The sequence below is a fragment of the Camelus ferus genome, chromosome 10 (assembly GCF_009834535.1).
Source record: "Camelus ferus isolate YT-003-E chromosome 10, BCGSAC_Cfer_1.0, whole genome shotgun sequence".
NCBI lineage: Eukaryota > Metazoa > Chordata > Mammalia > Artiodactyla > Camelidae > Camelus > Camelus ferus.
Genome location: NC_045705.1, coordinates 29,087,483 through 29,375,840, shown reverse-complemented (window position 1 = coordinate 29,375,840; position 288,358 = coordinate 29,087,483). Strand labels below are relative to the sequence as shown.

General features: G+C 47.5%; 3 protein-coding genes and 2 long non-coding RNA genes across 10 annotated transcripts; 2 read left to right on the top strand and 3 right to left on the bottom strand.

Moving 5' to 3' along the window:
• Positions 1–42,056: 42,056 nt before the first annotated feature.
• LOC116666361 lies at positions 42,057–64,448 on the top strand. Of its 2 annotated transcripts, none has more exons than XR_004323172.1 (3): positions 42,057–42,068; positions 45,686–45,688; positions 63,940–64,448. It is a non-coding gene; the product is annotated as an uncharacterized LOC116666361 (long non-coding RNA). The 2 variants fall into 2 exon arrangements; XR_004323173.1 differs by lacking the exons at positions 45,686–45,688; positions 63,940–64,448 and adding exons at positions 43,064–43,065; positions 60,351–61,040.
• Positions 56,868–61,406, bottom strand: LOC106729556. Of its 3 annotated transcripts, XR_004323170.1 has the most exons (4): positions 61,047–61,406; positions 60,190–60,275; positions 59,602–59,668; positions 56,868–58,637 (listed from the first exon to the last, which is right to left on the bottom strand). It is a non-coding gene; the product is annotated as an uncharacterized LOC106729556 (long non-coding RNA). The 3 variants fall into 3 exon arrangements; XR_004323171.1 differs by lacking the exon at positions 59,602–59,668 and having other exon boundaries at positions 60,098–60,275; XR_004323169.1 differs by lacking the exon at positions 59,602–59,668.
• Positions 64,449–120,965: 56,517 nt separating the features above from the next.
• Positions 120,966–156,817, top strand: SYT13 (synaptotagmin 13). The gene is made up of 6 exons (XM_032488522.1): positions 120,966–121,250; positions 142,934–143,159; positions 146,319–146,453; positions 147,982–148,283; positions 152,260–152,389; positions 154,241–156,817. The coding sequence occupies exons 1-6, from the start codon at positions 121,068–121,070 to the stop codon at positions 154,543–154,545; spliced, it is 1,281 nt and encodes a 426-aa protein (XP_032344413.1). The 5' UTR covers positions 120,966–121,067; the 3' UTR covers positions 154,546–156,817.
• Positions 156,818–166,388: 9,571 nt separating this feature from the next.
• Positions 166,389–246,474, bottom strand: PRDM11 (PR/SET domain 11). 3 transcript variants are annotated; one of them, XM_032488519.1, is made up of 8 exons: positions 246,044–246,474; positions 213,772–213,896; positions 213,307–213,410; positions 212,480–212,742; positions 190,089–190,156; positions 175,143–175,330; positions 170,594–171,220; positions 166,389–169,620 (listed from the first exon to the last, which is right to left on the bottom strand). In XM_032488519.1, the coding sequence occupies exons 2-8, from the start codon at positions 213,888–213,890 to the stop codon at positions 167,456–167,458; spliced, it is 3,534 nt and encodes a 1,177-aa protein (XP_032344410.1). In that variant the 5' UTR covers positions 213,891–213,896; positions 246,044–246,474; the 3' UTR covers positions 166,389–167,455. The 3 variants fall into 3 exon arrangements, with proteins under 3 accessions (XP_032344410.1, XP_032344411.1, XP_014414333.1); XM_032488520.1 differs by lacking the exon at positions 246,044–246,474 and adding an exon at positions 215,016–215,043; XM_014558847.2 differs by lacking the exon at positions 246,044–246,474 and adding an exon at positions 214,491–214,997.
• On the bottom strand, positions 180,325–186,311 carry LOC116666360 (myb-related transcription factor, partner of profilin-like). The gene is made up of 2 exons (XM_032488521.1): positions 185,638–186,311; positions 180,325–182,547 (listed from the first exon to the last, which is right to left on the bottom strand). The coding sequence occupies exons 1-2, from the start codon at positions 185,942–185,944 to the stop codon at positions 181,982–181,984; spliced, it is 873 nt and encodes a 290-aa protein (XP_032344412.1). The 5' UTR covers positions 185,945–186,311; the 3' UTR covers positions 180,325–181,981.
• Positions 246,475–288,358: the final 41,884 nt, after the last annotated feature.

Genomic DNA, 288,358 nt, shown 5'->3' with positions numbered 1-288,358 from the left:
CGACCAAGGTCAGCCGTGAAAGAAGAATGACCCAACACGACAGCTCCCGTCCAGCTAAGCAGCCTTGGGACACAAGCAGTGACACTCCATGTGGTCAGTGATTCTCTGGGCTGGAGCTTTGCTAAAACACCCCAGCCTTCCTCCTCCCTTTGTTCTTATGGCCGGGCTCCAATGGCCTCCTTCGACCCCCTGGCAGTGTTCCTCTGGCGCACGGCCCTCCACACACATCTCTTTAACAGCACTGTCCTTGCTGCATTACACTTATTTCTAAGGGTCCGTTTTCCACTCTGGACTGTGCTCTTCCTGAAGACGGGGTCTGCTCTTACTCATCCCTGCCTCCTTGTGTCAGCCCAGTCGGTCCTCAATAAGCCATAATTTGCTACATGGATGGTGCTCCTGGCTGGTCCGCTGAGCCAGCTGGTTCAGATCACCCGGGCCTGAGGGGCACATGAATTCTGAGACCCGGCCCGGCCCCTATGAGCCCCCTTGCCACTGTCTCCCCACCTCACTCAACAATAGGCTCTTCCACCCTGGCTCCACCACAGTGTTTAGTTGTGGGACCACAGGTAACTCACTTAACTCCTCTGAGCCTCAGTTTCTCCATCTATAGAAGGGGGCGATCACACTTGCCTTACAGAGTCATTTGAGGATTACAATGATTAATTAATTGCAATTAATTACAACTACAATTAATTACACTTGAGGATTACAATGATTACTTAATTAATTACAATGAGCCTTTTAGAAGGAGCTAGACTAGGCCCAGCAACAGGAGACTCTGGGTGGCCACTGCTTCCTGCCTGGGGTCTTTCCTCCCAAATTGTCTGATGCAAATGACTTCCACTTGGCCCTGCTGGTGTCCATCTCCCAGCTTCTAGGCTGTGCAGGCCCCCAGGCCCATCCTACAGGACCCCTCTCCCAGCCCCCTTCACTGTGAGTGACATGAGAACCAAACCAGTTCCCTTACCGGTGTCCCAGGACCCCTGCCGCGGGACTAGTCAATTACCTCCACGAGGCCCCTCTGCCCAGTGAGGGCCCTTTGCCTCCTTTCTGTCACCGCCCTCGGGAAGGCTGGCATCTTGGAAAGGCATCCAGGGAGGGGGACACCTGGGTAGAATATAAAACTGGTGCTGGTGGTGGCCGGGTGACCGCATCCTCCTCTGAACCCCAGCAAAGCTGGTGAGGGGCCTCCGAGCCACAGCCCTGGGGGCTGAAACCACTCCTGTGCAGAAACAGGCAGCACAGACCAAACCAGAACAAGGACAGATTGGAAACTCAGAGCGGCTTTAGGCTCAGGAACCCAATGTTCAGAACAGAGCGTGGAGTAGGCTCTGCTACATGGAGCGGGAAGGGGAAGCATTCATCTTTTTTCTTTTTTTCCCAAGCGAAACAGGAGTTTTTCCCAGGGCTTGGCCTCCTCAGCAGTTAATGGAGGGTCTGCTTCTGCCATCTGTAACCTTACCAAAAAAAAAAAAAGGATATGGAATTCAATAAGGTGTTTTTTTCGATTCCCAGGACAGCCCTTCAGGGTTTGTTTTCACGTTCACAGATCCCTTCTGTCCTCATGGCAACGCAGAGGTAGATGAATATGCCTCTTTTCCTTGTTTTACAGATGACTAACTGGAGGCTCAGAGAGGCTAAGCGACTCGTCCCTGGTGACTCAGCTAGTGAGTGCTGGGCTGGGATTTGAATCCATCTCACCACCAATTAATAACTTTCCCATTGTGTCCTGGGGGGTTCTAGGGGTTCTGGCGGGGGGGGGGGGAGTTGCAGGGAGGAAGAGCAAGCAGGTTTCGGCTTCTTCTACTCTTCGTTCTTCCTCTTTTTCTTGTTTGCGAGCAATTGTTCGCACAGAGCCAAGCACGTGAATGGCTGTCGAGAGAGCAAGAAGAGTGGGATGGGAGGAGACGGGACATTCACACATGGGTTAATTTTTGTTCCTGTTACATAGTAGATATTTGTTCCTCTGACATATCAATTGGGCTTCCATGTAAGATTTCTGTTGAAGAAAGGGATCACCAGCTTAAAAATAATTGGAAACCAGTGCACCAAACCAAGTCAGGTCTGAGGCTTGTGCCTGCAGGATTGGTTCGTGATGAGGTGGTTTTCTGCATGGTGGCGTAACAACAAAACTTACCAATCTAGAGACGGCTGCGTGGTGGAGGAGAATGCCAGCACAAGTGGGCTGAGGGCAGTGTCTCCTCACTGAATTTGAATTAAGAATCTTTAGCTACTAAAAACTGGGCAGAAGTCCCCGGGATATTGGCAAGACCTAAGCAGCCACCTCCCAGGACAGAGCTCTGGGGAAGGTTTGGTAGGATTTGGGCTCCAGCACGTGGTCCTCCAGGCAGGTCAGCTCCTGGTCCCATGCCAGTGTCTCTGAGCCCCTGGCTGGGCTAAGAGGCAGCGACTGGCACCAGCCAACACCCATCCTTTGAGCCCTGACCCTCAGGCTGTGGGTAATGGGGTTTCCCTCATCTAGGCAAAATACCTCAGACCCTTTGGGCACCTTAGGTCAGCCTGGGCAGATGATCTGGCAGGGCAGCTTAAGAAAGAGCTGGAAGTTTAAGGAATTCTCTGAAGTCACTCAGACATCTGCAGAGACTAAAACAGCAATTTCCTCTTGGTGGCTACACGTGGCGTTCCCAGCGGAACACGTGGCCCCCAGGTGCTTGTGGGCAGCCCCTGCCATTCCTGACCCTTCTGCTGCTGCTTGGTCTGCTCCCAGCCAGTCAGCCTGCCCAAGAGCTGATCATTCACACAGCAGCCAGGACCAGGGCCAGCGTCACCAAGATCAGTAAGATGTGGTCCACGTCCCTGAAGAGCAGGGGACATGCCAGGAACATCTCTCCCACCAGCCAGTGGCTTCTGGAAGTAATGACTTTTGTAGCCTCTACAGTTTATGGAGAGCTTACTGTGTGCTAAGCGCTCTGCAGGCATTACCGCATTGAGTTATTATCAGCCAATCAAAGGAGAGTCCTGTTTCTCACTCCATTTAGCAGATGCGGAGACTGAGGTGCGGAGAGGTTAACTCAAACAGTAAACAAAAGAGTGGAGACTTGAACCCAAGTCTGATACCCAACCTTCACTCTTGACCAAGCCCTACTGTGCACACCCAGGATGTTTGGAGTGAGACCCCACCTCGACCAAGTCCATACACTCTGGCTCCTGCCTTAGTTTCTCTATACCAGATATTCTCAGCAGGGGCAAGATCAACAACAGGGGGCAACAATAGGTTGAGGTGGGTGGCAAAAAAAATCTTACTTTTTATGTACAAAGCGTATTGGTAGGATTTAAAGTCCCAGGTTCAATCACCAGTACTTCCATTTAAAAAAAAGTTAATGAAGAGTACAATTAAGAGTAAGTGCCTGGAACATAGTAGGTGCTCAGTAAATGGTTATTTCCTTCCTTCACTGCCCACTGGAGCCAAATGTAAACTGGTTCCTCTGGGAGCTTTTGTGTATCGGCCCCAGTCTCTGCCTAGTCCCACCAAGCTCCTCCCTTCCCCCTTTAGCCCTTGATGTAGAGGCCCCAGCATGCTCCTTGCCCGAGTCTACCCCCATTAGGACCCAAGTCCACCCCAACACCCCCGGTTCCTCCTTGGTGGCCCCAGCGCCGCAGAGTTCCCTGCTGGGTCTTGTTACAGGTTAAACAGGTACAGGCTTAGCTCAGCTCAAATGAAACTTGAACACTTCAGGTCGCCGTTGTCAATTCTCCCAACACAGGGAAAAAGGTAATTGTCAATTAACGAGCCCATCAACTGAAGCGGGAGGAAAATCAATAACACGGACCAATACAGAGTGTTCTAATGTCAGTCAGGATTCCAGGAGCGGGTGCCTTTCAAATGGGTACATGGAGTAATTGGCTTCTCCCTTGTGACCCGTCCCGCGGACTCTACAACTCTCCAATTAACATGTACTGTTGACAGGCACACAATTATTTGGGTTCACTGTGCCCCAGCCAGTGTTTGTTCAATCAGAACTTGCAAATATGTGGAAAGTGCACAGAATAGTAAGTGCAGGATGGCTCTAGGGGCTGCCAAACAGTGAGTGGGACTTAAAGGAGCCTGGGACTTGGGATTTCCCTTTCAGAGAGCTGCCCTGGGTCTCAGCCCAGATGCCGGTTCAGCCCACCTTGTTCTAGCCAGACTGTTAATTAGACCAGTTCCTGTCCCCACGGACAAACTCAGAGAGGGCTGCTCATGGCTCGGACCACACTGTCCCCCACAATCTAATAGAAAAGAACTATCCCTGCCCTGTTAAACTGCTGGGCCCGTGACCTTACCTCGGAGGCTCCTTCTGCCTGGAAGGCTGTGTCTCATCTCTTCCACTGAATCATTCTGAGCTCTCCAAAGCAGTCTCTAAATCCTCCAAGATTCTTTCTGGGCTTCCCCCAGGCTGCCATAGCCCTGTGGACTCATTTCATGCTTAGCACTTACACCACTGGGTTACTCCCCTGGTTTATCTCCCAGTTTCCCTCACAAAAGAGTAAGCTGTTTGATGTCCTTCCTCTCTAAACGTCAGCACTTAGCACAGAAGGTGCTTAGTGAATGGTTGTTGAATGGACGCATGGGTAGGTGTTGCAAGAGTGAGTGGTCAAGTGGGTGGATGGATTTGTGGGCACATGGAAGAACAGATAGGAAAACAGATAACTGGTTAGGAGTGAAGGTGCATGAGAGGGTAGAGTGGAGGGGATGCACTGGGTTGGGTGGGTAGAGTCGGAGCACAGGTGGGTGGTGGATGGAATGATGGGCAAAAATACTGATGGGGGATTGGATGGGTAGTGTGTGGGTATGTATTTGAAAGCCCATTTAGCACAGAGGTTAGATGTGTGGGCTCTGGAGCCAGATCTCTTGTGTTGAATCTTAGCTCTGGTATTTCCTGGCTATGGGACCATGGGCAAATGCATCAGTCTATCTGGGCCTCAGTTTTCTTATCTGTAAAATGGAAATGATAATAGAATTTCCTCTTAAGCATGTTGCAAGGACTAAATTATACCTATGAAACACTTAAAACAGTGGCTGGCATAAAGAAGGACTAAATAACTGTTAGCCACTATAATTTTTATGATTATCATCATTACTATTAATAAAATGAGAAGTGAACAGATGCATGGAAGGATAGATGAATGTGCAGATGGTTAGGTGGGTGGATCCATGGATGGAGGATTTGATAGGAGAATGGGCAGATGGACAGGTTGATGTGTACACAGATGGGTGATGGGTGAATGGGTGGATGGTGAGGGAGGGAGAAAATGAAAAGAGGGATGGACAGAGGACTGGATCTCTGTGCCAAGGGTAGTGGGTGGAGCTACTGCATGGGAAGCCCTATTCTGAACTCACCCCCAGGTCATCAGAGATTGCTGCCTACTGAAGCCCCTCCATTTATTCAGGTTTTATTGTTCCCGATGGGAAATCCTATTGGATTCCTCCCTCCCAAACACCCAGGCCGGCTCTTGGTATGGTTCTTCATAATTCACATATCCAGGTTGTCCTTTTCTGAGGGTCCTCCTGGAACTGACCAGCTGGTAACTTGGTCCCTGGCCTTCTCTCATAGAGACACACCCCACAGCCTAGACCAATTCTCTTCCTAGATGCCGACACCCCATGCGCCTGGTCTGAATATGCTGAAAGTCCAAGCTTTGCCTGTGTCATTCTTTATTACTTGTAAGTCATGTAATTACCCTCAGCCTCCCAGGCAACGAGGAAATTGACTGAGCATCTACTATGTGCCAGACTCTTGGCATTTATCATCACATTTAATCCTTATTACAACCCTAGAAGGTAGAGTGTAATTTTCCTTGTTTTACACATAAAGTCAAGGACTCGCAGTCACAGAGAGCAAGCAAAGGAGTAAGGCTTTGAACCCAGGTTTCCTTCTCTGATACCAAGGCTCTCTCTACAATCTCAGCCTTCTTGGAGTCCTCAGAAGATGATCCTATCTTCCATGGTATATGTACACACCATTCCAGGGAACAAAAGCTGGAACCGTGCCACAATTCTGGACAAAACAAACCGAAAAAAATACCTTCTAGGGATAAATTTAGATTTCTTATTGATTTTATATTAGAACAACTTGGCTAGAAGACATTCTGTTCATCAGTTTAAAGAGTTCAACCACCCTCCACCCCCTAAGCCTACTCCATGTGATGGTGAATATATATATATAAAATGGATATATATCCCCACTATCTGATGTGTTATCTCCCCACGGGAAGTGATCCATACTGGTAAAGCAGTGAATTAGCTCTTGTCTGCCCTGTCTCATAGGCTGGCTGCTAATCCTGAAATTAGTTTCAGTTGTGACCCAATCAAAGGGGTTCTTGGGTCTTAATGAGACTCTTGAGGACAAAAAGCCCTCAAGAATCAAGAGTGAATGCTGAATTGTGGAATTCCAGACACTGTGCCAGCCAGGGGCCTCTCACAATGTCTCATGCATCGAGTTTAATACAACTCCTGCTCCTGCTCAGGCAGAGCCTCCTCCTTGAGCCAGACTACAAACCCTTTGATGTAATTGTTAAATATCTAAAAATTTGGAGTGCTCTATGATGTTCAAAACACCATGTCATTAGATCCTCAAAATAGCCCCAATACAAAAACAGGAAACTATAGACCAATCTCACTTCTGAACTTGAGCAGGAAAATTCTAAATAAAATATTAGCTAATGAGATTCAGCAATACATTTCAAAAATACATCATAAACAAGTAGTGTGTAACTCAGGAATTCAGGGTTAGTTCAATACCAGAAAATCTATTATATAATATAGCATATTAATAAATTAAGGTGAAAAATCAGAGGATCATATCAGAAGAGGCAGAAAATGCACTTAATAAAATTCAACACATATTCACAATTTAAAAAAATACAGAAACTCTTGGTAAATTAGTAAAAGAAGGGAATTTTCTTAATCTAATAAAGGGTATCTATTTTTTTTTTAAAGTAAGCAAACACTGTACTCAACGACAAAGCTTTGGGCAGAGTTCTACCAAAGTCAGAAACAAGATAAAGATGTTGAGGGGTGGAGGGTATAGCTCAGTGGTACAACACATGCTTGGCATGCACAAAGTCCTGGGTTCAATCCCCAGTGCCTCCATTAAAATAAACAAATAAACCTAATTACCTACCCCTCACCAAAAAAAAAAAAAAAAAAAAAAAAAAAAAAAAAAAAAAGATAAAGATGTTCAGCATTGAACCAGAGATCCTAATCACTTTCAAAAACCAAGTCAGAACTCTAATGGGGGTGGTGGGTATTTGGAAGGTAGATGGTAGAGCCCCAAATAAAAAAGAAGAGAAAGAGCTTCAGCTGAAGACCAGGCTTAGCACGTATGCAATTGCCATGATAATTTCCCCACAGAGCCCATCCTGGGGCTCATCAACTTGTGTGTCACGTTAAAGTTCTGTTGGGTTTTAGACAGAAAACCCCATTCCTGGCGGAGTGCTCTAACCTTGCTGAGGTTTTGGGGCATCTGAAGTCAGTCCATTAGACAATGTCATGACCCATCTTTTTAGCATAAATGCCAGCCGGAAACTTGGAAACACTCCCTCAATTTTTGCTTACAGTGGGGAGCCTGCCTTGTGGAAGTTAACTTGCTTCTGGCCCTTTCTAGCCCTTCTCTCACTGAATCATGGGGGTTTAGCAATGCAAGGGAATCCAGAAGCTGTATCCTTTGTCACTGGAGAAGCTGTAGCACAAAGTAGTGAGGTGACCGACCCAAGTTCCCATTACCAGGAGCAGCAGAACCTGGATTATGCATCCATCCATCCCTCCATGCATCCTTCCATCCATCCATCCATCCACCCACATGTACGTGCATGTGACTCAGTACACACTTACATGCACCCGCCGGGTGCCAGGTGCTATGCTAAATCCTGGGGTGACAGTGGTGGTTAAGATAGCCCCTACCCCTGCTTTCTTAGACCTTACAGTCCTGTAGAAAAGACAGCCATTAGCAAATAAATTGCATTAATAAAATGTTCCCAAATAAAGAAATTAAATGGCCCCAAATGAAAACTGTGAGAGTTGGGAAGGAGACATTCATGGTTCTGGGAGGTGTGGGGAGTTAGAGATTGCTCCAAGATGGACTTCACATAAAGTCCATCTGTGACCCAAAGAAGGCTCCACTGAAAAACAAGAAAACAAAACTGTAATAGGAAAAAAAAAAAAGACTTCTTTCAAAATAGCAAAACAATTTGAAAGATAACCTGGGAATAAACCTAGCAAAAGATGGGCCTGATTTTTATGGAGAAATTTGTAAAGCATTACAGAAGGAAATAAAAGAAGTGGGAAGGCTGAGGGGACGATGGGAGATGAGGAGGAGGGAGAGAAGGCAGGCAAGAGCGTGCCAACACCCACACCAGGGGGACTCAGTCTGGACTGAGATAAAAGTCAATGGAAAAAGCAAAGAATGATTTGGATTCTGGGCTCTAGGCCCTTGAGTAAGATTTTCTTTCTGGTAATGGGCTGTACTTTCATGCCCACTTGTTACAAGCATAGCTAATGCACATGTGAATTTGTAACCATCTTTCTTCCCACTTAACAATAGAGCATGGCTATTTCCCATATCATTAAATAGCGTTTGATGAAAAACCATAAAAATGGTTCTCTAAGGCAGACAAGCCTGGGTATTTCCTGTTTCAGAGACGAGGAGGACCATGAGGGGTGAGGGAAGGAGGTGCCCAATCATGGGGCAGCTATTATGTGCTATCTAATTCTCACACCCACACTGGGATGCAGAACATTTCCCCTCATCTTGCTAAGGAGGGAAAGGGGTTGGTTTCCAGCTGCTCAGTCCCAGGGCTGGGGCTTGAACCTGGGTTCCCAGGGGTCTTGGCTCTGTGCTGTTTCCCAAGCTGAGGGAAGGGGCGCACCATGCCCTCCCTCCTTTGTCTCCCTCAGAGTTCCATCACTGCGCTGGGTGAAAGGACATTCATTTAGTCATTCAACACGCAGGAGATGAGGGCTCACTCTGCCTGGCATTGGGCTAGAACTTGGGATGCAGCAGGGGATGAAACCAAGGCCTTGCCTTAGTCTCCTACAATTGAGACAACAAATTATCACAAGCCTGGCAGCTTAAAACAGGAGAAATGTGTTGTCTTGTGGTTCTGGAGGCCAGCAGTCTGAAATCAAGGTGTTGGCAGGGCCTTGCTCCCTCTGAAGTCTCCAGGGGAAGATCCTTCTTTGTGTTGCCCAGCTTCCGGTGGCTCTTTGAGTTTCTTGATTTGTGCCAGCATCACTCCCTCTCTGCCTCCATGTTAAATGGCCTTTCCCCAGTGACTCTGTGCCTCAGATGTCTCTCTCTTTTCTCTGATGTGGCCCCAGTCATTGGCTTTAGGGTTGTCCCTACATTCAGGCTGACCTCTTCTTGAGACCCTTAACTTAATTAAATCTGCAAAGACTATTTCCAGATAAGGTCAAATCACAGCTACAGGGCATCAGGACAGGGACATACATTTCTTTTTGGGAGACACAATTCAGCCCATCACACTGCCCTACATTCCAGTGGAGGAAAATGAAGAACCAATAAATATATAGCACTTTAGATGGCAGGAAGTGCTGTGCCAAAGAGGGGAGAAAAGTAGGGAAGGAAGACAGAATATGTGGGGGCAGGTGTAGCAGTTCTAAATGGATGGGCTTGCTGGGAAGGTAACATCTGAGGAAAGATGTGAAGGCGGTGACAAAAAGCCATGTAGGTATCTGCAGAGAAAGTGTTCCAGGGAGAGAGATTAGCAAGTTTTAAAAGCCTAAGGAGTGAACAGACCTGGAAAGAATCAAGCATGGAGAAGAGAAGGAGGGAGGAAATCCAGGCTGTGGTGGGGCCAGCATCGGGGAGGGTCTGTGGATCATGGCTACTCCGAGCGATGGGGCCAGAGCAGGGTTTTGAGAAGAGGTTGATATAACTGGTTTGGAGACCAGTGAGGAGGCAACTATAAAAATCTAGGTGAGAGATGCTGGCTTGGACCAAGGTGGGGAGGGGGTTGGTTGGGGAGGTGGTTCTGGATACATTTTGGAGGTAAGGTCAACAGAATTTCCTAATGGATGTGGAATGTGAGGAGAAAAAAAGAGAGGAGTCCAGATACCAGAAAGGTGTTTTCATCTGAGAAAGTCAAGGATGGAGATGCCATTAACTGAGTTGGAGAAGGGCTGTGGGTGGAGCAGAATTATAGGAAAGTTTAACTCATACCCTGAGTTTTGGGTATGTTGAGTGCAAGAGGTCAAGTAAGAAGAGATGCTGGTTGGGCAGCTGGATATTTGATTCTGGGGTTTGGGGCGAGGTCTGGTCTGAGATAAAATGGTAGGCGTTGTCAGCCCAGAGACAGTTTCAAATTATGAGGGGAGTGAATGTCAATAGAGAGGAGGCCCAAGGAGCGACTTTCACGTGGAACACCTCAATGTTAAGAGACCGGAGAGGGAAACCAACAAAGGAGGTGGAAGCCATGACCAATGAGGTGGGAATTAAGCCAGGAAGTGTGGCACCTTGGAAACCACATGAAAAACGATTTAAAGAGGAGGCGGTGCTCAATTATGTCAAACGCTGCTGCTGGGTCAAGGGAGATGAGTGCAGAGGAGAGACTCTTGGGGTCTCAGAGGTCTTTGGTGTCTTTGCTGAGAGCAGTTTCACTTGGAGGGGTAGGAATGGAAGCTGATTGGAGCTGATTAAAAGGAGTAGAGGAGAGAAACTGGAGACAGCCCACAGAGACAGCTTTTATAGTGTTTTGATGTAAAAGGGAAGAGGGAAATGGAGCAGTACCAGAGAAGAGAGTGCGGTCCAGAGACACTTTATAACTTTCTGGGAATGGAGAAGTAACAGTGTGTTTGTATGCTGATGGAGATGATCCAGTAGAGAGTGCAAATTGGTGACGGAGGATAAAGCAGAAAATCTTCGGACAATGTGCTCAAGGGAACCAGAGTGGCTGGGATCCGGAGCACAGAGAGGGGTGGCCTTAGACTCAGGGACAGTCCATGTTGGTAACAAGGGAAAAGGCAGAGGACTCAGGCACACATGCTGGAAAGTGGGTACATGGGAGACAGGAGCTTGTAGAAGGTCTCTTTCGATTGCTTCTATTTTCCAAGTGAACCAAAGTAAGATCTTCAGCTGAGGGTGGGGGTGGAGGAGGAAATGCTGAGGGTATGAGGCAAAAGGAAATGACAGGTCTAGGAGAGGGCGAGTAAATGTTGGGGAAATAGATCACCTGATTGCAGGTAGCATAAAAGGCTTGCTTGAGAGTCGTTTTCTATGTGCTGGTTGGAAGGATAAGTGAATGAATTAATGATTTTTGAGATCCATGAGGGCAGGAAACCCTCTCTTTTGGTCACCACTATGTATGTTTCTAGCCCCTAGCACAGAGCCTGGTACGTAGTACACATTTCTTGATGACTGAATGAGCGAATAAGCATGTGGCTAGCGGAAGGAAGGGGTAGTTCTGGATGAGAGTGTTTTCCTCTTGACCACCATGATCGCCTTGCAGAAGATGGAGTGTGACCCTGAGCAGCTGTAAGGCCTGTGGCACTAGCCATCTTTCAGGAAGCTAATTAACTCTGGGGTGTTTCTCCTTTCTGTTCTCAACGGTGGAGAGCGAGCCTTTGTTCCTGACAACCTCAATTAGCGCCCACTTCTCCTGAGCTCCCCCACCCTGATGAGAAGGCTGGTGCTGTGGTAGCAAGCGTGTCTGGGGACAAGTGAGATAGCCTGGCTTCCCCTGAGGCTGACCCACCCTCTCAGACCCAGTAGGCACCCTCTGTGCTGGGTGTGCCCAGGGACAATGGCAAGAGGGTGCCGACCCTCCCTCTCAATCCACCCCACTGATCAGTGGTCTGGACGGTGAGGGGCTGCCCAGGCTCGCTGCAAAGCCCAGGCTCCCGACCCCTCCCCCAGCCCCTGCCACAGTCCTCTGACTCCTAAAGAAGACCCTCTCCTGGGCTATTCCTCCAAGTCAACCAGGTCCCCCCTGAGCCTCTGCTTCTTCACATCTTGGGCAGCTGTTCCCATCCCATCCGGACAGGAGCCTTTGACCAAACACACCAGGGCTAAACCCCAGGAAGTGTCTGGGATGGGGGTGGAGGTGGGGGTGGGGGCTCCAGCATCCGTAGTTTAAAAAGTTCCCCAGATGATTTTGAAACACAGCTAAGGCTGAGAACCACTTCATCATTTATAAAACCAGACTAATCATACCTTTCTCATTAGAAGGAATAAAAAGCAAAGCAGTGTGGACGCTCTTTACCTCACAGGCATAATGCGCCCAGAATGTTAGTTACACCTTCTTTAACCTCCACAGCAGTCCTATGAGGTAAGTATCATTAGCCCCATTTTAGAGATGAGGAAGCAGGTTCAAAGAGGTGAGTGAACTTGTCCTTGGGCACTGCACTGCTAGGTGGCAGAGCAAAGGTTTGAACCCAGATCCATGTGCCTCTAAGGTAGCTTTTCATCTGTACCTGGCACGTGGTGGGCCTTTGTTCACAGGGGATGTTTTATTTCTCTTCTATCAAGTATTCAGATAAAGATAGTCCCAGGCAGAAAGAGGGAAGTGGGTTTTTTTTTACTAAGCTACAGACATGGTCATATGGAGGTTAGAGAGATGATGCAGTCCATCCCACCTGGAAGGTGTCAGGAGGGCTGTGTGAAGGAGGGGAGGGGGGCATTTGAATTGGCAGTTTAGGGGCCACTGAAGTCTTGGAAGAAGAAAGGGATGTGATCAGAGCAGGAAGAATCAATGTCAGGGAGAGAATCAACTAGGGAGACCAGTTGGGAGCCTATCCTACTGTGCTGACTGGCTACTGCAAAAGTCTGGGCAGGGAGGAGGGGACAGGCAGGAGTCCAGCTGTAAACCAGCCAGCAAAAGGCATACAGGGCAGGCCCCTGTGCCCAGCTGCCTTTCTGCTGGAAAGCCAAGCTGTTTTCACAAGGCAGCTGGAAGCGCTCTTGGGCAATCTCATCTCCAAACGACTGCATTTCATTATCGTTTAAGTCTTTCTTGGGTTTCATCAAAGTATACGAGTATCTTGAAAAAGAGAAGTGTCTCTTCCCTCAGGTGAGGGGAAAACACGCCAGAGCTTTCTCTTCTAATATAAACTAGACAAGAAGATGCAGCTGAATTTGGCAGAGCCTGCCGGAGAACGCTAATAGACTGCATGAGAAGAGAATTATAGGAAGAGACAGCTCCAGAGGGTGGTGGGGTAGGGAGGGAAAGAGACCCCAGGACTATTGGCCCCAAGTGGGCTCACAGCGAGCTGGGATCAGTGTCGGGAGCAGAAGCAGCCCCAGAGTCTGGAAGGGCTCAGCTTCTCACCTGGCTAGAAGACTTTCCTCCTGGAATGCAGAGAGATAAGACCCCTCGCTCCCTAGCAAACTTCTTGGTGGGTTTCCAGTGATCCCATTAATTGTGGAGGCTCCGGGACTAGAATGGAATCCACGGCGTTTCCTGCATGGATGCTTGATTCAGTGTGGGAGGATGGAAGCGACCTAAAAACATTTAGCCAGGAAAAAAACAAACCAACCAACCCACACAGGTTTGACATGCCCGCCAGAGACCGGGAAGGGGTTGGGGTCTATTGCGTGTATATATATGTGTGTATATATATATGCTGTAAAATACTATCTCAGATAGGGAGATGTCCCACGGAACATTTGGCTTATATGTTGGTGCTTTGCTTTTATAAAATCAGATTATTTTCCTTCTGCCTTTAATAAAAACCAGCGTTGGTCTCTGACACACAGGCTCCCAGCAGCCTGAGCTGGTGACAGAGGCCGAGAATTCAGCAGTGCCACAGGCTGGAACTGTTCTCAAATAGGAAATCGAAGACTGGGAGACAAAGGAGGGGGAGGGAGGGGGAGGGAGGGGGAAGGGAAGGCAGAGCAGGAAATAAATGCAGAGTTGATGCTCAGCTAGGACTTTGAGGACGCTAGCTCCTGGGTGCCCCAGAAATGCTGCTCAGACCCAAGGGTGAGGGAAGCAGGGTCTCGGCTCCCTGCTGGGAACCCATGAGTCCCCTGCCAGCCAGCCCTCGTGCCTCGTGCTCATCCCAGCTCATGTCAGAGGCTCCTGAGTCTTAAGCCTGATGCCCTGTTGCGTGCTACTGAGGGAGAGGCTGTCACCTCCACCAGGAGGGCGCCGTCACTCACGGTTGATGGGTGCAAGGCTGCGGGGCTGGGGGGCAGGGGCTGGGAGGCAGAGCTGGGGTGGGGTGAGAGGCCCAGGGGAGGCTGGAGGTGGCTGCTAAGAGAGGTGTTCCCTGTTCTGTCTTGCCTCGCTCTCTCTCTCCCTCTCTCTGCCTTGCTTTGTCTCCCTTTTCTGTCTTCCTTTGAGTCTCTGGCTCGCTTTATCTCATTGTCTCTCTCATTCTTTGTCTCCTTCCCTCTTTCTCTGTCTGAATCTCTTTTAGTCTCAGAAGAAAAATGGCTGAACTTGTTAAACCAGAGATCAAACACCCCAATGGGCTGGCTGTGTAAGAAGGGAGACCGGCTTTAACCTCTGGGCTCTCCCTCTGCCGTGCGCGGTGGGTTCTCAGTGCAGAGGACGGGCAGGGATGGGGTGGAGGTGGCTGAAAATAATCAATGCAAACCATGTCATCTTCTGGGCCTGGTAACAGGGGCTGGAGGGGTGAGAAGCGCAGGGAAGCCTGAGAAGGGCCAGACACTGGCTCCAACCAAGGCTGCACAATCAGGGAGGCCCCCGCCCCGCAGGAGGAAGCAGCCTATGAAAGGCAGCGATGCCCTGGCGAAGTCAGGAGGCTTGAAGCTGCAGCCCCACAACCAGCAGGGTCCATCTGCCTTTGCATGAAGTGAAATAAGGCATTTATAGGGGTGAAGGACAAGGATAGAAAGTTCCAGAACCAGAGGCATTAGAAATATCATTTCACTAATCCTTCAAACAGCCCTGTGAGGGGTATTCTCCTCGTCTGACAGATCAGTGAGGCTCGGGCCATGGAGCGTGTCCAGTGCACCTGGCTGGGAGGAGCAGGGCTGGCGCGCTGGTCTGGGCTTTTCCTGGTAGGATTTATTCCTGTAGCAGATGGAAACTCGGCCCGTCGTCGGTTCAGAGTAAAGGTGATCAGGTGAGGATGAGCCCAGAGGAGGGGACGGTGGTGGCAGGCAGGGGAAGGGGGAAAGATGCCATAGACACTTGCATCAAGAGACCTGCCCTCCGGACTTCGCCTTTTAGAGGCCGGAAGGGAATGCGGCTCACTGTGCTCATGTCCATTTTGAGAGATGGACACGTTCTGTTGCTCCGAGGAAAGCAAAGAGGGAGGAGGGAAGAGGCGACAGAGGGAAAAACAGTCTTTTCCACTTGCTCCTGCCCCTCCTCCCGCCCTGGAATGCAGGCCTGTGGGCAACCGGGAAAGACAGAAGAGAGCTTTTACTGAGCTTACCGTGTGCTTGTGTTAGGTGTGGTCACAGAGGTGCTCTTCTCACCATTGTAACACGTGATCTTATTTTACAGAGAAGTGAACTAAGGCACAGAGAGGGTAAGCAATTTGCTCAAAGTCACACAGCTAGTAAGTGGCAGAGCCAGAGCCTTCACTCGCTCTTCTTCTATTGTCCATGGTCCCAGGCTCTGTCTCTCTGTCTCTTTCTCTCCTTTCCCATCTCCAAGCGTGGAGCTGAGGGCAGGTGGTCAAAGCAAGGGGACACATCAGCCCATCTGCTTGCCCCCCAGGCTGGTTGGATGCAGCAGAGACTGAGCCAGGCCTGCTGGGGCAGCGCCTGCCCCTGGGAGAGGAGGAGACAAATGACAGAGTGGGCCCCCAGGCAGCCCCAGCCACCTTCTTCCCAGCACCCTGTGCAGTCTGATGAAGTGTAATTTGTAATAGCAGTGGGCCAGTCTCGGCCCCTCCTCTGCCAGCTGGAGGAGTGGATGGCATCAGGCATCTCCTCCAAGGAGTATGAGGAGGCTGAGCAAGGCTTTGGCCGTGGCAGGCGGCGCAGCTGAGCTTGGGAGCAGGCTGTGGTAGGTGGGATCTCAGGGAGTCTGAGAGCTGTGCACCTTCAGCCCCTGGGCTAGGCTGCAGGATGTGCTTTGGATCCCCAAGCATCTGGGCTAGAGAGATGGAAGGTGGGGGCTTCCACAGAGCCACCGGACAGGCTCTGGGAGGGAGAGGATGCCATTCCTGTGAGGTGGGGGTGGGGGCAGAGGGCCAGACGAGGGGTTGGCTCCAGACAGGTCCGCAGGGTGCACTTCTTGCACCACCATGTGAGCTGACCCTGAGCTATTCATGTATCATACCAGCACCCACCACCTGGCTCTAAGATGACACCGACACGTAGCACTAACATGTGGCTGTTGTACCACTAACATCCACTTCCAGCCGGAGCTTCGCACCCAAATCTGACACACTAGCAAGTCTGAAACTCAAATATGTGCTCCTGACCTTCAACACTGTTTATTTATCCCAAAAGTGATAGGTGGTTTTTCCCTACATTAACAAGTTTTAAAACCAATTTTTCAAACTCAGAAGATTCACATCCAAATCGGAAGGTCTGGCTCTCCCAGGTGCCTGTTCCCACAGGGCTTCATGGGCTGGTGCTGAGCAGGGCACCCCCTCCACGCCGGGCAGGGCTCTCCCAGTTGACCAGGAACTCTGCCTGTTTCTCATTCCCACTGCCCGCTTGGCCCTGCAAACCCCGGGGTTTGGGACAAAGGTCTGGCACATGCCTGTGGTGGTCCCCATATCACAATCTTTCTGGATGTGGCAGTGAAGGGAGGTTTCTGGAAGAGGGGAAGGATGGATATAAGAGGAGAACGAGGAAGGGAGGAGAGGCTATATCTTTAAGAAACATATCTGGAATCAGTTGGAGCTGTAACTGATGGTGTGTAGGGAAAGCTGGATGACTGGGCAGAGCTTGCAAAAGCATGATACTGTTTCAGCAAGCACTGTCAACAGATGAGGGAGAACAGAATTTGTTAAAGACTTAGGCCTATAAAGAATGGAAATGACCTGCACATCCATCACTAGAGGGGACTGGTTAAATAAATTAAGGGGCTCTCTATAACAGACGGTGGAACCAGATCTAAGAACAAGGAAACTCGCTATGGATGGATACGGAACTGTCTCCAAGACGTACTGTGACAAAGCAAGGCAGAGGCAGTGGGCACTGCACTTGGCTATTTGTATCAGAGAGAGGGAAATGTACAAATAGAAATCTACAAATACAAAATGTAAATATATTCTCTTCTGGAATATAAATAAACTATCTCCTAGAAGCACACAAGAAACTGAAAATGTTTGTTGCCTCCAAGAAGGATAACAAGAGGAGGAAGAGACTTTTCACTCTATATCCTTCTGTGCCTTTTGGGTTTTCAACCATGAAAATGAATTATTAAACAATTAATAATTATCATTAAAGAATATATTCTGGCTTAAAGATTAACCAGCTGTCACTAAAATGTGTAGATCTGAAGAGCTGCTGTCAGGGAGGACTTCGGCCACTCTGATGAGGCCCCACTCACTCACTATGTCCCCTCCCCCTCCCCCCATATTCACCCCCACCCACAGTGGGCAGGACTATTGAGCTGTGGTACCAGCTGCAGATTTCTGCAGTTTTGATTGTCGCTATTAAAATTGATTTTTTTTCTTGAAATCACCTAATATGCAGAAAATATACGATCAGTTTCACAGCAGCCAATAGCCTGAATCAACCCACTCTGAGGTCAGAATTCCAAGCCAAAAAGTTTCCACTGAGAACAGTTTCACGTGTCACCCGTGGGTGGGGCAGTCCCCCTTATGCCCTTGGGGGCCAAAAGCCTGGTGAACCTGGGAAGGAGCCAGCCACTGCTGGGGTGGGACAGCCAGAAGGAGCCCCCTGAATTAGGTGGTCCCTAATGGATCAGTAATGGGCCCCTATGCGCAAACCAGAGCAGGGCAAAGGCACAAGTTGGGAGAGAGGAACGTGGGCCAGGATTTGCAGGACTCAGTGCAGAATGAAAAGGAAAGGCCTCTGCTCAAGAATGAGTAGATTTCAAAATGGCAAGAGCAGAGCACGTAGGCAAGCACAGGGCCCTTCTACGCACACGGCCCCCTGTGACGACACAAGTCCCACACCCAAGAAGCAGTTCCTGCAACCACCCTTCAGGGCAGGCAACCCAGGGGAGGCTCAAATAAGGTTCAGAAAGATACCTAAGGTCGCAGGCAACTTAGTGGATGCACTAGGATGTGAACCCTGGTAAAACCCATGTTTCTTACACGACACTGCTCTCTAACAATAGTAATCAACGTCCTGGGCGCTCCCTCCATGCAGAGCCCCGTTCTAAGTGTTATCCACGTATTCATTTAATGCACACAACCGCCTGCCATGTACTATCAGTATCTCTATTTTACAGAAACTTTTCCAAGGACACACAGCTTGTGAATGGCAGAACGAGGATTCAGACCCAGGCGGTCTGATCTCCAAAGCCTACTCTCACCACCACACACTCCTGGGAGAGGTGGTTCAGGGGTTCAAAGGGCTGAAATCAACTCAGCCATCCAGAGTGGGTGGGTCCGACTTGGGAGCAGAGAAGGAAAAAACAGAAAAGGCTTTACCGTGACTGGTTTCTGGATTTGTGTGGGATAGCGCGGGAAGCTCTGCATCATCGCCATAGGCCCATCATGCGGGTCCTATACACCCTGACTGTTACAGGAAAATGGGTGGGCAGCCACGTCTTCACTGATGGCCTTGGGCTGATGGGACAGCAGTTTGCAAAGAGGAGGGAAAAAACAACGGAAAATACTGAGAGAAGCTGGAATGTTTACTCCTTGCTCCAGTTTTCTCCCATGAAGACAGACAGTGACTAACACTATGGAAAAATGTCCCCACCCCTCCCACAAATGGCAGCCCCATGCAATGGGCACACGAGCCCGCCCAGCCCACAGCTGCCTGCATGTCCTTGCAGGGCAAAGGGACAGTGAAGGGGGGTGAGGAGGAGGGGGTGGCATCTGGCAGGCTAGGGCAGGAAACAGGTATTTTGTGCCTGTGGCTAATGGGGAAAGACGGTGTCTTCGTCGAAGTCACAGCAGACCCCAGAGAAGCAAGAATTAGACTGACTTCATCTCCTCGCTCCTTCTCATCTCAGTACTGTGGGAGCCCTGTGCTGTTTACCGTGTGATTCATTGTATTCTCACCCAAAACTTAAGGGATAACTATGTTAGTATTTCCATTCTATCAGTGTGGAAGCTGATGACCTTGGAACATTAAGTAATCTGTTCAAGAACACGAAGACGACAGGGGCCAGAGCTGAGATCCCATGACAGGTCCGTCTGACTCCAACCTGTGAGTAGGTAACCACTATGTTATTCCACCACACTAGGTAACCTGGCAAGTTCCCACGTGTGCATCTGAACATGAGGACTGAGGAGCTGCACCACACAGGATTGTGGGAACGCTCAAATAAGACACTGTATGGAGAGCTCTTTGCACAGCAGCTGGTATGTAGTAAGTGTTCGAGACATGGGCTGCGTAAAAAAGACTTCTTGGCTTTAAGCCTGTCAAACCTCCCCTACCGAGTGTGAATTTCATCTCAGACACTGGAGTTTGGACCCTAAGCTTCAGCTGACTGGATGGATGTCAATGAAATGAAAATCAAGCTGTCCCCTGATAAACAGGAAACCAGGTATCTCTGACCAGCTCTCTTCTTCTGGAGATCAAGGGATGGGCTGTCTCTGAAGACATTCCAAAGCTCACATCTGACTGATTTATTGGCCACCACCAGTTCTCCCAAACAAACGATGGCATCTCCAAGCACTTAACCACGACAGGGGTGCTTTCAGGGGACCAATTCTGGGCCCCTCTTTTCCTCACTGGGCTCCTTCAGGAGCCAAGTGTTCACAGGTCTTGGTCCAACCTGCTCTGAAGATACAGTGCAATTTCCTCTTGCTCAGGGCTCAGTGACTGAGATCCACTCCAACTGAGATAGCACCACCAGAAGCATCCACGTGACAAGGGAAACTCTGACAATCACAGGAGTAGATGGAGCTTGGCGTAGTGTGATGAGGTGCAGAGGGGCAACATGCTAATGACATGCAAACACCTAGAAATAATATGCAACTAAACCAGGTGGGCAGAAAGAAACCAGCAGCGCAGCCCCGGGACCCTCGGAGTCTGGAAGCAGTGGGATCTGGGGTGAAGGTGAGCATCTACCCTGTGTCCAGCGGGCACCCCCACTACACAGGAGCTGCATGTCCAGACAGGCTGGTATTTCCAAAGGTGCTGCAGATCTTGGCTTTGAATGTGACCTTCCTGATTTCTGATTCAATTCGCTGTACTACCACTACGCTTAACAAAAGGTTTTAACAAAAGGTTGAGGTTTTCTGGCTCATGGGCCTCCTGCTTATAGAACCTCTTATGTAAGTAGGTTCCCAACCTTCTCTGGGGTCATGGACCCTTCGAATATGATGAATAAATTCCAAGGAAAAGTCACGGTGGGAGAAGATATTTGCAACTCGTAACTGCAAAGGATTGATGTCTAGACTATATTAAGAGGAGACCCCAATGGCCAAGAAACATAGAAAAAGTGCTCACTCTTCCTAATCATCAAGGAAATGCAAATTAAATAACATTAGCAACACAGACACAGAGACACACACAAGACTGGCAGAAATCAAAATGCCAGACATATGGACAGTGAGATGTGGAGGAACTGGAAATCTCATCCACTGCTGATGGGAATGTAAATTAGAAAACAGCCTGGCACTGCCTGTTAAAGCTGGATATCCATGTATCTCGTGACCCAACAATACACTCCTAGTTAGTTTCCTTAGACAAACTCCTGCACCTATAAGAAATGTCCACAGAACATTGTTCATAGAAGTCAAATCCTGGAACTGTCCCTCATTTCCAGAAGCCGATGAGCCGTGGCTGAGTCACATAGTACAAGACAATAGAACAGAGAAAAGGATCGAACCTCAGGTGCATTCTCGACAGGGATGGATCTCAAAAACAATGTAACGTGGCACTCGAGAAGCAAGTCCAAATGTTCACAGTATAAATCCATTAAAGGTTCAAAAACAGGCCCAAGTCAAACAAGATGTTGTTTAGGAATAGGTTTAAAGGTGGGAAAACTATAGAGAAAGCAAGGGAATGATAATTAAAAAAAATTCAGGAGAGTAGTTACCTTTGGGGGGAGGAGGGAGATGCCATCAAGGAGGGGCTGGTGGGGGCATCTAAGATGCTGACTGCATCTTATTTCTCAGTGGGGAGGATTGGTGCCCAACAGTTGTTCCATTATTCTTTACAAAACACACTTTGTATACTATTCTTTATGTATATTTCATCACAAAGTAAACATAAAAAGATCAATCTTCCTTCTTTCTGCCATTAAAAAAAAAGATCTGATGAAATCTATGGGTCCTCCTTCCAGAACAATGGAAAACAATCCAAGTGCTCTGTCTAAATGTGGAGGCTCATGGACCCCTTAGAGGTCCGCTGCAGGAAGAGCTCACATATGCTGCTACAGTTGATTCACACATTCGTCATCCCTGGAGGTGGGTGGCCATCCTTACTTCACCAGCGCAGTGATATGGCTCAGGTAGCAGTGTGGAGAGGAATGTTCCAGTACCGGCAGAACCAAGCCAGCATCCCTGAAGAGCAACTCTCCACATCTGCGTAGCCTCCCACCGCCAGCCTCAGCTCCCTTCCCTCCCTGGAGCACTGTCCAGATCCAGGATCTCTGCACCCGTGTTTCCTGCTTGGCCAGCACCCCTACTTGCTGGGCCCTCTGCAACCCCCCAGAATCTCAACTCTTTGGGAAAGAGAGAAGTAAGGAAATGCTAGAAGGTAGCTAATTGCTTGTGTTACAAATAATAATCTTGCTTTTTAAACCTTAGGAAGATAATGATCTGTTTTTGCTATATTAAAGCCGAATTGTTTAAGTGGGGGCGTAAAAATCGACTGCCAAACAGGGCAGCCTAGAAGCAGAACAGACTTCCTGGAGAAGCAACATTGTGAAGTAAAGTAAGAAGACCTGCCTTGTGGCCTGGGGAAGACACTCCATCGCCCCTGGACCTCAGTTGCCCGTCTGTTCAGTGGAGAAGTTGAGCTTCTAGAAGATGCCTATGAAATCTCCAGCCCTGACATCCCCACGGTTCTGTCTCTCAGCTTCATCTGCTCCCTTCTGGAAAGATATAAGAACAATTTTCCTGACCACAGCCCAGTGCCTAGTAGATGCTGGACTAATCAAGTTGTTGACCTGTATTCTACCTGCTCCTTATTGCTTGAAGGGTCTGTCACAGACACAAGCCATCAGCTGTCCTCATCTATAAAGTAGGGAGTACCGCGTAGGGCCAAAGTGAGCTAGAAAGGATGTGAAAGACCTTGCCCCGTGCTTACTACACACGAGGTCCCATCTGGTTGGTTCCTGTATTTCCTTGTCCTTCACTGGCCACCTGAAATAGTGCCTCTGTTCTGCTGAGCCTGCCCTTCCCCGGCACACACAGAGCAGTGCCCCAACCCCGGGCCCGAGTACCATCCGACTGGATGGCCTGTGCCTGGAGCTGGGGGCAGGCAGGCCCCTATGATGTTGGCCAGTGACTCCGGGTACAGATGGAATGTTAAGCGTCTCCACTCTGGGAGGCCCTGGGAGCTTCTGTTTGTTGGACACGGTTCCCAGAATGACTGGGACCCCAACACGGAAACATCCAACTCCACACTTCCCTCCCTTGGAGCCAAAGCCCAGAAATATTGAGTCAAAAGTGAGGGCAATAAATCCATCTAGTAAATGAAACACTCTGTAATGGACCCATCAAGTTCCTTAAAATGTAAAGACAAAATATAACGAAACAAACAAAAAAAGGTGAGGGCAATTCTGCCTGGAAAGTGGTTCTTTTGAGGAGCTGGCTGTTAAGGGAGGTCAAATGTGAGGGATTGGGGGAGAAAGACAGAGAAGAGGAAGAAGATGGGGGGAGGGAGGTAAAGAGATAGAGGAAAGAAAAGAAGGGGGAGAGGGAGATGGGATGTAGAAAGAGGAAGGATAATTTCAGGTCCTGGTGAGAGCTGCGGATAAATTTGTTTTGGCATCAGCGGCATGCCTTGGCTTCTCTGTCTGCTTTGGTCTGGGTGAGGTGGCTGGGGTCAAGTGTGAATCCATGCTGACCTTGGGATAGGCTGATTGTTGGCTGGGGCTGCTCCCTGCCTCTCTCACACCCCTAGGTGGCACACACTTAAGCTCTTCTGGCACAAACTACTGAAGACCAGGGGACCAGGGCCTCAGAATCAGAATGGGTGGGATGTGGGGGTGCTGCTGCATTCCCAGACTGAAGGTCCCAGCTCCTGTCAGGTGGCCCTCCCCACACAGGTCTTTGGGTGGTAACCAGACACATTGCTACCTGGGGCACTGCACGGGCCCTGGAGATTTCTCTCCATCCCACCCAGATCTTTGTGAACAGTTTATTAAACTCTCCTCCAGGTATCCAATTTGAGTGAGCCGCCTGTTTCCCGCTGGGACTCACCTGAAACAAACACACCGTTTGTGACCCTCAAGTCAGCCCTGCCTCCAGATTATCTCATTTCCAGATAAGGAAACTGAGCCCAGAAGCTCAGAGAGGGGAAGTGACTTGTCTGAGGTTGCACAGCTGGTAACAGAGAAGCTGGGGCAGAACTTATGCCTGCTGGTCCTCCAACCTGGCATCTTTACATTATTCGTTTCCTAACCAGAGACAGAGAGAGTGGTTCAGCAATGGTGGACCAGGCTGGAGGTCAGGAAGCTTCAAAGGTCAGGAAGCCGCTGTCCTACCTGGGTTCTCCCTAAGCTGGAACCTCCGAGGCAGCTGGGAACCCACCTTCCTCATTCCTCAAAGCCTCATCAATTCTTCTATCAAAATGTCTCTGTCAAATCTTCCGTCCTCACTGCAGACTTTCCTTCATTGCACCCTGCCTGGCCATAGCCACAGCCCCTTGTCTGCCTCCTGCCACCATCAGCCTCCCTACACTGGGAGGGATCTTTCTCGAGTGCCCACCTGCCTTTGACATTTCTTCCTAGACTCTGTCTCTGCTTCTTCATTGCCCATGAGATAAAGTCCAAAGTCTTTGGCATCAAAACTCTCCCCAGCCTGGCACCTGCCGACCACCTTCAGTGGCCTCCTTACCACCCTGCATGGCAGCCACCAGAATGTTTGCAAATGTGCCCTGCTCTTTTCCACCTCCGTGACTTTGCACAGACCTTCTCCACCTGGAGCGCCCTTCTGAGTTCTCTGTTCCGGGTAAACTCCCATTTCTCTTTCCAGATCAAGCTCAAGCATGACTAAGAGGAGGGTCTCCTTAGTTCACCTCCACTACCCCTGTCCCGCCCAACCCCCAACACACACAGACCACCTCTTCCACTATGGTGCCTAGAATCTTTGTTCCCGCCTCTGATACAGCATTTTTTTTTAATTTTGGCTAAGTCAAAAATCCCTCAGGGAGCGAACCACGGCAATAAATCTAAAATTCACCATGAATCTTTATACGCTGCATGTTTGCCTTTCTCCCTTGCTGTCCCATGAATTTCTGAGGCTAAGGAGGTATCTTCATCTTCTGTGTCCCCTGGTCAGGCTCTGGGCGCTACCGGTGCTCAGTACATCTTGCTGACTAAGCCACTAAGATGAATGATTCTCAGCTGTGTGAATGAGGAGCCTTTGGACCTGCGGCTGCTGTGTAGCCTGGGGCAAATGCCTGAACCTCTCTGTGCCCTTCCTGGAGTCTGCATAGTAAGACCTGCCACTTGCTCATAAACACGTAACTACCCTTCTCCTCCCCTTCCTCAGAGCCCAAGCCCTCTCCCAAATGCTGCAGCACTTTATATTTTATGGCTACCCAGAGCCTTCTTTTAAATTCTCCTCTTTGAGTTTCCCTAAATCCTCCTACAGTTGATTTATTTATGCTCAAAGGAGAGCTTGTTGGATCACAAAGGTGCCGCTGGCAGAGCCTGGGAGCCCCCACGCATGCCCAGAAGTGTTCTCTCATCCATAAAGGATTTTGGCTCCTAAACAAACATGATGGGCCCTGGGAAAAACACAGTCCTTCTTGGTACCCATAGACACGTGAGGGCATCCTGGACAAGGACTCCGAACTCTCTGGAAACCCAGCTTGGGGTGGGGCAGAGGAAGGGTTCAGGACAGCATTCCACCTCTTCATAGAATCATCAGGCAGAGTTTGGGGGTGACAAATCTCATTCTCCTCCTGTGGTTCACTTTTCCCTATAGCCGCCCCCACCCCCGTGTATCCCCCAGCCTCCCAGTAAATGTGCTGCCCCTCCCTGAGGCAGAAATCCAGAAGCAAGGCTGTGTGAAATATCAGGCTGGTGGAGGACACCCCCTGGGAAGACCTGGGCTCCCCTGTTGCCTCATTATAGCAAATTTTCCCACACACTGCCTCCGATCACAGATCCCAGGAAGCTAGGAAGCCATCCACTTGCAGTAATGGGACTTATGATTTATGGTTATGATTATGATTCCCTACCCACCCCCCCACCTTTTTTCTTGTTTTCTTTTTTCTTTTTTTGCAAAACATCTGATTTAACGGGGAAAATGCTATTCAGAGGAGCTGTGGGCTGTAAAAATGCAATAGCAGGGAAAAAATGCTGCTAATGGTGTTTACTAGTCACAGAGCCTCAGAGATCAGCTGTCAGGCCTGAAACAGAAGCTTCTCTGGAACTGGCGTGTGACATTCCTGCCAGTGGTGGAGAGACACCCAGGCTCAGCCCCAGCCTGGAGAGGTGGCCCCGAAGTCGGTGGTCTGAGCCTCCCTTTAAGGCCCTTCTCTGCCTCCTAGTGGGCCCTGCCTGGCCCACATCAGTGGTGGGAAAGGGCAGAGACCCTAGACTGTGGGTCCAGTAGCCTCTTGCCGGGCTCCTCGGCTGAAGGAGGCAGCCAGGAGCTGTTGACAGAGCTTTCAGATCTACCTCTTTCCTCTAATTACAAGATGAACAACCCTGACCCAGACGTGCTTTTACCTTCTTTAACTCCTGTGAGCAGCCTGGGGTGATGGGAGCCCTGCTGGGTAGCACCCAGAGCGCTTGGGTTCAAGGACTTGCTTTATGACCCTGGGCAAGTCTCTTCCCCCTCTAGGTTTGCTTCTCTGCAAAATTAAGCAGTTGAATGAGATCTCAGGGGCTTCCAGGTAAGCAATACAGTGCCTGTTTTCTCTTCATCGGACTGGGAGCTCCCAGAGGGCAGGATTCTCTTACCTGTTATGTGTCCAGCACCTAAGGTAAAATACCTGTCCCCTGGAAGTCACTCAGTAAATATTGGATGTATGCATTCTGCAGAGCAGCAAACTGATGGCCTGAAGTTCCCAGGGCAGAGGTTTGAGAAGGAACTCGGAGCAACTCAGAGGCCCCAGCTGAGGCGAGTGCTTGTCCAGACCTCCTCTACTCGCCTGCCGACCCCCAGCTCCCTCACAGGATGTGTCTTCATTTTGCTTAAAAGAAAATCACACTCCTGAGCTGATGCTCCCAACCCCAGGTCAGCCAGTAGGGTGAAGGGTCCCCATGATTCCTGGCTTCCGCACCAAGAGAAGCAGGCCTGGCCCCTGGGCCTGGGTCTCAGGCCCTCGGAGCCATTTCCTCTCTTCTAAGAGTTCTGACTTGGGGAGAGGATTGCTCCGAGCCTGTGTCTGGATGGGCCTCTTGAAGCTCTGGCTGCTCAGCAAGTGGAAAAGCAAACAGGCAGTTTCCAAAATCCAAACCATTTGCCTTTGATGCTTGAAGGTCACTGTGGATAAACAGACGAAGGAGATCTCAGGACAAGGGAGGTGATGGGGTCAGGGGCTTTGACTGGGCAGTGGACAGTGTCCTGCTGTCCCATCAGTCCCAGCTCGAGGCAGCTGCAGTGACCTGAAGGAGCTGAAGGAGAGAACAGAGGACCTAGCAGCTTTCTCCAGACCCGGCCAGTCTGTTCCCCACCCCACCCCCACCCCAACAGGCTCCCATGCCCCAGGCTTCCAGGCATCACTTGGCAGAGGAGGGCTCTGGCCCTCCCTTTGTCCAGACCTCTCTCTTGAGCTCTGGCAGTTAGATAACTGCCCCTTCTGCTCCTCCCAGTAATGTGTCAGAAATCAGACTCAACATTTCCATTCCAACTGGGCCTCCAGGGGCTAAAGACCAGGCTGTGGGGGGATCCTCATAGGCCCCTCCCTCACCTTCATTTCCTGCCTCTAATCCACTGTGAAGCCTGTGGATTCTGTCTCTTAATCATCCTCAATCTGCCCCCTCTTCTCCATCATACGGCACTGCCCCTCTCCTGGCCCCATCGTCTCTCTCCTGGCCCCATCGCCCCTCTGCTGAAGAATCTCCTGTGAAGGCCTCCCCAGTGGCCTCCTACCTCCAGTCTGCTCTCATCAATGAGGGCCTGTGGACGGAACTTCAGCTGAAATCCTGTTCTGAGAGGGCTGAGAGTGGAGGTGGGAGTCTGCGGAGGTGGGGGCACAGTATCCAGAGGTGGGCGTGAGGCAAGAAGATCGTCTTGTTCTCCACAGCCATGGGGGGAGTGGATTGGAGAGGTGGGGAGGTGGAGGATGAGGGAGGGACCTCAGAGGCGCACCCTGAGAGCAGCCATGGTCGGTCCCCGTCAGGCAGACGGTGGTCCCAGTGACTCAGGCCGAGCCACTCCCTGCACAGAGTCTGAACGTGAACGTCTCCCTCCTGAGCACTGATGTGTCCACCACCTGTGGGAAGGGATGAGCGATGAGAGCTGATGGCGCACTGGCGGGGCCCTGGGTGCTGCAGAAGCTCAGAGAGGTTGCAAAACTTCCCCATATTGGCTGGTCGGTGGTGGAGGCCGGGTTCAGAATCCTGTTCCTCTAATTCTCACTCCCTGTAGTGTATGTGAAGCAGCGACTTAGGCTGTGCCTCAGTTTCTTCAACTTCAGAAACATCATGACGCTGCTGCTGCTGGTACTTCCACCGCCTCAAGGCAGTTATAAGGATCAAACGAGGTGACAGATGTGTAAGTCAAGGTCAAGAGCACACAAGCAAGCTGATCGGTGAGGGACCTGGGGTCCTAACCCCAGTCTGGGTCTCGAAGGGCCTACTGGACACTGTGTATCCTCCGCCATCGTCACCACATGGCTGTCCCCATCTCTTATGCAAACGGCACTATAGGAGGAAAAGGGCAGAGTCCTGGGAACTGAGCCCTGGCCTCCCCAGCGCTTCTGGTGGAGGAGAGAGATGGCGCAGAGAAAACCAGCAGTGCAGCAACCTTCCAGTTAGTGTGAGGAAGGCCTGGATGTGGACCCTTCCTTTGGGTCTGGGGTCCCGTGGCTGAGATTCTCTAGACCCCTGGCCCAGCCTAGCTTGGGAGGAGCTGTACCTCCTTTCGCCCTCAGACAGGAGGCTCCGGGACTCCTCTGAGGCCTGGGGGCCAGTTTGCAATTTTTACAAACCGTGGATGGAGAAATGATGCTGCCTGATCGCCGCATCCTGAGAAACAATCTGGTCTTTGGAACAATCACGTTCTCACGGTCTAAAATTTTACTGGTGGATGCACCGTAACTGAACGTGCCGCAACAAGAAATCGCTGATGACAGGACAGGGAGGGAAGAGAGCCGACGCCAAAGTGGTACCTCCACGCCGGCTGCACCTATTTATCTGATAGTCTTCCTCGCCCGTGGAAGGGGATCAGCCAACGGCAAAGCTGCTCATGGGCAGCCCTTTCCCACAGTGGTCTTTAATGTCCTTGCTGCACTGTGTTTTTGCTTTTGTTTTCAAACTGTGTTTCAGACCTTTCTGAAGCTGTGACAATTGTGTCTTGGAACTTCCAGCCTCCCTTGCAAACTCTGAAAAAGTAACTTTTTGGGAATCAGAGGCAGAAAGGGGGCAGAGCGCGGCTTCAACAGAGAAGCAGCCGAAGCACTGAGGGAACAAATACATCGATTGGCAGGAACTCCACCTCCTGTCTGCACTGGGTGAGCTGGGGTGACTTAAGGTGCCCGAAGGGAAATTGGAAACTCTGGATTCATAGATACTAACTGCTATACGTAAAACAGATAAACAACAAAGTTCTACTGTATAGCACAGGGGACTATACTCAATATCTTCTGGTATCCTGTAATGAAAAAGAATATGAAAATGAATATATGTATGTATATGTATGACTGAAACACTATGCTATATGCCAGAAATTGACACATTGTAAACTGACTATACTTTAATAAAAAAAAGAATGCAAATAAACTCTAAAAAAATAGATAGACAAGGTCTGACTGTATAGCACGAGAACTATATTCAATACTTTGTAATGGCCTATAGTGAAAAAGAATATGAAAAGAAATATATATATGCATAGGTGAATCACAATGCTGCACACCAGAAATTAACACAATATTGTAAATTGAATATGCATCAATAAAAAAAAAAAGATTCCCAAAGGAGACAGTCAGAGAGGTGGTGGCTACAATCTTTACCAGGCTCCGTGGGTGTCAGGTGCCGGGCTGCTGGGGCAGGGACCTCCTCGGGGCCAGCCTTGGACTGATGGCTTTCCTATGTCTGGGGTGATGGCCAGCGTGAAGGGATGGCCCTGCCTAATTGCTTTTAATTTTTAAATGCTGATTTTGCTAAATACTAAAGGAATTTCCCATCATAATTCCCAAACTATTCCAGTGGTTCAGGGAGAGAAAGAAATGCCTTCCTCTCAGGGAATACAATCATAGTCCAGCTGAGGCACCTTGAGACTATGAAGGGGAGGGTGTAGCCCCTCACCTAGGGTTCCCAGCGCTCTGACCGGCATCTCCAAGGCTGAGATTTGCCCCTGGGGGAGAGGTTGAGTGGCCCAGCACAGGAGGCAGGTCTCCTCTGTGACCAGACAACGTAGGACCAAGTCCTAGCTCCCTCAAGACAGGGAACCTCTCTGAGCCTCAGTACCCTCATCTGTAGAATGGGGCTGCTAGTCCTTGGCCCCAGCACCTCCTGGGAACCTTGTGAGGCTATCAAATATGAGCTTGGATAGGGCAGTGCTTTGGCGGTGGTCAAAACTTGCGTGTTGTCAGGAGGGCTTCTTCTCCTGCAACTGGCAGACTCTGCTAGCCAAAAATTGCAGTGTCTGTGAAATCTGCACCAGTCAAATGCGTGTGGCTATGGATTCTAGCTTGTCTCCCTCCGCTGGGGATTAGAGTAAGGGGAGATGGGGTCCTGGCAAAGGCTGCAGGGAACTTGGGCTGGTGGAGAGAAACAGAGGCTTTCTGGGGGAAGGACTGGTCATCAATCACCACAAATAAATGTCATTTTGAGCACTTTTTCTGTGCCATGCTCTTTATATCCAGTATCTTTTCTAATCCTCACCACAAACCCTATGGTGAAGAAATTATGCTTTTTCAGATGGGGACATTGAGGCACAGAGGGTTTCAATAGTTACTTGCTGGTCACACAGCTAGGATGGGATCCCAGGACTGTCTGAGTATGGAGGTCACACTCTCCACCACTAGGCAAATTGCCTCTCTAGACAATGGCCCTGGTGACCTGCAAGGAAGAGGACACTAGGTGTTTCTCTATCTCTTCAAGGAAAATACAAAGATCAAAGAGGCTGTGGGACAGATAACATCACTGTGTCAGTAAGCTCTTGCTGTGTAACAAACCATACCCCAAACTTATGGCTTAAAACAATAGCTGTTTGTTATTGCTCACAACTGACAGTTTGGCTGGCTGACTTTCCTGTTCTCTGTGGTGAGGCACAGGTTGGGACAGGGCCCTGCTGATCTTGGCTGTAGGCTGGTCTGGGATGCCTTGACTCTTCCCTACGGGTCTCTCAAATCCTTCCAGCACACTGGCCGGGATACATTCGTGTGACAACAGCAGAGGAGCAACAGGGACGTGGAAATAACCAAGTGCTTTTTCAAGCTCTCTGCTTACATCGAAATTTTGGCTGTACAATTAGCCAAAGCAAGTCACGGGGCCATGCCAGCGTCCGTGTGAGAGGGCACTACCCAAGGGCCAGTAGACGGGGAGGCATGCAAAACTGGGGCTCTTGTCACCATCAGCTGAGCCCAGACTCATCAGGCAGCTCTGTCTCTGCCAGCTTATGAGACTGTTCAAACGAGGGTCCCCCAGGGAACTCATCCGGTCTCACAGACCATACCCTTCTAAGCAGGGGAAGTCTTTCTGCTTCACAAAGTGCCGGTGTCTTCATCTGTCCTCAGGACAACCCTGAGGGGTTGGGACCAGGAGCCCATTCTACAGGTGAAGAGACTGCAGCTGACAGACCTTACCAGCCAGTCACAGGGCTCGAAAGTGCTCAAGGCTGCTCGCTCACTAGTTCCACCGGGTCCTCACCAATGCTCCCTGGGAGCCAAGCACCGTGCAAGGGGCTGGGGCTGTGGGGCTGATGGACGCGCCACTCCTGGCGGCTAAAGAGCCCAGGTTGTCTACTTTGGGAGCCAGAGCCCCTTGACAGCAACTTCCTGCAGGCAGGAACCTTTCCAAAGCCTCTCCTGCCCATCCTGCCGTGGACTTCCCACCGTGGTGGTGTGAGGTGGACCGGGCGGGGACAGTTCTTCCCATTTACAAATGACAACCCTGAGGCCCAGAGAGGCCATCTGACTCGCTTGCTGGGGGTCACACAGCAATGGCACAGCAGAGTCCAGACTAAAACCAGGGTCTTCTGGGACTCAAAGGCTTTCAGAAAAGTCCTGTTCCCCCTCCTCCCTCCTGCGCATTCTCAGCCCCCGCCCCCCTCACTGCAGGATTCTGCGCATCTCTCTGCCCTCATCCCACCCTCTGCGAGCTCTCACTCCACGGGCAGGAGAGGGGAGGCATGACCACAGAAGGAGTTAAAATTCCCTGAGTCTCTTATAAATATTTCCTGAAAACTATCTGCTGAGATAACCTCAGACTGTTGATGTCGACATGACCGCACTTGCACATTTTAATTGGTCCAAGAGAGCCGGCCCATAATTGGTGCCTGGAAATCAGCACCAACCTGACTTGGTTATAAAAGGGAAGGGTGGGGACTCCAGAGAATTGGGGGTGGTGGAGGGGTTGGAAAGGGTGGGTGAGAGTCGGACAGGGAGAGAAGGAGAGGGCCAGGCCTCCCCTGAATGTGCCAGGCCCCCAGACTCGTCCAAGCTTCTCATTCTGATGGGCTCAGGAAGACCAGGAAAGATGAGTCACTGGTTAGGAGCACAGGGCTGGGGGCAGGGTGACTTAACCTTCTCTGTGCCATGATCCCTGTGACCGATCGGTCAAGACTGTGGACTCTTATAAGCATAAAATATGCGTGATTACAAAACAAGCCAATTTTATTAAAAAAAAAAAAACAGTGATCAAACAGTTTTAAATTCGGCTATAGCAAAGCATGTGCTTCCTTATTAGTGCATTAAATTGCAAGCCCTAATGTCAGGTGTCATCACCACTGTTGCTTGCAAAGTAGTAATGAGAGCAGATGATATTTCAGGATATCTGCCACCGGTGTAGTGTGACATGAAAATGTCTGTGATTTCGATTGATGATAAAGTCAGAGGAGCTGCTAATATAACTGGTGTGTTGCTTACACTCACGCTTGAAGGAAATGCTAGATTTCAGTGAAGAGTGAACAGAAAGCTGTATTTCTTTTCCACTCAAGTTCAGGGAACCCGGGTTCAGGATTCTGACCTCAGAGCCTGGCAGTGCTGATATTTACTAGCTGGATGGCCTGGGCCTCCCCTGGCCTTGGTTTCTTCATCTGCAAATTGGGCTTGGGAGGCGGGCTGAGCTGGCTTTCAAAACTGCTCTGTCACTTGCTTGGGTGTGCCCTGTGAAAGTGACTGGGACTCGCTAAGCCTCACTGGCTGGAGAATAGGGCTCCTGACAGTGCCATCCTCAGGCTGTTCTGGGCTGGTTGAGACAGTGCAGGCAAAGTGCCTAGCAGAGTGCCCAGCCGAGGGGCTCAGTCCGTGGTAACAACGCCGAGGATGAACTTGGTGCTTTGGCATCCAACTCAGGCCACCCAGAGTGACAGGCAGATGGGAAGTCTGCATCCTGAATGCTCACTATGCTCAATCTTCTGTCCTTCAAGCATCTTCTGTCCTGTGTGCATCTACTGTCCTGGCCTCTGCTGCTTCCTGCCATCACCCAGTCTAAGAGGTCCTAGAACTCTGGAACATATCATTTCCAGAGTGTTGTTGCTCCAGGACCCTTTCAAGTCAGTTCCAACCAAGCAGCTGCGGTGGAGAAACCAAACAAGCCCATGCGGTAACTGGCACATCCCTGTCTCACGCAGAAGTGCCACCTTTAGGACTGTAAATACGTTTCCAGCTCTTGCACAGCACATGCAGTGACATCACCTTCCCTCTCGCTCCTCCCTGGGTCTGCTGGGGTGCCATATGCAGGCATCTGGCTTCACCCGGACTCTGCTAATGATGGGGAGACAGGACCAACCTCAAATGAGACAACTCCATGGGGATGGGTATAGCTCAAGTGGTAGAGTGCATGCTTAGCGTACATGAGGTCTTGGGTTCAATCCGCAGTACCTCCTCTAAGAATAAATAAATAAATAAATAAACCGAATTACCTCCCCACAACCCCTCACTCCCCCCTCAAAAAAGGAGAAGAAAAAGAGAGACAACTCCAGCAGTCAGTAAAGTGGGAGAAGTGGCTACCTTGGCCCCACTGGCCCTCTCTGGGCCTCATCCTAGATACAGAAGAAGGTAAAGGGGCATCTTCTATTTTGGAATGTCAGGAAAGGTTGCCATGGCTACCTGCCTGGTCTGAATCCCATCCAGCCCAAGTCCCACCCCTTTCCTTGATGGGCAGCTACAGAGCTGAGCAGCAGCTCCTCCTCATCCTCCTCTGCTCTGAGGTGCAAAGGCATTCAGAGCCCCCTGGAAGGCAACACCCCCACTGCCAATCCCAGGGGAGCCTTCCATTTCCCAAGAGACCCCTCTTCCTCTGGGACTTGCTGTGGGTCCTGGAGGGAGCCATCATCTCATTTTGGAGGCCTGTAGGGCCCAATAGTGCCAAAGTGAGCAGAGAGATGGTACCTCAGGGGAGCTGAGGCTGTGGGGAGGTTGCCGTGAGGGCTGACATGGAGGGAGGTGGAAACATCCTTGGAATGTGCATCCTGCAGGCCCAGGCTGGGTAATGGGGGTGGGGAGACAAGAGGGAACAGACGGTTGAGAGAAGAGGGAACAATGGCCTTTCTGCCTGACAGAGTACCCCTGCCTCTGCCTCGGGCTTCTGGGCTTTTGCTGGCTCCCCACAGCCCCTCTGGAAGGAGGGAAAGGGGAACTAATGAGCATAGATGCCCGCTCTGTACTGGTCACTGTGTCCTGCTTTACGGACACAACCTCATACCACGTCACAGTGACTCTCTGAGGTCAGGGGAGTGTTGTTTGAGCTCCATTTTACAAACAGGAAACTGCGTTTCAGAGAGATTAAGTGATTTGCTTAAGATCACGGAGCAAGGAAGTGGCAGCACCAGAATTCAAACCCCAGCCGATCTGACACATGTGGCCTCCACGAACCATAGAATTCCCACTCCAAACCTCCCCTTCAGAAGCCTGCCTACCTGTCGTTGGATCGTGTCTGTGTGCCAGGCACTGTTCTGGGCTCTGCAGGCACCGCACCTCCTTAGACCCCCAGGAATACTCTACTTTATGGAAGAGGAGAGGGAATCAGAGCCCAGCGTCACACAGCCCCTCATAGGAATTTAACCTGATTCGTCCATCCCCAAAAACAATGATCTTAGTTCAATTCAGCAAAAACTAATTAAGCCTACTATGTGCCCAGTCTTGACTTAGTAGGTTTATGGCAGTAAACAAAATTAAGACACTCCCCACCTCCCAACCACTGACCTGTGGAGCTTACTTTCTAGTCGGGGAAACAGACCAACACGATAGACAAAAGGTAGATCACCCAGTGTAGTAGAAGGTGGTAGGTGCTGGGGGAAAAGTCAAGCAGAGTAAAGGGGAGGGGGTGGTGAGCCCGGAGTAGGGAAGGAGGCGGACAGTATTAAATAGGGCAGACAGAGGAGACCCAGGGAGAAGGTGACATTCTAGCAATGACTTAAAAGAGCTGAGGGAGTAAGCCAGGTGGCCAGCAGTACCTGGCACTTAAGAGGTGCTTAGTAAATAATTGTTGAAAGAAGGAATCAATTCTAGGATCCACCCGGTCGGTTGCTGGTAGTTGCAAGCTCTTCCTAAATACTAGCAGTTACTACGTGTTAGCATCTCTGTGCGCTGTGCTCCACTTGGCGTTTTGCAGACTTCATTTACTGCCTGTGTGGACACGGCATTCTGTGCTCAATTGTGGCCTTAAAGACGAAAGGCACGCAGGCACAGAGGGAATGCCTGGTGCATGATCATGTTAGCTTCTCCCCCAGGATGGCTCAATTCTGCTCTCTCTGCGACTCCTGACTTTTCTACCAACCACAGAAATGCGTGCTGGGCAGAGACCTGTGGGAAGGCAGGACTATCTGAAGGTGGCGGGGTGGGGCTGTGGCTTTGTGGACGGGAGTTAAGCAAGGGTCTGGGCCCCTGGCTCTATGAGGGACCCAGGTTCCTCTCAAGGCTGATCAGGGCAGTTCAGCACAGCCTGGCTCACTGCTGAGAGACCAGCTGAGATGGTTTTTCTGAGGTTAATGCCCAGAGAGATTCGGGCAGGGGTGTGGGGGTTGGAACATTATCTGCAGACTTGGCTTGCAGGGGAAATCCTGACAGGGCTGCAAAAGTAAACTGTGCTTTCCTATAATTAGATACATATTTATTTTAAAAGGTTATAATTTCCTACTGGTTTGCTGCTTGATAAATACAGAGTTTATTATTATTATTTTTTGCTTAACTGCAGTTCAGGGAAAACAAATCCATGTTTAGACTTGAATAGGGATGTATGTCATCATGATCTCAGGCGGCAGTTTTCCTCCAAACCCCAGCAAACCCAAGAGCAAGATGAGATGGAGCTGGAGTGAGTCTGGGGCAAACAAGATGTGGGGGAGGGGCTGGCAGGCAGAAGGGTGAGAGCGAGGACTGGTTATAACTGGAGTGACATCATTACTGCCTTGCAATGCCCTCCTCCATGCTTTTACTCCTGCTTGGAGGAGTCACCCTCTGCCTGGAATGCCTTTCTTTCTCCATAGCTACTGTCTAAATTCTACTTATCAATAAATGGATAAAAGGCCACCTCCTCCAGGAAGCTATCCGGGATTCTCCTGCTTGGTGAGCATTGCCTGTAGCCTGATATCCCTCAGCCCATCGTTGGCTCATCTAAGGCAGTTGCCATGATACGCTGTGGTTACTTGGTGTTGTGGGTTGAATTCTGTCCCATCCCCAGAAGATATGGTTCTTGTGAATGCAACCTTATTTGGAAGTCGAGTCTTTGCAGATGTAATTAGTTAAGAAGAGGTAATCAGTTAAGGTGAGACCTAGTCCGATACGACTGGTGTCTTTATAAGAAAAAGATGAACAATGCAGAGACAGATGCCCAGAGAATGCCAGGTGACAACAGAGGCAGAGATTGCACTGACACAGCAGCAAGCCATGGAATGTCAAGGGTTAATGGCCCACCGAAGCTGGGAAGAGGCAGGGGAGGATTCTACAAAGAGTCTCAGAGAAAGCATGGCCTTGCTGACATCTTGATTTTAGATTTCCAGCCTCAAGAACACTGAGAGAATAAATTTATGTTGTTTTCATCCATTCAGTCCATGTTAGTTTCCTACAGCTGTCCTAGGGAGCTAATACACTGGGGTGCAGGCCTTGGCCCCCTCCTGGAAAGTTCCCCGCTGTAACACAATGTGGCACGGGATCGGTGCTCAGTTAACATTGAGAGAGGAGTAAACGGCTGGATGGATGTCTCCCTGGAGAGGAGGCTCCACATCCGGCTGGTCTTTGTGTCCCCAGACTGCCTCGCATGGACCCAGGTACTGTACTAGTTCGTGTCCCTGTGGCCCCCAGTCTGGTCACCACAGTGGACGCCCAACTGGCCTCCCTACCTCCACCCTTGTCTTCCAGCCACTTCCTCAAATTTTGCCGAACTCCTAGGTCATTCCAAACTGATTGGACTTTTCAGTCGCTGGACCATTGCCCACTCCATGTCCTTGGCCTAGAGTGCCCCCACCTTGTCCATCAGGCAACCCCCCACCCGTCCCTTGAGCTCCCCTGCGCTCTCTGGCAGTGGTGTCTCTAGGACAGTTCCTATCAACCTGGATGACAATGATTTGTCTCCTTGTCTGTCCATCCTGCTGGCCTGTTAGTGTCTTGAGATGAAAATATCCTTTATTTCTCACCTCTGTGTCCCTGTGCCTCCCAACAAAGGAGGCGCTGATGGATGCCTGAGGGGTGAATGAGGGTGTGAATCTGGGCTGAGTGGTGAGGAGGAACAGTCCTCCTTTCCCTTAGGGAGCCTGTTAGATGATTTTCACATCTGCCTCACTCCCTTCCAGGGCTCAGGGTCCCAAAGGACCAGGAGGCTTGTGGGGAGATCTGACGGGCAGAGCTGGAAAGGGCCTTCGTGTGACCTTCTGGTCTACCTTTCTAAGGTCTCTGATGAGGGACCCAAGATCAGAAGAAAGGAAACGGCTTGTCCTTTCACACTGGGGCAGGTGTCCAAAGCCCCACACTTTTGGTTGGAGCCTCTGGTCACTTTACTTGATAGGACTCTCCAGCATTAGGGGCTAGAATTGGGGGACTTGATGGGGAAAGATGGAAGGAGAAGAGAACTTAGAACCTAGAGAGAACTTAGACTTACAGTGCACCTACTTTGTGCCAGGCCCTGGGTGAGCTGCTTTGAGACTTTATCTGGAATTCTCAGCACAGCCCTAGGAGGCAGGTACTATTTATGGATGAATGAACTGAGGCTCAGTTGCCCCAAGTCCCACAGCTGGTGGAGCTGGGATTTGAACCTAAGCCCACCTGGCCCCAAGGCTCTGAGCTTTCTACTACATTATAGTGGACCCTCCATAAAGGGCACTGGACTCCAGGTCAGGTCATGGCCTCAGGGGTGGCCAATCCAAAAGGGCAGCAAACTCTGTGTTCCCAGATTCCTGGAGAACATTCTGCAGTTTGTGTTTTTCAAAATGGAAGCAAAAGCTCTGGGGTTCTCAGGCCCTTGAAGAAGCTCTTCTTCCCACAGGAGCAATTAAGTCAAGAGGGAGGAGGAGTAGGATTGAGGCTGGGGGCTCAGACTTAAAGGATTTTATTCACAGCCTGATGGGGCTAATATAAGAGGCTACCACAATGGTCACATTAATGGAAGTGGAGTGTCCAGGAGGAGGGAGGTGATTATTCTGCTGGACATTGCAGGAGCCAAACAGTAGTCTGAGCAGGGCCCACTCCTGGGATCTCACACTGAGAGAGACATCGCCTGGTGAGGGGGTTGGGGATTTTTCACCCAGAAAAGACACAGCAGGAAATGAGAACTGTCATCAATACCTCAAGGGCTCTCCAGTGGATGAGTAATTAGACAGATTCCTTCTGGTTCTAAGAGCCGGAGCAAGGACGAGCAGCTGGAAGGTATGGGAAGCCAGACTTCATGTCTCTCCTCTTAAAACACAAGGGGCTCCCTTGGTGGGAATAATACCTCTATCACAGGAGTTATTCAAGAGAGATGGTAAAAAGTTGAGTCAGCATGAAATTATGGGTTGGACCAGGTGCCTCACTGCAGATGATGAGAATGTCTGGCCTCGGGAGATGCTCCTAACTCGACTCTCATTATGAAATTTTCTATGGCAATACATTAAGTACTTGCTAAAAAGCCAGAGGCCCTGGTCTTTTGAATCAGGCATTTCCCTTGATCGTGGGGTCTGGGAAACTGCCTTTTAAGGTGATTCCGATATGCAACCGGACACTGTCTATGAGGTCAAGGGGGCAGCAACCTCCTTCAACCCCTTCCCCCAATTCTCCTTAGAGAGATGCTCAGTGCCTCCCACTCCACCCCTCAGTCCCTCAGGCCTTCAGTCCCAGGCCTGATCTACTGTAGGCCACGAGGGCTTGACTGGCTGAGGCAGAGTTTACACCTGGTGGTTGGTCCCTTTCCATCATGATGTTCTGGAAAAGCAGGAACAAAGTGCTGACATGACCTGGTCTGGAACACAGGGTCTGGAACACAGGGTCAGGAGAAGCATCCCTGAGGCCTGGACTATTTCTCTGGCATTTGCCAGTAACACGGGGTGGTGGTTAATTGTTGTGTCAACTTGACTGGGCCATGGTGCCCAGATATAAGGTGCAGCATCATTCTGGATGTTTCTGTGAAGGTATTTGCAGATGACATTAACATTTAAGTCGGTGGACTTTGACCAGATGGCCCTCCATCATGTGCGTGGGCCTCATCCAGTCAGGTGAAGGCCTGACTAGAACAAAAGACTGACCTTCCCCAAGCAGGAGGAAATTCTGTAGCCTTCAAACTTGAACCATGGCATTGACTCTTTTCTGTGTCTCTAGCCTATTTACTCACCCTGTAGATTTTGGACTTGCCAGCATTCACAATTGTGTAAGCCAATTCCTTTAAATAAATCTTTTATACACACACACCTCAACCACTATACCTGGCTGTGTAATATATGTATATACACACACACATTATTATACACACACACACACATTATTATATACGCATACACACATCCTATAGGCTCTGTTTCTCTGGAGAATCATGACTGAAACACAGCGAGACGGACCAAGGAGATCAGTAGAGGAGTCCCGCAGAGCCGAGCTCCCTGGGCACCAGGAACTGCCAGGCAGAGAGGCGGCACAGAGAATACAAAAGCTCATTCTGCCAAAGCCATTTCCCTCTGCTCTGAAGTCGGCTTCAGAAACGTAGAGCGCGGGCAGGCGGGGAGATGCACATGAAGTTACTCAGAACATCTCAGGAAATGCAGGATGAAGCCAAGCCAGAAAGCCAGTAACTGGGGAGCCAGTGGGGGGGCTGGGCCAGCTGGTTGAGAGCACATGCCTTAACCTGTCCGGACACAGGAGGGGATGCAGAAAGTCGGGGCTGGAGAGAGGGAGCCTCCAGAAAACTTGGAAAAACTAAATAGAGACAGAGACCTGCAGAGGCCAGCTCCCAAATCACCTGGAGAATCCAAGTGAGGAAAGTTCACAGAGAATGTTCCCAAGCCCTTGAGATCCCAAATTCTCAAACCAGAGAGACCTAGGGGGTCATCCAATCCAGCCCTCTGCCTTCAGACTGCAGAGCTGGCAGCCCAGGCCAGAGGATCCATGTATTGGGAGTATTTGCAAAGAACGTCAGGGAGGAAGAGAGGGAAAGAGAGAGGAAGGAGGGGCATCTTGATGATATGGCGACCATGACCTTAGCAGGTTTTGAGCACCTGCTGGGCACCAGGCACTGACCTCAGAGCTCTCTGTGCACCATCTCTTTGCACTGTGAATATGGACACTAATGATATGCAGCAGGTACTACATAGTCCTGTGCCCACTTTACAGATGAGGAGACTAAGGCACAGGTGAAGCAACATCCAGGTAGAGAGTGATGGGCCTGAAATTCACACCCAGATCAGTCGGATTCCAAAGCCATGTTCTTAACCAACAAAGAAGAAGAAAAGTGTGTGGAAGGGAAAAGAAATAATGTAATCCAGCCATTTTATGAATAAGGAAGCAGGTCCAGGAAGGACAAAGAACTTTCCTGGGGTCTTGAAGCTGGCGGTGAGGGCTTGACGTGAAGGTGGTCAGTGGGGAGACTAGGCGCAGGGTCCACTACTGAAGGCTGCAGAGCTGGACCAGGGGCCAACTGGGAAAAGACGCAAGAGGGAGGGCCCCAGGAATGGATGGTCCCCCAACCCCAGCAAGTGTGTTCTCAGGCTCTGGGGAAGGGCTCCTGCCAAATCTCTCTCCTGACAACCCTGGAATTCCACCTTTCATGCCCCTCTTCTCCTGAATTTCTCCTAAAAGTACAAACACCCCAGAGAGGCATGCACACTGCAGTCCAGCTCGGACACCTTCAGCAAAGGTGCACCTACGTGGTGACTTTTTACAAATGTCTCTGGCACCTGGAAGTGAAAAAAAATTAGCCCAACTTCAGGCTACCCCTTGAGCATAGGTTTAGGTAGTAAGTCTGAGGATAATCCAGAGAGGGCAGCCTGGGAAGAAGGGGAAAGAGGAGGAAGTTGGCTGCTACAAATACTCGGAGGTGCACCCAGGTTCCTCTGACTAGCATTTCCTAAACTAAACATCATCTTTCCTCCCAGACTTCATCCTCCTCCTTGGCTGATGGCGCTGTGATTCTGGGAGTCATCCCCGACTAGCTCTCTCTCTCCCCAATCCCGTCAGCAAATGTGTCCTGCCAATTCTCCCTCCTCAACAGATCCTGAATCCTTCTGCTTCTCATCCCTCCACTGCTGCCATTTAGTCCAAGTCATCACTTCGCACCTGGACTAATGCTACCGCCTCCTACCTGATCTCCCTGATCTCGCCTCGCAACCATCCATTTTCACTCTGCAGCCTAAGTCGTCTTTTTAAAACACAGATCTGGTCCGGTCCTTGCCTCCTAAAACCCTTTCCATGATGCTTCACTGTCTGCGGGATAAAGCCCAGACTGCTATGCAGGGCTCATTAGGCCCTCCGTGATCTGACAGCTACCAGCCTGCCCAGCCCCACCTCCTGCCCCTGCCCAGGACACCCTCCACTCCAGCCACCTGTGCCCCCTGGGGTTCCCTCCCTGAGGACCGCCCTCCAGCATCTCCCTGCGTTTGCCCCTGCTGTTCCACCACACTAAAATCTCTCCTTCTTCCCCATCCCCTCGCTCTTTCGTGGAGCCCATCCTGTAAGAGATAAGCCAGGCATCATCGCCTCCGGGAAGTCTTCCTGGATGTCCCACGCCCTCAGCCTCAGCCCAGGGAGATAGCCTGGCCTCTCGGCGTTCAAGGCAGTCTGTGTTTTAATTATGTGTTGACTTGTCTGCCTCTGCTAGACTGTGAGCATGTGAGCTTTTTAAGTAATACAGGGATTGTATCTTTCTCATCACCAATGACTAGCTCTGCCACGTAATTAGAGCTCAACAAGCATCTCCAGGATGAAGGCAGGTGTATAAGCAGCCGTGATGCCAGGTAGAAGGTGATAAGAGATGCGGTTATAATGAGAGGTACCAAGGAGACAGAGGGGATTGATTCTAAGTCTTTCTGGAAGCAATGGCATTGGCGAGGGGCCCCAAAGCATGGGGAGGGCTTCCATAAACAGAGATGGGAAAACAAGAGGCAGCTGGGGGCTCTGCCGATCGTTTGTATAAACACACTGTAGATGCTGGCACTGCGGGCCTAGAAGCAGGTCTGGGACCCGACCTTAGCATCCAGTCCGCTTTGATCTCTGACCTTGCCCTTCTGAACATGATACTAGCGGACCTGGATCCCCAGGGCAGACTGCTTTTCATTTGTACCACTGGAAGAAGCAATACATTTGGACCTTTAAATAGCCTGGCCAAATTCTTCATTGTACTGATTTGTCTTTATTCACCAGGCAGCTTGGTCTCACTCAGCCACTCTTCTGTTTCCTTGTTTTATCCTCTGTGGGTCCAAGGCCTGCAAGTAGCTGGAAGGGAACCAGAGCCTCAGGGGAGTCGGGGCTTAGGATGACCCAGTGGCTGAGTGTTTCCTGCTGCTTCTTGAGGCCCTCTGTTCTTTGGGGCTCTGCGGATCCTGCTGAGAAGACAAGCTTCTGTGCTAAGAAGTGTATTTGAATGTGTTGACAAGGTCTCTGTATTAACCAGGACTTGAATGAGTGTCACCATAAACCCATAAACAAGAAGATGTATTTTCTCCCAAATTGGTTATTTGTATTCAGGAAGCTGGTCGTGGGTTGGGGGCTTAGCACGCATGCGTGCAATTAGAAGCCAGGCAATCATGCCCCTTGGCTGACTGGCACTGGGAGCTTAGCTGAGTGCAGAGGCTCACCTGGTGCCCAGGAGCACAGGATCAAGAGATTTGCTTTGCTGGCAATTCAGCTGTGCTTTTGATTATGGAATGAAAAATTTAAAAAGCAAAACCAACATCAAAACAGAGGAGAAAAACGATTCAAGGTGAAATAGTCAAGTTGGGTGGACTTCTGGTGTCTGAGAAACCACAGTACACTGTTTCTCGAACCCCCTCTTGGGAGCAAGAAGCAGGTGGCTGAGGACAGTAGGGAAAAGAGAGGGAGGGAGGGAGGGCTGGACCTTTCTGGAGCACCTACATGCTAAGCACTGGGAGTTGCCTAAATTGCGGGGCCAGAGGGCAGAGTGGTTAAGCGCAGGATGCCAGCGCCAGTCAACCTGGGTGCAAAATCTGGCTCTGTCTTCTCCAACTGTGTCTCCTTGGGCACTGCTTAATCACCCTGAGCCTTTTTGCTCAGCAGTGCAATAGAAGTAGTTACGACGATTAAATAAGCAAATACATATAGTTTAGAACCCAACCGGGCCCACACTCCATGTTCACTAAGTATTGCCTATTATTATTGCATTAACTTTATTAATCTTCACAATAACCTATGAAGTATGTACTTTTTTCTCCTTGGCTCTCAAACAAGGAAACAGGCTCAGAGAGAGCAATTTCCTGTCCAGGTCACACAGCTGGTAAAAGGCAGGGATGGAATCAACTCCACGTTGGACAATCTCCTTAACACCTGATGCCTGTGGTAGGAGCCTACTCCACCGCTGATGTTGGTGACAGGGCTTGTCCTGGCTCCTGAGATCTCAGTCCTATAATGGAGGCACCATTCATTCCCAGTGTGATGGGGTTCCTGGAGCAGAGCGGGCCTCCCTCGGGGAACCCCTCACTCTATTCTCCTCACAGATGTAGAAATCATGGACCAGAAGGGATCAAGACAGCATCCTGTGGACCTTCCTTCTCACCTGGGATGACAGAGCAGGGGGCTGGGATTCAGCAGATACAGGTTCCAGCCCCAGCTCTGCCACTAACCCAATGAATGACATTGGGTTAGTCACTTTCCCCATCTCTAAAGTGAAGGAGTTGGGTTCAACCATCCTGAGCTCTCTGAGGCTCTATGTTTACAGTTCTGAGGATCAGTGTCACATCTCACACATTAAGATGAGAAAGTCAGTGTTTCAGCCAGTTGACCGCAATGAGAAGTGATAAGTCATCCATTAAGTGCCCATTGGAAGCACAGCCTTTTCGCACATACCATAAACTCAGTGGGCTTTGAGAAGGGTTGGGAGAGCCCGGACAGAGTCACTGTTTACTCTGCACAGCGCAGACTTGATGCTTCACTCACCAGAGCTCATTGCATCCCCAACCCCGCCCCACAGCACCCCAGTGACACAGGGATTGTTGGTGAGGCCATTTTACAAAGGAGACAACTGAGACTCAGAGAGGTTAGGTTGAACTGTTACCAACCAGGGTTCCTGGTCTCCTTAATCAATAGAAATTGATAAGAGGCCAGATGAGAAATTCAGGGATGGCTTTACTGGGACTCGGGCTACAGCACAAAGGAGGGAAAACAAGTAACAGGGTCCTTTGCTCGCTCCCTAAGGCAGGGAGAGCTGGTCCCTTAAATGGGGTGAGGGTAGGGGCAGGTCCAGGGGTAGGGCTGGAAGGGTGGCTTAGGTGGTCTGCCCACCCTCTTGGAGGTGCTGTGTGCAGGGATGATGTGCAGTATCTTGCTTCTGCTCCTGACACCCTACTTTTGCTCCCGGCACCTCAGAAGTGGCAGTTGGGTTTTCGAGTTTTTTGTATCTTATTGCTCATAACTCGCCCTAACTGCACATGCACACAGTTAATTTTAGTACTGTATAGTTTCTTTGTATCCTATTGTTCGGTCTGGGTCCCGGTATAAGTACGCAGCCCAGGGCCCCAGGTCTCAGGTCCCAATGTGTCTCAGAACCAGTAGAGATGACCTTCGAATCCATAGATTTCTGACTCCAATTCTATGCTCCTTAGAAGTTTCCACACAAACAAAAATTTCCAAGCAAACAAATGACCTCCATTGTTTGTTCTTTTTAAAGCATCGTGCTATTCTTCCACAATCTCCCTTCCACCTGCAAAGCAGGAACTGAGCTCCAGTTCATATTTAATAGCTCCAAACCCTGTCTGCCCTGGAACCAAACAGTCTGATCAGGGCCCGGAAAGCTTGAGCCTGAATGTCTAGCACATGGCTGGCCGGTGTCTTCCGAAGCCAGCCAAGTTGGAGCTTGCCTGGGGGCTGAGTGATCATTTCCCTGGCAGGGCAGAACCCACTCCCCATGTGTTTCCCATCTTCCATAGCTCTCCTGTCCTAGCCGGGTTCCTTCTTTTCAGATTTTTACCAGATATCCGGCACCAACCCCATCTTGTGTATCTGGCCTGGTCCTCCGTGCAGCAGGTGGAGCCACAGCTCCTTCCTGCCCCACCTTAGGAAGCAGAGAACCCACTGTCTTCCAGGCAGAGGTGGGGGCTCTGGAGTCAGGGGTGCCTGGGCCCTCTGCCTTTTATTAGTCATGTGATCCTGGCAAATCACCTCATTTCTCTGGGCCTCAGCTTTTATATTTGAAAAACTGGGAGGCTGTTTCCTCTAAGAGCTATATACAGGTTAATGTGCACAGTGCTTTAGATCTGGCTTTGGTGGAAGCACCAGAGGATCTTCTGGGAGGTAAGGAGGGAAGGGATGGGGAGGTGAGGGGCAGACCCCTCGGTGCCCCAGCCATCCCACCAGAGCAGTTCCCCTGGTATCTGGTTTAGGTGGCGGGTTTGGCTTGTGATTTGGCATGCAGGAAAGGGTGATGCAGCTGAAAGGAAGTATAAAACTCACGGCTATTGAGTTATTGTGTGGGAGCACTGGGCACCCAGCAGGCATTTCATTAATGTTAGCACTTTCCCCGTGCCTTCGGTCTGCCTCCATCAATCTCTTCCCCTGGATTCGTTATTCAGTGGGTCAACTAAAAAGCGAAACCAAATGAATGGAGAGAAGGTAGTAGTGGGAAGAAAAGTGCTTTAAAAATATCAGGTGAATCCCCCGCAACGTATCATGTCACAGACCCCATGGCAGCTCCACACCAAGGGTTCCCTGCCTGCAATAAGCACCAGAAAACACAGGCACAGACCCCTGGTCCACCCACACGCCATTCACAACAGGCGTTCCTCCTCCTCTCCTGAAGGGAGGGCCCACAGCGAAACAGCTTTGAAGATGTGGGAAGGGGCTCAGGAGGTGGGAAGGCCCGAGGGGCCTGGCCTGGCTGCTTCCTGCAAACGGGCAGGGGCTGCTGGACTGTGAGGGTCCCACCAAAGAACAGAATCTGCCCCAGTTGCCACAGATACTCTGAAAACAAGAGATCTGCTCCAGAGAGCAGCTCCGCAATTGGAGCCACAGCGCCACCTCCAGGCTTCCATCCACATTGCACTTCCCCTGCAAACAGCTGCTGGGCTGCACAGACCATGCTGGGGGCTCAAATCAAATCCGCTAATCCTGCAAGATGTTGTGCTGCTGATGTGCTGAGATAGACCAGCTTGGAGTGGAGAGGAAGGTCGTTGCTAATAAGTGCATTGCAGCCAGGATGTCGGGCGGTGCTCCAGGCAGAAACTGGCTGGAGTTGGAAGCCTGAATCTTTCATCTTAGAGATGGGGAAACTGAGGCTCAGTGCCCTGCCCACAGTTACATAGTGAGTTGTAGGCAGAGCTAGGACCTGAACACAGGCTCTTAAGATTCCTGTTCCTCTCGTCTTGGACGGTTGTTTGCCTGTTAATTCCACAATAACTTTACTGTGTAAGACACAGCCACCATGACCCTGCCATACACACTGAGTGGTTCCTTTTCACTCCAAAGGACCAGAAGCAGGCTGAGGTTGCAGCTGCAGATGAGCATCAGAACATGGGCTCCAAGAAGCCCAAGGAGAGGTCTCTGCTCTCACAGTGGATGCGAAGGGGTTTCATTCACAGGACCCACCCACCTTCCTCCGCAGCCTCACACTCAGTCTCTCCATCTGGCAAACTCCTACTCCCATGACTACTCACTAGTTGCCATCCTGTGAGGCCTTCTATGACCCTTTCTCCGTGTGGAATCCATCATTTCTACCTTGTGCCATCCCTGTACCTACTGGAGAATTACTCATTGGGTGGATCCCCACGTAGCAGGATGATTTGCATTTCTATTTATCTAGATGGGAAATTCTGGCCAGGAACCAGATTTTATTCTTCCCTGTGTCTCCAAAGCCCAGCAAGAGCCAGGCAAAGAGCAGGTAGGTACTAAGAAAATGATGGATGATGGATAGATGCATGGATGGATGGGTGGATGGGTGGATGGATTGGAAACGGGGTAAGTCTAGGGGATGGGGTATCACTCTTTATATCTTAGAACAGTGATATCGTCTGTTCTAAGAAGATATACATCTAAGAACATCAGTTTCTAAGCCAATGTCAAAAAAGCATAACTGCTGCTGTGCATGTGAAGAGGAGTGGGGTGTTGACATCACCTATGAGCCCCTCCTCCTGACCACCTCATTGTCCTGGTTGCCCAGGGAACCTGCTGAAATTCCAACAGTGATTATGGAGGTGTTTTACCAGATGGTACTGCGATGCCTGTACAAGAAACACCTGAAGAGTTCCTTAAAATGCAGGTTCCTGGGCTCTGCCTTCAGGGTTTCTGACTCAGTGAGTCTGGGGCAGGGCCTGGCAATCTGAGTTTTTTCATTAACCCCACTCAGGTGATTTCCAATGCATAGGTAACTTTGGCAGCCACTCACTAAAGAGGATCGGCACACAGGGGCATGCCAGGAATTGCCTTTGCTGACTGGCCCATCCAGAGAGGCTGAGAAATTGATCTAAAGTGCCGCAGATGTTAAATGGCAGAAAGTGCCTGACGAGCCCTCCAGCACCTAGCGGCCAGGAGGTGGGTAAGGCGGAAGCTGCCACACTCACTGAAAAGGTGGCCTTCCCCCACCCCTACAAGCTGCTGTGAGCTGGGCCTGCCTTGCCCTCTGTCCCCTCGCAAAGCCCAAAGTGGCAGGGCTTACTCTGTGTTTACCAAGGCAGACAAGCCAGCAGCTGTTTTCAGTGTCTGTTTCTACCTAAACAGAGCTGTCGTTCCCAAACATGGGCTCTGCCAGCAAATGTTACCAGACCTGGAACAGTGGCCCCAGTTGTGTTCAGGCTGGAAAGAGCTCAAGGATGATGACAGAACCGGAAGATCATTCTGGACCCAGGGAATGGCCAAACATCCTGGCAACTCTGAGTGGGCAAGCAGCCCTCCCAGGCCAGCTGGTGAGCTCCGGGAAGGAGGGGAAAGGGCTCACTGCAAGGCAAAAGAAGACATATGGCATGCCCAAATCTCTGCTTGTGCCCGTGTTCCAACAGGACCTATGCTCTGGTCATACTGGGCCTTTTGTTGAGCACCTACTATGTGCCAAGCATTATATTTGGTGCCTTGCTGTCTTGGCTCAGCCTCACAATAACCCCAGAGACAGGTAATATCGTTGTGCCTGTTCCACATATAAGGAAACTAAGATCCAAGAGACAAAGAGACTTGCCTAGATCCTGAGCTGGTCAGACCAGATGCAGAGTCAGAACTTGAGTCCAGGTTCCTCTCCTTTTCCCAGGCTTCCCTGCTGCCAGCTGCGCTGGTCCCCATGTTCATCCCAGGCTGTCTGGCCTCCCCATTTCTGTCCATACTGTTCCCTTGATCCAGAATGCCTTGTCCCGATTGCCACTGAGCATCATCCTTCTGGTTCTTCAGACTCAAGTCACAGGCTGCCACTTCCTGGAAGCCCTCCTGGATCCCATCTCCCATCAGAGTAGAGAAGTTAATTGCTACATTTCCACAGCACATTGTCAGCCTGGTATTTAGCCCCTATTTCACCTGCCTTGCAGTCACTGATTTCCATGACAATCCCCCTAAGTCTCAGTCACCAGCCCCACCATCACCACCACCCAGCTCCTGCTCATCAGACCCCTGTCCCCAGTGCCTAACTCAGGCACTTTTTCCCTCACCAGGCTTTCAGGCTGTCCCTTTGGTGAACTCCACAGTTCCACGGCCCATATGCAGACTGAGTACCTGTACCCCATCCCCCCGACCCCCAACATCTCCCTGGCCAGTGGCTGCTGGTCACTACTGAGGGCAAGCTGGTCTGTTGGTCTAATGGAGAAGCACTAACTTCTAAGCCAGAAGATTGAGGTTTGAGTCTTGGTTCTGAAACAAATTCACTGGGTGACCTTGGCTAAGTCACTGAGCTTCTCTGGGTCTCAAGCTCCATCTGTAGAATGCGTGGGAGGATGGAATAGATGATCTCTCTGTTACATTGCTTGTCAAGCACTGACTATGCATTGAATGGGGCATCCTATATATGGCATTTGCATCTTTACCAAGGATCTAATCCATTGAGCCCTCGAGTAGCTACGGGATACCTGCCTGATGGAGATGAAGGTGGGATCAGCCAGAGGAGGGGGGGTCTGCCTGCAAGTGAGAAGAGATGAATTTGGGTGGGTGAGCTGAAGACTGTGAATGCCCTGGCACTGGGGTATGATGCCTTGCACGATGAGCCTCATAAACGTTGACTATTGTCACCGGGAGGAGCGCGCCATCCACTTTTACCCATAGTGTAATAACAGCAGTTACCATTTACTGAGCACCCGCCATGTGCCAGGCAATGTGATAAGTAATTTGTTTATACTCATGATCTGAATTCTTCCTCCCCCAAACTCTACGAGACCCCCTGCATTTTGGGGATGGTAATACTGAAGATCAGAGAAAGGAGACAACTTTCCCCAAATCTCACAGCTGCAAAGGGGCAGCACCCCCAACAAGCCTTAGTAAGCACCTAACAGGTCCCGGGCAGTGGCTGGAACACAAAGGGTGTAGAATCTGGCTTGGGCCTTTGGGGTACCTCCTGGCAGCCACCAGCCGACAGAGGAACAGGTCTCTACCAGCTATTTGTTCTGGAATGCTAGTTTCTCCGCTGTGAATGTTGATAGACAGGGGACAGATAGCTCCTGGCTTGACTCTCTGCCAGCTGGGCGCCGGGAAAGGATGTCAAGTCCGGAGACCATTGTTCACGATCCGCGGCTGCGCCCGCCCGCCCCACCCCACCCCGCCTTTTATCCGACTTCGCTGGATGCTATTATTCAGCGCTGAGCCATCACCCGGAGCCGCAAAGCAGTTAATTACACACGTATAATCCCCTTCTTCACAAGAAGCTGATCTTCTAGGGTTGCGAGAAGATAAGATTTATGCCTCTTTCAATTCCTTTATTCTCTCATCAACATAGATTCATGTTTCAGTTTCCCGCATCGGAAACAAAAAGGAAACCCGCTCGGCCCACTGCTGCCGGAGGGAGATAAATTAGGCTACACAAAGAGCCAGTCCTATAAACTCAATCTCTTTCCCTTCCTTTCATGTTTGTGATTATAAACAGAGTCAAGGGCAGTTGAAATATATCCCTCTGCCTGCCTGCCTTGTTCCGCTCAAAGACAGGAGACAAACACGGCGATAGCAAAGCGCGTGGTACCGGGGAAAGAGGAACACAGGCCCCCACGATCCGACGCCAGCCTGGTGAGTGGATCAGATAGAAAGGCCTTTGTCTCCTGCCTTTCCCCGGTCACCCAATTGTTTCAAAACGCCTTGGAGAGAAGCCGGACGCGGCGCCACTGCGAGGGGGTTCATTTTCTCCACGGCCACGTGCGCGACGCTATTTGCTGGAAAGAAAGGGCCTTGCGATTTGGCCGCCCGCGCGGCATGGCGGTGCCAGGGCCCCCGGCCAGTTTTAGTCACGTGGACAGAGGTTGCCAGCAGATCAGGCCACAGAGCAAGGCCAGTTTTAGCAGCCCCTAGGAACAGATTCCAGGCTCTTCAGAGAAAAAAAGGCCCACTTACTGAGAGCGGTCCCCAGTGAAAGGACACTACCCTTCTGTAGAGGAACTGGGGTGGGCTATTTTGATCATTGTCCTTGCTGTTCCACTGCTTTTGTTGCTTTTTTTGGCTTCTGTGGAGTTACTAACTGTCAAGAGCTCCTCTGGCATATGAGGAACAAGGGGCCCACAGAAATGAACTGATTTGCTTGGGGAAATGGAGCAAATTGGAGGCAGAACTGGGAATGACAAAAGTTCTGATGCAAACGGTGACCGGGACTTACTGCAGAGGGCCAGGCACTGTGCTGAGAGTCATCTTATGTCAGCTTCATAGCAACAAAGAAGGAAACATCATCACGCTCTACAGGAAAGGAAATTGAGTCTTGGAGGAGGTAAGATACTGGCTGGAGGCCATAGAGTCAGTGGCCATCTCCCAGAGTCCCCGTGCTAAACTGTCACGCAATGCCACTTCCCCCAAGGTACTCTTTTCAGGCATCCTGACTCTCCTCCGAGGATATTTTTAAAAACTTCTGATTGGGGGAAGGGAAAATCTAATTTTTGAAAGGTAAGAAAGGGAGGAAGGGAAGAGAAGAAACTGAATACAGGATCCAGGTTGGCCTCTGTAATACAATGTCATCCCGCGAGATGCAAGACAACGGTCTTTAACAGACTTTGAGATTCAATTATCCTTTTATATTTCCAGCAGACTTGTCATCATCTAAATCATTCTTTCACTGTAAACACACCCTCATTCACGAATAGAATATAAAACAAATCATGTTTGAAAGTCGTGTCACTTCTGAGCCATCACTCTTCAAAGACACACACCGCAGCATTGGCTTCCGAGGGAAGAGGGTTAATAAAAGCCTTGGGCATCGTCTCCAGTTCAAAGCCTGGGGCCTGTCTCCCAGATGACTGGGAAGTGCACTCTGACGCTGAGACTGAATCAGTCTTTTCCATTCTGGAGCTGTGAAAGGCTGTTCTCTCTGCTCCAAGCCACCCTCTTCCAGCCCTCAGAGGAAGGATAGCAACTCCTGACTCTGCCTGGATCATTCCAATTATTTTTTCCAAAAGCCTTTCTAAGTCTGATATCGCAGGTGAATGCCAACACATTCTATCCCTCTAACAGAGGATGAACGTGCCCGGCCCAGCCCCACTCTTTTAGGAAGCTGGGTTCCTCCCATGAAGAATGCACCAGCCTCGCCAAGAGAGGGAATCCAACCTTACACAGGGCCTACCCATCAACTGGCTCCTAAACTTTCCTTCTCATTCCATTCCTCTCCAGTACTTTTCTTCTCTTTTTTTAGCTTTTGCCATTTTTTTAAAAAGTTACAAAATAGTACCTGCTCATTGAAACATGTTATTCGACTGAGCTGTAGGAAGCAGAAGTTTCCTCATTCTTCTCTAACCCAATTCCACGTTCCTGAGTAGCCAGTTACCAACAGTCTGATGTGTGTCCCTCCACATATTTCTTTTGCTTCATGTAGATATTAAAGATTCCCCAGAACCTAATTTTTGCCCTTTTTATAAATATGGGATCAAACCATACATGTTGCTCTACAACTTACTGTTTAGAATGAACAAACCAGCATGGATATCTTTTTAGGTCAATACAGAGATGCTGGATTCATTCTGTTTAATGAGGTTGCAAGCATGAGATTATGTAGTATGACTGTACTACAATGTTCCAGACCATCATGTATCCTTTGGCTCTTCTGGATAGTATGTCTCCTGGATATCACGATATTATATCATGCCTGACCAATCATATCTATGAAAGCTATGGTTTCCCTCCATTTATAAACTGTCTTTCTTTGGCAAGGCTTTCCAGGCTGGCCCAGCCTTAGGGAGAGAACTCCTTATTCATATGATGTTCCCCAAAGTGGTCCCTGCCAGAGTAGTCCTCGCCTTTCAGGCAGGACTCAGACAGACTTGTAAAAGCAGGTTTCACTGCCATGAAATCTGGACTTCCTTACGGCAATGGAAAAAGAAAAAAAAAAAAAACAAAAACAAAAACAGAAAGCATAGCTAAATCCTTAAAATGTCATAAGCAGGCGTGGAAAAATACTACACGCAATTCTAGACATAAACCCACTACCCACCAGGAAGACTTCAGAAAAACAATCCTTGAGAACACAAAAAGGGGCTGTTTACCAAAGAATGACTTTCATAATGCTGTTGCTGCATTTTATTAGAGAGGGAAGAAGCCTGAAGTGGAGACAGGCTACAGAAGATTTCTGTGTTCATTTAAACTGAATGCTAAAACACTCTGGGTCTGAAACGTTTCAAAACTGGAAGTAAATTCTTTGAGGCATTCTGCTTTTCTAGAGCTCTTTTATGGAAGTCACATTCAAATGGTTTTAGAAATCAAAATGAAATCTCATGTAATGTATTAAGACCCTGTATCCTTTAGAACTAGTTATTCCTTTTCTGGGACTCTATCCTAAGGAAATAGTCAGCAATGCTAGTAAAATACATGGAAAATGATGTTTATCTCAGCAATACTTATAATTTTGAAAAATAGAAAACAAACTAAATGGTCTACAACAGGGAAATGTAATAGTACACAACTATTTGAAAAGATAGGCACAAAGTGTTGAATGCTAAGAACAAATGATTCTGTTGTGCTGTTAAGTAAAAAAGAAATATAAATTGTATATTAAAACTATACAAAAATATACATAGAAAACACTGGGAGGAAATACATTAACATATTAACAGTGGTTATCTCTGGGTGGTAGAGCAATGTCTTGTTTTTCTTCCTCTTTTACTTTTCTGTAATCTATAAATTTTCTAAAATGAGCCTGCATTATTTTTATAATGGAGTAAATTAAATATTCTTAAACCACACACAACAGATAGAGCTGACTCTGCTATTCTGGGGATCACGGGGTGGTATGTATGAAAAAGGATGGGTGTGGATAAGGTTAAGGGTTTTCTGGGATGGGGGTAGTGATGGAGAAAGCCCCTCCACTCTTTGCCATCTTTAAGAGTGTGGGTCATAAAATGCAATATCTTCTGCAGAACAACCAGTATGCCAAGAAACGTCAAAGGGATGATACCGTCAATTCACTCAACATGTAGTGTGCCCCTACTAGGTGCCAGGCACTTGGGGAAATGACCAACTTCACATCCGAGTTTATTAAAAAGCAAGACTGCACTCTGTCATCATACATGACTTGCAGCACACTGATTATCTTGATTTTTCCCTCTATTGTTCTCAGAAAGGCAAATGAAAAGAAAAATGAACAAGTTGTGATTTGCAATGGATTCAAGAAAGAACATATTGGAAGTAGCCTCAGGACTTCCAACTGACTCTGCTAAGAGTGTATGTTTATCATTAGAGCCAGCTCGGGGAGGGGAAAGACATAGCCAGGCAGTTATCAAACTCTGATTTGCAGTTTCTGCTATCTGTTCTGAAAATTCTTGACTGATGCGTGATCTCATTCAGCGAATATTTACTGAATACCTATTATGTGTTGATGATATTCCAGGAGGTGGGGGTAGTGCAGCAAATCAGAGTCCCCCCACTGATAGCACTTACATTCTATTGCAGGAATAGGCAATAAATAAAAACATGAACTAAAATCAGCCAGGTCGTGATCACTGCTATGGAAAAAAAATAAATAAAACCAGGCTATAAGAAAAAAGTGACAAGACTATTTTCTAGACAGAGTATTAAAAAAAAAAGTCTTCCCCACAGAGGTGACGTTTGAGCAGCGACCTGAATAAACTGATTGAGTGACACGAACGTCTAGAGTAGTGTTCTGTGTTGAAAGAACAAGTGCAAAGGCCCTGAGGCAGGAATGCAGCAAGAAAACCAATCTAGCTGAAGCACTGTGAGGAAGGAGTGGAGGGAAACTCAAGTCAGGGATGTAGCTAGGAGCCAGATCATGCAGAACACGGTAACAACTTCACATTTTATTCTAAGAGTAGAAAGGGGTCCCTGGATGGTTTTGAGATGGTGAGTAAAGTGATTTAATTTAGATTTTAAAAGATTACTCTGGCTACCATGTGGGGGATGAGAATATAAACAAGAATTCATAAGAGGAAGCTATTGCAGAAATCTAGTGAAAGATGATGGTAGAGCTGGTGAGAAGTCGTAGGATTCAAGATATACTTTGAAGATGGAATTCACAGGATTTGGCGATAGGCTGAATGTGTGGCAAGAGCAGAAAACCAAACAACAAAACAAACAAACAAAAAACATGTCAAGGATAATTGTAAGGTCTTTGGCATGAGAGACTGAGTAAATGATGATACATTTAATGATAATGGGGAACACTGGGGGAGGACTGGATGTTTTGTTTCAACATAGCGGATGTTGTTGGTACCCAGCCCACATCCCTAGGCCTTGCCACTTCGATGTACACTGGTTGACTTCCAACTGCCAGCATTCGCATCTCTGCCTGAGAGCTTTCTCCCAAGCTGCAGAAACCACTCGGTGTGCGCCCAGCACGCATCATGGGAGCATCCCTCCATTGCTGACACTCAGAAGTTGGTGCATAAATATCCTAGATTCCTCCCCTGGGTAGGATGGGGGAACGATGGATAATTCTGACACACATACTCTACACCACTTTTCCCAGAGTTCACCAGTGGGATTAAGCTCTGGTCCACACATTATCAGCTAGCTTGATAACACATCCTTTTATTGGTCTTTTTCCCTTTCCAGCTCATTCTCCCCAATTCCCTACCAATGGTTCCTGCACCTCCCAAATAAATTACCTACACTTGAATCCTTGACTCTGGGTCTGGTCTGGGGGAGTCCAAACTAAGAGGGAAAACAAGAACATCTTCCAGTTCCTTTTACCCCGTTCTTTTTCACAGCCACTGATAATCTCATCTGTTGGTCATTCTTTCTCATTGCCTCTACCAGAACAGTAATAGCAGAGTCAAGATAATCAGTGAATCTCAGTCATAGGTGGCAGAGACAAAACAGAGTAGTTTTAATAAACCAGATCACCAACAGATCTCCCTACCTTGTTCCCTGGCCCGGCTAATAATGTTTTCCTTTTCTTTTCCAATCACTAAGTGCATTTGCATTACTTTTGCATTTTCAAAACCAACAAGAAATGGAAAGAACAACATGGGAGCATCTCAGGAGATGTCAAAATGGAAGATGTAAGAAAAAGATGGACCTCTTCTGTCCCCTCCTTCACTGGACAGTTCAGCAAATGCCCTGCGACGTGAAGGCCACAAACTATTAGCAGCAGCAAGTACTGTTTTTTAAGCATTGACTCTAGAAGGAACTAAACTCTCTGATCAAAAGCCAGGAGGCAGGGAGACCTGACTTGCCGTATGCCATACCTCTCGGGGATGCACGATTTTTTGTGCAGTAGCATTTTATATGTCACAAATGATTCAGAATCATCCCCTTCTATTTTCCTGCTGTTGACATGGACTGACTGTGGGATGAGGTGGTTAAAAAACAGAAAAGCAAAAGCTGCACAAAGATCCCTTGATTTGAGCAAAAAATGCTTGTTACAAATGCACCGTTGTCAGCATCCATCAGGCACGATGTGAACACAATCATCCTTTCCAGCAACGAGAAGACAACAGGTGCACGGTCCCATCGGCGGTGAGGATGCTGGAATCTGGAGCCCCTGGTGTATCAAGGGGTACCGAAGACCTCAGCATCAGCTGGATCTGGGATTCAACTCCAGTTTAACCACTTACTAGCTGGTGACTTTGGGTATGTTATTTAGCCCCTAAGAGCCTTGGTATTCTCAAGAGCTAAGGGGAGAAAATACAGCCACTTCATAGGGTGGCTGAGATAAACAGCGCCAGCGAGAGGCAGAGCAAGCATGCTGTCGATGTTAGCTGCCTTCTCTGGTTAACTATTTGCGCCAAAGGCAAATCTACCCTGACTCAGTGAAGACCTGAGAAAAACCTGCTCAGTGATTCTCAGGAAGAAAGGATGACACCCACAAGAAACCATTCTTCCCAGGGCCTTCTGTGCTTCTTCCAAAGGTCCCCCTGCTGTAGCACGAGCTCTCCTTGAATGTGTGCCTTATGCTTCTGTATCCTCAGCACCGATCACATTGCTTGGCACACAGTAGGGGAGCAAGCTTAGTGTCGTGGAAATGGCACACTTTTGAGTTAGATGGGCCTGAGTTCAAATTCCAGCTCTGCCACATGCCCTTGAGCCACTTCCTTAAACCTCAGAATCCTTATCAGTAAAATGGGTAATAATGTCTAAAGTGTTGTGCATATGAACTGAGGTAACAGATGAACAGCCTGGCACCAGTGCCTGGCCAATTGCAGACACTAGAAAAAAATGTTAGCCTTTATTAATAAACATTTGCTGAATGAACTCATGGATAAAAAGAATTCCATTCAAAGTACACCCCTCCTTGCCAGACACAGTAGAAACACGCCATGTCACATTTTCCTTTATGTCCATCAAGACGCAGCCAGTTTTTTTCTCACCGTGGCAAAGGTTTCTTCCATTCTGACTGTGCAGTGGGATTACAGCAAGCTCTGATCTGCTTTTCGGATGTACACCGAACAAAACACACCGCCTGCCCTACCTCCATCCCAACGTACACATAGAAGGATTACAAATGGTTGCAGATAATGCTGGAGTCTCACAGCATCTCCCCGCTGATCGATATTAATTCCACATGGAATTCTCCACTTTACAGTGAAAGACCTGATAGACACCACCTTAACCAAGTCATCCAGGTTATCATCACCAGGGATGAAACATGCTGACAGCAGGGACCCCTGAATGGTGCACTGAGGCGGACACATCACTTCTGTGGTTTTCTTACAGAAACTCCAAAACCCCAGTCTCACCATGAGAAAACATCAGACAAGTCCAGACTGAGGGACAGTCTACAAAATAACTGACCAGAACTCTTCAAAAAAGTGTCAAGGTCATGAAAGACAGGGAAATGATGAGGAATTGGTACAGGTTGGAAAAGATGAAGGAAATGCAGTGTGGGACCCTGGATTGGATCTGAATAAAGTTTGCAGTTCAGCTTTAAAAAAAAAAATGTTGAGGGCAGCCTCACAGGGGAAAAGGGGTGACAATAGGTCCAACCAAGCATTGCGTGGGAGAGAGGAGGCTAATCCCAGGAATTTAGTGACCAACTTGGGGTGAGAATGTTTTATGAAAGGATTAAGGTCTAAGCTCCATTTTTTCTTCATTGTTTTAAACCTGAGCACCAGTGATAGTCACTTTCTCTCTTCCACCCCAGCCCCTCAAGTCCACCTGAGTCAGGGAACACATCTGAGCCACTTCCACATAATTTGCTCCTGATGTTTTCATCAGTTCTCAATATAAATATTAGATGAGAGAATGTGGTAAAGTGCTTTTTGGAGAAAACATATCATTTAGGTGGAATCACCAAATTGGGATGTAGCCTCAGATTCAAGGTTTTCTAAAAAGTAGCCCACCTCCCAGCTCCTCAGGGAGGAGGGAACCCCACATACCCGATTTCAGAGAAGTTTGAGTGTTACAGTTACTCGGGAGTCCAACGAAGGCCTTCACTTTATAGTTGAGGGAAACTGAGGTCCACGGAGGGAAGTTGCTCAGGCTGACCTGACAGGGTGGTTTAACAGAGGCACCGCAGGATACCATGCTGCCTTCTCCAAGCTGCTAGTATTCACAGCAGCCTATTGTCCTGACCAAGAATGAGCCCAGCTTACAAGTATTACATGGCAGCAGACATGTGGGCCTGACCTAGACCTCTGATTCAGACTCTTTGGACAGTGAAGGCTACACACCTCTAGCAGGGAGGTGTTCTGGAAGATACAGGCACAGAGCAAACATTGAGAGCTGCTCTTCTTCAATCTAGGCCGGGTATGAGTATGTGTATGCAGGTGTATGCTTGTGCAAGTTTTAGGATTTCTAGGATACATCTGAAGAGCTGCCCTCTATCATTTCCATGTTCCTTCATCGCTCCCCTGTCCTCCCCACCCCTGATGATGTTTCTCTTGCCCTTCTCCATTCTGTGTCCTCGCTGGTCTCATGTCTTAAGGTCCACTCTGTGTGGCATTTGGTCTCCTGATCTCTCCCAGCCTTCTTGTGTCCGGGTACCTGAGATGAGATGGTAACAGCTTGGTGACAACAGAATCCATTCATTCACATATTCTTTCATTCATGCACTGAGGACTATTTGGGGCCCTGGGGATGGAGTAACACACAAGAAAGACATGATCTTTACTTTCATGTAGTTTATATATTGGTAGGAGGAGTTAGGCAATACACAAAGGAAGAAAGATACAAGAAAAGTGCAATCATGAGGAGTGCTGTGATGAAAGGAAATCTGAATGATGTGATGGGAAAATAAAGGACGCTACTTTAGTTTGGGTGGTGAAGGGCAGGCCTATTTGAGGAGGTAACATTTAAGCTTATATCTAAACAAGAGAGATCCAGCTTTGCAAAAATCTGGGGTTCCAGGCAAAGGGAATAATTAGTGCAAGGGCCCTGAGGCAGGTCCAAACTTGGCAGATTGAAGAAAGACAGTGTAGTGGATCACAGTGAGCGGAGAGGTAGAGAATGGTCACAGATGAATCCAGATCATGTAGGGTCTTACAGGGCTAGACAATTAGTGTGGGAAGACAGTGGGTGGTTCTAGACAGAGGAGTTATAGAATCTAATATACGTTACACACAAATACTCAGGCTGTTATGTGGAGAATGGACTAGGGGTGGCACGTGTTGGAGGAAATGAGTCATGAGATTTGTAGCAGGGATACCAGATTAAGAGAGGTTGCAGTGAGGTGCCTGGGTTAGGATGGTAGAAATGTGAACAGTCAGTGGCTTTCAGATATGTTTTGGAGGAAAAGCTGATAGGACTTGTTGATGCGCAGGCTGTGGGGAATGAGAGAAAGAGGGTTTCAAGATTACTCTTGGGTTTTTGCTTTGAGCACACTAATGCATGGTGTTGCCACTGGTCCAAATAAAGAACCCAGGGAGAGGAAGAGGTTTGGAAATGGACAGTTTTATTTTAGACATGTTAAGTTTTAGATATTTAATAATGAATTAACTGAAGCTCCCACCTCATACTTCATATGTATCACCAGACATAGGGCTGTGTGATCCCAGACCTTGCCTTCCTTTTCAATCCTTGTTAAGACGGAATGAAGAGAAAGATAACCGAATAAAATATTCAGTCTTTTGTAAAACAGTTTTATGCTCAGAGCTTTGGTAGTAGAACCACATCCTCCCTGGGCAGGCATAAGTAGCCAATCCATCACCGTGTCACACCACGCAATTGTTCAGGGGGCAAACTAATTAAAAATTTAATCTCATGATTTTCATCTTAATCTCTTTTTCCCATTAGCTTTGATCAATGCCCACAAATACAATTTAGCAGAACTTTTTCATTTAGATAAATGACCGAGTGGGGTTCCTAATTAGTCTGTTTGTTATGAACCAATAACTCAAATTATATGCTAATTACTAAAAATCACACACTAATTTTTAAAGCACTTTATTGGCACAAAAGCTATGTTCCTGTTATCAAATGAAATGTCCTTTCTATGTTACACTCACCAATTGCTCAAACCTATTTCTTTTGCCTTTTTGAAGTCAAGTCTCCATGTAACTGTGTATGTGAACAGTGTGCTTGAGAAATGTCTGCTCACCTGTACCCCACACAAACAATAGTGAAAGTTGTACCAATAAGGAGATTCCATGAACTTCTCAGCTACTTGGGAGCTTCCGCTGCACCCTGACAAAAAACAAACAATCAGACCAGGAACCACATAAAACAATTAAGCAAAACTGAATGTGGGGATGTGATGAGTGGTTGAGGAAGGGTAACTTTTGCAGCCTGTTCCAGTGCCAAGGTTACAGCTGAGGACAATCACGGCTCTCCTCACTCAGACTGTAAGTTAGGGGCTATACATTTGGTGACCATCTTTCTTGTCATCTATAGCAAAATATCTACTGCTTTCAAGTACCATGGCACTTCTTAAGATGCCAAAATCCTAACGTTCCTTTAAGTAAGAGATGTTCATTTTAAAAATAGAAGTCAATGGCTCTGGTCTCCTGCAGTCCTTTCAGCCCCCTTTACAGTGCTTTCTCCTCTTGGGTTTTCACTGTCATGTCAGTGAAGGATAAGAAGCTTGAAGAATGGTGCCTGGCATCAATGAAAACCAATACAGACTCTTCTTGCTGGACATGACCCCAGAAACAGGAGGAAAAGTTACCAGCAATGTGAGTGGTGGCTGGGCCCATTTCCTGAATAAATCTTAAAGGAGAAGAAAATGGTTTTCAAGCTGCGGAGGCCTGGGTACACACATATTTTATGGAGATAAGTCCTAGCTACTAAGCATCATGTCTCCGCCTGCAGACTGCATCTGCCACTTTCAGCAGCCCGATAATAACCGGTTCTGGGGTCGGTTTTCAACTTCAACTTTCTTGACCTGCCTCCGGGCCACCTCCCCCGCCTCCGTCCCCCGCAAAGCCGCGTCCTCTCTTCCCTCCGCCCTCCTCTTACCGACAAGCCGCGGGTCGCTCGGTCAAGCTGAGCGGAGCGGAGGCAAGAAGAGAAGGGGAAAGTAGCAGACGCTCCTTACACTGTTAGCTTCCAAGAGGCTCCTGGGCAACCGGAGAGGAAGTGGTGCAGGCTCAGCCCCGGAAACGGAAGTAGGCAAGTGGGGCCAGGTCGCCGCCATGTTGTGTGTGGCGGAGGGGATGGCGGCTCCGAGGCCCTGAGCTCCTGCTGCGGTGCACAGAGGGTGAATGCTCCCTCTGACTGTCATTCTTTCGTTCTGTCGTTCTCACTGACACCTCACGGGGAGCAAGGTCCTGTGCTGTGCTTCAGAACCCGGTGAACAGGACCCACGGGCGCTTTCCCTCCTGACAGTACGACCTCTTAAGACAGATACGGAAGGACTCACCACGCGGTGCCTGTGGAAGGTTTGAAGCATGAGGCCCACGGACCACATGGGCCCTGTGATACGGGGCATCTTTAGAGGCTCTATGGACTTTGGTTAGTTGGTCTGGGGCCTTGGCATTGTGAATAGAGGGAAGGATGTTTGGAGAGGTAGTTGGGAAGTAGGCAGTGGTGTGTTGGTTGTGTGGAATGTGAAGAATTGAGTGACTTCCAGGCTTCTGGGTTGATAGCTGGGTGAGTATTAGAGTTCCACATACTGGAAGGGGTCACAGGAGATGAAGCAGATTTGTGGAAATAGTATGAGTTTAGACAGGGTGAGCCTGTGGGACCCTCTAGAGCAGAAGTTAGCAGCCATGGAATGCACCTGTTTGGATCTCCTAGACAAGAGACCTGAGCTGGAAGTCTCTGTTTTAGATTCATGCACTGGGGATAGGAATGGAGCAGGAGCATGGAAGAGATTGCCTGGTGGAGAGAATACTATTTGGGAACGAGGCGCAGTGCTACCCCCAAGAGCTTCTCTACTTAAAGGAGAAGAGGAGAAGGATCAGGTAGCCTTAGGACCAAAACCAGGAGACTATGACGTTGCAGAAGATAAGAGAAGAGCGCTTCAAAGAAGTGTAGTAAAGTGGGTCAGTTTTCTTGGGAAATTAGTGAGTTGACTGAGACATGCTATGATTGAACAGTCATTGCCATTACCTAGGGCAGGTTCATTGGACTGCAGGGAGGAGGCCAGTTTGGACTGAATTGAGGAGTAGTGAGGGTGGTGGTGAGAAAACAGACGAACGAGCATAGACAGGCCTTCCAAGGAGTTGTTCATGAAGAAGTGAGAAGGAAACTGGAAGGAGGATGTTAATTTTTTTTTTCCTATTTTTAAGATTGGAGAGACATAAGCTTGTTTAAATATTGATGATTGTGAAATAAAATTCATATTTTAAGGCAAGATAATAAAAATTTAAATGAATTTTTTTCTGCCCATTTGGGTCTCCTTCCTTGCTGCTAGTGTGCTTTGTGCATCTGCATTATGCATTAACCAGACCTCCCCAATGGCAGAAATTCTTGCTCAGCCATAAAGAAATTTTTTTCTTCTTCCAGGGCCAGCTGTGAAACTCATTAGACGATAACACTACTTACTTATGACCTTATTAATGTCACTAGGTATATTACTTGTATTCTGCCTATTTCACAAGATTATTGTTTCGTACATTACCAAAGATGTGACTGAACCTCTGATAAAAATAATAACTAGGCAACTTGAAGCAATTGGCCAAATATATAATCCTATAAGGTCAATGATTATAATGTATAACTCCAGATATGGGATGAGACGACAAGAGGGAATAATTTCCTGGACCATGACAGACTGGTAGGACAAGTGGTCTAGAGACTTTGGCTACTGTTAATGGGGCCAAGTCCAGTAATAGCACATTGAGTGGCCTATCAACAAAATCCTTTCCTGACCTGGGAATGAGCATTCCTAGTGCCAGGGGACAAATTGGTCATGAAGTGCCTCCCAAACCTTGGTCAAAATTAAGACCAAGAAGGAGGGACGTGTAAAATAAAGAATGTTGCCCACTACCCAGTTCTACAAGAATCAAGTCATTGACCACTACAGTTGCTGACCTGTAATACCCCGTGAAAGGAATTCAGGGCAAAGATCAGGATGAGGCATTATGTGCTCAGGGAAAACTGGCAGAACTGGCCCTAGATAGTTAAATATTTTCAGGAGAAAATTTTGTGAACACAGTTTCTTGCATCTTCCCATACTTAGAAAAGGACTAAAACCAATTAACTATGGTATCTTTTCCTCGCAAATAGCAACAACCTTCTACCAAGATGTGTGCTGGATTGCATGTCCCCTCTCACCAAATCACGTATATACTGGGCTCCCCACTTACTTCTTTGAGCATTCCTCAGAGCTTTCTGAAAGACTCCCAAGCTGTAATCCTCAGGTTGGCTCAAATAAATGTTTCCATTTCTTTCTTAGGTTGACTATTGATTAATTTTTCATCGACAATGAGAAGGACTTTTGGTGTTGATTATCCATGACCAAACTGACCCATTCCCATGAAGAATGAAGAAGAAATTTCTTAATAAGGCAGGAGAACAGGAGAAGGAGTTATGCATAGCACAAGTGAGGAGCTGATCCCAGGTAGTAACCCTGAGAAAGGAAGATGGAAAGGGGCAGGCCCAGGTAGATTTGTAGGATCTGTGCTGTTGAGCAGGTTGTGCATTTCACAAATCAGAGGGTACTGTTGACTACAGGGTCATCCTAATTTTGAATGGTAACTGACTATTAAGGAAAGAGTACTTTCTAATTTACACAAAGTGGTCATGGCAGCCATAAGTAGTAGAGGCTTGGTGCTGAAAATAGAGGTGCTTCTGGTCTCATGGTGTGTATTCTACCTGGGAAAAGGTTAGATCATTGAAGGAAGACAGTGGAGTCTCTGAGAGGCTTGGGGACAGTGGAAGTGTGTGTAGTTGTTGGATTTGGGAGAAGGTGGAGAAGAACAAGCAGATTTTAGTCATAGTAGATCCCAGACAAGTGAGATCTGTATGGACAGTGGAGAAAATCACCAATGTTCACATTATCTCATTTTCTCAGGGCATTTCTAGCAAACAGAGGTAGCTTTCTGCCACTAGTGTAATGTCTTGACAGGCAACTTGGGAAGGTCTAAACCTTGCTAATCGTCTTGTCTCCTACTGCAAGCTTGTTTTCCATTTCTTTTGAAGGACACTGGGATGCTGCCCCTATTTCACAGGGAAATTTTTTTGTGTGTGTGTGAAAGTGGAACTATAGGCCAGCTTTTAAAAAATGCCTCAGGACTACTTCTTCAAGGGAGATGGAGTAGATGTACTTTCCTGTCTTTGTCCCGCAAAGTGCAGCTGAGAACCCTGGACATTTTATATAAGCAAATATAAGAAGACTCTGAAAGGTGGGAGGGAAGACACAATGACTAGGAACCTTGAGCACCCAAGGAGCAGCTTGGTGACAAGTTACTTGGGTTTTCTTTTTGCCTCCCATATCCTAGAATTGGAGCCAAAGAAGCCAGTGACCCAGAAATGCTAAGGGATGCAGACCAAGAATAAAGCCCCAACAAAAGCCTGCTCTTTCTAACTAAAAGACCAGGAAAAAGATGGCCTGGCAAGACAGAAAAAATTTTGACAATAACTGCTCTACTCCAGCCAAACACCATACATGAAACAAACAAATGAAGAATAGTGCCCCCTCGCCCATGCCTGCTTACCCAGGCATACCTTGGTGGTATCCGCAGGCTTGGCTTTTACTGCAATAAAACGAGTCACACAAAGTTTTTGGCTTCCCAGTGCATATAAAGGTTATGTTTACACTATACTCTATTAAGTGTGCAATAGTATTATGTCTAAAAGAGATGTATATATCTAAATTTTAAAATATTTTATTGCTAAAAAGTGCTAACCATGATCTGACAACACAAGGTTGATACAACCCTTCAATTTTTAAAAATGCAACATTCGTGAAGTGCAATGAAATGAGGTATGCCTGTATCTAAATATATGTAGAGGAAATATTGAAGACAATTGTATTATAAATGAGAGTGGGTAAAGAGAAGCAAAGAATGGTAATGTTTCTCCACTTAAACAGATAAAACCGTAACACCATTTGAATGTAATATTATACATACATAAAATTTAATACCTAAAGTAACCATTAAAAAAGCTATATGGAAAGGTATCAGAAACACTGTAGATAAATCAAAATGGAATTATTTTTAAAAGTTCAGGTAACTCACTGAAAGGCAGGAAGAAGAAAACAAATTAAAAGCAGAAAAAAACAAAACCAGCAAATAAAATGATATATTAAGCCCTAACATATCAATAACTACAATGAATGTAAATGGCCTAAGTTTATATTAAAATTTACCAACTAAAACGTAGATTGCAACATTGATTAAAAAGTGACCTAACTATATTCTGTCTGTAGGAAACTCACTTCAAATATATCAGTATAGGCAGATTGAAAGTAAAATGATGGAAAAAATATATTACGCAAACAATCAACAGGAAGCAGAAGTGGCTATATTAACATCAGATAGATTTTAGAGCAAAGAAAATTACCACACAAAGAGAGGAATATGGCAGAAGGTCAGTCCACCAAGAAAACATTGCAATCCTAAATGCATATGCATCAAATAACAGAGCTGCAAAATATGTTAAACGAAAGTCAAAATGAGAAATAGCTATATACCAAAAAAAGAAATAGACAAATAGACAATTAAAGACTTCAATATCTCTCTCAACAATTATTAGGACAACTAGAATCTAATCAGCAGTTATAGAACACTCCACCCAACAACAGCAGAAGGTGCTGGATCAAATGCCCATGGGAAATATACCAAAATAGACCATAGCTTGGCTATGATACACACTTCAACTAATTTTTAAAAATTAAAAATCTTACAGAGTATGTTCTCTAACCACAAAGGAATAAAACTTGAGATCAGTAACTGAAAGATGACAGCAAAATCGCCAAACACTGCAAAACTAAACAACACACTTCTAAATAATCCATAGGTCAAAGAGGAAGTCTTAACGGTAACAAAAGAATAGATTAAACTAGATGAAAATAAAAGTATTCATATCAAAATATGTGGGACACAGTTAAGCAGTGTTGAAAGAAATTTATAGTACTAAATGCATACATTTAAAAATAGGAAAACTCTCCAATTTTCTTCCTAACCTAGAAAAGAAAGAGAAAAGCCCATCACAAGCAGAAGGAAGGAAATATAATAGAAATGAATGAGACAGAATAGAAATGAATGGAAATGAAATACAGGAGAAAAACAAAAGAGAAAAGTAGTTTTAAAAAAACTGGTTCTTTGAGAAGAGTTTTTAAACAAACAAACCTCTAGCAAGAGAGAGAGAGGAGATACAGATTACCGATATTAGGAATGAAACAGGATATTACTACAGCTTCTGCAGACATAAAGAGATAATAAGGGAATACCACAAACAACTTCACACACATAAATTTGACAACTTAAATGAGATGGACTAAGTCTTCAAAAAACACAAACTACCACACCTCATGCAATATGTAATAGATCATTTGAATGCCCTGTAACTACTAAGGAAATTGAATTTGTAATTTAAAATCTCCCAACAATGAAATCTCCAGGCCAAATGATTTCACTGGATAATTCTATCAAATATTTAAAGAACAATTCACACCAATTCTATACAATCTTTTCCAAAAAATAGAAGAGGAAGGACTACTTCCTAATTCATTTTATTAATCTAATATTACTCTGACACAAAAACCATACCAAAAAAAAAAAAAAAAAAAGACCACCACAAACCAACATCCCTTGTGAACACACACACACAAATCCTTCACAAAGTATTAGTAAACTGAATTCAGCAATATATAAGAATTATGTGCCATGACCAAGTGGGGTTCATTCCAAGGATGTAAGGCTCGTTCAATATTGTAAAAATCAATATAATTCAACATATTGACATTCTAAAGAAGAAAAATCACATGATCAAACCAATCAATACAGAAAAGAAAAACTGAAAATATTCAACAACCATTCATGAGAAAAAACTCAGAAAAATAGGGAGGGAGGGAAACTTCTTCAACTTGATATGGAGCATCTACAAAATCCAACAGCTAGCACTGTACTTAATGGTGAAAAACTGAATGTTCTCCTTCTGAGGTCAGAACAAGGCAAGAATGTCCAATAAAATGCAGGAAGTTCTAACAGTGTAATAAGGCACAAAAAGGAAATAAAAGATACACATACCAGAAAGGAAGAAATAAAACTGTCACTACTTGCAGATGAAATAATTGTCTACCTAGAAAATCCCAAGGTTTCTACAAAAAAATCTCAAAACCATATAGAACTAATACGTGAAGTTCTGCAAGGTCAAATGCAGTAAGATAAACACACAAAAGTCAATTGTACTTCTGTATACTAGTAATGAACCCTTGGGACATTGAAATTAAAAATACAATAACACTTATAATCACTCAAAAACATGAAATACTTAGGTATAAATCTAACAAAACTTGGAGGATTTCTATGCTGCAAACCATAAAATGCTGATGAAAGAAATAAAAAATCCAAGTAAATGGAGAGACATACCATGTTCATGTGTTGGAAGAGTCAACATATAAAAGATATCACTTCTCCCCCTAAATTGATATACAACATTAACAATTCTTACCAAAATCCCAGAAAGGTTTTTTGTAGATATGAACAGGTTATTCTAAAACTGATATGGTAAAACAAACTAGAATAACTAAAACAATTTTGGGAAAAGAATAAAGTGGGAAAAATTAGTCTACTTGATTTCAAGAGCACACTATTGAGACTAAGTGATATTGGCAGAGGGATAGACACAGAGATCAATGGAATAGAATAAAGAACTCAGCATATAGACCCATACTAATATGCTTAACTGATTTTGGAGAAAAGTGCAAAAATAAATCAATGGATGGATAGCCTTTTCAACAAATAGTGCTGGAGTGACTGGTCATCCACAGGAAAACAAACAAACAAAACAAGATGCCCAAACCCTCAATTTAAGTCTCACACACAAAAATTAACTCAGAATGGATTACAAACTTAAGTGTAAAACATAACTATAAAACTTTTAGGGAAAAAATTCAGGGGAAAATCTTCTGGATCCAGGGCTAGGCAAAGAGTTCTTAGACTTGATACCAAAAGCATGATCTGTAAAAGGATACATTGAACTTCATCAAAATTAAAAACTTTTGTTTTGCAAAAGATCCTGTAAAGAGGATGAAAAGACAAGCTACAGACTGGAAGAAAATATTGACAAACTATATATCTGATGAAGAAATAGCATCTAGAATAAAGAACTCAAACTGAACTGTAAAACAAACAAACAAACAAAAAAACAAAACATAAAACTCCTGCAAAACAACAACAACAACTAGAAAACGGGCAAAAGACACGAAGAGACATTTCACCAAAGAGGATATACTGATGGTACATGAAAACAAATTCAACATCATTAACTATTAGGGACATGCAAATTAAAACTACAATAAGATAGTGCTATATATCAATCAGAATGGCTAAGAAAAGATAGTGACAACACCAAATGCTGGTGAGAATTCAGAGAAGCTGGATCACTCATACATTAATGGTGGGGGTGTAAAATGGTACAACAACTCTGGAAAACAGCTCAGTAGTTTCTTAAGAACCTAAAGGTGCAGCTGCTTTATGGCCCAGCAGTTGCATACTTGGGCATATATCCTAGATAATTGAAAACTCACATTCACTCAAAAACCTGCACATGAATGTTTATAAGAACTCTATTTGTAATAGCCAAAACACCCTGGCTACTCTTTGCCTGGTGAATGGTTAAATTAACTGTGGTGGGTACATACAATGAAATACAACTTAGCCATAAAAAGGGCCAAATTAATGACACATACAACAACCTGGATGAATTGCAGAAAATTGTGTGGAGTGAAAAAGTCAATTCAAAAGGTTACATACTGTATGATTCCATTTATATAATGTTCTTGAAATGACAAAGCAATTCAAAGGGAGAAGGCATAATGTTTAACAAAAGGTGTTGGAATAATTGGACAATCATATGCAAAAAAGAGAAAGAGAAAAGAACATTGACAGTTACCTCAACCACATACAAAACTTAATTCAAAATTAATCATTGACCAAAATATAAGGGCTTAAAATATAAAACTTCTAGAAGAAAACATAGAAGAAAATCTTAGTGGCTTTAGGTTGTTAAAAATTTCTTTAAAATAACACAGAAGTATGAGCAATTAAAAAAAATTAATACACTGGAGTTCATTAAAATGTTTTGCTCTTTAGAAAACATCGTTAAGAAAATGAAAATCAAGCCACAGACTGGGACACAATAATTGCAGAACAAGCATCTGATAAATGGCTTCTTTCTAAAATATGTAAGAACTCTTACAGCTCAAAAATATTAAGACAAGTAACAATTTTTTAAATGGGAAAAATATTTGAACAGACACTTTAACAAAAATATATGGATGGCAAATAATGTATGAAAAGATGCTCAATATCTTTATTCATTAGGAAAATGCAAATTTAAACCACAATGAGATACGACCACACACCTACTAGAATGGCTAAAATTAAAATGACTGATGACACCAAGTGTTGGAAAGGATGTGGAACAATTAGAATTCTCATACATTGCTAGTGGGGACATTAAAAGGTACATTCCCAATGGTACAATATGGAAAACATTCTGGCAGTTTTTTGAAAGGTTAAAAATGCACCTAACATATAACCCAGACATTCCATTTCTAGGTATTTACTGAAGAAAAGTAAAAGCATATATCCACACAAAGACTTGTACACAAATGTTTGCAGCAGCTTTATTTTAATGGCCCCAAACTGGAAACAACCTAAATGATAGCTAACAGAAGAATGGATAAATCAATTCTAGTCTAGCCATAAAATGGAAAACTACTCAGTAATGAAAAAGGAATGAACTAGGATACACCCACCCACATGGATGGATCTCAGAATAACTATGCTGGGTGAAAGAAGCCAAATGAAAAAAGAAAAAGAATGCATAGCTCATAATTTCAGTTACAGAAAATTCTAGAAAACTCAAACTAATCAATTGTGACAGAAATCAGGTCAGTAATTGTTGCCGGGAACAGGGGATGGGGAAAGGCAGAATGGAGAGATTACAAAGGGGCCTGAGGGAACTTTTGGAGTTGATGGATATGTTCATAATCTTGACTGTAGTGATGGTTTCATGAGTGTGCACATATGTCAAAAGTTTTTAAGCTGTACATTTTAAAATGTTGATTATAGGTCGCTTACATAAAGCTTAAAAAAGAACCCACTGCTGAGCTTCATCAAATATTAACGTTTGCCACATGTATTTGTTTCAGATTTTTCCCTCATCTGTATGCCTCCCAAGTCTATTTCCCTCCATCTCCCAGATGTAAGCACTAGGAAGTGGAATTTGGTTATTTATCATCCTCATGTGTGACTTTCTATTTTACTACATGTCTTTGTCTATAAACATCATATAACATTGTTTTGCATTAACTTTCTTTTGTCATGAAAAAAAGAAAATTTTGTTTTTGTCATGAAAATTTCAGTCTAATGAGTTTTGCACTGTTCATCAGAGGGAAAAAATTGAAAATTAAAGCATTTTCAGATTCTATAGTTCTTTGAAGCTTTGAACTTCTTAGCTTGCCTGAGATGCTGTGAGAATTAGATGGGGAAACTTTTGGGAGGCATTTTATAGGATCCTTAATCAAATTCATTTCACTATCTGCCTAAATTTTTACGAGGGTTCCAAGCATCTTTTAATTATAATCACCTGCACCTCAATGCTGCAGATTGGTCAATCTCCTTTTTGCATCAAAGGCAAGCGAACACTAGCTTTCTTTGTTCAACATATTTATGAATAAATTATTTAACTTTAGCAAAATGTTGGGGCAAGTATTATTATTACCATTTTACAGATGGGGAAACTAAGATTCACCATGATTAGGTGAGTTGCCCAAGGTGAGTGAGGAAGGCGAGACTGAACCAGGTCTGACTCGAATCAGAGCTTCAAAAAATGACCACAGCTTCTCTAAAGGGCAGGGAGGTTGCCCTCTAGGCTCCAGTTTCATGTGTACAACAAAGTGATTCAGTTATGCATATACATACATATATACATATATATTCAGGTTCTTTTCCATTATATGTTATTACAAGAAATTGGATATAGTTTCCTGTGCTATACAGTAGGTCCTTGTTGTTTATCTATTTTATATATAGTAGTGTGTATCTGTTAATCCCAAACCCTAATTTATCCCTCCCCGCTCCCTTCCCTTTTTGGTAACCGTAAGTTTATTTTCTACATCCGTGAGTCTATTTCTGGTTTGTAAATAAAACCAGAAATTGGTATCTTTTTTTTTTTGATTCCATATATCAGTGATATATTTTTCCCCATCCAAGTTCACAGATCCCTTGAATTCCCTGCATGAATGTGTTAGGGGTCTGTGGGCCCCAGGATAAGAGTCCCCGAGAGCAGAACCAGGGAGCAGAGGAGCTTGGAAGCAGCTGGTTTTGCAGGCAGGCAGAAAGCTGGTCCCAGGGCCCCAGTTTCATGTTCAGGACAATCATCTCTCCATTTCCCTCGTCAAGAGCTACAGCGGGGCCTCACGCACTGCTTAACATTCCGAGGAACTTCAAAAACAGATGCCTGGAAAGAATAACTCTTAACTCTTAGATTTAGGGCAGAGCATGATATCAAAGGCCTAAGCAAAGCTTTGCAAATTTCCAATTTTCAGTGATCTGGCCTAATTCTGTGGGGCATTTGTTACAGACACATTTGTTTCCAAAGAAAATTATTTTATGGCTTAATGTGAAAGTAACCACCCAGCCCACTCCCTCCTGCTTCCACCAAAGCCCCTGGCAGGGCCCCTCCTGTTCCTGGCCTCAAAGAATGCCTTGCAGTTGGCAGGGAGCCCACAGGGTCTGCTTTAAACAGATCAGGCGCTGTGTTTTGTCATTTATGAGGCTTTCAGTCTCCCTGCAGCTCAATTAACTGCTGACAATTCCTTCCAGTGTGCCAGGGCCCAAGGCCCTCTTCTCTCTGCCTCATTATTTTATACATTTTGAAATGCTGGCTTTTTAAGTTAAAGTTCAATTTTACGGCTTTTTTTTTTTTTTTTTTTTTTTTTTTTGGTAGGGGAGAGAGAAGCATACTTGCTCTTGGTAGGAAAACTGGAAAATCCAGATAAGAAAAAAAAAAAAATCCTCCAATGTGGTTTTATCAATTTCTATCCCATCAACAGTATGTGGGAATTTTAGTTCCACATTTTGGTCAGCATTTGGTGTTTTCTGTCATTTTTATATTCGCCATTATGTTCACCTTTCCATGTCACGTGTTTGCTGGTCATTTGGCAACCTCTTTTTTAAATGTCTAGTCAAATCTCTCACATTTTTCTATTGCGTTGTATTCCTTTTTCTTATTGATTTGCAAGAATTTGTTACAAATCCTGGATGTGCAACAATATAATAATATTCCGTTGTCAGGTATATGAATTGCAAATATCTTCCCAAAGTGCATTTTGCCTTTTCATTCTCTGAACAGTGTCTTGTAATGAACAAAAGATCTCAATTGAAATAATGTCCAGTTTATTCTTTCTTCCTTTGTGACTGTTGCTGCTGTTAAGAATTTTTAAGAAAGAATTTGGGCAGCCTCACTGAAATTAAGATGCATTGATGCAGTGATGCAGTGTTTGGTCTGCTGGGCGTGTCCTTTGTAGGACTTAGGTACACGGGAGAGGTCCGTGTGTTGCTAGGGAAGCACAGTGTTGGAGCAGCATTGCCTGATAAAAATATAATACAAGCCACCTGGGAAATTTACATTTTTCTAGCAGCCACATTTAAGAAAAGTAAAAAAGCAAACAAAATTCACTTTGTGTTGGTGGACAGTTTTAATCCAATATATTCTGGAACCCAGGTCATTTCAACATTTAATAATTTTCCCTGCTTTTTCAATTTCAATTTGAGTCACACTAGCTACGTGCTTGGTAGCCATGTCTAGTGGCTGTCACAGTGGACTACATGGGTTAAGACGTTGACAATGAGCTCTGGAGGCAAATGACCGAGGTTCCAATGTGACTCTGTCACTTAATACCAACAGCTGATATCTATGAATTGCTTCCTCCATGTGAGGCTCTGTCCATAACTAAAGATCCTGAGTACTTAAGACACTCCAGTTCTGTACACACATCATCTCATTTAATCCTCCCTAAACTTTATGAGGGAGGGGATATTCTTACCACCTGCGGTGGTTAATTTTATGTGCAAGCTTAGGTGGACTTTAGTGCCTAGCTGCTTGGTCCAACACCATTGTAGGTGTTGCTGGGAAGGGATTTTCTTTTTAGATATGATTGATATTTAAATCAGTAGACTGATTAAAGCAGATTACCCCCCATAATGTGGGTGGTCTTCATGTAATCAGATGGTTTTAAGAGAACAGACTGAGGTCTCCCAAAGAGGAGGGAATTCTGACTCCAGAGTGACTTTTGACTTAAGACTTAAAACACCGACTCCTGCTGGAATTTCCAGCCTGCCAGCTGGCCCTGCAAATTTTGCATTTTTCAGCCTCACAATCGCATGAGCCAATTCCTTAAAATTAAATCTCTCTCTCCACGTATATGTATATGTATCGGTACACACACATATATAACACATATAGAAGGTACGTATCCTGTTGGTTCGGTTTCTCTGGAGAACCCTGACGAATACCCCACGTCTCCTGATCCCCTTCAGTGGGAAGCCTGGCTCCAGACCCCGTACTCTTAACCCCTCTGCCTCTTCCAGTCATTTGGAAAACTCTTTAACTTCTGTAGGTCTCAAATGTTTTCACTGGCAAACTAAGACGAATTGTGGTACCTACCCCGTAGGGTTGTTATGAAGACAATTCAAGACAATAGAAAGTACCCGGAGTGTAGTAAGTGCTCGATAAAAATTACTGTTGTTTATTGCTGTCTTCGATCTTAAAATACTCTGAGCAGAATTTATGGCTGGTTGCACTGTAGACGCAGAAGAATTAAAAGTTTAGAAAAGTACATTATATTAGACTTACCGATGATCTTTATCACAGGCACTTTGAGAATAAACTTTTGCTCTGCTCAGTCAGTAAAAAGCACCATTTTTCAGGGATTCAGGCACCGTGTGCCCAGCACTTGCATTCCACTGTCTATTGAAATCGTCATATTAACCCTACTTGGGAGAAGTCACTGCGGTTTCCCAGTTTACAGATGAGAAATGGAGGCTCTGAGTGACTCAGAAACTCACTCGGCTTCTAAGTGACAATCCCTCAGGGAAATAAGTTCCCTCCACCTTCATATATCAAGCCATCAGGTTATTTGTTTTCTTTAATAATCCTTTCCAAAGCGGCACATAAGTGAATTGAAATTAACATCAAGTCCTTGTGGAGAAATTGAAAATCTAATCATTTCCCCCTTCTCTCTCATTTTCATCCGCTGCCGGGAGTATGCGTTAGTCATTCAGCTTTGAAACTGTCATGTGATCCTTATAATTTTTTCCTTTGCAATTTTGTGCAGGTAATCCTAAAGAGGATTTTTCATATTATTGTGTATAATGGAAATTGAATGTCGCTTGTAGAAGAAATGAATTGTTAATACCTGAGACAGCCTTGTGTTCCTTGCAACTATTTGTTGTTAAACGAAAAGACTTCAGAATGTCAATACATTTCACTTTGTTTGTTTTGCCCCCTTTTTCATTCTTGTATTCTTCCCATACATTTCAGATTGCTGTAATCCACAGATTAATTTTAAGGTATTTCTTTGAGTTATGTTCATAAATGGCAGGTTTTATAGAAAGATTATTTTTGCGTGTTTTAATACATTTTTCTCCTTCAGTCTCCTCTCTTTGATGTCAGGGTTTGTCTAAATCCAGTTTAATATGACTTTTCATTTGTGAGGCTTAACATAGAAACCATTGTCAGGCTGAACCAAACCTCCTTCTGTTTTTCAATGATTACCTTTTGCTGTCAAAACGAACCAAGCCCTCTAGGCCTAGGATTTGTTTAAAAAAAAAAAAAAAAAAAAAAAAGTCTAACAAATAGAAATCAAAGCTTAGAGGATGAGCCCAGATGGTATCTAAGTGCTCCTTTATCTTTGTACCCACACTTCCGTGAAGTGTTTTCCGTAGGCTGGTTATGCTGCCAATCGAAGGCAGAGTGTATTCTTGAGTGGAGATTCTATGATGTTTATTCTGAAGTTGAATGTTGCAATCGTTTTTATTGCATGGTCCTTAACCTCTGAGCCTGGTACATTTATGTACATGGTTTTTGCCCAGCGGAGTTACATTAGGTTGTTTTAAATAATTTAGACTCTAATTTATGTTGGAACATATATATTCATAACTGACCGCTTACACCTGTATCTCAAAGAGAGTGATGGATGGAATGACCTGGGGCATCATTAAGTGGCACGCTCCCCTGAGACAGCATCCCTCTTCCTCTTCGTGACCTCTTCCCTTCCTCTCATTTTTACCAGCAAATCTCAGCTCTATCTCTGGGAGCTAAACAGAAGACAGCAGCAGAACTGCAGAGAGGGTGCTTGGAAGAGTCGGAATTGATTATGCTCAAATTACAATCCATGCATATTTATTAAGCTCCTGCTACGTGCAATGCTTTGTTCTAATCCTGTGTTTGAAGATCAGCACAGTCCCCTTAAATGTCTGTCCCCAAGGTGTAATTTACTACTGCTTTTCTTGGGGTTAGTTAAGCAACGTACATCAAAGCCACAAAAACATGCATATCCTTTGATCAGGTAACTCCATCTTTAGAAACAGTAACTTATGTGAGTAAATGAGGATGTGGGTAAATACTTAGCCAGAAGGATGTTCATCACAGTTGTTTAGAATAATGAAAATTGAAAAACAGCCTAAATATTCAATAGTAAGGGATTGGTCATTAAGGTAACTGTATTTTCTGTTAAAACACACACAGAGACCAGACTTGAAAAAAATCCCTGAGCAGACAAAAGCAGTTTAGTCAGACAAGCAAGGCTTAATTTAGCTTATTTTGCAAGACAAATGAAGCTAATTTGACCTGGGTCACTTCTGGCTTATGCATCTGAAAATCAAATCGAAACTTAAATTGTTTCCCCAAATTGAAATGAGGTAACCATTAATCAATCCCCTTTCATTTAAGAAAAATTCTAATATTGTAACCCATCACTGTGAAGACTAAACATTCACTGTCTCCACACTAGATGAGTTGCTTTGTAGCAATATACCACTGAGCCTCATCCCACATTTTGGTTTGATGCTTCTGGTTTGCAAACTGTCTGATGTGTGCACAACACACTTTTCCTAATCACTACTTCAATGATCCATTTGTTTTCCTTCTATTTTTCCTAAACTTCTGACAGCTCACACAATGGAATATTATATAGCCACGAAGAAGGAAACTGTAGATGGTTGATAGGGAAGGATGTTGATTACCTACTGCCACAGGAAGAAAGAAAAGGTTACGGTGGGGATACAGTGTGTGGTTCAATTTTTGTCAGTGAATAAATGAATATATCAGTGCTCATAGAGAAAAGGCCAGATGGACATTAAATGTAAAGAGTGGTTCTCGTTGGGTGCTAGGATCATAGATGCATTTTTATTTTCTTGCTTTTGCTTTGCTTATCTGAATTTTCTAACTGTTCTCTAGGTGTTGCTTTTGACACCAGAAAATCCTCTAAAAGTTACTTTTAATGGAAAATAAACCTCACAGAGCCCATCTGTGAGGTTACAGGGCAGCCGTCTGTGTAGGAAGGATGTACTCTGTAGGCAGTCAGATGTCCTGTCTGTCCTCTACTGTCACTTCTGTCTTCCCTTATCTGCCCCTTCCCGCCCTTCCCAAGGCTTGATTTCTTGGCTTCAGAAAGCCACACCTTCCTTCTTGATCAGTGCAAATTACAGAACAGCCAGCTTGATCCTGGGTCAGACAGATCTGAGTTTGCTTCCCCTCATGCAACAAGAAGTCTAGCATTTTGGTGTCTGACTCTGCCCTCCTGGACCTAGTCTTCAGAAACCTCCTCTAGGCAGAATCCAAGATGAAACACAATCCCTGAACCTGAGGACCTCTAGGCCTGCATGGACACAGACTCTGGAATATGAGACCATGGCTCTGTCACCGACAGGGACACATGACTTTGGGCCTGACCACAGGGCTTGCTCTGGTCATTGGACATGATGTGACACTAATTAGTAGACATGACATGATTGTGACCTTGAACCGGGCTGGCACATTGGGCCTGCCTTCTTGTGCTCCACTGATTGCCACAAGACAACATGCCCCAAGTAGCCATCACCCCTTCGCTTGGGTACCAGGGTGAGACATAGAGTGTAGACAACCCACCCTAAGTAGCCACTGGCCCAAGGAAGATGAAAGACAGATGGAGCAGATCTGAGCTCAACCTGCAACCTAAACAAACTGGAACCATGGGTCCAGCCCAGCTCAGTCATGTTGGCCTGCTGACCATGAGCATGAGAATAACGGATTTTAGTTTTAAGCCACTGAGTTTGGGGACGGTTGTTATACAGCATCGTTGTAGGAATAGCTGACTGACAGTTTCCTCTCCTCTTCCTTTCTTCTTTCCTTCCAAAAATATTTGAGCAGTGACAATGTGCCAGGACCTGTGCTAGGGGCTGGAGATGCTGTAACAGCGTATAGACCATCTGATTTACACAACAGCCCTGTGTAATAGATCTTATCACTGTCATTGCTGTTCTACAGATGTGGAAACACTGCACAGAGAGGTTAAGTCACCAGTGTGAGGCCACAGAGCCAGCAAGTGGCACAGCTGGGATCCACAGGCCCTTCTATTGTCTCCATAGTTTTGCCTTTTCTAGAATGTCATGTAGTTGAAATTATGCAGTATTTAGCCTTTTCAGATTGGCTCCTTTCACTTAGTCGTATGTATGTGAGTTTCCTTTGTGTATTTTCATGGCTTATTAGCTCACCTCTTTTTACTGCTCAGTGACATTCCATTGTCTGGATGGACCACAGCCTGTTAATCCATTCACCTATTGAAAGACATCTTGGTCATTTCCAAGATTTGGCAAATATGAATAAGGTTATAAACATCTGTGTGCAGGTTTGGTGTGGACATACATTTTCAGCTCATTTGGATTAATACCAAGGAGTGTGATTGCTGGATGGTATGGCAAAAGTATGTTTGGTTGTGTTAGAAACTGCCAAACAGTCTTCCAAAGTGGCCTTTTGCATTCCCACTCGCAATGTACGCGAGTTCCTGTGGCCCCACACCCTGACCAGCATCTGGTGGTGTCAGTGCTTTGGATTTCAGACTCTCTAGAATGTAAACAGTGGTACCTGATTGTTGTTTTAATTCGCAGTTCCCTAATGACTTATGATGCTGAGCATCTTTTCATATGCTTACCTGCCACGTATCTATCTTCTCTGGTGAGGTGTCTGTCCAGATCTTTTGCTCATTTTTGCACTGAACTCCTTTAGTTGTTTATTTTCTTATTGTTGAATGTTAAGAGTCTTTGTCTATTTTGGATATCAGTTCCTCCATCAGACATATTTTGCAAATATTTTCTCCCAGTCTGTGGCCTGTCTTTTCATTCTCTTAACAGTGAAATTCAAATTTTAGTATCCCTCAAAAATTTTATTGCAACATGGACATGCTTATTTGTTTACCTATTGTCTGTGGCTAATCTCTCTCTGTGTCTGCACTGTTGTGACAGAGCCCAACAGCCCACAAAGCCTAAAATATTTACTAGCTGCCCCTTTACAGAAAAGTTTGTTGACTTCTGATTTATGGCATCATCTCCACTTCCTCCTTAGAGAGCTCGTCATTCCCAGGAAAGCAATTCTCATGAGCAACCATGACTGACCACAAACTCCCTTCTGGAATGGCTGAATTGAAATGTGTGATTCTCTTCTGCTCAACTGGCCACTTTTTGTTTCCTTCTTTCTTTTGTACAATTACTCTCGCATGGTTTTGTTCTGATGCCAGAAGGCCTTGCAAAAGGACCTTCTGAATGGAGACAGCACTGCTGGGGCAGCTTCAGCTATCTTGCCTTTGGGGTTATGGATCTGGTCTCTTTCCTCCATGTGGGTCCAACCAGTGCCTCTCACTTTCCCACCGACCACTTATATCCACGACTTTCCTGTGCAGGGAGTTGATGGCCCCCTAGAGGTGAATCCTTGTTACTACAGGGACATCAACTCTGCAAGCAGGAACTCTTGCCAGCTCACCTCCCAAGGGGATTCCCAGTCTCCACCTTCCCGCCCGCCCCATGGGCTCACTTTTATGTTTGCGATTGAATCTCCCTCCAAAGTTTCAAGAATCTCATTTGCAGAATTCTCTCATCCCCTTTTCTCCTCCCAACAACAGTAATCAATTCCAGCACGGGGGTGTCAAATCACTGAAACAAACTCTGTCTCATTTGCATTTTTCAATTTCCACATGGCTGACAGTCTGATTTTTTCCCCTCCATATTTCTTGCCTTTTGATTTTTTTTCATGCCTTTAACATTTGGTCTTATTTTTTTTTCCCTTTTCCAATCAACTAAAAGAATGTAAATCTAGAAAAATGTGGGCAGATGTACGCTATTTTTCTTGCAAAGTTTCCACTCTTTAACTAAATAGTATGACAACAAATAAAGAGAAACAGAGAGACTTACACATTCTGTCTGATCTCTCCTCTCCTGACAGTTGTTTTTGATGACTTGGCATCTGATATATATTTTTTCCCAATTTGCATCTTCTGCCTCCTACAGAATATGGGAGCTCAGGAGGGCCATAGGCCTGCCTGGTTCCTTGGGGTTAACAAAAATAACAACTATATATAATTGAGCACCTACTATGTGCCAGCACTTTGCTAAGTGCCTTTACATTTAGAGGCACTGAAAAGAAGACAAGCTACTCTGCTCTCTCCCCTGCCCTGCCCTGCCCTGCCTTCCCTTACCATAGCTGGAATGGGTGGTTGATAAGCCTAGATTCTGAAATCTCATGGACTGAGTTCAGATCCTGGCTTTGCCACCCACAAGCCATGTCATTTTGGGCAGATCCCCTCACTTTTCTGAACATCAAATTTCCCCATCTGTAAAATGAGGACTGGTAATGGCACCTTTCTCATAGGGCTGTTCTGAGGATGGCATCCATTAATACTGGTAGAGCTCTGAACTGTGCATAGCAGGTGGTGAGCATCCTGGGAGGGCAGGGATTAGGAAGTAGCTGCAGTGGGCAAGCCTGTGCTAACCTGCTGGTGGTGAGTGCTACCCACCCCTCTGCTCCCTGCCCGACTTCCTGGGGACCAGGCATCCTAGTGAGAGGGGAGGAGGTCTGCCAGTTAAAACCAACACAGACACACACAGACACAAACAGACACACACACGCACACACAGTCAGATCTCTTACATAAGAAGTGCATTTGGATTAGTTCCTAAGTGTCACCTTTTCTGTAAAACTTGTCTGATCATCCCAGGAACTACCCATAGGTTTAAGCCAAATATGAGGGTACCACCCTTGGTCCCCGCTTCCTCTGTATCCCACTCCCACCCAATCAGCCCAGCAGCGAGTCCCCCAGCACGTATCCAGAATCTGTCCACATCTCACCATCTTCATCCTCTGAGTTCAAGCCATTACCGTCACTCACTTGTGTTCTTGCAGTTACTGCCTTTCTGGTCTCCCATGTTCGTGATGCCTTATAATCAACTTGGAAGTCATTTCTTTCTGGAGAAAAGTGCCATGGTGGAAGAAAGTCTTTTCTCCCTGCTCCTTACTTCGTGTCTTGAATGTAGACTGTGATTCACGGAGCTGAGGCTGCCACCTTGTGACCAGGAGGAAAGGCTAAGAGAACTGCAGGGAGGTACACCCAGAGCCCTGTCATGTTGAACTTCTTATGTGAGATAATTAAATATCTTTCTTGGGGAAGTCAGGGGTTGGCAAACTTTTTCTCCAAATGGCCAGAGACTTTTCAGCTTTCCAAGCCAACTCCTCATCACTACTCTTGTAGCACAAAAGGAGCCATGGACAATACAGAAAAGAATAAGCATGGCTGGGTTCCAAGAGACCCAGACTTACAGACACTGAAATTTGAATTTCATACATTTTTCACATGTCACGAAATATTTCTTTTGATTTTTTTTCAGCCATTTAAACTGTAAAAATCATTTTACCTTATGGGCTACATGAAAAAAGAAGCAAGCCAGATTTGGCTCCTGGGTTCAGTCACTGTCAGTGAGTTTTTCGTTACTAGGAGCTGAATGCCTTCTAGATGATTCTGTCAGCCAATCTTCCACTTCACAGGGGACAAAGCTGAGGTCCAGAGACCTGACACAGGATTAGCATGTGTCAGAGCTGATAAATTTAGGTCCCAAAGCCCTTCACAAGTCCAAGATTTTCCCCAGGATACAGTACTGCTTCCTGCCCTATGCTCGTTTTCATCTAGACTGCGACATTTTCCTTTATGTAGATGACTGCATTTCCTTCACATAAAATGTATTGAGTATTAACCTTTATTGAGGACCTACCATGTGCCAGGCACTTTACATTATTTAATCTTACAAGTGTGAGGCAGACATTATGCCCATTTCTCAGACGAGGAATTGGAGGCTCTGAGAGGGCTGTACCATGCCAGGGTTCGCCCAGGAGTAGACGGAAGCACCCGTCCCACCCAGCCCTTCCTGCTACGCCTCACCTCCTCTCATGCTCCAGGCTCAGAGCTGAGTGCGCCCTGGTGAAGTAAACGTGACCCTCCTTGGCCGCTGAATATGTGCAAGAAAACCCTGCAGAGCACACAACGACATTTCTTCCGTGAAGTTTTCTTCTGTTAAAGTGGGGGTGCTTTTTACGGGTTCTAGGTGGAGCTAGAAACAAGACCGAGGAAATGATGCGGTGACATTCATCGCCTTGGCCACTAGAGGGCAGCAAGAGCCCATGTTGCCGAAGCCCCCATAGCCTTTTCTCCCACGTTCCGTTGAAATCATTCACAAATTGATGGGAAACTTGGGGAAAGACTATGTTTCAGCCTTTTAGTCCAACATCTTCACTTTTCTGATGGAAAAAACGGAATCCCACGGGGGTCAGGTTGCTTCCTTAGGACCAGAAATTGCTAATCATTAGGTCAACAAATATTAATTGAATATTCATTGAGTCGCACGTGTTATACTACACAATTGTTGCATGGGAGGTGGAGGTACAAGGGTGGGCAGAAAAGACGTGATGCCTGCCCGCACAGAGCTTGCAGTCTCGTGGAACACACGGACAATGACTGAAGATGAGAAGCGGCCAGGCTTTCAAGAAAGTGAGGGATGAGAATTCCAAGAATGAGGAACTGCCAAGAGGAAGAGGGTTTGACTTGTGCTGGAACCTGGTAGAGCAGCAGTGTGGCTGCTCTAGTCAGGGAAGGAAGGAGAGGTGAAGATTCAATGGTATGATCGTGACCTGTACTGAATTTTCACTAGGAACCAAGCACTGGATTGGGTGCATTATCTCACTGCATCCCCACCACAAATCTATGACTTGCATACTATTGTTATCCCCCTTTTATAGGCTCAGAGAGGTTAAGCCGCTTTGCCATGGCCACACAGCCTGGAAGGAACATGGATGGGATTTGAACTGTGACCTGACTCCAGCACCCAAGCTCATCCTCCCTATCCCAAACCGAGGCAGAACAAAGGCTAGAACCCCAAGATGTTATCTCCTTGCCAGGACTCTCCTCACAACCATCTTCTCCCCTTGCCTTTCAGAACAGCATCCTCTCACTGTCAGCTCCTGGATGTGGGGGCAGGGGTGAAGGCAGAAGCAAACAATAGAGAGGAAAAGCTTTCCTAGAAAGAGATTACCAAAAGTCAGGAGGAGGATTCCCAAAACTCACACCAGCAATTGTCCCCTTTCAGAAACAATGCTCACAAGAACATAACTCTCTGGCTATAAAAACAGATTCAGGAGACCCGGAAGAAGTATGCCCCTGCTTCTGAACACTGCCTGGAAGCCTAGAGAAGTCACATGGCCGGCTTTTGAAATGGAGCCAACATTCCAGGGCTCCTGGAAAATGTATAAAATTGCGTGGACAGCAGAACCAGGCCCAATAACAGATCTACCTCCCAACTTTTGAGGACTGAAGGTCCTGGAACTACAGGGCATGTCTCTGATGGCTCAGGCCTGCGGAGTGGTCACTGGGGGATGGGGGATGGGCTTCAAGAGGAGGGAGGCTGCAGAGAGATCTAGGTCTCCTTCCGCAGCTGGCCCCCAGCCTCCTTCTTGCACCCTTGCCCTTGCAACACTACGCTGGGGACCAGTTCACTTCTTCTGCCTCATCTCTACCTGCTTAAACTCATCCAAGCCTCAAGGCACAGCCCCATAGTCCCAAAGCTGCCGCTAACACCTTCTCCAGAGCGCCAGTGTCTCCCTGCCCTCCGCTCATTCCCTATTTAATCTGCATGAGAGCTTAGCCTTTGCTCAGCAGGACAAAAACACAGCACTTACAGTTGGAAAACCTAAGCTTGAGTCCCTGGTCCCACACTGGCAGGCTGTGACCTTGGGCACATTGCCACACCTCCCTGAGCTATTCTCAGCTGGACCTGGGGCTTGATCCGGGTAACAATGGTGAACAGAGCGGCCATTTCAGTGATTGCATCTGGACAAGTGGCCATCACGACAGCGACCTCTCCAGCTTGCTGCGAGCGTGGCGCAAAATAACACACACAGGAGCTGCTTATGAGTTTAATGAATCTGCATTATGGGGGTAAGGATGCTGATTTATTGCAGGCGCATTCTAGCCGTCTAGGAGAGCAGGGCGCAGTACGGGCAGCGACCAGGAGCTTGGTCTGTGGGGTCATTCTGTCTGATTTTCATCTTGGGGCCGTCTTTTTCCCACCTTTGAGACCATGGACAAGTTATCTCAGCCCCGCGCCTCAGTTTCCTCATCTCCAAAATGGGAGATAAGAATGGTATCCATTTTCCAGGGTTGCTGAAGGAATCATCAGTTTCTTAGGGCCGTCAGGACAAATTGCCAAATGCTCACACTTCTGGGGGCCAGAAGTCCAAAATCAAGGCATAATCAAGGCTGAACTCCTTCTGAAGTCTCTACAGGCAAATCTTTCCCTCCCTCTTCCAGCTCCTGGTGGGTCCAGGCCTCAGGCCTTCCTTGGCTCATGGCTGCCTCCGTCCAACTCCCCTGTCTTCACATGGGCTCCCTCACCTGCCTCTCTGGGTGTCTTTTATTTTTTGATATTTTATTTTATTTTTTAAAAATTTGTATTGAAGCGTAGTTGATTTACAATGTTAGTTTCAGGTGTACAGCAATGCGATTCAGCTATACATACATATATATATCTTTTCAGATTCTTCTCCATTACATGTTATTACAAGAAATTGAACATAGTTCGCTGGGCTACACAGTAGGTCCTTGTACTTTGGATGTCTTTTATAAGGGTTCTTGGCATTGAACTTAGGGCCCACCTGGATAATGTGGGGTATCTTGAGATCCTTCACTGCATTACACCTGCAAAGGCCCTTTTTCCAAATAAGGTCACAGTCACAGGTTCCAGGGATTAGGAGGCTAACATGTGCTTTGGGGGCCACCATTCACCCCACCACAACCAAACAATGAATGCATGTTACATGTTGAACACAGAGCCGGGAGCTACGACTGCTGTGCATTTAAAGGCTGTGTCTGAGGTTAAACTGCAGAAGCATGTCCAGCACGAGAACAGAAACCCAAGTGTAGAGAGACTGGTCGCCCTTCCCCTGGGGCCTCCGGGGCCGGCGGCCTGGCTTGTCATGCTGCGTTTCCCGACTTGACCAAACTTGTTTCAGCCTTCAGAGTCCCCCACGTCTCTCTGTTATAAACAGGCTTTTCACAGAAACCACCAATTATTACAAAGTCTGCATCTTGCTTCACTAAGATCAGGCTGGAGGTGACCGCCGCCCTGAGGCTGAGGAGTGCAAGTTACAGTTAACAGTCCACCTGCAGGCAGGGGAGAAACAGGCAGCAGAGGCGGTCTTCTTTGGTTTCAGGCCCCAGCCAGCTTGTCCTCCTTAGGAAATGCCAGGCATCAGGTTGAAAGGTCAATGTGGTTTTTCACTGAAAAGAAAGGACACTGGTTTCACCCTGAGAGTCCGTCCCATGGCTGAGCCTGGTCAGGTGTGTACAAGTGTCAGGGGTATGTCTGGTGGAAGGAAGAATAGAAAAAAAAAAAAAAGAATGACCTGGGCCTGAGGAGGGTGGGGAGGTCCACGGAGATGGAAAGAGAAGGGACAGCTACACTGGTTCCAACCCTGGCGGGTCATGTGACCGCTCAGAGCCTCAGTGTTCTCAGCTGACAAACAGCAGCATCGCAGGAAATGACCCTTAGGGACTCAGTGTTGGGTGGACACACAGGTGGTGCTACATGGTGCTGACTCTTACTCCTACCACGACCAGAACGAAGAATAATGGGTGACAAGGCACTGTGGGGGTGACTGGCTCCGTTCCAGGACAGTGGAAGGACGAGAGCTCTGAGCTGGACCTGCCTGTGTCTGTGCTTGAAATGAAGCCTGGGGGCAGGGGACTCACGGTATTGTGGGAAACACAAGAGAAGCCTCTGTGCCAACTGAGAGGGTTAATTCTTGGGTCCCTAAAGTGACTTCTGGAGGTAACGTCAGAATAATAGTGCTTCGTGACTGTTGTATGACCCTATTTTCGCCCCTAGAGACCCCACCCCAGTAACCTGTGGTTGAGGTCCTGGCCGGAAGTGCTTTCAGGTAGTGATGATGTCAGGATGGTGAATACACTGTCATCGTCCCTGCGCTCATGGAGCACGTTCGCCCAGTCTCCCCGGCCCTGCACAAAGCTGCTCGTGAGTAGAAAGTCCACACCTCTCTCCTTAGCACGCCAGCTTCTGGGACCGTCACCCCTAGAGGCCAGCCTTGGCTGATCTGGGCTTCATTTTAGAAGAAGCTATTTGTCTACCTGGCTAAAGGGAGAATCTTGAGTTAAGAGACAAATATAATTTTAGCAAGTCTTTCTTTTGCTCGGTGGGTTCAGAATGACTGTGGTAGTTCCCTTCTAGAAAACTGCCCACTTGCCCCAGTGTAATTATTTTCTTTAAAAGTTGAGAAGCACATCTTACCCTCACTGCCACCCCTTAGATCTATGGCAGTGAACCACAGAACAGCAAACACAAAAAGAATATCTTGAGGCAGCCAGGGAGAAAAGACTGTTACACAGGAAAGACAATTACACAGACATCAAGCCTCACTGCAACCCTAATGGAAGTCAGAAGACAGTAGAATATTGTCTCAAAAGTGCTGAGAAAAACTGTCAACCTAGAATTGCACAACCAGTGAAACGATCTTTCAACCACAAAGACAAAATACAAACGGAGCACTGGCTACTAACAGACCTCCCCCCAAAGAGTACAGACACTTTCACTTCTCTCTTTCCAATTCAGGTGACTTTTATTTATTTTTCTTGCTGAATTGCTCTGGTTAGAGCTTCCAGTACCACACTGAATAACAGCGGTGAAGCACGTATCCTTGTCTCATACCTGATCTTAGGGGGATGTTTTTCAGTCTTTCACTGTTGAGTATGCTATTAGCTGCGCATTTTTCAGAAATGCTCTTAACCAGGTTAAGGAGTTCCATTTCTGATCGTTGGGCGTTTTATTATAAAAGTTGTATTGGATTTTATCAAATGCTTTTTGGCATTTTGGCTTTGTGGGTTTTTTCCTTCATCCCATCCATGTGGTGTATTATATTGATTTTAATGTGTTAAATCATCCTTGAACTGCTGGGATAAATCTCATTTGGTCATGGTGTGTTGTCTTTGTAAGATTGCTATTGGAGTTGGTTTGCTATTTTGTTGAGAACTTTGCATCTATATTTGTAAGGGATATTGATCTATAGTTTATTTTCCTGTGATGTCTTTGACTGGCTTTGATACCAGGATAATGTTGGTCTCATGTGATGAGTTAAAAAGGTTCCCTCCTCTTCTATTTTTTGGGAAGGCTTGTACGTGAAAAATGAAAAAAAAAAAAAAAAGAAGCTGAAAGATATTAAAGGAGATCTAAATAAATGGAAGGACAACCTGTGTTCATGAATTGGAAGACAGCATTGTTAAGACGGAAATAAGCCCAAGTATTCTACAGATTCAGTGAAATCCCATCCCTATCAGAATCCCATGTGTATATTCAGCAGAAATGGAAAAGCTTATCCTAAAATTCATATGGAATTGCAAGGGCCCACAAAGAGTCAAAAGTTTTTTAAAAGGTTAAAGTTGGAGGACTCAAACTTCCTGATTCCAGGACTTACTACAGAGCTACAATAATCAAAGGTGTGGTACTTACATGAGGATAGATATATAGACTAATGGGATAGAATTGAAAGTCTAGAAACAAACTAATACCTTTATGGTAAACTGATTTTCCACAAGGGTGCCAAGACTATTCAATGGGGAAAGAACAGTCTCTCCAACACACAGTGTTGGGCCAACTGGACACCCACAGGCGAAAATAGATAAATAAAATAAAGTTGGACACTTCACACTATATGCAAAAATGAACTCAAAATGAGTCAAACCCTACTGTAAGAGCTAAAGTTATGAAACTCTTGGAAGAAAACATAGGGATAAATCTTCATAACCTTTGACTTTGCAATGGCTTCTTAGCTATGACACCAAAAGCACAAGTAACAAAAGAAAAAATAAAGTTGGACTTTATCAAAATTGAAAACTTTTGCACATCAAAGAACGCTATCAAGAGAGTGAAGACAACCTGTAGAATGGAAAAACATGGACACATCAAACGTGAGAGAGTCTAGCATCCAGAATATGTTCAGAACTCTTACAACTCAACAAAAAGAGACCACCCAATTTAAAAATGGGCAAAGGACTTGAATAGACATTTCTCAGAATATACACAAAAGGCCAACAAGTGTAGAAAAGATGTACAGTTTCGTTAGTCATTCAAGAAATGTAAAGCAAAACCATGATGAGATACCAACTTACACCCACTGGATGGTGAGGATGCGGGGAAACTGGAACCCTCATACATGGCTGGGTGGATTATAAAATGATGCAGCCACTGTGAAAAACAGTTTAGCAGTTCCTCAATAAGTTAAATATAGAATTACTATATGACCCAGCCATCTCATTCCTGGGTATATACCCAAGAGAACTGATAACAGGGGTTCGAACAAAACCATATGCTAATTTCATAGCGACACTATTCACAGTAACACATAGGTGGAAATAACCCAAATATCCATTAACTGTTGAATGAATACAAATGTAGGCTATCCAAATGGGGAAATTATTCAGCCATAAAAAGGAAGTTAGCACTGATACAGGCTACAGCATGGATTAACATTGAAAGCATTGCTCAAAGTGAAAGAAACTAAACACAGAAGGTCACATAATTTACAACTCCATTTACGTGAAACATCCAGAATAGGAAAATCAGACACAGGAAGCAGATTAGTAGGTGTCAGATGCTGGGGTGCAGAGATTGGAGGGTCACTGCTAGATGAGTATGAGGTTTCCTTTTAAGGAAAAGAAAAAGGTCTGGGAACTGGATAGTGGTGAAGCCTGCCCAACATTGTGAATGTACTTAATGCCTCTGAACGTATACTTTTTAAATGATTAAAATGGCAAATTTTGTTATATTTATTTTTACCACCCCAAAAAGTTTCCCAATAACTGAAACTAGTACATAAAAGAATTTTCCTTTATGATAGGCATCCATGTTGACACAACTAGTTCATGCCTTTTAGAGGAATGATATGGCTTTGAAACAAAAGCACATTGGTTTCAAAACCATGGCCAAGTTAAGTAAATTTGCAAACTCTTGTGTCAACTCGATATTATTAACATTGAATTCCAAGAAGTATTGCAGACTCTAAATTTCTCATTATCAACAAAATGTTCTTCATATTTTTTTCCTGTGCAACCCAACCCACCCAACAGCTGTACAAAGTTTCAGAGGGCAGGGATGGGCTAAGCCATTCTCGGGGTTGGGTCTACTGGATCCTCTCACTTTGACAAGCCCTTGAGTGTTGCTATGTTAGTTTTGTCTTTTGTCTTTTTTTTTTTTTTCAGTGACTGTGTTATGAAAAAGTATTTAAAGAATAGGACATAGGGACAGGTGTAAAAGAGGGGACATGGGAGGCTCACAGGCGACTCACTCGCTGTATGGAAAAACTGGTCACCCCTGGGAGGGGCTGTCTCTCAGTGGCCAGCGAGGACTCAGATCCCAGAGCATCAAAAATAGAGAAAATAAGAAAATTATGACAGCAGACGTGAGTGGTTTTTGCCTGGGATTGTTGGCACAGAAAGGATGGGATCTGGGTCAGCCTGAGTATCTTAAAGTGGGGTATGGCAGTGGCGAGCTGCTTGGTGGTGGGTGATGACAGGCAAATGAATCAGACAGACCCCGGGGAAGCTCAGTTCGGTGAAAGCTTGAGACCCTGAGAGAGGGTGGGGGTCAGGGCAGGAGGCGGAGCCCAGATACTAGGGGGTCTAGGCTCTAGAATCTGAGTGTGTTCGCGGACGGAGGGGAAAGTCAGGGCCTGGGGCTGAAGAAGGTGGGATCCAGAGCTTGAAGAACGGTGTTGGGAGAGAGGCACCACGAGGCAAGCCTCGAGAACCAAAGCTATGTGCGAAGGGCTGGTCTGTCCCAGGGAGAAGGTGGAGGTGGGAGGTGAAGGCTCAAGCGGAGGACCCCGGGAATCCGACAGGGTACGGCGGGAGCAGCCCTGTCGCCAGCCCCTCAAAAGGGCAGCGGATCCCTCTATCACATGTCTGGCAGCAGGGATCTTGCCAAAAGCTGCCCTCGCCCGGCAGTTTGCCCCTGTGGCTGCAGGGTACACAGCCGTGAGCGGAATCAGGGCGGGGAGGGAAGGGCCGCATCCCTGACTTCTCAGTATCCTTTTTTTTGCTTCATCTCAAGATTTTTCTTTCACATCCCTCTCCCGAAGTGTTCCCTTCTGCGTCACCCTGCTAGGAAGAGGGATCAGGAAAGAAGGGGGAGCAACGACCTATCTTTCCCTGAGAGAGAGAGAGGGCGCCCTGCGCCACCCCAGCTCCTTCTGGGCAAGCTCAGCACGGTGGACTCCGGAGCCGAAGAAAGCAGGAGCAAAGGGGTCTTACAAGAGGCGGAGAAGAAAGTTCCTTCCAGTTTAGACCCCGAGAGCCCCAGGCATTAGCGTACCAGGTAAAATGGTCAGTGACCATTGGTAGTAGTAAAGCTCTCTCGTGTACAGTGCTGTCACTTATAAAGTGTTTCCACCTGCAGTCTCCCCCGTGAGCTTCACAAGTGCCCCGTGGTGATGCAGATCAGATGCCACCTCGCAGCAGGAGCCTGAGCCTTGTCCTCCAGAATCAACCTCTTCAGTTTACAGCGCCACCCAGTGGCGAAAACCACGACCCAGCTCCATCACTCGGTCAGCCCCCTGCTTGGGCAGAGCTGTACTCTCCACATTCTCCTCTCAGCCTCTCTCATCTGGGGGCTTTGCTGGAACACCCAAGGCTCAAGACTGCTTTCCAGATCAGCCCTAATGCAAAGGAAAGGCTGCATCTAGTGATACCTGAGACAAAAAGTGGACTGATGCACGAGGTTCATTGATGTCAGGGGATTCGGTTTCAAACTCTCTTAAGAATCCAATCCATGGCTACTAAATCACCCTATTTGGGTTTTTACTCTGAGGCTCCCTGCCACACTTCAGGGGACAAGCCATGGAGGAAAGCCCTAGTCCTTCCTCTAACCCCTGCCCTGCGCAGCCTGTTCTCTAGAAGAATGGATGTTGGTCTCGTCTTTCCTGAAGGTTCCAATCCCAGGTATCCCTCTACACCAAACAATTGACTTAGAAAGTCGGGGAGAATCAAGACTCAGCCTCTGCTGGAACTACGCCTAGGCTTTCCTTACCTGATCTGTGTCTCCATTGTTCTTCAATATTAGTAACAATTGATTTCTTTGTAGGATGTAGAGAAACAGGAGGAGCTCCGCCCCACAGAAAGTAGAAAATAAAATCAATTCTCCAAGAGGTAGGGCTTGAGCTCAATCATGGGACACTAGCCTCCTCAGAAAAAGTCTACCAGCTTCGGGAAGCTGGGCTCTGGGAATGTGCCCTGGAGAGCTGATCTCTAGGCCCTCATCACACAGCTACTGTGTCATCACAAAGGGGTCTTGTGAGAGGGGGAGGGAACAGAGAGGAGATGAACCCACAACCCCCTCCCTCACCATCTAAACTAGCAGGTCCCTCCATCCTTCTCTGGACTGCTCCATTCTGCAAAGCCATCAGGATTTTCTACTTAGTTCACATAGAACCCAGATGTCAACTGTGTCCACCATTCAACCCACCCACCCTGGCTCAGAAAGAATGGCTGATGTCATTGAGAGAGCTCTAGACTCAGGGTCAAGATTTCAGAATTAGCCACGAGTGAACTGGGAACCTTGAACAAATCATTCCTGGCTCTGGAGTTCAGAAATTTCATCTGTTAAGAGCGCTGGACTGGACAAGAGTTTTCTGCGGAACACTGTTTCCCAAGAAGATGGTGAAAAATGGGGGGAATAAATTCCAAGGCCCAATAAGTAATTCTGCAATTACTCCTTGCAATTCAAATGCATCCGAGGGTATTAAGAGGTCTAAATGCCCGACAGTAAAGAAACCTCTTAAATTTTCTTCAGTCTGATGTTTACAAATGTTATTGACCACAGAACATTCCCTCCTTTGTGTGTGTGTGTAAAAACAATTAAGACCTTGAAGAATATAATTTTCAATGGATTACTGGATTACTTGGGGAGATTATGAATGAGATGATTGCTAAATTTGTTTTACTCTTTAAACTCAACATATTTTTCTCCTAAATTAGGAGACACTCTCTCAATTAAAAATGAACTCATTACAAGACAAGTAGGCAGTTGATAAATCAGAATAAACACTGGTGCCATTTTCAGAGCAGAGCCATCCAGAGGGTGGAAGAGGAAGCCCCCCTCCCTGGGGGAGGGCCTGACCAGTCACATGTCCCCAGCTCCTTTGCTGGGATCCTGGCCCACAGCAATGTCCTCTTCTCAGGTGGGACTCTGGACAAGGTCATGAGAGAGAGAAAAAGAGCTGCCTTTCTGCCCAATGCCCCAGAACGTCACCTCCTCTCATCTTCATGAGAAAATTGTTATAAAAGGCCCCTTCTTTATTTCAAAGATGATTTTACAGAACTGATCTCAGTTGGGTGTGTTCCTAATTGGGCTTCTTTTTCCAAATTGAGAGAATTATTTTACATTGACGTAAAATAGACCCCTTTCACCACTTTTGTCCCATAGCCTCCTGTGTTGTGGATCTGTTCATCCCTTCATTCTCCAAAATGTTATACCTGCCAGGCATTAGATTTGAGGACTCAGCAGGAACCCCAGAGGCTAGTCCAGTGCTGGCTGTTTTCATCCGTACTTTACACTTTACCTCTCTATGTGCATTTATAATTCCCCAAATTTATTGTAAGTCCATTGGGGCAAAGCCTAGTCTCTGACAGTAACCACAACAGTGACCTATGAAGGCTGGTACTTGCGTGCTCTGGGCACTCCCACCTAGCTGCTGGGTAAGTAAGAGAAAGGATGAATGAATGACTAGACCCTAGCAGGCAGCTGGTCCAGGCTATGAGACGAAATCAGTTTCCCAAGAGGTGACAGAGCAGATCTCTTATTCAATACAAAGTGCATCTTTGACTGTTTCTCATTTAACAAGCCAGTCACTCAAACAAGAAAATGTGGGCTTGAGAATGGATCCCAAACCACTGGAAATGAATTCTCAGATGCCCACTGAGAGCATTCGGAGCATGTTCCGTAGAACATAAGAGCTGAGACCCTGCCCACTCTTAACTCGTGATCTTGGGCACATTAATCCCTTTCTCTGTCCTTCTCTTTCTTATCCTAAAAGGAGGATATCAATAATCCCTTCACAGAGATTGTGGTGAGAATGAAGTGGAACAATGTACAAAAGGGTCAGCAGATTACATGCACAAAAGCAAATTAATTGTTCAATTTCAACTATGTGTGCATAGCAGAAACAAAATTTTTAAGGAAGGCATGGAAAGAAAAATGCTTCCCAAATTAATACAAAATGTAATGCAAAAATGGGATAATTCTTTGGAACAAGAAAAATAATTTAAAAGTTCAGATGGAAGAACAAATATCCAAGAATTGCTAAGAAAAATTTTGAAAAGTAATAGTGAGGAGGAACTTGCCCCAGGAAATATTAGAACCTAGGTCTAAAGGTACTACAATGAAAATAAGTCTGATTTTGGCACCAAAACACACAAATATAATATTGGCTCAGAATAGAGAGCCAAAAAATAGATCCAAGTATATGTGGAACGTGATCCATAACAAAGGTGATATTTCAGTTCACTGAGTTGAATAGTTTATTTACTAAATGGTGCTGGCATAATTGGCTGTGCACCCGGATTGATTAAAGTCCAATAATAAATTCAGGATGAATTAAAAACTTAATGTAACAACTAAAACTTTTGAAACTGAAAATAAAATGTAGGAATGGGAAATACCTCATTAAGTAAGGTATGACACCCAGAAGCCAGTAAAGAAAAAGATGGATAGGTTTAATTTTATTAATATTTGATTTTTCTCTATAAAAATGATGCTACTCATAAAGTTGGAAGATGAATATGAGGTTGGGAGGACATATTTGTAACACGTATGCTAAGTAAAGGCATGCTTTTAAAGAGCTCCTACATACTGATAAGAAAATGACAAGCAGCCCCGCTGGGGAATAGTTGAAGAGAGGTCCATTTTCAGAAAGCTTTTGGAACAAATATGCTGAGGAACCCTTCTCAGTACAGAGAGATCAGAAAGTGGATGAGAGATTAGAAGTAAAATATTTTTAAAAGCATGACTGGAGAGGGAAGGGCATAGCTCAGTGGTAGAGCACGTGCATGAGGTTCAATCCAAGGACCTCCATTAAGATAAGTAAATAAACAAACCTAATTATCTCCCCCCATTAATTAATTTAAAAAGCATGACTGAGCTGGCAGTAAAGTCAGGGCAGCAATGAGAGGGCAGAAACTATAAGAAAATGCCAACCAGAGGGTAAGCTAGTGCTGGACACTCAAAGATTACCAAAAGATTTCTTAAAAAATGAGAAACAGAGCTACCATATGATCCAGCAGTCCCATATCTGGGCATAAATCCACAAGAATTGAAGTCAGGATCTCAAAGAGATGTCTGCACTCCATGTCCACTGCAGCATTGTTCACAATGGCCAAGACAAGGAAGCAACTCAAGCGTCCATTGACAGACAAAGGGATAATGAAAATGCAGTATATACATACAAGGGAATATTATTCATCCTTGAAAAAGGGGGGGAAACCTACCATTTATGATAACGTGGATAAATCTGGAGGAAGTTATGCTAGTGAAGTAAGACCCAAAAGGACAAAAACTATATGATACCGCTTAGATGGAAAATCTAAAATAGTCAAACTCATAGAAGCAGAGGGTAGAATGGTGGTTGCCAGGGGCTGGCGGGAGGGGGAGGGGAAGGGGAAGGTATTAGTCAAAGGGTATAAAGTTTCAGTTTTACAAGATGAGTAAGCCCTAGAGATCTGTTGTACCACAAAATGTCTATAATTAACAATACTGTACTATATATGTAAAGCTTGCTAAGAGGGTAGCTTTTATGTTGTGTTCTTATCACAAAGAAATAATAATAATAATAATAATAATAATAATAATAATAATAATAATAATAATAATAATATGGGAGGTGAGAGGAAACTTTTGGAAGTGATGGATATGTTTATGGCATAGATTGTGGTGATGGTTTCACAGATGTATACTTATTTCCAAACTCATCATACGATCCAGCAATCCCACTCCTGGGCATATATCTGGAGGGAACCCTAATTTGAAAAGATACATGCATCCCAATGTGCATAGCAGCACCGTTTACAATAGCAAAGACATGGAAGCAACCTAAGTGTCCATTAACAGATGACTGGATAAAGAAGCTGTGATATATTTATACAATGGAATACTACTCAGCTATAACGAAGAATCAAATAATGCCATTTGCAACAACATGAATGGACCTAGATATTGTCCTAAGAAATGAAGTAAGCCAGAGAGAGAAGGATACCATATGGTATCACTTATATGTGGAATCTAAAAACAGACACAAATGAACTTATTTACAAAACAGGAACAGATTTATAGACATAGAAAACAAACTTATGGTTACCAGTGGGGAAAAGGGATGAGTGGCAAGGAGAGATAAAGTGGGAGTTCAGGATTTGCAGATACTAACTACTTAACATAAAACAGAGAAACAATACGGTTCTTCTGTATAGCACAAGGAGCTATATTTAATAACTTGTAATAGCCTATAATGAAAAAGAATATGAAAAGGAATAAACTGAATCACTATGCTGTATACCAGAAATTAACACAAGATTGTAAACCGACTATACATCAATTAAATAAATAAATAAATAAATAAATAAATAAATAGTCTGGGTTTTAACAGGCCAGGAGGTGCCAAGGACAGAACACAGAGCCTGGGACCCAAGTGGTAGGGAAGCCACATTAGAGACCCCCACATGAAGTCAAAATTCCAAAAGAGACTGTGTGAATTAGAACATACTTTAAATATAAAGAGACAGAATGTTTAAATGAAAAGAATGGAAAATAATACAGCATGCAAATTTGAACCAGATAGAAATTGATGTGACTATACATCAAAGACTGTATGTCAAAGAAAGTATACTTTACAACAAAACACATTACCAGAGAGAGGGACATGATGTAAGGATGAGGATAAATACACCATGAAGGTATTACAGTCTTAAATCTCCAGGTCCCCAATATCTTAGCTCTAAAACACAAATTGATAGAACTTTAAAAATCATAGCAGGAGGCTTTAATGTACTTTGCTCAGTTCCTGTTAGAACAAACAGACAAAAAAAATTAAGAATATAAATGATCTGAAAAATACACTTAACAAACTGATCCAATTAAATATATAGAACATTGCAACTGACAGTGACCACATCCACACATATTTTTCAAGTGCACATGGTATATTTATCAAAATTTACCATAAGCTGGTCCTTTAAAAAAAAGCCTCACATTTTTTTCCCAAAGGATTGGAAATATTCAGGGTATTTTTTTCCTGATGAGTATAGAATAAAGCCAACAATCAATAACAAAAAGATAACTGGAAAACTGCCAATTGCCTGGTAATTAAACAATATACTTTCATAATCATAGGTCAAAAAAGAAATTGCAACAGATATTAGAAAATATTTTGAAATGAATGGTGTCATGGTTAACTTTATGTGTCAACGTGTCTGGGCCATAGTGTCCAGATTTTGGTCAAACATTATTCTGGATGTTTCTGTGAGGATTTCTTAAATGAGATTTCCATTTAACTTGGCGGACTTTGCGTAAAGCAGATTACCTTCCATAATGTGGGTGGGCCTCAACCAATAAGGTGAAGGCCTGGATAGAACAAAGAATAACCTTCTCCAAGCAAGAGGGAAGAGCCTTTGGACTTGAACTGCAGCATCAGCTCTTCCCTAGGTCTTCATAATCATATGAGGCAACTCCTTAAAATAAATCTCTCATATATACCTGTATCATATTGGTTATGCTTCTCTGGAGAACCCTGACCAAAAACAAAGGAAATAAAAATAAGGTATATACAGTGTGAGCAAGAAAGCCAAAGAAAACCTTAGAGAAAAATGTATAGCCTTCAATACATATATCAAACATAGGAATGAAATCAGTGATCTAAACTCCTATCTCAATAAGATAGAAAAAAACCACAGTTATTTAAACCCAGTGAAAGTAGGAAGGAAACAATAAACGCAAAATCAGAAATTGATACATACACAAAATAGGAACAAATCAATGAAGCCTAAAATTGTTTCTTTGAAAAGATTAATAAAATGTATAAACCTCTAGAAAAACTGGATAAGAACCAAGAAAGAAAACACAAATTACTGATACAATTGAACCTTGAGCAACACAGGTATGAATTTACACATAAATTTTTTCCAGTAAAAATGTCCTACAGGACTGCACCATCCTGAGGTTGGCTGAATGCCTGAATGTAGAACTGTGGATACAGAGGGCTGACTGTAAATTTATAAGTGGATTTTCAACTGCTCTAGGGGTCGGTGCCCTGAACCCCCACATTGTTCAAAAGTCAGTTGTACAAAACACAAAAAGGAGGACATCACTGCAGACTTTACAAACCTTAAAAAAATATAAAGAAGACATTATAAGCAATTTTATTAGAATATATTTTTTTAAATTTTGGTGAAATAGACAAGTGTTTACAAAAAAACCCCAACAACTTGGCAAATGACCAAAGGAGCAAATAGAAATTTTTGATTTTTCTGTATCTGTTAAATAAATTGAATCTGTTCATCAGAATCTTCCCAGAAGGAGAACCTTGGGCCCAGATGGCTTCATGTGAGAATTCTTTCATGTGTTTAAGGCAGAAATAACCCCAATCTTACATAAGTTCTTCTAGAAAATAGAAAAAGCAGAAACACTTTCCAACTCATTTTATAAAACCAGCAAAACTTAGGTACCAAAACCTGAAAAGGAGGATTAAAAAACTATAGATAATTATTTTTTATAAACATACATACAAAAATCTTAAAATGATAGATCAAATATAGCAATATATAAAAGGGACGTCACATCAGAGACAAGAGAGTCTGATTCCAGGTACGTACGCAAGTTTGCTTTAACATCTAAAAATTGATCAGTGTAATTCACCACACTGATACATCAAAGGAGAAAAAATAATAATATGAGCACCTTGATAGATACGTCAAAAATCATTTGATAAATATTAATACCCAATCATAATAAAAATAAAAATCTTAAAGAGAAAGAAAAATACCACATGATATCACTCATATGTGGAATCTGAAAGAAAAAAGAAAAAAGAAGACACTAATGAACTCATCTACAAAACAGAAACAGACTCACAGACATAGTAAATAAACTTATAGTTACCAAGGGGGAAAAGGGGTGGGAAGGGATAAATAGACAGTTTGCGATATGCAAATACCACTACATATAAAATAGATAAAAAAAAACCAAATTTCTTCTGTAGAGCACAGGGAACTATATTCAATATCTTGTAGTAACCTATAATGAAAAAGATTATGTAAACAATTATATGTATGTATATGCATGACTGAAACATTAAGCTATACACCAGAATTTGACACATTGTAGCTGACTATACTTCAATTTAAAAAAAACTCTTAGCAATATAGGAATAGAAAGGAGTTTCCTAATTTGATAAAGGGTAACTACAAAAAATCCACAGAGGACATTATACTTAATGGTGAATGTTGGAAGGTGGAAGGAAGGAAAATTGCACACTGAACTGAAAAGGCATCTTGAGACTGAGAAATGAGGCAAGTGGCTCCATACAGTCAACAGATCAGTTTATTACAGGGTGACTTACTCACAGGGTGGGATCAGGATCAGGTGGACTATGGTCCAGAAGCATTCGCCTCTGCACTCCATACCACCGAGGGGCCACTGGGACAATTTTAGAGTTAACCAAGGCTATGGGGATAGGTACTCGGAAACAGGACAAGTATTCCTAAGTCAAGATTTATGAATGGGTAACTAGTCTTGTGGGAGTCAGGAATACATCAGGGAAGGTTTTCATCATTGTTTGGGGGCTAACAGAGCATAGAGGCCACCTGGTCTTAATGGTTATTAAACAGTATCTGTTAACTACAGAGCCCTTGACGACAGAGAGGTGACTCACCACACAGTACAGTCCTGGGGAGGGTCAGCAGAAGGACAGGAGGAACTGTAAGGGCCCAAGATGGTGTCAGTTATGCTAATGGCCATACAGTGAATTACTGAAAACTTTACCTTCTGAGATTGATGCTCTATTCACTTTTGCTCAACTTTGTAATGTATTCAACATTAAGTTAATGACATAAAGCAAGAAAATGAAATAAATGATGTAAATAATGGAAAAGAAGAAATCAAACTGTCATTTGTAGAGGACATGATTGTATGTGTAGATAATCTAAAGAAGCTATAGATAAACTATTAGAATTAATTAGTATTTTTAACACGGTCATTGGATTCAAAGCCAATATGAAAACTCAATTATATACACAGAAAATAAATATTTTAAGATGAAACCTTTTACAGTAGCACCATAGAACATTAAATATCTAGAAATAAATTTAGTAAAATATATGCAAGCCCTTTTCACTGAAAACCATGGAAAATTATTGAAATAAATTAAAGATGTAAATATGGCAATGATATCAGTTTTTCCCAAACTGATCCACACACATGTGAAAAGGTGCTCCACTCTGTTATCCAGAAATGCAAAATAAAACACAATAAGAAACCATAACTCACTTACCAGAACGACCAAAATTAAAAAGACAGACACTACCTACTGGAGCAAATGGAACATTTATACATTGCTAGTGGGGAAATAAATTGGTAAAGCTGTTTGGCAGTATTTACTAAAATCGGACACACACCCATCCAAAGGCCCCCAAATCCCTTCCTGGGGACACGCATACGTTCACCAAGAGATGTGTACAAGCATATTACTAGCGATGCTATTAATAAGAGCAAAATACTAGAAACTACCCAAATGCCCACCATTCAAATGAGTAAATAAATTGTGGAGGATTCACCTACTATGGAATATCACACAGCCATAAAATTTAATGAGCTCCTGCTATGTGACTTTCAGAGCATAATGATCATTGAAACAAGTCAAATCAGAACCGAGGAAGATAGGAAAACAGTTCTAGATTGAGGGAGATTAGAGAGACATAATTGCCAATGCAGTAGGTGGAATCTGAGTTCCACATTTTTAAAAAAGCTGTATAATGCATTTTGAGGAAAACTGGAGAAGTTTGAGTATGGACTGTCTGCTGGATGAAGTTACTGATACAATACTGATGTTCGGAGGTGTGGACAGTGATTAGGGTGAATAGGAAGATGTCCTGTCCTTGGGAGATGCATGCTGAAGTGTTGAAGGCTGAAAACCACAATGTTTGCAGCTAACTTTTGAATGGTTTGGTAAAAGAGGGTGGGGGAGTGAGTGTATGTGTGTGTGTGTATGTGAGTGTGTGTGTATGTGTGTGTGTGCATGTGCGAGTGTGTATCATACACAGAGAGATGGAGACAGAATGGCAGTAAGTTAACAGTTGGTGAATCTAGGTGAGAAGGGACATAGGTATTCATCAAATTATTCTTTTAACTTTTCTAGGAGCTTACATTTTTTTTTCAAAAGAAAATAGAAGGAAAAATGAATATGATGCCTGCCAATTACAGAAAATGTACATAATAAAACAGAAAGAAAGAAAAAAGGACTAGAGAATCCAAATAGACTTTTTATGGTTATAACCTGAAAATCAGTTGCATCAGTAGAGAATATCTGCTGTTTCTGTCTTTATTTAATATTGAATTGGAGGTTCTAGTAATGCAGTAATAAAGAAAAAAGAAATGAAATTAAGATTGAACAGGAAGAGACAAAATTATCTACACAGAAAACCCAAGAGAATCTACAAATTACTAGAACTAAGAGAGTTTGGCCATGATTGCTGCATATAAGATCAATAAGCAAAAATAAAATGCATTTTTTACTCTAGCACTGTAGAGGTAGAAAAAGTAATTTTAAAAAGATTCTCTTTATAATAGCAACAAAAGTAAGTAAGCAAAAAATAAACCTAGCACAAGATTTACAAGTTGCTTTATGAAGCAACCAGTGAAACTTTATTTAAAAAAAACAAAAAACAAAAAAAACAGAGAGGGCCCAATCATGGAGAGAGAAGCTACGTGCAGAGATGGTGAGATTTAACATCATAAATATGTCAATTTCCTCCAAATTAATTTCTAAACTCAATTCAACTCTAATCAAAGTCTCCAAAATGTTTTTCACTGTACTTGACAAATGGATTCTAAAAATACATTTGGAAGAGCAGGCATAGCCCAGGCAATTTTGCGGGTAGTGGCGTTTGTCCTGGCAGGTTCTCAGACTTAATATAAAGCCAAAGTAACTAAGACAGTGTGGGAGGGAAGCAAGAATAGAGATGTGAATCAGTGGAACAGAATGGTGAACCCAGAATCACACAGGGAAACTTTATATCCCCACGTGAATGTGGAACCCTTACACTTGGCAAAGATGGTGATGCAAATCAATGTAAAAGGACTGGCTAGTCAATCAGTTACCTTAAAGGAAAAAATAAAATTAGATCTCACCTCCAACCAAGCACATAAGTAAATCCCAGGTAAATGAATGACTTAAATGTGGTGGGGGGATGTTTAAAACTTCTTGAATAAAATATAGGAGAACATCTTCATTACTTCAGAACAGGAAAAGTTTTCTTCAACAGTATACAAAAAGTACAAGCCATGAAAGAAAGAAATTGACCATCTTAACATTAAAAAGGTTTGTGTGCCAAAAGTCATCACAAACAAAGTGAAAAGGTGATCACTGATTGGGAGAGGGAATCTGCCGTGTAGATGACAGGCACAGAATTAGGGTCAGTGACACATGAACAATTGTGAAGCACTAAGAAAAACACAAGCAACTTTACAGTCAGCTGGGCAAAATCCACAAAAAGACATTTCTTAGAAAAAGTATGAAGGATACCGATGAAAGGATCATCGTCCCATTGGTCATTGGGGAAATACAAATTAAATCACATTATGCATTTTCATTTCACTCCCATTATTAAGAGTCTGATAGCATTCCTTGTGGGCAAGGATGAAGATTATGGAAATTCATCAGCCTCCACAGGTGTAAACTTGGCAGACAGCATTTCTCAGTAACTTAAGGGATGCACATCTTACCACATTACCATCTACTCTTTTTTTTAAAACCTTTTTTTTTTTTTTTGGTAGGGGAGGTAATCAGATTTGTTTGTTTGTCTGTTTTAATAGCAGTACTAGGGATTGAACCCAGGATCTCGTGCATGCTAGGCACGTGCTCCACCACTGACCTATACCCTCCCCCACCATTTACTCTTGAGCACTTTCTAGGGAAACTCTTGTGCAGAAGGAAGACATACAAAAGGGCTCAAGTCAGCATTGTCTCTTAGAGCAAAAACTGAAATCAACTTCATTGCTCATCAGGGGGACAACAAATAACTACTTGTGGTACGTTGGAATAATAACATTACATAGCAATAAAAATAAATGAACCAAGGCTATCTATATATACAGCATAGATAAATCTCATGAACACAAAATTGGGAAGAAGCCAGAGTTAATAAAAATATATATAATGTAATAATGTCTGGGTAGAGTTTTAAAATATGAAAAACACTGTAAATGGTTTATAGATACTCACACATGCAGGAAAAATACAACAAAACACATGAAAATGATCACCATCAAATTCCAGACTTTGCAGATTCCCTTTAGAGGGGAGAGAAGGATTGGAGAGAGCAGGGGCCTTTCTTTGTATCTGTCACAATTTCTCTCTTATCCTGAATGGCGGGGTCACAGGTGCACATTATATTCTCCTCTGTACTATTTTTTTTTTTGCTATGTCAAAATATTTCATAAGAAAAAAAAGAATATAAAATAAAGCACAAAATCTGATAGAAAATGAGCAAAGCTACGAGTAAATGCCAGAGACTGGGCCCACCATGACAGGCCTGGGGAGGATGCCGCCGGATGGCTGGGCCCTCCTTGGGCAGGATGCAGGATCCAGGAAGGAGAAGGAAGCACACGCTCTGCATCTGGTTTAGGTGTCTGACGCACGGGATGGTGGCTGGTGTAAACCCTGGGATAGTGGGAGACTCGTGCTGCATCACGCACCTCCAGAAGTCATGGATGGTTTGAAGTCCTTTCCCAGCAACAGAGAATCTCACCAGTCATTTATTCATAATTATGACAAATATTTATTGGCTCCCCACTATGTGACCAGGAAAGTGGAGAAACAATGAGTGAAATGGACACAGTCCCTGCCTTCAAGATGACAGGCTAAAGGGGGAGGTGGGCCTTAATCTAATGATCACAGAAATAAATACGTGTTTCCAGATTGTGAGAGGTGCTGGAAGGGTAAATCACATTGTGCCATGAAGCAGCCTGCAAAGTCACCCAGACACAGTTTGCTGAAGGAGGGACATTGGAGCTGAGATGGGAAGGCTGAGAAGGCATTAACCCCACAAAGAGCAGGGTAAACGAGGCGGAGGGCCCCAGGCAGGAGGAAGCACCTGGAGACACTGGGAGGAGGGCCATGGGCCTGGAGCACAGGCCACACAGGCACAAAAGCAAGAGGAAATGAGATAAGAGACAGAGCAAGGCCACGCAAGGTCTCCTGGGGCATGTTAGCCAACAAGCAAAAAAAAAAAAAAAAAAGACATTCACTCATTCCGACATAATTAGATTTGATTCTTTGGGACTTCACTCTGCTGACAATACCAAGTGCTGGCCAGAATGCGGGGCACCCAGAACCCTCCTCCACTGATGGTGGCAACGCGAAGTGGGACAGCCACTCTGGAAGCCAGCTCGGTGGTTTCTTAGACTCTTAGACAGTTCAACATACACTTGCCACAAGACCCCAGAGAAATGAAAACTTATGTTCACACAAAAACCTGTGCAAAAAGACGTTGGTGGCAGGTCTCTGAGGGCCTTCAAGAAGTCAAGGACTTTCTGTTCATTTCAGCTGCTCCTTTTAAGAGGATCTACAAGATAAACACACATCTCCTGCCCCATTCCAATGCCACCACTACCATGTCCGGTTACCACCCCTCCTAGTATTGCTAGCTACCATTTTTTGACTGCTAACCAGGTGCAGGCCACGTGCTAGGAACTTTTTGTACATTATCTCCTTTGACACTGACAAGTTTTGTGAGGTATATATTACGAATCCATTCTACAGATGAGGAAATTGAGGCTCCAAGAGAAGCCTCTTGCCAGGGGTCCCATAGTTAGTAAGGGATGGAGCTGGACTTGACCCAGGTCTGCCAGCCTCTGAGCCTGTGCTCCAAACTGCCCTACTGGCCTCTGGTCAGTGATGGGGTGGGAGGCCACCTACACCCTCTTTCTGGCCCAGGTTTCTCCAATCTGTGACATGGAATTGATGGCAAATGAGCCCACAGATACCAGATACTCTGTCACCTTGACCAGATGACAGAGCTCACAAGCTTTGAGTTGCTGAAAATAAAGATGCTTCATAATTATTAGCTCAAAATGTGAACAAATAAAGACTAGCCTTATGCGCTCCTCTTTATTCATTCTTGGAATGTTAGACAAAGACGACTCTAGAGAGAAACTCCAACTTCCTCCTTGACGGGCAGGGAAACTGAGGCCCTAAAGAGAGAGTGGCTTGCTGGGCATCACCCGGAGACTCCTGGCTCCCTGCCCAGTGCATCTTCAGCTGTACATACCAAACTTTCTCTTTATCGTTTCCGTAGAGAAATCTATTCCAGGAAACAAACAATAGTCAAGACCCCTTAGCATACCCAGTGGGTCTGTCTTAGAAACTCAGTGGCTTCTATCTGCACTGAGCTCCTGAACCCAAGCCTGACACTGGAGGTGCAGGGACTAATGAGGCGTGGTGCTCGAGGCCTGCCACGTGCCCTCAACCCAGCAGAGGAAGGCAGGTAAGCCGCACGGGCGCCTAGCCTGTCCTCTTGTTTGGGGTGAGTCGTCAGCCTCCCACCTGGTTGGTGAGAAAGCACAGAATAGGACTGATGCCATTGGAGGTCCCAGAAGCTGCTGGGACCACCACTCCCAGCACAGAGCCCCGCCTGTCCCGGGGGGCAAAGCAGCTGCTCCAGCCACTGGAAAAACTAGGCCCTGTTGAGGCCGCAACTGGGGAGCAATTCAGAGGATCCAGGGAGGGAGAACGGAGGGGAGGGAAATGCTGGCAGCAGGCCTCTGCAGGATGTTTGTTAACCAGTCCCGCAAACACGGGGAATGGTGCCCGGTGGCCCAGGGCTGTTTACAGGCTGCAGCAAACTGTTATTTCATGGCTGGGGGCGCAGGCAGGAAATCGGGGTTTTATGGCTCACTGCACATCAATAACAAACCCAGTTAGAGACTCCATGGCCTGCCATAGGCCCAGAGCACTGAACAAACATTAAGAAAGAAAGTCACTCCTTCCACCTCCCTCCCGGAGAAACACCTCTGCCAGATTTTCCTGCCCAAGCCCCTTCCTTACAGCGGGGAGGCCACGCCCGCTTAGTGCGCTTTAGTTAGTTGTAGTTTCCCAAAGAAACAAAGATTTAGAGGTTCTTTTGGCTGGAAAAAAAGAAAACCCTAGCCCACCAAAGGGACTAAATAAAAGGATGAGTCACTGCAGTATCAATTGTTCGCACTTTATAGCATTTTACAGTTTTTAAAGGGGCGGTCACACTCAGCCTCTCTCTTGGCCCTCATCTCAATCCTCCAGGGAGGCAGGAATCCTCACTCTCATTTTACAGATGAGGAAATTGAATTTTAAGGAGCAGAAGGACTTGCCAGAGGTCAGTAGGTAACTGGTTAGTTATGTTGTTTGGGACTCTGTTTGTTGCAAGTAATAGAGTTTTTTTTTTTTTTTCTTTTCAAATTGGATAAGACAAGGGAAAGAAAATGTAGTGTCACACACAACCAAAGACTGGGCTGACTTCAGGCACAGCTGAATCCAGGAATTGGCATTTTTCTTCCTCTTTGGATTCTGCTTTCCTTTGTGGGCCTGTGTCTCAAACAGACCCTCTCTTCAACGTGGCGTCTGGCAAGTACAGATTTGCATCATTTTCACAGCCATAAATCCCAGTAGAAAAAGCTTCTTTTTTCCTTTGGTCTCAGTAGAAGTCCTTAAGGACTTCAAGGACTTCTACTGAGAGTTGAGTCTCATTAGACGAAGAGCCTACTTTGAATCAATCACTGTGGTTCCAGAGATGGAAGATGCTGGCTGCCCAAGCCTGTGCTGTGGTCACTCATGAAGTTACTGGGCTCCACAACCTGGTGTTTGGGAGTCTCCTGGTGGAAAGAATAGCTCTCTGACCCTTGAAAATGGGACCAAGTTCATCAGTCGATGAGTTCAGTACGTAGCTCCCCATCAGCTTTTTATTGCTTCATCGTAAAAGCCGAGTGAGCCACCAGGGAAAAAAGAGAGAAAACCTTGCAACATGAAAAAGGAAATATTAGAGGATGGAAGGAACAAAAATTGCCCACCGAACTGAGAAGGCATCTTGAGACACAGAAACAAGGCAGGCGGCTCCTTACAGTCAGTGGATCCATTTATTACAGGATGACTTACTCACAGGGTGGGAGCAGGATCAGGTGGACTATGGTCCAGAAGCATTCGCCTCTGCACTCCATACCACCGAGGGGCCACTGGGACAATTTTAGAGTTAACCGAAGCTATAGGGATAGGTGCTCAGAAACAGGACAAGTATTCCTAAGTCAAGATTTATGAATGGGTAACTAGTCTCGTGGGTGTCGGGAATACATCAGGGAAGGTCTTCATCATTGTTTGGGGACTAACAGAGCATAGAAGCCACCTGGTCCTAATGGTTATTAAACAATATCTGTTAACTACAGAGCTCTTGATGAGAGAGAGATGACTCACCAGACAGTACAGTCCTGCGGAGGGTCAGCGGAAGGACAGGAGGAACCGTAAGGGCCCAAGATGGCGTCAGTTATGCTAACAGCCAAACAAAGCACAACATAAATAAATGGTAAAACTGACTTTAAAGGAAATGGAGCAAGTACACAGCAGGCACAGCTTTGAGAAGATGTTGCAACCAAGAAAACCAAAAGTTGCTATAAAGATGAAGTAATAAGGAACCCTTGAAAAGTGCAAAGATGACTGTCAAAATTAAAAGTGAATTCAAAGGTTGCTTTATAAAGTCAAGGAAATCTTCCACAAGGTAGAAGAAAAAGGCAAAAGGAGGGGAAAGATGAGAAAAATTAGGCATGTGAAAGAGTGATTGGGAAAGCACAGCATCGGACTCATTGGAGTTCCAGAAAAAGAACTGGGAGAATGAAGAGAACAAAAGCATTCCCAGGGCTGAGGACCAAGTATTTAGACTGAAGGGCCCACAGAACGCCCAGCCCAGTGAATGGAAAGGGACCTGCTTACACTGTGGTGAGATTTCCAAACCCTAGGTGTGAAGGATAGATCATGTAAAGAGTAGAACTTCTAAAGAGAAACAAACAAAAAAATGCAAAACAAAACAAAACAAAGAAACAAAAAAAGAGCATTTATCTGTTTACTGTTGCTGTCAAAGGAACGAAATGCAGAGTGGTATCAGAAACTGGAGGGTAGAATCAAAATGGAGCACAGCTATTAAATTGTGAGAGAACATAATTTCTACTCTAGAATTCCATGTCCAAAGGTCAATAGCACTTTATTAAATTCTGAAATTAAGAAAAAAGACATTTTCAGATTTTCCTAGACTCAGAGCATTTGTCTTTCACCCTCATTTTCTGAGGAAGTTACTTGAGGATGTGCTCCAGCAAATGCAGTCCTTTCTTTGGACTGAAAAGAGTGGAAAATGTGGCCCATAACCTGAGAGAGTGATTGAGGGAAGTACTAGAATTTCAGCTAAAAGAGTTGGCCTGGAGAGGAATTAGTCCAGTTAGAAAGAAAGAGATGGAGGATTCTAAGAGGGTATCTGGAAAAATACAGAGTTGTGATATATTCAGAGAATTTGGTACCACATAAAAGGGTATTACAAGCAGTTACTTTAAAAAAAAAAAAAAAAAAAAAGAGGCAATGAACCAAACGAAAACTTAAGAAATATAACCCCTTGCAAGGTTTAATACAGAAGCGAAGAGAATGAGCCCAGAGCCAGACAGCATGAACTTGTGAAATCCAGCTCTGGAACTTACCAGCTGTGTGATCTTCTATAACCTATCTGTGCCTCAATTTATTCATCTGTATAATGGGGATGGCATTAATACATAATTGGACTGTTGCAAAAATTACATGAATTAATATATACAAAGTCATTAGCACTGTGTCTGTAGCATATTAAGAGTCAGTAAATTTCAGCCATTATTTATTATGGGTTTTTCTGAAAGAATCCACTTGTGAATAAAACAGACCAATCAAAATAAAAAAACAGAGAACTGGAAAAACTCTAGTGATTATTGTGTCCATTGAATTGTAGAACGAAAGTATTGGTTAAGGTCACGTTAACCACCTTAACAAACACAGCCAAAATATATAAGGGCTCAAACATGCTAGAAGTTTACGTCTGGATCATATACATTCCAAAATAGTTGTTTCCGGGTTGGCAGCAGCTCTGCTCTAATTGGTGCTTCAGGTGTCAGCCCCACAGTGGCCAGCACAGGCGTCCAGCCAATGGGATGGGAAGGAGGACGGAGAATCACCCGCTGCGGTTATCACGGGCTAGAAGTTGGCACACAGCATGCCAGCTCACAGGCCGTCATCTAAAGCGCAGGCGCATCTGACTGCAAAGGACACGGTGGGGGGGGGGGGTGTGTAGTACAGCTGTGCGGGAAGAAGGGTGAAGGATTTGGTGAACAATATCTGTCACAAAAGGCTTGTGGTGGAAGAACAAGATGTCAATGCTATAAACTTGGACAAAGTGAATAATAACAGTGTTCGGAGGTGGGAAAGGAAGATGGGAACATTATGAAGGGTGGTAATTTCCTCCTCTTTCTTAGCAGGGTATCGGTCTCCTCTGCTTCAAATTAGAACATGAAGGGGTAAGCGTATAGCTCAGTGGTAGAGCACATGCTTAGCATGCATGAGGTCATGGGTTCAATCCCCAGGACCTCTGTTAAAGTAAGAAAAATAAAAAATAAAAATAAGTAAGTAAACCTAATTACTGCCCCAAACAATAACAACAACAAAACTAAAACATGGAATTAAAAAAAAAACCCTATGATGACTCTGATCTCCTAATTTTTCCACCCTCTGTTCTTTCATCTTAAAAGAATCTTTCAAATTAACACCTCGTAGAGAAGAGCATTTATCTGAAGTTCAGAAATTCGTTTAGCATGACCTCAATTGCTTTTTCTTCTGTTGAATTCAAGTAAAATTGAATTTAGCACTCAAAAATGTTTTTAATGCATACATATCTTGATCTCAAAGCTAACTTTGCACTTCCTAAAGCCTGGAAGTACCAGTCCAGACCTGCACCCCTGGAAAAGCTCAAGTGAGGTCCCATTACAAGCATGAAAAGCCCTCAGTTTTTACTTGGAGGAAGGATGCTCAGACCTGCTTCCAAGGCCTCATTGTCAGCCACTGTCATGTGGACTGGTGAGGAGGCTCGTGGAAGTGTAGTTCCTAAGGACAGCGCCCCTAGTCTCTGCCCTGCACCCTCACAGTGTACTGGGTTTCACTGCTCTGCGCGAAGAAGCAGGGATGTGAAAGGGAGATATTGGGCAGAGAGGACCCAGGCCTCTGCCTGCTTGTTTCCATGAGAGGGAGGCAGAGCCAGAGTTAGGGGGCTGCTGGAATTTGCTGATGTGGCTTCTCGTCTTCTCAAAATTGCACAAATGCTGGGAGTTAGCAGTTTCCAGGCAGGAAGTAATCACTAAGAAAAAAAAGAACCAGGGGGATTGCTGGAATCAGCAGATTTCAGAGGATTTGCATTAAGTGCTTTGCAAAGCAACCCTTGCACCACCTCCAGCCCCCATCAAGACCACTCAACATTGCTGATGACAAAATAGCTTGTCTAAGGTCCCCTAGGGGCATGTAGGGCACCCAAGGACCCTGCCTCCAGGAGGCATGGAGGGGAATCTCTCTTGATGGCCATTGTGTAAGAGTTGTCTGATTGCTTAATGTAGACTGCATGAATTTGCCATCCACCAGCCAGCCCCTAGAGAGACCTGTATCCCGGAGCTCACCCTAACCCACCCCTCTCCCCTCATCCAGGCTTGGGACCCTTTCTCCCAGGTTTGATGACTCCTCAGGCAGGGGAACAGGTCTGCAGTCAAGCCACATGCTCACCCAGCTCCACAGACATCTCTACCTGCTGCGAACCTTGACTGTCATTCATTCATGTCAGTCATTCATTCAGCAGGGATTTACTGAGAACAAAGTGCTTTGCTATGGTCTGGGGATACATCAGGGGATAGAGAAGCCACCCTGTCCTTGTGGAGCTTATATTCCAACCCGGACAGGGTTTTTTAACCTCAGCACTGTTGACATTCTGGACTGGATCATTTTTTTTGAAGAATGAGCGTAGTCCTGTGCATGGTAGGATATTTAGCAACATTGCCATCCTTTACCAACTAGATGCCAGGAGCCACTCCCTCTCTCCCAATAGTGACCACCAAAAATGTCTCCAGACATTACCAAATGTCCCCTGGAGGGCCCCCAGTTGGGAACCACTGAAATGGGGAGTCACACATCCACACTCACACGTGCACACACATACGCACACCCTTCATGATACATTTAGCATGAGGCTCACCACAGAGAGGGTCTTAGACAAGTTCTGGGTCCCAGTGTTTGCCATCGGGACCCCAGCTAACCAGAGCTAACGTGATTTTGTTGCCAGGCCCTGGACATAGATTACCTGATTTATTCCTTCCAACATGACAATCCCAGTATTAACTACCCTCACCCCATATTACAGATGCGGAAACTGAGGCTTAAATGAAGTGAAGCAACTCGCCACAGCTAGTAAGTGGAACAGCTGAGATTTGAACCCAGGCAGTCTGACTCCAGACCATACACACTCTGGAACTAGCATTGTGTTTGTCTAACTTGCACCCTAGTGGTGTCAGGAAGCTAAGATGAGATCATTGGAAATGATCTCAGGAAAGCTCGGGGCAAACTAGACAGAGAGAAAGAGAGGAACAATTTAAAGGTGAACATTTCAGATTCAAGTGCTGGGCCACCAAGGACAAAAGCCATAGAGAAAACCTGAGACCAATTTGTGTTTCTCCTCCTGGTCTAAATTAAAACACTCTATTTCAGGACCAATAAAAATCTATGGTGGATAAGAATGCAAAATCACATAATTTTTTTAGGGTAAAACTATAGAGACTTCCAAGAATATGCATATTTATGGCTGTTTCTTCAGGCTCCTCTGGCCTGGCCTGGGTGGGAAAGTTAGAGAAACTCTGATTAATAATGGTAACAGCTAGTATTCACGAGATCCTTTCCATGCAGCAAATGCCGTTCCAAGCCCTTCGCTTGTGTTAAGTCATTTAAGCCTTACAAAAGTCCGTGAAGTATGTGTAGTTTCTTTTATATCAATTATACCTTTAAAAAGCTATTCTGAAAGAAAAAAAGAAAGAGATGAGGAATAAGAAATTGGACAGTGTCAATAGGTGCACATTCCTCATTACTGAGTAATTGAAGTTATTTAACTATAAAATAAATATTATTTTTCTTAAAAAAAAAAAAAAAGCCCTATGAGGTTGATTCAGGCAATCAGGGGCCAGGAGAGGAACATGACTTTGCTGGGGGTCCTGGTGTGAGACCCGCAGAGACACGGCTGGCTCAGGGCCATGCTGCATACCCCTCAGCCTCTGATGTCAGTGGAGGAAGTTCTTAAGGAGCAGGTAACTGAGGATGGAGAGCACAGTGAGATGCCCAGAATTGTGTCAAGGCTAGGGGCATTAGCAGGCAGTGGAGGGAGGGTGGAGCTTTCCGGAAAGAGTGCGAGGTGGGGTCCCACAGGATAGCAGAGAGGATCTGAACCTTGATTCTCTCCTGAATCCAGGTGACCTTCCTTAGGGGCAGGTAGAAAAAGACGAGACAGACACAGGCCGGTATAGGTGTGGTGTGCAAAGACCGAGCTAGAAACTTGGTGGGGTGTTGGGGAGCAAAAAAGAACAACCACAAAAAAGAACTCAGGGTCCTGCCCTGCCCCCAAGGCACAGCCAACATACTTACGTTTCTCAAACTTATGATCCATGGACCACCATTCTCATCCCCCCATGGTGCCACCTGAGGAGTTTGCTGGAAAATACACATTTCCCATGTTAATTTAAAAGACAAAAGAGTCTTTATTTATTTATTAAAATAAGAACTCTCACAGAGTCATGGGCTTGTGTTTTTTTCCCCATTAGGTATGTGGGAGAAGGAGAAAGTCCAACAGTCCTGTCCTGATTTGACAGAGCATCTTACAAGTATTTATACTCTTTACAAGTCCAGAGATGTCCACTACAGCATTGTCACCAGAGAAATGGCTGGTCCGAATTTGCAGGTTTCTCTTTAAAGGTTATTTTCACAGGACATGGGCAAATATCTCTGAAATCTCAGGAGTTTTATAAGATCCTTTTGTTCAATTCCTCTGTCACTGGCAGTAGGTTCACGAATATTGGCATGTTCTGGTTATCTATTGCAATGTAACACATCACCCCAATTCTCAGTGGCTTAAAACAATACTTTGTAGTTCTCTCATGTCTCTGCAGTTGATTGGACTCAGATGGGCAGATCTCACTTGGAGTCCTTCATGCAGTTGCATTCAGATAGTGGCTGGGGCTTGTGTCACCTAAAGGCTCAACCAAGCTGGACATCCCACACATCTCACGCACAAATCAGTCCATGTGGGCTGCCGGCTGGGAACTCAGCTAGGCTGTTGACTGGACTTTTTACACATGGACTCTCCATGCACTTGGCCTTCCCAGAATTTGGAAGCTGGGCTCCTAGAGGGAGCATCTCCGGTGAGCATTCCAAGAGGCCCAGGCAGAAGCTGGAAGGTTTCCTATGACCTAGTCTTGGAAGTCTCAGAATATCACTTCTGTGCATTCTATTGACCAGCAAATCACCAAGGCCAGCCCACACCAAAAATGAGGGAAACAGACTCCAGTTACCAGAAGGGAAGGAATTGATGGTCTTCTTTGGAGGTTATCAGTCCCATCCACCAGGTTCCATAGTGCATGGAAACCAAGACTGCTATTCTCATGAATGATCTCAATTTTACATCATATCAACTCAGATTATTTGCCAAAGAAAGAACTCACTCCTGCCGTAGCTATAGAAAAGAGAGGATGTCAGCTTCATTCCTCTTTGAGACAGTTTCATTAATTATGAACATTTCAAATTTTGAAGGTAAAACCTCGAATGTAATTAGTGTTATAAGCAATCAATCTGTAACTCTCAACAGAAGTGGAGCAGAAGATGATAAGGAATTTTCCTTATAATCGGTGATGTGAGGCACAGATCTTATTAATCTTCAACACTAGGGCCACCAGTGACCCCAAATCAGCCTCTCTGGTAGAGGTGGGGCCCAGAAATTGGTATTTTGTCATTATTATTCATGGTGTTTTATTCATAGTATTAATTCTTCTTCCCCTAATTAGAATCCCTTCCAAGTCTGTTGATTAATGTAAAGTGTCATGATGATACTGATGACAATAAACATCTTGTCATTTATTTAGCACTTAGGAAACTTCAAAGCACTTTTCACTGATTGAATCTGTTTCACAATAACTCCCCACATCTCCTCTGGCTTCTTTGCTCTGTGACACAGACTGACCCTGGCTTTGCCTACAGAGTTCCTCAAATTCACCAACTTGACTTTGCCTCTGAGATTTCTTCTTCAATATGCCATTAATTCTCCTCCAGAACACCTCCCCAGTTCCTCCTGCTCCTCCTCCACCTGGAAGCCCACTGTGATTTGAAGAAGGGGAAAGGACATCATCTCTCATTAGGACCCTTCATTAACCAGCCAAGAAATAAACCTGTGAAAGGTTTAAGGGGGGCAGTAGAGAGCCTGGGGTGAACCCTGGAAGTGAACCCATGAGGTCTGGAAGCTCAGTCCAGCTCAGCTACAGGGTCTTGTGACCCAGGCCAGGCCCCTCTACTCTCTGGACCTTCATGTGAAATGAGGGTGTCGACCACCATCAGTGGCTTCATGGGGGCTTTGGAGCAGCTTTGAAGCTCCTTCGAGGTGCCTGCTGTGTAATGTGGGGAGAGGGGCCCCGCATGATTCTTCTCCCTGCTCCCTCTTCCAGCAGCTTGGCTTTTGTTTACAAGTCAAATTTCCACGTAAAACTGCTGCGGGGCAGGGGTGGGGGAACGTTTTTCAATAACAACAATAAACAACGCTTCTCCTAGACCACATGACCTCTAGTTTTCCTTTCAGCCCTAACATATCAAAGGTAATGATTTCCTACCACTCAGTGCTGACCCTGTGCCCGGCATTGGGCCAAGCACTTCCTACCCATTATTTTACTTAATTCTCTCCCTTTAGAGATGTCAAAAACTGAGCCTCACTAAGATAAAGTTCTTTGCCAGAGGCCACCCAGCTGGCTCTCTTGTGAGAGCTGGACACCCTCCCGGGTGGGCTGGTGCCGCGCTCTGACTTGACTGCCGTGTGGCACTCCTTTCCAGCCTGACCACTGACTCACACTGATGCAGACCAGGTGGCCACGGCTTCCCGCACTCCCCTCCACCCAGTGGAGTGGTTTAGATAGTTCCAGGGGTTGCAGGCCCTCCCATGGGTGGGAACAGGGCCCAGGTGGGGTGGTGGAGGGACATGTGAAGGGCTGTGCATAAGGGCTCAGCAATGCCTCGAGGCTGTGGGACACGGGCAGGGCTTCTCTCTGTCCACTCGCCATACTTACTGAGATGCCATTATGTGCCAGGCATTGTTACAGGGCTGGGGATACATCAATGGATAGCACAGACCATAGCCCTGCCTTCCTAAGGGCTAATTCCAAAAGGGAGACTCAGGCTATCAACAAGACAGATAAGACAGGTAAAGAAAATTATACGGACTATGAAATAATATTAAAAGTAAGACAGGGAGTGATGGGGCAAAAGGCAGAGTACTCGTCGTTTTAGCTAAGGCGGACAGAGAGGCCTCATAGAGGAAGAAGGTGATGCAGGGAGTGAAGACCTGGCGAGGAGGGGCCGTTCCCCCTATGTCCTCCAGGTGGCAGCATCCTCCCATCCTGGGACAGCACAGGTGGCTCCTCTTCCCAGCCCCAGAGTAGCATCCCAGGGATGCTTAAGTCTACGGGAACCAGGGCACCTCGGCCCATCTGAAAATGCTAGTTAATATGGAGACTCCTGGAAAACAATGCATGAAGAATTCCTGGGGTGTGACTACTGTTGTTTCTTTATCTGGATGCTGGATAGAAGAGGCGTATTCACTTTGTAAAAATCCCCTAAGTTATACTTAACGATCTATGAACTTACTGCCCACAGGTTATACTTCCATAAAAAGTTAAAAATGACACATTTTAAGGATTTTATTTTACATAAATCATAGTTTTATTGCTTTTCCAACCTCTTGCTGATTAGAGCTCTGAGCCATCTTTCTTAAAGTTTATTAAAACATATTAGTACAGATAAAATGCTCAGAGCCCTGTCTGGCACGTAGGAAGCACTTCACAAGTGTTCACACCATTTCCTTTTGTACAAACCACAAGGCACCACCTGGGATATCCTGTCTCACTTTCTGTACAGCGGAGCAAGAGCTTAGGTACCCTTGCCTGGCAATCTGACAGCAGAAAACTAGAATTTTATGATTTTTCCCAACCCGTTTGCAGATAACCTGCTTTTACCTATTTTAACAGAAGTTCTAAAAGCAACTTACCTTCAGGGGTCTTTCCAAAGTACTGGCCTTAGTTTTCATAGAACTAACTCTCCCTCATGCTTCTATCTCATTAGTTGACATATTAATTAATGAAAGTATATAATTTAATCATGAGATCAACTGGCATGAAGAGATTTGGAGATGAACACAACTAACCTAAGCGAGTGTATAACTTGCCTGGAAGAGGAGGGAGGCTGAAGGCAGGGAGAGAGGGCCTTGCTGGCCAGGAGGTGTCATCAGGTCATGGCATCATGCAAAGTTGGTTTTGTGGAGGTTGGATCAGAGAGCTATTCCTTACCATTCTTAAATGTTAGGTCCCCAGGACTGATTCTTACACGATTATTAATGATCTGGCGCTCCCATCAGGCATTGCTTGAAGTCCTTGGTGAGGGTGCCTTTGGGAACCAGGAATAGCGATCAGAGCTGCTCATTACATGACTTCTGTGCACCAGGCCCTGTGCCAGTGCCCCGCGTAACCTCCCTGTCACCCTGTGAAGACTAGAATATCATTTAACCCTTGAAGCTCTTCATGCGTAGCCAACACTCCAAAAGTGCGTGGCTTAAAATGACTCGTAATCTTCATTTTGCTCCTAGTTCTGTGGGTTGGCACTTTGGTAGGCTCAGCTGGGTAGTTAGCTGGGCTCTGTTATGTGTCTGCGGTGAGCTGCTGGTCAGCTGCACAGCTGTACTTCCGGGTAGGCTGGGGTCATGCAGAAGACTGGGCCACCTGATCTCTCGTCCTCCGGTGATGCTGTGAAGTGCTCAGTTCCAGAATATTTTTCTACCTTTCACCAACTTGGCTTTCTGTATCAGGGGCCCCCAAACCAACCCCTTTCTCCTTTCTGCCTTATGATGTGGCCCCAGAATTGCTCAGAGCAGGAATCCTGGGAGTGGGCCTCACTCCTGGGCCTCTACTGAACTCCTTACCTCCTCGCCCTCTCCCAGTGTCCTTCTGCCCTCCGGGGCCTGCGTCATCCCGCTGAGGGGCCCAGGATCTCCAACCCCTCATCCCAGGCAGCTTCCTCTTGCACATCCTGCCGTCAGAGGGGCCCAGAGCTTGGGGAGTGTCCAGGTAGCAGTGGTCCAGCTTGGAGAACCACAAAGTCACCAAATGAGCAAACTAACAATGCAGAGCTGAAAAGTGAGGGGCAGTAGAGAGGGAAACCGACCAGCCCCCGATATCTGCTCTCTCCTCATGCCATTGACAATGCCAGCAAGTCATACGGCTATGCATATCGGGACAGGAGCTTGGCAGCTGTGTCCTGGATGCCTGCTGCAACCTCCTCACTAGTCCACCGGCGTCTACTTTGTCCCTGTCCCATCTGTTCTCAATACTTCAGACAGAGGAGTCTTTTCAACCACAAAACTGATCACATCGTGCTGCCCTGCCCCAAACACTGAGTGCCTGTCCATCATGGCTGGCAAGCCGCACCGTCTGGTCCCCACCTCCCTCCTCAGCCTCATCTCATACAGAGCTCCTCCCAGTTGTGTGCTGGAGCGGCTCCTACCAGCTCACAGAGCTAACTGGTAAATACTCAGGAATTTGCTGGCAGCTGGAAATCGACCATAGTGGGAGTATTGACACCAGAGAAATCAACAAATGCTGAAAATCAATTCCTCATCCCCTCTTTCCCCTCAAGAGCTGGGTGGCCAGCACGCTGCCACCCCTGCCCACCGTGCAGATCCATCATAGGGTCATTGTGTGTACTGTTTCTCTGCCTGGAACACTCCTTCTTTGCTGGATTAGCTTTAGTCTTTTAGACCTCAGTCCGATTGCTACTTCCTCTGGAAAGCCTTTATTGGTGAGTGGGAATACGTCAAATCTCAACCTTGAACCTCTCCATCTTAGCCTGCATTGCAGTTGTAATTTCACAGGTATTTGCTTGATGAATGATTATCGTCTGTCTTCCCTTTGGGAATGTAAACTCCATGGCAAGAAGGATCACACCTGGTTTTGCTCCCTAACTTTTTTCTATCACTGAGCATGGTGCCTGGTACATGGTAGAAACTAAAAAAAAAAAAAATTGTTGAATGAATGAATGAGTTAGACAAACATGCACTAGACAAGAAGTCCTAAGGTTTGGCTTCTGTGGCAAAGACTCCTTTTGCTTATGCAAAAGCATTTCCCAGTCTCCTCTGTGTTCATGTTATGGGATGTCATGCTGTCAAATTCTGATCAATCAAAGAGATGAAATCTATGTACTGTTTCCAGCCATGGACTCTGAAATATCACAAGTGGTCCTCAGTCCCCTCTCTTTTCTCCATCTGCATGGCGAGAAGCAAAGGAGTCACAAGACAGAAAAAGCCCAGATTCCTGAGTCAAGGATTGGAGACGAGCTGCCCACCCAGGTCCCCTGACTCTCCTTGAACTGTGATAGGAGCAAGATATACTTTTATTGAGTTAGTCCCTGAGGTTTGAAGTTATTTGTTACTGCCGTAGAACCTCATCTACCCTGACCGCAAACACCTTCCCAGCTCTGCCATTCTTTCTTCCCTTTGGCCAGCCACAGTCGCTCTAGGCCCCAGGTTCCTTCTTGGTAAAATGAAAGGATTCCACATGGTGATCTCTGAAATCTTCCCGATGTTAAAATCCGGTTGTTCTGCCTGTATATTTCCTCCCTCCGGCTTAGCACGATACACAGACACTATGTTTGCTTAATAAGAATATCTCCTACATTTGAAGTCCTTTCCCCCAGTTAAAAGCATTTTCATGTCTTAGGATTCAAAGTGGTTACTCAGAATATTTAAACAACAACATCCAACATCCAACAAGTAAAATATCTAACAAAAGAACAATGGTGGCATTTTATAAAGAGGCTGGGGGCCCTTCAGGGATCTACTCCTCAGCCTTCCAGAAGCCCCACCACCCCAAGCATCCTGCTCTGTCTGCCCTTGGCAGTCTGGTGGACCCAGAATTCCAATTATTTGCAAGCCTTATCCTTAGACTGTCTCAGCGTTCCGCTCAGCTGACTCTGTCAACTGCCTTTCTCAGTAGAGATGATCTCATTTTTCAAAGGATCCCACTAATGCCTTTTCTTAGAGAGTTGTCATTAAAGGCTGCTGCCTGCGTATCAGTAACCAAGAAGCAAAAGTCACATCTTTGATGAGATGTAGCCAAGGTGACCTAGAGTCCCAATGACTTTAACTGGGTTTCAAATCTCCCGTGGTCTATCCTTGATCTGCCATGGGTTTACTGTGTGTGGAAGAGGCAAAAAGCAAGCTGTTATTCTTGGGCTGGGGGGTCCCTCTTACCGTTAGAAATGAAGGTCACTGCAGCTGCTAACATCTCAGTAACCATAGTAACAATGGACCACATGACAGATGTCTGATCTCCATCAGACAATGCCTGATATTAAGTGTTCTTCATCCTTCCCTTCACCCCCACCCCAGATCTTATTAGGTGGCATTTAGGGTCTCCCAGGGGAGTAGCTCAGGCATGGATTGACAGCATTAATTAAACCTCTTATTTCCCCAGGACATTTTGCAATGCCAGGCCTGGGAGCCAAGAAACCTCCCAGGGAAGCTTTTATGAGAGAGAATGCTAAGTCTACCACCAGAGAATGAGGCCCCTTTTCTCCACAGTTGACAGCAAATTAAACTCAGTAGGAAAATGTGCCTGGCATACAGCAGGCACAAAATAAATACTAGCAGAAGAGGCAGTGTAATTAAATGGAGCTCACTGAGCAAATGGGATTCCTTTCAAGCCACTGGAAGTCCTCCATGAGATGACCTTGTGAACCATTCACCCTTTCAGCACTTATTGAGCACCTGCTGTGTGCACTGACAGGTGCACCCATAGTATAGAGGCTCTAAAGATATTTATTTACTGAATGAATCCCATGTCCCTGAGGGTGTCTGGGGCTCCAAGGCATATTGGGAAGTGTGTAGAGAGGAGTCTCAAGGGATGGGCAGGACTTTGGATTCAACTAGAGGCTCTTGGGTTTATTACTGGAGAAACTTTGAAAGTGTTTATGCATGTGAGTGACAGGCCCAACTTTGCATTTCAGAACATCTTTTTTTGATGCCCTGTAAGGAAAGGATTAGAAGGAGACTATTGCTTTGATCAAAGAAACGATGTTCTAGAACTGTTGGACCCAGGCCTTTAAAGAACTGACAGTTTCTGCTTCCTTCCTCTTGGAACCTGGCTGCCATGCAGGGAGATGCTGCAGCCATGTGGAGGAGAACCCAGGTGCCTGGTACACAGCCCAGCTGTGTTCTGAGTAGCAGATAACACCAACTGCTTGCCATGCGGTATGCCATCTTACATGTTCCAGCCCAGTGGACTGTAGTCCCAGAAGATACTGTGTTGAGCAGGAAAACCACCCAGGCGAGCCCAATCAACCCACAAACTACATGAGAAGTAAGAAAAGAAATGTTCTAAGCCACCAAGTCATGGGTGCTTCATTATACAGGAGTAGCTAACAAACACTGGGAGGTACCAGGTGGTACCTCACGTCTGCAGCTCAGCAGAAAAGGTCTGGCTGGAATGGACATAGATTTGGGAGTCATCAGCTTCAAGGAAGTTGAGAACCCTGTTTTGAATGAAATCACCTCCGCTCCTCCTCGCAGGTGTCCAGCAGGCCTAGAGCATAGCCGACTCACGGCAAATGCTTGCTGAATTAAATTAAGCACTTTGCATAATGAAAAACACTGGAAATCCCTGTTCGTGATCTAAGTCCTCCTCATGCCTGCAATTCTTATTTCCCCTCACTCTGAGTGCACTTCTTTCATATTCCCTTTCTCTGAATCAAAGGGTGGGCTCCTGGCTGCTGCATTTGATACTCTTTATCCTTCTAAGATAAGTCCTTTCCTTGAGGGTGGCATGTGGGCTTGGACTCTGCAAACCTGAGTCTGGGTTCAGAATGACTGGAGTTTTCTAGCTGCCCCACATCCCCTCTGAGCCTCAGCTTCCTCATCTGTAGATGAAGATGGGAATATCTGCAAATCTGATTAGGGGATAAAAGTAGACTCCCAGGGCAAGGCTAAAGGTGGTGCAGATGTGAATAGAACCATTGCAATCACCCTCACCAGGACATGGTACAGTCTGCATCAATTCCCTTTCGTCCTTCTCCCTGGTAGTAAACGCCTGGCAAGTTCAGGAAATGGGAAATCTCCAGTTTTGTGTGTTTGAAAGGCTCTTGAATGATTTTACAGCCTCCTTGTCCAGAGAGGGTGAACAAAAGGGTAGAAGTCTGGTAAAATGACCCCCTATCGAGACGGAGCTGCAGGCCTGGGTTTGAGCCCCTGTTTGCCCGCTAACACACAGTGTGACCTCGGAGAGCTCCTGTCCTTCTTGGACCCAAGTGTCCTCCTACGTAAAGCCTGAAGAATGGCCCGAGATGACCCTAAGGTTCCTCCTACCTGACCGGCTCCGGCTTGGGTTGGGGTGGGGGGTCTGGTCACGTGCTGCTGGGGAGGGACGCTGGTTGACGCGGTGCGGAGCGCGGGCGCACCAGCCGGCCCCCGGTCCAGCCTCCTGCTCTGACGTCCTCGAGCCGCCCTTCCTCCCCGCCCCTCCGGCGGCGGGAGAGCGGCGAGCACGCCCGGATCCCAGGCCAGGGAGGTGCGCGGCGGCGGGACGAGCCCAGCGCAGGAGCCGGGGAGCCGGCACCATGGTGCTGTCCGTGCCCGTGATCGCGCTGGGCGCCACGCTGGGCACGGCCACCAGCATCCTCGCGCTGTGCGGGGTCACCTGCCTGTGCCGGCACATGCACCCCAAGAAAGGGGTGCTGCAGCGGGACCGGGACCCGGATCCGGAGAAGGCTAGGCCCGGTGTGCTCCGGTCCGCCCAACAGGTGAGAGGGGGCGGCTTCGCGGCCTCCCCGGGCCGGGCCGGGGTGGGTCTCCCGGGCGGTGCGGCGGGGGAGTGAGTGGGAGGGAACGGTCGTCGTTCTTCTTTGCGCGACGGAGCACGGCGGGGAGTAGGTTCCACGGACGCACTTGGCGACCCGCCGAGGGGTCCTGAAGGCCTGTGGGCAGGGGGCGTCGGAGACGATGACTGGGGGAGAGAGGCTGGGGGACAGGAGAGGAACGGACGGCGAGCCCTAAATGGGCGGGCACAGAGGGGAATGGGAAAGGGGACTTGGATAGGAATGGGGCTGGGAGGAGTAATAAGAGAGAAAGGCTGTGAGGGGCTGGAGGAGGGGGCTGTGAGGGTTCGGGGAGGCTGAGAGAGAAATGGTGGAGAATGAGATGCTGGCAGAATTGGGGAGATGAGGAACGGGAACTGTGAGAGGGAAGAGAGAGGAAGTATTGTGGGCTGGTGTAGGGAAAGCACTGCCAGAGCTGAGAAGGGGGAAATCCACCGAAATCCAGAGAGGAGATGTCTGCTGTCGGGGCCGCTGGGGAGGGGGCAGGTGAATATGGGAGGGCCTGGCGGAGCCTCGCGCCCTCCCAGCAGCCGCCAGTTCCAGCCAGCCAGTTCCCCCAGGAAGTGTCTGGAGATGCCCCTGGAGACCGCGAGGGCTTTCATCCCATGCCTTAGCTTGTCCCTGGAGCCTCTTTGGGCAGGAAATGGGTGGTGTCCCCATTGTACAGTTCTGCTGAAGGGGTCCTGAAGGCCTGTGGGCAGGTTAGGAAGGACTGCCCTGCATGGGCTGTGAACCCAGGACACACTTCTAAAGTGGGGAGTACAAAATATTCTTTGGAGACCCGAGAGGAAAAGTCTGGCTTGAATGACTGGAAGAAGGCAGGCCCTGGGGCAGGGGGTGACAGTGGCTTCCCAAGCCCCTCTGGATTCCTTATACAGCCTATAATTCCAGGAGCAGAACATCCACAATGCTGTGACTCCACCTTCCTTGTGCCAATGAATTATTCAAAAGCTCTGAGGCCCAGTTGCTCGGGGCCTGTGTCAGTCACTGCACAGTGAGGGTGGAAGGAAATGGCTGCTGTCCTTGAGGCACCTGCAATCCAAGAAAAGTGACATTGACACTGGCAGGAACAGGAGTCAGTTGGGCAGCGGGGTGTGGGCCTGGAACCATCTGCAGTGGGAGTGGTGGGCTCCCCGCTCGTGGGCACGGGGTTGGGGAGGGGCTGGGGGGTTAGCCCTTCTCTAGAAGTTGTGACCTGCTGCCTGTCGGCCTCCTCCCCGATCCAGCACATTAAGAGATGGCTATTCTTCTGCCTTTCACAGTGGTGGCTTTTCAGGCATCGTCCCCTCCCCTTCCCAGAGAGAACCACAGGGGAAGGTGTTGATGTAAATGACCTCTGGGATCCCTTCCAACTCTTTGACTTATTGATTTGATGACTAGTAGCCCACACAATGGCCAATAATCTGTTAAAGACAAACTAGATTATGCCTCTCCCTGGCTTAAAAGCCTCCACAACTTCTCACTGATCTCGGAACAAATCACAGCAAAACCCATCATGGCACATACTCTGTGCCAGGCTCCGTGCTAAGTGCTCTCCACTTAATGCATTGAACAACACCATGAAGGACATCTGTGATGATCCCAAGTTAAAGATGGAGCAGCTAAGGCTCAGAGAGGGTGAGTGACTTGCCCAAGGCCACACAGCTGCAGAAGCGTTAGAGCCAGATTCTGGCCACGCTAGTCTGGTTCTGGTGTCCATGCTGTGAGCTACTCCACTCCACTCCCCAGCCATCTCCATGCGGCAGGTGTTTGCCTCTCCCGCCCAGATAATGCCACTTCCCCTCTTCCTGGGAAGTTTCAGCTTCCCTGGAGTTTTGACACCAACCCCTCCTGTTGTCCTCTGGCTTTCCACACAGATGGCTCCTTCTCATCCTTTAGGTCTCTTTTGGTTTGAATTTTACCTCTTCAGGGAGGATTTTGGTTATGGCCACGTGCAACGAAACAACCTCCCCCATCGCCTTCTCCTTACTGTTCCTTTCCAATGGCTTCCTTCTTTCTGTAGCAAATGTAACAATTGGATGTGATTTTTCATATCTGCTTACTTGTCTAATATTTGTTCCCTGCACCTACTCTGTCTGGAACCTAGGAGGTGCCCAATAAGAAACTGTTGACAAATAAAGGCATCCTCATGTCCAGCTGTTGGGGATTATTGTCTGCATTATTTCTTCAAATATGGAGACATATACCAGGCCTTTGCAGCCCAGGGCTTGCTCAGGAGGGGCACAATAAACGTTTGTTGATGCTCGAGACCCATCCATTCACATCCCAGTAACATTTCAGCAACGAGGATTTGGGCACCTGGGCAAGCATGGGGGTGACGAAGTGAGAGCTCACCGTGTGGGTTTGGCTCCCATTGTGCTCTGGCTGATTCAGCTACTGACCCAGATAAAGTCCACTCAGAAAAGACAGTACGATTGATGATTGACGTTTCAAAAAAAGTAAAGGAAGTGTTGTTAGAGGTGGCAGCAGGGGGATGGGCATGGCGCACGTTGACAAAGAGGAGAGTCAGGTAAGAAAGACTCCCTGAAGATGTTCCTTAAAGAGAGAGGGCCTGGGGGTGAGGGGAAGAGGGTTCTAGATTCCTGCAACCACTGAGAACTGGGATGTCTGTGGGATACAGAGTGACCACCCATGTCTCTGTAAGTCGCTGGTTGTGGTTGCTGGAAAAATTCCTTGGATTAACAGGCCATCAGAATCTGATTTCTGGCCATGAATGGTTGGCTGAAGTTGAAGTTTGTAGTGATTTTGAGAAGAACTGACTCTGAATTTTCCCCTGGGGGTTCTTAACCTAAGGTCCACAGACCTCAACATAGGGTCTGTAGATAAAACGCAAGGGGTTCATGGTCTTGGAGAGGGAAAAATTATATCTTTATTTTCATTAGCATCTACCTGAAACTTAGCATTTTCTGTAAATAAGAATATAAACAACACAGCACAGGAATATTGACAATAGCTCTGACTTGGTCCTCAAGGGAAATCACAGATAGGTTCAGAGCAGAGCACAGCTGCAGCAGATGCTTCACAAGAGCATTTAGGATCCTCTCTAATTCTAAATGATAGTACTTATTAAATCTCCAGCTAGATCCTATTATTTAATAAATGAATAAAGAGGCACACATAGCCATTTCCCTCGATTGATTTTATTGGATGTACTGTTATAGTCCTATGTCTTTAATTTGCTGCTCTTTCAAACATTCTGAGGACGTACCCACAGGCTTCTCCAGGCAGCTGAAGGAATCCGTCCGGAATCTTTGCTGAGTGGGAGGTGGGAGAGGGTGCAAGCCCGCAGTCATCCGTCACCGTTCGTGCCTCTGGCTGGCTTCAACTCATAGTCCTTCTTGGCTTTTTTGAAATGCACACTGTGGACCCTTTATCCTGCCTTCTTACACAGTCTCTCACCCTAACCTGCGTGCAGCCCTAGGGATTGCATGCGAGGGATTCAGTCTTACTACGCCGCCCGCTGGAGTGCGGCAGTATCGCCCCGGACCGCCTTCCTTGTCCTCAGCCCGGCTTTGAAAGCTGGGTTATTATGCAGTGACGACCAGGCGGCTTGAGCAGGAGACAGAGCAGAGAAGCAGAACAGGGTGCATGGGTGTGTGTGTGTGTGTGTGTGTGCGCGTGTGCATGTATGTGTGTGTGCACGTGATCACCTTCACTTCACCGCTGCTGCTGCATCTATCAGTGCTCGGCAGCCAGGCCCATTAGTTCCTTCCCCTAGAATTTCCTTTCCACGCTGTCTGCACAGGCTGCCACTCTCCGCATTTCTGGGTCCTTTCAGAGGAAGCCTTCGTTTTGGCTAACCTAAATCCCTACTTAGCATGGAGTGGGGACCCTGTTCTCAGAAAGCTTTCGCTTCAGTGTCAGGTCTTCTCCCCACCTGGTGCTCACCTTGCTGTCCCCTACATCAGTCTTCTCAAGTGCATCTCAGAGGTTTCTGGAACAACCCTGCTGCTGTCACCTTGAAGCTAATATGCGATCAAAGGCTTTATTCAAGTCACCTGGCCCCTCAGCAGTGGTCCCCAGGCCTCTTTATCCACATCTCCCAGCCCCCTCTGCCAATGCTACTTACTACCAACTGTAAACCCTACCCTCCTTCCAGCAGAGTTGAGAAGTGAAATGCCTTTTCACGCAACACTGTCTTAGTTCATTCAAAATACCACAGAGTGGGTCACTTACAAACCATGACAGTTTATTTCTCATGGTGCTAGAGGCTGGAAAGCCCAGGGTCAAAGCTCAGACAGATTCAGTGTCTGGTGAGGACCTGCTTCCTAGACTTTTGGCTGTAACCTCACCTGGTGGAAAAGGGTGAGGGTACTCTCTCCTGCCACTTTCCTAAGGGCACTAATCCCATTTATGATTAGGGCTCTGCCCTCATGACCTAACCACCCCCTCCAAGCTCCGTCTCCTAATAGCATCATATGAATTTGCAGGGGAGGGGGGCACAAGCATTCAGACTATAGCAAACACTAACAGATCAATCCTAAGCTTTTAAGAAATAATATAAATACATGCTGTACTTTAATCAAACAACATATGTAGAGTGGAGTCATTTTCCCTCCAAGATCACGGAGTGTGTTTCATTTTCCTTGTATCCCTGACAGTATCTGGTGTGATACTGGGCACGTGATAACCCATCAATGTATACTTTGAGTTAAATCACCATATGGTGGCATAACACTGAATAAGAGATGGAAGGTGCAAAGGGATGCACACAGTTAAGATGCCACAAGATTTGAAATCAAATTTTCAAATTGAAAATTTAGGTCTGGGGTTTCTACTGGGGGCAGGTAATGACTGGGACAGAGTAGGGGGAGCTTCTGGGCTTTTGTTTATAAGCTCTACCTCTTGACATGGTCCTGGTGACACAGCTGTGTCCACTTTACAAAAGAAAATCCATCCAGCTCTACACTTATGCTTCGTGTCCTTTTCTGAATGTAGTTATACTTCAGTAAAATTTTTATTAATATTTGTCATGTTGCAGTATCATGTTTGTGAACATTAATTTAGTATCAAGCCAGTATTTTTATTACCAGGAGGATCTGGAGGCCGTAATCAGGAGACATGGCCCTCTTTTTTTTGTGGTCCATTACACACCACCTCCAGGGCCCTGTCTGCTTTCTGCTGCTTCTCCTGCAGCCACCTCCTCCTTCAGACTAGGACCTGGAGAACATTAACATGGTCTGATCAACCCTCCCGTCTGTTCTTCTCTTCCTTAGGCGACGGGAGCAACATCCTCCCAGATCACTTGTCTACATACAGACTTGTCAGAGTGAGGATGGATCAGAGCCCAGAGGCTGCATTTCATCAGCTAAAAAGTTCATTCATTAAAGGTTAATGAGCACATGCTAGGCACTGGGATACAGCAATAAAAAGACAGACATATGCTCTCCCTTGTACGTGGGGAGACAGACAATGAAGCCAGCAGTTGCCATGAAGGTGTTACAGTGCCACCGTGATGGGGGTGACGGGGGGGCCATGGGGAATCCTTAGGAGGAGTATCCCCACCTTCAGCCCAAAGAACGTTCTCCAGTTCTCACTGGCTGCTCTGCCGAGGTCTCCCCTGTACTTCAGTGATCACAGGAGGCCAATGTGAATTGCTAACCCCACTCCTGGGACCGATTAGATTCTGGGCTGCTGTCAGGTATGACTTCCTTGGATTCTCAGTCCTTTAAAAGGATTGATTTCTCAGCTGATCTCCTGGCTGGTAAGTTCTCCTACTCATATAAACAAACAAACAACAAATGGATCTATTTCCACGGAGTAATAAATCACAGTGATAGGAGAGCTAACATTGATTGAGTTCTGTGTGCCAAACACTGTTCTAAGCTCTTTAACCACATTAATTTTATCCTCATAACAGCCCTATGAAATATGCATAATTATTATTTCCATTTTACACATGGGAAAAGTAAAACACACAACACTTAAGTACCTTATTTAGCGGCAGAGCTGGGAATCAAATTTAGAAAGTCTGGCTTCAGAGCTTATACCTCTAGCCAATGACTGAAAATGAGCAGAAAAAACTTGTCAAAATCTTTCTTGAGCCACTGTGTTTCCCCAGATGTGGGCTAAAAGTGTCTCCAACATATGCATCTTTGCTGGTCAGCTTCAGGAACCTTTCCCAGAGCTTTGGGTGGTTTCACCACCTTGCATCCAACAAGCTTCAAGCCCTGGGTGCAGCCCTGCACCCTCCAGAGAAATTTACACAGTAAACATGTTTGGGCTGGTAGCTTAGCAACAGGGAAGACAGTATGAATTTTGCATCAAGAAATTAGCATAGATTATTTCAGGGAGATGAGGACACACCCGCTGGAAAGACTAGATCCTTTGAGACATAAGGTGGACCTTTGGTCTGTGCATCAATCCCTTCTCAGTGACAGGTCCCAGACCTGTCACATCTCTTTCTAGTTTCTCCTCTGGTACAGCATGTGGATAGTTTTGTTGCATGGCTCTTCTCTTCATGGGATTGACGATTCTCTAGCACCATTTGTTAGCAGAAAACATTGCTGCGTCTTCCGACATTTTTAGATTTTGAGATCCTGGCTCAGGTTGCTGTCAGGTACCAGGGTACAGGAAGAGGAATAGAGAGGCCGTCAGAGCATGATGGAAGAAATACCCAAATGGGAAATCAGAGGGGCTTATGGTAAAGGCAGAAGAAGGAGAGAGACTAGCAGGATGGGAAGGCAGCAGACCCGGAAGACAAAGAAGAGGGGATGAGTTTAAGAGTGACGGTACGCCCCAGTGGGAGAAATCAGAATACGTGTAGACGGTGCCTGTACCATCCACGCTATCTGACCTCCAATTTCCCGAAAACCAGTAAGAGTTCAGCTCCCACTTCATCTTTAGTGTTATCACATTCACTGCCTCTGGAACTTATTTCTGCCAACAAGCATTGGGAGACACTGCTTTGAGGATGGAGAAGAACTTCACAGAAACGGGTTTTAAGAACTAAGGGGTTTTGCATGTCTGTGCCTGAATTGGCACACATGTGCATACAAAGGTCTCCCTATAACCAATTTGTTAAGAAACAATGAGCTAGTAGATTGCTAAAGGAACAGAGATGAAAAAGATAGATCTATTCCTTCCTCCCATCTCCTCACCTCCCTCCTTGCATTACGTTTCCTGAGCACATACATGCACCTCGTACGGTGCTTGGGGTGCACTAGCCACTGCACTGACATTGTGTCTCAGTCCTGACGGACTTACATTGTAATGGGGGAGGCCAGAGTTAGGAGAAGAAGAGCACAAATAAATGAAAATGTGTGATGGTGGCAAGTGACCTGAAGAGAAAGTTTTAATGCTGTGAGAGTGTCAGGTGGAACTGACCCAGTCGAGAGATCAGGGAAGGCTTTCCTGGAGACAGAGATGGCCCAGCAGAGAGCTGGAGTTGGAGGGGAAGTGAACCAGTGCAATGGGGAGGGGTGTGAGGGGCGGCTTCAGACAGAGAAATGAGACCGTGCAAAGGTCCTGGGACAGGAGGCAGATTAACACTTAAGGGAGCCCAGGGAAAGGTCAGTGTGCCTGGAGAGCAGAGAGAAGGGGTGCCCAGTGTATGATGAGGCTGGGGAGGTGGACAGGAGCCTGAGCAAGCAACGCATTGTGGACCATGGACAGGTTCACACATTCATTTATTCAATCACGTATCACACATTTGCCCACATGGGGGGCGCTGATCAATGTACTGACAATATGAAAGTTACAGTTATTTTCAAACTTTTTTTAAAAAATCGAGCTGAAATTCACAAAAAATTAACTATTTTAAGGTGCACAAATCATGGGCATTTTGTACATTCACAATGTTGTGCAATTACTACCTACATCTAGTCCTAAAACATTTTTATCGCCCTTGAAGAAAACCCCACCCTCCTTACACAGACACTCTCTGTTCATGTCTTCGCCTCCGGTCCCTGGCAATCACCAGTCTGTTTTCTGTCTTTATGGCTATGCCTATTCTGGACGTTTCATATACTTGGAATTTTAAAATATGTGACCTTTTGTGTCTGGCTTCTTTCACTTAACATAGTGTTTTCAAGGTTCATCCATGCTGCAGGGTGTGTTAGTACTTTGTTTCTTTTTATGGCCAAATAATATCCCATTATATCTATATGACTCATTTTGTTTGTCTAGTCATTGGTTGATGAATGTTTGGGGTGATTCTACCTTTTCATTATTGGAATAGTGCTGTTATGTACCTTCCTGTACAGGTATTTGTTTGAGTACTTGTTGTCAATTCTTTCAAGTATATACTTAGGAGTAGAATTGCTGGGTCCGATGGTAATTCTATGTTTAACTTTTTGAGGACCCTCCAAACTGCTTTCCACAGCAGCTGCACCATTGACATTCCCACCAGCAAGGTACAAGGGTTCCAATTTCTTCACCTTCTTTCCAGCCGTTGTTAATTTCATTTTTTGTGGGTTTTTTGTTTTTTTTTTTTTGGTTTTTGATGCAGCCATCCTAGTGGGTGCGAAGTCGTATCTCATGGTGGTATTATCTAGGGTTTTAATTAAAAAAATACAAATTCTTATTTAAAAAACTTTCATCAGTATCTGGCAAGTTTTTAAGAAGCATTTCCTCTCTGTATTGAATGCCCGTCACAGTGAATCCACATGGGCGCACCTGGAAAAACATTTCATGGCTCCTGGCTCTCACAAGAGGAGTGGAGTGTGTGGCAGTGCTGGCTCCTGGTTCTCCCAGCAAATCTGCATCTGCTACTCCATCCTTTAAATATGTTACATCTTATCACCATCACCTTCCTCACTCTTTACCCCATCCAGCTTTAGCCCCTCGTGGGTTCTAATCTGCATCACCCAGGTTCTTGGGGCCCCTACAAACCCAGGTCTAATTGAGGTGGTATTTACTATATTTCAGCATTATTTCTTCATGTTGGCATTTCCAGGCCAGTGTGATGTCCGGAGGAGGAGCCTTGATCCCCTACGGTGTCAGTCCGCTGCACACACAGAAACCTTTCCACTGAGGAGTTCCCTAAGTGCTAATTAGGCAAAGGGTGTTTTAATTGATTCATATTATAGAACATTCCTGGGAGAGTTTTACATGGTGTTTAAGAGCGTTACTGTAATATACAGTGATATTTTGGGAAGTTGATTGAGGTTTCAGGTAGACTTGGAATGCATTATAATTTTTCCCATTTAAAATATGGAATATGAGTGACTACTTTCTGAAATTCACTAGGCAGCATGTTTCCATGAACAGATTAGAGTCAAATAATGAGGGGGTGGTTGCATATATGAATATATGCATATGCATATATGAATGTGAATACATAGTTACATATATGAATAAAAGAAAAAGGGAGGAGCATCCAATGGGAATTCTGTGAAATTGACTCAGTCCTTCTGGCAGAGACTCTAGGGTACTTTGACATATTTCATTGACTACCTCTGGCCCCAGACTCATTAAGTTTAAGATGTACTTTTCCTTTATAGAAAAATTGAGCAGGCAGATAGCAAGAGAGGTGAGAAGAAATGTTGAATGACTGCATGAGTCAGCGGATGGATGGATAGATGAATGCGGAGGAGGGGATTCATGGGGCTGCAGCCTCTGCCTGCAGCCAAAATAAAAATCACAAGCACAAGAGCGCAGGGGAAGACTCTGAGCTTGCGGAAGAATCCCTGTGCTGACCTTCAGTGACACAGCCAGGAATCAAGACAAGCCTGGAGGGTGTGGCAGCTTCACTTTTCACTGGTTTCCCTCCCTGCAAGTCTCTGTTCAGCAGCTAACATTGGAGACAGTTTTAAAAAATATTCTGCAGCAAAGGCCGATGAGAGAATACCCCGGAAGACCATGTTTTACTTGGAAAATCATTATAAGCCACATGGTTTTGGACTTGCTGCTCAGGGTGGCCTGATGAGAGGAATGTAAGTTACTGAGGCAGGATAGTGAAGACTCTGGTCTTCAAGTAGAATTAAGACTGATGTTTTGGAGAGGACAGCATCTGAATGTGAAGGGAAGTTTGGGGGAAAGCAGTTTGGTTGGGCAACAAGAAGACTTGATGGAAACAGCTGCAGAATGAAGCATAGGATGACTTCAGTGAGCTCGAAGCTCATTCTGTGTTCCAAATCCCCTCCTCCTTTCTCACAGGGCACCCCCACCCCAAGCATCTTAGAATGTGTTTCCGTTTCCAGCGCAGTCAATCCACAAAGAACAGGCAAGCTAACGGGAGAGACATACAGTGAAGGCAGTGATGGCATGTCAAGAGACGGAACTCCATGGGAAAATATCAACACGGTCTCGAGGGCTGTTAGGCGCTTTCCCTGCAACTGCATCATCTAATAAACATGTCTCTTACAACGAGAGTGGGATGGATCCTTTAAGCAGCAACAGCTCCTTACAAAGCTGGTAGAGACAAAGAACGGGAAGGACAGGAGATTAGGTATCCCATGGGTAGCCACTGCATAGTAGACTTGCTTGATTTTGGATACCCTCCAGAATTCATTTTAGGTAAGAACAATCTGGTTTTTTGAGACCACTCAAAAGAGGAAATTGCCTCTTAGAAGGAAAATGTTCGTTTCATAATCAAGCGGCTGAGATATGATAGGAAGCAAATTCGACTTAGACCCCAAACCTGAATTTGAATTCAGCCTCCACTGTTTTCCAGCTAAATGACCTTGACCATTCTGAATCACAGTTTTCTCATCACCAAAGCAGAGGTAATAATAATGAGGTTCTCTACGATAATACTGAAGACTAAATGAGATAACGCTGGGAAGCACGCAAGAGACTCAGCCCCTGGCTACCACCCTGAGTATGTTTCAGGTATCTCTGAATTATTTTCTCATATTATCCTTTTATCAAAGCAATGCCTTGCCTGTGTATTCACTACACAGGAAAGAGAGAGTTCATTAAAAATATTCCAGATGTGAAAAATGAAAGGTTTCTGTTAGAACTGGAAGGGGGGGTCATGAATGTTATACTGCTAGGATATTCCTTCATTCAAAAAATATTTCTCTTTTAAAAGTTAATTTATTTATTTTATTTAACCATTTTAATTTAACTGCTGTGGCCGACAAAAAGAAATGGGGCTCCTGTGACTCCTGTGGGTGGCCTTGGGAGGACGCACGAATTGCAACAATACACCAAATGGTTACCACATTAATAAGTGGTATGAACAATTAAGTTATCATTAAAATTATTCCTATGAATGATTAGATTTCACATACGAGATGCGTGGAAGGGATGAAACACTTGGGCTTTGGGTTCCAGTTCCAATCTGCCCGTCACTTACTGTGTGACAGTGGGCTAGTATCTTAACTTTTCTGTGCCTCGATGTGGCCATCTGTGAACGGTGTCATTGTCACCGGATTGTTGTGAGAATTTAGTCAGATAATCCAGGTAAGGCAGTGCTGAGAACGTAAGTGCTAGGCTGGAAATCATCCCTTTGTGTCCAGAACCACTCTCTGCATCCTTCTTCCCTTCCTCCCTCTCCCTACTCCTGCCCAAACCTACCCCATTTTCTACCCACCTGTGCCCTGGCCCCAGAAGGCCAGGTCTAGGTGTGCGAACAGTGCCCAGCTACTCCTGACCCCAGGATATTTCCCACTACTTGTTAGTTTCCTTAACCCTCCACACCTTTGTAAACACCTGCTTTATGAAACTGCCCTCAATTACCCACTTGGAATGTGCCATCTGCTCCTGCCACAACCTTTATTGATTGGCTACTCAATCAATGTTAGCTGTTATTACCGCCCCTAATAATTAATCACAATAAAAGGAGAGTCAGTAGGTCAGGGAGAGTATACACAAATTGGCCAAGGTTGGGGTCCACACGATAAAGCCCTCTGTTTGCACAAGGCTTCGTTGTTTAGAAACCACTTTCATTTTCCTGTTTGACCCAGCACCTGGCATGGTGCTCTGCACGGCTCGAAGCTTGTAACATGTGCTTGCCACACAGACACACCTGCGGGTCAGAAGGTTTAGGGCTGTGGCTCATTTCAAAAAGCTCCAAATGAGCTGAGGAAAAATATTTGACATTCATAGTGATATTTATAGAGCCAAATATTCTGATGTTACTGACCTCCTGTGGTCAAATCATATTCTGTGACAACATTATGCAGACTGCTCAAGTGTTGGCCCATGTGATGCAGAAGGGAAATCTGATAGATTTGGATCCCGTTTGAAAGAAGGAACAGCTACATCTATGGATGCTACTCACGGGCTTTGAGTCTGCCGAAGTGACAGCTGGGAGGAGAATATTAGAAGAGGCCCCTCAGTGGCCGTCTCTTGAAATCTCCTTGCTGATTTCCCATGAAAGTCATACGGAAGAACCAATCTGTTGCCCAAACTTTGCTGTGGCTGTGGACATCCAGTGAGATTCAGAGATTATGTTTTTTGGAAAAGGAGACCTGAAAGGTAATAATGGAGGTACTTTTCTTTGATGCACCTCTTTTGGATTCCTCCCTCTTACTACACATCATTCCAGCCCAAGCACTGTCCACTCCACTTCCTTGGGGAAGTCTCTGGAGGCCCTTCACAGCCTGCGCCATTCCTTTGCAAACCCATTTCTCAACCCCCACCTTTCCCTTCAGCCAATTTGCCAGACTCCCCACATCCCGAGCGTGCACCCCTCTGTACCCACACTGCTGCCATTCTCTCTGTTTGAGATACCTCTACCTCTCTTCTCTGTAGTCATCCTTGAATGTTGGGCTGAAGCCCCTCCTCCAGGAAGCCTTCTCTGATCTCACTGACTCAGAGGAACTCCTCTTTAGGTCTTCTGTAGCACACAGTCCAGACATTTGGCCTTTTAAGACTGTTTTCTCTACTTCTTGATCTTTTTATAAGTATGCATCAGGAAGATCAGAGAGCATTCATCTTCCATATCAACTTATTGTTAGTGGCTTCCTGGAGCCCTGAGCTGAACAGACTGTGTCTGATCACAGCAGGAAAGAATGCTTGGATTGATTAGTCATGTCTGCCATGGGCAGAGGGTAGGAGAATTGTAGCATAAGCACTTCATGTTTCCCATTTATAGAATATCTCACCTCCACCATTGGATGGTAAACTTCCAGAGGGCAGAGAATTATTTATGTATCTTCCATGATACATAGGGTGGGTGACTACATAGTTAGTTGGCAGCAAACATGTGCTGATTTCTGTTTGGGCAGAAATCTGAGGGTTGCTTAATTGGAGGGTTTTGGCTTAAAACCAAAATATAAGGAGAATCTAGTAAAACAGTATCTGTCCTGCTTTGAAGCCTTGGTTTACAACTTGGCTGTTTTTCACACCACCGGCTTAGAAATCAATGTGCTTTCCAAGTATCTGCACCTGAGTGGAAGGAAGTCTTCAATGAGTGGTTTTCTGTACTTTTTTTCTGAGCTGCACCACTTTTGATGGGTGCTATTCACATACTTGAAGGATTCTGCAGAATTCACCTCCTTTCTCTCCCACTCAGAAATCTTATCATATTGCAAATGTATGAAAGAAGTATTGTTATAAGAAAAACCCCAAAAGTGCTCTAATCAATTTTCCAAATGGGTAAAAACAAAACAAAAAAAAAGCATCCAACTTCAGTATGCTAGCTCTCATGTGTAACATATTGGCATAATTACAATCTTGGAAATCATTACCTTCATTTATGGTTTTGTCAGTTATCCAAATATCATAAAATCAAAGAATCCTACAACTATTCTGAAACAGGATCTGAATTCAGTGTCAAGGAAACTGGCGCATAAATAGCCTTTTCAGCCTTTAATACCCAAATGACTGTCTTATATTAAAAACATAGCTCCCACAAATCAGAAACTGAGGAAAAAAATCTAAAGTATTCGAATGGACACTGTTGCTTAAGACCATCGAGACCAACACTAAGTAAGCATGCGTGTTCCCATCTCATCAAAGTTAATGATAATGCAAGGCTGAGATCCTCCTCCTACAAATGGGCTCAGTTTAAAGAAAGACTTTTAAGTCCCTAGTAAACCAATACAGTGGAGAGGGTAGTAGAATTTTAAAAGTTAAAGCCTGGCTGAGGGACTTGGCTCAGGGACAAAACCCACTGCCAACAGCCACGCTCTGGTGGCTGGAGATGGGAGGATAAGGATGGATAGTTGGGGAGAGAAGACTGTGTTTGAGCCCCAGTTTGCTGACCAGGGGAGTTTTCTGTGACCTTTCAAAATATTCTAGCCTTGAAACAATGCTTCTGACGAGTGCTGATGAGGTCATAACATAGTCTTGACCGTGTCTTGGCACACGTCACAAGTGAAACACATTTTCTGCACAATGAATGTCAAACTCAGTTCAGAACTGAGAGCGATAAGAAAGCTGATGCCCAAACACCCAGGCAGGTCATTCCAACAGCCAGATACCTGGGTGGGGAGGGGCATGGGGTCATCAGTCTAATGACATGGCACCTGCCAGCAAATCAGAAGCAATGATCTAGACGTTTTCATTTTTACCTATTTATCCAGAGACATAGTCCCCAGAGAACCATGTCACAGAGTGTCATTTGGCAACTACTGGCTTGATCCAAGTGCTTGGTCGTGGTCCAAGCCTAGGGCTGTCATACATTAGCTGTGGGATCCTGGACAAGTTTCAATCTCTCTGAGTCTCAATTTCCTCCTCTGTAGAGTAAAGAATTAGGTTATTTTTATTTATTGATATAAGGGTATAGAAAAGGGAAAATAGTAGCCACTTTTCCGTAGGGTTTTGTGAGAATTAAATACAATAAAGTCTGTTGAGCTTTGCAGAAAATCTAGTACAGAGGAAGTGGGCAGGACATGGCGGCCATATCACCCTTTCAGGCACGGTGATGCGACCGATGGAGCTGCTGCAGGCACCACCTACGAGAATCTCTAGGCAAGAGCATGCCGTTGTGTGGTTTCCAGCCCTGTGGAATTACTATTTTTAAAATCTGTTTTTGAATTCTGGGTCATCCAGAAGTGCTGGGATAATTGCAACACCCATTGTCCCTCCTCTTCTCATGAGACTTTAAGTGTTAGTGGTACCTGCTGTTCTCTGAACATACTGCAGGCTTTCATGCTGCTGCCTTGGCCCAGAAAGCCCTTCTCCACTTCTCCACCTGTCTCCACTTCTCCATCGCTGTCTGGGTTTTGGGGTGGAAGGCATCAACCAAAAGTCTGAGTCTCTCAGTCTTTATGAAATTCTCCTCCCCACTCCCCCATACTCCACCTTGTACCCTCCCCAGGCAAAGTTTGATGTACTCCTGTTTACTCTGTCTCGTATTTTGCTGGTCCCCATCATGGCGGTTATTAGTATACCAATCCCCCCACCGCCTACTCCTCCCCATACACGCAGTGTCTGCTATGGTCTCCATCACGTAAAAGGTTCTCAATGTCAAACAATGATTGATGGAATCAATGTGTAGATGGCTGGGGCAGGAGGGTGGAGGTGGGACATCCTCCCCCCAGCCCCTGCAGGCTTCTCCTTAGATCTATCCAAGACTTTAGAAAGATAACAGACCACTGCATCTTTGGTTCCTTGGTCTCTCCCAGGTAGGGAAGCTCATGGCCAAGCTGTAAAGCCTGCAAGCTCCACAATCACGTGCCCGGGTTCGAATCCCAGCTCTGTGTCTAGTTAACTATGTGACTTCAGACTAAGTCCTCTGTGCCTTAGTGTCCTCCTCTGTTATGGAGGATAACAATAAAGCCTCCCTCGTGAAGCACTGAGGTTTAAATAGAGCCTCATGAGTAAATTGCTTACACTTGTACCTGAAACATGATTAATGAGAGATGATTTTCCCTTCTCCAAATTTTTAGCTCAGGAAGCCTTTCCTGACCCTCAAATTCTTAGCGGACACAACATTTCCTCCTACTCCCCCCCCCCCCATTACCATGTGTCCCTGTCTTGATAGGACTTATTTCTGAGATTGCTTTTTTGCTTCTACTGGTTTCTTGCTCCCTACCCCACTGGAAATGCCCACTCCACGAGAAAAATGGACAGTGTTGTTCCTGCAGCTGACAAGCATCTAGAGATTCTATAATCGTTGAACAAATGATTGAAAGAATGACTACCAGTGGAGAAAGGGTTTGCACCGCGACTGGCTGTTATTCTTGGTTGTGGCTCATTCTTGCTTATTTGGGGCAGTGCACTTATCTGGCTGGCAAGTGGCCTAACCCCCCAGGCTAACCCACCGATCAACCTCCTAGTTTGTTGCGTTAGATACCAGGTAGTGGGCAGGGAGTGTGCTGGGTCACCCACAAACTGGCCTTTTCAGAATTTAAAATAACCAGGGAGGGGAAAGAGACTAGCAGGAGGCGAGTCTCAAGGGAAGGGGGTCTGAGAAGGGATTGGGGGCACAACCCTTAATAATCAGAAGAGAAGAGGTTGGAAGGGATAACGAAAGATGTGTGGTGCTGGGTTACCATGGAAACACTGCGTGGAGCCTGGACAGGAAGACAAGCTGCTTCTTCAAAGTGAATTTCAACTTTGCAGCTTGAAATATGCCCTTCCCCTGGGACCTGACCCTGTGGAAACACCCATAAGCAGCCAAGAAGTAGAGATTCTGGTACCAGCAGCTCCCCAGGAACTGGAGATCTACCAGAATTAGAACTGTTGGTGGGGAGCCAAGAGGACATGACTGAGAGGAAGAGCGTGTCTGTGATCAGCTCATCACACAAGAGGACGTTTCTCCATCTACCCTGCCTGGAGTTCTGGGACCTCCCCCAAACCAGGGCCTTCCCATGTGAGCCCCAGGGACCACTGCATCACAGTCACCCTGGGGAGCTTCTTAGACAGGCAGATTCCCTAGGATCCACCAGAGCCTCGTCTCCAACCAAGCTGTCTTGTTTGAGAGCTTGAACTCTGACCACCCGGCCACATTTCAAACTCTGTACGCATGTCACTATGCATAATTACCAGTATTAAAGCCCAGAGTGACCGAAGCTGGCAGGTCCCCAGCACCTGACCCAGCTCCCATCTGAGGGAGACTCCGCTGTGCTGAGCTGCAGACTCCAGCTGCAGTGGCCTGTGTTTGGCCTCATCTGAGCACTCTGTATCCAACTTTCTCCTCTCTGCCCTCTCATTTTCTAAAGTTCAAGTATAAAGGGCAAAGCCATCTGTTTCCATTTCCAGCTGGGTCTGGTTCCCCTACCCCTGGATGCTGTGATGCGTTCAGATGGATGCCTCAGCGTGAAACCCCAAATTAATAAACAGTCTTTAGGTGAACAAATTAATTATGTCACAAAAGGGGTGACCTAACATCTCTAGTTAGGTTAGATGTTTGTTTACAGATCATTAACTGCATAATTAATTTCCCTTTTTTCAACATAAGCCCCATAGGAAAGGACTGCATCTGCCTTCTTCACTTCTGGGTTCCTAACTCTCAGCGTTGGACCTGGCCTGTTGTAGGGATCAATAAATATTTATTCATTAAATGAAAGTTCGCTACCCCTCCCCCCCACCATCTGTCTTAGCTGGGATTACGGGAAAGCTGTCTGCCAGAGAGCGCTGGGCTCTTCATCAGGAAGTGCCCTCCACCTATGCAGGATGGAGAGGGGGAGGGAGGGCGCACACAGAGAGGGTTACTGAGCCAACTACCAGTTGGTGACAAAGGAGACTACTGGATCTCAAGGTGTCATCTTCTGTAAAGCCACTGAACACCGCCGGGAGGTGCAGTGAGGAGGAAGGGAGGGTAATTCAGTGTCTGGCTTCCAGCACACCGTGGTCAAGTTCTCTCCATGGGGTTTTAACTCTTGACAGTTTGATTTGCCCGTGGGTGGACCCGGAGTGTCTCCGGGTGTCTCACACCTCAGCAGTCACTGAGAAGCCCTGGGCAGGTGGCAAGAGGGGTGTGGCGTGGGTGTGACATGAGGCATTTGGGGCTGTGCCCACGTGAAGCTGATCAGAGTCCATGTAGAGCTGGCCCTGGTGGAGAGGAGCAAGTGGCCCACGGTCCCGGAGACAGGTGAGACAAGGACAACCCAAGGAGACATATCAGAACAGGCTGATGCACCAGTGAGGATGTTTCTCCCATCTCTGCCCCTGCAACGCTGTGCACGGCTGGGCATTCCCTAACTGTTGAATGCCTGCTTCCGCTGGACAACTTCCATGATTCATCCTGCGTCTCTCTTCCCAGACCCTCTTCCCTGGGTTCAAGGAGTATTGAAAAAGAGGAATCCTGCCCCTCCTACATCCGCTGTGTAAGGCTTGAGCTTGGGTCCTCCTGTGGGATCTGCTCCCCTGAACGCCTCCTTCCTCCCAAGCATTCCTACGCTCCACCTATAATCCTTTCCCAGAATCCCTCCCTCAACTTCTAAACCTCTTTTATGCTTCTTGGGCACTGAAGTTTAAGCTATTTAAGTGGAAACATTGATGCATTTGAAAGACATGGTGGAACCAGTGGTTTGAAATGCAGTAAATAAGACTGTACAAGGGAACGAGGTAGGTCATCAGCTGCTGCTTTTGCTCCTTGAAGAGGCCTGTGTTGCAGTCATCGGACTTGCCTCTCCACCGGGTCAAAGTCTAGAAATCATTCTCCACTAAAGGCAGCCACTGCCGCACAGGATGCTTTTGTTTGGATGCAGAGGGGTTCAGGGCAAGGTTCAGGGAGGATGTTTTTGCCTAGGCAGAATTTCTCTGCACCAGGGTCACGATCTCCTGTGATGCTCAGTAAAAATGCAGTGCATCCATTCGGAATGCTCTTGGCTGCAGGTCACAAAGCCCTCAATCCAAACAGTCTTCAATAATAAGAAAGACGTTGTTCCTGTAACCAGAAGTGCAGAGGTAAGACAGCTTTTAGGCTTGGTTGAGTCGGTGGATTAATGACACTGTCATCAGAGTCACAGCTTCCTTCTGTCTCTCCGCTCTGTGGTCCACCGTGTTGGCTCTGTCCTAGGACTGGCTCACCCTGCAGTCGTGAGACAAGACCACGTGTTTCCTGTCCAGCAGGGGACAAAATCTCTTCTAGTGCCATGGAAAGCAAGTCCTTTCATTTTGTCTGGGGTGGTTTCCCCAGGGCAGGTGCCAATCCCTGGGCCAGAAACAGTCTCCAAGTTGCCAAGAATGGGTAGAATCAGAACAAACAGAAGCCCCCTCCCCTTCCCCTGGGTTCTACTCCCCAAGGGGTGACTTGGAGAAAACCTGGTGACTTGGAGAGAAGGTGGTTGTGGGAGAAGATAGAGATTGACAGAGACCCAAGAAAAGCCCAGCCTGCTGCTCTGGGGTGCATCTCACACACTCGTTGGTGGCTCCCAAAGTTCTCAGCAGCACAAAGTGAGACCCAGTGGGCAGGGAGGAACGCGGACCCAGGCTGTGCAGAGACGGGAGGTGACACAGACTGAACCTCACTCAGCATTGAGCCCGATGATCATTTCTCCATTAAAAATGCAAAGTCAGCCAAACTGGATCAAACTGGGAGTTAATCAACATAGCTCTTTCGTAAAATGATCGAACTGAGATGAAACCAAATGTAAATGCAAAAGTCTCCCCCAAACCAGCCCACAGCCTTGGTTCTGGCCCCAACAAGTAACAGAACAGGATGACTCTGGGAAGAGGGTGTGGTCCAGCAGCCTGTGGGAAGCTGAGGGTTTTCATGCTGCTGAACAGGAGGGAGTCTCAGCTGCCAGAACCCTGGGATGCTACGAATGCCACTTAGAATCCAGCATCCAGAACAAACAGGGATTTTCTTTCTTTTTTTTTTTTTTTTTTTTTTTTTTTTTGAGAAGCAGCTGCAGAGCAGTGGAAATGACACAGATTTGAAGTGAGAATGTCTGGAGGCTCGAGTGTATACAGCTCGTCAGTTGTATGACCTTGAAGCTCCTCCATCCTCCATTTCCTTATTGTGAAATAGTGTAATAAACATAACTCAGACTTAGATGAAATCTTGGAGGTGGACACCACTTTGTAGAGGACAAAAAGACATGGGAACATCAATCACTGCTCTGTGTGCCTCCACCTGGGGCCCAGCCCTCATCCTTACCCCTCCCTCTACTTTCCAGGCCTGCCCTCCTACAAGTTCTAGCTCATATCACATCCTGGCTCCTCCCAGGCCCCTCGGGGCTCCTCTGCTTGCCCCCTCCCCACCCCACCACATGTATTGTCTGCTCTCCCCATCTGTTATTTACAAAAACTGTCTGCTGCCTGCTTTTGTACTGCGGTCCCTAATTGCCCAATATACTATTATTCACTCTTCTGTTTGTGGCTGTCTCCCCAGATCACCTGTACCTGCTAATAGAGAGCTGTGTCTCTCACATCTTTGTAGCTCAGTGGTAGGAGTAAAACAAGCCTTGACATCATCTGTTGCTTGCAGTGACCTCTCAGAGAGGTGAAGTGACCTGCCAAAAGTTATTCAGCTCGGGTGGCTGGGTCAGTACTAGAATTCTGGGCCCTTCGATTTCCAAGGACGCTCTCCATGGGGTGGAGGTACAAAAGGGGACCTGGCTTTGCAAATCATCCAACTCCTCCCGGGGGCGACTAGTGGAAGTGCATAACAATGGTCAGCATTGCTGAGAGGTGGTCCCTGCCTGGCAAAGACCTGAAGGCAGAAAAAAGATTAGGGGCCACTGGGGCAGTGGGCTCTGGGGCCAGGCTGGTCTAGGCTTGATACGGCCACTGCCCCTACTTTCTGATTCCAGGCAACCTCAGCTCCCCTCAGGAATGGTTGGGGACAGAGTCTCAACCAGGGCAGGATGTCCAGGAGTTGACCTTCCTCCAGGTGGACCAAGCCCTGCCCCAGGGCACACAGCTGAGCAAGCGGTGCACCAGCTGTATCTCAGCCCCCACTTGCTCCTCATCCAGGCATCTTTGTGCAGTGCACAAACCACACAACTGAATCTGGCAGCCCTAGCCGCAAGTGTGTATTGCATGATCCCCATGAGCAGACACTGTGCCTGGGACACAGCAGGAGCAAGACAAGACATAACCCCTTTGCTTTGTAGCTCACACACTTGTGCAAGAGAGGGACCACAAATAGGCCAGGCGCTGATGGAAACAACATAAGGTGTGAGCAATGCTGTAAAGCAAAGCGCGGGATGTGGTGATAGGGAGGGACAGGCTTGAAGGAGGGGCTTAATTTAGAGCAGGTGGAGATGGGGTGGGTGGTTTGGGAGGAGGGATTGGGGGCCAGAAGCCAGATTCAGGAGAGTTCAGCCTGTTTGAGAAGCAGGGAGCTCAGTGGCTGGCGAGGGGTTTGGGGTGATGTCAGAAAAGTGAGCAGGGCCAGGCTGGGCAAGCGTTTATAGTCACTGCAAGGAGTTTGGACTTTGTTCTGAGCATGATGGGACCACTGACATTTCTGAGGTATGGGGTGGAGAAGCGGAGGGGGAGAAGAAATGAGAGCAGGACGAGGAGAAGAGAGAACAAAGAGGCATGCACAGATGATGTAGCAGAGGGAAGACTGCCCGCCATTGGCCCAGGTAACACCTGTGGTCACAGTTGCAGGGCGCACGGGGGATGGATGGACAGGGAGTTGAATGAACAGGGCTGACATCGCAGCAGGCCCTGGGATGACTCACGATGTCGTGGATTCTGCTGAGCTTGGGGAAGACATTTTACCTTCCCAGTTTGTACTCCTCAGAGTAGAAAGAACCCACTGTCCTTCCTCTGCCTCCCATGAGAGGTCGCGTCGTCTAGTCTTCCTGCTATGGGGGGAAAACAGGCAGGAGGTCCTCTCGTGGACTAATCAGAGTGACTTGTGTTTGCAGTTCAATGTCAAAAAGTCCACAGAGCCCGTCCAGCCCCGAGCCCTCCTCAAGTTCCCAGACATCTATGGACCCAGGCCGGCTGTGACAGCCCCGGAAGTCATCAACTATGCCGACTACACGCTGAGGACCACAGCGGAGCCCGATGCACCTGCTAGCCCCCAGGCTCCGAATGACAGCCGCCTCAAGAGGCAGGTCACAGAGGAGCTGTTCGTCCTTCCTCAGAATGGTAGGGCTCTCCTGCCCCTCACTCTTCTGTGGGCGGTACTCATCGGGGTCTGAAAGCTTCTCTGTAGACGCTGGGCGTGGCCAGCCCCAGCGTCCATGGCATTTGACACTGGGCAAGCAGTGGGCACAGAACCTTGGAATTACGGTCCTTTATTCTGGCTGCGTGTTGCCACATTGCTTCTCCCGAGGCCTCCAGCTCTCCCCTGGGAAAGAGAGAATCCCTTTCAAGTGGTGTGTGCAACTATGGAGAGGGAATAAAGAGTCATGGTTAAGCTATGGGCTTCAGAATCATGGGTTTAATTCTCTCCCCTTTTATATACCCATTGTGAGACCTTGATCATGTCGCTAGTCTTTCTGGGCTTCCATTTCCTTGTGCATAAAATGGGATCCACTATCACCTGCCCAGTAGAGCTATGGTCAAGTGTAAATAACATAATGCATATGAAGTGTTTAACTCAGGGCCTGAAACAAGGATGTCATCAGGACATCTCCTTAATTATTATTGTTTCTATTCTCCTTCTCAGCATCAGCATCCAGAGTGGAATGCCTTTAGGTGTCCAGTGCTGTGCTGGGCACTGGGGCAGCTATGGAAGCAGAGACAGTTCCTAACCCAAAGGAGTGTGCAGGCTTTTCTCAGGAGACAAAAAAATACAGCCAGGACAATGGATTGTCCTGTGGTTTGGGGTTTTGTTTTGTGTGGCTGGAGAGGGAGATGGTGGAAGCAGAAGCAGCAGAACAGGCTCTGACACTGACCCCACTTCTAAGGCATCTTCCTGGCCTGGGTCTGGTACCCACACTGGTCAACGAACAGGTGCCTCCCGCCTGGCACAGCCCAGAACCACCGTGATTACGCTGGCATTTCTTCAAGAACAAATTCAGATAGTGCCTTTGGCAGGAACAAATCCTGGTTGACTTTTAGCCTCCAGGTTTGCCAGCCCAGTTTTTTAAATTGAAGTATAGTTGATTTGCAATGTTGTGTTAATTTCTGGTATGTAGCATAGTGATTCATATATATATAATTTTTCATATTCTTTTCATTATAGGCCATTAGGTATTGAATATAGTTCCTTGTGCTATACAGTAGGGCCTTGTTGTCTATCCATTTTATATATAGTAGTTAGTATCTGCAACTCCCCAACTCCTAATTTATCCCTCCCCACCCTGTTTCCCCTCTGGTAACCATAAGTTTATTTTCTATGTCTATGAGTCTGTCTCTATTTTGTAAATAAGTTCATTTGTGTTCTTTTTTTAGATTCCACATGTAAGTGATATCATGTGATATTTTTCTTTCTCTTTCTGGCTTACTTCACATAGTATGACGATCTCCAGGTCCATCCATGTTGCTGCAAATGGCATTATTTTATTCATTTTTATGGCTGAGTAGTATTCCACTGTGTGTGTGTGTGTGTGTGTGTGTGTGTGTGTGTATCACAACTTCTTTATCCAGTCATCTGTTGATGGACATTTAGATTGCTTCCTTGTCTTGCCAGTCCACATCTTAAATTAATATAGACCCATTGAGGATGCAAGAGCTTAAGCTTGGAGGGTGGGGAACAATTTGCATGAGGACCCTTGGGAGTGGTCCTCATAACTATAAGCATAATCATAACCACAATTGTAACTACAGAAGAGCTCCTCTTTCTTGAGAGCCCCAGATTTCTCAGAACTAGAATGAAGCCAGGATCGAACACCCTCCACCAAGGGGAGCAGCAGAGCACTTCAGAACCTGGAACTTTGAAGAACTCAGAACACAATAGTTTGTTTCCTCTTTTCAGTTCCTTATTCCTTTTGCCCTGACCCCCACCCCCCAAGAAGGCAACAATCAAGTTCTGATTCCACTGAGATCTAACAAGAGCTGACTGGCTCAGCAAATACTGACCAGAACCAAGAGAATGCAGAGGAGGAGTACACCAGATCGGTCAGACACTGTCCCCATGATGTGTTGAACTCGGTCCATTTGGACCAGCAACGATCCTCATCAATCCCTTGTAGAGCTCGAAGTCTCAGTTCTTGAAGCTGAATCCCCTACTGTGTCTCTGAGTGGTGCCGCCTTTGGTCTGGTCCAGGTTTGTTTCTGTTTTCAAAGCCTGGGACAGTCTGAGAGCTCTGGGCACCAGGCAAGCCCCCTCTGGCGCTCGCCTGCTGTACTGGTCCATGTGGTGTCCTTGGAAGCCACCCAGGTCCTGGGTGCAAGTTTGTCTCACTTTATACATTTCGGTTCACATCCTGGTCAATCTGTTCCCTGCTTAGATGCACCAGGGAGATTTTTCACTACTTTCAGGAACCCCAAAATGAACCATTTTGGGAATTAAATACTCCTTTTATATTTCTGCCCTTTAAATTCGTTCTGAAAATCAAAAAATTTTTAAATTCCAATTTGCTTCGAGTGGAGTCTGCTGCATTGCTTGATCCTTTCATTCTTGTATTATGTTTGAATAATGAGGATCTTCCAGATGTTTGGCTTCTGTCCAAGTAAGGGAACCAATGAGCAACATTTGTAGTTTCGGGGACTTCTGAATTAAAGATAAAGTCATTCATTCATTCAGCAAGTATTTATTGCACATCCACTAAGGTCGAATCCACTGTCTCTAACCTCGCCTTCTAGCATCTTCTCCTGACTCATTCTCTGACATTTATTTCTAGCCATGAACTCCTGGGGAGCAGGGATTGGACTCTGGGAAAGGTAGATCTGGAGACATTCTGAGAAATGATTTGCCTGAAACAGGGTGACCAGAACCACAAGGCTGTGACAGTTTCCCCTACTGACAGCTCACCAGAGGCCAGGTCCTGGGCTAAGTACTTTTCTGACTTTATTTCACTTCATGCTTACAGTAACTCCAGGGAGAAGGAACTATTCCCATCCCCATTATAAAGATGAGGAAACTGAGGTTCAAAGAAGTCAAGTAACTTGTCCAGTGTCACATAACTATTATGTAACAGCTCATGTCTGACATCAAAGCCCATGTCTCGCCCACTGGGCTGTGATGGTCCCTTGAAAGGTAATGTCCAGAACCACAGGTGTTGCCTTGGTGCAGCCACTATGATTTTGTACCCAGATAAGAAGTTTTGGGTTAGGTATAGGTGGCAGAGATGGAAAAAATGTGATTCAAAAAACAGGACCCCAGCATGGATGGAGGTCATGGCTTTACCTTCGCAACAGGTGTGGTGGAAGATGTCTGTGTCATGGAAACCTGGAACCCAGAGAAGGTTGCCAGCTGGAACCAAGCCCCCAAACTTCACTATTGTCTTGACTACGACCGACAGAAGGCTGAACTGTTTGTGACTCGCCTGGAAGGTATGCTTTTAGCTGATGCTCATGAACTTCTGCATATCTGTCTCCTGGGTGGAGCTGTGCAGACAGGACAGGAGCATCTGTGGCTGGAGGGAGCACTGGCTGCTAGATTTGCACTCTGTAACAAACAAGACCCTGAAGCGTGTGATGCTCAGACACACAGGGTTTTTCCTCTTTCTCATATAACAGTTCAAAGTGGAGATTCCTGGTTGGCAGACATCTTTCCTCCAAATAGTGATTCAGGGACTAGGCTCCTTCCATTTGTAGCTCCATAGTCCCCTCAGGACTCCTTGTGATCTGTATCTAGCAGGTGGAAGGATGGGGAGAACAGGGAGAGGGCACAACTGCTGCTTACAAACAGTAACCTACACTTGGCATCTGTCACTCCTGTTCCCTTCCCATTGGCTGGAACTCAGTCACATGACCACTGACTGCAAAGGAGTCTGGGAAGTATGGCTTAGCAGTTGCCTAGAAAAAAGAGGGACTGGGTCTTGGTGAACAGCTAGTCATCTCTGCCATAGGTGCTTTTGATATTGAACAGGTCTTTGTGTTGGATACAGAAAGTGTTCTGAATGGTCAGCAAAGCTTCCGTATTCCTAGAACCCGGTAGTCTTGCCTATAGAGCCAAGATGTCCCCGGTCTCCCTACCCTGACAATTCACTTTACCATCAGCAAGCAAAGCTAAGACTTTGCAAAGGAATTGGGGTCAAGAATGAGCTCCTTTATGGCTCCTAAGTGCTGGAAGCTGAAGGACAGGATAAATTGGCCTTTTGTATTTAATTTTTTTTGAGGAAGAATTTTTTTCTTTTTGCTTTCTTTAAAGGTTTTTATTTTGATTTTTTTGGCATTTTCATATACTTTATGACATGTGATCTTCACAACAGTCTCATTTTATAGATTAGGAAGCTGAAGTCTAATACCACCAGGTGACCTGTCTAAGATCACTCCAACTAATTGGTGCCAAAGTCAGGACTAAGCCCAGTTCCCTTAAAGCTTGGTGGAAGGCTCTTTCTATTAGGGCACACGGCCTGGGGTCTGTATCTTCTTTTCCTGGGTAACGACAGCTACCACTTCACAAACTGTCATTGAGGAACCAGTCATAAAAGCACCACAGGTGCAAATTTCCACACTGGGAAGCATTAAAAACACCAAAGTTCAGAATGTAAAACAACAGTCATGAGATAGCGGCCAACTGATTCAAAAGTGATTGTGTGGGAAATATTTAAAACGGAGAATAAATGAATTGTGGTATCAGTAGCAACACTAATAAAAAGCAGCAGCAGTTTGTGGGCCCTGGCGCCTTGGGGAAGCCTCAGAGTCATGGGGAGGATCTCCTATTTCTAAATGTCTTATTGGAAGGCATTCCACAAAGCCAGGGTGCTCAGCCCCGGGGTCTTCCCAACACCCAGGGTCGTGACCGTTAAGCAGAATTCTGCAGCTCTAAACAGGGCTGTGCTTCTCCCGCCCCCTCCCCGCCCCCGCCCCATCCGTGAGAAGCCCCATGTCTGTGCTGCTTTCTCCTTGGCTGCAGCTGTGATCAGTGACCACGATGGGGGCTGTGACTGCTATGTCCAGGGCAGTGTGGCCAACAGGATGGGCTCCGTGGAGGCCCAGACGGCCCTGAAGAAGCGGCAGCTGCGGACCACGTGGGAGGAAGGTCTGGTGCTCCCTCTGGTGGAGGAGGAGCTCCCTGCCGCGACCCTGACCCTGACACTGCGGACCTGTGACCGCTTCTCCCGCCACAGTGTAGTCGGGGAGCTGCGCCTGGGCCTGGATGGGGTGTCCGTGCCTCTAGGGGCCGCCCAGTGGGGCGAGCTGAAGACTTCAGTTAAGGTAGGATCGCCTCTCACTGGGAAAGGTAAAACCCGTTCGTGGAGCGTGGAGTGGCAGGACCAGGCCAGCGCTCACAGACCAAGCTTCAGAGACCTTCCCAGTCAGGAGATGGGGGTCTGTGGAGGGAGGTGGAGTTTAAAAGTCAGGTGGAGTCTTGAATAGGATGGAGGACTGGAGCAGACCTATAACCCAGGATTTGGGATTCCCTGGTATCTAGTTTTGCTTCAAGCTTGCCATTCAAAGACACTTCCATCCCTGGCCTCGCTGGCGGAAAACACATTATGAGGATACTGGCTCTGGTGCTGACAATATTATCCCCATTTAAAAGCATCTGTATCCCTTGTGCACCTACTGTGTGCCAGGCACTGCCGGGGACAGACGAGCACCAGGCAGAGCCCCTCTCCTCATAGGAAGTATAGGCCAGAGGGAGAAATCGGAACGGATGGTGTGACAATGATGACAGACAGCTATGATGATGGTGAAATCTGACATATGATGAATCCTAAGATGACTAGGAGGGCCTAACCAGAGTGCTCTGATGGGGTGTTCTAGAAGGCCTGGTGTGCAGTGGTGAATGTGCTGGACTTTGAAGGAGTGACCAGGGTTGGGGGGTGTTGGTTCTAACCCGGGAGGGTTCTCCCCACCCCTTTGCTGCAATAGAAGCCATGAATGGGAAACAAGCATCTCTTGAGATGTTCAGGGAGCGGTTTCTTAGAGAGCAAACCATGGTTCCCCACAGGCCAAGGCAGCGAGGGGGTCCAGGAAAGTCAGGGCTGCAGGACACTGTATGTCTATTTAGGCCCCAGGGTCAAGGCCTTGTCTGACGACCTGCCATGATGGTGCCGAAAAGGAACCTTCTGGATGGCCAGTCTCTCAACCAGCTGGTCAGTGCCTTATCTGGAGACAGTTTAGCCCACAAAGCCTAAAATAGTTGCTCTCTGGCCTTTTACAAAAAAAGTTTACCTTTTATAGGATCAGGGTCATGACCCCCATGGTAGAGTAATAAAAATCCTGAAAAGAGCACTAAGTTTTGAGCACTTGCCATCTATCAGTTGCTGCACCAAGTTCTGTCCCCAGTCAGCCAAGCAGAAATGGCATCAGCACTGCCGCATTTACAGGCAGGAGAACTGAGGCTCTGCACAGCTCAGTAACCTGCACAGGGTCGCCCAGGTGGGACAAGGCAGGCTTGGCCTTGAGGCCAGGTCGATCTAGTTGTACATCCTGCGTTGTCCTCCAGCTGCCGGGCGATGTAAGTGCCTGGCAGTGTGTATGTGGCGTAGTCGGCAGGCGCCTTTCCTGATGGACGCTGCGGGGTGGGGAAGTACACTCACTTTCCACCTGCTCCGCTTTTTCCTATGATCTCTCCAGGCTCAGAAAATTGATAAACGTTGACAGCCACTCTCAGCTGAAAACCAGGCTGTTCCAAAGCACACTAATTAGTGGGCGATCTGGGACTTGTGTGGAATCACAGTTGGGGCCCCTGGGAAGAGGAGCCCGATACTTCGGTTTATCCAGATGGTAAACCAGCTCTCTCCAGAGATGGAGGGGCTCCCCCTAGGGCTTTGGAGAATTTGGTGCTGCTCCCAAAAGGTGGAAATCCAGCCTATCTGGGCAGAAGTCTCAGGCACGTAATCTACTTCCATGCTTTCCCCTAGAAGAACAGAAATTGTGCATTTATTCCACAGATACCTTGTCTGGTTTCCTCTGTGGGTCAGGCACTATGCCAGGAGCTGGGGACACAGAGTGATGAGGACAAAGGCCTGCCTTCATGGCTCGTCCATCCTAATAATCATCACGCTCTCTGTAGCTATCACTGTTCCACAAATGTACTTTCCCGTCCACTTGCACCTGCTTGCCCCAAATGTGAACGATCTCAGATGGAGATGGTTCTCTCAGTGTGCGTGGCAGGAGAGAGCCCCAAGGCCAGGCTAGGGAGCCTCTCGCCCCAGCTGGAGGGTGCAGGCTGATGTGAGCAAAGTAGTAGAGCCATCAGTCGCTGTAGCCTGCATGTTTTCTCCTCTCGGTCAGAATGGGTTAAAGGAGGTGTCAGCAGCGCCCCAGTTCTCACCGGAAGACACTCGTCCAAAAGTGACATGTGCGTCACCAGGGACTACAGAATGACCCACTCTGAGGGCAGCTTGAATGATTCTTTGAGCATTCGAGAGAAAGATAGGGGGTGGGGAAAACCAGGAAGAGGATGGAGAAATAAAGAGGATTATTTTTGTCAGCAGGTACTTTAAGCAGCAGAACTGAGGGGGCAGCTGCTGTTAAACTTCTCCAGCTGTGGTGCTGCTGGCACCCCACACAGAGGTGATGAGCCCTTCACCTGTCCTGGGGGGGGGGATGAGGACTCAAGTCGGGTCCCCCTGTGGCCACAGCCCTGGCCAACAGAGGATGTCCAATAAGTGCCGTTGAATCAGGAGGTTGGTGCCCATCCCAGCTCTGCTGCCACCTTTCTGGGCATGTGTCTGAGCCTCAGTTCCTTCAGTGTGATGAGAGATCTGCCCGCGGAGGATGCTGGAGAACCATGGGCTTAGGGCTTGGGCTTTGCTATCAGACCAGAACCCCAAGGCTCAGTTTTGCTGCTTACTGTCTGCATGACCTCAGGCAGTGAAGTGCCCTCTCCGAGCATTAGGGTATTCTGCTTAAAATTGGAACGAGATCTGTATCCCTCTTACTCCTGTTGTCCGGAATTATTCCATCACATGACTAGCCAGTTAGGGCTAGTTCAATTGCTGGGGTTGTATTGAAGACGTTTTTCCTGGATAAGAGGTGTGACCCAGGCAGAGCGCTGGCCAGCTCCTCCATCCAGCCTCACTCCAGAAATCCAGACTGGCTTCCATCCACCCAGAAGCAATGTTCCCACTTAATAATCTCAATAAGTTGTGATTGCCCTTCCTTGATAACTAACAGTAATAGTCAAAGCAAGGAGGCAGATGCTGTAGTGTGTGCTTGGCACTGCTCTAAGCCATTAAGTAAATGTTCATTTAATTTTCACAATCCTATCAGGTGGAGATATTATTTCCATCTTGCAGATGAGGAAATGGAGGTTTGGGGAAGTGAAATAACTTACCCAAGATCACAAAGGTACTAAATGATCAGATTGGCATTCAGATCCAGATAGTCAGATTCCAACGTCTGTCCCCTTAGCACTGCCCTTGGACTGTGACCACCTCCTACAGGGACTCTTGGTCATTTTTGTCCCTCAATGTATTTGTTCAAGTTGCAAGCAAGTTCTTGGAGGAATCTCAGTAGAAACACTGTAAAGCTACAGAGCAGGGACAGACATGCTGGAAGCTTCGCAGAGGCATCAGCACCTCCCGCAAAGCACAGTTACTGCCAGCATCTCTGGTGCCTTTCCTCCCATCGTATGCCCGGCCTTTTGTTGACAAGGTTGGCCATTCTGTTGACCAAGCCAGGCCCTGCTCAGCATTAGTACATCACTTTATTGACTCTCTCAGTCCTGTGGGGGCTGGAGGGACTCTTTCTTCAAACAGAGTTAGGTCTTACAACTCCCCACTGTCCCAGGAAACTGATCTATCAGTGCAGTGGTTCTCAAACTGTGTTCCCTAGAACCCTAGGGTTCTACACAGATGCCACAGGAGCCAGAGTAGGGGTGGGGTGGGGGTGGGCAGTGGTTGGTAATGAAAGTAAGAGAGGGTCCTGGCCCTCTGTCCTTGCCACATCCTGAATGGCATCTCTTTGGTCCGTTTCATATGCTGGGTTTGAATATAAGCTATTTGGAAAAATTACCTCTTGTGGCAAACGAAACACACTCATATTGAAACACATGCTACATAGAATTCCTCTGTGCCGTCCTCCTTTCCGCAAAGGTGGAGAAACCAGCATTGATAGGTAAATGGTTTCGAGGAGGCCTGCTGGATACAAGCCCAGTGTGACCCCAGCCTCAGCAACAGTTCATGGATCAGAAGCATCCCTAAATGAAGCTCCCTCCTCATCCCCTCTTCTGTCTCAGGAGCCGTCTGCTGGAACTGGAGAGGTCCTTCTGTCCATCAGCTACCTCCCGGCTGCCAATCGCCTCCTAGTAGTGCTGATTAAGGCCAAGAACCTCCACTCTAACCAGTCCAAGGAGCTCCTGGGGAAGGGTGAGTGAGGTGTGGGAGGGGAGCCAGGACCCCTTTCTGCCTCTCAGAATGTGTGCAGATAGGGAGGTGGCGGCAGGGAGACAGTGAGGACAGGTAAGCAGGGAGGTAGAACACGAGTCCATTGTGGAGTCAGCCTCAGCTGTGTCTTCCACCCCAAATTCACGAACCGCTTTTGAAGGACACATTCTCTTCTTTAAATTTATATCCTGGGCCAAGCCCATCCATTAGGGCCCAGGTATAAGCAACCTGGGGCTCCCCTACCTTGCAGATCCACCATGAGAAGACTTCCCCATGAGTCATAGGAAGCCCAGGGTCAGACTGTAGCCCAGAGTGGAGTATCTGGGCTGGAGGGGAAACTTGGCCCAGCCCTCATCACCCAGACCTGGCTGGACCCACCTTATGAGCCAGTGTTGGGAAGCCCGAGGTCTCCTCCTCCAGTCTCAGCTGGCTACCACTGTGCTCCCTATGCCCACCCTAAGCTCCTCTCTCTTCTCAGCCTTTACCAACCTGCCATCCCCACACCAGCTGAGTGTGGGTGATGGCAGAAGGTGTGTGGGAGCATGGACTGAGGCGGCCTGAAGCTTAGGGCATCTGCACCCCACATATCCAAATAAACATCACTTCAACATTCTGGAAGCCTCGGTTTTTCCTTCTGGATTCCCCAGCACAGGCTCCAAGTCTTAGGGACCAAACAGGCTCTCTCATCAGAGCATGAAAGCAGCATTGGTTAGTCGTATGATACCTGGACTGAGTTAAGTGCTCATAGCAGGATATAAATAAATAGATATATGTGGCAGAAAACAAACAAGAATTGCCTCCACATTCAGAACATTTGAGCAAGAGATTTGGGGCAAATGAAATCAGAAGAGTTGGTCTGGCTGATGTTCCTGAGTCAGAGGTCAGAATTCAATGCTTTGTCCTCATCCCCATCCCTGTTCCCAGACACGTCTTTGCCTCCTTCTCTTCCCCCCACCCCCTGTTTTTATAGCTCCTATCAGGACAATTATAGCTCAACACTTTATCTCTCAAATATCTCTGCTGAAATAACAAACTAACCACCTGGGGGTGATAATTATAGCAATAAATAGAGAGTAACAATTATTCTCACACTGGCTTGGGAAACCTTGACTAAGGAAAACACAGCCCTAGTCCTGATCCTGATGCTACAGGAAAGCATGTTTAGTGACCTGTTTACCGATTTCCTGGAGGCTGCTCTGTTGGTGTAGGGCCCGTGGGGGTCAAGGCAGGCTGCCCTCACCCTCCACATGAAGTCAGGATCCTCGAGTAAAACTTGCAAAAGAACAGATGAGAACTCAACCAACTAGCAGGAGACCTACTGTCTTAATAGTAGACAAACATGCTTGGATGGAGACCCAAAGGGGTGATGATGAGAGGATGGGTTTGTTTTTCTGGTCTGAGTTTAAAATCAAGCTGCAGGACATCTGAGCTGTCATCCTGGGCTTGGTATGATGTGGGACATGAAGACACTCGGAAGGGCTCACGACAAAGCTTTCCTGGCCATCCTTCAGCCTGACCCAATCAGGAGCCACTCATTGACCAGCCTTATATGTTGTGCTATGGTCTGTTTTCCATACTTGAGACAGGAGCTTTTGTCGTATCCCCATGTTGAGACCAGGGCGTGCCATATGGTGGCATCTGATAACTGTTGAATGAATACATGGCCCATGAGGTAGGGGGAGGGGTGGGAGAGAGGGGGCCTCAATGCAGATCTTGAGCCAGAGACCCTGTCTCCCCATCCCCAAAAGGGAGCATCCTCCAGGGTCCCACCACACTCCAGAAGCTCACTCTTGGCCCTTCCCTCTGTCTCTTTTCCCCTCTGCCCCTCCTCAGATGTCTCAGTCCGGGTGACCTTAAAGCACCAGGCTCAGAAACTGAAGAAGAAGCAGACGAAACGAGCCAAGCACAAGATCAACCCTGTGTGGAACGAGATGATCATGTTTGAGCTGCCGGATGACCTGCTGCAGGCCTCCAGCGTGGAGCTGGACGTGCTGAGCCAGGGTGCCGAGGGGCAGAGCTGCACGCTCGGGCGCTGCAGCCTGGGCCTCCACGCCTCGGGCTCCGAGCGCAGCCACTGGGAGGAGATGCTTAAGAACCCGCGCCGGCAGATCGCCATGTGGCACCAGCTGCACCTGTAGCCGGCCACCGGGGCTGCCTCCCTCCTTGGGCACAGCCTGTCCCTCCAGCCCCAGCTGTCCTCTGTGACCTCCTCTTGTGCCCTATCCACATTCTGACACCAGAAGACAGACATATGTGCAGAGACCTGGACCCTATTCCTCTCCCATCACACTCTCGTTTCTAAAAAATGAGCAAGGCTGGGCAGGGCAGGGCAGAGACGGGACATCTGGGTCACTGAGGAATGCATTTCGTTCTGGGTTATTGAAGAGATGCTTATCAAATTATCAAACACAGCTCATGTGCAGGTACTGCAGCGGGGGTCGGGCCAGACTCAGAGAAAGCTTAACTTGGGGAATAATGGATGCAAAGGATGGGCTTTTCAAAAATAAGCATTTCATAAGTGTGGAAGGAAATGAAATCTCTTGGATCATCTCATAAGAATTAGAGCACTGTCAGGGCGGGACGGAATCTTAGCCAGCATTAAATCATGCTTCTAATCCAAGCAGCAACTTGCCCAGCAGTTCTCAAACCTTAGTGTGTGAAGAATCACCAGCAGATTCCGGGACCCTGCTTTATACATTCCAAATCCGTATTCCCGGCTGAACCCCAGGAGCCTGCATTTTTAACAAGGACTGAGTGGTTTTAATGCTGAGGCTGGGGCACTGCTCTTGAAGCAGTCCCTCTTACAACATCCTAGATGGGGATTCACAGTCCTCATCGGGCCCCCAACACCTGGGGCAGCCAGTGTCAATGCTGGACACCTTAACTGTCAGTGTGCAATTTGGGAACTTCCATTTTTTATTTAAATATTTGAATTCTTAATGTTTTTATTTGTGCTTTTCCGCTCCTTCTCTTGGACTGAATTTTGTGCTTTCTATTAAATAATTGTATTGTCTCATCGCAAAATCAGTTTATATTATACTCGGGGAGACCTTCTATGACCAGGGAGAGGTGGGATCTCCTGTTAGTTACTGGGCACTGGTTGTCACGTCCACCAGCATCACCAAAGGGACCCTCTGAGTCAGACCCGTCCCTTCTCAGCATAGCAGTCATTTGAGGAGGAATTCAGTTTGGGGCATGTATTCATTTAGTCTGACTCTGTGGAGGTGGAGAAGGAAATGAGGTCCTTTGCAAATGTGCTTCCTTCCTTCCCGTTTTAGGGCCTGTCACCTTAATCAGTAAATAACCAGCAGCTAGGTTTCAAATCACTACCGTATTATTCCAAATAGCTGCCCACATCATTAAGTTTATTATGAGCCCTGCTGAGCGGATATAATATTTTTTCTGGGAACCAGAATTCCTAGGTCCTTTTGGCGGCCACCTGTCAAATAGGACTAATGACACGGCAGCTGTCTCTATGAATGATGTGACAGATGAAATAGTTGTAGAGCTATAGGTAAAGTCATCAGACATGTCAGTAGTTGGCCTAGAAATTCATGACACTGAGTTTTACCATTCACCTAATGACAATTATAGCTCGCTATGTAAGTGTAATTAATGAGAGAGAGGATAGAAAAGCTGTGCTTCCCCACCAAAACTCCGTCTTGGTGAATTTTAAATTACCCAGAGATATCAGACAGCCAAATCAAAGTCTTCAGTAATCTTTGCATCAGCTTACCTGGTACCAGATCCATTTGCAATCTGCTACCAAATTAGAGTAACTGAGTCTGTGCGAAGACACTGGATCTTTCTTTGAAAGGAACACCTTGTCCTTTGCCAGGGAGCCTTTTCTAAGAAGTGCATGAAGCAGAGGTGAAAATAAAGTGAGAAGCCATCTCAGAGCGGGCTGTCGCCCACAAGGTGATCTGGCTCTGTCACACACACAGTGATGGGGCTAGAGAATTGGGTGTCCAGTCTCATTAATCTGTGACCCTACTTCTTGCATCAAATCCGTGTGTATTTTTTGAGCACCAACTGATCAATTGTGTGCATCTGTCCATTTCAATTGGAGATATGACTCTTAGTGTAGACTGAGTCACAAATCACCCCACATGACATTATGTAGAGAGTGCAAGACGGGAGAGCAGCTCTTCAGGGGCAATTCCTTTGGGATATAAGGGCGTCCTGGGCTGCAGGCTGCAGAAGCTTATACCAGATGGAAGTGAGGACCACCAGAAGAGAGTCCTTGTGATTTCTTTTTGCTGCCTGTGTTTCCTGTTGTCAATGCTAAGTGTGTGTCTGTTTTGCAGTCATGAACTAAAGCACAAAAAAGACGCATGAGACGTAGTCATATGTCTGGTGTCACACTTTGGAGCAAAACCTTTCAGTGGTAAATAAATAATTTCCAACAGAGTCAGTTTCCTGGTGGTTTTTCTTCCCCCCTTTCCTTAATATTTTAGACATAAAATGCAGAAAAACAATTTGATAAACAGTCATGAACTCCTGCCACGTTTTATAAAACTTAACAAATAGAGTTAAAATCCCCTCAGCCCTTTGGTCAGGAGGCCACCATCCTGAATTTGGGGTTTCTCACCCCAAGCCTTTCTTTATGTTTTTACTACATAGATATAGAAACTCTGAGCACAATAGAATATTTGATATGCTTTTAATTTTAAATTGTATCACACTACTTTTGCTCCACATTAAAATTTTGAGCTTTATCCGTGCAGATATATGTATCTAGTTCATTTACTTTTTCTGTTGTTATATTATATTCCATTGTATGAATATACCACAGTCCCACTCTCCTGTTGATGTATATTTAGTAATTTCTTTCCTTTTTTTTTTTTTCTGTTAAAAGAAATGCTGGTGTGAATGTTCTGAAGCAAGGCCTCTTGGGGCTTTAACTTCATTCTAAAAAGGAAAATTAGGTAGAAGCTAGAGACTTCTCTTTCTCTAACATCCCCAAAAGAAATATTCCCATCACTGAAAGAATCAAGTGCAGTGGCCCAGGTTTCACCTCTGCTCTGGGTAGTGGTGGGCGGGGGCTGGAGGAGGGTTCTTCCAGAGTCCTGTCATCTTAGGCCCTCCTGGTGGCTGCTACAGCCCTGGCTTCTGGAAGAAGAGGCTTAGGCATTAAGCCTGAGGCAGGGCCTGAATTTTCAGGTTAGTCGGAAATCAACCAGGTCACAGGGAATTAAAACCAAAGGCTCTTAAAAAGGATAAATGAGCCATAAAGAAAGCCTTCGCTTTCCAGGACTATGCACATTATTCTTTATTTTATATTATATACTTATTTATGATATTTTAAAGACAGCCAGGATTTTTATATTCATAATAAAATAGCAGAAGCAGGTTTTATCCCACATAGCCAAATATTGTGTAGACTATGTTTCAGAGGTAACTCTGAATATGGTCCCCAGAGCCCAAAACTAATATCTGAGAGTCTGGATTTATATACATGGAAGAGAGAAGAAGAGTTCATTGATGCTTTATACCGGGCTTCCCACTGAAGCACTTTAAATAACAAACTCTGCTCCTGCCTATAAAATGAACCAAGTCTAGAGTATTGCTTTTAAGAGCTGAGAACTTGCAGCCCAGCTGGGCTTTGTCGCTGCCACCTCCATGGTCCTGGGTAAGTCACTTGTCTCTGGGCTTGTTTCCATATCTGTAAAATAAATTTAGACAAAATGATCACTCTTCAAGCTTTAACGTTTTGTGATTCGCTAATCGAGGCTTTTCACACATACCTTTGGCCTCCAGTCTCATGCGTAAAACAAACCAAATGCACATCCATATGTACCTGCCCTCCCTGCCCTGGAATCTGGTGTCCTGACAGCCCCCCACCCACCTCCAGACAGTATGTGCAATGTTACCTGAGGCTCTGAGTCAGTCTCTTCTCATTTGCTTAATTACTAATGGAGCTGATGGTAATTTTCCACACAAGAGTTTCTATATTTTTAGAACCAATTGGAAGCACCACCATTTCAAGAGCTCGGAACCCTAGCATCTCTCCTGTCTCCCTCCCTGGGCAGATGCCTGGCAAGGACAGAGCAGCGGGATGTGGTTGTGGATGGCTTTAGGGGGCTGGGCGTTTTCTTGGTACCAGCCTTGGAGAACTAACCCCTGCTCCCCTCCCTTGCCTCCTGAAGGTGAGCCGGCACAGATGGCCCCTGGCGGGGACCTCAGCAGCTTCTCCAAACCTGAGAGGGAGGCAGGCGCCTACCTGGGAGGAGGTGGGAGGAAGCCAGACTTAGGTCTGGAAGCCAGGCGTTGCCATAGAAACCAGTCTAGTGGTGGCTCCTCCTCAGCCGGGTGTGGTCTCCTCTCAGCACAGCCCTGGCTGGAGCCTGGTTTCCCATCCCAATCTCCCAAGTCTCTTTCTTGGTGTCTCAGGGCAGCTTGTTGGCAAGTGGGTGATAGCAGAAATGCTATTTCAGAAACTCAAGGATTTAAACCAGGGACAAGCAAGAAGAAATCTGTTTTTCCAGCGGCAAACCAACCAACCAACCCTCTACGCAGTTCCCTTTCCCTCGTGAGCCAGGTGAGGTGAGCTGCGGAGTAGAAGAAGGTACCCAGGGGTTCTCTCCAGGCTGAGAAGGAAATGGTGAATCAGGCAGAGGTCTCCACGCCAGCTGTGGTGTCGGTGTTGGTGGCTCTATATTACAAGTCACAGGAAAACCCTCACCCAGGGTAGCCCCAGGAATTCTGGGTTAGAGCAGGGAACCCCAAACATCATAGCACATGATTCATCCTGATGTAAGAGGGAACAATGACAGTGATAAGGACCCTAGTCACCATATTGTAAGTCACTACTCTGTGCTGAGCCCTGAAGACCCACTCAGAGAAGTGATTTGTCCAAGGTCTCACAGCTTATGAGAGGCAGAGTGGGGGTTTGAATCTGGTACAGTTCTAACCCTAGAGCCAGGCTCTGACTTACAACCAGTGGCCACGGGTCTTTATTGGAAAGGTAACAGATGCATAGGCAGTAGTTTCAAAATATTACCTGGAACCATGGCCTCTGAGTATCGCCATGCTGAAGGAGCCAGAGAAGTTCTCTTCCCTGGGGGAATTGAGAGCACCTGCCTAGATGGGGTGGAGCGTTTATCCAAAGGACAAGAGCAGGCTAAGTGGAGGAGAGCTCCAATATCTCAAGGGCAACCTCGAGCTTTGTAGAGAAGGGGCAGGGTCAAGGCCAGGTGTAAGCAGGTTTCAGGTTCATGGGCAGCTGAGGAGAAGACGGAGGGAAGGGAGTGGACTAGACCTCTTCCTTACCATGTCCTCTAAGCCCTGCTTTGGGGAGACTAAATTCAAGACCAAGTGCGTATGGAAGGATCTTTCTTTTCCTTGCTTCCCAGTGATGAATTCATTAGCATGTTCCAGATAGGGCTGCAAAGGTGGGTCAAACCCAATGGCCAGCAATGGGGTGGGGCTGACCCTGATTCACCTGGGCTCGTTAGGCATGGACAGCTATGCCCCTTTGCTCCTTTCTCCCCACTCCCCCTCCCTTGGGAAAACAAGAGAACCAGAACATTCCATGGGGATTGTAGAGTGGCTTTCACGAAGGGAAGCCTCTGAGTGATCAAGGGGCAGAGAGAGACCAGGCTGGGAGGAGGATGGCAGGCACTGAGCAGGCTGAGGTTCAGAAAAGGGAAGAGGGAAGGCCCGAGACAGGTAGCTAGGAGAGGAGGAGGGCTCAGCATACTGGGAGGAAACAGTATCACCACTTTTCTGTGTCTTTATTGAATGTATGCCCAGCTTCTTTCTAAAACAATTTGGGTGAAACATTACTTATCACCCACACCCATACCAGTTCCATTAGCAAACCATCGAGGAAGGACCCCTCTCCCCCCGGGTATCAGGTCTGCCAGTGGAGAATAACACAAGGCAGTTGGAGACAGAATTAGAACCCGTTTATCTGCAATAGCTCTGTGCTTTTCCTCAAAGGGATTTTTGTGGGATAAACGCATGCGGGGGCAGATAGATTTATTTTAAATGGTTTTGGTTGCACCTCTTTTTGGCCCGATGGGTGGGCGAGACATGTAGGTTACCTGCTGGAAGTGGATGCGAATGGGGGAAAGTGAGAACTGCAGGAAGGGACTTAGAAGGCCGCCTCCTCTTCCTTCTGACCTGGCCACAGGCAGGCATCTAATCCGACACCCAAGCATGGGACCCATTCTGAATCGCACCCAGCACAGGCTGGGATAGAGGCATGAAGGCAGAGATTCGACCTCGGTGAGTAAATTTAAATGCTTTTATTAACAATCTTCTTACATTACAAGGATAATATGACAAAAGGAAAGTTTCTGCGTACATATTATGATAAACCAACATAGCTCTATTTGTATCCAGTGTTCTAGGTCCCGTCACACAGGTACTATAAAGCGTAGTCTGCAAAATAATAACATCAAGAGTTTTTTTTTAAGAAAGAAAGTATTAACATATTAATATGTATGTGATAATAGACTCCTAGGTATTTCCCCCCACCCCCACTTTATTTTTCCTTTGTGATTGAAATGAAATGGTTCAGCAGCGTGGGGGTGGAGAGAAGGAGAGAGACGGGGCTGAAAAAAGACGGAATCAGACTGCTGGCTCTTCCGGAGAGACAAAAGTGAAGACTGATGGGTGCCCCGAGGGCAGCCTGGCCCGTGTCTTTTTGTGAGCAGTTGGAACCGGCTGTCCTCCTCTGGACGGAGGGCCCGGCGCCCTTGACGCCCCATGGTGCGCGCTCTCTCTGAGGTACAGTGCATTGTGGGATTGCAACCCGGGGATGCCCACCCCCGGCCACGGGTCTGGTCCACCGCAGCGGGAGGCTCCGGCCGGGCCTGGTCTCTCTTGAACCAGGCACTGGAGGGTGTTCGGAGACCTGGTTGGCAGCTAGCTGTGGCTCGAGGAGACCCAGGCGGACGTGGAGGGGAGAAGAGGTGGGCATTGGCAGAACAGACCCGCCCCGGACGGTAGGTACGGGGGCTCTGCTGGAGACTGAGGTAAGTTGGTAAGATGGTAGGGAAGAGCAGGACAGGGTCGGAGGAGGCCCAGAGATGGGAGATAAGCGCCTTTGGCGAGCCAAAAGGCAGAGGCTGGTCTAGAGAGCAGGGGATGCAGTGGCCCTCTGTCTCCCATCATCTGTAGCCCCTCCTTCCCAACCTCTCCGGGAAAAAAAACGACCGAGAGAAACCTGGAAGTGAACGGGTTTCTGATTCTGTCAGGGCTGCACAAGCCCTTCGTCGTGCTGCCAGTGGCACCAGTGATCCCTCAGGCCCCCAGACATCCCCGCCATGTAGGGGTGGGAGCAGGGAACAGGCTGAGGAAGGCGCCCTCCCCAGAGGAAGTGGGTGAGCTTGGGGCATCCGGCTCAGCCTCTGCCTCGAGTCACAGAATCAGAACAGTGTATGTGAACTAAGCCTGCCTGTTGCGGTGCCGGTGGGGTGAGGGCTCACTGGGCCTCCGTGCAGGAGAGGGAAGAGCGTTGTCCTGAGTACAGCCAGCAGCAGCAGCTGTGCAAAGTGGGCGGGGCCAAAGCCCTGCTTCTGAACTTGAGTTGCTACTGAATTTATGAGTGTGCGGATACGTCTCTCTCACCCTTCCCCATTAGCTGATGCCCCCTGCTCTGGCCAGAAAGCCTCTGGATGGTGGGCAGCGCCGGCTGGCGATGCTGTCCTGGCAGACGGTGATGGAGTGAGCCAGGGAGGCCAGGACGGCTGTACTTCAAGGTTTGGCCTCTAGGGGGCAGCAAAAACATCCAAAGGGGTTGGGGGCGGCATCTTTCCTGGACCTTTCTGGATCCAATTTGCACCTTTCCTATTGCCACCAACGCTGCTCATTCCTGTGCTGGGCGGGTATTTGGGGAAATTGTGCAGTGGTCCCTCCACCAGGGGTGAGGGACCACATCCGACTGCCAAGCAGCAGTGACCACCCAAGCGTAGGCTCGCAGGGGGATGAAAGGGGCACTTCAGCTGGAGCTCAAGGGGTGAATATCTCCTTCCAAACTCAGACCAAGTCTGTGGGAAAGGAGAGAAAGTGCACGGAGAGGGCCAGGACCTGGCTGCTCTCTTCTCCAACACTGCAGGTAGGAGGCCCCGTTCCCAGCAAACCCTGCCTGCTCAGCTCCCCCATCGGCTCCCCTGCAAAGGCTCTGCCTCCTCCCTCTTCTCACAACACAGCGACAGGCTTTCCTGCTGCTCTCCCAGCTCTCTATAGACTATTTTTATATCTATTTAAAACATAGAAATGTATAAATATATAGGATATTATTTATAGATATATAGACGTGATTTAATCTCTTACTCTGTGTGTATACGTACTGCATATGTCCATATATACAATATATATGCTGTAGCATTTGTATTATACACTGCACATACCCCTGCTTCCATGCACTCTCCTAGGGAGACTGGATTGCATAGGTATTTCCAGGGTGATACCACTTGAAGGGGTGGGGGGTTGGGGAGAGCCAGATGGAAGAGGAGGGCCGTACCATTTTCCTCCCAAAAGGGCACTTTTTCTTCCTCTGGCTAACACACAAAGATCACCTAAAGGCTTCTTAAAATATCACAGCTCCATCCACTTAGCTAAAGCACCCTGTCAACAGAGAGCAGAGAGAGGCCTCCCCCAAGCAGGAGAAGGGCCCTGTGTATCTCTTGACATATAATCTTCCCTCCTCAGGATTGGGGGAGGAAGCCAGCCTAGAACCCGGGGCCCAGCACCGCCTCTCCCAGGAGGCTGGTGTCTGGAATGGGACTGTCCCAAGCTCACCTGCCCTCCAAACAAGCCTTTCTTGTCTAAGGAGGCCTGGCTTCCCCGCTTTGGCTGACCCAGGCTGGCCTGGCTGGGCCTGCTGCTTGAAGAGGCGAGGGGGTGTGTCAGGTCCAGAGCCTCCTGCCCAAATTGGGTGTAGGCACCAAGAAAAAGCACAAATCCTACTTGGAAATCTGCCCAGACCAGAAGCCACAAGCAGATCTAGAGACAGAATCCCTGCTCCTACAGGGTGTGGGAGAGTGAAGCAAAGGGGAGGGGGAAATCTAGAAGAGAAGTTGTATTTCACCTCCCAAGCCACTTCCTGGATCCCCGAGGCTCCAGGTGACCAGCTAAAACGGTGCCCGCCCCCCGAGCCCAGACTGGGCCAAGTCTGTAATCCATCCCAGTCTTTCCACCATTATTTTCAGCATTCTACATGCTTTTGCCTGTTTCCTCCTTCTTGGTATCTCTTCTAAACAATGAGAAAATATTAAACATCACCTTAAATAATGATAAGGTCCTTCCTCCAAATGAAAGGGTCAACATAAGCAAGTCAAAAAGAGGGGGCTCAGCAAGACAACTCAACTTGGAAACATGTAGCAGGGGCCCCAGCTGCCCTCGATTCAGGGCCCAGCACTGAACGCGGCCATCCAGGGGTCCTGGAGGTCGAGCCTGCTCTCATCCTCAAGTGAGAATGAGGAAACGAGGGTCTGCCCAGAGCTATAGGATGTCGCCCATAGCCAGCCAAAAAAAAAAAAAAAAAAAAAAAAAAAGAGAAAAGCTGGTGTTGTGGATGCCTGGACTCTCACATTCAACCAGGCAGGCAAAACTTGGGGATTCAGACATGGCAGGAGTGCAGCCAGGGCTGGGCTGTCCTCAGGTTTCACAGACACAAGATGGCAATGAGCCTTTTCTCCCTCCATTGAGGAAAAGAAGACCATTTGAACCACAAGGGCTTCTGGCTCCCAAGCTCCACGATGTATCTGCTTGGCGTAGTTAGCCACAACCTGATCTCACTTCCCACCTGCTCCAGGAACCGAAGAAAGTCACTTATCAGACAACCTAGTGAGGACGAGTCTCAATGCCAGAGACACAAACCTTTCATTCTAAGCCACTGGCAATCCTAAGCCAGGGGTTGAATTTAAAGACTCTGTCTCATCCAAAGAGACCACATTTGGGATGCAAGGGCCCCCTGACCACAGCTTTTTAAACCTGCCCAAGGGAGCTTAGACTACCCAAGCATGTGCTTCCCTGGGCTAGACCCTGAGGGTCCCCTCAACCCAAGTGTCCTTCTCAAGGAGGCAGAGGAGTGGATACGCCTTGAAGGGAAATCATGGGTAATTGCGTGCAGCATTCACAGGATAGATGCACTGGAGCCTCTGGGGAATAAAGACTCTGTGTAAATTGCAGTGGTGTGTCACCCAAATTGCTCCCTGTCCCAAGGCAAAGTGGCCTTCAGAGTGACATGAGTGCTGGGAGTTAGAGCCACATCCCTAGACCTCAGGACCCTCCAGAGAGCTCTTCCTCTCCAAGGACTGGAGTCTGGCTGGGCGGGGGACAGGCTGCTTCTGGCCCAGAGGCAGGTGGCCAGCTCCCAGCTCTTTCTCTGGAAAGACAGGGTAGACACTGGCATTGGCCCAAAGGATATTTTTTCCCCTCTGGATAAAAATTTGAGTTAATTTTAGCCATGGCCTCCTGAGAGGAAACAGTCGCAGCCCTGACAAGGTATCAGGCAGACATCAGTGATTCTCTCCTGGTTTTCTAACGAGTGGTCCAGGGGATCTCCTGATCTCCTGACATATGGGGTGGGGAGGAACAGAGGCGAGCAGGAGAAGGTGTAAGGCAACTGTCGGCTAGAAGAAAGGACCCCGATCTACTGTTTCTGGCCCACCTTGCCAGCCATCTCTGCCCTCAACCCATCTTAGCTTGTGCGATGTTCAAAGAAAGCTCCTGCAGACACGGTAGTTTGGGTGTGTGGTAGAGAGGGTTGGGGAGGGAAAGGTGGACCCTTGTGCTTTGCACTTGACCACAGTTACTAACCCTGATGGGAGGAGAAGCGGGAGAGATGACATTGGCTTAAAGGTGAGAAGTGGATGAGGCTGGGCATTTCAAAGCATGAGAAAGGGCACCGGGCCTTTCCTTGCCGGTTCCTGCTAACTCTCTCCTTGTTCAGAGGAGGGTGTGACCAGGGAAGGGGGTGGGGTGGGGTGAATGTCACCAGGCAGGGGTGCATTGATTTGTTGAAGAAGGCAGCATATGAAGCCTGGCAGTGGGACAGTCAGAGAAAACCAGTTGGTTTTTTGTTTTTGTTTTTTAACATGCTACATCACTGTTGAAAACAAAGTTTCAAAAATAATATATAATATATATAATATATTTATATAATGAAAAGCTATTGACTAGCAGCAATGATTCTAAAGTTATCTTAGCACCAAGACCATGGGGGTGGGGGGGAGGGATCTGTTGGGGGGTGAAGATCTGACGGGACAAGGAAGGGGAGGTGACATGTTCAGTGTTGATGACAGTTCCACTATGGTTCTCAATGGTGGCATGAGACCTCAGAGACAAGATAAACCAAGAAGGAAGGAAGCCACCACAGTTTTGTAATGTCTGAGCTGAGTAGGTTGGGATGCTGGGGCCGCACCTGTGGCCAGATCACACCATCTTTGCCCACCCTCTGCCAGCTGAGAGGGGTGGCTCCCGGCAGACCACAGGCAAGGCAGATCTTCCTCCCTCCCCCAAGTACGACCTGCACCCACAATTTAGGATCTCTGCATATCACATATGCATACATCAGATGTGGAAACATGAACAGACGTTTTTAACAGCTCACGCACATTTTTTTTAAAACTCCCTTGCGAGGTATACTGGTAATGAAATGAAAAAAGAACATTGATCAAGACTCCTCTAGCTTAAACCACGACTTGCCTCAGGGAGTAGGCAAGTGGCTATTTCTAAAGCTTATATCGCGGGTGTGTGTGTGTGTGTGTGTGTGTGTCTGTGTGTGTGTGTGTGTAGGCTGATGCCTTGAGAGTCCTGTCCTACCTCTTGTTTACTCCTTTCCTTTAGGACATCTCTACCCTGTTCAAAAAAGGAAGTGTTCACAGGCATAGATTCCTTACCCACTTTCCCACTACCTTCCAGCCAGGCTTCAGGGCTTGTCATCAGCCTGGTTGCAGAAGAAGGACTCAATCTCTAGAGACTCTCATTGGAGTTACACGTAACCCAGGGCACAACTTGCATTGACATCTCCTGCCACTGAACTCTAGCAGGCATTTCTTGATTATTAAAGGAAAAAAAATAACCCCAACATATATGATTATAAAGACAGAGTATAAATAATTCATGTAAGTTGAATACATACTTTTCATTTTACTTGTTTTAAGCCAAAAATCACTGCCCTACTGGGGTCTGGACTTTTTGGCTCTTCACTTCACCCTCCCTCCCCACCCTAGCCCAGGATCTGAATGGAATTATATTATGTTATCCCACACCAGGTAAAAAACAGGAATGCAAAGAGCTCGAGCCCTCGCCCTTCCCCAGGATTTCAAGCTCGGTTGTAAGGCGATTTTGCCTTCGCTATAGCAGGTAAGATGTTTGGGATCCAGGGGGCTGGAAGGAGGGACTCAAAGCCCAAGGACGGGAGAGACACCAGAGGTGGGGAGTGGCAGGTGTCACAGTCTGACCGACACTTTTGTTTCTTTCTGGGACAATGAAGGAACGCTCGTCAGGAAATGAACAAAAACCTCTCAAGCTGAAGTCGGGTGGGTGAGGGGAGAAGTCAAACACCCCAATCCAGCTACCCAGCCCACCCCATCCAAAATCAGAGATCTGATTCAGCTGGACCTGCACGTCCATGAAAAGGCCAAGAACCCCCCTTCGTAAAACCAAACGAGGAAGTAAAAGGCAAGAACATACACCCAAACCCAAACCCCGCAACCCCCAAACAAGAACATAAACAACACGAGCTACCTAAAGGTGATGACAGACCCGTCATTTTAGCTTATGCGTTGGTTGACTGTGAGGTGGGAACACGTGTGGCCCCAGCACATGCTTCTGTGAGTGAAGATGAGTTTCCACATGTGTCGCAGCTGCCAAATTTTGTAGACTAGAGTCAATTGCCGACATTATTCCTTTCTGAAAGCTCCCAGTAGCTTCTGGTGGACGTGTCACCTTGGTTTTTAAAATTTTTCAGTGTGGGTTTATATATATATATATATATAATATAATATATATTTATATAATATATCAAAGCTTATGAGTATAGATTAAAAAAATATTCAACAGCTTAGTGAATCCTGCAACGCCGGCTCCCTAAATATCCGGATAAAACTCTGACCCGTGGTCCGCGGTCTGCAGCACCGGCTTCTGTTCCAGGGCAGACATCCTGCTTAGGACCTCGGCAGACAGTGTGTAACTGTTGCCGGACTTCTCCTCGAACCAGCTGTCCAGGGCTCGCTTGGCATCAAAGTTGGCGATTGGAGGGCCGTTGACAGCGATGGTCAACAGGTCACTGAGCTGCTCCAGAGTCAGGCGAGAGCGGTGGTTTTTGCGAACTCGCTGCAGAGCGTTGCGGCCTTTCTCGCAGCAGGCAGTGGAAGTGGGGAGGACTTTGAGGACCTGGATGATCTTGTTCAAGAGCGGAAACCTCTGCTTGTACTTGCAAATGTGGCCGATCAGGTCTTTGAAGCCATTTTTGGTATAGTAATCAGCCTTGAGTTCTCGCCACTCCATCAGCAGACTCCCCCGGGGGTCCAGCCCTTCCCTACAGACATCCCGGGAGAAGGTGGGGATGGTCTCTAGGTGATCAAATATCTGAACCATGTCCTCCTTGCCGTAGCTCACGAGTTCCTCGCTGTTCCTGGGCCAGGTGGCCAGGTCGAACACCTGGCAGGCCTTCACGAAGAGCCGGCTGCGGGAGTCGAACCTCTGAGCTAGGATCACTTGGGTCTTCTGGCAGATCTTCTCCCGGATGGACTGGAACTTGGCTTCGGCCACCCTGAGGTTCTTCATCGCGATGCCATTGAAGCTCTCTCGGAAGTTCTCCTCGAACTCCTGCAGGTACTCCCCGGGGGAGTCGGCCAGCCGGCTGATCTCCTGGATGGCCTCCTCGATCTTGTCATCCACCTGGGACACCAGGAGGTACTCACCTTGGAAGACGTAGGCCAGGCGTGAGAGCACGGCGATGACATCCAGGAGAAAGTAGATGAGCTTGATGGACTGGTAGTCCATGAGGAACTGCAGCAGGGCCAGCGCGATGGCTGAGGCGTCCGCCCTCTGGGTCTGGCTGCTGATGTCCTTGAGGTGGGCCACCACCTCCAGGTAGTCCTTGATGAGGGCATTGAGGACGTTCTGCTCTCCGATGATCCACCGCACAGCCCGGATGTCCCCCAGGAACTCCGTCTCCTCGCAGAGGGTGGAGGCCGTGGACCGCAGCTCACACATGAGGCGCGGCGAGTAACGGTAGAAACTCAGCAGCTGCTTCAGGTTGTTCTCCAGCTCCTCCAGGCAGGGGAGCTCCTTCCCGCTGATGGCATCCAGGATCTCCAGGTGGGGCCGGTGCACCATGAAGGGCAGGCACAGCAGCCAAGGCAGTGTCTTGCGGATCGTCATGAACATGCTGGCACGCAGGCTGGCTGTGACGTTGGCCCCGTCTATGCCCAAGCCTACGGTGGGCTTCTCATCCTGCAGCCGGATGCCCAAGGTGGAAAAGGCCCGGTCCAGCGCCTGGAGATAGCTCTCTGTGCTGGAGAACCCCAGTTCCTGCAGGGACAGGAACTCCGTGGCCGGGGGCCCGTCACTGCTGGTGTATTGGACGTAGACGGCCACCGTGTCGGCCAGCAGGTCGTCGCTCTGCCCGTCCAGGATGATACTGAGGCAAGGCGACTGGCGGATGCGCTCCACCAGGTCTTCGCGCAGCGCCCGGGCAATGTGATGGATGAGGATCTGGCAGTCTCCCTCGTTCATGTACTGGTCCACCACCTTGAGCTCGCACTTCCTCAGCAGCTCGGCCAGGGGCCGGAAGTCCAGGTAGGGCCTGCCCTCCAGGGCCAGGTGGTAGGCGGTGTTGAAGAGCAGGGTCATGTTGCGACACATCTCCTCCGTCTTCTCGGGGTGCATGCGGAGCTTGTACAGCTGCAGACACTTCTTGTGCAGGTTGCTCTGGCTGTGAAGCTTGATGGTGTGGATCTTGAACTGCTTGGAGCCGATGATGAAGGCCGAGGTGCGGGAGGACTGCACCGTGTACTGGCGGCAGACGTGGCACCACATCTCGTTGAGGGTCGGGGAGTACCGCAGGAACCAGAACTTCTTCAGCCACTCCTGCTTGAAGCGCCGGATTCGGCGCCCGGTGGCCGATGACATCTTGGAGGGCTCATCCGTGGCGGTCATCATATCATTGGAGACGGATTCGTCTGCCGAATCAACCTCCTGGTCATCGTCCTCCATGATGGCGGGGCCGGACACCATGCTTTCTGAGGCTGGAAGACAAATGGGAAAGAAACATTTATACCTGGTGGGAAAAAAAGTAAATTTTTCCAAAATGAAGGAAATAGTGCCCAAAAGGTAAGTGTTGCATTCTGTGACACAGAAGCCAACGTGTGTCTTATCCTCTTTGGGGATTAGCCATGGTGGCCACCATGCTCTGGGATGCCTGCCCTCACCCTCCACTAGTGGGCGCTCAAGGAACTTAAATGTTCCGTATCAGCTGAACAGCACAACCAGGAGAGCAGAGCTGATGGAGGAACTTAGCACATCAAACATTCCATAGTCATACAGCGAGGAGGTGGGACTCATCCCACCACTAATGTGGTCAGGGGAGGAGTGCTGCCCTCAAATGAAGGTGGCTTGAGCCCCAAGTGATTTCGGGACCAGAATGCATTTCAGTTAAGACATGTGCTTTGAATACCTAAACACCTCACCGGAGCTAAGGGATGCAGGTAAAATTGGAAGTGCTATGTAAATCTCTGCCTCAGCTGCAGACGTGCACTGCGAAGCCGTCCTCGTGGTCGACTGACTAAAAGATCCAGGCAGCCAAGAGAAAAGGACAAAGGCAGCTAAATGCCCTGTATCCCCATCGGGAAGGCTGGGGGCTCTCCCCCAGGGAACGCCCTACTTGGGACTGCAAGAGAGAAAGATTGGGTTTAGGAGCTGGGCTTTGGGGGAAGACATGGGAGAAAGGCAACGGGTCAAGAACACAGCACACACCCCTCCTGCAGCGGAACTTCCTTTATTGACGAGGAGGATACAAGGGCAAGACATGAAGCCCCCACCGGAGCTGTAAGGCGGCCTGTCAGAGGCACCTGAGGGCATGGGCTGCGGCCTGTGTCCACCTCCGAGTCACAAGCAGGCTTCCCGAAGGTAACTCCCACAGGGAGCTCTATGCCACCCTCCACACTGCCCACCGCGTGCGTGCTCTTCCCTCCAACAACCATCTCATCCACACCAACTTACCTGCAGGGTCTGAGAACTCTGGGAGCTCCAGCACCTGTGCTGGCAACGTGGGGGGCTCGGGAAGCGTGCCAGACTTAAGCATGTCTAGTTCAGCTTGGAGTTCCCGAACCTTCTTCTTTAGGCGGATACAGTTAGGGCAAAAGGAGGTGGTGGGAAGCTCGTGGGGGTCGGACGCAAGGGAAGCCTCGGCAGGACTGTCGGCCTTGAATGACGAAGGCTCCTCTTCTTCATCCTCTAATGGGCCTGCCTCCTTGGAAGCTCCTTGGGGGATCTTCCAGTCCCCCTCCCCCTGGGTCCGGCTGACATTCTGCACGCCATGTGCCATGGTCATCGCGCACTGACTGTACGCGTCGTCCTGGTACTTGGGGACCTTCCTGATGACCAGCGAGGTGCTCAGTGCCAGCTGGTGGGCTTCTACCTTTGCAGATTCCAGGGAGGCCTCCAGCACATCCTTGAAAATGAGGTCAATCTTCTTCTTCTTGGCCTGGGGGTGCACGTCCCCCTCATCAAAGCCACGCTTGTAGGGACTTTTGCCCTGTCTCAACACGGGGAGATGATGGGGACCCCTCAGGTCTTCTGGGTTATCCAGACCCTGCTCAGACTTCTCCCTCTGCAACCTCTTCTCTCCTAGGAAGGAAAACCAGGGTGTGAGGAAGTGGGGAAAAGCCCCGAAGAGGAGAAATCAATAGAAAACATAGCGCTCTTGTGAGGAAGTCGCTTGACACATCCCTCTGGGTCTGGACTTGCTGGGGGAGGTGTGGCCACAAGGGAGGTGGATCACTCAATGGATCACTAGGTCGAGAGTCAAAGGACCCGAAAAAGTGGGAAGAACTCTTTTAAAGAGACCATTTCAATGGAGCCATATATATATGAGCTCTATGTTTGTAAGTTGGGAGAAGGCTCTGGGGAAGGGGAGTAGGAAGGTGAGAGACTTGCCATCCCGTCTTCCTGGAAGATGACATCCCACCTGATTAAGCCGGGCGGGATGGTAACGTGTCTCAGCTAAGTGCGGGTGCAGTCCCCATCCCTCCAGGCTTCCCCTCTGGTCCCAGCAATTGGAAGAGGGCTGCTTCGACTTGGTAAAAGGTAACACGAAACACCGAGTCCCACTCCTTCCTGCTCCCTGTGAGCAAAGCCGGCCTTATGACAACTGTCCTGTCTAATTCTCCCACTAACGAGAAGCCTAGGAGGACGTGAGAAAGCCTGGCCTGAGCCTCTGTGGTTCTCCCTGAAAACTGAGGCATGAAGAAAAGGGAGGATGGGCTCCAAGATGGCAGCATCCAACAAGAGGAGGCACAAGGTGCCCACACCGACCCAATGCATTCTCAAAATATAGTAGCTGTGTTTTCTTACCTGAAATTCCATTCTAAGGACATTTCCTTTTCTATTCCTTTCTGTCATGTAAATGACCTCAAAAATCTTGGTGAGCTCCCCCACAACAAATTACATTAGCCTGATTTTTCAAAATGGCCAACACAGTTTCATAAATTGCTATAGCTGTGCGGATGCTGCCTGGGGGGCACAGGTGCTAAGAGGGACCTCAGGAGGTCCTGACAGCTGCCTGTGGAGCTAGAAACTCTCAGAGGCTCCCTAGATCAGGGGTGGGGCCCTGGGAGACAGGACTCTGAGCAATGACTTGACCTGAATATATGTTGTAATTAGGCTTCTAAGAGTTGCATTTGCTAAAGGCCTCTGAGTGAAGGTCAAGGGTTCTCCATGTGCAATCCAGATGTTCCATGCTGTGACCAGGCCTTGGAATCCTGCTACAGCTGGCACGGGGCGCTGTGCCCCGGCCTGTGTATGGCTCCAGGTTTCCCACAAGTGACAGCACAGAAGGGAGCGACCTAGTCAGGATGCTCCTCTTCTGTCCTCACATCAGTGTTTAAGGAACGACCTTCTCTCCAAGACTCCTGAAACTCAGGCAACCCCCTGCAGCCTCATTTCTGTAACAACTGAGGGGCAGAAAGGGTAGAGATGAAGAGAACTTTTAAAAAATGCAACATGTTCATAATACAGATCAAACACATGCCCACTAGAATCTCTGCAAGTCAAGGGCCACCCTCTCACTTTCTCACGGACCAATCAGGCAGCAAACAGCTAAGGATGTTGGGAGGTCAAGGCTACGCAGCACCTGATTCCTCATGCCTCCCTGCTCGAGGGCAAGGTTAATCAAATTTCTTAGGATGAGCAGGAGACCTCTTTGGACTCTAGGCTCCCAGAAAGATCTATGGGTCAGAAAAGACCTTTAAGCATTACGAAACTGATTCTAAAGCCTCATGAAACATGGGGAAAACACCACATAGTAAATCAATGACCCAAACTAGACAAATAATATATACATTCTTTGAATACATGCATTAGATGCATTCTGTTCTTAAAAGATAACCACAAGGAATAATTTATACTCTTCAGGAAGCAGTTCTGGGCTCCAACTAACAGCCCTACTTAATAAAAACTAATAATTCATGCTCTGGCCTTGATCAGGGCTCCAGCCTCCAGTTACGAGGAAGCCCTCTTCCATGTAAGACTTTAAGTGATCCCCCCTCCAGAGCAGGACAGGCACACAGATCTAAGACATCACTGACCATACCCAGAGTCTACAGGTCCAAAGCCACAGGCTAGGGAGACACACCTAAAGGCCACTCAGCTCCACGACTGCTCCCAAGGGCTTTTGGACCCAGCCCACCCACTGCTCTGGTCTTGCCCCGTGGTGGCTTTCAGCTTCATTTTTGTTTCTTACTTCTCAACCTGGAGGAAAGAATAGACACTCTTTCCTCCTGCATCTTCACATGTCTTGGTTTATCTCATTTCAAGTCTGTCTGCCATGGTCCTTTGAACCATTCCTGAAAGCTCATGCCCTTCTCTGAGCATTCCCCTTGGGTCTCAGGGCTTTCTGAGGATGATGCAGCTTGAGGTGCTTTCGAGAAGACACTGGGGAAAAAAGGACATTACAAATCCAGAAGAATTCAAGAAGATTATGGCCAAAGGATGGAACCTGTGTCCTCAAATATGACTTCTCTTGGTTTTCTCTTCTTCTGGTGACATGATTCTTTTGGAGACTTTGTGGTGGTCTTCATTCATTTCTTCTTTTATCCATTCATCAAAGGTGTACTGAGCCCCTACCATGTATCAGACTCTTTTATACAAGGCATCTCCAGAGGTCAAATGGAAACCATTGCAGTCACATCATAGAAACAGGCCTTCCCGAGTGTAATTGGCATGTATGTGCCCAACCCCCAGCTCCAAAGAAGGCAAGAGATGAGTGTATCTATTGGGTCTCCTTTTACTGCCCATCCAATCACCAGATACCTTTTACCAAGTCAGGCAGCAGCTGTGCACTCAATGTCCACAATTTGCTTCGTTCTGCTTTGGTTTTAAACATAGCTTAATTTCAACAGGTCACTCCTACCCCCTTTTTATCTTTTCCACTCATATTCCAAATGAAGCTTTGTTTCCAATAAGTAGCTTGGTCAGGAACTTGATATAGTGGGGGGTCCTTGGTTCCCAGGACCAGATGGACTCTGGGTCTTTGGATGTGTGGTTTTAGTACAAGGAAGGTCCCACTGGACTCCTCAGTTTGCCCTGGCATGGCTGAGTATGGAGCAAAAAGACAAAGGGCTAGGAGCTGGGGAGTATTTTAAACCACTTTCAAATGACTCATTTAAATAGAGCCTGGATGGACACCCACTCACCAGGCCACCACCCATGTATAAGGTTACCTTCCCCTCTCCCTCCAACCTTCTTCTAATAGCGATTGTTCTTTCACAGCATATCATTAGGACTGATAGGAATGAGACCAGGAGGAAGCAGGGAAGAAACTAGTTTTGCCTGGGAGGCCATCTAACACTGCAGGTTAGAGCTTAGATGCCAGACTCAGACAGATGTAGGTTGGGAACCTGGCTCTGCTCCTGCTAGCCATGTGATTCCAGGTGAGTCACTGTACTTCTCTGCAGGTTCTGCATTGTTAGTTGGGGATAATAATCCATATGATACCATTCGTAGTAAGAGGTTGCAACTGAGGGCTTACAATGGTCAAGGCAGACGTTGTTCGAAATGTGTAATGCATATTACCCATCTAATTCTCACTACACACTTACGGGGCAGGTATGCCTGTGATGATTACATGGGACCATGGGACACCCTAGAAAAACTGCTTAACACAAATTAAGTACTTAGTAAATGTCACCTATTCTTGAGACAGTGGCAGTTTATGACATCCTTCCATCAGTTGGAGTTGGAGGAACTATTTATTTTGATTAAACTTATAAGCTTGGCTTTGGGGACATGTCTCTCTCCCTGATCCTCTGAAATGTCTATAATAGGGCTTCTGACTGTTTCCAAGGAAGGAGAGCACAACAGGTGGCCACGGCCGGGCCCAGAGCTGCTGCTCAGACCTAGACCATCAGTTCCCCTAGTCCCTCCGGGTCTCTCTGTGGCGGGTGTACTGTATTTTCCATCGGTTTTCCTAGGAAGCTCCTAGAGAAGCACTTCTGGCCTCCCCTGGGGCTCGGCGGCGGGCGTGGCCCTCACCTGGAGTGTGGGCACTCACCTCTGGCCAGGTTGCGGTGGATGGTTTCCTGGGACATGCTGTGCAGGCGCTTCATGTAGTCCTCACTGTACCAGACCCGCAGCCGCTCCCCGGGCCGGATGTCCCGGCACACCCGGAAGTAGATGCGCTCGCTGTGCTGGAAGGCTAGCAGGTTCTGCTCCCTCTCCTCCCGGGAGATGACCACGTACCTGGGGATGAGGAGGACAGGTGAGAACGCATGGGCCACTCTTTGGTGAGTGCCTGCCGGTGCCAGGCACTGGGCTGGGCAGGTGCCGGTGGCTACAAGTCCACGAGTGTGTGGGCATCTGCAAAAGTCTATAAAGCAGCTGACCTGCTGAAGAAAGGAATACTGGCTAGAGCCAGTCCTTTGTCTTACTGTTCTGTGTGATTTCAGGTAAGCCTCTGAACCTCTAAGAACCACTGTTTCCTGAGACCGGAAAGGATGCCTGCCTTGCCTACCTCCTAAGATTCAACACCAGACATACAGGTGATTGGAAAACTGAACTCATCTCATCTATTCTTCACTAATTTTTAACCGTAGGTCTTCCTAGACATCCGCAGGCCTCTGATGGTGGTAAGGGTGAGATCCTTGAACTGTTTCTAGTAAGTCACAAAGCCTAGCAGAAATAACTGCCATGACAAGGGTGCCCATGAGATCAATTAATAAACGCTAGATATCAAAATCTTTAAAAATAGGGGGTCCAGGAGGGACAGGGGAGGTACGTACATAAGAGGCAAGTTAAAGTTAGCAACCAGACATTAACCTAAGTCATTTTAAGGTAAAGAAACTGAGGCTCAGAGAGGCTAAGTGACTTGCCTAAGGTCACACAGCTAATAAACAGGAGATGGAGAATTGAGGTCTATGATTCCCCACTAGAACTCATGGCTCCTATGTGGGCATGTAAAGCACCAATTAGCAATGCCCAGATAACCTTAAAGTTCTGTTAAGCACTAAGAATCTACAGCCCTCACCCATTCTCCCAGAAATGACATTTCCAACACCCAACCTGCCGCCTCACTCACCTCCAAAAGGTGAGATGACACAACATCTGTAGAGAGGTGAAGTTACAGATCAAATGGGCAAGAGGAAATTATTGGGAGTTTTAGGGTTCTGCGTTCTGCCTAGGAAATGTGTAGTCAAAAACACAAACTTTTTTCTTATGCTATGATTTGTCTAAAAAGTCAGGGAAGAAATCAAAGTCTGTCCGACTGGCACAGCCCAAAGAATTGTACTTGGAGCAGTCCAGGGGGAAACGCTAATTCACAGGAAAAAATCCAAACAGATAATGAACAAATGAAAGTATTCGGCATGACTAATAAGAAAAGAAGCGCAAAGTAGAACATTGTCTTGTTGGCACAGATGATTTGTTTTTTAATGAGGAGTTCTGTATTGGTAAAACGTGGCGAGAATAGGGTCTCCCACACTAACAGTGGAGAATAAACTGGCACAACTCTATAGGAAACAAATTGGCAATACATCCGGACTCGAACAAGTATTTGTCCATTTACGTTCACAGCAGTATTATTCACAATAGTCATAAGATGGAAGCAACCCAAGTGTCCACTGATGAATGAATGGATAAAAAAGATGCGGTCTATACACCCAATGGAATATTAGTCAGCCATAAAAAAGAAGGAAATTCTGACCCAAGCTACAACATGAAGGATCCTTGAAGACACATGCTAAGTGAAATAAGCCATTCACAAAACAACAAGTACTACATGATTCCACTTATAGGAGGAGTCAAATTCACAGAGACAGAAAGTAGAAGGGTGTGCTGCCAGGAGCTGGGCAAAGGGGAAACAGGGAGTTAGTGTTAAATAGTGACAGACTTTCTGTTGGGGAAAATGAAAGGAGCTCTGGAGATGGATGGTGATGGTTGCCCATCAATGTGAATGTACTTAATACCACTGAACTGTACGCTTGAAAATGGTTAAGATGCTATATTTTATGTTAACGTGAATTTTTCCAAAATTTTTTTAAAGAATGAAATGCTAATATGCAGATCAACAATGCAAACTCTGCATGCCACCATGCTGACTGTTCCACTATTTATAATAGAGCAAAAGCATTTAAACATCTAATGCTAGAGAAGATTTAATAAGCCAGAGTGTATTTGTACAATGGGGTGTTGCTCATCTACAGAAAAATGTTTCCAAAGAATCTTTAAAGACATGGAAAAATGGTCCTGATACAATGCAAAGTGAGAACAGTAAGACCGAAAGCTATTTATATTATGGTTCTAATCATGTTTTTAAAACAAGCTTGGGTAAACCACTTGAAGGAAATATACCAGTGTTTTAACAGTGATTATCCATTATAGATGGATCTACTTCTTTGTAATTTTCTGTTCTTTCCAAGTCTTCCTTAATAAGCAATAATTACTGTTATTCATTCTCCCCTACTCTCTAAAAAAAAGACAAGACATACACAAACACCAATTCCAGTACAGGGTGGCAGTAGTGGCAGTCATGGTGGCCAGCAGCACTGGGAATCTACATTTGTGGTACCCCAGGCATAGCATCCCTTACACACAATCTCAGCCCTCCAACTGCAGGACTCTGCCTTTTCTTCATATGCCAGATTTCTTCTGAATGTGCAAACTACTTTCCAGTCCCCAATTTAACAAGAGTCTGGGATTTGACATCCAAAATTAATCAACCTTGTGGTTAGCACAGAACGGAACTGAGGTAGATCCACACTTTCTTACTCTCAGATACAGAAAGCAAATCATCCACTCATTTTTTTCCCCCAGCAAGATTCACTTGAATCACAGGGTATAAGGAAAGAAGAATACAGTCTTCTCTTTTTTTCAGTTTCTAACCCATCAGGTTCTAAAACCTAGAATTATTTTCTCTGGCACTCAACTTTAAGAGGAAAAGGTAGATGAGGAACATGTAACTATCAGGGATTCATTCAAAAGAGCAACTTGCAGAATACACCACAAGGTTTAGAAAGATTCAAGTCAATTTCACTTTCCATCTCCTGGTGTTTTCCTAGACAACAAGAATCAATATTTAGGAAGAGAACCCCAAATCTTCATATGGATCACAAAGTACCTTCAAAGGTCAAAATTTGTTCAGCATCTGGTTGTATTTGGTTGTTCTGAAAGTTGGCATTTGAAATATGATATATATGGCAACTCTCAATAAATCATAACAACCTGTTCCCCTGAGAAGATGTTTATGCTATATAATTGTTGAGGTAAAGCTAAATGGAGCCAGCTAAGTTCCAACATCAATTACTCCTAATCGGATCTCCCTCTTTTAAGTACTTTGCAGTAACACCCAATGGCTTGATCCACTGCCAGAATCCTTCTGTCCCCATACAACAATCCTCATATGAAGAACCATGCCTGTCCCATTACATAGCTGTAGGTGAGTAAGAGTCTTTCCTGGAACAAAATGTTTCCAGGGAGTGAAAATCTTTCCATCTGTCGAGTTTCCAGGTCACTACCTCGCTGGAGAGAAGGCACAGGGTATGTCAGAGGGCGGTGGAAAATGCCCAGCACAGGCTGACCTGCAAATGCCAGTGCTCATTTGATAGCATTTCAAATTAGACGCGCAGAGTTGGGAACCTCTGAAGCAATCAAGGGGTGGGTAGAAGTGATGGTGGTGGAGTGGTTCTGGACTGAAACTTTTATGATGATAATGGATTGTTTTTATTGCAAACTCTTCATTGACTTGGGGTACTGGATAGATAAGCACTAAGACAACACTTTTCAGACCTCGCACACTGTGTCTTATCAAGTGTACCATATTTTCTAGCTGGGTCAGGAAATGACTATCAGATCCAACACAAGAGGAAATAACCCACGGGGCACCCATTCTGTTGGAGGGGAGAGACGAAGGCCAGGCTCAGACACTCCTGCTCAGTGGCTGTGGCTCCAATGGAAAGGAAGTTGCCCCAGTCACTGAGGGAAAAGACTGACCAAGAAGAGGCTGAGTTCTACATTCTCACATGCATTTGAGCTGGCTCTGAGCTGGGAGGGTCTTTGGGTCAGGCAACCACCCATTAGGTGGTCACTCAGACTCTTAACAGAATGCCATCCAGCCAGCTCTTGGCATGGCTGGAGGCCTCGGACTCTTAGGAGAGACGTCCCCATCTTAAGCTGAAATTGGCTACCCATTCATTTCCACCCACTGGCCCCAGTTTCACCTGCCTGTTTTGACACGCTAGCCCCCGCAATCCCCACTAGAGTCAAGAAAAAGAAACTGAAATCTGTTCCATCTGAAGTTGACAAGTTTCTTCATCTCTCTGTCCCCTTTGCTTCCAACTTGGCCCCATCCCTCCCCAGGACCAGAGGGAGAGGCCAGCCAGTCACTGTTTAGTACCTTGATCTTGGTGGGAAAGACCCCAGGCCCGGTTTCACAGCATCTTTGCATCTTTGCGTGAGATCGGATTATCTTGATTTCCATGACCATGCTTTTTGGCCCAAAATGGCAGAGGATGACCTGGATTCCAAGAGACCAAGGCAGGCTGGAATCTTGCAGAAAGTGGATGGATTCCTGGTCAGGACCTGAGTATTTCCTGCCTGGAAGAACCGCTCCCTGTGACTGGAAGTAAGCCAGGGCAATGAATGGGTTGGGGCTGGGGTTGTGGGGGAGGTAGTCCCTTTCCTGATGAGGACACTCCCAAGGGGAGACAGAGGAAGCCCCTTCAATTACTTTGAGAAGCCTCAGATCTAGGTGGGCAGGGCCTTACCTGTGACAGCTACCCAGATCAGTGGGAAGGTGACCAAAAAAATTTAATATCTTAGGGTGGCTGGTCCCTGAGGTACACTGGCAAACAGACAGCCCCTGACCCTTTGGGTATCTCCTGCCAGAAATGTTGGGTTTTTCCAGGATCCCTAACATAATTTTAGGGAACAAAAGGTAAGATTCATTGAGCAACATCTCACTTCTGACGTGCAGAGAAATTAAATACAGCTGAACAATTTTAAGTGGGGATGCTCTGTCTCCCTCAGCCCATCAGTTCCTCTCCTTTCATCTAAGGGCGAGAATGCTGCTGATACAGGGCATCTGAGAACTTATGAGATCCGGGAAATGCCAGGGGCACTGGAGCCCCTCTTGCCAGCACACTTTTCCTTGGGCATCTAACCCCTGCTCTGGGGGCCTTGAGGTTTTCACAGGAAGCGAAGAAAGAGAATACACACCAAAGAAAGATCCTGGAGACCGGGTGTGTTCCAAGTGTGAGATCAATTTCTTTTTATTGCCATCTTAACAAAAATACTTGGGAAGGCAATCTTTGATTCCAGCATCAGAGGGCAGGGCAATGCCAGGCAATAGTCAAGCCATCGGGCTGTCGGACAGGGGAGTGTTCAGTTTCGGGGAGCAGGAACCCCTGAAGAACCACAGAATGGGGAGAAGAAGCCAAGGACACAGGGACATGGCAGTCGCCCTCCATTCTCCCTACACGGGGCAAAGCTTGGGCTGGGGTTAGAAGCAGCACTCCAGGAACGGCCATGGCAGGCACTGGGCATAGCAGTCCTCCCAGCCCCAGCTATGGCTCTAGGGGGGCAGGTGTGAAAGGGTGGAGGGTCAGAGGATGAGAGTTTCTGCCAGGGTCAGCCTCAGGCCAGGGAGCAAAGAGGACACAGAGCTAAGCTGCACCCACATCAGAGCTAAGCCTTTATCTGCCACCCGCCACCTCCCTCCCTTACTCTAAGAACCCGGCTCCCTCCCCACACTCCAGAACCAAACCTGAAGCCTCGAGACATATGTAGCTAATGCATATGCAGCCCAAGCAAGCAGAGGCAAGGCATGCTGGGACCTGGAACGGGACAGGAGCCCTGCTGGGCTCTGGGTTCTTTTAGAAGCCAGAGGAGGGGACACCTTCTGAATCCTGAGACTCGGGTCCTGCTTCTCTCCAGCCACTGGCTGTCGGTGTTAGTGCCAGGGTGTCGCTGAGGGGATGCACTCACCTCGTAAATGCTGCTGTTGCCTCCCACTCACACCCGGGAGATCTGGGCAGGGGCAGGCAAGGAGCAACACCCGCCCCCCTCCCCACCCCGGAAGTCCAGATCTAGCCTCTGATGGGGAGCTGGAAAAATCCACAGACCTGGCTTCCAGTCCTGGCCCCCTCAACTGACTGCTGCTTCATTTATCATCTATGAAATGCAGATGATGATGGTAATAATGATGATACTAATACCGGACTTGGCTGCCTCTCCGGCTGTGCTGAGGACCCACTGAGATCACACATCTGCGAGTGCAGGGAGAAGCATAAAGTGCTCTTAGAACGCCAGGTAGCCACCCCCTTCCTCCAACGCCACCCCATTCTTCTCCCTGCTCCACAAAAGGCAAGCACTGCAGCTGAGCACTGCTGAGCGCACGTGCAGGCAAGCGGAGGGCCAAGGCGGGGGCACCACCCCCTGGGGCTCAGAGCCTTGGGGGAGGGGAGGACAGACCCCTCCTGGAAGGGCCAAGCTCTGCTTGGCCAACCTCAGGCCTCACCCCCTTTGATAGCAGCAGAATCAGGGTCTGGGAGGCTGATGCAGCAGCCTTGAGGATGGAAAGCTGGATTCCATTCAGATGCTCCCCACTCTTAAATACCCTCTTCCCTGCAAGGCCGGCTGCCATGGGGTGCAGACCAAGAGGAGGCTAACCATCCGGGCCAAGCAAGCATCAAGCAGGTAGCTCTTCCTGCATCTTGAGCACCTGCCAAAGATGAGGGAGTAGGGCTGAATACGTGCTCTGTTAGAGCCCTGGGCAGCCGACCTGTACTCGGTGAGGAGGTGACCGTCCCCTCAATTCCCTGCAAGGGTCATCGATCTTGGACACAAGAGACTGGCCCCTGTCTCAATCCATCTCTCTTCCTCCAGTGCAGACTGGCCGGCTTAGAAATTGTGCTTTCTCTTCCGAGACCTGGTAGTCCGTGCGGGGGCTGGCGCTGGGGGAGCCTCCGGGGGCTCGGCTGGGGAGGCCTCGGCCAGACGGGTAGAGCCCGTGGGGGCTGCTCCATCTGGCCCCCGCTGAGATGCCTGAACCCCATCCCGGATCTCTGACAGCGTCTGGCACATCTGGCTGACGCGGCTGGTCAACTCGGCCACGGCCTGGCCGATGACGTGCATGCTGTTTGCCATGTCCCGGTGCACGGTCACCAGCTCCTGACAGAACTGCCGAAACATCTCAGTCTGCTGGGCGTGGGCGTGGAGGAGCTGCCAGTCAAGGCCCGTGCTGGGCGGGCTGGTGTGCGGCCGAGGGGTCCTGCAGGTGGCCTGGGCCTGGGGCGAGGGCCGGGGCAGGGCCTCAGGCTTGGGGCCCACTGTCTCAGACTGGTCGGAGGAGGAGGAGGAGCGGAGCAGGGTGGGCCTGGCCAGGCAGACCTCTTCCTCCGGTAATTGCTGCAGGGGCACCCGCAGTGGCTGCCTCGAGGGCCCAGGCATCTCCTCATCTTCATCATCTTGGAGGATAAAGAACAAAGAAGGGCAAATGATTACAACCGGGAAAAAAAGGCACCCTTGGGCTTGGATGCACCCACCAAAGTTACCTAGCGTCCCCCACCCTGCTGCCCCTCAGCCTAGTTCAGCACAGCTCCCCCTCCCCCTCCCAACCATGGAGAAGCACCTACTGCCTAAATCCCTGAGCTGCTCAGGCCAGGCATCTTTGCAGAAATGGGCAAGTGTGACCAGGTCCCCCAGGTCACCTTCTTTTCACAAGAACAGCAACATTCTAACGGGACTCCAGTCCCAGTGATGGCATGTCAACCTAACTGCTCACTTCCTCTCTCTGCAGCTCAGTTTCTGCAAAGCAAAGGTAACAACTGTTCTGTCTACCTCCTGTCCACTTGCCCACCCAGCAGGGTTGTTAAGAGGATGGCACAGGAGGACAGACGGGAAGGCACTCGGCAAAGCTCAAAGAGCCACACCTGCCAAAAGGTCCTATGATGCTCTTGGCTGCTCTGAGTTTCAGCCTTCGTGAGGCCATTTCTGAGTTGCTTGGGGCCACCTTGTGGCCTTACTGAAATCTACAACTTCAGGTCACTGCCGGGAGACTGGAGAAGGGAGGCAAGGGATGGCGACAGAAAGGACAAGTCCAGAGGGTGTAGAGCAGATCTACCTGGGCCACCAGCCCTGACGTCCCCCTCAACACCCCAAGGTGAGCTACCAGGGCAGACACATCCCTTCTACCCGGGAGCACCTGATGGCACACAGGGACCATCAGACAGACTGCTACTCGTGGCCAGCCAGTCACAAGGAGGGGCCCAGCCCTGCACACGCGGGTCTCCGCTGCTCTCTCATGGTCAAGGTTGCGAGCTGATTCCCATGGTGGGAGTAAAAAATATACAGGCTGACCCTCCTGACAGGCACACCTCCCTGCCTGTACCTGGGAGGCTGAATTCAGGATTACCCCGGAGGAGATGATGTAGTGGGTAGGGGAAATGGAGGAGAGGGCTGGGGGTGAGGAGAAGACAGATTGATCTTGCCCTGAGCTGCGTCCTGGGGTCTCACTCGGGCCAACACAGTCAGAGAGCTTAGTGCCTTGAGCCCCCCTACTTGGTGGACACCATTCTGGAAGGGCAGGGCTGGAAGGAGCGGGGCAGGCTGAGGTTATGTGCTGCCTCCCTTCCAGGGCCTCACTCCATGGAGCCCCTGTCCAAGTGCTGTAACAGCTGGGAAAAGGAAGGCTGGCCCAGCCTGCAGTGGAGGGGTCCTGGGCCCCCTGCTCAGCCAAGATCACATTTGCTAGCCTCATTACCTTTGGTCTCTGGGAGACAGAGGGGTGATCAGGACAGAATTTAGAGAAGAGACTCCCCTGGGTGCCGGACCCCTTTTACTCATAATTGGGTAGCATCTTCCTGAAACTTGGGAAAACACTGATTCACAGAGAGCTGGCAGACCCAGATTCAAGTCCTGATTCTGAATCTAGCTCTGAGACCAGCTGTTTTCTGGGGCTTAGCAGCCTCACCTGGACAACAAGGAAGTCAGACTACAGGGTCTCCTCCTTCCCTCCCAGTCCTAAAAAATCTGACCTTGAATGGTCACCTGTCAGGGTCACCAGCCAGACAGGACATTAGCAAGATCCCTGCAGCCCAGGGGCCTGGGAATGGAAGGCTGGGTCTTCGTGAGCCACCTTCCCAGGGCTGGCCTGGCTGGCTTTCCTTCGAGTCCTCCTACCCTGCTGGTCCCTCAGAAGCCAGACAGCCTCCAGCTAGGACTGTGGGCTGAGGGTGGGGGGCAGGTGTGTGCAGAGGCGGAGCTGAAGGGGGTGCAGCCCCAGCACGGAAGGGCCTTGAGTGTTCCCCTTCTGGGGAGCCCCGACAAGAACTACAGCCCCAAAGGAGCCCGTCTAGGCCAGGAGGTTCTACCCCAGTGTCTGGGTCAGAGCTCGTTCTGAGACACAGAGGGGAAAAGGGAGACGAGTGCTGAGGGAGGAGAGGGGTGGAGAAGGCCACGGGGAGGGGGCCCAGTGAGCACAGAGAGAGGGATCTTAGAGAGAGCCTTAGGATGGGCAGAAAGAGGCAGCGTACAGAGAAGGCAGCTTGGCACCGAAGAGGGGAGTGTGGAAATAACACAGAAATAAAGACACTAGGAATAGACAGACAGAGAAAGAACTAAGCTTTCGGGGCCTCGGACTTGGCTGGCTTCCTCTCACACCCCCTCCCCCTCGCCGGCTGCACGGGGCTTCCCTGGCTCCTCTCTGTTCCTGGAACGTGCCAAGCGCCTTCCTGATGCGGGGCCGCGTACATGCTGTTCTGGCCCGCGAGGCCCTCCCCTCCCCTGTGCTGCGCCCCACGCGCACCGGCCTGCTTAACTCTTACTCATCCTTCGTCTCAGTTCAACAGTCACTCCTGCAAGCCTTCCCAGCCCGGGTGGAGAGCCAGCCCACCACTCCTGCTCTCAGACAGGGCAGCTACATAATTTGCAGGGCTGAATGCAACATGCAAATCAGGCACCTTGTTCAAAAATTAGCATGGGGGGTAGGGTGTAGCTCAGTGGTTGAGTGGTTGCTCAGTATGCACGAGGTCCTGAGTTCAATCCTCAGTACCTCCGTTAAATAAATAAATAAATAAACCTAAAAAAAATAGTAAACTAAAAAAAAAAAACTAGTATGAGTTTCAGGAAGGCAATGGCAGAGCAGCTAGCCCAGCTTAGGGCTCTCGTGAGCTCATGAAGTCAGCCCTGCTCTCAGAACCTCCTGTATCTGTCCTTCGTTCCTTCTTTACAAATTTCCTTGCAATGATTTAATCAAATGTGTTTATTCTCACAAATCTAAGGGATTTCCCAAGAGCAGGGCTGAGGTAGGTTTTACACACAACTCTGTCTTCCCATCTCCCAGCACAATTCCTGGCACAGCATTCAGGAAATACTTTAGAATGAACAAAGGGAGAGCGGTAGAGAGAACAGAAGTGGGAGAAGGAGGGAAGGATGGAAAGATGGGTGGGGCAGAGAGGGACAGGAGAGAGAGAGAAGGAAGGTGCAGGGGAAATCACAGTGGAGTGGGTGGGGAACAGGCAAGAGGAGGCTGGGGATGGGAGACGGACGGTACTCACAGCTGGTCGAAGGGCTGTCGGTGCCATCCAGTTCTGCCCTGGGGAAGCCGTGCCCGGAGCGGGCTGTGAGCAGCGCCGACTCGATGGCCCTCTCATGAGCAGTGAGCATGATGGTGGGGGCCCGGCCCCCAGTCCCTAGGCCAGACAGGGACTGCTGCATGAAGGCTAGCTTGTCCTTGGTCCTCCGTTTCATGTCATCCCATCTGTGCTTAATGTCCTTGACGGAGCGGGGGACCTGGCTGACGGAGGTGATTTTCCGAGCTATGCCTTCCCAAATCTTGTCCCTGTCGGCATGGGACAGTCGCATGGTCTCCCTCCCAAAGAGAACCGCTTCGTGGTGGGTCACCTCCGTGACCAGAATGTCCAGCTCCTCCTTGGAGAACTTGGGCTTCCTCTTACGCTCGGCCAGGGGCGCCACGTTCCTTGGGTTGAATATCCCACAAAGCACAATTGGGTAAATGACCGTCAACGCGGTGGGCCTCCTCCTTCCTAATTGCCGGCCCCCAGCTGGGGAGCCAGGAGGCACCTGGGCGCCCTCGTCCGCTCACCATCACCACACCCTCCTCCTACTGACAGGTCCCTTCCACTACTCCTTGGAGGGCGGGAGGAGACGCGGCGTACGCGGTGGGAGCGCTGGACGGAGCCGGACGCCTTCGGTTTCAGGCCCTGCCTCACCTCTGACTGCCCCACTCTCCCCATCCGGAACCACAACCACACCAACCTTGGGGGCTGTTACTAAGGAAGGAAAAGCACAGCAATGTAAAAGCTTTAAAGCCCTAAACAGGAATAAAGGACCCTTATTGGGGTTAGGATGAGGCCACTGCCTCTATAAAGTGATATTTACATAGGGCCAGAGAGCCCAGCAGCCTGGAGGGAGACTCTTTAAACAAGGAGACTATTTAGAGTGGGCTTCCGTGGTGCATGGCCTCGCTGGTGCCGCCCGTGACAAGGGCGTGGTCACAGAAAGCTTGTTCTGTCCCATGGCTCTCTTCCCCTTGCCAGCCTCCCAAGTCCCTACCTCTGGGTGTGTGTCCTCCGACTGGAGCCCTGGCGGGTAGCAGCTCCTTTGGGGGTGGGCTGCTGTGGCTTTTTGGCAGCTCATGAGTAGAAGAATGTGAGGGGCCCATGAGCACCCATCGGGAGACAAGTTCCACTTTGATGGAGACCAGGAATGACCTTGGCTTCCATCTGCTCCGAGCAGCCAGGGCCCTGGGCATGGGCCCAGCACAGCCCTTACCCCTCTGACAGGGCGCCTGCTCTGGCTCCGCAGCTCAGCGTCTCCACACTGTGGTTCTGTCCACCCTTTAACTCACGCCCAAGGTCCCAAAGAGTCCCACAGGAGAGAAACCTGGGGTATGGAGGGAAAACTAGAGCCCGAGTCCCTCCTCTGGCTGCTGCTGAAACCACAGCAAGAGGCCGGGGCACAAAGATCCTTCAGCCCTCACCTTCCCACCCCACCCACCCAGAACACCACAGCCCAGGAGGCGGGAGAAGGCCACGGCTGTATTATCTGGCCAAGTCAGCGGCAGGGGCCTGGGTCTTGCACTCAGACACGCCTGGGATTAGAGGCTGAATTTCCTGTGCAAACCCTGTTTCCACCTCTATAAACGAGAATGATGATTCAAGTGCCACCTCCCAGGGTTGCCAGGAGTTCATGCCGGACTTAATCTGGCCACTATTGGCACTGGGTGCTGGAAAATTCTTTGTTGGTGAGGGAGGAGGCATCGTGGACAATGTAGGATTTTTATCAGCATCCTGGCTTCTGCTTGATAGACACCAGTAGCATCCACTGGCAGAGTTGTGACAACCAAAAATGTCCCAAGGTGCTGCCAAATGCCTCCAGGGGACAAAAGAGCCCCTGGTTGTGGGTCACCAAGGTCATGAACACAGAGCACCTAGCATCGCACTGCCATCAAGTCAGCACTCATCAGGTGGGTGCCCAAATTCTATTCCCAGCCAGCCACTTATGTTTTAAAGAAACTGACCAACTCCATTCAATCATCAGCAAGACCCTAAGCAGTAACAGTGCAAGTGAAAGTGTCTGCAAATTAGAAGGAGCTGTACGAATGGAAGCTGTACATTACAGGGGAAGGAGGGTTCCCAGGATGAAATGGCTTTCCCCTCACTCCAACTACCACCAGAGGGGTATCTCCCTGGCAACGAACCGCCCCCATCCTCATCCTGGATTCTCTAATAAGATGCGAGTCCACCAGCTGTGACTATCCGGGGGCCATCTTGGATGAGAATGGGGCTTGGAGCAGGAATAGGATAGATCCCAGGCCAGCAAGGCAGAGGTAGCAGAACCCACCCCATACGAGGCCCAGGAAGCCATGCTCTGCCTGGTTCCTTGTGCACAAACAGAAAGAACACTGGCCCAGACGTCCAGTGATGGTTTCCAGTCCTCATTCTGCCACTGACCGTACGATCTTGAGTAAGACCTTGCCCCGCTCTGGGCCTCGATTTACCACTGTAGCATGAAGATCAGTACAGAGCAGTGGTTCTCAACACCAGAGGCGCACAGAATCACTATGGAAAGCTTCAGAAATTACCAAAGCCCTGGGCTCAGTCCCAGCCCGATTAAGTCAGAATCGCTGGGGAGCCAGATGATTACTCAGTTAGTACAGATGATGAATCCCCTTCTTTGGGGTTGTGGTAAAGCCTTGTCTGCAGGCTGAAAGGCTGGAGATGGGTAGAAGAGTGGGACAGATCAGCTCTACTGGCCAAAGCCTCTGGAGCCTTGAAAGTGTCAGTGCAGAAAGGAACGACCCCGACTGCACTCAAACACACCCTCCTTTGCCTAAAGCCAGCCCAGAGCCACAGGCTGGGGCCTGGGCCACGCAGCCCATCTGACCGCCTGCTGGACACCTGGTGCCCACTTCTTGCATCTGAGTCTTTGCTCACAATGCCCTCAAATGAAATCCTGGCCCCTCTGAAGGCCCAGCTCAAAGGCCCCCTCCTGCTTCATCTGGGCCCTCGCAGCACATTGTCTATGCCTCCATCAGACAGCTGTATTAGAAAAAGCAATTTCTGTGGTGGAAGGTGTGAGTCCTGGGAGGGCCAGGAGGGGAGGGCTGAGCCCATCCATCTAGGGCACCTAGTACAGGCTCCGACTTGCCACAGACACTCAGTAATGGGTGGTGAATTGCTTATGCTAAACTGACCTGCACCGGGTGAAGGCGGAGAAGACGACGGCAGTTAGAAGTGTCCATCCACCTTCTCAGAGCCACTTTCAGGAATGGCTGACCTGATCATGAGAAAGGGGGCTGGGGGAGTGGGTGCCTGCTCCTGCACCGCAGGCTGGGGCCCGCCTGTCCCTCGGTGCCTCCGCTTCTGAATCTAAGTAGCAACGAGAACAGCCGCCCCGACAAATAAGAGGATGAATCCTTAAGTGCTCTGGAGAGTGCAAGCTGCAGCCCGCCCATCAGCGGGCCTCAATCAGGTGGAAGCACACGTGGGCAGGGGCCCCGGCGACGGGGTCAGGAGGGCTCCCCACGGCCTCCCTACCTCAAACCAATTTCTCCTTATTTGCTTGAAAATTCTTAGGACTTAAATCCAGCAAACTCTCTCTTAGGAAGTCCCTAACTGCCCTCCCTCCAAGCACAATCTCTCCTCCACCCCCCAGCCCCAGCCCCAAAGGGCACAGAACCATACAAACACCGACAGAGGGACCGATCCATGGTGCAGTTGTGCCCCCTGGTCCAGCCATCCACGGCCTCCCTTCCCTCCCAATCCAGATTCCAATTCCCGTCCCAGGTCCTGAGTCCCAGAGCGAGTCCACCAAGGAGGCATGAAAGCAAGCCCGACCTCCCACACTGCCCATGGTACCCTGGCACGGGCCAGCAGCAGAGACCCAAAAGGACAGCCCTTGGTCCTGGGCTCAGCTCAACTGCCTGTGAGCGACGCTGGGCTCTCTGGCTGGCCTTGAAGGATCAATCTCTGGCACAAACTCTTGCCCCAAACACTGGACCAGGGCAAAACCACTAAGTGATCAAAAACTGAGCTGAAGACTGTGCTGGAAGCGTCCTCTTCCATGGAGGACAGAGGCCTTTTAAACAACGGCTAGGGGCTGCACTGTGATGATTCCTGCACCACTCCAGCCAGAGTCTGCCCGTGAGACATGTCACAGTTCTGGGGCGGGGACACCCCCCACCTCCACGAGGGAACGCTGCCAGGAACCTGGGGCCTGAGGCCTCCAGACACACTGACAACTGTCCCTGTAACGGAACTGACCGGTCTGGCCACTGGCCTCCTCTAGCGCCTCCTGATGGGAGCCTGGAGGAGCTAGAGGGTCAGTTCCCCAGAACGAGACACATCTGAAACCCTGCAAAGAGCAGTCCGAGGCCTTCAGGGGCCTCCACCACTGGAGACTCTACAGCCCCAACACGCTCCCTCAGCCTCCTTTCCAGAGTTTGGGCAAGGCTCCCGGGAAATCAGCATAGAGCAGGACTCACCTCATCCAGTTGGCTTTAGTCTCGTCTGAGCCATCTATGGACTTGTAGCGGTTGTTCTTGTCCACAATCTGGAAGACAGAGAGAGAGTCTAGATGGGCCATCCTAGAGGGGGATCTGCTGCCCCTGGGCTCCTCCCCAGACCGGGGCCCGGGACTACCACACAGAACCTTCCTTGTGCCCTCCTGCTGTGACACTCCCACTGCTGCAGGACTGACACCCATGCTGGGGCAGGAGTCCCATCCCCCTCCTCTGCCTTGATGGAACACCCAGCAACACGGCCCCCAAGCAGCATCTCCAACAGCATCACGTTGCAGCAACAGCAGTGAAATTCAGCCCTTCCTCTCGCTCTCTGGTTTCTGTGGGAGATGGAAGCTGGCACTGGGTGAACTGGGCATATGCGACTTCAGAGGGCTCCTCCTCTCCCCAGTTCCTAAATGATCACGAGCCTCAGGGCCTGGGCTGGGCCCCTTCATCTTCTGTAAAACTGTCTTTATTTCATCATCACTCTTGAATCAGAGTTCAGCTGGATATGGATTTCTACACAAATGAAGTTTATTTTTTCCCAGCACTTTGAAGACTGTCTAAAAGGCTGCCATAAGCTCTTAAACAACCTACTGTTACTCTATTCTTTCACGGATAATCTGTTTATAATAAATTTTAAGACTTCCCCTTTATTCTTAATTTTCTGTAGTTTCACTGTGTGATTTTGAAGTGGAGACTTACTTTTCAAAATTCTCCCCATTACTAGATGAGCACATTACTTGATGAAGACTTACATCTCTTTTTCAGTTCTGGAAAATTCTAAGCTGTTATGCTTTTGAGTGCAGCTTCTCAGTTATTTTCTCCAGTCTCTTCTTGCAGAATTCCTATTAAACATATATGGGAGTAGCCCAATCTATTCTCCATATCTTTTAACTACTCTTTCATATTTTTCCCTCATCTTTCTAGGTGATGCTCTCAGAAAATTTCTCAGAATTCTCTTCCAATTCACTAATTCTCTCTTTGACTGTGTCCAGTCCAGAGTATATCCATTTATTGAGGTTCTTCCTTTCTCTCTCTCCTTCCTTTTTTTAATGACTACTCTTCATGCAATGAATATTTTTCATTCCCAGAATTTTCAGTTGGTTCTTTTTAATACCCATCTTTTCTTATTCTGCCTCTTTTTATATCATAATGTTGTGTTCCTTCTTTTTCCGTTTTAACAGCTTTACTGAAGTATAATTAACCAATACTATACCATTTGATAAGTTTTGACAAACGTATGCACTCATTACCACAATCAAGGTAACAAACATAGCCATCACTCCCAAGGGCTTCTTTACGCCCCCTGTAACCCCTCCCTCCTGCCTCTCTTCACGTCTCCCATCCCCAGTCCACAGGCAACCAGTGAGCTACTTTCTGTCACTTAAATTACTTTGCATTTTCCAGAATTTTATATAAATGGGATCAAATGGAAGGTATATCTCCCTTCTTTCACTCAGCACATTATTTTGAGATTTGTTCCTATGAACGTGTGTATCAGAGTTCATTTCTTTGTGTTGGTGAGCAGTATTCCATTGTTTGCATGTGCTACTATTTATTTCTTAATCTACTTATTGATAGACATTTGGGTTATGTCTAGTTTTTGGCTCTTGCAAGTAAAGCTGCTAAATGACATCCGTAACAAATCTTTGTACAGACACATGTGCTTTCATTGCTCGTGGGCAAATACCTAGTAGTGGAATTGTTGGGACACGCGGTAAGAATATGCCTAATTTTTAAGAAACTGCTAAACTGTTTTCCAAAGTGATTGCACCATTTTACATTCCCACCAGCAGTGTGTGGAATTTCCAGTTGGTCCACATCCTTGCCAATACTTGGTAAGAACAGGCTTTCTTCACTTTAGCCATTTGATAGGTATGAAGCAGTACCACACAGTGGTTTTAATTTGCGTTTCTCTGATGACTAATGATATTGAGTAGCATTTTATGCACCCATCTGTCAGCTGCGTATCTTCTTTGATGAAATGTCTATTCAAATCTTTAGCTATTTTTTTTTTAAGTTGTGTGGGTTTTTTCTTATTGCTGAGTATTGAGTTTTTAAAAATATATTTTGGATACAAGTCTTTTATCAGACATACGACTTATAAATATTTACTCCTAGTCTGTGGTTTGTTTACTTACTCTCTTAATGGTGTCTAAGAGGGGAGGTTTTAAATTCAAACAAAAACCCACTATCTTATTTTTCTTAATGGGTGTTATCCTTACTTTATTTCTTTGAAGATCCTAAAGCTGTGAGTGTTATCTATTATCCCTTACATCCACTGTAACAGAATCCCTGGATTATAACTGAGTACTTGGCTACCTGTAATAACAGAATACATTTCTTGGCTTCTCTTCTGGCTAAGTTCTGGCCAAAAGAAGGTAGGTGGAAGTGTCAGTTGTCATCTTCCTGAAAACTTCTTTAATAGACAGCTGACATATGCCTTTTTACCATCCTGCTGCTTGAAATGTAGATGTGATGGCTGGAGCTCTAGCTATCAGTTTGAACTATGAGGCCATGATCCAAGCATTGAGCCAGTGATTAGCTGGATCAAGCTTGGCCTCTGAGGACTTGGTGAAGCAGAGCCACCTCACTAGGCTCAGAATATATTCACAGAGGAAACTTTAACTCCTGTTTCACTTGAGTCACTGTTATTTTGAATCTCAGTTACTCACAGTCAAACCTACTCCTCATACAGACTCTAAACAGTTATTTTAAATTCATTTTCAGAATACTATTTTTATCTTAATTAGCGTGAATTCATTTGTCATTGTTTTTGAAGGCTGTCTTTTTAACACTACGTTTCTTCACTAGTTTTGGAGATTTGGTCCAGAGGCTCATCTTAAGTAGAAGTCTTCCTGCCTATCTCTTGGTTTTCTCATTTTAAGCAGTGAACCTGGCTTCACACTCCACCTCACATGGGGCACTTCTGTTTCATATTGCCCTACAGGAGCTGAAACTGATGGCCATCTCTGCCTGCTCTAGACTGGAGCACTGTGGGCCTTTGTTTTCAGTTCTGTGATCACTTTATATTTCTCCCTCCCTCTCTCTCTCTCTCTTCCTTCTCTTTTTTGGCTGCGGCTCAAAGCAAGAGCTCTCGATCCATCTGGATTGGAAGCCCCTTTGCCTCCTCCACATACAACTTCTTTACCTTTAACTCTTTCTCTGGATATTCACATCCATTCCCACTCTCTCAGTTTGTTCATTCACAAATTTTTATCTCAAGCCTTAGGCATGAATATCTAATTTCCCATGTGAAACCCACCCCCACCCCCTGGATGTCTCACTGGTGTCTCAAACTTAGCTCAGGTCCAATCCCCTCACGTCTGTTCCTCTTATTTTCCCCATCACACTCTTTGAAACCACCATCCACTCAGGTTCCAAAAAGAAAGTCATCCCTACCAAAACCCAGTAGTTGCACACTTCAAATGAATGAACCATACACTATGTGAATTACAGCTCCCTAAACCTATTTTTTAAAAAAAAGGAAAAGAAAAGAAAGTCATCCTTCATTTCTCCCTTTCTCCATCACCCCATGTCTAACCCCTCAGCAAGTTCTCCAAACCAGATTTTGAAACTGCCCCTCTCTGCTCCTTCCTGCTTCCATCCTGATCTGGGCTGTGACCAGCTCTCCTTCGGACAACTACGAGAGAGCCCAACTAACCTCCCTGATGCCCTTCACTCAGCTCCCCGCTGATTCTCCTCAAAGCCGCCAGAAGAATCTTTCATTAACGTAAATTAGATTATGTTACTCACCAGCTCAAGAAGGCATCCACCTCACTTACAATAAAATTCATACTTAGAGTCACTGCCTTCAAGGCTTATGTGACCTGGTCCCAGCCGCCCTCCCAACTTCTCTGGGGCCTCTCTCTCCACCTTCCCTTTCCTGCAGCCATGATGCTGAGAGTCAGACTTCACCCTGCCTACCACCTTTTTTCCCCACTCTTAAGAAAATAATAATCATGAAATATTTCAAGCATTTGGAAATTATTATAGACAGTAATACAGCTGACAATCCTGCACCTGGCGAGAGTCAACAAAGATGACCACCAGCCATGTCTGTCCCAGACTCCTCTCTCCTCTTGCTTCAGGAAAGTAACTAGATGTCGCTGAAGACCATCTCTGCCTCCAGCTCATTCTCTCTCCCTCTGCCCCTTTCCTCCAACGTAACCACTGTTCTGAAGCTGGTAGGAACCTTCCTGTTCTTACTATTCAAGGGTTTTTTTCTAAAGACAAAATACAGAATTATTTTGCATGTTTGTAAAGTTTACAGAAATGGCACCAAGGGAACAGATCCTTTTGCAACTTTTTCCCACTAAGTTTTGCGTGGCTGGTCCCTTCTTATCATTTGGGTCTCGGTTTCTGTGACCTCCCCAGAAGAAGTTTCTCCTGACCTGAACATCAAACAGGTTCTTCCCTTCCACGCCCTGACCTCCACACACCTGTCCCCTCTCAGCATTATCTCTAGGACACTGTCGTGTTGCTTCCTTTTAGAGACCTGATCACAGGGCACACTGCTGTTGGTGATAGTGTTTTCTTCTTGTCAATGTGGTGATCAACTGCCTCCCTCATTGGACCATAAGCTAGTGAAGGCCAAGCCCATGGCTACCTGCTCATGGTGGTGGCCCGGTCCCGGTTCCTAACATAGGGCGTGGTACACGGTAGAACACTGGTGGAACCAATGAATTATTGGACGAAGAGCCTTTTAAATAAAAAGTAAGTTAAGGAAAAAATTTTATATAGTGTTACACTTGAGTAAAAAGGAAATGAATGGTGTGCTGGGCTGGCTGTACTGTCTAACAAGAGCTGACTGTGAAATTTTCCAGAATTTCATGAACCAGTTGTTAAACACAGCCATAAATTAAAAATTACATTATTAAAAATTATAAACTTACAATGCAATAAGTTATATCTTTTAAAAAAGCAATAAATACCCAACACTTACCACTTTCTAATTATTTTACTAGATTTTACTATATCGATGTTCTTGAGGGCTTTGGCATCTACTGTACCTGTACGGTAGAAATACTTTAGAATAATTGTCATGGCATATCTCTTCCCAAACGGTCACTTAGTGCCTTCATGTTGGCAGCTTGAAGCCAGCCATGGTGGGAGCATTTGTACCAAGAAAATTGGCACATATGTTCCCCTCCTCCACAACCATCACCAGCAGGTTGTTAAATATTTGCCAGCATAGCACTGTGTGTGTGTTTCTCTGTGCATGGGAAGTCTGGGAGATGCATTTCAAACTCTCAACTCTGATTACCTCTAGCGGGGAGGAAAGACGGAAGGAGGATGAAGCTTTGGTTTTGTCTACTTACGAGACTACATGGCCTTTGTGGTTAGAAACTCTCAGACAAACCAAAAGAGAACACGTGCAGTTCAGGCTCCTCCTCTTCTGGCAGTCTCCCCAGGTGGTGCCCCATCTTCAGGGACCTTCCCTTGGAATCTCAAGGAACCCTGTACTTTGTCATCATGCTAATCGCCCTTCATTATCATTTTCTCAATGCTCCGCTCTCTCCTGGGGGCAGAGAGAAGCATGTGTAGGTCCCGCAGCCAGTAGCAAGAGCACCTAGTAGGTAGTAAGAGCCATGGAGACAGAGGAATCAGCCAGAACCTCAGCTTCACCACTGCCAAGCTGAGTGACCGGGGGCAGGTGACTTCACGAGCCAGTTGTTAAACACAGCCATTATTAAAACTGGCCAGGCTTCAGTTTCCTCACCTATAAAATGGGGTAAAAGCCACCCTTGCAGCACTGCCGTATGTCTGATATAGAAGGCACTCCATAAACGGTCACTATTAACACTGTGATCATGGTTGTGATGATTAACGAAGGGACCAAATGTTAGTTACGACTAATTGTGGGTGGTGGGAGGTCTGCGGGTCAATACTTAGTCGTCATCAGACTTTTTGCAGCTTCAGCTAGGTTGAGAAGCCCGGGGGGAGCTGTGAGGGGCACGGGAGCTGCCTTGGACCTCTGTTACTGGGTTTGGATCCACAGGTTTGCTGAGGGATGTTTCTTGGCTTATCTTTCCCATCAATTAGAATTTTCTCCAATCAGCATTTATTCATTCAACAAATATTGCAGAGGAAGCAGCTATGGTGTCAGGCTCTAGGGAGAAAATGATGATCCTGTAAGACAATGTCTTTGCTCTCACAAACTCATAGTCCAAGGGATACAGAAGAGAGGCCACCATGATATCCCATGGTCAGTACTGGGGTGGGGAAGTCTACGGGATACGGGAGCTCAGCGCTGGTGCCCTGTACCTGGAGGTCAATCAAGGACTCTCTTGGGCAGTGTGGAATCTAAGCTGACGTCTTGGAGCAGAAGAGGGCAAGGAGGTTGTAGGTGGAGGAAGCAGGCGCGGGGGATCACAGAGGGTGTTTAGAGCACATCACACGTTACTGATGAGCCCCGGCCAGCGGAGTAGAGAGCAGGCTGTTGGCTTCATGTCCTGGAACTGAGATGATCCAGGAATGGCCAGCCAGGACCAGATGCTCAGGACCAAGCCCCAGAAGGCTGGTTTCCCAGCATCCTCCTTCATCTTATTCCTCAAGATCTACTCCTTGGCCCCTCTGAACCCAGCTCTTCTTAGACCAGAGCCCAAGCTCTGGTCACAGTGATGTGAGAAGGACTTGGATAACCTGGATCTGACAGAGAAGAACGACCACCATCGTAAGATGGTCCTTTAGCCTGGCAGAGGAGAGGTCAAAGAAAACAGAGCCATTATCAAATATGGGAAGGACCACCACGATGGGGAGGGCAGGCAAAACCAGGACCACTTAGAGGGACGTAGGCCTGAACTCAGCATGAGTACTATGCAAGTAGAACATAAGATACACGTTTTAACATGCTGAAAAGTCCAGCAGTGGAACAAGCAGCCTTGCAAGGTAGTGAGTTTCTTGTTACTGGGAGTGTTTAAGCAGGAGGAGCTGGATGATCTGCTATCAAGGAAACTAAAGAGAGGAGTTCTCCAGTGAGTAGAAATCTGTCCTAAATGACCTATAAAATTCTGTCTAAAACTAAGATTGTGTGATTCCTTGTGGACAGATCCTAAGAAAACAATACAAAAAACATGCATTTTGGCTCCCTGGGTCAAGCAAGGGTCCGAGTAAACAAGAATGCTATTTCTGACCATGGTAATAATTAACAAAGACATCAATTTTAAAACATTAGCAGCTGCCCCTCATGGAGCCATTTCACTGAGCCAAGTACTCTATTACACTGTCTAAAGAATTCTCACAACTCTACGAAGTAGCTACAATTATTATCCCCATGTTACAGATTAGGAAACTGAGATTCAGAGCCAGTAGGCAGCCTGCCTGAGGCCACAAAGAAGATGTGTGGGGTATCTGGAGTTCCGACTCTGCAGGTACAGCTCCTGCTCTTAAGCACTCTGCAGAGTGATGGATGGATGGATGAATGCGAAGCCCAGGTTCCCCAAATGACTTCATCAGAATCAAGCGGGAACATCCTGGGGCCCTCTCTGAACTTCCAGCTTTGCTACTGGTTTGAGCAAATTTACTGCAAAAAGATCAGCATTTTAACAGGGAGGAACACATTGTTTTGTGGAAGAATGTCTGCCACAGTCAAGGACTCACTGTTGGGCTCCTCTAAATGGTGCCATAACTGGATGCTGCTGAGACTGGAGTTTTAAAAACCTGATTTGTTTGCAACTTTTCAGGAACCCATCGAATCCATAAAGCATTCTGATTTTCAGCTCTGCAACTCCTCTTAGAGCAAAGTGGTTACCAAAATGACTGGTGAAGCCATCTGCAGTTGACAAAGCTCTTTCACACATCTCAGATGCTCCTCTCAGAAGCCCAGGAGGCAGACAGCATCACCTCTGTTCACTAGACAGTTCCCAGACCAGCAAATTGAAACACAGAGAGATAAACAGGCCTGCCTGAACTCGAACTTGAACTCTGGCCTCTGCTATGCCCAGACACATGGAATGAAGAACACTTAAACTGGAAGGGGGACTCTGAGATTATTCAGGCCCTGGGCTCATAACCTGGTGTCTATGTCTTGACTTCAGCCAAGAGAAGAAGGAGGGTCCCTTAAAAATGTGCACAACATTTTATGAATGTTGGTATATGCGTATAACTTCCTAGGTGACTCAAGAAGGCTCAGAAACCATGATCCAACCCTTCTCCATACCTCCCCCCCACCATTTAACTGACAGTGGAATTAGTACAGTTGGGCCTACTATTCACAAGTTCAGCATCCACAGATTCAACCAATGGAGGATCAAAAATATTTTTTTAAATTTTTCCATAAGTTTCAAACAGCAAATTAAAATTTGCCACACTGCATACATCCAGAGGAAACTCTAATTCTAAAAGATACATGCACCCCAATGTTCATAGCAGCACTATTTACAATAGCCAAGACATGGAAGCAACCTAAATGTCCATCAACAGATGACTGGATAAAGAAGTTGTGGGGTGTGTGTGTGTGTATATATATATATATACACACACACACACATACATACATACATATAATGAAATACTACTCAGCCATAAAAAAGAATAAAGTAATGCCATTTACTGCAACATGGATGGACTTGGAGATCATCATACTAAGTGAAGTAAACTAGAAAGAGAAAGAAAAATACTATATGACATTGCTTATATGTGGAATCTAAAAAAAAAGACACAAAGGAACTAATTTACAAAACAGAAAAAGACTCAAAGACATAGAAAACAAACTTACGGTTACCAGTGAGGAAAGAGGATAGGAAGGGATAAATTAGGAGTTCGAGATTTGCAGACACTAACTACTATATATAAATTAGTTAAACAATGAGTTTATACTGTAGAGCACAGGGAACTATATTCAATATCTTGTAGTAACCTACAAAAAAAAGAATATGAAGAGGAATATATGTATCTATATGTATGACTGAAACATTATGCTGTACACCAGAAATTGACATAACATTTAAACCGACTATACTTCAATGAAAAAAAAAAAGACATACTGGAAGGATTAAATAAATAAATAAATAAATAAATAAATAAATAAATAAATAAATAAATGACTTGGAAGTTCTGCTGCTAAAAAAAAAAAAAAAAGCCTGTCACATCGGCAACTATTTATACATCATTTACATTATATTTACACACCATTTACATCGTATTGGGTATTATAAGTATCTAGAGATGATTTAAAGTATACAGGAGGATGTTGTGTAGGTTATATGCAAAGACTGCACCATTTACATAAGGGACTTGAGCATCCATGGATTTTGGTACCCACGGAGGTCCTGGAACCAATGCCCTGCCAATTCCAAAGGACAACTGTACGTACTTTCTTTTATTATTCTATTTCTCAAAATTCAAAAAGGCCTTGGACACCTGGTAAATGAGGCATGTTGACACACAATCCCAAATTCCACATCCAGGTTTTACATCCTGTAATTTCACTCATCACCCCTAGCCAGTCCTGAAACACGTGTGAATCTAACTTGAGATGATAAAGGTGCAATGTGCTCATCACCTGTATGCAAAAAGGATAAATACAGCCCCTGGGGTATGCTCCATTAGATGCTGCATCCTCATTTTATGGATAAGAAAACTAGAGCTGGGCGAGAACGCTGACTAGCCCCAAGACACGTTTCCCTCAAGTGGGAGGAATGACGGAGTCCAGAGCCCTGTCATCAATGCAGACAGCTCTTCCCTTCCCCTGTCCCTCTGCTCTGCCTGGAAAAGGCACACGGTCTTGGAACCAGCCTCCAAACCACCACCCCCTATCCCGAACACACTTGGCCTCACTCTTCTTGGTAAGACTTGGTGGCACTGGTGAAATGCACTCTTGCACTTGAGGAGTGGCATCAGGAGACGGGCTTGAATCCTGTCTCTTTGCTCTGCCTGACATGCAGGGTCTTAGGGCAAAGGTGGGAAAAAGACCCAAGAGAATCTGCCCATCTGGGAGGCAGCAAAAATGCAAATTAAAATGGGCATGTGGCCCAAGAGAAATTAGACAGAAACAAACTTTATACATCATACAAAAGATTTGAAGGGTCTTCCCAGTTCACAAAGCAGAGAGAAGCAGTTGACAGGGCTGATGTGAAATGCACCAAATGGAGTTATTCAAAACACAACCGGCATATCCATCACAGGCAGCTCTCCACCAATAACCAGTGAAATGATCTAGAGATAGTGAGAAAAAAAGCAGGGAAAAAAGCCAAAAGCCCCACAATGAGTTACCACTTCACATCTACAAGGATGACTAGAATCAAAAAGTCAATAACAATAAATGTTGGTAAAGATGTGGAGAAATCAGAGCCCTCATATACTGTTGGTGGGAAGTTAAAATGGTCCAGCAGCTGCTCTGGAAAACAGTCTGGCAATTCCTCAAACATTTAAACACAGAGTTACCATACGACCCCACAGTTCCACTCTGAAATACAGACACAGGAGATAGGTCTACACAGAAACTTGTACTCTAGTGTTTACAGTAGCATTATTCATAATAACCAAAAGGTGGAAACAACCCAACTGTCTGTGAACGGATACACAGACAAACAAAACGTGCTACTGCCATGCAGTGGAATACTACTTGGCCATAAAAAGGAATGACACCTGCCACAATTCGGATGCACCTTGAAAACATTAAGCTGAGTGAGAGAAGCTGGTCACAAAAGACCACATACTACATGATCTTATTCACATGAAAGTCCAGAATAGGGAAATGTATATAGTCAGAGAGTAGCAGAGTGGTTGCCTAGGGCTGGAAGGGAAAGGAGGGGGAAGGTGGGGGTGACAGTTAAAGGAAAGAGTTTCTTCTTGAGGTGAGGAAAATGTTCTAAAACTGACTGTCATGATGGCTGCACCTATCTGCGAATATACTAAAGATCACTGAATTACACAATTAAATGGGTGGCTTGGATGGTACATGACTTCTAGCTCAATAAAGTAGAAAAAATCTTCCAAATATTCAGCAGCAGCAATAAGACAAGGAAAAGGAAATAACCTTCTATCACTGGCTAGACAAGTCTTCCCCAGAGAAACAGGAGTGTCGGTCTGAGTGGAAGACCAAGGGATGTCACGTGGGCATCTAAGTAGTCACGCTTGGGGTTGGGGATTAGGAGCTCCAGCTTTGGTTCAAACTCCTGGTTCCACGATTTGTTGTGTGGCCTTGGACAAGTAACCTGGCCCTTTAAGCTCATTTCTCAATCCGTAAAAAGGGGTAATAATACTTATCCCATAGCACGCTTGGGCAGATGTGAAAGCTAAGTCACACACATCCTTTAGCGCCCAACAAATGACAGCTACTGTCGTCATTATGACAGTGGTTGCCCTAACAGCGTTTGCTCAGGACCCCCTGGGATTTCAGGGCGCTGAATCTGGCTCTGAGGGGGTAAATCAGATAAGATCTCTCCTGGAGGAATTTTCAAACACCAGGAAACCCCAAATCCACTATTATTAAAATCAGAAAGTTCACTAGAAATTAGTGTTTCTCAGAGTAAGGTCTTCAGATATGTTCTCAAGATCCAAAAGTTCTCACAAAGAATTTGTAATTCACTGTTTTCATTTTTTAAAAAATCAATATATGGGAATGCCCATGAGATTTCAGCCCCCAAAGAGTATCGTGCTTGTGACTGAGTTGGCACTTGTGCTTATGAATTCCTGGCCCGGCTCTCGCCCCTCCCTACCACCCGTGGCTGTGTGACTCTGCACTAGACTCTGTCTTACAGGTGGCCTGGATTTCTTCATTCCTTGGTCTTGGGTCCAGCCACATGACTTGTTTGGCCAATGGGATATTAACATGCATGATGCAAGCACAGGTTTGAAATGTGCTTGTGAGGGTGGGCTTGCCCGTGGGGCCTCTGTCTTCACAGGAGAAGAGCTTCCCCAGGGAGCCCCTGGCTCTTCAGTCTGGGCCCAGAACAGACACACTTGGAGTGGACCAGGCCCTCGGTGGGGAGCCAAGCTTACCCTGCCACTGGAGGCTGAGCAGCCCAGCCGAGCCCAGTTAAATCAGCCCAACCACAGGCAACCAGCAGACGCATCAGAATAAATGAGGATCTGCAGTCAACCAGCAGATACCTGAGCAAAAATCAATGACTGCTGTTCTATGCCTGGGGGCAGCAGACCAGGGCCTGCAGGCTAAATCCAGCCCCCCTCCCTGTTTTATACAGCCCACCAGCTAAGAACGGTTTGCACATTTCTAAATAGTTGAAAATAAATCAAAAGAAGACTATTTCATCATGTGACAATTACATGGAATTCAAATGTCAGTCTTCATAAATAAAGGTCTAACTAGAACACACACTTCTGGCTGCTCTCGCACTACGATGCCAGACCTGAGTAGTGAGACAGACCCGGTAGGCTCCACAAAGCCTAAAACACTTACTATCAGGCCCTTTACACAAAAAGTTTACCCACCCAGGTTCCACGTCACTGAATTTGAAGGTAGCTGGTTACATAATAACAGCTGACTGTACCATACCAATTATTACTGCTTGCAATGAGCCAATGATAAAAAGAACAGATACAAACTTAATATGTCAAGGACGCATTCTGGCAAAGACTAAGAAACAAAGTGGCTATTGCATTAGCAAAAGAGTTTCCAGTGTTTCAAATACAGACAAACAAATAAAGAAAATAAAATATCATATGGCACACAAAAGCACAGGCACGTCAGAACGCCACCAAAGAAATTGTGTCTAAGTTGTCACTATCGCATTCACTCTATAAACAGCAATTTAGTTGCAGTAAAATGTCATCCAAAACAGGACACTGATTTTGTTAGTTTGAATTACATTAGTTTGTGTAGTTCTCTGCATTTTATGTTTGTCTGTTTTGGTTGTATATCTGTTTAACAGCTATGAGAAATGTTGTGTTCATCTAACTTTTACGTTTAAACCTTTTAAAGTAACTTTGGAATAAAATTAACATAACATTGGGACCCCATAAACATTAAAAGTCAAACACCTGACCAACAGGTACATGAAAAGATGTTCAGCATCACCAGTCATCAGGGAAATGCAAAGCAAAACCACAATAAGGTATCACTTCATGACTGTCAGAATGGCTTTCATCAAAAGTATAAGAAATAATAAGTGTTGACAAGGGTATGGAGAAAAGGGAACCCTTGAGCACTGTTTTGGGAATGTAAATTGGTGCAGCCAGTATGGAAACCAGTAAGAAGGTTTCTCAAAAAATTAAACACAGAACTGTCATATGATCCACTATTTCCACTTCTGGGTATTTAACCAAAGAAAACTTAGCTCAAAAAGAAATCTGCAACCCCATGTTCATTACAACATAGCCTGTAACAGCCAAGAAATGGAAACAACCTAAGTGTCCATCAGTGGATGAATGGATAAAGAAAATGTGGATAGATATACAAGAGGATGCTTTTCAGCCATAAAAAAGAAGGAAATTCTGCAGTTTGCAACATGGATGGGCCTTGAGGGCATTATGCTAAGTCAAATAAGTAAGACCAAGACAAATACTGCATGATCTCACTTACACGTGGCATCTAAAGGAAAAACAACAACAAAACAAAATAAAACCCCAGAAACTCAGAATTCATAGATACAGAGAAGAGACTGACAGTTGCCAGAGGCAAGGAGTGAGAAGGTTGTCAAAATGCGTGAGATGGTCAAAATAAAATAAATTAGTCCTGGGCATATTAATATACAGCATGGTAACTACAGTAACATGTATACATATATTTTTAGACGTCACCTCAATATAACACAAGTGAGAAACACAACTGCAGAAGAAGTGCTGAGGAGACCAGGAATGTTGAAGGTCAAGTTTAGAGCCAACTTATATTAGAAATATTGGACTAGTTCAGAATAGTTTTTCGTGCTTTACTTTTGTTCCAATATAACAGATTTTGAGAATTACAGGCTCAGTTTCAGCCAAAACTAGCTCACTAGCATATTATATTTGGGGGGGGGTGTGGAATATCTGTGGTTCAGTTCATGATTCAATAATCAAACAGCCACCATTTCTAAAACAGCTATACAAGCCAGGCTATTTAATGCTTCTGGTAATAAGAGAAATCTCAGGAGGGAGGCACATATTTTTATTCTTGGAAAAGCTGACATTGAATCAGCAGTGTTTTAAGATCCGTAACATCTTAGAACATGAGAAAAGCAACTTTTTTCGAGCATCATCTTCCATTTTCCTTCTAAGCACACGCTGTACTCCTGCTGCACCTGTCACCAATTCCCCATCTCCACATCACACGTGCCCCCGTGCACATGCCGTGCCCACGGCTTGTGATTCCATGTTCCCTCAGTTCCTGACTCCATTGGTCACAGTTCAACTCATCCCTCAAAACCTAGTCCAGGCTTAGAAGCAAGGACACCCCAAGAACAACGTGCACATCTAATGCTCAGAGATTTGATTTCTAGGTACCATTTCTCACTGAAACAAATCAGAGCTCCTAGGAGAGATGGCTAGAACATCTTTTTTTTTTGTACCAGAAAGTAAGGAAGTCCTAAAAGAAGGACAAAGAGTCTGAACGGGCTCCCGCTGGCCAAATCTAGGGCAATTTAAAGCTCAAAATGAATAACGCTGGGAATGGACTAGAACACACTGAAGGGAAAAAAAAGGAATCCACGAGTCCACACTGATAGTAAAAATAACTGTAAAATGAGGGATGGGGTGGGAGAGAAAGTTGACCACTGTTTTTTTAACCAAAGAATGTCAAGTCACGAATGTAGAAGGAATGGTTAAAAATCATTTCAAACCACGAAAAATAATTGATACAGACAAGAATCATCAATAGTTGCTAGACCACTGGGTTAAAGAGAAGACAAGCAGACCTCACGTGCTCCTGTTATCTGTAGTGAGAAAGACACAACATCCTCGGTGCCAAAAATCTAGAATCTGAATCTATCGTAAAGAAACAATCAGACAAATCTAAACCGTGGAACATTCAGCAAACAACTGCCCTGACCTCCTCCAAAGTGTCAATATTGCGAAAGAGAAAAAACAATGCAGGGAAACTGTTCTAGGATAAAGGAGACTAATGAGACATGACAACTAAATGCAATGTGTGATGCTTGAGTGGGTCCTGAATGGGGGGGAAACTATAAAGGCCATTACTCAGGGCAATTGGGAAAATCTGAATATGGATTATAGTTGAGACAGTACTGTATCCATGGTTAAACTTCCTGAACATAATAATTATATTGTGATTATATCGGACAGGGGTCAGCAAGCAACAGCCGGCAGGTCAAATCCAACCCCTCATCCTTTTTCATACAGCCTGGGAGCTAAGCATGGTTTTGCTTGCTTTTTTAATGATTGAAAAAAAAAATTTAGGGGGTATCATTTCACTTGTTCGATTTTCAAAATGTATACGAAATTTCAATTTCATTTGAAATGATATGAAATTCCTATTTCAGTGTTTATAAATGAAGTTTTATTGGAACCCAGCCATGCTTATTCATTTATGTGCCACCTATAGTTGTCTTCACTGTACGATGGCAGAGCTGGCCAGCGGTGACAATGGCCGCACGGCCCACGAAGCCTGATGTCTGTAACTATGTCTCAAACAGTTCAGAAAATACAAATGAAAAGACTGTGTGTGCGTGTGTGCACCTACACGGGCCTGGGGGTAGATACATAGAGAGAAATTTAAGCAATTGTTATAGAAGGTTAGCAATGGGTGAATCTAGACACAGGGTGTGTAGCTGTTAATTGTACTGTTCTTGTAACTTTTGTATAGAGTTTGAAATTTTCAGAATATAGGGTTAATAGAAATTAACAAACAAACATGAATAGCACGTGCTCATACTCTCACATACACAAAAGTCCAACCTGTCTCAAATATCCCTTCTTTCCCTTCCTTCCTAGAACAGCCCATTATGCTTCCCTTTGCTGAACGCCCCCCAAGCTTGGTCAGACCTGCCTGCTGCCGCTGACGTCACAAAACACTGCAAGTGTCTGCTTACACTTCATCTATTCCAGCTACTCGGGGGTTTTCGGACTCTGTTCTGGAGGGTGTGCCACAAGCTTTTGCACGTGCAATTTCCAGTTTTAAAACAAATCTCCATTTTATGATGGACGCTGAAATGGAACACACTGAAACACCATTTCACGTCTGCTTCTCCGCAGAACAGTAGGAGTCTGGCAGGCGGAGAGGCTGGCTGACAGCAGGTGAACAATCCCACCACATTGTGTCCTCTTTGTAAGGAGCCCTGGGAAATCTCCCACCCAGCATTTACCCAGCAGAGCAGACATCCTCGGGAGCTACCTGGGGCTTCTCATGTTATGGCTGGAGAGCACTGGTAGCTAAGCAGGCTCGCCTTTTCCCAGTGGCTGCCGGATTTGGACCCTCTATAGCTAAAAGTACACAGACGGGTCATTATGGTATGCATTTTTAGCCTCATTCCTGGCTCCATTTAGGGTCTCCACCCTTGTTTTTCTTTCTTCTCTCTCTCCCAGTTTTAATATGCTATCATGTTATATTTTATATATCCTGCTAGGCTGCCCTAAATCCCTTCTGGAACCAGACTGGGTCTAAGTGAAAAACTGAAATAGAAACCCTGTGCTGGCCTCCTCTTTCTTCTGCCTCTTTACCAAACCATATGGCTGCCTGGCACTCTCTCCCCGAGCACCTCATGCCTGCAGCATCGTCCCTGGCCTGCAGTGTCTGAGGGCAGCCTGGCAGCCTTGGCAATGACTTACAGGGACGAGTAAGTAGAGGAAGGAGCACTTCTTTTCTAAACAGCCAGAACTGAGTGCAAAGCTCCTTCCAAGAAGGACATGAAGGAGGGATGCAAAGTGGAAATGGTCATTTGGTTCATCTAAACCCAGGCCCTGTCCCTGCACTGCACTGTACACAGCGGGATCAGTTTTCTTCCGGGTTGAGAGAGATCAAGAGGGAACTTGTACTGGGCAAGAAGGATGAATGGAACAGAGTCAACCAAGGCCGGGAGGTAGGAATAGGCAAGACAAGTAAGGGAGATGGAGAGGACCAGGAGGCCAAATGAGAGGGTGGGTTCTAGAGTCAGACTGCCCAGGTGTGAATCCCAGCTCAGCTACTCACTAGCAGTTTAGCTTTGTGCAGGACTCACCCTCTCCAGGCCTCAGTTTTTTCAGCTGTGCAATGGATAGAATAAGACCTCCTTCACAGGGGCATCGCTGGGATCAAATGAGATCATGCTGTGATGTGCTGAATATAGACCCCGCCACACAGTAAGTGCTCAGTACACGTAAATGGCTATGCTCACCCTTACGGTATCACCACCCCTCCCACTGGGGGAGCCACCTCTCCCCCCTCTCTCACCATTCAGCCAGCCCATCATCTGAGCAGGCAGAGCTCTTCCTCATTCCTACTTTGCCCCAACGGAGGCCTCAACTGAGGATGGACATGCACGCGCGCGTACACACACACACACACACACACACGGGCACTGTTCAAGCCATTTTGCACATCTGTTCTCTCTAGATCTTCAACGCCTCTCACTTCTTTGGATCACAAAAGTCAAAGCCTCCATATGGTCCTGCGACCTCCAGCCACACCCTCCCCGCACCCATCCATATGTTGCAGCTCAGAGGCCCTTGGAAGGAACCTCCAAGGGAGCAACACTGCCGCCTCTGATCCCACCCATGAACCACGGGCCACGCCCACTCTTGACGGGTGGAACTGGTCTGTGACCAGGCTGCAAACTCCAGGGCTTCCTGTTCTCCCTTTTTTCCGGATCCCAGACCTATGCCAGGCCACAAACTTGGGGAAGCTGCCTTTAGAGACCCCCAGCTTGCCTTGCTAGGCTGTCCCAAGGGGCAAAGTCTGGTGAGGGGAGGAGGGGGTCCTGTTAGCCCTTTGGGCATGACACTAGATTTCCTCCCCTGAGACCTTCTCACAGGCTGAGAAGCCATCAACCTCCTCTTCTACCCATCCTTCAAGACCCATCCCCAATCTGCGTAGCCAAAACCGGAACCTTCTGCTCAGGGCCTAGTACCTGGGAATTGTTCTGTGTCTGAGGCTGGATTGAATCTGGACCACATTCAGTGAATGAATATATATATTCGTTGAATATAACCACATTCACTGCTCCCCCTCCTCAGGCGTGTCTCCCCAAGAAGGAACTCCTTAGAGCCTCCAGCATCACACAGACGTGCTGTCTTTGAAGGAACCCCAGGTCTGCCAGGTACCAGCGATGGACGTTGGAGCCTCTTACTTAACCTCTTCAGTTCTGGGTTCGCTCATCTGAAGGAGAGGGGCAGCCACCTTCACCCAAGGGACTGTTTTGAGGGAGAATGTTGTATACACTTAATGTATAATAATTGCTCAAGGAGCAGTCAGACTTTTAAAATAAGTCGGTCACCCTTGCTGGCTCCCTCTTTTCACCTCCTGCTCTTACTTCAATCCACAGCAATGTGGCATTCACCCTTGAAACCGCCCCTGCCAAGGACACCAAGACCTGAGTGTGTCACCTGAGCTATTAGGCTCTCGATCCTCAAGCTTTTCACCCACTGCAGCCCTGACCCTACCACCCAGCCCTTCCCTGGACTTCAGTTGCATAAATTTATATGCTTGGTCTCCGTCCCCTTCGTATCCAGGCATCTCCCTGCAGCTGCAGACCCACACATACTGACGCGCCCTGGGACAGCTCCACCTAGCATCTCATTGGCACCTCCAGCTCTACGCACCCCAACCTCCATTCTCCCTAATCTCAGGTCACCTCTCTGCACATTTTAGCAGATGTCCCCACAAACACACAAGCCCACTGGATTAGTGTCCTCTTACTGCTACACCAAATGGCCACAAATAAAGTGACTTAAGACAACACAAATTTATTGTCTCACTTTTCTGAAAGTAAGAAATCCTAAAATCAAGGTGTCGGCAGGGCTGAGTTTTTTCAGAAGGCTTGAGGGAAGAGTCTGTTTCCCGGCCTTTTCTAGCTGCCTGCATGTCTCAGCTCCTGCCTCCTTCTCTATCTTTCAGCAGCAGAGCATCTTCCAATCTTTTCTTCCTCTCCTGCCTTTCTCCTATAAAGATGCTTATAATTACATTGGGTCCACCCTGATAATCCAAGATAGTTTCTCCATCTCAAGATCCTTAATTTAGTCACACATGCAAAGTCCCTTTTACCAAACAAGATAACAACACTTTCACAGGTTCCAGGGATCGGGACACAGCCATCTGTGGAGAGCCATTATTTGGAGAGCCCAGCATGCTTACCTTCCTTCATCTGCTCCAAATCTCTAGGAAATCCTCCAGGGACAGAAGAAAGGTTGACCCACCTCCTTTCCACATCCAAGGTCTCCATGTGACCCTTCTCTCGTAATACAAAAGCTTACCCATCATGCCTTTTCTCCACTCTATATCTAACCATTTCCTCAGCAGGACTCCCTCCACTGGGGTTTTTTTTTTAAGGAAGTTAACATCTCATGAACAAACTCCCTAGCTCCTAGTCTTCCTTCAACCATCACCCTTCCTGTCTTTCTCCTCTGCTTCGTATCTCTAATCAAACCTCTTAGAAGTACCTATATGGGTCACCTCCACTCTAATAAGGTTCCCATCTCATTACCCTTCTGCAGGATTTCTCAACCCTGGTGATATTGACAAGTGAGGCCAGACCACTCTTCGTTGTAGGAGGCTGTCCTGTGCATTAGGAAAGGTTGAGCTGCATCCCTGGCTTTTACCTTCTAGATGCCAGGAGCATAGCCCCATCCCAAGGTGTGATGGCCCAAAATACCTCCAAACATTTCCAAGTTTCTCAGAAGGGGGACAGGGGGTACACATTGCCAGTTGACAACCACAGTCTTATAGTGACAGATCTTGCTGAAGTCGCCAATGATGTCCCTGGCACTAAATCCAGTGGACACTTTTGAGCCCTCCTCTTGCCTGGCTTCTCAGCAGAATTTGACACTGTTGGACATTCTGGCTTTCCCACCTCTCGGGCTCCTCTTGCTCTGCCTCCCGTGCAGGATCAAGCTCCCCTTCTGCACAGCTGTTGAAGTTCCTCAAAGCTTAGTCCTAGGCCCTCTCCATCTCTCGCTTAGCCCGTTCTCCCTGGGGCCTGCCCTCCACTCCTCTGGCCCCGCTGACCACCTCTGCACAGATGACTCACCAAGTGACATCTCCAGACCTCCTTTCCATGCTCTGAACCCATGTATCTAACCGCCTAGTCGACATCACCACTTGGATATCTTGACATCACTCTAAACGGAAGTCCAAAACCCAAATCAGGATCTTTCCCCCAACCTAGTTCCCTTCCGGCATTCCCCATTCTCAGAAAAAGGCACCATTCCTGACTTGTAGGGAGAGGAACACCGCAGGAGGGGTTCCTGACACTTCCCTCTCCCTTACTTAAGCCAACTGGTCTCTTTCCAAGTCAAATCTCTTTCATCTCTGAAACAGTTTACAAACCAGTTCACCTGTCTCCATGTCTCTGCTCCACCCTAGCCCAAGCCTCCACCATCGCCGCCTTAGACAATGACCACAGCCCTCTGATGACCAAAACCTCCACCCCATTAGTTTGCCAGCCTGCAGCCAAAGTCATCCTTTCAAAACATAAATGAAAGCTTTTCATTGCTCTTAAAATAGAGAACGAAAGTCACAGTTCAGCCCACTGGGCTCTATATGACCAAGAATCCGTCTCCTCCAGGCCCTGTGTTTGCAGCACTCCAGGCACACTGACCTTCCAGTTGCTCAAACACACCATGCTCTCTCCTGCCACAAGACCTTTGCCCATGCTGTTCCGTCCATCTCCATGCCCTTCACCAATTATCACCTGGCGGGCATTCTCTTCTTTCAATCACAGCCTATAAGGAAGCCTTCCCTGACTTCTGGCCACATCAAATCCCTTGTTTGTTCACTTGTCTCCTAGCCTCACTGTCTCCATCAGCTTTCAGAGTCATCATTTTACATGCACTTATCTTACTCTTTAATTCATTCCATCCTCCCCACAATAAACTCTAGGAGTGCAGGACTAATGTCTGATCTGGCCCACCACTGTGTCCCCAGAGCCAACCCAGTGCTGGGCACAAAGGAAACCCTTTGTGTTTACTTAGTAATTAATGAATGACCTTTCTCCCCCCTAGCCTGCCTTTCTCTATTGCGCTCTCATTTATGTTCAAGTTTGATGCCTGAAAGTCATCTTTGATAATCCTTTCTTTTTGGATCTTTAAACGTCCTTCTTCCTCACCCTCACATCTTGTCTACCAACAAATCTTGAGGATTCTCCCCACTAAATCTCTCCCAGATGTGACCATCTCTAGTACCTGAGTTTAAGCCACCATCTTTCCTTATGTAAACCCCCACCCCAGCCTCTTACCTAGAATCCCAATCCTCCATCCTGCAACCCACCAACTCATACCTCTGCCTGAAATGCTCTGATGGCTTCCCCTGGCCCGCAGGATGAAGGATGCTCTCGTCACGGCATGTGAAACACAGCAGGATCTGGCCCCTGCCTCCTTCTCCTGCCAATTCTTGCCACTTTGTCTCCGGCTTACTGCTGTCACCCCACTGGACTTCTCAGGGGTCCTGTCTCTCAGCTGTTCTGTCTGCTTGGATCATTTTTCCATTCCCCTTCCATTAAATGCTACTCATTCTTCAAGTCTCAGACTAGAGGAAATCTTGCCCAAACCCCTCAAGAAGACCAAGAACAACAACAATAATAATAGCTGATATTCACCGTGTGCTCGCTAAGGGCAAGCAGGACTCAGAACTCTGCAGTGACGACTCAGCTCATCTTCACCATCAGCTATGATTATGCCGGCACAAAGAAGTTGAATGACTTGTCCAAGGTCGCATTAGATAGTAACTAGCAAACCTGGCTGATGTAATGAACTTGGGCTACAGCCCCCAAATTCCCGAGCACTGTGAACGCTGCCATCTCCCTCTACTCCCAGAGCGTCCTGTATTCCCCCTTCAGTAGCTACTGTCACATGTGCGCGTCCTTGTTCATGGCCTGTTCTCCCCACCAGACTGCCCACTCCCTGAGGGCAGGAACCATGTCTGTCTAACTGGAGGCTTTACCTCTAGCACCAGGCATTACTGCTTTTTCAGCTGAATGTCACACTCTAAAACGCCACAGTGCCCAGCTCCAGGTCACCCACTCCAGAGGAGGGCTCCGGTAAACCCTTCATAAATGTCATACAATGGCGTACCAGACACACACACGTGAGGATTCATGGGGAAATTGCCCCACCACTGGTTCTGCTGACTACTGCCAGATGGGGCTCCTCCACATGCCCCTTGACCACCAAGGGTCACAGCCACTCAGCCTTGGCAAGGGGACAGCAAGATCCATCATCCACGAGTCTGGGAGTGATGGCAGAAAAGCTCTGGGGCCAGGCTGGACCAGCGTAGGGCTCCCCCTGCTGGTTTCCTTCCACGTTCGTGGCGCCCTCTTCCCAGGCACAGCCCAGGAGACACTCACCAGCCACGAGAAGAAGCCAGCTGATTTGTCCTGGGTGGAGATCTGCCCCTCATAGGGACCGAAGATGTGGCCCTTGGGGATGACCTCATTTATGCATCGCACGTCATTCTCCCCACTGGCTTCCTTGACCACCTCCATGCCCTGGGGGATGGTGAGGGCGGCCCGGTCTGGGATGCCCACAGGCACCGGCGTGTCAGACACAAACACCGGGGGACCGTGGTTCGGGCACTCATCCACAAAGTACTCCTGGCAGGACTCGCAGACTGGAGGGATGGAAAGAGGAAAGAGAGCCTCAGTTGCTGCAGAGAGGAAAGACCCCCACGGAGGTGGCTGAGGGGCTGATGGGACGCCTACCCTGAGGACAGCATCGGGCAGTAGAAAGCACACAGCAGGGGACTCAGGAGTCCCAGCCCTGGCTCCATCCCAGCCAGCCACAGGCCCCTGAGTCTTCTTCAGTAGCCAATAACCCACTATCTTCCGTGAGGGCTCAAAGGACATGTCTGCCAACGCTAAGGAAGCCAGTAGCTCCCTTTGTTTCAAATTTGAAAAAACAGAAGAAAGACCATGACTGGAGTCAGATGGGTCTGGCATCTGTAGGGGAATTTAACCCTCACCGAGCCTCAGTGTCCTCCCCTGGAAAATGGGACCAAATAATAGACACCTCGGTGGCTGATTGTGAGGATGAACTGAGGTCTGGACCTGTGTCTGGTACATCATAGGTGAAGGCATGTCATGACTATTATCACTGCTGATTCCCTAACCAGGGGTGGGGTGGGGGGTGGGGGTGAAGGGCAGAGTAGCCAAGAATAGCCCCAAGCTCCACTTACACCAGAAGTCCACTTGCTGGAAGCTTTTGGGCATGATGAGGTCACGCTTCCCCTTCAGTTTCTTGGGCTCCACTTCCATGGCCGATGGGTCTGATCTCCTAGAGCTGGCCAGGACAGGGGCCAGTAAAGAAAGCAAAGAAGCCATCAGAGTGAGAGGCTGGTGGGCGGAGAAGCCAAGGACTTGGCCAGGAGGCTCTGGGGCTTCGGGGCAGGTGGAGGAAGCCCAGCCAGGCTGCTCGTTCATTTGGTGCAGGAGGTAGTGGAAAGGCAGGAGTCCAGAGGCTCAGGCCTTCTTGGGCCACTGCTTGGGTTTTTCTAGAGCCTGCGCTCACCTCTGGTCCCAGGAGCTGCCCAAAGCAGGGGAAGAAGATGAGCAAAGAGGAAGGTCTCGCCTCAGGGTCTCCAATCAACCCAGCCCAGTGATGCCCCCCTTCTCCCTCTCCTGTCCCCCAATAGGGGCCTCACCAGGGTTGGCCATACTCCTGGTCGCGAAGTGGTGAGCAGACCTCTGTCTTCACCACCGTCACCATCTCCCCCACGGCCGCCTTGGTCTGCGCCAAGCACTCCTTCATGTTCTCAGTCATTCTGTCCTGGGGACGCGAAGGCGGGACCAGCACAGGAAGAGGATCAAAGAGACAGGGGAAGAGGGGTGAGTGGCGGAGAGGGCAAGCGGGGGTCCCGTGGAGTCTGGTTACCCTCCCTGCCATCCCCAGAGGAAGCGCTTGAGAACACAGACAACAAAAACAGCTGTAGCCCGGCCAAGAGGAAATGCCATTTCTATCCCAGGCTGGTCCTGGGGACGACTGGAGCCACCAGCCCCATGGGGTCAGGGGCCGGGAGGAGCTCAGGCCAGGAGGCAGAGCTGGGAAGCACAGCCTGGATCCCAAGACCAAAGGGCAAAATGTAGGAGGGACCCACAGGAGCCTAGGCACAAAACTGCAATGGGGAGCAGGGGAGGGATCCACAAAGGTCCCGCTGGGGCCAAGGGGTGCAGGCAGATGAAATGAGCCCGGCGCTCCTGGCAGCTCAGCCCCTCACCCAGGGGCGGCCAGGGAATGCTGCCAGGCTCGCTTTGCCAGCTCAGAGCAGGTACAGGCGGGGCCTGGGGGTCCTCGTGTGGGCCGGCCCTGACTCCAAGCCCCACCCAGCTCTCTCTAGGGGAGTCTCCCTAGTCCGCAGCTTACCGCCCTCCTCCACCACCGCGCCGGGCTTCAGCCCCTCCCTTGGCACCCCAGGGTCCTCATGCCAAGCCCCGGGACACTCTTCAGGCCAGGACAGCGCTCAGCTCGGGCTGGAGCGCGATCGGCCCCTGGACTGGGCGAGCAGCGTGTGTGACTCACTACCCGGGGCCCCGCTGGCCACACCCCTGCTCCTCGGCTAATCAGCCCCCTGCTCCCCACCGGGGCCCCAAAGCCGCCGGCAGCGGGGAGGGGTGTGGGGAAACGTGACGGCCTGCCCCCTCCTCCGAGCCGGCGGGGACTGGGGGCGCGCGGAGGGGGGCGGGGGCGGCCCGGGCCGGGCCAAGCCGCCCCCGCCACAGCCCTCCCCCGGGCCGCCCTAGCCCCGGGGGCCCGGGGGTCGTCGCGGCCTCGTGTCCGGCGGGGAAAGTGTGAGATCCCGCGAGCGGGCCGGGGCGGCGCACGGGTCTGGCGCAGGGGCAGCGCGGGGGGCCGGGGAGGGCGCGGGCTCGCTCTCTCCCTCTCACCAACCTTCCCGGCGGGGCGCTCCCTGCCCTGCCCGGCCCGGCCCGGCCCGGCCCGGCCCTGCCCAGCGCCCGCCCCCCGCCCGCCAGGCCCGGCATTCCTTGCGGGGGCATGTGGCTTCTTGCCGGCCCCGGGGGCACGCAGTTGGCTGGCGGCCGGGAGGGGGGCGCGCGGGGAGCGGGAGGAAGCGGGCGCCCGGGAGGGGCCCCCCGCCTGGGAGGAATTCCAGCCCCTCCCGCGGGGCTCAGCCCCCACGCGGGCCGGGGGGCGCCAGGCGGGCGTCTGGTGAGGAAGATAGCGCGGGGGAGGCTGGGCCCCGCGGCCCACCGAGCGCCCTCCCAGCCTCGGCAGCCCACTGGGCTCCGTGGCGGCGTGGCCAGAGGGACGCCGGCCACCCAAGTCTCCGGCCACCCACCGCACGCACGCCCCTTTCCCCACCTGTGCGGCCTAGGGTGAGGAGCCGCATCTGCCAGGGGCCGCACGCTTGATGCTTAGCTGACCTCACAGCCCACAGAAAGGTCCCCAGCCACCCATGAGGGGGCAGGGGTTGGGAGGTCACCGAGCCAGGAACCTAGTGCTGGAAGATGTCAAGTGACTCGCTCAAGGTCACACAGTCCATTCTTGGTGAAGTCTGGACTGGAGCCTGGGGCCTTCTGAGTAAATTGGAAACAGGAGAACCCCTGTTGCAAGCGTTTTTGATTCAGGGCTGGTTCACCTCCCTGCCACACCCTTAGCCGTCTTCTTCCATAAGGATGGCTGGACTCACCCTTGGGTCCTTAGGTGGGTTCAGGCCTCAGCCCACAGGTCCAGATGGGGGCAAGACCGAATGGATTTGTAAAGGCTCACTGAACACCCCTGCCCTGAGTAGCACTTCTCACCTGGATGGACAACATTCACACACAACACATCCTGAGGCAGTTAGTCTAGAGGTTAGCAGCCTGGGCACCCAGATCCCACTGCCTGTGTTCAAGCCCCACTGATTGACTATGCGACCCTGGGCAGGTGTTAAGGACTGAAAGTTTGTGTATGCCCCATCAAAATAAATTAATAAATAAATAAATAAATAAATAAATAAATAAATAAATAAATTCCTATGTTAAGCCCTAACCCTCAATGTTTCTGTATTTGGAGACCGGGCCTGTGAGGAGGTGATAAAGGTTAAATGAGGTCATAAGAGTAGGGCCCTAATCCAATAGGTCTGGTGCCCTTTAAGAAGGGGAAGAGACACCAGGGCGCTCTGTCAGGTGAGGACAGTAGGAAGGCAACAATCTGCAAGCCTGGAAGAGAGCCTTCACTGGAAACCAAATTAGCCAGCACCTTGCTCTTGGACTTCCCAGTCTCCTAAACTGTGAGAAATAATGTCTATTGTTTAAGCCACCCAGTCTATGGCATTTTGTTATGACAGCCTGAGCTGACTAAGACAGCAGTTTTCTAACTTCTTCTGTTTCTTCATCAGGGAAATGGTGGCAAATATTAGATTCTATCACAGACATTGTTGTATTAAACGGACAGAGATGAGTTTGGAGAGAACTCGGCACAGTCCTTGTATCCACTGAAGAAAGCTCATCAGGAAGGTGGGGATGAGTGACATCATTAAGGAGTGGTTTTGAATTCTCACCATTGGATTTGATTTAAGTCAGTCATTTGCAAACTCTGGGACTATATTAGGAACTGACTGCTTGGGACCATTTCACATGGAGCTCTCGTGCTCTGGCCCCTCTGCCTTCCCCTGGCTCCACCTGTATGCCATGCTCCATCCCACCAGGGGCCTGTGAATTTGCTGTGTACTCCACCTACAGCACACCTGGAAAACTCCTACCCATCCTTCAGCCCTCACTGCCCCTCCATACCCTCTTTAGCCCCATGTCCCTCTCCTCATGTCACCCTTAGAACAGTCTTTTGTTAGCATGATTACTTGATTAATGTCTGTTTCCCATAAGAGATCATGAGCTCCCCAAGGACAGAGTGCAGGCGTTTCTGTTCACCATGGACTGGCCAGCCCTTGCAACAGTTCCTGGCATCAGGGCAGAACTAGTAAAAGACTAGCCAGGTACCAGGCATAAACTTTGAAGTTGGTACCCGCTCTCCAGGTCATGCCCTTGCAGGACTGGCACCTGAGACTGAAGGCCTCCTTAAATTTTGCACTCCAGGTGACTCGCTTGCCTTACCCTGGGCTCATCCTTGCCTAGCACATGGCATATTCTCAATAGATATTTGCCAAGTAAATTAATGAACAAATGACCCATGTTGTAACTCACTGCCCCCCCCCCCCCCCGCTAATATGTCCTTCTGGCCTCATTGAGAATCTCAACTCGAAAAGAGAACTCAGAGGGGGAGACAGGGTGGGAGGGTTATTGTTCAGAATTCTTTTCTTGGGGCGCTCTCTCATGACCTCTGCCAGGCAGGGTAGGTGAGGTTGGCATTGAGAAGCAGTGAGAGGGTGATGGAATTAGACTCCTGAGGCCTGGAGCCTGAATTTGATAATAAGCGTAAAGTCTAAACTGTGTGACCACGGGCACATGACTTCAACTCTCTAGGCCTTAGTGTCTTCTTTGGTAAAAAGGAAAGAATCAAAATCGCTCCAGAGAAATCAATGAGACAAAGGCTGGGTCAAGGCCTTGAAAAGAGCCAAGTGCTACAGTTTGTAAGGGATATTAATAGTAAACTGGCTGCCAGAGGCAAGGGGGTGAGCAGGAAGAGAGATGAGAGAGGGGTTGGAGGGAAGAGAGACCAAAGAGGGGGGAAAGAAAGGAGGGAGCAGTGGGCAATAGTAAGAGAATAAAGGCTGAAGGGGAAGAGAGTGAGGAGAGGAAATCAGAGAGAAAAAAAGAAGGTGGGAAGGGACAAGGAGACTGAGAGACAGAGAGAGAGATGAGGGAGAAGGCACTCAGACATTTTTCTAAGTCTTAAATGGTCCTGCAAAAACCATCTCCTTATGAGAAAAGGATTCATTTGAATCTCAAAATAGAGATGTCTATTGGCTACTTCCTTTCATGTCTTATTTTTCCTTTACATCCCATCTTTGTTATGTAAAAAAAAATTGTGATAATTTATAACATAAACCCATACTCAACAGGACATTTGAGCAATCAGAGACTTCAGGAAGAAAGAATGATGCCAATTAAATCCAGATTCTGTTGCAAGATAGTAATCTAGCATTCCATTCAGTTCTGAGCCTCCTGGCAGCTAAAGCAAAAAGGGAAACACGATGGGTTACAAGGTATTCATTATTTGACACCTGTTTATTGACTGCACAGTTAAGTTCTTGCCATTCTTGGAGGGGTCCAGCTGCCTGGAGAACCAGAATCGAGCATGACTGATGTGCATTATGACTCCCTTCTGTGTCTGCGATCAAGGCCATGGGGACAGGGAGGGAGAAGATAGGATGTGGCAGAATGAACTTCCATTTAGGAAGACAGAGAAAACAGAGGCTTGTGACCTTCACTGGGTCCATCTCAACAGGCACTGTCAGGCCTGAGCCAGGTGAAGCTCCAGGAACTGTTTCTGCAGGCAGCACTGGCCCTGCTTGCCCAGAGAGGGGCTTGGGGGAGGGGTGGTCGGCAGGCCTCCTGGAGGACTCCAAGCTGCTGGCAATGCTCCCTCTCAGCTGGCTCCTCTGAGTCTGCACGCGCAGAGATTAGGCATGTTGCAAACCCGGCAGTGAGATGCAGACCAAAGAGGAGGGGACAGAATGAAGCTCAGGAGCCTGCGGCTCTGTTTTCACCCTTGGCAGGGTGCCAGGGTCCTGGAATGCCCAGCAGCCAGTGTGGCCAGAGGACTGGGAGTCTGTACCCACTTGGGGGATCCTAGAGGCTGACATCATGAAAATCTGGCAGGTCTGCTGTTATATCCCCCACAGCATCCTCTATTGCCCCCTCGGATGACAAAGAGACAAGCAGTTAGGGGGCTGGCCCAAGTCACACACTGACCTGGGCTGGGGACCCCAAGCCCTGGGTCTCAGTCCTGGCTATGCTGTAAACTTTTTAGGTGACCCTGAGCAAGTTCCTGCCTTGCCCTGAGCCTCAGTTTCCCTTTCCTTAAAAATAAAAGGTCTAACATGGTTCTTAACAGTAAACCATGGGGGTAATGGTGGGAAAGCATAGGATTATTACAGGGAATTGTTGAATTTATATATCCAGAAAACACTGCCTATAGAAAGAATAAATTATATGCCTTGAACTTATAAGTAAGACACACTTGCAAATATATGTAGATACTTCTGTGATGAACAAAAGGTATATCAATTAAAAAAACATTACTGATTCACAGAATCCTATGTCACCATATGTTTTATTAATCAACTCATACCAGCACAGCCACTCACAAGCTATGTGACCTTAGGAAAATTCATTCACCGCTCCTACCTTGGTTTCCCCAGCTGTCCAATGGTACTGATATCAGGACTGGTATCTAGGGCTGTTTTACATAGCATAGCACCTGGCATATGATAAATATTAGTTCTCTATAAATATTAGTTCTTTTTATCATCTGTTTTATTTATTATTTTAAAGGTGTAGCACATATCAGGTGGGCATATTGGTGAAAATTTTTTGACATTAAATGAGGGCCTTCACAAGCAGTTAATACCCTTAATAGAGAAACACTTTTAATAAATCTATACTATAATATAGATGTTCGTCCCAGTAGAAAAAACGGAAAAGAAAATGAAAAAGCAATTTGCAAAAGAAAAAAGACAAACGGCCAATATGCTTTATGGAAAACCACAAAACTTTAATACTCAAATAAACATTAATTAAAACAAATAAATATCACTTCTCCTCTATTAAATTGGCAAAGATTAAAAATCAAGATACTAGTCAGAGTTGGCAAGAGTGTAGGGAAAATAACCCTACGTACCTTACTGGCTGGAATAGAAATCGGTGTAAACTTTCTGCAGGGCAATTTGGCAATGCATATCAAAAGCCTTGAAATGAGAAAAACCTTTGTAGGAGCAATCCTAAATCTAGGAATTCATCCTAAGGATGAAATTAAGTTGTATGCAAAGATCTACCCACAAGGCTGTCCTCTGCAACACTGAGAAACAGGAAATAACTTAAACCTCAAAAACAGGAGAGAAGCTAATACATAACATACAATGAAATATTAGACAGCAATTAACAATGCTTTAGAAGAATATTTATTGACATGGAAACACATGCTCAACAAACTGCTAAAGAAAAATGAAAGTTATGAAGGGAAAGAAGCCAATCTGAAAAGGATGCATCCTGTATGATTCCAACTCTATGACATTCTGGAAAAGGCAAAACTATGGGGACAGTAAAAAGATGTTTGGCTGCCAAGGGTTAGAAAGTGGGCAGGGTGAAGAGGCAGAGTACAGAGGATTTTAAGGGCAGTGAAACTACTGTATATGATGCTCTAATGGTGGATACATGTCATTATACATTTGTCCAAACCCATAGAATGTACACCACCAGTGAATCTTACTGTAAACTATGGACTTTGGGGGATAATGATGTCTGTGTAGGTTCGGCTGTTGTAATAAGTGTACACGCCTCTAGTGTTAACGTGTAATCAACAAATGAGTGCCTGTTGGGGTGGCCAATGGACTGGCCACATAGCTGAAGACAGATGTGTCCGAGCACACCTCCAACTCTTGGAGTCTGGGCTAGTCCTGAGACTGGTACCAGCTGTCCATCACGGGGGAGGTTGTGCATGTGTCCGGGCAGGAGGTGTATGGGAACTCTCTACTTTCCTGTGAACCTAAAACTTCTCTAAAAAATGAAGTCTTTTTTTTAATGAAAGTTGTGAAAAGACAGATACAAAATAATTCCATATAAAAATATGTATTTAGCTATATGGATTTGCACACACAAGTCTGGGAGCATACATTTTGGGATATCACTAGTGGTTAGTTGTGGGGTTTATGTTAAAGAGAGTTTCCATTTTCTTCTGTTTTGCTTAGGAGAAAAAAAAGTCACTTAAAAGATTGTAAAAAAAAAAAAAACCCTCTTCATACTCATTTAGTTGAGAAATTGCTAATAATTGCTTAGAAGATAATATCTAAGATTCCTCCATCTTTACTCACTTTTCATTAGACACTGCGATCTATCCAGTTATTTGGGAGGAAGGAGGAATCAAAATTAAAGACTGAATACCAGGCATGTAAGTGCCACCTGACGCATAGTGGGATGAATGAATGAATCAATCAGGCGACCAACTGAGAAATCAGGGCCCCGGATTTCTACCATGAAGCACCTCTGTTTTAATATTTATGACTCCCATTTTGTCTAGTAAACATACTGTACAAATTGTGTAACAATTCATTCATTTTCCTAGTCTTTCCAATACACACAGGTTATGTGATAACCAGGGTGAACACCCTGGTTAGTTGCTATCATTCTAAGCAAAAGCAAAGAAATCTGGCTCGCTCATTCACTTGTCCTGCTGATTACGGGGAGCTGGGTGATTTTCATTACACTTCTTTACGTTCAAAAAATAGCTCGGTGGATAGACTAGTATGCAGAAATGAGACAGAACCATAACTGCACACTCTAGTATGGATGAGTCATGAGGCTGAGAAAAGAAATGAGACCCCAAGGAGTATATGCTGTATGGTTCAATTTATATGAAGTTTAAAAAAATGAGCAGAACTATGGTAGTTAGAGGTTACTGGCTATCCTTGCAAATAACTAGGAAGGGGCAGGAAGGGGGGTCTTAGGGTGCTGGCTATGTTCTATTTCTGGATCTGGGTACTGGTCCCATGGGTGTGTTAAGTTTGTGAAAATATATTGAACCTACGCTATGCATTTTTCTATATGTATTTATATGTCAATAAAAACAAAGAAAAAATCTGCAGGGGCCCTAAGGGCAAGGAACTCCCATGGGGGGACCTCCAACCCCATCCAGCCCCTGATTTTGCAGCTGGAGGAACTGGGGTCCAGCCAGTGGAAGCTCCGGCCTCAGTCACAGCAGATTAGGTTTCAGGCCTTTATCTGCACAGCAGTTTCCACTGAGCATCAGCGGGGTACTGGCCAGGGCCTGTGGAACAGTCTCTCAAGGTGGTTCCTCCTGCAGAACCTTTTAGAGGTAATATGTCAACTCCACTGTGGTAAGACTCTGATAAGGAGTTGAAAGAAGCACTTACGAGTTAAGTAGAGAAGATGGAGAAAAACAGCACCTTTTTTATGAGTTTGTTTCTTACAGTAGATACCGCTGGTGGCTTACCTGGATCCCTTTCCCCCTTTTCTCCCACTGATGGAAGCGGACTTTGTTCAGGTGCTACACTGTCCTCTCCAGACCGACGGCCCTACCCTCGGGAGAAAGCACGCAGCCATGGTGGCACGTGGCAGCCGGGTCCTGCGGAAGACCCAGCAGGAATCACCTCGGGATGCGGCTGGCAGGGCAGAGCAGAGGAAAGGTCTGCTGTAGTAATAAATGTATTTGGTCTTTGTCCCCAGTTCCTGGAACAGAGCTCCTAAAACCTTTGGAATCTCCCAACAGGAGAAACTTTTGCTATTCCTAAGGAGCCCCTTGCTGTCACACCTGAGTTTATGCTAATGAGGTGACTTAGGATGGGGCCTCTTGATAGACTTAGGATGGGCCAGAAAGACCAGGAGATTAGAGTTAGAACTTTCAGCCCCATCCACTGACCTGGAGGTAAGGTGTGGCGGGGGTGAAGACTGAACGCCATAAAAATTCTTATACAAGATTCATAGAGCTTCCTGGTTGGTGAACACATCCAGATGCTGGGAGGGTGACATGCCTGGAGGGGCCATGGGAGCTCCACGTCCCTCTCCCCAAACCTTGCTCTAGGCACTGCTTCCATCTGACTGTTCTTGAGTTGTACCCTTTATAATAACCAAAAATAGTAAAGCACTGTCCTGAGTTCTGTGAATTGTTCTAGCGAATTATAGAACCTGGGAAGGGGGTCGTGGAGACCCCAGATTAATGTTGGTCAGAAGTATGGGTGGCCCAGGACTTGTGAGTGGCATTTGAAGAGAGGACAGTCTTGAGGGAGTGGGCCCTCAACCTGTGGGATCTGTGCTAATTTCAGATAGTTAGTTTCAGTTGGTGTCAGAGAATCAGAGCATGGTTTGGTACTGGAAAACATCTCTGAGACATGGTTAAGGCATTAAATCAACTAGTCCTAAAATCTGCCCTACTCCTGCACTCCCTATTTCACTTCTTTTTACTCCAGCCAGACTAGGACAGGGTCTCTGTTACGTGTGGCCAATGCCATCCTCACTGGTACCCTGCCCTACCAACGGTGCAGGCCCCACCTACCCGCAGGTCCAGTCTGGCTGGGATCAGAACTCTGGCTATGCCTCTGTAAGGCATCCACCTCCATGGTGCCTTGGCCTACAAAGGGGCAAATGGAGGCTGCAACATTATACCCCCAGTCGCCCCACTCCCCCAAGTCCAAGATCTGACCTGAAGCTATAAACCAAGCCATCTCCCTCAGGCAGTGCTGGTGGGAGTGTAAACTGGTACCTCTAGGGAGAGCAGTTTGGCACCGGGAACCTTTCAAAAATGCACATAACCTTCGATCCTGCAATTCCATGTCTAGGAATTTTTCCAAGACACATGTGTAAGAGTATTCATTGCAGCCCTGTCTGGAATAGCAAAAGACTGGGAACAACCAACGTGTCCATCTGGATGTTGGTTAAATAAATGATAGCAAATCCATACAACAGGCAGCTGTTTCAAAAGAGGGAATAAACTCCATCCCCTGCTTCTCCTCTGCCCCTCCCATCCATTCTCCACACAGTAGTCAGGGCAAACCCTTATAACCCAAGTCAGATCAAATGGCCTGCAGTTCAAAAACCTCCATGGAGCCCCAACTCCTGCAGAGCAAACCGCAAAGATCTTCAGTGGCACTCCAGCTGGACCCAGGCTGCCCCCACTCCCTCTGGACCTCATCTCCTACCACTCCCCCTTCACTCCCACCGCAGCCACAAAGGCTGCCTTGCTCAGCCTGCTACGAGGCACGCTTCATCCTGAGACTTTGCACTGGCTGTTCCCTCTGCCTGGAATGCTCTTCCCCCAGAGATCCACAGGGCTCACTCCCTCATGGCCATCAGCCCTTTGCTCAATATCACATTCTCTGGCCACCTAGATAAAATTGCAACCCCCTGACACTTTCTACCCCTCCTTCCTTGCTTTATTTTCCTCCGGAGCACTATCACTATCAAATATATGTAGTACTTATTTATATTAGTGGCTAGCTGTGCCCCCGACTAGAATGTAAACTCCAGGAAGGCAGAGATGTGTGTCTATATAGTTCATTGCTGTATCCTCTGCCGCTAGAACAGTGCCTGGTGCAAAGTTAAGCACATGACCCAAAATCAAGGTAAAGAAGCATATGTATCATTTGAGAGGCAGCAGAGAACGGTGGTTGAGAGCATGGATTCTGGCCCTGGGCTGCCTGGGTTCAAATCCCAACTGCCTCAACCACTGTGTAATGTCCGGGGAGTGCCTTAACCCCTCTGTGCCCAGGAATGTTAATAGCACCTACACTGTAAGGCTGTTACAAGGATTAAATGAGTTAATGCTTGTTATTTACCTAGAATGGTGTCTGGCATGAAGTAAGATATATAAATGTGTGCTATATAAAATAAATGTGCCCTGTTTTAATAAAATTAAAAGGACATACACATTTATATGTGCTTACGTATGCACAGAACAGCTCTAGGCTATGACAGCTGCTGTTCCTGGGATTGAGGGCTAAGAGAGGAAAGAAACTTACTTCCCACTGAATTTTATGCCAGATGCATGCATTTCTAATTTTAAAAATAGATTAGTAATGCCTAGAAGTTAGTAACTGTTGAGGCTGGGCGACAGGTATATGGAAGTTCATTATACTCTTCTATTTTTTTTGTAGAGTAAAGAGTTTTAAAATACATATCAGTATTAATAGTTTAAAAAACAAGTCCCAGCCTATCCTGCCACTTCCCCTCCCAGCAGGCCAGCAAATGGAACACAAGGGGAGATGGCATCTGCTGATGGGGTGGGGGTAGGCGGCGGGGGGCTCCTTCCAACCACCTGCTGTCCCCATGGAAGGGGACCCTGAAGTCCAAGAAAATTCCCTGAGGCCCACCTGGCTCCAGAGTTCCCAGCACCAAGTAGACCACAGCCAAATAAGGCCGGGGGAGAAGGAGGTGTGCCTACTGAGGGCCAGGGTCAGGCTGCAAGCAGTGTAGGGTCTCTGGGCCGAGCTACCAGGGGCTCAGGGAGGCCACACTTGCAGATGTCAAAGCGGGAGGATGGGAAGGTCTTGACTGAAAGACGCCTGGCAATTTACATGCATTTAAGGATAATTAGAGACATTCTGCACTGATTGCTTGCTGAGTGCCAGGCAGAAGCTGGAGACCAGACATATCCTCTGGTGTCCCCAGCTCCTTACCTCTATGATGCTAATGCAGAAGGCAGAGAGTTTTTAAGCAGGGTGTCCCCACGTCACACCTGTGGCTCTTAAGGGGCAGGAGAAGGTGTGCTCTCAAATCTCACTGCATCCTACAGGCTGTTAGAGCTGAAAGGTTGTGCCCAGGCCTCCTGGTTCAAGCCCCTCCTTTCTAGATGAGGAAATGGAGGCCCAGAGGGGAAATGACTTGCCCAAGGCCACCCAGAGGAAGACTCTGGGAGATACAAACCCACCACCATCCAGTCTGAGCTCGGCAGCCCCTCCCCCACCCCTCTGTCCTCCCAGCCCCTCTCCACGCTGCACTTACATGTTCTTAGCTCTCTTGCCTCTGCACTCCTCCCAACACATCCATGGAGCTGAAGCCTCTACTTAGCGAGGTAGGATCCTGGTGAAACACCATGTGGCATTTTGGCCACAAGGAAAAGGGTCCCACTGTCTTCACCATGAGACTGGAGGGAAAGGGCTGCAGGTGGAGGGGCTGAGGACCATCAGGGGCCCAGTGGCCAGGCGCCAGCCTTCACTTCTCCAGCAGTCTCCTTCCCCTCCCTCCCTTCCTCCCTGCTTCATCCCGTGCCTGCCCTGCCCACTGGCTGTATATCCACCCAGTCCTCCCTGGAATTTCAGAATTAAAAGAAACCTCAAAAGTCACCTAAATCCTTGCTTCTCCAGGTGTGGTCCTCAGCAGCAGCAGGGGCCATCACGTGGCACTTGTTGGAAATGCAGAGTCCTGAGCTCCACCCCAGATCTTCCGAATCAGAGCCTGCCTTCAAACAGGAGAATCCCCAAGGGATTTGTATGCACAGTAGAGTTTGAGAAGCACTGGTCTAAACTGCAAGCGGCTGGAAGCTTCAGTATATATCATGACTGAGCACGCACAAGTACCTCTAACGGGGAAGTCACCACCAGGCAACCAGGCAACCACCCCATCTTTAGACAAGAAAGTCGTGTGTGTGTGAGTATGTGTGTGTGCATATGTGATGGAAGAGGCGGTCCCCCATGGGTCCTGAGCATCCTCTGCAGAGTTGGTCCAACTGTAAGCCTGCACCATCCTCTGACCCTGAGCCATTTCTATGGCTGGTCACATAGGTAACTAAGTAGGTCATGGCAACCACAGCATGAATAGTGTACAACTGCTTGCTGCCCAGAGCAGGGGAACTGGCTGGTTGACTGTTTGTTACAAAAGGTGCCGAGCTCTCAGCCCTAAGTTCTTCCAGTGCGGTGTAACCCACGGTCACCATCTGGGTTCATCACATCACCCCATGGGACTTGGGAGCATGGTAACCAATGCTACCATGCTGATGGTCCTGCTGTCCTGTGCTGGGAGTAATAAACCGTCTTGCTGATCTGAAGAGTCTTGGCCATGAGTAGCATCTATGCCATGAGATTGGGGTTCTTCCTTGACTATATGTGTGTGTGTAGTTGTGTCTATATGTCTGTGTGTGCCAGCAGTGGCCATGTATGAAGAAGTAATTAAATATCTTCCCCTGTACTCATGGAAAGGCTCATACATGGGGGCTCATACCATGACCTCAATCTGAGGGGATTCAAAGGGAACCTGGCCCTTCTTGAGTGCCCACCTTGTGCCAGGTGTTCCATTTTTTTTTATTATCTCACTTAATCCTCTCCACCACCCTGCAGGGTAGATATAATCTAAAACCCTTTTTACATTTGAGGAAATTGAAGCTCTACCAGCAGCTCAATCTCAAAATAGTAATGAACATAAATTATCTGGACACAGGCATTAAAGAAATAAACAAAGAGTGAGATGATTTCTGAGAAAGGTACCTGTGAATTCAAGATGATGGGGGCACTAATGATTATAATGACCATATGTCAAGCTGGTCCAAACAAATGGTGTCCTGGGACTCCTCCCACTGGCTGACAAGCTCCGCACTGAGGAGGCACTGCGGAACCCTGATGCTCCACAGGGAGGTGCACCTGGCAAGGATGGAAGGCCTTCATCCTGGTCCTCCAGGAAGGAGGCAGGAGGGATATGGACAGGGGTTTTACATGCATTATGGAGGACATCCATTCATTCACTCTTGACTTTTGTGTGCTATGGAATGCCAGGCACTGTCCTAGGTGCTGGGAACCTGGGGTGAACTAGGTCCCTGCCCTCATGAGGCTTGCAGCCTGGCTAGAACGTCTGAAGGTTTCCCTGCTAGCATCCATTCCCCTTTGTGCCACCAAGCCCCCTGGTGCCCTTGGGGAGCCCCCTTTTCAAAATGCTTCACTCTGATTGGTTGGACTAAAGACCAGACAATCAGCGCTCATACCTGTCCATTGTAGTGAATGGTGCAGGGAAGGGTAAAGGGCCCAGCCAATCATAAGCTGCAGTTTTGGGGCTTTGGAGGAGTCTGCTGGGAAGAGGAACTGCTGAAAGAATAGAACTTAAGCATGGATCTGCTGGCAGCCAGCCACTGCGCTGCCACATATAATAGCCTGCCTATGAATGGAGCCAGTACCAAAGAAAGCAGAGTAGGATAGACAGACTGAGTCCTGACGCTACATGTGTGAGCCCTGGATCCAACGGTGCCTGAAGCCATAGATGCTCCGGACTTCTCAGTTTGCTGAGCCCATAAGTTTCACTTTTGTCTAAACCTGCTTGACTTGAGTTTCTGTCTGATTGTATTTAGTCCTTTTGACAAGCTACTGAGTACAGTTTCACTTCACTTGTTTTTCAGATAGGAACTGGAGGCTCAGAGAGCTTAAGTGGCTTGAACAAGGCTGCAGAGCAGTTGTCTGGAGTCTATCCAAGTCAAAGCCCACGCCCTTTCCACTACTGCAGGGTGGCAGCCTAGTGTTGAGGGTGACAAACTGCAATCAAGGTGGGGAGCTAGGGGAGGGACTTCCATGGTGGGGAGTAAAGGGACCTTCTAGGAGAGGTGGCTCCTGAGGGATGATTAGAACAAGAACGTGTTCTAACTAGAGACAGGCCTGTAGAGAGGCAGCAGAAGCAAGGATCCACAGCTTACAAACTGGTGGTTGAGCTTTATTTTTCCAGTTTTTTCTTCTTTTTTTATTTTTGCTTTTGTTGCCAACTTTGAAGAAAAGAAGATTTCATGTCAAAATGTGGATGTTTAGCTTTTCTGACAAATCAGAAGCACTAGCAACACAGGCAGGCAGTCCCCTGTGGCAATGATCTGCTGGAGCAAGGTGGTGGTGACCCTGATCAAACGAGCAGGGCACTTACTTTCCAGATCTCCAGCCGGCCTGTGTCATTCGGGGATGTCCCCTGCCTGGGTTGGGTTTCTGAGCTTGTGGCAGAGACCAAAGAGCTGCGTAGACGCTGTCCTTTGAGAACCCTGCCTCAGGTGAGATGGGGGTGCCGGGGAGGGATCTCGCTGGGCTCCGAGCCTCTTTCCACTCTGGCTGCCCCTAAGTTCCCAGTGTCCAGAATAGTTCCCGGCAGGGAACTATTCCACAGGTGGTAAATGTTAGAAGAAAATGAGTGGGAGCTGGTTCCAGGGCCTCCTCACAGCGACCTTATCAACCTACTCTATGAGGCAGCTTGGTGTAGGAGTCAGGAACGTGAGCAATCCAGTGAGGCAGCTTGGGTACGGACTGTGGCTCCGCCACTTACAACCGTGTCCTCTGAGTAAGTTATTTCACCTTCTGTGCCTTCAGTTAGCCCTCCATAAAATGGGGGTAATAATAGTCCAAGAGGGTCGCTGGGAGCCAAGTGGTAAGCTGTCAGTAAATAACTATTGGCCTGAGCTCTTCCACCCATTCACTGACCTTAGAGAAATTCCTTCCCTTCTCTGAGCCTCAGCTCACCCAAGGCGGTTAGGTTTGATTCTCTGCTAGAACCTTCCAGCTCTGGTATTCTGTGCTAGGAAAATTCAGCATTCCTGCAAACTCTCAGAGCTGGACCACAAAGCAGCACCCCAGCAGGTCACAGGGGTCTCTCTGCTGAAGCACTACCATCACTGAGGTCACCACAGACCCAAAGGTCCATCATAGTAAAACCATTTCGTTCCAAATTCCTTTGGACCGGCTGAGGCTCATTTACTCCAAATTATAACCCGGAGGCCCAGGAACACAGCTGGAAGGAGCTGGCCCTCAGGGGCCCCTCTGGGGATCCCTGGGTGTCCTGTCCTCGCTTCTGAGAGCACGCAAGCGGGGCTTACCACGGGCGTTTCGCTGCGGCTGGCGCCCGGGCATCCAGCTGGCAGAGCCATTTCCATCTCTCTCACACGCCCCCGGATGGGAAATGATTCATGAAAACCAAGAAGGTAAAATTAGCCCAAAGGCTGCCGAGTAATTTATGCAGCCAACAGCCCCAGGAGGGAGGGAAGGGCCCTGCTGCCAGCTCCGTGTGGCCTCCTGGGGGCTGGTGGAGGCCAGCCTGGCCGTCAGGAGCCTCTGCCTCTGGGGTCTTCTATTTCTGGACTCAGCCTCCAGGACTGTTGGCAAGGCTTCCGGAGCTTTCTCTGACCCTTGCCCCACCCACTCAACAGATCCGCAAATGCCACTGGGAGCCGGCTAAGTGTCAGTGGATCACTGGGAAGACACACACGCATTTCATCCTCACTTCGACCTTAGGGAGAAAGTTTCACCTCCTCTGTTTTATAGGTGAGGAAACTGAGGCTCAGAGAGGCCAAATGGGTGGCCAAAGGGTAAGTGGCAAAGCTTGAATTCAAACCCGATCTCGTGACCTCCAAAAGTGGTGCTTCCCCAGACACAGGGTGCTGTATGCCCAACCCTGAGTTCTCAGGCTGGGGCAAGGGGGGCGGACCCGGCGGGGTTCCCTGGCAAGTCCCACCACGCCCTGTCATGTGTTTCTCACAGTCTCCGGACTGTCTAGGATCAGAACCTTGTCCTCGACTCCAAACCCAGTTGTTTCAACTGGCAAGGTGGAGAGTCCCCAGTATCCCAGTTTCTTCAAAAGTGTTTGAAAAAAATGCTAGTCTGGGTCCCGAGGCATAAATCATACCCCTAAAAAGGAGGGAAAGAACAACAGGTATCAGCAAGCCCCATGGTCCCACTTCATGGGGCCGTACACCAAGGTCCAGAGAGGGGAAGGAACTTACTCAAGGCCGCACAGCAGAGCCTGGGATGGAACTGCATCTCCTGAGTCCTGCTGCAGAGAACCTACTGTCAGAGCTGTTCAAAAAGAGAGCAAATCTGAATTGGGGGTGGGGGGGATTCCCTGCACACAGGGGTAGCTGAGGTGGGAGTCACCCAAGACGTCCAGGGGCCCTTGATCTGGTTCTGCCCCAGGCATCTGGCCCACTTTTGGAACCAGTGAGCAACTGGAGAGGGCTTCTCACCAGGCAGTAGGTGAGGCCGTCTCGAATCCCGTTCCACACCTGTGGGAACTGGGGTGAGTCACTTTGCCTCCCCAAGCCTGGAGGAAAGATGGACGTGGGAAATTGACAAGAAAGCGTGTGTGTGTGAACCACCCAGCAGGCTGTGAGTGTCCCAGAGGAATGCAGGGGTCCTGTATGAACTCGGTCACAGTGCTCACCCTCACCCCCTCTGGCCCCTGGCTCTGCCCAGAGGAAATCCAAGGCCAGCCATGAGTGACACCCCTCACCTACCCACGCAGAGAACTTGCCTCTGTCCCCCAGGGCGGGCAGCTGTGCGCCAGTGAGACAGCTCAGAGCAGCACCACCCATTCCCAGGACGGTTCAGAGCAGCTCAGAGGCACTGTCTCCCCAGAGTGACCGCAGGTGCCGTGGCCCGGTCCTGAGCTCAGCACTTTCAAATATCACCGCCCTGGACCCTCCCAACAACACTGGAGAAAAGGTAACTGGGTACTCATTTTAGGGACATACAGAGAAGCTGAGTCACTTGTCCAAAATCTCACATCCAGTCACACAATTATTCACTTGACAAACATGAACCAAGTGCCCGCCGTGCGTCAGGCGCTGTCCCAGGATGAGACAGCTGTGTTGTGGCCCTCCTGGCCACGAGAGGCATTGTAGTGGTTCACTGGCAACCTCCAGCCACTCTTTCGGGATTCACATCCCAGCTTCAACCCCCTATGACCTTGGGAAGTCACCTCTCTGGGCCTCGGTTTCCTCAGTAAATGGAGAATAATAATGGTTTATACCAGGAGGTAATTCTGAGGATTAAGTGAAGTATTACAGGTTACAACTTAGACTAGCACCTGGCACACAGTAAGTGCTCAGTAAACATGGATAGTTATTGTTGAACCAGGACGCAAGCTCACGTCCCTCCAACCCCAACACCCACGCTTTTAACTCTAAGCTAGGCTGGCTCAGTTTCTTGGGTGTGACCCAGTAGCACGGCCGGTGAGGGTCTATGTCTTTATCAGGAAGTGGGTTCGAGTCTCCTTTCTGCTGGCCGCCAGTTCAGCCCAGCCCAGCCCCTGGGCCTTCCTGAGCCTCTCTTTCTCCACTGTTAACATGGCCCCATGATGGCTGCTCTCCTGCCTCCCTGGAGAAGTACCCAGAGTCCCCAGTGTTGCTGCAGGCCCCTGCCCACACCACAGGACAGGCCCAGAGAGCAAGGCCAGCTGAAGCAGCCACACTCTGCCCTCCGCCACCTCTGGCTACTAAGAGGGTTTGTGTTTAGTGCTGGGGACGGGCAGGGCCCCAGGCCAGCCACCGTGCTTCTTGCCTTTCAGGAAATAATCCCAGCCCTCTGTGCTCACTCACCACAGATGCCACTGACCAGAGGGCAAGAGGTCAAGCAGGGCTGCCCCGCTGGGCACTTTCTGCCAAGACTATCATGTTGGGTAGCCTTGCGTAAAAGAACTGAACGAGGAGCCAGACAGCACAGGTATATTCCCAACCCTGCCAGAGGTTAACTGTGTGGCTTTGGGAAAGTCACTTAATGTCTCTGGGCCTCAGTTTCCACATCTGTGAAACGGCCTTGACAAGGCTGTCTACTTCACCAGGTGGCCGTGCAGAGCCAGTAAGATGGTGACATAAAGGTGGTTTAGAACCTGAAAGGGGTTGGGGGGATGGAGGTGTGAGAGAAAGAGCCAAGGGGCCACCCTTTCCAGCAGCACTACCCATACAGTCACCTGCAGAGATTCGTCCCAGGGGCTGAAAGGTAAACCCAGGCCTGGACCAGCCAGTGTGGCCCAGAGGGGCCCCTGGGATCTCAGGGGAGAGGTTGGCCCCATGCTGCTTGCTTCTCCTGCCCACCACACAGTCCAAGGGAGATCAAATCCCCGGCCACAACAGGTCCCATTGAGAGCTGGTAAATCTGCTCAAGGTGTGGGTTACGTTACCAGGTTCCTGGCCACCACCACCAAGCAAAGGGTCAGGCTGACCTCCTTCCCTCCCTGTAGGCCCCGATCCAGAACCTGCAGGGCCAAGCCGGGCAGAAATCTGATCACCCACTGCATTCCCAGGCAGCAGTCTCCTCTGGGAAATCAGTGGACAGTAGGATGAAGCCATTGTAAAGGCTGGAGCCATCCTGGGTTGCCCACAGAGGTGTGTCTGGAGCTAATGCAATCGAGAGACCCCAGGATAATATTATTAGGATGTTACAAGGTGCTTGGCGCAGCATTTTGCACTTTGTGTGTGTTATCTTACTTGGTTCTCAGAGAAGCTCTATGATAGAGATGTTACTGTTATGTCTGTTTTACAAAGGATGAAACTAGGCACAGAGAGGTTAAGTCGAGTTCCCAGAAACACCAGGATTTGAAGCAAGGCATTTGGACTCCAGATTCCACTTAAGCAGCCACCCAAGAGTGGAGTTATTCAGAAACACGCCTTCTGAGTATGGGGGGAAAAACCTAAGTGTGAAAGGGAAAAGGCTGCAGGGGCCATGGCCACTGTTTCCAGGTCTCTGGGGACAGGGAGGGGGCAGGGGGCCGGAAGCAGACTTTCCCCCTGGCTAAAAAGAGATTCAGGAATACTCAGGGACCCACAGGGGGACATTTGGTTCTCTGCAAAGTCTCAGTGGATAGATGTTAAATACTGCACAATACTTCTTTAAAAATGCAACAGGCTCCCATAACCCAGCAGTAGCTACTCTAAATATGACCAAGGAGACAAAGCAATAAAATCAGAAGTAACCTGAATGTCCAGCGGTAGGAGACTAGCTAAATAAGTGATGGCCCTCTCCACTGATACATACACTCATTTCAAAAAAAAAAAAAAGAAGGAAAAGAAAAGAAAACAATTGTGGTAAACTCACTATGTAAAACTATGACTAGATTTCCTAGATCCAATGCTAAGTGAGAAAAACAATATGCAGAATGAAACCATTTGTTTAAACACACACATGCGTGCGTGCACATACACACACACACACACACACACACACACACACAATAATGGTGCATATTCCTGTAGGTTCTGTGTGCAATATGTAGACAAAGGCCTATAAGGTTATTACCAAAGTAATAACAGTGATGATTAACCTTGCAGAGGAGGCTGGAATGTTGTGGTTCTCAAGAAAGAAAATATTTCACCTTTTAAATAATATGTTATTTTACAGCAAAGATGTATCTGTATATTCCTTACATAGTTAAAACTTAGCAAAACAGCATTAAAAAGACACAGTGAGCTGTCTTGGGGACAGGGAGCTGCTGGTCTCTGGAAGTGTGCAGGCATCTGCATTGGGGTGGAGGGATGTACTGTGAGGGGGTGGGTCTGGCCTTTTTGAACCTCAGAGCCTCATCAGGAGAGTGGGAGCAAAGCCCTCCTGTCCCCACCCACCATGAGTGGCTGTAAGGAGCACAGAGCACCAGGCCCTGCAGGAGGGACAGGCCAGGAGATTGTGGTCCCTCAGTGACCCAGTCGGAGGCACGCAGGTCAGCTACTGAGAGTCTGCCTCCCGCAGTCCAGCTCTCCCTCTCCCCTTCCCCCAGTAATTCCTAGCCCCAGCCCTGGGTCCAAGCAGCCCCCATGCCCCTGGCCAGCATGCCTGGCCTCAGCCTCAGACTCCCAGGATGGGGGCCGCGCCTTTGGGAAGACCTCACACTGGGGACAAGAATTCAGGAAGGAAGGAGGAGGAAGTAGATGTAAAACGCTTATAGGGCTGACTGCCTCTGACTGTGACACTGAACCCAGATGACAGCCCAGGCCACACAGTGAGCCCTAATTCCCAACAGGCTGAGCCTCAGCCCCAGCCAGACCCCAAGCCCTACTCAGGCACTGGCTCCTGACAATATAACCAGTGAAGATCCATGAAGCTCTGAGTTTCAAGACAGCTTTGGAGTCAAGAAGAGAGCCAAGAGATATGGGTCTGGGACCCAGCTCTGCTTCTGACTTCCTATAAGCCCTTGACAAAGTCACTGACCCCCATGGAGCCTCAAATCCCTTATCTGCAAAACGGGCTCACAGGATCTACCTCCCAAGCCTGCTGTGTTGATGAAGTGAGATACTGTCCACTTAGCCCCTTTGTGAGCCACACAGAGTCCCACAAAACACAAGGCCCCATCTGTGCCATGGACACAGGGCACTGAGAAAAGGAGATGGCAACATCTGAACGTGCTACAAGTGTGGGAGCCCAGGGGCAGCCAGAAAGGAGCCTGTCGCTGGCCCCAGGCAGGGACCAGGAAGCAGCAGAGGGATTCTCCAGGAGAGAAGGGCGCAGGAGGAGACAGGAGTGAGTCCGAAAGGGCGGTGGAGCCCTTCTTGGCCACTGTCCCAGGCTGAGGGTCAGGGTGCTCTGGGAGGGCAGGGAGCCACTGGCAGGTGCCAGGGAGGAGTCTGGTTTCTACCTGAATCTGGGGGAGTGGGCCCCTGGGAGCCGGGCCAGCGAGTCCTCGCCTCACCGCTGGCCCAGGGAGCCAGGGCAGACAGACAGAGCTACAAGGGCAATCAAGGGAGAGGAAGAGCAAAGTTCAGCCACTGCCAGAAGCTGAGACAGGCTGCGGCCAGCAAAGGGCAGGCCTGGGAGGACTCCACCTGGGAGGCAAAGCGGCTTGGGCCATGCAGAGCAGGCTCGAGGGCCAGCGAGGAGAGGGGAGGGCCCCGGAGAAGCAAGGGTGGAAATCCTGGGCTCTGGTTCGGGGTGGGCAGCAGGGACAAAGCCTGAGGTGGGTCCAGCTGCCCCAGAGCTGCCCAGGCCTCCCTCCCCCACTGCCAGGGCTTTGGCAATACTGAGCCCAACACGGGACCAGCCCACGGGACAGGGAGCCAGGGGGTCCGAGGACTCAAGCCACGAGCCTCCAAGCAAGATCAACGACAGCATCCCAATGACTCCCGCGAACGCCTGCCCAGCCCCATCCCACAGGATCCCCGGCAGCTGGACTCCCCGCTGAATGGCAGCCAGACAGCCCAGCCTGCTGTGGGGCCCAGCTGACAGGGAGCTGCAAGGAGGGAGCCAGAGACTGGGCCACCCTGAACAGGGCCCCGAGGAGGATGGTGTAGGTGGGGCTGGCAGGAGAGGCGCTTCCCACAGCTCCCTCCTAGGCAGGCCGCTATGCTCCCCGTGGACTTGTGGCCACACGTAGGCCCAGGTGCACTGTGGTCTGTTCCCAGGGACCCCAGAACAGGGCAGGTCACCTCCTTTTGGGACAGGAAGCTGCGCCAGAGCTGAGTCTGCCCTGACACACGCTCTCTGCTCCCTTGAGCTGGCCCAGGTTGGGACACCAACTGTTCCACACCAAGTGCCACAAATGCAGGCCTTGCCCATCACAGGGTTCGTGCAGGAAGCAACTTCAGGCCCCCGTTGACTGCTTACCTCCTAAATGGACACCACACCATCACACACCAGGCTCCTGGTGCCTGGCCAACACCCCAAACTCAGCCTCAGACTACAGGCCTCCCACCCACACTCCCAAGCATGGCTCTGGACTCCTAGGGCGCGGCCGGCACAGCCCCTGTGAGATCACAGCACTGGCAGCTTAGGGCAGTGGGGACAAGAGCATTCTGCCTTGGCCATCCAACCACATCAGATGCCAACCACTGAACAGAACAGCCTGGGAAGCCCTGCTGCTCACGCTGAAGAACTGCCTGCCTGTCCAGCCAGGACTGACTCCCAGGGCAGCCAGGCACCTACAGAACTATGGGGTCTGCCTACCAGCAACTCACTGCACTGGGGACCAGGGAGCAGCCTTCCTCAAGGCTGAAGACTAAAAGGAAGCCCCCTAATGGCCCTTTCAGTCCTGTAAAGCACCTACTCAGCCCGGATCTCATCTCCCACCTCAGGACCTCTGCCACCAGGACAGTCTTCAGCTCTCAGATCCTTAGCCTGGTATTTGAGGCCTCCCTGGTCTGGCCCTAACCTGCCTCTCCAGGGCCATTCTGCCATCTCTTCTCCAAACACCCTGATCACCTGCCCTTCCCTGAACCATCAGATCCTCACGTTGCCTGCCTTTGCACATACTGTTCCCAGTGCCTAAAATGTTCTTCCTTCTTCCTCCACCTGGCAAACTCCTACTTCTCCTTCAAGGCCCAGCTGGACGTCACTTCTGGGAAGCCTGATCACACTCTCCCACCCCCACCGCCAAGGAAGAACACTTGCTCCCGTCCCCACCGAGTCCCTGAGCAGCAAGGCACTGCCTACCTTCAATCACAGTTAGGATCTGGGCCAGAGCTGCTCAAACTATTTGTGGTAAAGAGATTTGTTTTTTTAAAGTTTTCCAGTCTGTTGCCAACTGACGCTTTTGTTAATTACAATATAAAATGACGCTGCAGTGTCAGTGAGTTTCTCAACAGTTCTCTGTGTCTGTACATGTCTCGCTGCAGACCAGTCACACAGAGATCACAGATGGGCAATGGTCGGCAGACCACCCTCTCCATGGCACTGTTGGGGCCCTGCCCCTGGTTTTCCCAGAGGGACCTATGTGGAGGGCCCATCACATTAGGTTTATATTTGGACCTCCAGAGCCCAAGGGGGCACTCTGTGAACATCAGCTGAACCAAGTATTGGATGGGAGGGTCCCAACAGCCCTGTAACAGGGGCAGTACCTGTGCTAGGCATCTCCATTTCACAGATGAGCACATAGGAGCACAGAGAGGGTGACTGGCCTGATTTGACAGCTGGCCCACGCTGAACTTTTCCGAACTGCCCAGCACCACAGGGGTGGATATTTGGAACCTGCAACCCTCCAGTCCACTCTCACTCCCAGCACAGGCTCCTGACAGCATTTCCCACTGCAGTAACAGTGAGGCAGCCCCATGCAGGAGTGAAGAGCTCACTCTCCAGACTCAGACCAGACCTGGGCTCAAATCCTGGCTCAGCCTTTCATAGCTGTATGGCCTTGGGTAAGTCATCTGACTTCTCTGGGCCTCAATTTCTCCTCTATTAACTGAGACTAATAACACGAGTTGGGCAGCAGGCTTCAGGCTGAGTCTATGCAGACCTATAGGTCTCATTCAGGTTTGGCTAATACTGATGTTTATGAAACACCTGGCATCACCCAGTCTGAAACTCTGACCTGGACCTTCCCTTTCTGCTCACCCTCCCCACAAGACCCAACATCTTCTCTTCAGGGTAAATTCTTCGCTGGCTGCTGAGTTTGCTGATTTCCTGGAAGATCTCACGGCCCTGCCCTCCCCTGCCCCAGGCCAAGGGGCTTCTCCCTTCTATCCTGCCTACCTCCCTGGGACACCTCGAGCTTCTGATCCTCTTCACCTCCTCTCCAAATACCAGCCCCCTCTGGAACACAGCTGGTCTGAGGGGCAGCCTTGCACCACCCTGGGAAAATGCCCCCTGTTTGGCTGGGTTAGGGCAGTGAAGAGTTCGGTTGTGAGGTCGAGTCAGGGCTGCAACTCCACCCCCACCCCCCGGTCCCGAGCCCACCCTCCCTGTACCTTGGGCCATGACAACGCTGAGTTCATCCTGGCTGGGTCACAGTCGGCTGCCCCCCCAAGAGGCTCACTCCCTGCGGGGGCTGAGGGTCCCATGGGCTGCTCCCCGTTCCCCTCAGCCGTCCCTGGAGCCTCCCAAGCCGGCCATCTCCATCCCCTGGGCATCGGGCAGCAGGATCGCTTCCTGGCCCTCAGCACTTTTCCTTGGGGAAAGTACGAGATAGTGGAAGAAGCCACTCTGGGAAAGCTGACATTGTGGGGGTGGTTCCATATTTACATGCTCGGTGACGTCCATATCAGCCCAGCCCAAGACAAGCTAATCTTCCTGCCTGCTGGGCCCTTTCGCCCTCAACCCTGCCCAGAGAAGGAGCCCCCTGGTCACCACCTCCTCCCGCCCCAAGGTCCCTCATGCACAGTACCCGGGGGCTGCTGCCTCTGACCCCTCAGGATGGGGTGAGCTCCTGCCACTGTGGATATTCAAGCTGTTCAAGCATCGGCTGGACATCCTGTCCTTTTGAAGGGGAGGGCCCAGAGACTAAGCCAAACACTCTCAAAGGTCCCCATTCTGCCCTGATTCTAGGAAGAGGGGCACAGGCGTACAGAGGAAAGGATGCTAGATTTGGAGGTAGAATTTTAGCTTGGTCACTCCCTAAATTGTATGACTTCAGCAAGTCACCTCCCATCTCTGAGCCTGTTTTCCAGCTATAAAATGGGGTTCATGAGAGCCGGCCTGTCTGCCTCATGGGCCAATGAAAAAAGGATTTGGGAGAAGAGTGACGTTGGGAAGAGAGTCCTGGGTTGCCCTTGAGATCAGGTAGGGTGGGGAAGAGAGAGGGGTGGAAGGGAAAGCCCTAGAAGGCCCTGACAGCTCCAGAAGCCCAGGTGTGCCTCACTTTGCAAAGGGGTCCCCACCCCTCAGCACCTACCCCTGACCTGAGGCTGATGCAGGGAGCAAGACAGCCAGCGGCCCTCTGTCCTTCTCCACCTCTGCTCCCCTCACCCAAAGACATTCCACTGGAGGTCTCTCATCTGTCCAGATGTTCCGGCAAGATCTGACCCATGAGACTTCTGGGTGGGAAGATGGTCCTGAAACTGGCCTGTGTAAACCAAGAGCTTAGAAATCAAATCCTGGGTTTAAAGCAACCAGGGGACCTGCTGGGAATTGTTACATAACACAAGCAGGCGACCCCTAAAGTCTCCTGGGTTAATGTGGTCTTCTCCAGGTGATTGGAAAGATTAGTTTATAGCTGTGTGAGCTGAAGCTAGTCACTTAACCTCTCTGAGCCCAAATTTTCTCATCCGGAAAAGGATGTGGAAGGGGAGCCATTGTCAGGTGATCAATATATGGTCCTCCTAAAACATGGTCCTGAAAATACAGAGGAAAATGTTTTCTTCCACAGAAGGTAGTGCAGGACTGACATTACCCTCCCCAATTACAGAAAGGGAGACTGAGGCCCAGGCATGTTTGACCTTGAACATAAGCCTGTGGTGGGTGTATAAGTGTCTGAAGGTGTGGTCAGGTCACCTTTAAGTAGAGAGACCCCCTTGACTCACTCACTCTCTCATAGCCAGGCACCACTGTCCTCAGCAAAGGGCACAGGATTATTTCTGTGCCCTGGGTCATGCCTCCCTATGGTCATGACCTCACACCCAAGGAGGTGGCCCCAGAGCTGTCCCTGTGCTGCACACTGGTACTCAGTGCTGCTTCCTCTGGATGAGGCCAGCACTACTAATGATTCTCACTTTGCAGTTGAAGAAACAGGCAACCCCAAGAGAGGGAGCCTCTGACCCACATCTCAAAGCCGCCACTTGGAGGAGCCGGATGAACCTGAGGGCCACGCCCCAACCCAGGGCCCAGCGTCTCCACCCACACGCTCCCCTGGCTCCCTCTCAGCTCCCCTCTCCCCATCTTATGTGGGGTACTTACGTGGCTACTCAGAAATGAAGCCAGACATGCTCTAGGAAGCCTGCAGGCCCCAGAACTGTGCCCCAACCCACTGGCGCTGAGCCTGTGTGGACGGCCAAGTTCTGGCCCGCCCCCTCCACCTTTCCTCTTGGACTGGCCCCCACCACGCCCTCATCCTCATCCTCTCCTACCTTGATTACTCTAACAGCCTCTGAATCGGCCTCCCTCCCTCCAGCCTCACACTAAGCCGCGGCTGCTGCTGATCTCTGGGACCTGGATCTGTTCTCCACGTCAGCTTTCTCCTCATAAAACCCTCTGTGGCTCCCAGAGGTGCCCCAGACAGACTGTAAACTGCCAGCACAGCAGTCCTAACCTTTTACAACCTGGCTGGGACAGATCATCAGGGTCAGGTGGGAGGGCTCAGGAGCCAGGAGACCGGGTTCAAATCCCGGCTGTGCAGCTTACCAACTGGGAAACCTTGGGCAAGTTACTCCACCTCTCTGAGCCTCGGTTTCCTAAAGGATAATAATAATACCAATATCAGGGTGCTGCTGGGAAGAGTAAATAGAAAATGCACGTGAAGCACTTTGCGCATAGTGAGTGCTCAATTCATTCACTCATTCCACGAATATGAGGCCTTACTAGGTACCATGCACTGTTCATGTGGCACTGAACAAAACTGACAAAACTCCCAGCTCTCTGGGAGCTTACAGTATCATTAAAGGAGGCAGCCAAAAAACAACATAAATTGGTAAAACATAGTACATGTTCTCTGTGCTATGCACGCAGGTGAAAAAAGAGCAGGGAAGCAGGGGGATAAGGGGGCAGCGGTTGCAATTATAAATAAGAACATGCCCACAAGAAGGTGACATTTGAGCAAATCCTGGGTGCAGGTGAGGGAGTCTGCCATGGAGATAATGGGTAAGAATGTTCTAGCAGCAGGAACAACCAATGCAAAGGCCCTGAGGCAGGATCAGGATTGGTGCGTAAGTCATAATATTATCATCATTATCATTCTCCTTCCAGTCTCATCTCCCTCCAGATCCTCCCTGACACACACTCTCCAGCCAAATGAACTAGCTAAGCCTCTCCAAACCCTTCTGGGTGCCCATGCCTTTGTACAAGCCACACTCCATGCTGGAATGCCTCTTCCTTTTTTCTCCAACTCCTACTCATCCTTCAAAACCCAGCTGAAAGGGCTCCTCCTCAGGGAAGCTTTCTTTGACTTAGAGCCGATGGCTGTCTTCCTTGCACCCTTCTGCTATAACTTCTAACTGTCTGGTTAACTGCCCACCTTCCCCTGATGGTCTGTGAGTTTTGGAGGGGCAAGGACTGGGTTCCACACTGCACCCCGAAGCCTAATACAGCACATGGCTGTGTGCACTGACCATGTGATGAGTGAAGAACTAAAGGACACCCCAGGCCTCCCCTTTACACCTTTACAGAGCCTTAGTCCCAGGGACACCACCACAAGCATGCATGCCTCTGTGAGCATTGGCCTTTCCAACGCAGATACAAATCTGCAATAGGAAACAGGCTTTTTAAAAATAACAGCACATTTTTCTTTTTTCTTCATTGTTTTCTTTCTTTTTTTTTTTTTCTTTCTGCATGGCTTATTTTTCCGGTGCAGCCCCTGGGCCAGCTGCAAGGACCTCCCTCCCAAACCCCATTCTACGAACCCAGGGCTCTGGGGCCTCTAAGGACTCCCAGGCCCCAACAGGGATGGAGATGCACCAGATGGTCCTAGACCAACTCTGGCACCAAGGCCACCAGGAACCCCCCTGCTCAAAGTACAATGTTAGGTGGGTGTTACCTCCTGGAAACTTTATAACCCCATGTGACATTTCAAAAGGGGCTTCTCCTTGGTCGGTCTGAGGGTTCCCTGCCTTCACTCTAAGAGAGCATGCCTAGGGAGATGGCATCAGACTGCCAGGGTTCCAATCTTGGTCAACCCATTGTGTAACCCTGGATCTTTTACGTCACCTCTTGGGGCCTCAGTTTCCCCATCTGTGAAATGGAAATAATAATACCTACCTTGTGGAGCTGTTTTCTGCATAGGGTATGTGACATGCTTAGGACCATACCTGGCACACAGTGACCCTCAATAAACATTAACTGCCTTCATCATCATTATCTTCATCTTCACCCGTCCTGGATCTCCTACTGTGCAGCCCCTTTGCTGAATCATATACTCTCCAGAATAGAGACCTCAAAGGTCTAATAAATCTCACCGTCTTGGCCCTCTTGGAATTTTCTCTCATACATCCCAGAAACATGGTCCTTCTGGGACATGAGCTTAGAATCTGTACTCTAGGGGCTAGTCACTTTGCCTGCTGTGCCTGACACCTCCTTCTAGCTAGACCCACCTGCCCACACCCCAGGGAAGCAGTATTCATTAATCCTGTCCTGGACCCCCAGCTCACCGTAAGCCAGCAACCAATGCTCAGAGATTCATCAGAAGGTATTCACGGAGCAGCACTCGTGCACAGACACTAGAGACACAGCAGCACACACGAGCCAGCCCAGGCCCTGCCCTCGCAGAGCTTATGGTCTGATGAAAGAGTGAATTGCAAGCAATAATTTCATCAATCAATGTAAAATCACTACTAAGATGAGTGATACAAAGGGAAGGTACATGGGGCCATGAGAGGGGAGTTCAACTGTAATGGGAGGGTCTGACCTCATCAGGGAGGGCTTCCCTGAAGAGGTGATGCTGAAGCTGAAAGATAATGAGAGGCCTCCCTGGGAGGAGTGGAATACATGGACAGAGCAGAGGGGACGACATGAGAGCACCATGTTAGGCTAAATACAGTAAATGGAGGGATGCAAGATGGTGTCCCCATAGGGTCTGGAGGGCAACTTAAGAATTTGTCTTTCTCTGAAATACAGTGGGAGTCCCTGAAGGTTTTTTAAGGCAAGGGTTAATAGATTTGTTTGTCAAAAAAATCACCCTCGCTGCTGAGGATGAGCCTTCCCAAGTCTGTGTGTGTGTCTTGTCTCTGCCCGGGATGCTCCTCTAGTTCCTGTATCAGTCACGACAGGCTAGGTTATGCTGCAGTAACGAACAACTCCTAAATCTCAGTGGTCTCAAACAAAAAAGGCTTAGTTATCACTTAGGCTGCATGTCTATTGTGGGACAGCAAGAGGCTCCACTCAGGTAGTGACACAGGGACCCAGGACAGCAGAAGCAGCCACCACCTGACCTCTTGCAGCTGCCATGCCACAGGAAAAAAGCACTCAGGAGGGTCTCACACCAGCAGCTAAATGCTTTAGTCTAGAAGTGACAGGTGTCACTGTAGTTCACAACTCACTGGACAGCCACATGGCCCCACCCAACACAAGGGGACATAGATTCAATCCTACATGTGCCTGGGTGGACTGGAAATATTTAGGGGATAGCATTAAGGACCGCTAGACACTCGCCCACTCCATCTCGCCCTTCCCCAACCTTAACTCACTCATTAGATCACAACTCTCTCAGTATTCCAGAAGGAGAGACCAGCATGTGCAGGGGAGAACACGGAAGACAGAGAGATCTATGGGAGGGTGGGAGATGAGGCCAAGGAAGGGGCAGGAGCCAGATCATTCAGAGGCTTCTAGGTCATGGTAACAATTTGGTTCTTTATCCCAAAATCACTGGAAAGACTTTTCAGTAGTTTTCAGCAGGAAATGGGGGGTCTGATGTGATCGTCTTTGGAACAGATCACTCTGACTGCCATCCTGAGACTGGTGTGGACGGGAGGTGACAGGTGGACAGTTAGGAAGTGCCACTGTTGTCCTGGGGAGAAACAGTGGTGGCTTGACTAAGATGCTGGGGAAGAGAAGATGGAGAGACGAGGACCTATTCAGTGTATAGGCTAAAACTCCCTAGACCCGGAGACGCACTGGATTAAGGTGGGGGAACGGAGACACCAGGGTTTCTGCCTTAAGGACTAATAGGATGGTGGCAGCCTTAGCCAAGATGAAAGCCTCAAAGGAAGCTTCCCCCTTAACGGAGGAAGATAATGGGCCAGCCTTGGATCCCGTGCGTTGGTCATGAGATAGCCAAGAGGGTAGGCCAAGGAGGTGTCTGAATAAGCAGGAATGACTCCTGACTCCTTAGTCCAGGATCTTTACTTCCTTCATACTTGCCAATAACTTAGAACTCGGGAAACCTTGCCCCCCTCTCCACGCTCCCCACCAACTTAAGTCCAGGTGACGAAAGATTCAGATGATAGAAGTCTTCCTTGACACCAAGGAGAACAAATTTATGAAATGCATCAATCCAAAGGGTCTAGAGGACTGAATTGTTAACTCAAGTCAGTAGAGCACACAAGTGATGGATGAACAAGGGCTCCCGGGCCAGGTGAGAGGAGTCCCTCATCTTTAAGAATGTCACTAGGGAAGGGAGCTTAGATCCTGCCCCAGCTGCAACTTCAAGGACCAGCCAGTTTGGAACTGAGTGGACCTGGGTGGGGTTTGTCAGGCAATTCTGATATTCCCAGGAGAGTGTGTTCTGCAATAATCCCCGGGAGAACAACACTTCTTAAACCGTGCATCGGGCCGGGGGCTAGGCATGTTCTCTGTGTTAACTCATTTAATCTCACAACTGCCTGGCCAGGCAGGCCTTGTTGGCTCCATTTCAGGGACAGACAAGCAAGGTCCAGGGAGGTCAAAGGTAACCATGCCAAGCCCGAAGTCGTATACTAGCATGAAGAGGAGGAAGGACTCCAGTGGTGAAGCCCCTTTTCACAAGTAAAGCAACTGGCCTGGGCTCTATTCCCAGAAGGGAAGGTTTACAGACACGTGCCCACACAGCACTCTGCTTGCCTGCCTCTGAGAGCTGGTGAACGAAAATCATGTCCCTCTCCCCATGACAGGAGACACAGCCTGTTACTTCTGCCCCATGGACCACACCCCCCAACACTTTCCTTCCTCTCAAGGGGAAATGTGGGCAGAGGCCAGGGCATCATGCGCCACGGAAAATTCTTTTGCCCCAACGCAGACAAACCCCCTACTTTATAGGGTTTCCAGGCATCAAGAGCAATCTCTCATTATTGCCTCCTGTCCCCACACAAAGAACTGGGTGTGTTTAGTTTCGACCGCTCTAAATTATACACCACAGCCTTTCTCCACATGAAGCAAACGTCTAAGAAAGAAAAGAGGTTTAACATTTTTCTCCCCGAAGTCTCAGCCCATCCCAGGAGTCTTAAGCCCCAATCGCCCAACCCGGTACAAGACAGAAGCAACTTTTCAACCTGCACCGCTCAACGCTCAAGACATTTGTATTCTCCTTGCAGTCACTTGCCTAGGGCGTGCTGGTCTTGACCGGAGAAAGGTCATTGGCCGCTAAGTACCTGCAGAGGAGAGTACCTTGGGGATTGCGAGTTGGGGGATGGTGGCGACACTCCAGAGAGATTTCCCGAAGAGTCTACACCGCAACTAAGATGGAAAACGTATTAAGAAACGGTCCCCGGCGCGGCCACGTTTAGCGGGAAATCGTGCGCCGCCTTGGAAGAGGCCCCACTGCACCCCGCGGGACCCGAGCCCCACACCTCACCCCCATAGGCGCCGAGCCCAAAGTGCCCCCGAGAACTAGGCCAGCAGCGGCAGTGAGCCCTCCAGCATTTGGCGCCCCGCCCCACTAGTGTCACCGCGTTCTCATTCCGAACGCTCGGCCCGGGCCGCCGCTCCCATTGGTCGGCGTCCACGTCAGTCAGCGGGAGGTACGTCGGCGCAGAGAAAAGGCTACATTGTAACAAGGCGAGCGAGCGAGCGAGCAGCAAGCGGGGAGGAAGGAGGCGGAGGGGCGGCCCCCGAATCCCGCAGCGGCGGCGGCGGCGGCGGCGGCAGCTACCTGCCGAGGGTTAACCCACCTCGGGGCCGGGACGAGCCTCTCCACTGGCCCGCGCCCGAGCCGCCCCGATTCCCTGCTCCGCCCGCGATGGTCCCCCGGCTGCCCGCCACCCCCGCAGCCGCTCGCAGCCCTGCACCGGCGGCCCCCGCGCGCGCTGGCAAACTGCCGAGCGCTTTCCGAAGCCATTTTCAATGGCCACATTGGCTACCGGGGCTGACTCACCTTCCCGGGAATGCTGCGGCAGCCGCGGGGCCCGGGCGACGTGGGCGGCCCGGCGGGCGGCTCGGCGGAGGCGGCGCGGCCCCGGCTGGCGGCCCCCGCGGCGGGAGCGGCCGCGCTGCGGGCGCGCTGGTCCCCGGCGAGGCAAAGTTTCAGCGCCAGCCTCGGCGCGGCGGCGGCGGCGACTCGCTGCTGCTCTCCTCCCCTGCTTTGACCACCATCTTATTAGTACAGGAAATGACATGGAAAACGGAAGAAAGCGGCGTTTGGGGCAGACGCGGACCCCCCAATTCAGGGGCCGGAGCCGGGACTCACCAGCCGCGTCCCAACCCAGCCCCGGAGAAAACTCCCGGGGCCCCTTCGGCCCCCGCCCCGCGCCCTGCCCGGTGAGGGGAACCTGGCTCCTCGAACCCAAAAGGAAAGGGCGACTTTTATAATCCAACCCGCGCGGAGAAATCGAGAAAAAAAAATAATAAATGAAAATAGAAAAGGTTAAAAGAACTTTCGAACTGGGACACTTTTTTTGATCGGAATTAAAAGTTCTAGAATTTTAGAAAGTCATTCCTTGGTGGGGGCTCCCTGACCCCCCCGGTCCCATTGCTGTCCGTTTTGAAACAGATCGTCAGGGGAATAAATGCGTTTACATTTTTAACCCTTTCTTGGCTCTGCCGTCCCGCAGCAGGCCCCCTCCTGGTCCCGTTTAACCCTTTGAATGCCCAGCTGTTTGGAGATATAAACTAAAGTTGCAAAACAGAGGCATCCCGCTGAAAGCTGAGGGCAAGGGGCTTGGGGAGTTCCTTTAAATGTTAACTATTTACGTGGGACTGCGGTTTTAAAGTCGCCAACCACACGTGTCCTTCAAATCGAAATTTGTTACAGGGAATGAGATTCTGAGAACCGGACGGGCTGGTCCCTGACTGCCTTGGAAAAGAGGTTTAAGGCGCTCTCGGTTCCTCAGTTTCTCCATCTGTGAAATGGGATTCGACAGTGCAGAGTAACAAAGTAATGAGGAAAAGATGGGGCAGAATTCTCATAAAGACAAAGTGCTTAAAAGCTTGAAAGGCTTCCTTCCGCGCCTAGAAAACGGACGGATTGTGATGGAGAAGGGAACACCGCGGGATGGCGTAACCAAGACAACCATTCCCAAAATAACCGTTTTCTTCTGGCGTTGTCTGCAAGGCGTGTGGCTGAACTGGGAGATCGCTCCTGTCATGGAAAGCTGTGCTGCGCTGGCTTGAAAACGGGAACCGTAACCTCTAGTGAGAAGTTGCCGGGAGGGATTCGATTCCAGGACCGCACCTGAGTGGGGCGCTGTCCAGTGAGGGGTGGCAAGCCCCCCAAACGTACATAGAAGCCCTGAATGCTGGCACAGGCGGCCTCCAGTGGATACCACCCTGGGGAGACTTCCTTCTACGAATGGAGTTCCCTGTCAATTCACTGCTGTCTGTGGGAAGCCTGGGCCCCAGATGGCAGCCATGATCAGGACTCAGGACTTTTCCAGCTCTTGGAGTCTGAATGTTGGGGGTTGGAGGGAGAAGCACTGTGTGTACCGTATCATTTGTTTTACTTGTTTTGGCATCACAAACACAGCTTCTTGGAATCCCACGTCTTGTTACTTGCTGTGTGATCTTAAGTAAATGGCTTCCCTTCTCTGAGCCTCAGTTTCCTTATCTGCAAAGTGGGGGCACATTAATAACTCATGTTGCTGGTTCTGTGTGAGAAAGTATGAGAATATTTAAGAGCCCAGCACCAGACTGTTCACAGTAGATGCTCAAGTAACAGTAATTAATGCCATAATTATATAACTTTCGATACAACTGTAAAAGTTTCCCGAGGGTCTAACTGCTACGTGCCAGGCAGAGTATTGGGTCCTGGGGAGTACCAAGATTAGACATGGTCCTTCCATGAGGTCTTGGTCTGGCCAGGAGATGGAAGCACTCACGGCTATCTCGAATGAGTTCAGTAGTCAGTGCACACCCAGCTGTGCTAAGCTTTATACTGGAGACCAGGTGCTTGGGCAGGGAGGGGAAACTGAAGAGGACTCTGAAGAGGAGCCACTTATTCCTTTGGAGGAGTAGGATTCACCACGGAAATGATGTCAGAGGTGGGCCCTGAGAGGAGTTTGGAATTTCCACCAGTGGCATTCCAGAAAGGCGAACAGCGCTAGCAAAGACCTGGAGGTCCCAAAATGCCCAGGGTGTGTGACATATGGCCAGCTGTGACTGGAGAAGAGAGTAGGTAGGGCAGAGAAACTGGAGATGAGGCCAGAAAGACAAATGGATAAAGAGAGAACGTGGTCACAGCCTCCAAAAAGCAAAAAGATCTTTAAGAAAATGAGCTGGTGAGTGAGGCAAGGAGAGAATTTTTCCGTGTGGTGCTGGTTTTCTATTTAAATCTCCCCATGCATTTGGCCCAATCTGGCCTCTCTCTGCCAGGAACAGTTGGTCTTCAGGCTGTAACTCTGTAGCGGGGCTGGGTGCTCAGGCATTGCAGGCCAGGAGGCTTCGAGCAACCCAGCTGGGGAGCGCAGAGACGCTGCGTGGTTCAGAGACCCAGCTGTGAGGTCCGGCCTGCTGCCTCACGCTGTGGAAGCTGGGGCACATGACTCCTCCTGCCTGGGCTTCAGCTTCTTCCTGTGTGACACAAAGAATTTGGACCAGGGCTCCCACATCCTGCCCTCAAGAAGCTGCCCTATAGCCACGTAATCAAGACCAAGGCACAGGAAGGAATCTGGAACACAGCTGGCCAAGTTGCTGGAACTATCTCAGAGGGGAGCCCAAGGCAGCCCAAGGGCTGGCACAGGTGCTCTGGGTCAGTGAGCAGAAAGTAGCCCCAGGGCCGGAAAGTAATGACCACAGACAAGTGGTCTGGACAAGGCAGGTCTGGTGAGGCTGTGCCTTAGCTTCCCTCTGTGGGCTGAGTTGGGCCTGAAACACAGAAGTAGGGATGGGGTGGGAGCTCATTCAAATCCCATGAGAACTAGTCGGGGTGGGGGTGGCAAAGGGGATTGAAGTGAACAAAGTACAGGACACACATTTTCAGGGACCTTACCATTTGACTCTCTCAATAATAAAGGCAGACATCATCATTACTGTTTTTACAAACAGGGAAACCATGCTCAGAGAGGTTAAGACACTTACTCAAGGCCACACAGCTAGTTAGAGATAGGATGAGATTCCTACCTAGGTCTGCCTGACTCCACAGCTCAGTATCTTCCACTCTTGGACAATTCTGGTTTATCATCTTTCTCCACAATGCAACTTTTCAGCCTAAGAGTTGGTAAAATATTTCCCTGGTTTCTCCCTTACACAGTGATAGCTGACAGGAACTTTGTGATGGAAGGTCAGGAACTTTATGACCTCCCCCTACAAAAAATGTACAAACAATCCCAGTCCCCTTCAGGTCCCTGTGAGGATACTGAGATGCTTTAAGTGAATGAAGTTCAGCTCTTTGGAAGGAAAAGCCAATCTGAGGCCTTTCTCACCTACTGATAATAATGATACCCAAGCAAAGCAAATAGGACAATGAGCTGTAAGTTAAATGCCCCCGAATCACCGGAGATTCACTTCCCACATTTGTTGTAAAACAAGGACAAGTGTTTATTGCATCAATAATGACCCTTCTGAAAGCCTTGAGGGATAAATTTTGTTCAGGGTTTAGTGCCTGAAAAAAACAAACTAAAAACCAACTGCATTTCCCCTGAGGAACTGGCAAGCATCTCCCTTGCTAATAAGAAGAGCTCTGTAACTGATCAGGTTTCCCTTTTTACACAGGCTGCCAGGAAGCTCAGAGCCAAATTCCACTCATAGTCCCAACAACTTTGGCAGTTGCTTCCTCCTCATTCCTCCCTTTCCCACTTGTAATCCTAGTGAGTCAGCTTTGTTTTCTCTGCCTTTTATTAAAAATGCCCCCCCTTAATGGCCAGAAATAAATATTTCAAATAAATCCACATTTGGAAGAGTTGATGAAGGGACCTGGATTCCGTGGGGCTTGTGTTAAGCCAGGCACAGTTCTGTTCTGGTCTTGTCTTGTCCACTCGCCCAACAGCTGAGGGATTCCTCTCTTGGAAGGAAGGAGGGCCTGGCTTAAGACCAAGGGATTCCTCGCCCAGCTGCCGACAACGGCTAAGATCAGATGCCCTGGTTCAGATCATCATGGCTATTTTTTGGTTCTACTGACAAACAGTTTGCCTCCCTCCTGCCAGCTCCCCAGGAAGCACAAACCACTTTCCTCTACCCATATCTCCTGCCAAATATCCCCCATGAGCCCTCGCCTGTTGAGACTGGGCAGGAACAGGCTCCTCTTTTCTCAGAAGCCTTCTGCCAATTACCGGCTGTTTACTTACCACGTGCCCAGCAAGGTGAGGTGATTAGGGTGGAGGTCGGGGTTAGTAGGGTGGGCGTGAAAGAGCAAGTTTAAAACTTTAGGACAGGGAAGGCCTCTTGAAGGAGGTGGCATTTCAGTGGGAGTCTTGATAGAGGTGAAGGAGCCCGCCCCACCCAGAGTTGAGTAGAGGACTTCCTCAGCAGGGGACACAGCCCGTGCAAAGGCCCTGAAGTGGGAGCTAGCCAGGCTTGCTGTATGGGGTGACCCAAGGCCAGCATGCAGAGTATGGTGTGGAAGGGGAGAGAGGGAAGGAGAGGAGAAGGAGGAGAGAGTGGACCTGGGCCATGCTTTTCCATTGTTGGGATTTATTTGAACATCAGTGGAAGCCATTGATGCTTTACAACTGGGGAGAGGCAGGACCCGATTTATGTTTTCACACAATCACCTTGGTGGCCATGTAGCTACTAACATTGACCAAGTGCCAGGTGAGTGGGTAGCCATGTTCACAAACCATCTTATTTTACTATCCCCCCACTAGAGATGAGGCTGATGTGGACATGTCTTTCTTTTCTGCCTGTCCCGCATCTGACTTCCCTTCCAGTGACTGGGGAAAGTCCCACCTTCCAAGTCTTGGGAAGAAGGCAGGGTGTGCCCATCCCCATGCCCGCTAGGAGTCTGAAAGCACTAAAATCTCCCTTTCCTAGGCTACAGATTGAATGTTTGTGTCCCCTTCCCACCCAGATTCATGTGTTGAAACTTAATCCCCAGTGTGATAGTATTTGGATGAGACTTTGGGGAGTGCTTAGGTCATGAAGGTGGGGCCCTCGTGAATGAGATTAGTGCCCTTACAAAAGAGACTCCAGAGAGCTCCCTCGACCCTTCCTCCATAAGAGGACACAGAGAGAAGACAGTTGTCTGTGAACCAGGAAGAAAGCTCTCACTAGACACAATCCGCCAGTGCCTTGATCTTGGACTTCCAGCCTCCATGACATTGAGAAATAATTTTCTGTTGTTTATAAGCCTCCAGTCTATGGTATTTTTTTTGGGGGGGGTACTTTTTTTTTTTATAGCAACTGAAAGGTAAGGCACAGACACATGATGGAGACTCAGCCAATTAGATGCATTCCCTCACCTTTGAATTGGGAGCTAGTGACACTTCAAGACACGGACCAGTGGACAGTCCTTTCTGGTGAGAGTGAGGGTGCAGTACAGTCAGTTATCAGGGGAAGAATGCCAGTAGATGTATGCAGCAGAGCTGCAGGGCTGGTGGGGCAAACTATGATGCCTGCTGGTCAGTAATGGGCCTCAGTGCACTTGGTTCTGTGGCATGCATGATCTTGGCAGTGGCTTTGCCTCTGTCTACCCCACACTTGGTTCTCCAACCTTCCAGAGGGTCATGAGCTACCTGATCTCCTTTCAGTATGTTCCTCTTCTGCTTAAAACAATGTACTAGTTATCAATTGCTGCATAACAAATGAGCCCAAAACCTTGCAGCTAAAGACAATAAACATCTCTTATCTCACAGTTTCTGAGAATCAGGAATCCTGGGAGAAACTGAGCTGGGTGGTTCTGACTCAGAAGCTCTCAGGAGGTTACAGCCAAGTTATCAGCTGGGGCCACAATCATCTGAAGGCTTGCCTGGGGCTGGAGAATCCACTTCCAGACTCTCTCATGTGAAGGATAACCAACCATCCAAGTTTCCCTGGGCCTGAGAGGGGATTCCCAGGATAGGGGGCTTTCAGCTTTAAAACCAGGTGGGTTCCAGGCAAACCAGGGTGTGTTGGTTGCCGTGTTCCTGTGGTTGTTGAAAAGAGCCCTTAAATCCTTGATGTAGGCCTCTCAGTAGGACTGCTCTCAGTCTACCATGTAGTGAATGATCAGTGTGGGGGTATGGTGGGGAGAGAGAGAGGAAGAAGAAAGCCGTAGTCTTTTATAACCTAATCTCAGAAACACATACCATCCCTTCGGCTGTAGTTTATTGGCAACACAGACCAACCTTGGTACCAGGAGGAAGGATTATTTGGGTCATCTTGGAAGTTGATAACCAAAATTACTAAAGTAATTTCTGTTGCTTGCAACATTAAGACCCAAGAAATCATGTATCTTGTAGACAATCACACAACTGTTCTCCAGAACTCTTAACCATGTATATAGCCAGAAGACTACATATGACACCCCCCAGCTCTCAGATGAGTGCCAACTGTACAGCTTGCCTTGTAAACCACCCTTGGTCATAGACAGGGCCCTAGTGGACTGGTAAAATCAGAGAGGTTGGAACCATCGGTTTGAGTGCTGGTTGTGGAGTATTGCTTCCAAACTTCAGAGTCTGGGCAACTCCCTCCATTTCGGGGACCTCGGTGGTGGAACTGATGGCTTCTACAGATCCTCTCTCTAAGTCTCAGCCTCCTTATCTGTAAACTGGGTTGAGAATGTTGGATCCAATCATCATTCAAAAGATGAAATGTGTGTGGTGCTTTTCTTCCTGTCCATTAGGGATTGGAAAGGAGGGAGAGATGAAGGTTGAGGCATTATAGAGGCTATTTTCCGAGTCCCAGGAAACTCTGGGATGAGACTCCTAAAAGCCACACATTCCTAAACCTACAGGACCCCATGCAGGTAGGGGAGAAGTTTCAGGACTGCAGGGTAAAAGCACATTAAAACACATTTCAGCTCCAGGAAAAAAGGATTGCCTAAGAAGCGAAGCCGCTCACCCCCCACCCCTTGACACAAAAGGGGCTGCCAGTGCAAATGGTGAGCTTTCTTAGTGGGGATATATAAGCCGGGGGGGGGGGCTCTTCTGTAGATAATTTACACCCAGGTCAGATATTAGGTTTGGTGAGCTCCAAAGTCCCCATCATAGGTGTGTATTCTTGACTCTAGGAATAGTGGGGCCACATTGCTAGGTCACGGGCACTGTTGTGAAGACAGAACTCTGGGCCAGGAGTCAAGAGATGTGGGTTCTGGTGCTCATCCCTGCTCTTTGGCCTCTGGGGGACTACGGTCAGGTCCTCCATCTGCTCAGAGCCTTAAGTCTCGCACTCTGTAAAACGAGGGACCAGTTTCCACATGCCACCTCTGTTGGAAGACTTTTCGTTGATCCTCAAGAATGAAAACCATAAAGTAAGGGACATTGTTTTCATAAAGCTAAATCCATTCAACTTGAAGGACGATCTTTCATTCTGAGTGTTGATATGTTCCCTATTATTTTGGAATTTAAATATTCGTTCTTTTATGAATGGGTGGTAACAGCATATATACAAGATGGAGATAGTTTTATGGGCTTTTTCCCTTATTGGGCAAAATAAAAAGTTGAGAAACGTATAGTAAGTAGTTCCCTCAATTATTTTGGAATAGATATTAGTACATGAAATTAGGAAAGATGGGAATGATTCCAAACAACCTCCAACATTGTTTCCCCCTCTTTCCCTTCCTTCTTTCATCAAGTCACTCATCTGTCCATTCAATCCAAAAACATTTATTGAAGCCCCCCCGCCCCCCACATACCAGAGGAAGCCACTTCCCACACAGGAGTTCCAGGGCCCCGAGGAAGACCAACATAGAGACATGTAAACAAATGGACATTTAGGTGAGTTCATATTTTTCTATTGTGAAAATACTGAAGTAGATGCCCTTAGGCATATATTTTGTGTGCTTCTCTCATAATTCCCTTGGAATAAGTTCTGGAAGTGGAATTTCAGGGTCAAAGTGTGCACAACTTCACATCCTGAAATCTTTTGCCAAATTCGCCCTCCAGAAAGGTACCAATGTCAGTTCTCATTGGCTTTGTGTGAGCCTGCTTGTTTCACTAAACCCTTATGCTGAACATCATCTGTCTGCTGGATCCTCAGTAATTTGATGTGCAGGTGATCTGTCTCATTGCTGTTTTAAATTACATGATATTGTTAGCAAGATGAGCATATTTCCATGTGTTTATTAATCTTTGTGGTTCTTTTGTGAATTGCTTGATCACATCCTTTGTCCATTTTAAATTTGGGATCTTGTGTCTTTTTTATTGATTTATAAATGTAGTTTACATATTAAGGATAACAAAAGCCTTTGAAATCTATAACACAATTTATTTTCTCAATTCAGAAAATTTTTGGTAAATGTATTTATGATGTTTTTTGCTATATGGAAATTTGAGTGTTTTGTTCTTCCCTTATGGATTTATGAGCATAATGAGAAAGACTTTCTCCTTTAGAAAATTATAAAAACATTCTCTTAGATTTTTTTCTAGTTTTTTTTTTTTTGTTTAATATTAAAAAAAATTGATCCACCTGGAATTTATTTTGGTGCAGAGTATAACATAGGAATCAGATTTTATTATTTTCCTTAATGGATGTCTAGTTGTCTTAACATCATTCTATGATAATTCATGCATTTCTTATTGCAGTGCCATCTTTATCTCGTGCTAAATTTCCATTTCATACATATACCTATTTTTTGTCTCTCTAATATGTATATTGATCATTTGTCTCTTTGTTCAGTACCAAACTGTTTAAGTTTCTATAGCTTCATATATTTTAATATTAGATGAGACATAGCCCCCACTTTACCTGATCTTTTTATTTTAATTAACTTGGTCTAATTCGTAGAGGCAGAAATTTTGACTCTTAGATGGTATTTTCCTTTATACTCCAAATTGTAGGTTTACATGGCTAGCTCTTGATTAAACAATTTCAGACATTATCTGTTGATTTTCTGACATGGTGAATGAGTCTTCCATCCATTTACAGTCTGTCTTCCCTGATGCCTCCTCTCCCCACCACCACCTTGAGCTCAGTCTGGTCACATCTCAGTGTTGGGCTGTGTCCCTACTTAGTGTGTTCATTACAACAACCATGTGAATGTTGTGAATTGCTAAGCCAAAGACACACTGTAATTAAATTTCCTTGATTTTACAGCTTTTCTTTTTTCCTAGAGTTCATAATAGGCCCGTTGGTTTTCATTTGTTTAGTTTTTTTTAAACACTTAAGATTTTATTCCAACACTGTAGAATGCCTTTCACTACAATTTTCAACATCCTCAAACCTGTTAGATTATATAACAGAACCTTTCCTACCCCACCCAGAGCCTTTTTTCTTATATGAGGGATCAGAAAACTTTCTGAACAGAGTCGGATAATGAATACTACAGGATTTGTGAGCACCCTAGGAGTCTCTGTTACATATTCGTGTTGTGTTTTGTTTTATTTTGTTTACAACCTTTTATTCAGCATGTGTTGAGATCCACTCATGTTGTTGCTTGAACCAGCAGTCTGTCCATTTTTAGTGTTGAGTAGCATTTCATTCCAAGGATATACCACAATTTCTGTCTTTTTTATTGCACTTTCTCAGAAATTTCCATGACCTTATGTTTTAACATTTAAACTCTTTTTAAAAAAAAATTTCAACGCTCATACTTTAAATTTCCATCAAGAAATGAGATTTCTCGTTCCCTGTTTCTTATAGCTTCTTTTATTTTTAATGAATGCAACGTTTTCTCTAGGAGTGCCTTCTTCCCCTGTGTTCTGTGTATTATCTGCTTCCTTCAGTTTCTTTCACCCTTATTGATTGTATTCTCTTTCATGTCAGGCAGGGCTTTTGTGAAATGTCCGGTGATCCTTGGCTGCCTTTTCATATCTGAGAATGAAGCGCTGAGTAGGCTGTGTGCCTGGGTGGGTGGGATTTGTAGACAGGGCTTACTGGAGGCTGAAGCTGGCCGATTCCCCTGGGTGGCACGGGTCTTCCCTTCATTTACAAGGATGATCTACCACCCTCCTATCAGTGATGTGTGTGCAGGGGACAGGGGTGGGAGTTGGGGATAGTAAGTCTAGTCCTGGGCTGACTTCAAAGGGATGCCAGATCAGAGGGACCTCTAAGTTTGGACCTGAGTGGAGATGAAGCTGGAGGTCTCAGATGTCTCCTTACTCATCCATGTTTAATTCAGCACTTTCCCACCTTCCACAGCATCTGATGAAACCGAGTTAGAAGACCTTCTGTGTCCATTTCTCTACAAAAGGTATCTCTGGTGGTCTGCAGAGACAGGAGAAGGTTAGCCCCTTGACTGCCATGGGTGGGGTTGGGATGGGCAATCTGGGGGTCTCACCAGGTCTTGTATAAGATTTTGATAAAAGATCCCTGTATTTCCAGCCACCGGATTCACCTCAGCCTTCTAAGATACCTGGCCCTTCCTATCCTGAGCTTTTCTGGTGGTGAGCAAATCAGTGTCCTCCTTTCCCAAGGCCCCCACCGGGCATTCAGATTTGACTCTTCCTTCTCTGCATCAGCATCTCGTCCTCCAGCTGCCTTCCATCTCACATCCTGATCTTAGGTATCTGACGCGTACTTCTTTCATCAAATGCGGGTTCTGTGTTGTATTTCTCCTTCTTGTTTGAGGCTGATCTTCAAGAAGGAAGGAGATGGAAACCTCTTCACTTCACCCTAATCTGGTAGGCATCCATTATTCTTAAAAGGATAATTTTGTCCTGTTGCCATCCAGTTATCATTCCAGGTAAAATTTAGAATAAAATTGAAAGTTTCCTTGTATTTCTGCCCCCACCTCAAAAAATCACACTGAGATTCTTTTAGAAAATAGGTATTTTTTTAAAAACAGTTTTACATTTACAGAAAAATTGCGAAGATGTCACATAGAGTTCCCATACATCCCTTGCCCGGTTTCTCCTATTATTTACATCCTACGTTAGTGTGTTACCTTGGTTACAATTAATGAACCAATACTGATACACTGTTATTAACTGAAGTCCACAGTTTATTCAGATTTCCCTAGTTTTTATCTAAACTCATTTTTCTGTTGCAGGATTCCATCCAGGATAACCACGTCACCCTTAGTCATTACGTCTCCTTGGGCTGCTCTTGGCTGCGACATTTTCTCAGACATTCCTTTTCAATGACCACAATTTTGAGGAGTATTGGTCAGGTACTTTGTAGAATGCCCCTCCATCATAGTTTATCTGATGTTTTTCTCAAGGTTAGAGCGAGGTTATGGGTTTGGGGGAGGAAGCCATCAGGATTTTGATGGAATGCCATTCAATTTATTGTAGATAATTTGAGGAGAATTGGTATTTCCACAATATTGAGTTTTCCACCAGGGATGTGGTACATTTCTCCATTATATTCAAGTCTTCTCTTACAATCTTCAGTGAACTTTTATAGTTTGCTTCTTATGGACCTAACGTATTTCTTGTTAGGTTTATTTCAAGGTATTTTATAAGCTTTTGCTGGTATTGTGAGTAGAGTCTTTTCAATTACATTTATTTTCTAAATTGTCCTTGCTGTTTTATTGGAAAGCTACTGATTTTTATATATTTATATTCTGACTAGCTATCACATATTGTTTATGACAGCTCTGAATTGATGCTCTTGATTTTTTTGATAGATAAGAGGATCTCAGGCAAATAGTTATTTTGCCTCTTTCTCTTAAATATTTATGGATCTTAGTTAAATTTCTCATATTATCACATTAGTTAGAAGTTCAAAAATAATAGTGATTAGGAATGGAAACAGCAGGCATCTTTGTTTTGTTACTGTCAGTGCAACACTTTCACTTTTTTTTTTTTTGGATGTTTCCTGCAGGTTTCTGATGACCTCTTTCTTACATGTTGAAAATATCCGTCTGTTCCTATTTTAGTAGCAGTTTATATTAGAAATGAAAACTGAATTTTATCAATGCCTCTTCTGGTATCTGTCTGATTTATCACCTATTTTTCTACACTATCTTCTTATATAACTGTATAGACAGCTGTAACTATTGCTCCGTTTTTGTTTCCTTTCATGTTGCCCAGGCTCACCGAAGGGAAACTTCTCTGCCAGCCTTTGTCCCCTACAGCTGGGGTAAAGGTCACCCAAGTCTCCCTGTACCACTGGCCACCCTCAGAGGGCAAGGTGCACATATGGAAATCGAAGGATGACCTGCCTACACAATTGCTGAATGAGCTCACATCAGCTGCTGATGATCTAGTCCTTTGTTTAGAAATAGCAACAGACAGTGAAAACTCCCTGGATGAGTGAAGAGAATCAGTGGCCCAGACTGAATAATCAGAGCAAATGGCCCATGCTAAAGTAGAGGTAATGCAGGAAACAGAAGAAAACTTTAGTCTACCCCTATGTCCTTTGAGATTCATGAGCATATTTTATTGATAAGATAACCTCAGGCTGTTAGAAAAAAAAAGCAAGTGGAAGCAAAAAGTTATTGAGGACTAACATAAACCTGATTCCAAAACTAAGAAGGCCACTCACACAAAAGCTTATAATATAAACAATTGGAATGTAGCTGTATATTACAAGAATTACTTACCTTGACATATTTCACTCTGGGAATTCAAGGATGATTTGACAATTATCAAAGCCAATAATGTACTGAAGTTTTGCAAATTATTGTAGAGATGGAACACCTCCATCTTAGTGTCATTGGTTGTGGGGGTGCTCAAGTGGCAAAGACCCATTTGGCCTAACATGCTATCTGCACCAAAGGAGACCAGAGCCAGTGAGGAAGGCGAGGTCAAAGATACAGCAGGAAGGTGACACTATGGAGAGAAATCTCCCTATAATTTGGGGGTGTGTTAGGGGTAGTGTGTGGCCCATTCCTAGACAGGCTGTTGCTCCTCTCTCCCAAGCATGATGGCTGAGCCTTTAATGTGTGACTCCTGCTCAGCCTTTCCTGCCTCCTGGATGACTTCAGAAATTGGAGAAGTGTACCCATCAGAGGATTTCTAAAGCATCCATTGCTGTATTTAGGTGCTTCTCCATAGTTAGCTGGATGATCCTGGGTAAGTTGCTCTCCTTCTGGATTTCCTGTAAGAGGCCGACCTCAGTGTCCTTAAAGGTCACTTCTGTTCCAGCATCACTTTGAAGTCAGACTTTGAGTAGCCCAGGGGCAGATTGTGACAGGATCCTGGAACAGGATGGAAATAGAAATAGAAAGGAAATGACTGTAGCTTCATAAACAATCACTGTACCTTTCAGGAACATATCTTTCCAATCTGCAAAGTTCTAAGGGAAGTACTTAATGATTCTCAAGGTCACTTTCATTTTTAAATTATTGTTTTAAAAATAACATTTAGGACTTTCTTCTTTGATTATAAAAATAATACAAATTCAATGAAGAAAACCAAGAGGAAAACGTTAAAATAAAACAACCACAGTATCACCACCCAGAGCTAAGGTTCATGCTCAAGTTCAGAGCTTGATTTATGCCAATTTGGTGTGAATGTGGTGAGAGGGACACTGTGGGTGGGTTGCCTGTTCAATGCAATCTCTCCCATGGCCACTCACTCCTTCTTGGCTGGCAAAGCCCTGGTTTAATTGGTATTCAACTTCCTTGCAGCCATAGGCTCAGGGGAAGCTCTCTCTCTATAGCACAGCTCCAGGGAATCCAATCGTGATTAGTCAAAGATGACAGAAGTCTGTTATTGGGTTAGGCATGGGCAAGTGTTACAGTTTTGACCAGTGAGATACATGGGGGATGACTTTGGGGATGTGTTTATCTTCCTCTGAGAAATACACAGGAGGTGAGGGTCTTCTTTCTGCCTTGACCTGGCTCTATGAGGGGGAGATTGTGGAAGCTACTGCAACCATCTAGCAAGCAAGGAGGGGCTAGAAGGAGAGTAAAAACCAACACCCAGGAGAAAACTCAGGTCCTAGAAACATTATTAAGCAACTTAATTAGACAATCCTTATCTTTGGACTCCTGCAATGTGAGGTAATAAATTGCCCTTATTGTTGGAACGGCTTTTAAGATGGTGTTTTTCATTTCCAGCTGAAACCATTCTGTTGTAAATAGGATCATAATGCATGCATAATTTTGAACATTTACCTTTCATTTAGCAATATGTCATGAACATTTTCGTAAGTCAGTAACTTTTTGTCTAATTTTTAATAGCTGATTATATTTAATATGTTGTGCCAAGAGCAGCCCAAGAAATAAGGCATTTCCAAGTCCAGAAGGCCCCTTGGTACATCTACCCAGCCAACACCTCCCAGAGGCAACCACTACTCAGATTCATCACTACAAGTAAGTTTTCCCAATTCTTGAACATCCATGTAAATGGAATTATATAGTATGTATATTTTTAAGTCTCCTTCTTTTGATCATCATCATATCTGAGATTCACCCAGATTGGTGAGAATTGAGAAGTTTGCTAGCGTCATTGCTGAGTAGTGTTCCCTTGTATGAATATACCAGTGATCCATTACACTGTTGATGGACATTTAACTTTTGTCCAGTTCTTGGCTATTTTGAATAAAGCTACTATAAACATTTTGGTACATTTTTGGATGGACAGGTGTATAGTGATATCTCTTGAGTAGTTACCTAGGATTCAAATTGCTTGATGATGGGGTAGGCATATGTGTAACTTTTTACAAAATTTTCAAAGAGTTCTCCAAAGTAATCATATCAGTTTACTTTCCCCAAAACAATATATGAGGGAGTCCCAGGTTTTTCATATAACTGTCGGCACTTGGTATTGTCAAGCTTTGTTTTCACTCACATTAGAAGACGTGTTGTAACGTCTCGTTGTGGTTTTAATTGCCCTTTTCCTGATGAATAATGATATTGAGTACCTTCTCCTGTGTGTATTGGCCATTTGGATACTGTCTGTTGAAGTGCTTACATTTTGTGACCAATGTCTTTTATTTATTTTTCAGATATATATATTGTGGGTATCTCCTCCCAGTATGTGCTAACTTATTTTTTCACTCTCTTGATGTTTTTCAATAAACAGAAGTTCTCAATTTTAATGAAGTCTACTTTATGGTTCATGTTTGGTTTTTTGTTTTTGTTTTTTTGTTTTTTGCATTCTGTTTAAGAATTTTTTTGCCTATCCCAAGGTCATAAAGATAGTCTTCCATGTTTTCATCTAAAAGCCTTATTGTTTTGTCTTCCACATTTAGATCTATGATCCATTTCAAAAGAATTTTGCCTGGCGTGAGGTAGGGATCAAGGTTTATTTTTATCCATGTGGATAGCCAATTGATGTAAGGACTTTGGACCATTTATTTTAAAAGCATCCTTTGCCCCCTGAAATGCAATGGCCCATTGTCAAAAATCAATTGACTATATAAATGTAGGTCTGTTGCTAACACTATCCTACTACATTCTTCTATTTGTTTATCCTTGCACAAAAACCACATAGTCTTCTTAATCATCGTAGCTTTCGATTTTAAGTATTAATATCTAGCAATGTGAATCCCCCAACTTTGTTCTTCTTCAAGACTATTTTGGCTATTCTGGTTTCTCTGCGTTCCCATGCATATTTTAGAATCAGATCTTCAATTTCCTTCTGGGATTTTGATTGAAATGGCGCTGAATCTATAAATCAGTTAGGAGAGAGATTGATACTTGGAGAGAAACAGTATCGAGTCTTCCAATCAATAAATATGGAATGCCTATTTCATGTCTTATTTAATGTCTCTCAACAATGATTTATAGTTTTCAAAGTAGATATCTTATGATTTCTCATTATTTTTATTCTTAAGCATTTGATTTTTAAAATTCACTTGTTAATGGTGGCTTTTAAAGTTCTATTTCCAGTTTGTTTTAATATTATATAGACATACAATTAACTTATGAAAAGTCACTTGTTTAAGCCACCTTTCCAGATTTGCTTATTAATTCCAATGGGTTGTTCATAGATCCTTTTGAATTTTAGACATACACCATCTCATGCCATATGTGAAAAATGTTTCTTTCACTTATTCTCTTTCCATCTTATACCTTTTAATTCTTTGTTGTTGTTGTTGTTGTTGTTGTTGTTGTTGTTTTGCCTTATTTTACTAGCTAGGATCTTCGGTATAATGCTGAGTAGAAGTTGTGAGAGAGTAGCCCTCCTTGTCTTGCGCCTAACATCAAGGGGCACAAGGGGAAAGCATTCACTATTTCACCATTAAAAGATGTTAGCTGAGCATTTTTGTAGATACCATTTTAGAGTAAGAAAGTTCATTTCTCTTCCTAATTTTCTGGCAGTTTATTATGACTAAGTGTTGAATTTTGTCAAACAATATTTCTGTATCTACTGAGATGATTATACAATTCTTTATTCTGATAATATGGTAAATTGCATTGAAAGAAAATGTTCAAGTAACCTTGCATTCCTGGAATAAAAACCACTCGGTCCTGCCCTATTATTCTTTTTAATGTGTCACTAGATTTAATTTGCAAATATTTCGCTTAGGATTTTTATATTTATATTTAAGAGAGAGATTGGCCTGTGGGTTTTTTTCTTTCTTGTAATTTACAGATCTTCCCAGACTTACGATAGGATTTCATCTCAATAAAGCCATCATAAGTTGAAAATATCGTAAGCTGAAAATATGTGCAGTACACCTAACCTACTGAACATCGCAGCTTAGCCTCGCCTACTTTAAACGTGCTCAGAACACTCATATTAGCCTCAGTTGCGCAAACTCATCTAATACCAAGCCTACGGATCATAAAGTATTGCATATCTCATGTAATTTATTGACTACTATGCTGAAAGTGAAAAACAGAATGGTTGCATAGGAACAGAATGGTTGTGAGTATATTGATTGTTTACCTTCGTGATCACGTGGCTGGCAGGGAGCTGCATCTCCTGCTGCTGCCCAGTAGCACGAGAGAGTATCTCACTGCGTATCACCAGCCCAGGAAAAGAGCAAAATTTAAAACAGTTTCTACAAATGCATATTGCTTTTGCACCATTATAAGCTGGGGACTGTTTGTATGATAAAATGTTAGACTTTGTTATCACAGTTATATGGGCTTTGTAAAACAAGCTTGGAGGTGTTCTCTTATTTTTATTGAAGTACAGTCAGTTTACAATGTTGTGTCAATTTCTGGTGCACAGCACAATGCTTCAGTCATACATATACATACATATATTTCTTTTCATATTCTTTTTCATTATAGGTTGCCACAAGATATCGAATACAGTGCCCTGTGCCATACAGTTTAAACTTATCTATTTTATATACACCAGTCAGTATTTGCAAATCTCAAGTTCCCAATTTATCCCTTCCCACCCCTGGTAACCTTAAGTTTGTTTTCTATGTCTGTTTGTCTGTTTCTGTTTTGTAAATAAGTTCATTTGTCTTTTTTAGATTCCACATATAAGTGAAATCATAAGGTATTTTTCTTTCTCTTTGTGGCTTACTTCCCTTAGAATGATAATCTCCAGGTCCATCATGTTGCTGCAAATGGCATTATTTTATTCTTTTTATGGCTGAGTAGTATTCCACTGTATAAATATATTATAACTTCTTTATCCAGTCACCTGTCAATGGACATTTATGTTGTTTCTATGTCTTGGCTATTGTAAACAGTGCTATGAACATTGGGGTGCATGTATTTTTTCAAATTAAAATTCCCTCTGGATATATGCCCAGGAGTGGGATTGTTGGATCATATGGTAAGTCTATTTTTAGTTTTTTGAAGAATCTCCATACTGTTTTCCATAACAGCTGCACCAAACTACATTCCCACCATTGAGGATCTTTTTCATACGCCTGTTGGCCATTTGTATGTCTTCATTGGAGAATTACTTGTTTAGGTCTGCTGCCTATTTTTGGATTGGGTTTTTTTTTTTTCATTATTATTAAGTTGTATGAGCTGTTTGTATATTCTGGAAATTAAGCCCTCGTCAGTCTCATCTTTTGCAAATATTTTCTCCCATTCTGTAGGTTGTCTTTTTGTTTTGCTTACGGTTTCCTTTGCTGTGCAAAAGCTTATAAGTTTAATTAGGTCCCATTTGTTTGTTTTTGCTTTTATTTCTATTTCCTGGGTAGACTGCTCTAAGAGAGCACTGCTTAAGATTTTTGTCAGAGAATGTTTGCCCATGCTTTCTTCTAAAAGGGTTGTAGTGTCTTGTCTTATGTTTAAGTCTTCAATCTTTTGGGATAGTTTGAGAAGAATGAGTATGAACTCTTCTTTGTATGTTTGATAGAATTCCCCAGTGAAGCCATCTGGTCCTAGACTTTTGTTTGCATGAAAGAGAAGTGTTTTCTTTTCCTCTATTTTCTGTAAGAGTTTATATAATATTGATATCCTTTCTTCCTTAAATCTTTGAAAGAATTCATCAAAGAAGATATTTCATCCCAGAGTTTTCTTTGTAGGAAGATTTTGAATTAAAGATTCAGTTTTTAAAAATGAATATCAGACTACATTTTTACTTTTTCTTGTATGGTAAGTTACGTATTCCTTATTGCACTGGCTGGAACTGTCAGCACAATATTGAACAGAAGTGTCAAGAGTAGATATCCTTGTTTTACTGCTGATTTTCAAGGAAAAACATCTGGTCATTCATTAGCGTGAAATTAGCTAAAGGTTTTCCATCTCTCTCTCTGTCTCTTTCTCATCTAGCTATGTCTGGATCTAGATCTCCTTTTTATCAGGTGGAGTAAGTTCCCATCTATTGCTAATTTGATGACTGTTTTTGTTTTTTTAAATCATAAATGGGTGTTGAATTCTGTTAAAATAATAAACTGTTAACGGGTGAGTTACACTGACTGCTTTTGAAATGTTAAATCCACATGACTGGGAAGAACCTCAGATGGTCATGCTGTGTCATCATTTTTATATTTCTGAATTACATTTGCTAACATTTTTGCTTTTTAATAGATTTTTTTGAGGTTTAGACTTACAAAAAATTAAGACAGTACAGAGTCCCTAAGTTCCCCTCACCCAGTTTCCCATATTATTTATTATTAACATCTTACATTAATATTACTAGCTTATTATTAACTAAAATCTGTAATTATGCAGAGTTTAGTCCGTCATCTTTTCCTAGTTTCATTAGGTAGAAATTTACACTTGATCTTAACCAAAAAGCCAGGAAGCAATCATTAGGTAGAAATTTACACCATTGAATTTGAATTGTTCTTTTCTAATATAAGTAGTTAATGGCATATTCTAAACGCTACTTTAGCTACATTCCACACATTTTGAGATGCTGAATATTTGTTATTATTCAGTCCAAAATATTTTCTACTTTTTTCTATAATTTCTTCTTTGACCAATAAATTAAAGTTGTACTATTTAATTTCTAATTATTTGGGGATTTTAAAAATATCTTCTTATTGCTAATATCCAGTTTAATTCCATTGTAGACAGAGAAGACATTTTGTAAGATTTTAATCTTTTGAAAAAATTTGAGGCTTTTTTGTAGCCTACCACGTAGTCTATCTTGGTGTGTGTTCTATATGCTCTTGCAAAGAACATATATTTGTGTGTAGTTTGGTGTGGCATTCTGTAAATGACAAATTAGATCAACGTACTTTATACTCTTACTCACATCTTCCATATCTTAACTGAGTCTTGGTCTGTTTGATCCATCAGTTTCTGGGAAAGAGTGGAACATCTCCAAACCTCTTTGTAGGTTTTGCTATTGCTCCCTTTAGTTTTGTCAGGCTTCTTTCTTCCTCATGGGTATTGAGGAATTTCTTGTTGTGTAATTAGGAATACACATGTCTATAATTTGGTGCTTTTAACATTGTGAAATGTTCTTTATTTCAGCTGACAGTGCTTGTTTTGAGACATATTTGATCTGATATTAATAATACTGCTTCCAGCTTTCCAGTGCTTGCATAGTTTTTCTTTTTCCATCCTTTTACTTCAACCTAACTATATCTCTATATTGAAAGAGTTCCTCTTATATACAGCAAAGAGTTGGTTCCTGCTCTTTTAGCCAGTCTGATAAGCTCTCTTTTTAACTTGAGTATTTAATCTATTTGCATTTAACATAATTATTGATGTAGTTGAATGTAGGTCTATCAGTTTTGCTATTGATTCCCCACTTGCCCCGTGCATCTTTTACTGCTGTTTCTCCTGTTCTGTTTTCTTTTGAGTTAAACATTTAAAAAATAACCTTTTAATTCTCCATTGACTTTTTGGCTAAGCTTCTCTGCATTATTTTGTAGTAGGTACTCCAGGGATTTCAATACAAAGCCCTAGGTTATCAGCCATATTGTATCACTTCACATCAAAGCTAAGAATTTTGTAACAGTCTCCTCGTTGTGTTGCTTTTATCATATATATTACACCTATATACATTATAAACTCCAAAATACAGTGTTATGACTTTTGCCTCAATTTTATGCCTTTTAAATAAACTAAGAGAATAAAATACATTTTTTTCTTTAATAACTACCTACATGTTTGCCATTTAGGGAGTTCATTCCTTCCTGTAAATCAAAGTTTTCTTCAGGTGTAATTTGCCTTCGGCTTGAAGAAATTCTTTTTGTATGTCTCGTAGAGCAAGGGACTCAGCTGGTAATATATTCTCTGAGTTTTCCTTTATTTAAAATATCTATTTCCCATGATTGAAGGATTTTTTTTTTCTGGATATACAATTCGGGATCCATTATTTTTTTCATTTTATAGTGCCTGAGATAGGTTTTTGAACATTTTGTTCAGCGTGTCTAATTACTATCTGAAGGACTGTTTAATAAGACGAAAGCCATTTCACCATTACTGAATATGGAACGAAACTACATTATTTGAATTATACTGAATTTTTGCAATGCACTTTACTAACTGTCATGTAGATTTTCTTTTTTTGATATTTTATCAAGAATTGATGATTCATTCTTCCAGATAAACTTTAGATTGATTTTGTTGTATTTCAAAAAAAAAATCCCAATAGGATTTTGGCTGGAATTTTATTACATTGGTGCATTTACATGGGTGATTATTGGTGTCTTTATAATATTGGCACTTCCTTCCTGTAATGATATGTGCCTCCATTTGTCCATGCTATGTTTTATGCTGCTCACTACAGAACTACGTGTTGTAGCTTTCTTCATCTAGAGCCTACTTACACTTTGCAAAATTTATTGCAAAGTATCTGACAATTAAAAGAAAAGTGTTCATATGAATTCGAGCATAATCTTTTCTCTCCAATACTAAAAGTTGGATTTACCATACTTACTTGCTTATGGCTGTGGCAGTTGGGATCCAGCCCTGAAAACAGAAACCACACTAGTTTACCACAGAATGAGAAATACAGAGAGAACTGGTTAATCTGGCCCTGGAGGACTAAAAGGACGGAACAGAAACTGAGGAAACACAGAGGGCTTAACTTCAGGAAACATCTACCCGCCTCAGGGGTATGGGAGGAGGGGAAGAGGTGTCGCGCGGGGCTGGGATTCAGACCTCTCTGGAGGGGATGCTGCCTGGCCAGTGCTGGTTTCTCAAGAGCTCAAAAGGGGGCCTCTGCACAGCTGTCGCTTAGACTTCTGGGAAGAGGGTGCTGGTTGGCTGCTAATGGCACCTCATATAGCTGGACTCTGACCCCTAAGAGAGCAAGTTTCTTCCCCTTTTATTTCTTCCTTGGAAACAGAGATTTGCAAATTACCAGAGTTCAAAGTTGTGGGGACAAAAGCAAAAATTCTTCAAGGTGGTCATTAGCTATAACAGTGAGAGAAGCCACTCCCGCTCAGCATTTCCTGGCCAGGTTGCTGTGGATGGGGTGGGAAAATACTTTATATTTGTTGCTGAGGGAAAGCATATCCTGCATCCTGTTAAGACAGAAACTCAACCTTTCAGGATGTTGTCTCTCAAGTAGTATTAACCAAGTCCTCTGAAGGCCATTCCACTTTTGACCCTAATCATAATTTTCCATCCTAATTTTCCAATAAAGCTCCCAGCTTCCAGATGATGGAGTACGTGGTGAGGCTAGGGACTCTCATGGGCCCAAGTCCATGGTTGCTCTTTTGCTTTGAAATGAGTATCTTGATCAGGAGCAATGTTGGGTGAAAAATCATAATGGCAAATAAGGTATTCCATCCGTACAGAGATGGCAGAAATATTGTAGGCAAAGAAAGCAAGTAAACATGCAGAATGTTGATTTAACAAAAATTAGTGAGATAATTACACTGGGAAAGAAGGGGAGAGAGAGAGAGAGAGTGTGTGTGTGTGTGTGTGTGTGTGTGTGTGTGTGTGTGTGTGTGTGTTTGCCTCTTTGAGAACAAGGAAAACTTGGGATAGAGTGTAAGAAAGGTAAATCTTCATCGTCCATCATAGTAAGTCAAAGGTGATGTCTGCACTTAGGAAATCAAGAACTAGAACTATAAGCAGGTTATTTAGAACTCCAGAGATTAAGCAACAGAAGAAACACCTAAAGCGGTTGCAAGTGGTTGCGTGTCAGGTTCCAGCGAGACAAGAGGAGGCTGCTGGGGTTCGTTATGAGTCTTAGAGACCCATTTGACTTTTTTTTTTAAGTGATGTATTACTTTGATTAAAACTAAAGTTATGTAAATAGAAAAAAAGAATCTGGCTCCTAAGTTTGAGTCTGGAGGGTCGTCATTGCCAAGATTCTTGCCTAAGGAACACAATTGTTTCCGTGCTTATGGGGAAAAGGCGCCTCATCCTTGGAGCACTTCACTGCCCTCTGCTGGGTTATGCCTGGGGCTGGGTTAGGAAGTGTGGCCCTGCCGTCGTGCACCGCCGATCTGGGGCACTCTGACCGAGTCTTTGTCCACAAGCCAGTGAGGTCGTTGTGCCCTGGTGGCTAGAGCAGCGTGGCCTGCCCTCATGGGCGCTGTCGCCCATAGGTCAGGAATGAGCCCGTTGGCAGTACGGGCCGTGCGATGCTTGGGGTCAGGCTGCACCTCGCTTTCAGGGGCTTTCTCCAACCTGACCTCATTCCTCAAAATCCAGAGTACTGGACTCTTCCCTTTATTCTAACACTCCTGCAGTCCTCACTTCCTGCACCCCCCCATATACATTTTCTTGGTCATTTCAATCAGAGCTTGAATGACAGGCGGTGACGTCAGTACGTACATCTTACTGGGGTCTGTGCTCTTCTAGCTCCAGTGCTGGGCCTCCGCTTCTTAGCTCTGGTCTCAGAAGTGCTCACCTTTCCTGGGGGAGAAGCTGCCTCCTAGAAATTCTCTATGCTAACCACAGCATTGCCAGGATTGTATGCCCTGCTCTCCAGAGATGTCAGCTGGCCAAGGGCATAAACCACAGCAGTCAGGGAGAGATACAGACAAGGGCCACTTCCGGTCATTGAGTTTTCCTATCCTAGAATTGGACAGCCAATTACCACACCTAGGCTGAGAACAGGCTCACCCTGGCACCCACCTGCCCAACCACCAATGCTCCCAGCTGAGAGGACTTCAGGCTGGCCTGGTCACTGGAGCTGGGAGATGACATTCTTAGACAGGGCTTAGAGAGTAGTGTGGAATCAGAAACTCAGAAAGGAAGCAACTTGATGAGACCAATAGCCCACCCGTCCCCATCTAGTGCCTGGATCCCTCTACCCTTTCCCTACCAGGGGATCTTCAGCTTACGTCACATGCCCCCAGTGACAAAGAGCTCACTCCCTGTTGAAGCGGGCCCTGCTGTCTCTGGAAGGATCTGACTCAGAGAGTACTTCCTTCTCCCCTCCTTAATCTGCCGCATTCTGTCTCCCATGTCTCGTTCTTGGTTCTGGTCCACGTTCCCTTCTCCCCGTGATGGCCTCCAAGTATTTGACGAGAGGGAGCAAGTTCCCCCACTCCCCAGGTGGTCCCCTCTCTAGGGAAGGTTGGTTAATTAGACTCTTTCAATTGCAAGTGATAGAGCTTAGCTCTTACTAGTTTGGGGAAAACAGGAGGAATTTGGGGCACGACCCTGGAATGGCCAAGGTGCTGCTGGGTCCAGGAGGGCGAATTCTCTGTCTCTGGGCTTCCCCCCCCCCCCCCCCCGGCCGCACTGCTTTCACTCCCAGGCAGGGTGGGAACGCTGGTCCCTGGTGCTGCCCAGCCCCCATCCTACCCAAGGCAGAGACCGGTCTTTCCTGACGGCCATGGAGCACCGGTCAGGGTCAGTTACAGTTTCAGAGTCACCGAAATTGGTGGTGGCTCAAAAAGGATGTCTGTGCACAGGTCAGAGGTGAGAGGTCAGAGATCCAGTCTACCTGAGAGGTGGGGACCAGCATTTTCAAATTTCCAGCCTGGAGGGCCCAGAGGGCCATGGCAGTGAACCAGGGTGTCTACAAAGTCACAGGATGTGCCTGTCATCTTCCAGGAGAGTCCATTTCCCTCAGTGGAAGTCATTGAAAGCACTATTTTTAGATTTAAACAAAAACGGAAACATCATGGAGCAGAATGCGGAATCTGTCGTTTTGCAACCCGAGACTTCAAAGACATGTCACACCTGTGTCAGCTGCTGTAGGCTGGCTGCCTGGCTGGCCAGGGAAACTTGTTCATTCTTGCACAAGCAGGCATTTTTGGGGAAGATGAGAAAATGCTGGAGGAGAGGCCCTGGGACCCACAGTCTGAGGGGCACTGGGCCTGAGTCTCCACACAGCGGCAGGACAGGCCTGTGAGGAGATGGGCTCAAGGACTTATTTCAAAGACAGCCGCCCTGGTGGGCCCTGGCTGCGCACAGCCCCACGATCCCGCCCGGCACCAGCTCAGCCTCATGCCCAGCTCCCCGGACGGACGTGTAGACCCACCAGGAGGACATAACTGCCTCTAGAACCTGGTCCCAAGGGCGGAGGCCAGACCCCAGCGGAGCAAGGGGTGCACAGGGCCCTAGCAGGATGCGCCAGCTGAGACGTGCAGGAAACAGTGCTGGCTCTACCTGACCGCTCTTCATGGGGCAGCGGGAATGTGAGTGATGCCTGAAATATTTAACCCTAGAAGCTCATGCGGCCTACTAATCAGAAAAGACTCCAGCCTCAAGCCAGGAGGCCCTATTGGATGAGGGTTACCACTCATGGTGCTGGATCATGGCAGGACTTGGGGACTCCAGGTAAGAGGCCAGGGCCAGTGGTGCAGTGGGGAACATCAGGGGAAATGGGACAGCAGGTGTTTCTTGACTGACAGATATCTAATAACCCAGGCAGCTGTCCTGGCTGCAAAGGAGCCCTGCACATGGGTCTGATCCAGCCAGATCAAGAGTCAAATCCAGCCCCCATTTACTGAGCACCTATTATGTGCCAGGAACTGTGCTGGGAATCTTCATGACTCCCTCAACCAGTAGAGTGTGGTAGAAGATGCAGTGTGACTTCCCAGGTTGGATCTGAATAATGCTGTGCACTTCTGCCCTGCTCCCCTGGGACACTTGCTCTTGGAAACTAGCCACGCGGTTGTGGGGAAGCCCCAGCTAACACGTGCAGAAAGACCTCAAGGTAAGAACATCCCAGAGTCCTAGCCAACAGCCAGTGTTGGCCTCCAGCTCTGAGTGAAGAAGCCTGTCATGATTCCCACCTCTGCCATCAAGTCAGCCCCAGCCTTCAAGTCTTCTAGCTGAGGCCCCAGGCATTATGGGACAGAGACAACCGTCTCCACTGTGCACTGTTCAAAATTCTAACCCACAGAACCCATGATCAGAATTAGATTGCTGTCTATGCACTCAGTTTGGGGGTGGTTTGTAACACAGCAATACTAACTGGAATAGGTGGATAGTGACAGAAACAACAAAGAACAGAGTGAACTTTCCCCAGCCTGCTAAGGGGTCAGAGGAGGCGGGACCAAAGAGGAGCTGGAAGTCAGTCCCTGAATCCTGGGGCACCCCAAGAGATGCCAAAGAGAAGGACTTCACGGCATACCAAGAGAGGAAGGACCCCAAGCTGGGGCTGCCAGCCTGGGCAGAAGCTCCACAGTTCGGGCCTGTGATGACTCCCAGAGGCCCTTTCCCTGTCACTGGGGCTGCAGAAACCTCCTCTGTTCCATGTGACCCTAGGCGGGGAACATTCAATTGTGGGTAAGCCCAGGAGGAGGGGGAGCTCAGAAGAAACTTTGGAAGAGAACTTGAAATGGGTGATTCCTTTCACACCTAAGTTTATGGATTAAATGCCTTCCCAGTGCCATAGGCTCCGTGCAGCCCAAAGGAAATCATGTTTGGATGTTTTGCCCCAACCTGACCTCATGGTCTACGATGCTTGACTCTGGCCCAAGAAGAGAACTTTGTCCTATTTACTCTGTAGCCCTGAGGCTTAGCAACAGGCACTTTGTAGGGGGCTCAGAGATACTGCCCACTGGGCAGAGGGCTTCTGGGGACAACTATGAACTCCTCATCCCCTTCAAGCAGAGGCTGGCACAGCCCTGACAGAGAGGGAGCCAGGGCCAGGGCCTCATCCTGTCAGTTCTTACTATGGCCACCAGATGGCAGGCCAGGGCCAGCCGGGAATGCGGCGGTAGGCCATTCTAGAGGCGACCTGGGACTGGGAAGCCTAGTTTCCTTCAAGGGCTGTGGTGTCGCTGTGGCTGGGAGGAGTGGGAGGAGGGGCAGCAGGGGCAGCTGCGGCTGTGGAGGCCCAGGCTGTTGATCTGAATTAACCAAAGGGCTATCACATGTTACAGGGTGCCCCATCCACCCATCCTTTTGGCCACGCACCTCATCCTCTTTAATCTGCAGCACTGAGGTTTCTGGTCCGGCTTTAGGACCCCACACTCTCAGGCCTTCGCTCCTCATTCTGGGGCTGTGTTTATGCCACAACTCATTTTGGGGCTGAGGCCTAAGGTGAGAGCTGGGTAGGGTCTGCAACATCTAAGCCTCCATTTCTTCATCTGTACAATGGGGAGGCTCTTGCCTGACTGCGAGGTCAGTGGGAGAATGCAGTGTCTCCCCCCCCCCCCCGCAGTGTCGCTCAGCACTCACGGTAACCCCAAACAGCAGGAACGGCCCATATTCTAATCCCCATTTTGCAGATGAAGAAATCGATCCCCATGGATGAGAAGAATCTTACCTCCTATTACCCAGCAGAGCCAGGATTTAGACCCAGATCTGCCCAGGGTTCCCTCCCCTCTCCCAGACTCCCATGCTGCCCTCCTACCCCCTCCTTCAGCTTGGCCCTTTCTCATCTTCTCTGTTGAAAGGGGCCCCTCCGGTGCCCTGTGACCCCAAAGATCCAGGTCTCCTGGGAACCTACAGTCAACACCTTGACCTGGCACTTTGCTGGGCACAGCAGCCCCTGGGCCTGCCCAGACGGCTCTGTTGATTTGGGCTCTGTGCAGCCTGGCTTGAAGGCAAGACCCAGGAGAAAAATTCTGGGATGTGGAATTAGACAACCTGGAGTACTTTTTCACCCAAGCCTCAATTCCTCAGCTGTAAAATGCAAGTCAATTTACAAGATTGTTGTAAAACAGAAAGAGTTGAAAGTGCTTGGTGACAACAGTGCTGATGGTCACCCTTACCACGACCTTACTGTGTGCCAGGCTCCAAGCTATGCCCCTTTCTTCCATGATCTCACCTAGTCCTCACCGAAACCCTGTAAGGTTGACTTTATTATTGTTTATGTTGTATTTTTATTGAAATAGAACTTACATAAAGTGCACGAGCCTTGTGTGTACAGCTCGGTGACTTTTCACAACTGCATAACCACTACTGTGATAGAGATCATTTCCAGCACCACTGAAGGCCCCATCAAGCCCCACCATAAATGCCTCACCAAAGGTAACACTGTAAGGATGGGGTTATTTATACCCACTTTTTTTTTGTGGGGGAGTAATTAGGTTTACTTATTTTTATTTTAATGGAGGTACTGGGGATTGAACCCAGGACCTTGTGCATGCTAGGTGTATGCTCTACCACTGAGCTATACCCCCCCATTTATGCCCATTTCAAAGAGAAGTAAACTGAGGCTCTGGGAGGGGCAGTGAATAGCTGCTATGAGCTGGGACCAAGATTAGTCTGCCTCTTACCAAAACACATGGTGATCCATATGGGCTATAAAACAGTTACTTCTTCCTCTTCTCACCTCTCTGCTCTGTTTCCTGCTCTTCCTCTGCCTCCATTGTTTTTTTCTCCACCGCTTCCCCCTACAGCCTCTTTTTTAAGGGCAACCTGTTGTCATTTCACAGACTTACCACCAGATGGAGTCAAAGGACCAACTGCTGAAGAGTGGCTGGGCTCTAAGGACTTGGAGGCCTTGGGCCTGGCAAGTGTCAGAGTTTCTGGGCTTTGGGGGTGAGGGTGGAGAGCAGAGAAGTCGCCGGTGCTCATCTTGGGCCCTGCCCAGTAGACATGGCAGAGATGACCCCAACCCAGCCTGGTCCATTGACACCCAGACAGATAAGAAGGTAAAACTACAGGCTGGGGCTCAGAGATGAACCCTGGACTGGGAGTGAAGAAACCTAGGTTCTAGTGTTATCTCTCTCACATACTCTCTGAGTCACCTGCCTGCCTGGCTCAGGGGGTGGTCTCTCCATCTTCAAGGTAAACTCTTGTCTTTTTGCATTTGCTATTCCCTGCACCTGGCATGCTCTCTCCTCTACAGTCTGCCCATCCAATAAGCCAACCTAAGAAGCCTAGCTCAATTGCCACTACCCCCAGGAAGGCTTCCCGGACTGCATCATCATTGAATTGGTTATCTCAGCTGTCCCCAGTGCAATGGCTCAGTGAGAAGGAGACTCACCCTGAGACTCTTGGTGGTCTTCTATACCTCTTCCTAGGAGTGGCTGGATTTTAGAGGGCGGGGGGGGGGGGTGTGCCTGGGCCCTGCTGGGGTGCTTAGCCTTGTGCCAGGCTACAGGGAATACTGAGAGGCTGAGCTTATGTCTTCCCTCATCTGTGTCCTGCTGGCATCTGTCATCTCCAGACCCTGAAAAGTCAACCTCGCAGAAGCCATGTCAGGAAGAGCCTTCAGGGCTCGTTAATCACACAATGGCCCAAGTCACTCAGCACCTTGGCAACAAGACCGTGACTCAGTCCTGCCTCAGGTCCTCAGCTCAAGGCTCCCCAGAAGGCCCTACAGGACCCTCCCAGGTCTAAGGACCTTGCCACACCACCTCCCATACCACCTCCCCTGGCTGAAGTCCTGTGGGGCCCCCACCCAAGCCCTAGCAGGTGGGAAAGGGATAAGTTGGGAGTTTGAGATTTGCAGATACTGACTGGTATAAATAAAAGAGAAAAATAAGTTTATACTGTATAGCACAGGGAACTATATTCAATATCTTGTAGTAGCTTATGGTGAAAAGAATATGAAAATGAATATATGTATATTCATGTATGACTGAAGCAATGTGCTGTGCACCAGAAATTGACACAACATTGTAAACTGACTATACTTCAATTAAAAAAAAGTAAAGTCCTTAAAAAAAAGAAAGAGTAAATGGGCGCTGAGCAAGAGGGGCTCATGAGTAAAATGCATGAGATTTAAGGTAGGCTGTCTTCAGCAACTGCTTCCTCACTCCTGGTCTTTGTTATGAACCCAGGAGATAGGGGGCCGGAACCTGTGGTTTTAACTATGAGTCATGTCCTCCTCAAGGGCTCTTGTGGTCATATTGTCCACTCCATTGCCCCACCACAGCTTCCCCTTGCCTTCCCTCACCTGGTGTTCTGCAGCAGACCCCTGGCTGGACATCCCACCTACTAATGGTCCCTGTCCACTCCACCCACAATGCACTGCCAGCCATTGTCCAGAGGACAAATCTGATCACCTGCCTTCAATGCTTGAAACCTTTTGCTGTCTCTGCAGAGCTTCAGAATAAAGCCCAATTCCCTACCTTAGTACAACACTCTTCAAGTTCTCACTTCTGGGGAATCCCTGTAACCTCTCCTTACACTATATCCCTGCTCCCGCACTCTTTGCTGTAGCCACAAAGAACCAATACACGATGCTGTGTTTCTCTGGCTTCACATGGATTTTTCTGTCTTCCCTTTCGTCACTTCCTCTCAGCTGTGAAAATTCAGCCAGGTGTCACCTCCTCCAGGAATTCTCCTTGCCTATTTCTAGGCTTATCTGAATGTTTTCATCACCACGACCTCTTAGACTGTAGGAGTGATTTAAATCACAGACTCTGAGCACCAACCACCTGGGTGCAATTCCCAGCTTTTCCTCTTCATCGCCATGTGATCTTGGGCAAGTCACCTGACCTGGTTTCCCCACCTGTAAAATGGGACTAAGAGCTCATTTACGTCATCATGTGTCAAGCTCCTAGTACCATGCCTATCATTAGTACCCACTTAGTGTGAGCCGTTTGCAAACTATTTTGCTTATCTGTCTTGTAATCATTGGTTTCCAGTCTTCCCACTAGCCCCAAGCTTTTCAAGGGCAGGCACGGTCTTTATTCATCTGCAGTCTTCTTCCTTGGTATCTGGTGCAGATCCAGGCACACAGCAGCTGCTCAATAACAGCCAAATGCATGAATGGAAGTCAAGTGCAACATTGTCTGGGAGGTCCTTTCGCAGCAGAAGTGAACAGAAGTGTGAGTGAGTTTTCCCTGCATGTCAGTCATCTCCCTGGAACCAGATGGCAGGCTCCCAGGGATGCGGGAGCAAGACTGTCCCTTTCGTTGGCCACGGTGCCAGTTACTGTGCCTGGCACACTGAGGCCTGGGTGGGTACCCGGAAGGCGACTCTGGGGGTACTGTCCATGGTGCTGAAGAGAACTGCCAAGTGACTAATTCCTCTGCCTGAGATAGATAGTTGGGAAGTGGAAGGATTTGCTTCAGGGAAGCCAGGAATGGATTTTTCATCCCCAGATCTCAGCCAGCACATTCTGTTCTGACATTTCCCTGGCACCTTTGCAAATGACGTGATGTTGCCTGTGCAGCTCTTTCCCCTGCTTTCAGAATTCCTTGGAGAACTGTCATATCCCCCAACCACACTCCCTACCACCACTGCAGTCACCTCCAAACTTGGATGTATCACCCAGAGACCTGGACTAAAGAGACTGGAATACAAGCTATGGCCCCATTTGCCAGCCAGCCAGCTCCAAACTTTCTACAACCTGCTTGTCTCATCTACAGGTGGTTGCAAGCCCTGGCAACCTCCTGACAACCCTGTCTGCAAAGGTAAACTAAGCAGGAAAATGCTGGCCATAAAATGGCCATGAAAATAAATTTAAATCTTGTGCACCTAGTGGGGTTAAGTGGTCTAAGCTTTTAGACAGACTTCTGAGTTAGAGTCCCCTGTGTGACTTTGGGTGATTTTGCTCCTCCTTGAGCCTCAGCTTCCTCAGCTGTTAAATGGGAATAATAATATCTTCCTTGAGTATTATTGGGAGGATAAAATTAGACAATATAAGTAAAAAGACTGATGGTTGTGCCTGGCACATAATAAATGCTAACTAAATAGTAGCCGTTATCCCTCTGACTTAGAATTTCAGAGCTGAAAGGGAATCTAGTCCAACCTCTTCAGTTTACATGCAAAGAACTAAGGCTCAGCTAGGTGAAGGGACTTCTTTAAGGTCACACAGGCAGGAAAGGGGAGGACTCAGGACAGAGGAGGACCTTTAAATTTGTGAGCTATTGATGTGTTATAACACCAGGATGCTATGGTCAGAGGTATGGGGTTGCCCACAGAATGGAAGTCAAGGTGTTTTTATTTAGCTGCAGGAAAAGTCCTTAATTTAAACCTTAAAAGCAAATTCCCTTGCCCCACCTTCATCCCATTTATCCCTCAACCACACTGCCAGGGTGGTATCAACATTATCCCCATTTTCCAGATGAGAACACGGAGGCTCAGAGGGCAGAGGAGGCTAGTGCAAGGCCACACCGCTGCCTCTCAACCAGGGTTGACAATGAAGATCATGTGAAGTGAGCAGGCAGGAGCTCCTGAAGTGGGCCTGGCAGAAGATGTGCTTGCAAATTACAGCACCCTTTTTTCCCTCTTGAAGGGACCAGTCCTCACATTTCAGAGTCAGAAAAAGCATCTCCGCAGAACCCAGTGCCTCTGTGATGCCACAGGCTTAGAGCCCAGTCTCCTTCGAAGATCATGGAAAAGATGCCGAAAATCACAGCCAGTGGAGCGGCTGCCTGGGAGGTGATAGAGAGCTGCTTAGCAAGTGGGGCGAGAGGGTGGGCTGCAGAGGAGGCATTAGGGGCATCTGAGGATGCTTTTTATCTCCCAGCGCATGTGGCCAGGCCTGGCTGGAATCACAGAAACCCATTAGGCTCCATCCGGGGAACCTGGGCTCAAATCCCAGCCTTAGTGCTTAGAGCACTGAGACCTGAGATTGAGTCTCCATGGTCACTGAGCTCCATGATCATCTTGGAACCTCAGTTTCCAGATTTGGAAAATGGGAATAACAAGCCCTACCTGAGAGTATTAAAGCAAGTGCATGAGATGATTCACATGAAGCACCTGGCACATAATAGATTCTCAATAAATGTCAGTTGCCTTCTTGTCTTTCCAACTTCACCTGTATTTATTCAGCAAGTATTTAGGGAGCATTTACTGTATCTCTATTCCAAGTCACGATGACCTAGCAGTTAACATGGCAGCTGCTTGTTCTCATGAATTTACATTTTGCTGGAGAAGGTCAGGAAAAGAGCAGCAAATAATGAACAAGAAATTTTAACTGTCAGTAAGTGCTATAAAGAACTTTAAACTTTGTTGTGCTGAGGAGTGGAAGATGGCAACCTTAGGTAGGAGAATTGGGTTGGACCTTTCTGAGAAAATGACAATGAGCAGGGGCCCCAATAAAGATCTGGAGGGAAGAGCCTTCTAGGCAGAGGGAACAGCAAGTGCAAAGGTCCTGAGGTGGGCACAAGCTTAGTGCCCTAGAAAGGTGGCCAGTGTGGCTGGGGTGTAGGCAGTAAGAGAGGGGGTCACAGATGAGGTGGGAGGGGTGGACAGGGCCTGATCAGGTAAGGCCTTGTTGGCCCTGGGGAAGCACTTACTTGTTTTACCTTCTCCAGTCTTGATGGACCTTCAGCTCTTGGTAACTTTTCTATCTTCCAGAATCTCTTAATAGTCTGTAAAGTGACTTAACTAGGCAGGGCCTTTAACACTAGCAATGAATCTTAAAATGTCAAAACAGGATGGGTCCTTGGAGATCTATGAATCTAAAACTCATTGTTCAAATCGATCAAATGAGACCCAGAGGCAGAAAGTGACTTGCCGAATGTCACAAGTTAGAGACACTATCAATTAGGATCACATACATCTGTAAGTGACAGAAAGCCCTCAAATCAATGGCTTAAACAAGTTCATTTCTCTCCAGTAAACTAAGGGAGATAAGACTCTGGAGCTGGTAGAGCAGCTCCATGACCCTTAGGGACCCAGGCACCTGCTAATTTGCTCTACCATCCTCAACATGCCACTTTTATCTCATGATCCAAGAACGCTGCCCATCTGCAGCCAACATGGCTGCATTCCAGAGCAGAAAAGCAGAGGGTGGAAAAAGAACAAGCCCTTCCCCAAAATGACGCACCCCAGGTGTTGCCCTTATACTATGGCCAGAACTTCGGCATGTGGCTGCACCTAACTGCAAAGGAGGCTGGGAAATGTAGTCTTTACTCAGGACAGCCATGTGCCCAGCCTAAAATTAGGGGTGGCAATTCATTAGGAAGGAGAGGAGAACAGATAATGAGGGACAGCTGGCCATCTCTGCCACAACGACAAAGTTGAGACTGAAACCCACACGTCCTGACACGCTGGTGCTCTCTGCACTGCCCTCCCCCTGCCTGCCCCTCCCCCATTATGAGCACACAGCAGCCAAATGCAAGGGACCCTGTGGGGAGAGAGGCCTGGAGAACGTAGAGGGAAGAGGAGGGGCACCAAGAGGGAGGAGCTGTGGCTGAGGGAAGCCCAGCTGCTGGGACCTCCCCCATTGCTTTCACCAGGCTGGCAGCTGGCCCTGAGGCCCAGGACAGGGAGACATTGCTGTCACTTCCTTTTGGGGAGGCAGCTGGTGATGCAGCTTTCCATGCCTCTGCATTGTCCCCAGGGGACAGAATGTCAGGTTGGTGGGACCCCACTCTGGCAGCAGGTGGAGGGGAGGGGTTGTTAAGCAGCTGGTAAGGCCAGCCTGCCCAGCCCCACGCCCAGCCTCCCCTCCCCTCCCATATGCCTGGGTGTTGGCTGAACAGAGCTGGAGCAGGCGGCCTGGGGGCCTTGCCTGACATTCTTTCCCCTGACACTGAGCACCAAGTTCCTTCTGCTCATTTTCCTCCCTCCATCACTCCAGTCCTTCCCTCCTCTCCCTCCCCCTCTTCTCTCTCTGTCATTTATTCCTTGTCCCCAGTGTCTTTCCTTTCACCCCTTCATTCCTCTTTCCCTCCCTTCTTCATGCATTTTCTTTCTTCCTGCCTTTTCTCCTTCCTCCCTGTCAGGACTCCTCCCCTATCCAGCCCTCCTGGCCACCCTCACCCTCTCACTGCCCATGCCCCACTCTCTGAGGGCCATCCTTACCACTGGGCACAGGATGGAGTAAGAGGACACTGAGGAGCAGCCTGAATGGAAGATCACATCTGGTCTGGGTGTTCCTGGAGCCTCCTGGTCCCTGTCCAGCATCAGGGGTCAGGAGAGAATGTGGCTGCCTGCCGGCTTGTGGCTCCAGCCCTCCCCCAAATGGAACAAGGGACTTAAGTTCATAGAGCTTCAACTATATGCTAGCTACTTGCACAGCACTTTATCCTCACCACAGTCCATTGGAGCTGGTTACTGTTACTCCCATTTTATAGATAAGGAAACTGAGACTCACAGAGGCAGAGTTGTTAGAAGCCACACCAGAAACTGCTGGGAGCCAGAATATGGTGGATCAGAGCCTCACTTTCAGGCCCCTGCCAGTCCTGGCCCTGGTCTGACTCTCAGTCCCCATGCCCCTTCAGCAGCCCAGCCCCCCAAGTCCTCACAGAGTTTGAAAGACAAGGAGGGGAAGACAGTAAGTGCTCAGTGAGGATTGCCCAGGTCTTTGTAACCAGTTTCTTGGCTGTCAGTGCTGCTCAGCCTCAGACTCATATACACAGACATACCCACACACAGGACACATCCAGAATGGACAGGGCCTTCCACTCACTGCCTGTGTAGGTTTGAGGGCATTTACATAGTGGTAGTGATGGTGATGGTGATGGAGGTGGTGATAAAGTTGCTGATGATGGTAGTGATGATAGTGGTGGTGGTGATGATGCTGAAGGTGGTGATGATGGTGATGATGATGGTGGTGATAACAGTGATGATGATGGTGGACGTGGTGATGATGGTGATAGTGTTAGTGATGGTGAGAATGGCATAGTTGAATTGGTGATGGGGGAGGGGGTGATGAAGACAGTATTGGTGATGGTTGTTCTTGTGATCGTGGTCCTTGTGGTGGTGATGGCGATAAACATCTTGTTTAGCCATACACAGATCTGTAATACACATACGACACATACATACTACAAAGAAAAGCAAGAACATGATCAACACTGATTAATGAGAAACTGTGCTGACAAACGGACGACGTTTCCAAAAAACCATAAGCTGTGCTCAGAATGAGACATGACCAGGCCACCCTGCCACCCCACAGATGACACTGTGCCCTCCTCTACACTGCCTCCTGAGTGAGTGCTGCTCCCTAGCCAGTGATGATCCCAGCCCTGCTTTCACCCTCCAGCCTCCTGGATCAAGATGATCTTGTGCCCAGTTTTGAACAGTACTCAGTGCAGACTGAACTCCCTTCCAAAGTCCTCCTTGGAATCATCCAGCACCAGCTCAGACCGCGAAGGGGCTTTTCCACACCCCCCTTACCAAGACATCCCCGAGCTCTCCCAGGGCTGTGCGCTCTTTTGCAGCTCCAAGCTTAAGAAAGCTCACATTTTCATACAGTTGTGTTCCCTGATCTTTGGTTGGCTGGTTTCAATAGCACAACATTCAGCCCGGGGGTAAAGAGGGCAAGCGGGGTGGGGGTGGGGGGCACAGGCGCAGGGCGCGTGGGGCGTTCAGAAGGCACTGGTAATGTTTCTTCAGCGAATCAGGCCATTCGTTTGTTTATTATTTTAAAAATAAACATATTCTTTAAAAGGGGCATATGTTATATACCAATTATTGTACATGTATATACTGTTTTACAATAAAAAGTACAAATTAAAAAGTTAATATAGAAAGAAAACAGAAGCCACATCCCTGCTGAAGGGTAGGGGAAGACTGGATGTATTCAAGGCACCACTTAGCCTGAGACCAGCAGAACAGTCACAAGGCTGGTTCTCAGGGCCTGGGGACAACACCCGCTGGAGGGAGGGAGTCTGGACAAGCGAACCTCCCCCCTTTCTCAGGACCCTCCTTCACCCACTCGCATCCCTGACCCAGGCCCTGATGCTACTTTTCTTGGGGAGAAGAGGAGGGCCTTTGTTTATTTAGATTCTTGATGTCCTTAAATGGTTGGGTTTTTTGGGGTTTTTTTTTTTAATCTATGTGCCTGAAGTTAACTTCATCCCCCCAAACAGCTAGGACATCAGCAGCCAGAGGACCGGCTGGAAAGGAGGTGAGAGGAGGACAGCTGGATCAGAATAGGAGGAGGCAGATCCTGAACAGCTCTGGGGGCCCCTCCTCCACTTCAGGGAAGAAGAGACAAGGCCCAGACAGGGATGGGAGGAGCATGTGGGGAGCCCGTGAGGAGCAGGCATTCCCCCAGCATGTCAGTGACATCATGGGAGTTCCAAATTGCTTGTCTGCTTTGATCTCCATTAAATCATTTCCTGCCCCTGGGCCTTGGCACCTGCTCTTCCTTCTGCCTGGATCATCCTTTCTTTGGTGCTTCTAATGACAAGCACCTTTCCATTCAGGTCTAAAAAACAACCTCCTGAATACAGCTTCCCCTACCCATGGCCACTTACAGGAGGCGCCACCTGTCCCACACACCTGGTCCTGGTTCAGCACACCATCCTGAGAGAGTGCAGGGTGCTGACTGCAGGCTGGATGGGTGGAGGTTGCTTTTTGACAGGCATCTATACCTTCACACAGCGATTTCTCTTCTGTTTTCTGTTTACTTTTGCAGCTAACTCTGAAAATCAAATCGTACTTCTACAGTTGTATCTACCTAAGCGGTTTGAAGCAGTCACTTATTTAGCATGGGAACTACACTCCTCTCGGCAGGTTAATCACAGCTATTGTGAATACTTGAGAGCGATTCCTGAAATGAATCCAAGCCAGAAAATGTGTTATTTTACCCAAAGAATACACTCTGGCATGCCAGTTATTTCTCTTCAATGAAGCTTGGTATTATTTTAACAGGCATAAGCTTTGATTCCTGAACTTTTAACCTTTTGGACTTGAAATATGAAATGGAGTCATTTTTAGATAAAACTGAAAAAGAGCAGTTTCAGCTTCGGCCATGAGAAACTTCAAATTTGGGGCTAGGAGGTGAACTCTGTTTTCATTTCCTTGGTGTTTCATTTCCAAGAAAAGCAGTACAAGATTTCCTGCTTTTTGATTTCCCAGATGATTTATAGATTTAGCACAGCATTATTTACGGGAAAACATCAGAAGAAAATAATCTTTCTGCAACAACAGAAAGAATTTCGAGAGACATTATTAAATTAATAGTCTTCTTGCTTCCATGGTCTGGACTTTCCCTGCTTGGAACTTTGCCGGGGATCTCCCAAACTTAGGATGGAGCCTGAATTCTTCAGGGGAGACCACATCCTTAAAAAGACCTGGCTCTCATCTTTCTTCATTTATCTGCTGCCCCAGTGCTCTATGCCTCAGTATGATTGACCCTCTCTAGTTTCCCAAACAAAATCTGCCCTCGCTCTCTCCCTCGTTTCTTTACAAATGCTGTTCCCTCTGTCAGGCTTGCTCAACCTCCCTTCCCACTACTCATCAGTCTTTCCTAGCACAGCCTAGATGTCACTTCTTTCAAGAAGCCTTCCCTGATACTCCTGAATGAGTGAGTGATGCATTCCCCTTCTCTTCGCTTGGACGGCTCCCCAGATGTTCTCTATCAGAATGCTTTTCCTGCTGTGTCATCCTCGCCATCCTCTGTCTGCCTCCTTCGCTAGACTGTAAGCTCTGTGAGGGCAGGCACCATGTTTATTTGCTCACTACAGGATCCCTAGGGTCTGCCATGATGCTTGACACATAGTAGGTGCTTAGTTAGTGCTGAGTGAATGAATGGACACATAGCCAGAATTTGATTGTTGTCCACCAAATGCTGGTTATCATATCCCTTACAGTTTATCATTAATAGCTCTTAAATGGTTTTCTCTTCTTCATTAATCTGACCATTCACTCCATCCTTCCACTCAGTTATCTATATATTCATCCACCCATCCATCCATTCATATATTTCTGTGGGTAGGCAGAATCAATAAGGTTGAAGTTGTAGGAAGTCTTAGGAAAAGAAGAAAATCAGGATCTCTGATGTTAATGTCAGAATATAGATCAGACCCAGCAAGTCAGGACCTAGGCAGGGAATGAGGGACAACGAGAAATGCGTCATCCAGCAGAAGCTAAAGCAATTCAAGCCTTACACACGTACAGGATCCGGAGAATGTTGACTCTCCCCTCCCCTCCCGGTTTCCCTCCCCTGCTCCTTTCTTTCTTCCTCCACTAAGCTTTCATGGGGACCTCTCTCCGAGCCAGGCCCTGTCCCCAGGACTGTTAAATCAGACCTAGATTTCAGCCCTGAAGATGCTCTGAGTTTATAGGGTAGGCACAAAGAAAAATACAAAATTGTAAAGTGTCCTGTGCTGTAAGAGAGGCCCAGATAATGTTTCCTGAGAAGGGAAGGCTGCATGGAGGAGGGGACATTTGAACTGGATCTTGATGGATGGGTAAAATTTTGATATGTGAGAATAAGGAAAGAACTTTCTAGAAGGAAGTGATCAAATGAGCAAAGGCACAGAGGTGGGATAAATCCAGGCAGGTCTAGGGACTCCAGCAAGGGTGGGTGGGTGGGGTGCAGGCAGTGGGAAGAGGAAGAGAAGCAAGGAGGAGTTTAGGGAGAGGGCTTAGGGTCAGATCACAGCCCCAGCCTTGGAGACCAGCTGGGGAATTGAGTAACTCATTCATCTGACAAGTTTATTTGTTTGCTTGTTTGTTTTAGTATTTACATTGTCAGTTTAGGGCCTATTGCTCCGTCCTTGGTGGCCTGGCCTGCTCACCTGCCTCCAGCCTTGTCCCTCCTCTTCTCCCCTGCAGGCAGCAGAATCTCCTTAAAGAAATGTATCGTGGTGCCCTCTCCCTGCCTATAGCCCGTCATGGCTCCCTAGTGCCCTGAACATAGATTCTAAATTCCTTATCCCTGCCCTGACTACCCACTCTGTGCTGGGGGCAGATACTGATCCCCTGGGGACCCTTGCCCCACTTCCCAGGATGAGCTAAAGGCCCCTCCCACACGACCACACACGTTGCTGCCTGTTTATTTGTCCACCTTCTCCCCTGGACTGTGAGCTCCTCAGAAGGGAAACTGTGATGCTCACCCCTCTGTCGCCTTTCCAACCCCAGCTCAGGAGCGCCTGGTGTGGAGCAGACACTGAGGATGGGGTCGGAAGGGCAGAAGAAAGAAGGCCTTAGATGGGGTAGGGTGGGATGTCTCTGCCTCCCTCCTCCCAGCTCCCTGCATCCCCTTGGGAGGTGCCCAAGTGGTGAGGAGGGGCGGCTGCTGCCGTAGCCAGAAGGTCTATAGTGGGACAGTCGCACCAGGGAAGAGGCCCTGGGAAATCTGGCAGCTCTGAGGCTGCCTCCAGGTGGGAGGAAGGAGGCGGCAGGGATGCCCTGCCCTGGCAGGCAGGTGGCAGCCTGAGTCCAACCCCCACCCAGGGTCTGGGTGGGAAGGAGCCATCCTCCACATCGTGGTCTGGCCAAGAAGCCCCGTGACTCTGAACTCTGCATTCATTTTGCCCTTTCTCCCTTTTTCTCTATTTATCTTTCCAGCTAGACCTGCCTGGGGCTATTTTTGCTTCCTCCTTGTTCGGCTGCCTGAGCAGCCTTGTGGCTTTAATTGGCCCATTTTCTGCGTGTTGGAAAGAAAATTTGCCTCCTGGTCCCGCTGCCCACCCCCACCACCCATGAGGCCTGAGAGTAAAAGCTAGAAGTGAGGCTAATTATGGAGAGAAAAGCGGACGGAGACACACAGCTCAGGAGAAGGAAAAAAATGAGAGAAATAGAGACTGAGAGAGAGAGAGGGAGGGAGGGGATCAGCAACACAGAAGAGCAGGAGCCTGGAGAAATAAAGACCCAAGTAAATAATTGAAGGAAGAGAGAGAAACACAGAAAGACAAAGAGAGACAAAGAAACAGATGGATTTTTGTTCATACTGAGCGACAAGAAAAAGACAGAGACGCCCGGCCACCTTGAGGAGGGCGACCGGGGGATGGGGGTGTAGGGAGTGATTCGACCAGGGAGGCTGGGGAGGGGGGTCAGCGCATCGAGGTCTCCAGCAAGCATCCTGCTTCTCTGGGCCTCTGTGTGACCCAGGGCTATCAGATCAGATTCGTACTATCTGCAGGGGATTGTTGGCAAGGATGGCAAACCGTTTTGTAAATGGTGAGATCTTTACAAATGGCGGGGGGAGGGGAGGATTACTCTGAGGTGTGGGGCTTTTCGTGTGTCCATCTTCGTGCCTTTTGCATTTCATAGAGTTAGGGTCAGGAAGACAGTGCTTGCCAGGCTAACTTGTTGTTGATTCCTGTAACAAACACTAGCTGATCACCTACTGCCCGTGTCCAGCCTCCTGTCAGGCTCTGAAGATGCAAGGTTACCAGGCCCTGCCACTGACCTCCTGCTCAAGGTGGGGCTCACATTAGAGGATGAGTGGATGTTTGTCAAAAACCTTTTAAGGAGGAGTTGCTGAGACTGAAAGCGCCACTGTCCCCTGACATCTGCTGTAGCTGAGGGGTGTCTGGAGTGGGGAGTCCCTAACTCCCCCTGGGTGCAGTCAGGGACAGCTTCCCAGAGGAGGCAACATGGAAGGAGGCCTTGAAGGCTTTCTCGAGTCTAAGGCAGGGAAGGAGCTCCAGGCAGAGGGATCAGCCTTTGGAAAGCACAGGGATGTGGAAGTGAGGGGAGGGGGGCACCCAAGTAATGGACAGTGAAGGTGGGGGAACAGGGTGATGAATCTGGGAAGGTCTGTGGGGCTGGATTGTGGGGGCCTTGAATGCCAGAAAAGGAGTTCGGGCAAATCGGTGGTGATGTCCAGCAAAAGAATAGCACGATCAAATCTGATTCTTCTCAGAGAAATTCCAGTGATACAAGCCCGGATTTGGGGGGAGGGGTGGGACCTGGGGCTGGGAGAGCGTGATGGGGCTGTGCACAGGTCCAGGAGAGAGAAAGGGGCTGGATGGGGAAGGAAGGGCCATGGGTGAATGGTCCTGCGCTGGGCCAGCTGGCTGGGGGCATTTAGCCACAGAAACCCAGAGAGGGGCTTCATGGCAGCTTTGAGACCAGCTAGTTCCTGGCTCTCAAACTCAGGTGACTTCAGGGGCCATGGAAGGTAGCTGGAGTGAGACAGCAGGAGATGGCGGGGCCTGGGCCAAACTGGGGTACATCTTTGAGCTTCAATTTCTGGAAAACAAGATGTTTGTTGAAAGAAATGGCTGGTTGAATTGGTCCCTCAGGCACCCCTAGTTTTTGACCTCTGACTTCACTCCTCCCCCACATTTCATGAGAGGGCAAACTGAGGCCCAGAGTGGGCAAGAGACTTGTCCAAGCGTGAGCCCCCTGTACTCGTCATCCAGCGGGGTGAACACCCCCATTTGCAGAGGCAACACTCATTTCAGCAAAATGACTCAACCCCTTCCTCCACCACGGACTGAGGGAAGGAGAAACAGAGGGGTAGGGAACTGCTAATCACCTGATGAGAAATAATTAATGGTGGTGGGAGGGGGAAGGTCGGCTTAATGAGAAGGCAGCTGGGGTGGACACGTCATGGTAAGAACAAACAGGGAGGGAAGAGAGAATGAGGGTCCCCAAGGGGAGGTGCTCCAACTCCTGGGCTGAGCTAACCAAGGCCCACAGCCATTAGCCAGCTGCCAGGCAGGGGGCCTGGGCCAGGGCTGGGGCAGCTCAACCTCAAAGGCCCAAATCACCCCAGCCTGGGGCCTGCTGAGCTGCTCATTATTCGAAGCAGAAACCCTGCCAAGCTGGACTTTAGAGAATAATCATCACAACCAATAATAATGCTTCCCACCTGCTCTGAGCTTTTAACTTGTTTGGCTCCAAGCAAGCAGCTTTGTCTCATTCAGAGAGAACGGGCAGCAGGGTGTGCAGCAGGCCCAAAGAGCAGGAAAGAGTCCAGCAGAGGTCAAAGACAGCCCATTTTATCTCCTTGAGCCTCAGTTTCCTCAGCTGTAAAATGGAGATGCTGGTCGCTGCCTCTGTTTATCTTTTCAGCCTCATCTTTTATCTCAGACCTCCATGATCCCTCTCGTGCCACCTAAAACT

Excerpts from the sequence above, each read along its gene's own strand:
- SYT13 (XM_032488522.1), top strand. The coding sequence starts at position 121,068 with ATGGTGCTGTCCGTGCCCGTGATCGCGCTGGGCGCCACGCTGGGCACG. Across the intron at positions 121,251-142,933 it reads TGCTCCGGTCCGCCCAACAG|TTCAATGTCAAAAAGTCCAC; the intron begins GTGAGAGGGGGC and ends TTGTGTTTGCAG. Across the intron at positions 146,454-147,981 it reads GTTTGTGACTCGCCTGGAAG|CTGTGATCAGTGACCACGAT; the intron begins GTATGCTTTTAG and ends CCTTGGCTGCAG.
- LOC116666360 (XM_032488521.1), bottom strand. The coding sequence starts at position 185,944 with ATGCGACTGTCCCATGCCGACAGGGACAAGATTTGGGAAGGCATAGCT. Across the intron at positions 182,548-185,637 it reads CGACAGCCCTTCGACCAGCT|ATGATGAAGATGAGGAGATG; the intron begins GTGAGTACCGTC and ends TTATCCTCCAAG.
- PRDM11 (XM_032488519.1), bottom strand. The coding sequence starts at position 213,890 with ATGACTGAGAACATGAAGGAGTGCTTGGCGCAGACCAAGGCGGCCGTG. Across the intron at positions 212,743-213,306 it reads CCAGCAAGTGGACTTCTGGT|TCTGCGAGTCCTGCCAGGAG; the intron begins GTAAGTGGAGCT and ends CCATCCCTCCAG. Across the intron at positions 169,621-170,593 it reads AGAGTTCTCAGACCCTGCAG|CCTCAGAAAGCATGGTGTCC; the intron begins GTAAGTTGGTGT and ends TTTGTCTTCCAG.